The sequence below is a fragment of the Dama dama genome, chromosome 5, assembly GCF_033118175.1.
Source record: "Dama dama isolate Ldn47 chromosome 5, ASM3311817v1, whole genome shotgun sequence".
NCBI classification, from domain to species: Eukaryota; Metazoa; Chordata; class Mammalia; order Artiodactyla; family Cervidae; genus Dama; species Dama dama.
In genome coordinates this window covers 64,491,654-64,780,011 of record NC_083685.1, presented here as the reverse complement: position 1 = coordinate 64,780,011, position 288,358 = coordinate 64,491,654, and the positions used below count along the sequence as shown (strand labels likewise).

Sequence of the window (288,358 nt, the reverse complement as noted above, 5' to 3'; positions counted from 1 at the left end):
TCTATTTGCCATGAAGTGATGGGATCGGATGCCATGATCTTAGTTTTCTGAAAGTTGAGTTTTAAACCAGCTGTTCCACTCTCCTCTTTCACTTTCATCAAGAGACTCTTCAGTTCCTCTTCACTTTCTTCCATAAGGGTGGTGTCATCTGCATATCTGAGGTTATTGATATTTCTCCCAGCAATCTTGATTCCAGCTTGTGCTTCATCCAGCCCAGCGTTTCTCATGATGTACTCTGCATATAAGTTAAATAAGCAGGGTGACAATATACAGCCTTGATTGTACTCCTTTTCCTATTTGGAACCAGTCTGTTGTTCCATGTCCAGTTCTAACTGTTGCTTCCTGACCTGCATATAGGTTTCTCAAGAGGTGGGTCAGGTGGTCTGGTATTCCCATCTCTTTCAGAATTTTCCACAGTTTATTGTGATCCACACAGTCAAAGGCTTTGGCATAGTCAATAAAACAGAAATAGATGTTTTTCTGGAACTCTCTTGCTTTTTCGATGATCCAGCAGATGTTGACAATTTACCTCTGGTTCCTCTGCCTTTTCTATTTATTTTTTTCCCTTTAGCCATGGACTTTATTGTTTGAATATTAACAACTATTATTCTATACTCACATTTTAATTTCTTACAAAACTCTACATTCCACTTTGCTAGGTCTCTTCATTCTCCATTTTGTGCCACATTTTCTTTTCTTTTCTTTTTTTTTTGCCACATTTTCATGAAAAGGTATTGCCCTGAATCATAATCTGCCTGATTGTGGGTTTGTTGTTATGGTTGTTGTGGTGTAGTCACTAAGTTGTATCCCCATGGATCATAGACCCCCAGTCCCTTTTGTCCATGGGGTTCTCTAGACAAGAATACTGGAGTGGGTTGTCATTTCCTTCTCCAGGGTCTGCCTTTTCTAAAACCAACTTGAACATCTGGAAGTTCACGGTTCACGTCTTGCTGAAGCCTGGCTTGGAGAATTTTGAGCATTACTTTACTAGAGTGGGAGATGAGTGCAATTGTGCGGTAGTTTGAGCATTCTTTGGCATTGCCTTTCTTTGGGATTGGAATGAAAACTGACCTTTTCCAGTCCTGTGGCCACTGCTGAGTTTTCCAAATTTGCTGGTATATTGAGTGAGCACTTTCACAGCATCATCTTTCAGGATTTGAAATAGCTCAACTGGAATCCCATCACCTCTACTAGCTTTGTTCATAGTGATGCTTTCTAAGGCCCACTTGACTTCACATTCCAGGATATCTGGCTCTAGGTAAGTGATCACACCATCGTGATTATCCAGGTCATGAAGATCTTTTTTGTACAGTTCTGTGTATTCTTGCCACCTCTTCTTAATATCTTCTGCTTCTGTTAGGTCCATACCATTTCTGTCCTTTATTGTGCCCACCTTTGCAAGAAATGTTCCCTTGGTATCTCCAATTTTCTTCAAGAGGTCTCTCATCTTTCCCATTCTATTGTTTTCCTCTATTTCTTTGCACTGATCGCTGAGGAAGGCTTTCTTATCTCTCCTTGCTATTCTTTGGAATTCTGCATTCAGATGGGTATATCTTTCCCTTTCTCCTTTGCTTTTCACTTCTCTTCTTTTCAGAGCTATTTGCTTTTTTTTCCCCCAGTTATTTTTATTAGTTGGAAGCTAATTACTTTACAATATTGTAGTGGTCTTTGCTATACATTAACATGAATTTGTAAGGCCTTCCCCAGGTGGTCTGGTGGTGAGGAATTCGCCTTCCAATGCAGGGGGTGCGGCTCGATCCCTGGTTGGGGAGCTAAGATCCTACATGCCTTGTGGCCAAAAAGAAAACACACACACACACACACACACACACACACACACACAAAACTAGCAATATAGAGGTAACCAAATACTTAACCCAATGGTTGACACAAATAGTGACCCAATCAAAATGTACAGGTACTAAACATACAAATCCCAAACGGTTCTGGGGTTAACTTTAATCCCTCCTCGGGGAGGATCACACAGAGGTCACTCTGTCTGTGACCCGGCAGCATCATCTCCTTTTCTTGCCCTGGATGTTTTCATTAAGTAATCCCCGACCAGGCTTCATGCCGTTCCTCATCCGTGCTTGTCATCATCAAAATGGTTATTTCCTTGCACGAAGACGTTTCATTAATTTTCTCTTTACATCTGCAGTTGCCCAAAGTGCTCGTTTAAGAGCGGACTCTGTGTCAGCCATATTTCTGTCGCGGGCCAGTAAGCCTGCGTGCGGAGCAGAGGCGAGTGTTTCCTCCGGCAGCACACGCTCCGCAAGAGCCTGCAGGGGCCACCTGTTATCCCGGAAATTCTCCTCCGCCCCTCGTTCGCGGCTTATTCTCTGCTCTGTGTTCAGCTGTCCCCTAAGCTCTCAGAGAAGCAGAGAGGATGTTTACAACTTCTAGCTTTAGTCCTACCTTAAAACAAATCTCCTCTCCTGCCCAGATGTCCCCGAAGGGTCAGAATCGCCTGTGTTTGCTCCTGGCCCAGCTCACGTTCTCGGTCTGGGCGTCTTCGCTCCCTGGGGCGGCAGCTTTTCGTATATCACACACACAGGCACACACGCACTTCTGCTGTGGGGATTATTTCATTTAAAGGGAAGGCTGAGAAAGACAAATATCATATGATATTGCTTCCACGTGGAATCTAAAAAAACAGTGAAAATAGTGCATTTATTTATAAGACAGAAATGGAGTCACAGATGTAGAAAATGAACCTCTGATTAGGTGGAGGGGGAACGGGGAGGGATAAATTGGGGGATTAGGCTTGTCATATACACACTACTATGTATAAAATAGGTAATGAACCAGGGCCTGCTGGGGAGCACAGGGAACTCTACTCAATGCTCTGTAATGGCCGATATGGGAAAAGAATCCAAAAAACAGTGCGGGTATATATGTGTATGACTCATTCACTTTGTTGTACAGAGACAAACACAGCTTTGTAAATCAACCATACTCCAATAAATAAATAAAGGAAAAGCTGAGAGGCTCTGGAAGGCCCACTTGGTGTCAGCCCAGCTTGCCCCAGTCTCAATTTTGTATCTGACCTATTTCCTTCCTTCATCAGTGCCTGTGTGCCAGCTAAGTCGCTTCAGTCGTGTCCGACCTTCTGTGACCCCATGGACTGAAGCCCACCAGGCTCCTCCGTCCATGGGATTCTCCAGGCAAAAATACTGGAGTGGGTTGCCATGCTTTTCTCCAAGGGATCTTCCTGACCCAAACCCGAGTCTTCCTCAATCAAACCTGCGTCTCCTATGTCTCCTGCAATGGTAGGCAGGTTCTTGACAGCTAGCGCCACCTGGGAAGCCACTCCCGCATATAGTAGATACATGCTAGTATACTGTTATTACTACAGATACCTAATTCATTCCAGTGGTAAATATCCCTGTCCATTTCTACCATAATAATGGACAATCAAAAATTTGCACACTTATTTTTATTAAATAAAAGAATAGTGTAGAGTTAACTTGCTTTCTAGTTCCATCATGTCACTCACTGAACACTGCTTTCCTTCAAAATATTCAAATAGACTGGCTAATTCACACTGTGTGATCTTTTAAACTGCTTACCAATTTCTCAAAATGAAGGAATTCAAACCAGATTTTGTTTTTGTTTTTTGCTTTACATCACTTTTTATTTAAAAAGAGCTTTACTAACATAGACTAATCTTTACAACATTCAAGGGAGTTATAAACCAGATGTTTGTAGAAAATGCATTCTTCATAAACCAGGAATGGATTCTCAACTCTGAGAGAATCCCAGATGTTTGGATATTTTATCTCAATCCATTCCTGTCACTTCTCTTGTCAGATCAAATGACTTCTTTATTACGACTGATAATCGAACAAGAGCAGCCTTGGCTAACACCTTTCTGGACATTATCTCTTCCCATAAACACCTGCAGAGGAAAGTTCTGAATCCTTAAGGATAGTCATGCTTTTTGTTTTTAATTCTGGTTGCGCTGGGTCTTCACTGCTTTGCATGGTCTTAGCTGTGGTGTGCGGGGTCTAGTTCCCCAGTCAAGGGTCAAACCTGGGTCCCTGCACTGGGAGCTGGGAGTCTTATCCACTGGACCACCAGGCAAGTCCCCTTTCATGCTCTTTGATCGAGTCTTCAGTGATCATTTCCACCAATGTTCTTGATCTTCAATTAAACATTCCCAACAAATATACAAATTAACAACTCTGTTGCCTTGTCAGTTCCTTTGTGGAGAGCACTGTTACTTAAAATAATTTTATTGACTTATAGTCTCAAATGATTATAAACCTGAAGACTCCAAACAGTGGAAACATTTTTGAAAGTTTAAACAGTCCTCCCCCACCTACTGTATAGCATAGCAAACTCTATTCAATGTTTTGTGGTAACATAGATGGGAAGGACATCAAAAAAAGAGGGGATGTATGTATATGTATAACTGACTCATTTTGTTGTAGAGTAGAAATTAATACAACATTGTAAAACAACTATACTCCAATAAAATTTTTAAAAAATAGCCTTCCCCTATTCACATTTGATAAATTGTTTTTTCAAAAAATATTAACATGCTATTAACTACTAAAAAGATAAGTGACAGAAGTAGTTGATGGTCAATAGGCCGATAAGGACAAGATGCACAATTAAATATGGTTTAAATGGAAAGATGTGCTGGGATACTAATGGTGTGCATATGTGTGTGGGTGTGTATGTGTATGTGTGTATGTATGTGTGTGTATGTGTGTTTGTATGTGTATATGTGTGTTTGTGTGTATATGTGTGTATGTGTATATGGGTGTATGTGTGTATATGTGCATGTGTGTTTGTGTGTGTGTGTATGTGTGTATATGTGTGTATATGTATGTGTGTTTCTGTGTGTGTGTGTGTGTGTGTGTGTATGTGTGTGTGTGCATGTGCACGTGCAGAGGGAGGCCTCTTAGAAGAGGTCACGGTGAAGCTGAGGCCTCAAGAATGAACAGAAGGTAAAGAAGCGCAGTCAGGGAGCAGGTCCCAAGCAGAAGGAACAGCAAGTGCAAGGCCTTGAAGCAGAGAAGGGGCTGTCCATTCAGTTAGAGAAAGGACTTCGGTGAGGCTGAGAGCAAGAGAACAAGTGGATAAGACAGGAAAGGGGAAGAGGCCAGACAACGTAGGCCATGAAAGAAGTCTACGTTTTATCGGAAACACGATTCTTTATGGTTTACAAATGGTCGTGTATCATAATCAGATCTGTGTTTTTAAGAAATGACTCTGGGGACTTCCCTGGTGGTCCAGTGGTTTAAGAATCTGCCTTCCAGTGCTGCGGACTCTGTTTCAACCCCTGATGAGGGAACTGAGACCCTACATGTCATGGGGCGCCCAAGTCCACAACTGCTGAGCCCAAGTCCCACAGCTAAGGCCCCCCATGGCCAAAAGAAATTAGCAAGTTACTCTGTGTTCCAGAGGAAGCAAGAGTGGGAACAGGGAAGTCAGGACACTGTTCCACTGGTCCAGGAAAGGGCCGAGAATGACATACAGCTGGAGAGAAACTGCTGAAGATGAGAAATAGTCAAGGAAGGAGAAATGGCAGGATTCTTTGAAGGTGAGACAAAGGAGAAGGGAGGGAGGAAAGTCTACAGAGTGTTTTTGATTTAGCAACTGGAGGAGGATGGTTCCCCTCAATGAGATGGAGGAGAAGGAGGAGAGGGAGCATGCTGGGTGGGCATTGGGTTGAGTCAAGGGTTCTGTTTGGGAGCTGCTGAGTTGGAGGTGCCTGTGAGGAAACTTTTGAATTCTTAAGGGCTGACATGCTCTAAGATTCATCTGTAATTATTTCTACCAACATCTTCAATCTTCAGTTAAGCAGTTGAAACAGCAAGAAGGCAGTTTGGTTAGTCAGGTGAATGTATGGGAGCTTCGAGGAGAGGACTGGGGAAATATTTAAACCATGGAAACAGATGACCTGCCCTAGGGAGAGGACGGAGAAGGCAATGGCACCCCACTCCAGTACTCTTGCCTGGAAAATCCCATGGATGGAGGAGCCTGGTAGGCTGTAGTACATGGGGTCGCAAAGAGTCGGACATGACTGAGTGACTTCACTTTCACTTTTCACTTTCGTGCATTGGAGAAGGAAATGGCAACCCACTCCAGTGTTCTTGCCTGGAGAATCCCAGGGACGGCGGAGCCTGGTGGGCTGCTGTCTCTGGGGTCGCACAGAGTCAGACATGACTGAAGCGACTTAGCAAAGGGAGAGGATATTGAAAAAATTAGGGTTCCAGACTGAACCCTGGAAAACTCCAACCTTTAAAGAGAAGGGGAGAGAGAGAGAGAGAGATTGGAAGTTTGGGATTAACATGTGCCAAAGAATTGATGCTTTTGAACTGTGGCGTTGGAGAAGACTCTTGAGAGTCCCTTGGACTGCAAGGAGATCCAACCAGTCCATCCTAAAGGAGATCAGTCCTGGGTGTTGATTAGAAGGACTGATGTTGAAGCTGAAACTCAAATACTTTGGCCACCTGATGCGAAGAGCTAACTCATTTGAAAAGACCCTGATGTGGGAAAGATTGAGGGCAGGAGGAGAAGGGGATGACGGAGGATGAGATGGTTGGATGGCATTACCGACTTGATGGACATGGGTTTGGGTGAACTTCGGGAGTTGGTGATGGATAGGGAGGCCTGGCATGCTGCGGGTCATGGGGTCGCAAAGAGCCGGACACGACTGAGCGACTGAACTGAACTGAACTGTGCATGTTGCTGTATTTAAAATGGATAACCAACAAGGACCTACTGCATAGCACAGGAAACTCTGCTCAATATCATGTAACAACCTAAATGGGAAAAGAATTTGAAAAAAAAACAGATACATGTGCATGTGTAGTTGAATCACTCTGTTGCACACCTGAAACTAACACAACATTGTTCATCAACTCTACCCCAATATAAAATTAAAATAAAAATGAAGAGAAGTCATCAAAGCAGCCTGAGGAAGGGTGGCTGGAGAAGTAGGAGGGGCCCCAGGAGGACGTGGAGTCAGGAAGGTATTTGAGAAGGTGGGGTCAATCCCTCATTTCAAAAGGAGAAATTTTAATGATGTGGTAGAAGCTGAAGCCACATGGAAAGTTGGGACAACCCAAAGGTCCAGTGCTTCTAACTGCTCTGTTTAGTCCAGCTGCGTGTGAAGTTTAGTTTACAAACTAAAATTACACTCACAGCACAAGTCCAAAAGTCACAACGTCTCAGGTCCTGTAGGATCCTTCATTCCTGGAAGGAAAGAGGAATCAAAGAATTCAGCAGAACTTGTGACATAAAAGATTTGGCAGTGTATTAATATGTAGTAAATTTCAGTCAACAGATCAGAGAACAGGTTTTTGTTCAAGTGGGTGGATTTATTTATTGTTAAATATTTCTGCATAGTATCTCTGTATGAATACACTATGTGTGCAACTATATTTGAACTATTCACGTGGGAAGTAATGTTCAAAAATGAAGTTTTGTTCCAGTTATGGCATTTATATGGTTTTTTAAAAAAATTATAATGTTTATATTGCTATTATATTATCTTCTAAAAGAATAAAAAAATGTATTTCATTTGACAAGGAAAGACAGAAACTCAGGTTTCTGTACTTTCTGCTCAACAGGTATGTATTTTTGGGTAGATGAGCACTCCTCAGGCCACATACATGATGCCCCTAAGCCACATACAGAGGCAGTGTGGGAGGACTGGTCACAGGTATTTTTCATTAAGTGTGTGCAATTCTTTCCCCACTGTTCCTTCAGTATTACCAAATAACCAATATGTAACTCTAAAATCTATTTCTCATCTTATTTCCTAACTTCTTCCTAGTGACAAGATCAGAACTGGCTCCCAAGGCCGAATTACTTCCCTGCCTCATTTCCCCAGTGACTTTTGCAGCTACACGCGGTCCTGGGGGGGTGTTTCTCCGAGGGGCAAGACCGCCGTGGCCTCCCTGGCGGTTGTCCAAGCCCCAGCTGTACCGGCTGCGGGCGGAAGTCAAGGGGAGCTGTTGCCTTAATGTTATCAGCTAATACTTCGTTACTTCATTACAGGCACCTTCCTGCCATTAGCCAGCAGAGAAGAATCTCAATTTAGTTCCTGAGGTCAAAGGTGGGGTGGAGCCAGGGAAGAGAAGGGGCAGAAGGAACGTAGATCAATTGTCTCTGACACCTCTCAGCCCAGTTTTTTACTCACCATCCACTTTTTACTTACTAAGCATTTGTTGTGAACTTTGAGTGGTCACTGTGTCTGTTGACGACCAAATTCTTAAAGCAAGCCATTGCAATTATCAATTATGAGAGACAAAACAGTATCAGGATAGGTGTCTTTCTGAAATACCAATAACCTTAAGAGAAGTCATAAAAATTACCCCTGCTTTTGTAACATTCAGAAAACTTACACCATGTTCCTCTGAACCCTACTGAAAACCTTTTACACATTCTACCCATTCAATTAGAGGAACTGACAAAATAAGAGGCAGAGAGCTTTCAGATTCAAATATATCTCAAGAACCTTTTCCACGTTCCAGTGCAGAAATTATTCATTGACTTCTACATAAATAAAATCCCCCTCCTTTACCTTTACAAAACTGCTTAAAACACCTTTTTCCCCTCTATAGTCAAATTATTATTTCTTATTCCTTATTTTTAAATCCATTTTATTGTAGAACCAGCTACTTCTCTCAGTTATTGTGACATCCATTTATATTTGAAAGAACATAACCTAAGATCAGGCAATAATGATGTTATTTTGAAAGGTTGTTCATTTATTTGCATTAAGAGAAGACACATTTTTCAAATGGCATATTCAAAATGTGTGTAAATATCTTTAAGAAGCCTCTCCATTATGACATTACACATTCCCTTTCTTTAATAACTTGATTTTTAAAGCTCATTCCTTTTCCATGACATCTTTTAATGCTCTCTTTGTACAAAAGGTTCTCAGAAGGACACAGAGAAAAAACACTTTTAAAGAAAGATAACAAGATGTTACATAAAAAGAGTGGCATAAAAGCAAGTGGCTTAGAATCTAGAGACCTAGATTAAGCCCTTCTGGGCCTCAATTTCCCCTTCTGTATAACGGGGTAATAACAATACCTACCTCCTAGAGTTTTCACGAAGAGTGTAATAGATGAAGCTATTATTACTAGGAAGATGTATTGGGGGTTGATGAGTTTGGGAAGATTATGCTCCAATTGGGAGTCTAAGGATAACTCAGACCTATAAGGTTGTACATGTATTTTTTGATTCTGTGACAAATTCACACTAGGTATTTTAGTTTAGAAGACATGAGACAAATTTCAAAGCCTTTGCACAGAAAGAAATCTTACCAAAGTCTTCTTAAAGGAAACATACATTTATTAATTCAGGAAATATTTATTGAAACCTACTATAAAGCAAGTATTGGGCTAGGTACTGGGGAGTGAGCTAAATAGTTTCTGCTTTCATTGAACTTGGACTCATGGAGGAGATTGTGATTAATCAAATAAGCAACAATAAATAACAGAGTCTATAATAAAAGCTATGCAGACATAGTCTGATTTTTTTAAATCACGGAGAATAGAACAGATGAAGAATTACACTTTGGAAGTGTGATTTTGCCATTTCTCAATCTCAGTCTCTTTCAAAACTGACAGTTATGAGGTTAGTACTTGGGCTCCCTTGTGGATGGTGTTTCTTGTTAAGATAAACTGTACCAAATACATCTTACATTTTCAAAATTGGGCTAAAATATGAAATCATTAAAATGGCAAACAGATGAACCTCTGAAGCTACAGTTTCATGTCATCATCAAGCTCACACTTTCAAGGGGCAAGAAACTCTGGGCAGGAAGCCTGGCTCGGGGCTGGGGAGTGCAGGCGAGAAAAAGGGTGGTCAAGGTTAGCATCGAGGCCCCGCCATCAGGACACCGCCCTGAGTCAGAGCGACAGAGGGAGCAGGGCAGGGCCAGCAGGACCAGGTCGTGACACTCAGGGCGCCAGCCTCCGCTGGAGCTGCTTTATATGAGTTTTCATTTGTATTCAAAGGATGTATTTAGGAGGGCTTCTTTGAGTATGTTTCTAACAGTAAGTCATGACCCATTAGTGGGTCACAGAATAAATGCAGTGGGTACTTACCAGCATTTAAAAATGTGAAATAGAAGAAAATTCAGACAGAAGATGTCCATGTGCTGGTTTGCCTGTAGGAAGGGTGAGGTGGTCTGTGTTCTAGGGTGTATGCACACACTAAGTGGGCTCTGGGGCCCAGAGACTATTCAGTGGAGGGAATTCCCTGAGGATCAGCCTGCCCTTACTCTTCTCAGGAGACAGTCCTGGTTAAGTTCCAGCCCCCTCCCAAGCAAGCCGGGCAAGCACAGGGGCCACAGGGCAGAGCTCCTGCCCAGGCTGTGTGCAGGGATCGGGCCAGACTGAAGATGGCCCCTGGGTGTGGGGTTGGCCTGCAAAAGAACGATGCAGGAGAGGTGCCCCAGGAGAGCAAATGAGGTAGAGACGATGCCCAAGATGAAGCTGCCCCTCCCAGGATGGGAAAGAAAAGTATAGGTTGGATTGCTATTTGGCCGATTTGACCCACAAAACTGGCCATCAAGCTCCTCTGTCCTTGGGATTCTCCAAGCAAGAATACTGGAGTGGGTTGCCATGCTCTCCACAGAGGATCTCCCTAACCCAGGGACTGAACCCGCTTTTCTTACATCTACCTGCGTTGGCAGGCAGATTCGTTACCACTGACCCACCAGGGAGCCCAGCAGCCCACAGACTGAGACTAACAGACGGGCTGGCTGGGCCTTAGAGAGGTCTTCTGAGGACAGTTTCCTATAGGACTTTACCTTAAACGGGAAAAGTGCTGATAACAAAGACAATGGGGAACAGGATTAAACCGAGACTCACATCCATACTTTCTTTGCTGGGCTTTTGGCCTTTGAGCAACTGCTCTGGGCACCTGTCAGCTGCCTGTAACTGAAGCCTTTGTGTTGGAAACAAAGTAGGCTTAGAGGGAGCTTCCTTCTCTCCTCAGACCTTTATGACTAAGACTGTTTTCCAAATACTGTAAATGTTTTCAGTTTTATTTCCTCACTTGATAAGATATTTGTTTTACTGTAGTTTTTTTTTTTTTAAGTGAATTTATATGAGAACTTTTCCCAGAAGGATAAAGGGGACATCTCATAACTTCAGCTCTATCCCACATTGTTTTTGGATGACAGAATTCTCAAAGAAAGGGATGGATAGCTGGTCTTTCTTAGAGCATTCTGAAGAGAATTCCTTGAGGACAAAAGGGGAGGGAAGGTCAAGGGGTGATCTGTGGGAGTTTGGCAGACAGTGTGGTCACTTTCTGCTGAGAGTTATCAGCTGGTGGAGCGGCGGGGAGAGAGGAGGCTCACCCCTGGGATGGGGACTGATAAGGTTCTACCACAGTCACGAAAGATGCCAGCTTTCCCTCGGGCTGGCCGGAGCAGTGAGGCCCGGGGCTGGTTATCTGCAGAGGCTCAGAGAGTAGGGGGTCTCCATCAGGGGACCGAGCAGGAGGCAGAAACCCTTGAGAGGGAGAGGGCAGAGGTCAGGATCACAGTTCTTTTCTTTAAAAAAAAAAAATTTTTTTTTTGTTGTAGGAGTATAGTTGATTTATAATGTGCTATTCTGTACACTTTATTCTGTACAGCATAAAGTGAATCGGTTGTATATATACATATATCCACTCTTTTTTAGGTTCCTTTCCTATACAGGTCCTTACAGAGTATTGAGGAGAGTTCCCTGTGCTCCATAGGAGGTCCTTCTGAGTGATCTATTCTATATACAGTTGTGTCTATAGGTCAGTCCCTATCTCCCTATTCATCACTCCCTTCTGCTTTCCCCTCTGGTAGCCACAGATTTGTTTTCTACACCCGAGGGTCACATTTCTTTGAAATAATCCACCCTGTGCTTGCTACTTGAGCCTAAGCCTCTGGCCTGCTCTTCAGGAATGTGAGTTCTTCCACAACCTTTTCTTGGTCAAGTCCAAAGGCCTCTCTACTTCACATGTAGAGAGGGAGAGGGAGAGGGGTGTTCTTTAAATTTCTAACATGAAGCTTTTATGGTGTAGAAAAAGTGTGTGCCTAGAAATGAGACAGACTGGGGTAGCATTTTTAAAAATTCTCACCACAGACTAGCTCTGAGCCCTTGGGTAAGTTAGGAAACTCGAGGAGCTGCAGTTTCTTAACCTCAAAATAGGAATCTGTAGGGTTGTTATGAGGATTACACAAGGTAAAGTTTACCAAGTGCAAGGCCATTGCTAGGCACTTAATAAATGAAGTCAGTATGTATGTTTCCGTTCCAAGAAGCAGTTAAAGGACAACCACAGCAGAATTTGCAACTCTTCTAGGACACCAGTGTTGATCATACTATAAACATTTGGGGCACAATTACAGAATTTATAATTCAAGATAGGGGTTTTTTAAAAGGCTTTTATGAAAGTGTTACATGGAGTTGCTTAGATAATATTGTTAAAACTCCATGTCAGAATCAAAGGAAATGTATCCAGTTTTAATTTTGGAGTGAGTCTCAAGTCTGAGAGTTACCTAAGCCCTTTGTACTTCTGCTGTTTAACTTTTGTCTGTTTTATTTAATTTTGGCTGCTTTAGCATCATTAACATGAGCAAGGTTTGGAACAAGGACTTAACAATTATAGACATTTTAGAGTCAGAGGTAAAACATACCTTGGGGATCATCCAGTCTAGTATTTTCCAGATGTTACTCATTCAAAAATAACATGTCACTATTTTATGACATAGCCTTATATCATTTACTTAATATTTTTCTTTCTATTCACCGACTTTAAAAAATATTCAGTATCTACTTTAACCAGTAATATTCATAAACATCATGGGTTTTGAAAGTTAGTAAATAAATACATAACTTGGAGCAATTATTCACATATCACCTAAAATCATCTGCTCTACAGCCGGTGACATGGGTGGCCACTTGGGCAAACACTGATCCATGTACTCCTCACTTCACAGATGAGAAAACTGAGACCCAAGTTTGCAGGGGTGGGGGGGGTTGCCCTGAGTCTCTCTGTGATTGCAACTCCAATAAAACTCTTGAGGCAATGAAGAATTTTGTAATTAAAAACCATCTAGGTATCTCATTTAGACCAACTCTCCTTTCTTACTCCCTAAGATCCACTGAAATTCCAATACTTTTGCCACCTCATGCGAAGAGCTGACTCATTGGAAAAGACCCTGATGCTGGGAGGGATTGGGGGCAGGAGGAGAAGGGGACAACAGAGGATGAGATGGTTGGATGGCATCACTGATTCGATGGATATGAGTCTGAGTAAACTCCAGGAGTGGGTGATGGACAGGGAGGCCTGGTGTGCTGCGATTCATGGGGTCGCAAAGAGTTGGAAATGACTGAGCGACTGAACTGAACTGAACTGAAGATCCATGAGAACAGGCAAAATAAGGGTTGGCTTTAGTGAAAGAGAAAGCACTACTTAATATATATAACCCCTTCAAAAAACATGGAGGTGGGTAAGCGGATAGAGAATTGGATGTGTAACTTGTTTTTCTCTGTAAACAATTTTGAAAATCATCTGAACAGAGCAAACACTGAAAGACACTTCCCCTCTTTGCTTAAACCTGTTGATGGAGCTTACTCGTACTGACCAGATTCAGGTCAGCAGTATTGGCCTCCTCCTGACCCTGAATGCCTTGTTCACTGAAGCCCAGGCGTTAGTTCCTGTTTGCACCATTGTACCTTGTGAGGGAAGGTATTTCTATTCTCCAGAGAGTGAACAATAAGCTACTGTATGTTTGGTCTCTAGAGTTCATTTCTTCATGTTTTCATTAGTTTTATTCATAAGATTCTATTAGAGTCAATTGTTAAATTTCTGGAAACGTCCCCAACAAAGGACAAAAAGGTTCTTCTATAAAACAAGAACAGCCCATCCCCTGCCCAGACTTGAAGGACCATAAATTAGTGTAATAAAGTGCAGAATATAAGCAAGTGACTTTTCTTCTTACTCTCCTAGGGGCCTGGGATTTGTGAGTCCACGTCTGAAAGTAGGTCAGTAGCATATTTTTAAAAATCCTACTAAATATATACAAGCTGAAGTTCACTGCTTTGAAAAATTGTAGTCCCATCTAGTTTATCAGAGTCCATTATGTTCATTTTGATGGATTCATGTTATTATACATAACCTGAAATAATTGGAATGACTATCATTTAAGTGTTAATAATACCTTTGAAATATTCCTCTGTTTTAAAAGTTCTCTCTCCGCTTCCAGGGTTTATGGTCAGAATAACAGTCTTTAGTTTACTCTCGAGGTTTCCTCTGATGCAATTCCATTGAAGAGCCACATTTTTCTAGTGTTTTGAAGATCCTAGAATCCCTTCCTCTCTATTTTGAACTCAAGGGAGCATTTGAATATAAATCTATTTTAATTCATTATCACAAAAAGAGTATAATCCAAAAAGGTACAAAATTTGAGAGTATGCCTAATTATGTAATTTCTAGCCAAAAACATAAAGGGAAGTACACCGCTTAGTATTTGTTAAGAATTAAGTATTCATGGGGCGTTAGTCACTAACAAAGATAGAAACACATGCAATTCTATGTTAAGTGAGAAATTTGAGCATATTCATTAAGGAGCAAGCCTTAATCTTTTATGAACTGTACAATTTAAATAAAGCAACATGGGGGTAAATTACAATAGAGTGAAGAAAAGAGGCAATTTTAGGGAATTATAATGTATTGAAAACACATGCCGAATACTTCCCTCTGTACTGATGAAGGGGATCAAGTCCTATTCCATCTGAGTTTCACATTGGTTTTCCATCCTACATTCTAGCAAAGTCCAAAAGAAAGCTGCGTAAGGAGGCAGGGATGGAAATGTGGCAGAAATATTTGTTTCATAGCACAATGGATGTTTATCTAATTTTAAATTAAATCTCCCCTAACAGACAGATGCTTAATGGCCCTTGTGCACTCCCCCTTCCACTCCTCTTTTGTAATTTTTGCCCACAGCATTCCCCTTAAACTGCTAGAGTGGCTTTTGCTGTTCTTTGAATTTTTGAAAAACAAATGGCCCACATCTCTCTAACGTGCTGGCGGAGTGTTCCGGGAACAGTTATTAGCCCCTCTCTTACAATCAATGCCTAGTTCATTCCATGAACCTCAAGATGATTTCCCAACTGCTTGTTTGCTTTTAGCACTTTTCCCTGCAAACTCAGAAACCAGCTGCCACTTCTTTTATACCCTTAAACTGAGGTGGGAGTGTGTAAAATGATGCAGGGTCTAGTGAAAGGGCCCCAGCCCTCCCCACTGCACCGGGGGGACTGAGGAGCCTGCAGGGGCCCCTGGCCCTGACTGGACGGCAGTCCCAGCCAGCAGCACCTGCGGAGCCCCGTCCTGCGGAGACACCCGCCAGGCTATGTCAGCCCTTATCACTTGCATTTAAAGACAAAACAGGGGGGACTTCTGACTTGGAACCAAGAGTCGTGCTCTGAGGGTGCCCTTGTGAACTGCATAATTTTAAATAAGCAACAAGGGAACATTACAATAAAGTAAAGAAAAAAGGCAGGTTGGGTCATGGTAATGTATTGGAAGCACATGGCAAAAACTTCCCTTGATGCTGATTATGGAATCAAACCTCTCTGGTCATCCTTCCGGCCCACTGGGCTGGATGTACTTTTCATTCACTCCTTGGACCCTCACTGGACCCTTGGACCCCAAGCTCTGCCTTCTGGCCGACTCAGGACCCTTAGTTTCAGTGGTTAGCTTGCCTGCCCAGAGGTCCCAGTTTGGATTCACTCCAGGCCAACCATGTGCTTCACTCTGCTTCCTCCTGCATGTGGCCCCTTTTATGGTCTTCTAAGCTTGATCAGCCAGGACACTATCCCCCTGGGACATTCTTGGTCTTGGTTTTCTGTAGCTCATGCTTCCCCCAATTCCTGCAGTCTTGTACTGACTCCACTCCAGTTCCTAAACTCATGAATTAAGGAATTGAAAGGTAGATTAAAATTCTGGCCCCAATTTAAAAATTATAATTTTGTTAAAAGTGCAAGAAAGTGTAAAGTACTTAGGTAATTGATGCTGGGAGGGGTTGGGGGCAGGAGGAGAAGGGGACGACAGAGGATGAGATGGCTGGATGGCATCTCCGACTTGATGGACATGGGTTTGAGTTAACTCCGGGAGTTGGTGATGGACAGGGAGGCCTGGCGTGCTGCAATTCATGGGGTTGCAAAGAGTCGGACACGACTGAGTGACTGAACTGAACTGAACTGAATTATTATCCTCAAAAGTTAACATTTACTCAGAGGAATTGACAGTTTAAGACAGTAAGTATTTCTTAGAACTGCATTCTGGATGGAAAGCATTCAGATCTTCCTTCTGAGGGGAGAAAGAGGGAGGGTGGCAAAGTCCGGAAAAATCTGAAAAGGGTTGGAAAACGGGACCAATGGGAAAGATGAAAGGGTGAGGGAGTATTATTTGTGAGAAGAAATTAATTTGGAACTTCTTGACTCCCTTTAACAATGAGATGTTATTACATGAGAATTGCCATTTTGTATTGTCCCCTCATTTCTTCTGTTCAGTAAATACTACTGAACTCCCCCTCACCAAATAAAGAATGTAAAGGAAGTATATTGATTCTAGTGCTTACTGGGGCAGGGAGGGACAGGCAGTGGCTAAAAAGCCATATCATGAAGATAAGCAGGAACTTCTTGAGTTCACCCACAGTTCACAAGGGCACCAGACCAGTATTTCCCAGCACCCTGATTTTCCCTCCTGTCATCAGCATGGCCCCAGACACACTGACTAAAACAAGTCATGTTCACTCTGACACCCAGTGAGTCCACTTTGAAGAACAGACTCCAATGAGAAAGAAAAATAATTTAAATTATTTAATAATTAATTATTTAATTTAGTAATAATTCCACCAATTATTCACGTTTTAGGGGTCAGCCCAACCCATGAATTATCCCTTCTTCTCAAGGAACTCCCACAGGGGCCCTGGCATCCATGTCTGTATTGGATAAACCCACCTCCTGATCAACCAGATGGATTTAATGCAAACTAGGATATGGAACTGGAAAGCAGAATACAGGTCAGTCTTTGTAGATGGTCAGGGTGGTAAAATGAAGTGGGCTATGATATAATTCTATTCCCCTATAAGGAGAGATAATCAGGGTAGGAGAAAGAAGAATGAAGCAGATTCATCAAGAAATATGGAGATAAACAAAGAACAGACTGACAGCTTTCTGGCTTCTTCCAGACGCCCAAACTGCATTTTTTCCCTTTGACACCATGACACACCCCTCATCTTTATAATAACCCTTTCAACATAAAGCAGCTTGAATCACTTTTTGTTGTTTATAACCAGAGTCTTAACTGAGACACAAAAATAAAAAATCAGAAGCAACCCAACCCCAAATAAGAGAATTATTAAATGAATTACTATCTGGCATATAACTGAGTATATTTTAAATTGATGAGGTTTCAAATTGTCTACATGAAAAAATGCAGGCCATGAAGCAAAATGAACATACTGTTTGCAACTCTTGAATTGTAGATTTAGTGAACAAAGACTGGAAGAGTATACAAAGCAATGTAAACACTAAGTGTAAGGGATTTCTTGAAACACTGTACAATATCTTTTAAATAAAATTTAGACCACTGGCAATCTGAAATAGTGATTTAATATCCTGTTTCAAATCTTTCCCAGAATATTCATTATTCTAATCTCAATACTTTCAATCAGCCTTCACCAAAAACATGGAAGTTTTTCTTGAGTCTTTTCTCCAAGGAACTTTTTATTGGGAAATGGTATTTAGAAGTAACAATTCTGGGTGTGTTTTAAACTCATCCTTGCTATCTTTTATCTATTTATTTATTGGCTTTTTTTTTTTCAATCTTGCTTTTAAATAGAGAATGGAATAAAAGTGAGTTGAGTGGAATTGGAGAAACTAGTTAGGAGGTAGTGTGGTAATGTACTTGAACTACCAGTAAAAAAAATTAGGGCTCCTTGCAGAATAGGCTGTTTACAAGTCTGGGGCAAGAAACATGAAAGATTAGCCTGGAACGTCTTCCCATACCAGGTAACAGTGAAGCAACTAAGACTTCTGAGGACGTGTCAAAAGGACTCAAGGGTTAACTCGAAGAGATGCCCACTGGCCCCATGTGGGACAGTCATATGCTGATAAAAAGAACTGCAAGATATTGAAACAGATCAAGGTGAAACTTAGGATGATGTATTTTAAAAAACCAAAACTTTTGAAGAATAATAAATGACAATCTACATAGAAAACCTCAAAAATAATTTTTAAAACTTTTGGAACTAATTTGTGATTATAGCAAAGTTGTAGGATACAAGTTTAATATACAAAAGTCAAATGGTTTCTTCAGCTTTCATACCAGCTATGAATTTGAAATTAAAAACACAATGCCATATACATTAACACCAAAAGAAATACTTAGGTATAAATTTAACAAAATATGTTCAAGATCTATATAAGGAAAACTACAAAACTCTGATGAATGAAATTAAAGATCTAAATAAAGAGGGAGACATTCTACTTTCATGGACAGGAAGACCCAATGTTGTCAAGAAGACTCATGATGGCAGTTTCTCTCAAACTATAGATTCAACAAAATCTCAACGAAAATCTAAACCAGATATTTTGTGAATATGAACAAACTGATTTTAAAGTTTATATCTTTTTTATACTAATGAACTCACTCATTATTTTGAAAACTTATTTCCAGTAATGATGGACAGATATGAGGTTTGGTCCATAAAAGAGGTTGAATGCCAAAGAATTAATGATTCTGACTTGTAGTGCTGGAGAAGATTCTTGAGAATACCTTGGACTGCAAGAAAGCTCCAATACTTTGGTCACCTGATGTGAAGTGCTGACTCATTGGAAAAGACCCTGATGCTAGGAAAGATTGAAGGCAAAAGGAGAAGGGGGCAGCAGAGCATCAGATGGTTAGATAGCATCACCAACTTGATGGACATGAATTTGAGCAAACTCCAGGAGATACTGGAAGAGAGAGGAATCTGGTGAGCTATAGCCCATGAGGTCTCAAAGAGTCAGACACGACTTAGTGACTGAACAACAACAAAATAAAGGGAAAGAGTAAAGCAAAATTAAAAGTAAATAAGATATGCCACTTTTCACATTTAACTCTTTCAATCATTTCAAACTGTACTTTAAATAAAAGCCAACCTGTAAAGGCTGTGCTGGATCTGACATCGTCTAACCATACGTATCACTTAGCATCTTGCTTGTGATGTTCCAGCTGTAATAATCCTCAAACAAACCCTGTTTTTTCCTGCCCTAGGCTGCCTCCTCATGCTTCATATCCCCACTTACCTTTTCAGAAGGACTTTCCCTGATCATCTTAGCAAAAAAAACTAATTTTTTTCTCCCTAGAACCTACCGATTTTTGTTCGTTCACTTGTTTTTGCTTGTTCCTCTCAGTAAAATGTAAGTTTCAAGAGGGGCAGAATGCCTTATTTCTGCCCAGGACCTAATACATACAGGCACTCCATAACTATTTGTGGGAAAAGTGGATGAAGTTATCCATCAAGGTGAGGCTTGAGGGCTGAAAAATTGGTGAAAATCTCAAACTATGGAGCGTGATTGGGAGGGCTCTGAGAGGGTAGAAGTACCAAGGTCTACACATATGAAAGAGCCATGAGAGGACTGGAAATAAAGAGAAATGTGATTTTTCTGCATTTAAAAACCAGATAGGATCACCTTAGGCTTTTGCGATATGCTAAATTTTAAAAAGTGCAAATACTACTTTAAATTAAAAATAGTAGTATTCCTGTGCTTTAGCCTCTTTATTCTCAGTGAACTACTTCCATATTACAGATAATAACCAATGGACTCTTTTTCTTATGCACTTGGCTGTAGCACTGGGACAAATAATCCCAAGAACTTTTATTACAGTATCTGGTTTTTGACACGTCTTACTGTAAGCTTATGTGTAAGTACAGAAAACTCATCGTGGTTGTGTGTTGTGACTTGGCAGGAGGGTGTGTGTGTGCACGTGTGTAAAAGGACGTAGGACATGGGAAGGAGATTTTCTCTCAGTCTCAGAATGATGTGAACCTGTTGCAAGGTTTCCAACAGGGAAGGGACATGTCTGATCCAGATTTTAAAAAGCATTCTGGTCACCAAAGGTATTGTACAGAAACTATTTCTGCACAAATGAGGACACAATGCTAAGGACTAAATCCCAACTCAAATCAGCATCGTCATTCTAAACCATGTGTCAGGAAAACTCATGTAAGTGAGAAGTGTAAGGGTTTTAGGTAGGGCTACATCCAGGGATCTGGAGGATGTCCTTAGACCTTTTTTAAAAAAATTAATCCTGTTTCTCTTTGTATGTTGCCTCCTTCCTCCCCTCTACCCTTCTGATCCAGTCAGCGGAGGGTAGAGCTGCCAATAATCCAAGGTCACCCAAAAGGAAGAGTGTCTCCACCTACCTGCACTTTAGGTCTTCCCAGTTGGTGCTTGTGGTGAAGAACCCGCCTGCCAATGCAGGTAGATGTGAGAAAAGTGGGTTCAGTCCCTGGGTTGGGAAGATCCCCTGGAGGAGGAAATGGCAACCCACTCCAGTATTCTTGCCTGGAGAATCCCAAGGACAGAAGAGTCTGGTGGGCTACAGTTCATGGGGTTGCAAAGAGTCAAACACGACTGAAGCAACTTAGCGGGCACCTTCACCTTGGAAAAGTCCAGGAAATGACTCAAATTGGCCAGACAAGAAAAATGTATTCTTCCTCTGACCAATTACCATGCCCAGGGGGTGTCACATTATCACTAGACCGAGCTGGGTCATAGATTCACCAGTTGGCAGAGATGAGGTTGGGTTATCACAAGGCACATTCCCATTAGGATCACACAGGATTGAGAACGATCGTCCAAAGAAAAGTGCGGTTATCAGAAGGAGATTGGTAAGCAAAGGAGGGGAAAAAATTCTAAACTATAGCTGCATTGTACAGTCATTCAATTTATATAATGATCTTTTCTTTTGGTTGAAAAATGGTTCTACCATATGTATATTTCATCCATTCAAAATTTTCCCTTCAAGCTATCATTTGCTAAGTTCTATGCATTGAGTCAGATCAGTTGCTCAGTCCTGTCTGATGCTTTGAGACCCATGGACTACAGCATGCCAGGCCTCCCTGTCCATCACCAACTTCCAGAGTTGACTCAAACTCATGTCCATTGAGTTGGTGATGCCATCCATGTTGTCCCCTTCTCCTCCCATCTTCAATCTTTCCCAGCATCAGGGTCTTTTCCCATGAGCCAATTCTTCGCATCAGGTGGCCAGAGTATTGGAGTTTCAGCTTCAGCATCAGTCCTTCCAATGAATACTCAGGACTGATTTCCTTTAGGACGGACTGGTTGGATCTCCTTGCAGTCCAAGGGACTCTAGAGAGTCTTCTCCAACACCACACTTCAAAAGCATCAGTTCTTCAGCGCTCAGCTTTCTTTACAGTCCAACTCTCACATCCATACATCCATACACTACTACTGGAAAAACCATAACTTTGACTAGACGGACCTTTGTTGGCAAAGTAATGTCTTGTCTGTTTAATTTGCTGTCTAGGGTGGTCATAACTTTTCTTCCAAGTAGTAAGTGTCTTTTAATTTCATGGCTGCAGTCACCATCTGCAGTGATTTTGGAGCCCCCCAAAATAAAGTCTGTCACTGTTTCCATTGTTTCCCCATCTGTTTTCTATGAAATGATGGGACCAGATGCCATGATCTTAGTTTTCTGAATGTTGAGTTTTAAGCCAACTTTTTCACTCTCCCCTTTGACTTTCATCAAGAGGCTCTTTAGTTCTTCTTCACTTTCTGCCATAAGGGTGGTGTCATCTGCATATCTGAGGTTACTGATATTTCTCCTGGCAATCTTGATTCCAGCCTGTGATTCCTCCAGCCCACCATTTCTCATGATGTACTTTGCATATAAGTTAAATAAGCAGAGTGACAATATACAGCATTACTATGCATACAATGTATGCATATAATATACTATGCATTACTGAATGAATTTCTTCTTGTTATGTAATTTAGTTGCTTCAAATCTTTTATAAACATTATTTTATGGTTGTCCTGGTGCATATGGTTTTTTCTATGCTTTTTATTTTCTTTATCTCCAGAAAAGGGGCCCTGGATAAAAAGGCATGAGATCTTTTTCTCTTCTTGATACATTTTGTCAAATTTATTACTTTCTAAAAGGTCGTATCCATGTGAAATGTCACTGCTGCTGCTGCTGCTGCTGCTGCTGAGTCGCTTCAGTCGTGTCTGACTCTGTGTGACCCCACGGACAGCAGCCCTCCAGGCTCCTTTGTCCACAGGATTCTCCAGGCAAGAGTACTGGAGTGGGTTGCCGTGTCCTTAGGAATGCATAAACATGTCTATGTTTCTGTCCCTTCTATGTTAATTGGTCTCATCACTTTTTAAGTTTGTCAAAGGTAAGAATGATATAAATTTGTTTCATTTGTTGTTTTTAAAGTCACAGCTGCTGGTGAACTTTTTTGTTTGTTTGTTTACAAATAGTCGTAATTGCTCTTCCGTAAGTGTTCTGCCCATGCCCTTTGCTGGTTTATCTATTAGAGTCTTAGCAATTCTTATATCTATTTGTGAATTATTTAAAGTTATTAGCGTCTTCACATAAGTGATTGATAGTTTACTGTTTGCCTTTTTAACTTTCAAAACTGTTTTTATGTTGTTAGATTTTTATTTCTTCTATTGTTTTCAAGCTTAGAAATTCATCCTTTTCCAAGGTTTGAAAAATATTTAATTCTATTTTCTTTTAATACATCTAAAGCTTGATTTTTCTTTTTTGTCTCTTAACATATTCTAAAATTTATTTTTAATTTATGATGTGAGGTGAAGACATGAGTTGATTTTTCTCCCAATTGCTAGCTATTCAGCCCAATACAATCTATGGAATGATCTTTCCTTCCCAATTGATTTGTGAAATAACACAATTTGTATTTTATACATACTAGTATCCATTTACAGGTCATTGTGTTCCCATGACATATTTGTCAATTCAGTCATCATAGCAGCCCCAGAAAGTTTTCATTCTTATTGCTTTATGTTTTAGTGACAGAATGGATGAAGCTCGCTCTCTACCTCACTTTTCTTCAGAGTATCCATGTTGTTTTCATTTGTTTGTTCTTCCAGATGAAGGTTAGGATAGCTTCCAAGTTAAAAAAATAAAGATCCTATTGAGCAGTTGATTGGAACTGCATGAATTTTAAGAGAGAAAACTTCTGGAAAAGATCTGATTACTAGAATCAGAGTTCCCTGCCATCAAGTAGATCTTGTTTTCCCCTTTTCAGTTCACTCCCTCTTTTTGAGAACAGAATTCATTTGCATGAAGAAGAAGTTTCCTGTTCTTGTGGCGTTATTATTTAAACTTTGCATTTTAGGAGATGCTTCTGTTGTGGCTTAACTTGATGCTAAAACTTGACCTCTGTGCACCAGTGCCAAATTGAATCTCAGAGACAGAGTTTTGGGTGAAGTAGTCTGGAGAATCCCCATGGATAGAGGAACCTGGAAGGCTACAGTCCATGGGGTCACAAAGAGTCGGACAGGACTGAGTGACTAAGCACAGCACAACACAGAAACTAATAGCTTTATTGCTTTGCTAGGCAAAGGAGGGACACGGCTGAGGAACTTCCCTGATGGTTTAGTAATCATAACTCCACACTTCCAATGCAAGGGGCACCAGTTCGATCCCTGGTTGGAGAACTAAGATCCCGTATGCCAAGTGTGTGCGTGTTAAGTCACTTCAGTCATGTCTGACTCTTTGCTACCCCCTAGACTGCGGCTCCTCTCTCCCTGGGATTCTCCAGGCAAGAATACTGGAGTGGGTTGCCATTCCCTTCTCCAGGGGATCTTCCCGACCCAGGGATCGAACCTGCATGTCTTACGTCTCACTGCAATGGCTGGCAGGTTCTTTACTGCTAGTGCCACATGGGAAGCCCAAGAAGCACAGCCAAAAGATTGTTGTTTAGTCAATAAGTTGTGTTCAAGTCTTTTGTGACCCCATGGACTGTAGCCCCCCAGGCTCCTCTGTCCACAGGATTTCCCAGGAAAGAGTACTGGAGAGGGTTGCCATTTCCTTCTCCAGAGGATCTTCCTGACCCAGGGATCGAACCTCCATCTCCTGCACTGCAGGCAGATTCTTTGCGACTGAGCTACCAGGGAAGCCCAGCCAAAAGATTAAAACACTCAAAACATTGTCTCTGAGGTTTGATTCGGCACAGAGGCTGAGTTCTGAGATTCAGCATCAATCTCAGAATTCAAGGTAGGACTTAGTCAGTGGGTTTTTTAAAACTAAAATTTCTACAATTGTGTTGTCCTTTTGAAGTTTATATATCTATATATATACAAGGGATAGACTACCTACTCCAGTATTGTTGGGCTTCCCTTGTGGCTCAGCTGGTAAAGAATCCGCCTGCAATGCGGGAGACCTGGGTTCGATCCCTGGGTTGGGAAGATCCCCTGGAGAAGGAAACGCTACCCATTCCACTGGCCTGGAGAACTTCATGGACTGTGTCAGGCACGACTGTGTGACTTTCACTTCAACGCTTAGAAAAAGAGATTTAGAGATTCAGGATGGAAACCTTTTTACTCATTACATTTATTGCACTTCTCAAATTTATCTGAAAGTATGAGGGTCGTGTGCCACATGTTTGGATAGCTAGCTGTCTGGTTTGCTTAATCATATATGAGTTTATTATAGAAAGTAAGATTTGAAATCTTTACCTATTAATCCTTAGTTTTCAGCTGCAGATCCCAAATTATAAGAATGGTGCTCCCTAGAGTTGGGCAATGGGTAACCCACATGGCCATATGCTACTTACAGCCTTGGTGATAACTATTTGCTTAACTTGAAAGGAAATCTATGTATTTCCAGGCTTCCAAGTTCATACCAAGTGTTGAGCTATATTGTAAAATTTTGAGGTGTCTTCCTGGGTACCTCTTGTATTTTTCAAGGGAGGAAAGGAATGATGATGATGGTATACCAATAACTCTTGTTTTCATTAATTCATTTTATCTTCATTATAACTGTCTGTTGTGAAGGACAAGTGTTATTAAGCCCCTATATTACACATGTGGGAAATGAGGTTCATGTAGACTTTGTAATCTTTCATGTTAGGAAATAGTAGAACTGAGCCTTCAGACTGTAAAGCCCTGCCTCCACATTATCTCCTCCTTTAGAGACATTCAAGGACTGCCCCGTCTGTTGTAATCCAACCCTTTAAGTCATTTTTCCAAATGTTTGGAATCCTGGGGGACTGTGTGAGTTTCTTTTAAAATCTGACTTGAATAGGGTATACCTCCTAAATGCTATATTCAAGTTAGGGCTCTCCTTGTGTGTGGTAGGATTTAGGGAAAATCATATTGCTTTCCTTGTGTCACCTCACTTCATCACTTGATGCACTGCAATTGGTAGACAGATAAAACCAGCTTAAGACATACGCCCTGGCCAGATTTGAAGAATAAAGGAAGGAGCAAAGTTCAGCCAGAGGAGTGGGTGTGGAAGCAGGAAGGAGCAGTACTACCTCTCCACCTTTTTGGTGATGGGAAACATGTCCTAATTGTCTAAGCCTGTGTTTTGCTTTGTTTTGTTTTAAGCATCAAATAAGACACCTCCTTCTCTCCTTTTCATGGCTGCATCCAACAGACTATAACTTGGAAATCCTCAGAAAGAATACAGCCTGAGTGTGTGTATGTGTGTGCGCGTGCATGTCTGGGTGATGATATCATGTCTCCTCTGATGACTTACAAAATCACAAGTGCGTTTTTCTCTGACTGCTTCAGGAGATCGTAATTCTCCTTCCATTTGTATACTACACAGACTTTTTCACCTGCACTTTTATCAGGGTGCTTTCTGTGTCTTTATACATTTACTTAGTCTTTGAACCTTTGTTTTTCTTCCAATCCATTTATTTTAAATTCCTGCTTAATTGTTACACTCCCTAAAGTTTTTTTCTTTTTTCTTCTTTGGCAGGTAAACATTTCCTCTCCTGAAGAATCTTGTGATCAAGAGAATAAAAGAGCTCTTCTTTGTAGTTTCTCAGAATAAGCAGTTTTTCTTTTTTTCTTTACTGTACACTCCTTAGCAGCACTTTATTTGGCACTCAATAGAGATTTATTTACTCAAAATAAAATATATTGTAAAGACTATTACCTCAAATGTCACATTCATTCACTCACCTAGTTTTTGGTAGTTCCTTTTATATTATGCTGGAGTGAAAGTCAGGGGCAGAATAAAGCTTCATAGACTTTTAAAAAAAATTAATAGATTTCCTTATTTTATAGCAGTTTTAGATATACTGACCAATGAACAGAAAGCACAAAGAGTTCCCATATAGCTCCTTCAGTTCCCCAGTTTCCCCTATTATTAACATCTTTCCTTAGTTTGATACATTTGTTGTAACTGATGAGACAATAGTAATACATACTTGGTCCATAGTTTCCATAAGGCTTCAATCTTTGCATTGTAGTGTTCTACAGATTTTGGCAAGTAAATAATGGCATATATGCACTATTAAAGTATCATACAAAATAGTTTCACTCCCCCCAAAATCCTCTGTTCTGCCTATTCATCCCTCCATCCTTCCTTCCTGCAAACCCCTGGCAATGATCTTTTATTGTCTCTCTAGTTTTCCCTTTTCTGAACATTGTGTAGTTGGACTCACACAGTGTATACCCTTTTCAAACTGGCTTTTTTCACTTAGCAACATGCATTTAAACTTCCTCCATGTATTTTCAAGACTATAAGACTTAAAAATTTATCAACAATATGTATTAAACACCAGGCAGAGTGGTGAGGTACTAAGTACGATGCAATGGACATGAATGTGGACAAACTTCGGGAGATGATGAGGGACAGGGAGGCCTGGTGTGCCGCATTCCATGGGGTAGCAAAAAGTCAGACACAACCAGGCAACTGAACAACAATCCTGCAGTACACAAGTCAAGCAAGACTGCTGTCCTTGACCTAGGCTTCAAAACTGCCAGGTATTCCGTACGCAGCAACAATAGAGTTTTCAAGGCAACAGGGGCTGCACCTGTTACCTTAAAGGTCTTCTCTGTCTTCCCTGAGAAAATCATCTGCTTACATCATCAACTAGGAGGAGCCCAGCAGTGCCCACAAACGACTCGCCAGGTTCCCTACTTACCAGTTCCGTCTCCATACTTTAACAGGCGTGAACCCCTCTGGTTCACAACGGAGATGTTGTTCTAATTCTTGACTACACAGTTTGATGAAGCAGGAGAAAGGCAGTTGCCCCTTCTCAGATGGTGACCTCCACCTGTTTCCTTAGCCTGGAATACATCTGGATCTTTTTTCCTACCAAACGGCTAACATATATAAATCTATTTCTGTTTATAGTCAGTAATAAAGTCTACATTTGGACTTAAACTTAAAAAGATAATTTATGAATCACCAATAATATTGATGCAAATGAAAATGTAAGGCATTTTCCACATTCACGAGCTGGCCCCTTCCTCTGAGATGGGCAAGATGCATCTTGTATGTGCTAGATTTCATTGGGTTAACAAAATAAGGAATCTAATCCCAGGCTCAAATCAGTTCTATTTCATTTAAAAATAAAGGTTTTTGCTTGTTTATTATTGTTCACTCTTAAGACGGAACTAAAGAGACGACCCTCCATTGCAATCCGCAGCAGTTTCCTGCTGTAATAGCATGGGGGCTGGTGAGGACCCCAGGGGTGGGGTGGTGGGGAGGGAGGGAACCTCAGGAGAGAGGGGAATGCATGCATACATACAACTGATTCACCTCATTGTACGGCAGGAAGTGCCACACCATTGTAAACAGTAATACTCCAATAAAAATAATAGTTCATAGTAGTTTAAGTTTTCAGTGAATGTAAGGTATAATTTACCCCAATTTAAGATACTTATCTTCTGATAAGACCAAAAATGCTAAAAAAAAAAAAAAAAGAAGAACATATTACCAAACAAAGCAGTATTACATACACAATTAGAAATACTACTGCTAAGGACATGAAAATATACAGCAAGCAGATCAGTGTTTGTTAGTTTTTTTTTTTCTCTTTATGCGTTGAGGTTTCTGAACTATAAGGTATATTGACAGAGTCATGAGAACCAAACCAGTTTTAACCAGATTAGAAAATAGATTGGATATGATGATATAATGATACCTGAAAAAATGAATAATTAAGTCTCTGATTAATACACAACCATGATGGTCATACTGAGATACCCTACTTGCCACTGCATACTTTCATGGATTTTATTTTAAAGTCTTAGGCCCATGAAAGAGGACTGTCAAAATGGTTATTGAACCACAAAGAACAGGAACGCCCACAGACAATCTTTTTCATTTCTACTGCAAGGAAGAAATCTTTAACTGAAAGATAAGAAACCCTGGAAAGGGGCTTTATGTATTCGTTTTATACAAAGAATGTGGATCTGTTTATGACTTAAAAATTTCTACATCAAGGGTAAGAATGGGACATGATGATTTCAATGACTCAGGATGACAATTATTAATATAAAAAGAACATTTTAAAAATAAGACATATTTAAGATAATAGCTTGTTTTTTCCCTCGTGGCCTATTGTAATGTGCAGGATGCAGCTGAAGCTCCTTGTATTGGAGACAATCTGTATTATTTTTTGCTTACAGACCTGTTAAATGTTCTTTTTCCTTCTTTAGCCTTCTGTCCTTGGATGTCTTAATCACTGCTGCTGCTTTCTTTCCTTCCTCTTTTTCTTTTTTATTGGAGCATAATTGCTTCACACTGCTGTGTCAGTTTCTGCTGCAGAGCGAAGGGAACCAGCTATACGCACACAGCCTGTGCTGTGTTTAGTCGCTCAGTCGTGTCCGGCACTTTGCAGCCCCATGGACAGTAGCCCACCAGGCACCTCTGTCCATGGGGATTCTCCAGGCAAGAACACTCGAGCAGGTTGCCATGCCCTCCTCCAGGGGATCTTCCCAACCCAGGGATCGAACCCAGGTCTCCTGCATTGCAGGCAGATTCTTTGCCATCTGAGCCACCAGGGAAGCCCATATGAATACATATATCCTCTCTTTTTTGGATTTCCTTCCATCGAGGTCACCACAGAGCACTCTGCAGGGAACTCATTAGTTACCTGTTTTGGACATAGTAGTGTATATTGTGTCAACACCAGTCTCCCTCTTCATCCCACCCTCTGCTTCCCGCCTTGGCATCTATACATTTGTTTTCTACGTCTGTGTCTCTATTTCTGCTTTGCAAATAAGATCACCTGTACCATCCTTCCTTTAATGAGGGAAGTAATATACAGAAGGAGAGAAAATTGCAGTCAGATGATGGGTGTCTGGGACCTGCCAGACCTAACAGAGGTGCTGAGGAGATGCACAGTGATGAGCAGCGGGGAATGAGCCGGTGCGCCTGGAGCCATGCTGGAGCCCGAGGTTCAGGAAAAGTCAGGCATGCTGATCCTGTCTTTATTTAAAATTCTGACATCATCAAATATCATCATCCATGCTTTGCATCTTTATTTTCCAAGTGTTTACATAAAATATTACATAAATAAATATTATAAGGTGGAGCTATTTAAGGTATATTAGATACGGTACATTCTTATAAGCTACATGTTCTAAGAGGTGGTGGGAATGTTACAGATTAAAACAAGACTGAAGAGATAACCAAATGCAAAGAGTGAAACTTGACTGGGTACTCATTTGAAAATACTTGATTCCTGAGTTTTTTGGTATCCTCTTAAAAATGTATATTTCAGGTGAGTACCACACTTGCTTCAGCCTGGAGTTGGTCAGCTGGGGCAGTACCAACCACTAGGCTAAACCTAGTGAAGATGAAGACTCATTTTTGCCAAGAGTTATCAGCAAGGTTTTCAGAAGCCTTAGAGGATAAGTAGCACTTCTGCCTGCCAGAGGCAGGTGAAGCAGGGGGCGCGTGTGAGCGGAGGCGTCTCCCGCAGAGAGAACAGGATGAACAGGCATGCGGTCTGTGAATAGCAGGCAGGCCAGTCACTCTGGGAATGGGTTACAGAGAAGGCAGTGACGAGAAAAAAAGCTGAAAGGAGACACTTAGATCCTTCAGTGAACTGCCACCAAATTTAAATCAGGAGGCAAAGAGGAGCTACTGACAATTTTTTCCTTTGGCTTTTAAATTAAGTTGCATCTTAAATGTTTTCTTAAATTATTTTCAAGCACTTTCATAGAAGTCATTTAAAACTCAAAATATATTTTTGCTATCGTTCAAGATGCATGCCTCTTCTAAAAGCAGCATGAAACGATGTGAACGAGTTTAGGATGTTTGCTGTTGTTGTTGTATCGTCACTAAGTCCTGACTGACGGTTTGCAACCCCATGGACTGCACCCCACTAGGCTCCTCTGTCCATGGGACTTCCAAGGCAAGAACACTGGAGTGGGTTTACCATTTCCACCTCCAAGGAATCTTCCCAACCCAGGGATTGAATCAATGTCTCCTGCTTTGGCAAGCAGATTCTTTATCACGGAGCCACCAGGGAAGCCAAAAATAGGATATCAGAGAGAAACTTAGAAACAAGTTGGATAAAGCCTTTGTGATTGATTATAAATTCAATTCCCATGTAGCCTGAATTTTAAACTTTCCCAGTTCAAAATTTTCTGTCCTAGCACTTTCATTAGTACATTCTGCTCACCGCCAACTTCAGTTAGTTTGTTTTTGCTTTTTTCACCCCAACTTTTTAATAGCTTTTTAAGTTGTAATTGATGTACAATTTAAAATGTAGGCTTCATCAGTTTTGACACATACATACAACCGTGGAACCATCACTACAATCAAACAACGCATGTACCATCATGTTAGAAGTTTCCTCAGAAACCTGGGGAACACATCCCGTTTCCACTCACCCTCTGCCCCATCCCCAGGGAACTGCTGATCTGCTTTCTATCACCATAGATTAGTTTGAATTTCTCAGAATTTTACATATATGGAATTAGACAGTATGTACTGAATATAATTCATTCTACAAGATGCGTTTTTTTTTAAAGTGGAGGAATGTTCTAGATTAAAAGAGACTGAAGAGCCATAACAAACAAATACAATGCGTGAAACCTGACTGGATGTTGGTTTGAAAACAATTGAACCACTTCAAAAAAAGTTAGAAATGTGCCAACCAAATGACTCACTCATTCAGTTCTTAGATATTGACCCAAGAGAAATGAAAACATTAGTCTAGACAAAAACTTGTTCACAAATGTTCATAGTAAGAGCCCAAACTGAAAACAACTCAAATATACATCAACAGGTAAACATAAACAAATTGTGGTACACCCACACAATGGAACTCAACAATGAAAAAGAACAAATTGTTGATGCAGGAAAAGGAAAAAGATCTTCAGAATAATTATACAAGAGAAAATCTACATAACCTTGGGTAAGGCAAAGACTTTTTAGATATACCACCAAAGGCATGATCATGAAAGAATAATAATCTGTATTGCATCAAAATTAAAAACTTCTGCTCCATGAAAGACAACATCAAGAGAATGAAAAGACAAGCCACAGACTGTAAGAAAATATTTGCAAAAGACAATCTGATATAGGACTTATCCAAAATATAAAAGGACTCGTGAAAACAAATAACCAGGTTAAAAATGACCCAAAGACCTTAACAGACACCTCACCCCAAAAGACATACAAATGGCAGGTAAATATATGAAAGGATGCTCCACATCATATATCATCAGGGAGCTGCAAACTGAAACAAGATCCCACGACACACCTATGAGAAAGGCCAAAATCTGGAACAACAACAACACCACGTGCTGGCGAGGATGTGGAGCAACAGGAATGCTCCTTCATTGCTGGTGGGAAAGCAGAACGGTACAGCTACTCTGGAAGACAGTTTGGTGGTGGTTTCTTTACCACATGATACAGAAGTTGCATTCCTTGGTATTCACCCAAAGGATCTGGAAGTTTATGTTCACACAAAAACCTGCACACTAATATTTATAGCATCTTTATTCATAACTGCCAAAATCGGAAAGTAAGCAAGATGTCCTTCAGTAGGTGACTGGGTAAATATACTGCAGTACATTCAGATAATGGAGTATGACTCAGTGCAAAAAAGAAACAATCTATCAAGTCATGAAAAGACATGAAAGAACCTTAAATGCTTAGTACAAAGTGAGAGAAGCCAATCTGAAAATGCTACCAACTGTATGATTCCAACTATATGACATTCTAGAAAAGGCAAAACTATGGTGATAGTAAAAACATCGGTGGTTACTAGCATTCAGTAGGGAGAGAGGGAGAGAAGGATGAATGGGTAGAGCACAGAAGATTTTTAGGGCAGTAAGATTCTGTATGATGTGATGACAGTGCATGCATGTCATTAGACACTTATCCAAAGCTACAGAATACATGGCCCCAAGGTGAACCCTGATGTGACCTGTGAACCCTGTGTGACTATGACACACCAGTGCAGATCCATCGGCTGTAACGAGCGTACAGTCTGATGGGGGATACTGATTCTGGGGGAAGCTGTGTATGCCGAGGGCAGGGTGTATATAGATAATCTCTGTATCTTCCTTTGAACTGCATTGTGAACCTATAACTGCTGCAAAAAATAAAGTTGAATTAAAAACAGAATTATGCTAAGTGAAAGAAGCCAGACCAAAAAAAGACTTAGTTGATTATCTCCTTCTGGTGGTGTTTAACTTATACCTCAATGCTTTGGAAGTTTAATCTAAAGGCTTATGTTTGGCAAGAATATTTCATCAGTCATGCTATGTACTTCATACTACATCATGTAAGGAGGTAAGTAGATTGTTCCACTACTTGATTCTCAATTTGATTATTTGTTTAAGACGGTGAATGCCAGATCTCTCCTCCATGAGGTATATTTTTTCCTTTGCAATTAGCAAGTAACTTATGGACTATACGTTAGCAACAAGTGAACATCTCATCCGTATTCATGGACATTTTTTGCCAGAAATGATTATTTTATTTTTTTAAAGTATTAATTTAAAAAATTCTATGATTCTTCCTCAATGAATTAGCTGGCTTTCTTCCGAATCAGCTGAGACTGAAAAGGTTCTGAATGGAACAACTTTCCCATGTTTATTTCTCTTGATACGTCAAGCTCATCCTTCAGTGAGCCCCTTTTCTGAACCCCTAATCTTCTCCTTCCTAGCTTCCTAAACACAGAAACTAAGTGTTTTTAAGCCATGTTGCAAACATTACCTTTTTTCATTCGCTTACTCATTCAAAAATACTTAGTGTCCATGCCATGTTTTAGGCACCATCTAGGCATGGTGCGCTGGAGAAGGCAATGGCACCCCACGCCAGTACTCTTTTGCCTGGAAAATCCCATGGACGGAGGAGCCTGGTAGGCTGCAGTCCATGGGGTCGCTAAGAGTCGGACACGACTGAGCGACTTCACTTTCACTTTTCACTTTCGTGCACTGGAGAAAGGCAACCACTCCAGTGTTCTTGCCTGGAGAATCCCAGGGATGGGGGAGCCTGGTGGTCTGCCTTCTCTGGGGTCGCACAGAGTCGGGCGTGACTGAAGCGACTTAGCAGCAGCAGCAGCAGGCATGGGGCGCATAGTAGTGAACAAAACCGTGAAGTCTCTGGCCTACATTGTGGTGTATGTATGAAGGAAACTGTAAACAAACAGAATGCCAGGTAGAAATACTACTGTAAAGAAAAGGAAAGCAGTAGAGGAGGAAAGGGTCATGATGGGTTGTGTGTTATTTTAGATAGGAGGAAGTCAGGGAAGGCGTAGCTGACAGCCATTGGTGCCGGGCCCACATTCCGTAGGCATTCTGGAATGATCCAGTTCAGCTCAATCTTACTGGAAGCGCATGTGACCCTGCCTGTGGCCTGAGGGCGTCTCTCTCCGTTTGTGTGACAGGTTCATGCCTGACAAACAGTCCTTAGCCAATGGCCAGCAGGCGCGGAAGGACAAACTGCGCCGCCTGCCTGCCCCCGGGGTGGGACGGGCTCCTGCGGGCTGAGCCCGGGTAGTCAGCGGTACCCGGCTCATTAAAGTGCTCTGGATTGTCTCCTCTTCACTCCTCTCCTGCTCCTTCCTGGCATCACATTTTATTCTTCAAGCACACTAGTTGCAAACTCAAATCCCTAAGTTATGGAGGAACCTCGCCTAAGTGAGTAGGTCCTAGAAGTGAGGTAATAAAGGGGGACTCTCAGAACAAGATTCTAGAATTGGATCTCTTGTTGGTCAGATGACAACTAAGACCCTGTTACTGTCGCTGAGTGAGGCCAGGATGATGTCTGGCGTGCTGTAGCATCACTGCTACTAAGAGTCTCCCCTGTGGTAAACGGGCTCATGTGCTGGTGTAAGAAAATGTCCTGGCCTATAGAGTAGCTTTTGAACCAGATGGGGGGCAACAGCAATTATTAGGATTTTGAAGTTGGTTTGTTATCAACTGCTAGAGGAGGCATGGAAGAAGCAAGTAACAGACCCAGGACAGGTAACCATTAGTTTAAAATTTGGGTTGAAACAAAGTCAAAAATCTTCCATGTCATCTTTTAAAGGGGGTCTCATTTCCTGTAGACAGGAGGTAGACTGAGCTGAACAGTAAGATTTCAAACTTGATCTTAAATACAGCAGAGCTAAAAAGGGAAAAAGGAGGTTGAGTTCACAGCCCAGATGGGCTCTTATGCTAAAGTCAGGAGACTGAAAGGGAAGGAGAGGAGCCCATTTGGATAGATGGGGTTGAGGACTTGATTACCCAGTTTCCTCTGAATAGCCTGAGCCAGAATTGTCGGGAGCCCGCCCTCTTGCCAGAGGAAACCAGTCTCCAGCTGCCTGGAGACTGTGCAAAGGCCTCACTAGGGCAGATGCCTTGCAAGATGATGCATGTCTGTAAGATCTTTCCTTGCCTCTCTCTATTGCTCCTTATTGTGAGCCAAGCAGAAAAATACTGCTGTGTGAAGAAAGAGATTATTCACCAAGAGCACTGCAGAACTTGGCAGTGTTATGAACCACCAGGAACTGGAAGAATTTGCCTAGAAATGGATATTAAAGGTGGTGGATCAGGGAGGACAGACTATAAGGCTGGACAGAAGAGAGTTTATTAATATGGGTGCATAATTTAGTGACTCAAAACTTAGTATCTTGGTAGGATGCCTAGAACTGTCCATAGTAAATAGCAGGAATTGCTCTTCGAAACTTGAAAACAGTGTACTTGAATGGAGGTGCTTGCATTTCTTAGAAGAAAGATGAGGAAGGAGTAAACTTACTCAAACAGACTAGATTTAAGACCGCACTTATTACATAATACCAGAGAACCCATCTGCTAACAATGTTCCCTGGGGTGGGGGCTTCAGAGGGCACTTCCTTCACTAAATGGGTTTCCCCGGTGGCGCTAGTGGTAAAGAATCCATGTGCCTACGCAGGCAACATTAAGAGACGTGGGTTTGATCCCTGGGTTGGGAAGATCCCCTGGAGGAGGGCATGGCAACCCGCTCCAGTACTCTTGCCTGGAGAATCCCATGACAGAGGAGCCTGGTGGGCCACAGTTCATAGCATCATAAAGAGCTGGACATGACTGAAGCAATTTAGCAGAACCTTCACTAAAATATGGAAAGTGCTAGTAAATTCTGAGAATCTCAGAATTACTGGTCCTATAGATGAGGGGTCCCCTGCCTCCAGGATCTAATGCCTGATGACCTGAGGTGGAGCTGATATAATAATAATAGAATTAAAGCGTACAATAAATGTAATGCACTTGAATCATCCTGAAACCACCCCCCACCCATGGTTCATGGAAAAGTTGTCTTCCATGAAACCGGTTCCTGGTGCCAAAAAGGTTGGGTACTGCTGCTGGATTAAGACTGTTGCCTCAGCATGAATGGGAAAGACAGGATTCTAGGGGTGAGGCTGGCAGCAACAGATAGTCAGAACAAGGAGATAATTATGGTCACATATATCAACCTGAACAAGTCCTAGGGGCCTGATATTGATGGGGGTAAAGTGAGTCCCTAAAAAACACAGAAGCTATTTAGATTCTAAAAACACAAAAAATGGATTTCCCTGATGGTCCAGTGTTTAAGAATCTGCCTGTCAATACAGGGGCCATGGGTTCAAACCTTCGTCTGGGAAGATGCCACAGTAATTAGTGAACAGGGCAGCTAAGCCAGTGCGCCACACCAACTCAACCTGCTTGCTCTGGAGCCTGGGCTCCCCAACAAGAGACGCCGGCACGATGAGAAGCCCACGCGCCACAACCAGAGAGCAGCCCCTGCTCTTAGCAACCTGGACCCCACGCAGCCAAACAAAACACACACACAGAAAATGAACATTTCAGTGTGTGTGTGTGTGTGAGAGAGACAGAGAGGTCAGTAAACTGGGAGGAATGCTGGAACATGTTAGAACATGTTCTAGCACAGGCTGGAACATTAAAGGAATCCCACTAAATCTTGGCACATGAATGAATCATAGTAGGTAGGTAGAGTGGACTGAATTGTGCTCCCCCCACAATTCACATGTTGAAATCCCAGTCTTCAGGACTTCAGATTGTATTTGGAGACAAGGTCTTTGAAGAAGTGATTAAGTTAAAGTGAGGTCATTAGCGTAGGCCCTTATGCAACATGCCTGTTGTCCTTATAAGGAGAGTAAGAGATCCTAGCAGTGAGCCCCCCAGGGAGAACTCCAGGGAGGGAGACCCCAGGGAACAACCTGCCAACACCTTCATCTTGGACTTGTGGTCTCCAGGACTCTGAGGAATACGTTACTGTTGTTTAAGCCCCTTGGTCTGTGGTATTTTGTTACGGCAGCCCAAGCAGATAAGAGATCATCCCCAAGTTATAAATGTGTAAACTGAGTTTCCGGGATTAAGATCTGTACAGAATTACGTAAACAGTAAAAGTGCAGACGTGCTCATTGAATTGAATCTAGGTGTCAGATTCTGACATTAAAGATGTTTCAATTCATACAAACAGCTTTAAAATCAAACCCTTATTTTTCACAAAGTACTGTATGGGTTTCTGAAAATATCAAGATTCACCTGTCTTTCCCTTATCTAATGTGGCTTCCCCAGAGGTAACCACTTTTAACTCTTTAGGTGCTTCTCCCCTAGAACATGTGACTAAATAACATGCTGATACAGATATGTCATGGTTTTTCAAACCAAGACATCACCTATGAATTCCTGTTACTAAAGATGTTTTAATAATCTGTACACAGACACAATCACTATCCTATGACTTTCATCTTTTTCCCACTATCTTTGGTATTTTTGTTCTTCTGCATTGTCTCAGGTTTCTCCAGGTTAATTTTCATTTTTGCTTTCATATAAGACCTCCCTCAAGTGTCTGGTGATTCTTGATTGGTCACTCACATTTAAGAATAAGCCTGTTTTTCACTTTATTCTGTACGTCAGAGTAACCAGTGACTTCAATATTTGACATTTTCTAGGATTTCACATGAGGGATTGGTTGGTTACTGCTGGACACTCTCCTGAAGGAACGTCTGCTGAAGGAACGTAAGTTTTAGCCTCATTTTCTCTAAGTTAGTCATTCCTTGTCTATCTTTCTCTCTTCTAGAATTTCCTGATAATGCCCTCGCTGCTCTCATCTCCTGTGCTCTTTGTATTTCTTCTGCCTTTTTATTCCTTTCCTGTTAATTTAGGGGTTTTTGAGAGGAAGTGGAGACAAACAGGTTTTTAAACAGAGGTCTGCAGTTCTAATTTTGACTTCTCTTGGGTTTTTACTATTAGTCAGTAAGTAATGGTTAGCATCAGCTCAATGCAAAAGAATAAAAATATCCTTGTTTTTCCAGCTGCCTTTGTCAAAGCCTCTTTTACTTTGAAAACCCCATATTATGAGTTATGAGTGTCATGAATAAGAAAAGTAACACAAGCTTCTTACTTAAGTATCATTTGTATCTGAAGATGTTTGTCCTTAGAGGAAGGTGGGGAGTATGTCCACAAAGGGCAGGTGTGGAGTCACGTGGAGATTGGCCGAGTGTGGGGGGGAGGCACAGGAGGGAGGTGAGGCTCCCCACGGGGGTGTGGCAGATCTCAGCAAAGCGAAGAGGTTACCCCCACTGTGGGGTGGCATGTGCTGAGATGGGTGAGAGAGTATCCATCTGTAGGGATGAGCCAGCACGGCAATCTGAGTACAAACAGGGCATCCTCCCAGGGGAGGGGGCAGGGTCGGTGATGCGAGTTTGGTATACACCAAGGCATTGATCAAACAAGTATGTATTAACAGTAATGAGAGCCAGGGTTCTCGCCCTCAGAGAATGAAGTTGTAAACATGGAGAGGGAGAACCCGGATGCACCTTCAGGATTGGAATTAGAAGTTACCAGTGTGAACTCATGGACTGCAATGTATGTATATCTATATGGCATCAATGTTGATATATAAATATAGATACAAATGTGTACATGTGTGTGTGTATTACATGTTCCCTACCTCTGTCCATCGAAAGAGCTGTGAACTCAAATTGCAACCAGAGGACCTATCCTGATTGTGGTTTTCTAAATACCATTTGCCACATCAGGGAACCAGGATTTCTTGGTAGGGTGCCAGATTTACTATATGAAAATACAGCAAACTGTAAGTAAACAAGAAATTATTGTATGGTATATATCTTCACTATTATTTATCTGAAATGCAAATTTACCTTATTAATCTTTATTATATTTGGTAACCCTATGCCTTGAAGAAATGGCCACTTGCAACACTGGGGCAGGGAAAAACATGAGCAGGGAACATTTTGTTGTGCCAGAAAAAATGAAAATACAGAAGGATGGGACAAAATGACAGATGAGCCAATTTGAAAGGGTTCCCACTGGTGAAATATGAGACAATATAAGCATCGCAACAAATAATAAAAAAATCTATTGAACAAAATAGGAAACCAGGAACCCACACTAATGTGAATAAAAGTAAAGTGAAGACTTGATAAGAATATTTATTTAGAACTAATATATCTCTCTGGCTTCCCTGATGGCTCAGTGGTGAAGAATCCATCTGCCAATGTAGGAGATGTGGGTTTGATCCCGGGGATGGGAAGATCCCCTGGAAAAGGAAATGGCACTTTCCTTCCCACTCCAGTATTCTTGCTTGAGATATTCCATGGACAGAGGAGTCTGGTGGGCTACAGTCCACGGGGTCGCAAAGAGTTGGATATGACTCAGCGACTAAACAGCAACAACTTTATCTCTTCACAAAATTAATACTTGTTAATTCAAAACAGAAAAAAATTTATAGTAACTTTATTTTGGAGTTACTTCCTTGTGGAGAAGCTGGGCAGACACCATTTTGATCAAGTGGTTAAAGAGAGCATTGCTAGTAATGGGACAAATCAAAACTGAGAGTCATCTGAATACAGCATCACTTTGGTGGTACTGCTGCCAAACACAACACACCTAAACTGAAGGAAGCCCCACAGAAGTTGTGGTGTTCAAAAGTATCAAGGTCATGAAAGTCAAACAAAGATTGAGGAAAGATTTTTGACTAAAGGACACTAAAGACATGTGACAATTCTGAACTGTATTTTTTTTGGTATAAAGGGTATTATTGGGATGAAAAATGAAATTTAATGAGGGGGTGTTAGGATTGGGTAATATAAATGGTCTGTGTTTATTTCCTGATTTTAATGGTTATATTGTGATTATGTGGGAAAGTGACTGATAGCACCCCAGGAAGTATTTGGGGGTGAGGGGGCATCTGGTTGGCAACTTACTCCCAAATGGGAGCTCAAGATTTAAAAAAAAGTTCTTTATACTGTATTTGCAATTTTCCGTGAATTTCAGGTAGTTTTAAACTAAATAAAAATAATGCTTATTTTGGATTTTAAAAGGGAAATGAATATTTAATCACTCACTTGGGTCTAAAAAAAAGAGCTTAAAATGCAACCAATAAAATGTGCTTTGCAATGATGATGTAAGAGATTAAAAGTCAACCATCTGGAAATCACAAATTAATTTATTAAAAATGCACCTTAAGTATATTGCTAGAATTTTTAAACTATAAGAAGCCAAAAAGAAAACTTGACATATTACTGATATTTGCATGCCAAGCACTGGGGGAACTGCTATATAAAATAAAAACCAGGGTAGTTATTTCTGGGGTTTTGACATCGGCATTTTGTCTCTGGGATAGGTGGTCCTTTTAAGAAAAACCTCTTTAAGGGAGTTACAGACTGTATGCTCACATGATGAAATCCTATTCTGTTCCTCCACCCCCTCCCCTTTCCCTCTCGTGATGGTGCCAGGTCATGAGGATTGGATGATGCCATGAAGGTGGAGCCCTCATGAATGAGGTCAGTGCCCTTTACAGTTAGGAGAGAGGTGGCTGCCCTCTGCTTCCCATTATGTGAGGACACAAGATATCAGCAGTCTGTGACCTGGAAGAAGGTCCTCCCCCAACCATGCTGGCACCCTGATCTCAAGCTTCAAGTCTCCAGAACTGTGGGGAGTAAATTTCTGTTGCTTATAAGCCACCTAGTCTATGGTAATTTGTTATAGCAGTCAGAACAGACTAAGACAAAGTGGGTCAGACACTGCTAGTTTCCCTCTCCTGGTCTATTCCTCCCACTTTCCTTCCTTACAGAACTCCAACCTCTTCTTGGACAACCTGCCCAGCTAAAATACCACTCAGTCTTCTTTAGATCTATGTGTGGCCCCAAGGCACCACTCTATCAATGAGACCTAAATGGGGATGTGCTGGAAAGGCTGGGAGAAGAATCGGCTTTTCCTCATACAGACACATAAGATGGTAGGTCATAACATTTTGTTTGGTTATTAAAAGAAATGTCAATCCAGGAATAAAAGGCTGAAGAACCTAAGGATATCTTCATCCTTGAAATGGAAACCTGTTTATTGAAAAGGAAGCCTTGAACACCTATCTGGAGGGGACTGATGGTCTCATATGTGGTTCTCATATGTGGATTGACAGAAAAGTCAATCCCTAGTGTTTTTGTTTTCTTTTCCCTAAAAGTCCTTTTATAGTTTGAGTTGGACTCAGAACTCCTGTTTCAATAAAAAAATATAACAAAAGAGGGTTACATTCTCAGGACTTGCTATTAAACTCTGCAACTTTTAACTTTATGTTTTGCTCTGTTCACTGTTTGATTTAGGTCAGATAGTGCTTCTCCAAGAGGCAGCTGAGGAATCTGGACTCCTTCTGGCATGTGACCCACCTCTTGAGAAACCTGTATGCAGGTCAGGAAGCAACAGTTAGAATTGGACATGGAACAACAGACTGGTTCCAAACAGGAAAAGGAGTACGTCAAGGCTGTGTATTGTCACCCTGTTTATTTCACTTATATGCAGAGTACATCATGGGAAATGCTGGGCTGGAGGAAGCACAAGCTGGAATCAAGATTGCCTGGAGAAATATCAGTAACCTCAGATATGCAGATGACACCAACCTTATGGCAGAAAGTGAAGAGGAACTAAGAAGCCTCTTGATGAAAGTGAAAGAGGAGAGTGAAAAAGTTGGCTTAATACTCAACATTCAGAAAACTAAGATCATGGCATCTGGTCCCATCACTTCATGGGAAATAGATGGGGAAACAGTGGAAGCAGTGTCAGACTTGATTTTTGGGGGCTCCAAAATCACTGCAGATGGTGACTGCAGACATGAAATTAAAAGACGCTTACTCCTTGGAAGGAAAGTTATGACCAACCTAGATAGCATATTAAAAAGCAGAGACATTACTTTGCCAACAAAGGTCTGTCTAGTCAAGGGTATGGTTTTTCCAGTGGTCATGTATGGATGTTGAGAGTTGGACTGTGAAGAAAGCTGAGCACTGAAAATGTGATGCTTTTGAACTGTGGTGTTGGAGAAGACTCTTGAGAGTCCTTGGACTGCAAGGAGATCCAACCCGTCCATCCTGAAGGAGATCAGTCCTGGGAGTTCATTGGAAGGACTGATGCTGAAGCTGAAACTCCAATACTTTGGCCACCTTATGCGAAGAGTTGACTCATGGGAAAAGACCCTGATGCTGGGAGGGATTGGGGGCAGGAGGAGAAGGGGATGACAGAGGATGAGATGGCTGGATGGCATCACTGACTCGATGGACATGGGTTTGAGTAAACTCCGGGAGTTGGTGATGGACAGGGAGGCCTGGCGTGCTGCGATTCATGGGGTTGCAAAGAATTGGACACAAGTGAGCGACTGAACTGAACTGGCATGTGAGCCAATATCTGAACATCCTTTGCCTCTAAGCCTATAGACAGAGGAACTAATTATCCCATGGGAAACTAGGGATCAAGCCTGGACATGACAGACATTACTTCTGTCCATGTTCTGCTGGCCAGACTAATCACGTGGCTCCAGCCTAACTGCAAGGGAGGCTGGGAAAGGCCTCCTTTGTGACCAGGAAGAGGAAAAAGGCATGTGGGCCTCTGGCATCTACTTGGAAGGTTTTGTGAAGATAAATGAAGGGACAGCACATTCTAGGTTCTTGTCAAGTATGTTCTTCCTTGCTTTATAATAAGCTAAGCACATACTACTGGGGACAGGTTGCAGTGGTGGTGGGTTCTGTTACAAAGGACTCTGGTGAAGGTGAAGAAAATCAGGTACAGACTCCTGTAGAGTTAAGCAGAGGTTGTGGTAACCTGGAAGACAGGTAGAGAATAAGAGAACCTAAGGACTGAGAGTTAGATGCTCTTGAAAGGGTGCCTATAAAGTCAGGACAAATTCAAGGAGAGGAGAAACAGGTAATGAGGACTTTGGCTGGGATCAAGGGCAGGGCCTTCCAGGGCAGGCACTGTAGGACAAAGGTGGAAGGAAACAGCATCTGAGAAAATGTACAGATTACTTTTGGCAGAGAGGGAAGTGCTCAGTACCCCAGTGAGTGGCCCCCAACTACTAAAGCTGCATGGAGTCAAAGGCAAGTGAAAAAGCAACTGAAGAAAAGACCACCCTTTACTAAAATTATAGAATGCTCTTAGTGGACTTAAAATATAACATTAAAAAAATGATATAATGTAAAGCAATTACTGCCAAATAGTATTAGAGAGTCCAGTTTTTAGTTTCCCTAAAAATACTTACATTTAAACATTTAAATGTAACTGAAGAATGCAATATGTGAACTCTTGATTGGATCAAGTTGGGGGCAGGACACAGCGATAAAAATACTATTGGTATTTTATGCTTGAAATTTGCTAAAAAAGATTTTAAACTACTTTTAAGTACCCCAACAAACACACAGAGGGAACTACGTGAGGTGATGACTTTGTTAACCTTATTGTGGTAATCACTTCACAATTTGTAGGCACATCAAATCATCATGCTGTGATACAATGCTATCTGTCAATTATATCCCACCAAAGCTGGAAAAAAATGCTGTTGGGACAATTAGGAAAATTTAAATGGGAATTAAATTTAGATATAGATTTTTGTTAATTTTTTAGGTCTGATTAAAGGTTTGGCTTAGGTATATTCTTTTCTTAATTGATATCTGCTGAAATATTATCTAAGGAAAAGGATGAAGCAATAGGATGCCTGCAATTTAGTCTCAGATGGTTCAGAAAAAGTACATAAGGCAAATATAGCAAAATGTTAACCATGACTGAATCTAGGTGGAAGGTGTATGAAAAAAACAACTGTCATAGTGAAAATCTGAAAAATGACAGTAAGATTGAAGGTTTCTAGCCTGTGATCACTTATTTGCTTATCAAGACAATAAAGCAGTCATCTATCTATCTGTCTATGCCTATGTGCTAAGTCACTTCAGTTGTGTCTGACTCTTTGTCACCCTATGGACCACAGCCCACCACCAGGCTCTTCTGTCTATCGGATTCCCCAAGCAAGAATACTGGAGTGGGTTGTCATGCCCTCTTCCAGGGGATCTTCTTGACCCGGGGATTGAACTCACGTCTCTTATGCCTCTTGCATTGGCAGGTGGATTCTATACCACCAGTGCCACCAGGGAAGCATATATATATATATGTATATGTACATGTGTATATGTATATGTATACATATATATATACACACACACATATACATTCGAGAAGGAAATGGCACCCCACTCCAGTATTCTTTCCTGGAAAATCCCATGGATGGAGGAACCTGGCGGGCTGCAGTCCATGGGGTCACAGAGTGTCGGACACAACTAAGTGAGACACACACATAGACACAGAGTCGGACACGACTGAGTGACACACACACACACACACACACACAGAGTCAGACACAACTGAGTGACTCACACACACACACAGACACAGACACACAGAGTTGGCCACGACTGAGTGACTCACATACACACACACACACACACACACAGAGTCGGACACGACTGAGCAACTCACACACACACAGAGTCGGACACGACTGAGCAACTCACACACACACATACAGAGTCGGACATGACTGAGTGACACACACACACACACACACAGAGTCGGACACGACTGAGTGACTCACACACACACACACACAGAGTCGGACACGACTGAGTGACTCACACACACACACACAGAGTCAGACACGACTGAGTGACTCACACACACACAGAGTTGGACATGACTGAGTGACTCACACACACAGACACACAGAGTCGGACACGACTGAGTGACTCTCACACACACACACACACACAGTTTGACACGACTGAGCGACTCACACACACACACACACACAGACACACACAGTCGGACATGACTGAGCAACACACACACACACACAGAGTCAGACACGACTGAGTGACACACACAAACACACACACAGAGTCGGACATGACTGAGTGACTCACACACACACAGAGTCGGACATGACTGAGTGACTCACACACACACACACACAGAGTTGGACACGACTGAGTGACTCACACAAACACACACACAGAGTCGGACACGACTGAGTGACTCACACACACACACACACACACACACACACACACAGAGTCGGACATGACTGAGTGACTCAAACACACACACATGCACACAGAGTCGACACGACTGAGTGACTCAAACAAACACACACACAGAGTCAGACACAACTGAGTGACTCACACACACACACACACACACAGAGTCGGACACGACTGTGACACACACACATGCACACAGTCGACACGAGTGAGTGACTAACACACACACACAGTTGGACACGACTGACTCACACACACACACAGAGTCGGATACAACTGAGTGACTCATACACACACACACAGAGTCGGACACGACTGAGTGACACACACACACTAACACACACACAGAGTCGGACACGACCGAGTGACTCACACACACACACAATTGGACACAACTGAGTGACACACACACACACACACAGAGTCAGACACGACTGAGCGACTCACACACACACACACAGAGTCGGACATGACTGAGCGACTCACACACACACACACACACACACACATGACTGAGTGACACACACAAACAGACACACAGAGTCAGACACAACTGAGTGACACACACACACACAGAGTCGGACACGACTGAGCGACACACACACACACACACACACACAGAGTCGGACACGACTGAGTGACTCACACACACACACAGAGTCGGACACGACTGAGTAACAAGCACAGACAGAGTCGGACACGACTGAGCGACTCACACACACACACACACAGAGTCGGACAAGACTGAGTGACACACACACACATAGAGTCGGACATGACTGAGTGACTCACACAGACACACAGAGTCGGACACGACTGAGTGACTCACACTCACACACACACACACAGTCAGACACGACTGAGCGACACACACACACACACACACACACACACACACAGAGTCGGACACGACTGAGTGACTCACACACACACACACACACACACACACACACACACAGAGTCAGACACGACCGAGTGACTCACACAAACATACACACAGAGTCGGACACGACTGAGTGACTCACACACACACACACACACAGAGTCGGACACAACTAAGTGACTCACACAAACACACACACAGTCGGACACGACTGAGTGACTCACACACACACACACACACACAGAGTCGGACACGACTGACACACACACACGCACACAGTCGACACGAGTGAGTGACTCACACACATACACAGAGTCAGACACAACTGAGTGACACACATACACACAGTGTCGGACACGACTGAGTGACACACACACAGACACAGAGTCGGATATGACTGAGTGACACACATATACACACACACACACACACAGAGTCAGACACGACTGAGTGATTCACACACACAGAGACACACAGAGTCGGACATGACTGAGTGACATACACAGACACACAGAATCGGACAAGACTGAGTGACTCACACACACACAGAGTCGGACACAACTGAGTGACTGACACACACACACACACACACACACACACAGAGTTGGACACGACTGAGTGACACACACACACAGAGTCGGACACGACTGAGTGACACACACACACAGACACACAGAGTCGGACACAACTGAGTGACTCACACACACAGACACACAGAGTCAGACACGACTGAGCGACTCACACACACAGAGTCGGACACGACTGAGTGACACACACACACACACAGTCGGACACGACTGAGTAACACACACACACACACACTGAGTCGGACACGACTTAGCGACTCATACACACACACACAGAGTCGGACACGACTGAGCGACACACACACACAGTCGGACACGACTGAGTCACACACACACACACACACACACACAGTTGGACATGACTGAGTAACACACACAGACACAGAGTTGGACACGACTTAGCAACACACACACACAGTCGGACACGACTGAGCGACTCACACACACACATACACACAGTCGGACACGACTGAGTCACACACACACACACACACACACACACACACACACACAGAGTCAGACACGACTGAGCGACTCATACACACAGAGTCGGACACGATTGAGTGACACACACACAGAGGTATATACCTGGGTTGCATTGTTGTATAGCAGAAACCAACACAGTGTTGTGAAGCACTTTTCCCCCAGCTGAAAGGAAAGAATATATCATCAGAGAGTTCACACAGGCTTAGATGGTATTAGCGGAGGTGAAGTACCAAGCCTGGGACACACTGGCTGCTGCTGCTGTTAGTCACTCAGTCGTGTCCAACTCTGTAACCCCAATGTCTGTAGCCCCACAGGCTCCTCTGTCCATGGGATTCTCCAGGCAAGAATACTGGAGTGAGTTGCCGTGCCCTCCTCCAGGGATCTTCCCCATCCAGGGATCAAACCGAGGTCTCCCGCATTGCAGGTGGATTCTTTGCTGTGAGCCACCAGGGAAGCCAAGGACATATTGGCACCAGACTACAAACTCCAGGGAGCCCGGACACCACTGTTTTCACCATTATATGTTCAGCACTTAGTCCAGTGCTAGGAAACAGGGGATAAGTAAATTTCTGTTCATTAAATGGGGAAGTAAATGTGAAAATTCTATGCTTTGGATAGATATTCTAATCCTTTTATGTTTTCTCTATATCATTACTCCTTGGAAGACCAAAAATATACAAATAATATTTATGGATCCTAGTACCTTTAGCAACTCCCTACTGTTAACTCAATAAATCAACTTTGAATTTCAAGCCAAAACATTTAGAAACCTTTCCTTTTCAAAGTTAAGTTACATGTAAGCACACCTTAATATTTTTATGAAGTCATTTTCTTTAACTGTTTCACTCAATATTTTATTTTAAAAATAATGGCTAGACTTTACTAAAGATAGTGACTACTAACGACAAAATCAAAGATTCTTCTGAAACTTTAAAGCTAAATTATCAAATATAACAAGTGATTCAAATTTATTTTATTAATTCAATTTTCCATTATAACTAGTAGTCAACTATCATTCATTTTCAGAATCAATCTTTTTGCAAACCAAGATGATGATGAAGGCCACACAGGGACAATCTCATCAAACAGTTGATAAGTTTTCTAGACTGATGTGTTCTTGTATTTAACAATGTCATCAAGCTCTGGTATCTTCCAACATTTTTAACAGCACTATGATATTATTAAGGAGCCGATCACCAAATCCAAGGGCCTTTCTGCATCATTTGATATAACCAACCACTGCTTTATTTTGTAGTTCTTTCAAATGTTGAGGAAGTATGGTTATTCTCTGATGGGTCAGAGAATAGACTTGACCCTGGGTCAAGTGATAGACTGGCTATAAGGGATGAAGGGGAGAGTGGCCAAACTTTTTTTAAAAGCAGGTTTCCATGTAGCCCCATTTTAGCACTTATTTATATTAATATTTAAAATTTTTATTCTTTTATTTTTATGTGTACCAATGTTAATCTGAGTCTAAAGCTATTATGCTTAAAATAAAATAACCTTATCCAGTGGTAGAATATGAGGTTTGCCATGTGGATGTGAACAACACTCCATAGACCAGGGGAACTAATTTACCTTGCTGCTCCAGAAGCCTGAGCGTCAGTATGATGTAATAGCAAGCGTAATCTATTTGAAGACGGGGCTGAGTCCAGGCTTCCTTTTTACTTTATCTTCTGACCCTGGTTAAGTGATTTAATTTCTGTGAGTCTTCATCCAATCTTAAAATATCACTCTCTCTAAACAAAGAACTGACAGAGAAGAACATGATAAAATAGTCAAATAGAATACCTTGCGAAAATTTGTCAGATAGTGACATGGATGGTATGTATTTGATATTAATGGGTAAAATTAAAAAGAAAAACAAAACGTATTTTAGCAGGAATTTTAGGAGGGAAGAAAAAGCCATTGTAACTTTCATAAAATGAATGAATGAAACTTGGAAATGAAAAAAAACTTGTGCAGGTGAAACAGTTTGTTACACAGTTGCCTATAAAATACAAAGCAAGAGTTTAGCTACACAGGTTCATTGAATAAATATCTGACTACCTACTTGAGGAAAACTAAGTCACACCAAAGTACCGTGAGGGATTCCAGCAACAATTTAATAGTTCAAAGCATGACATTATTTTGGAATGCAAAAAATAATAGCCTTATAGACCCACTTTTCAGAAGTTTATCATCAAATTCGTAAGAGATAATTAGACAAACTATTAATATAATTATTATTTTGGAAAGAATTTGTCCCAAATGTAACTCATTTGGTAGTATTACCTGACATATATTATTCAAATATGGACTGGAAAGGATATTGGAAAATTGGGTATCTCAGTGATTAGGCATGAAAATGATAACACAGTTCACAAAAGAAATACAAATGGCCAGTTGATATATGAAAAGGTCCTCATTCGGCATCAGCAATCAGGGAAATGCAAGCTCAAACTCCCAGTAGACTGGCAAGGCAGAAGAGGACTGACTATCAATCGTGGTTGAGGGTTGGAGCCATGAGGTTCATATAATGCTGGTGTGAGTGTAACACTTTAGAAAACAGCTTGGAATCATTCATTCAAATTTAGAACACACATGACTACTCCCAGGTATATACCATACAGAAACTCAGATGTGATGGAATACATATGTAAGAAATATTTATAGCAGTATTTACAATAATTTCAAACTGGAAACAACCAGGTATTTGTCAACAATAGAATGGCTAAATAAATTATGCCATACTGCTATAATGGAACACCACAAAACTCAGCAATTAAAATGAACAAACTACAGTTATATGAACAACCCAAACAATGTATGATGGATTAAAAAAGATGTTGAGCAAAAGCTGTAATCAAAACAGGTTACATACTGTTGTTCCAAGAGAAAGGGCAAAACCAAATAATATGTTGTTTAGAGATATACATGCTTGTAATAAAACTACAGAGGAAAGCAAGGAAATGGCTATCACTAAAGTTAGAATAATAGTTACCTCAAAAAGGGAGGGAAAGGTATTCAGGAAGGTCACTGGGGTACTTCTGGGGTGCTGGAAATGTTCCATTTCTTGATCTGGTTGGTTACATGGAGGCTTCTTTTACAATTACTCATTTTACTGAGTAACTGCTTTATGCATTTTAAAGCATATTTCACAATCAAAGCACTAAAGGTAATTGAATATTGTAGATGGAATTTCTAGAAAGAAATACTGCTAGAGAATTTAGCTTATGAAATCTTTTACAGCAAAAACTACTGATGTGGGATAATGAAGCTGATAGTTTCTCATACGAGCTCACTTTCAAGTGTAGAAAAGAATCCTATACAAATATCCTTCTGTTATATTTTAACATACTATGCAGATCTTTGTTATAACTGATGAACCAGGGAAGGAACTCTGTTACCTAAAACTTCAGATTTCTTTTTTTGAATTTCGAATGAACCAGTTGTTTTCTTCTCTGGAGCCATAAGAAATGAAAGCACTGAAGAGATGCAGACCAAGTTTGCAATGTATGAGCTTCCTTTTCTGCAGCTGCCAGTTCCAGCTGTTTCCTCCAGTTAGCATACTGGGTGGTGAAGTGGGTGGGTCTTGCCTAGTAAGCTAGTGCAGCTGTAAACTGATCAGTAGTTGGCTGAGGGCTCTCCTCCCCGCTATTCTGCTCCTCAGCACCAAGGTTCTCTGGTGGAACCACTGACAAGGAAAACCAATCAGGCTGCTGAAAAGCTCCATGTGGTTGGTTTACACACTTCCCTGGAGGTGTCCTCTGCTGCGTTGCAGAGCTCTGATGTTTGCATTCTTTATAGCCAAAGTTAACAAAATCTGTGGTGCTAGGCTTTACAAAATCCCCTCAATCTGTGTATTTTATTCCTTCAATTTCCATCAAAAAATTAGGAAGAGGAGCAAAACCCAAAATGATTTACACATGTAGCCATGTGGGGCCATCACTTGCTGTTCAGATTCCTTGTGAGTCTTATTTGGAAGGATCTGGCAGGGACTGGTCATAAGAAGTCAAATCTAGGGTAACTTAAACATAGGAGAGTTAACCTGGCTCTTAGAACTTGGATGAACGGCAGATGGGCAAGGCTACTTTATCAGTCTCTTCTTGCTTTGGCAATATCCGTCCCCACCCCTCCCCCTCCCCCCATTACTTTTTCTGCAGCATTTTAATAAAAATGAGCCCGTGTATTTTACCCAGTTACAAGGTTCCTTGATGTATTTGCATATGGTGGTGGCAGCAGGGGCAGAAACTCTGACCTCCTCACATCTTATATAAAAACCTGCCCCTTATCCCCTGAGGTAGAAAGATCTGTAATAGTCACTATCGCTGCTTCCGGAAGAGGTAAGGCGCGCCACAGTCCAGAGACCCAACTGTGGAATCTGCTTCCTTTCGTCCCTGCTTTTATCTCCTTCTCACACTATTCATCAGGACAGGTGCAAGACAGATTTCTGAGGATTCTGAAATCGTTTTATCTTAAAATGTCCTGTCCTAGGGAACTACACTGTCAACTTCATGAGTTTTTACTTGAATTTACTTTCCAGGATAACACCTGTAGGAAAACCAGTATAAATAGTAATAATATTTATTTTAGAAAGGAAATAGCCTTTGAGTCAGACCTGAAACACAGGCCAAAATTTCTTGATTACAGTAATGGACACTGATTAACAACTAATACCAGCTCTCCAAAGTTCCAAGCCACAAACATGAAAGATTCCTAAAAGGGAGGCAGTACTAAATTCTCCTCCTGAAACGTCAAAAATCCTTCCAAAATCCCTGGGAGGACGGCTCCCTTCCTTCGTCCCAACAATTCGCCTCCTTTTTCACTAAAGACTTAGGTTGGGATTCCTCACTTCAGCCGCAGCCCCATTTCCTTGGGGTGGAGAGGGGTAAGAGCAATGTGTTACAACTCGTATCTTTACAATGCTACGCAGTTTACAAAGCGCTTGGACTTCCGTCAAACTCCTCTGAGTTCCGCGAGTGAGGGAGCCATTCATTCATTCATCAAACATTTGCTCTGCCTGACCACGCGTCACCGGGCGCTGATGTCGCTCCACACCAGGGGAAGGGTGGGGCGCTCGCGCCCTCCAGCAGGTGCGGCGGATCAAGATGTAAGATAACTTCTCGAGCAGCTGGGCTTTCCCAAGGCCCGTTTGGGGCCAAATGCCTCACCTTCGGGTGGTGCGCGCCCGAGCATGGCCGCGCGGCCTGGGCCTCCTCCTTACTCCCCAAGGAGCAGTCACCACCTGCTCTGAAGGAAACCGCTACAGAGCAAGCTCTCTCCACCGCCCTCGGGTCAGGGGTAAGCTCAGGCGGCAGCTTAGGCTCCACGCGGCTCCTCCCCTTCCTCTCTTCTGTTCTGACGCGGCCGTAGAGGCGGCGGCAGCGACACCGAGTCCGCGGCCCGAGGCGCACCCACCCGCTCGCGGAGCCCGACTTCCTCTTCCCTTGGAGCGTCATCAGAGCGCGCCAGAGGCGCCTAGGGCGGGGTGATCGGAAAGGTGAAAAAAGACTAGGGGAGTGAGCCTCCGAGCGGAGAGAAAAGGGAGGGCGGGTGGGGGGAGCGGTTGCTAGGTGACTTGCGTCATTGTTGCGCGCCGTTTTCCTCCCGCCCCTCTCTCTGGAGTGAGGCGAGAGCCCCGCACTGAGCGAGGGAGACAGCGAGCTGAGCTCCGGGCGCTACCGCCACCGCCGCCGCCGCGAGCGTGAGAGCCAGGGAGCATCTGAGAGATCCAGCGCCCGTGCACCGGCCGCCGCCAGGACCTCTGCCCTGACCTGGGCCGGCGGGAGCCGCGGCCACCTCTCTTCTCCCCCCCTCACCTTCCCGGCCGGCAGCCGCGGCTGCACACGCCGGAGCCGGAGCCGGAGCCGGTGGCTGGGGGGCAGGGAGGTGGCTACCTCGGGCCGGGACTAGTCCGCTGCTCGGCGGGGAGAGGACGCTGAGGAGGGGCCGGAGCTTCTGTTGGTCCCGGGGCGCGGAGCGAGGGACCCCCAAGGTGGAGGGAGGGGGTCCCAGCCGCAGCGACACATGCGGGAGCCGGGAGCGGGGGCGGCGCCGAGCGGAGCCGGCCGGGTCCCCCACCTCGCCGCCGCCTCGGCCACCCGCCCGGGGCCGTAGCATCTCGCCGCGGAGTGCATGAGCCGGGGCTCCACGCCGGGCAGACGCCCCCCGGCCGGGGGGGCGGGGACCCCAATGTGAAGCGGCGGCCGGGGCGGCGGGGACAGCGGGACCGGCACCGCCGTCCTTCCCTTCCCTCCCCCGCCCCTCTGCCCCCTTGGGGGGGTCTCCGTTCTCGGCCCGTCGCCGGCCCCCCGGCTCCTCGGCAGGACTCCGGTAGGAGTTCTTAGAGCCCCCTCCCCGCCCCAGCCCCGAGGGCGGCGGGGCCGGGGGGGACCGGGGGGCCGGCCGCAGCCTCCGCCCAGAAGAAACTTTGTAAGACAAAAATCCGGAGCCTCCCAAACGGGACTGTCGGGGAGAAGTGGCCCGGGACGGGCAGAAGACCCAGCCTGAAGAGACCCAGGAAGAGGAAAGGAGGAGGTAAGCGGGGCCGCCGCCGCCGCCTCTGCTCCGGCCGCGCGGAAGAGACCCGGGTGGCCGCCCGGCTTGGCGATCCCAGCCCCGCTTCTTGCTCAGCGACGTGCCGGGGCTGCCGCCTCGGTCCCGAAGAGGGCAGGAAGCAGCCCGGTTTCTCAGCGCCGCCGGTTCTTCTCTAAAGTGTGAGTTCCCCGGGAAAGGGAGTGGCGGGGCGGGGGGGGGGGGGGGTGTTTAGAAAGGGGGAGGATGCTGGGGCGTCCTCTGGAGTTGGGCCAATGTTTTCCAGGAGTGTTGGGAGTGTGTAGATGAGAGGGGTACCTTGGTCCTCGCTACCAGGAGAGGCATCCGGCAGCCCTGTGTTTTGTGACCTTTAGCGCTGGGTACGTGGGGTACACACAGGTTTCTCTTCGAGGAGTTCTGTCTTTCTTCAGAGTGAACACTTACACCTTTCTGGTCAGTAATTGGCAAAAGGAAATTGAGGAAGCCCGAGTCTATGTGCGCACAAAGGACATCTCTGTAATATCTCTTTTCCCGGTACACCGTGTGGGAAACTGCGCTGTAGTTTTTGGCCCTGGGCAACTCATTTGGGTTCCCAAGTGGGAACCTCTGACTCTGTGAACTCCTGAAAGTAAAACTTTTTTTTGGTCAGTCTTCTTTGAGAGATTTCATTTCAGGAGCAACTGGTATAGGAGTTATTTTTTTACCTTCTCATTTCCTGGGTGTAATTCCTGTGTATCCGGAGGACACTAACAGATTGCAGTTATTCAGGAAATTCTGAGTTCTTATGAATCGCAACTGATTTGGGGAGAGAATTTAGTACTTTAACCAGTTTATGAAAGCTACTAAATTTTTTCCTTAAGTGCTTTTTTTTTTTTTTTTAGTAGCATATGTCCTACTTGATGACTTCAAGCTTTGCTTATTTACCTAATGTTTCTCTATACAGTGAGGAGAACCTTCTGATGTTTAATTCTTTGAAGAAGAATGTTCTTCCTCTTATTTTAAAAGTGAAATCTGTAAAATCTTTTATTTGTAATTTAGGTATCCTCTCCGTGTGCCAGATTAAGGTGCAGGAAAGTAATTAACATTTCATATATTTGTACAGACCATAAGCATATGGTGGAATTCTATTTAACAGAACATAGGCAGTACTAAGAATTAGGGCCCCTGCAGACAGCTGTGTGAGCTCAGACTCTCTGAAGCGACTGCTGAGAGAAGCTTAGCGGGAATGAATGTAGAAACTTTGTGGGAATGCGGTTATCTATGCTCTTTTCATTCAGGATCTTGTTTAAAACTTTCTCAAAACACTTTTCATCCTGAATTGTTTCTCTTTTGAAGAAATGAATTCTACAAGTTTATTAGCCCCTGAACTATGTAACAGTTCGTTTATTTCTCCCAAACCTGTCTCAAGTTTCAAGACACATCCCAAATTTGTGTTTTGAGAATTGCTACAACAAGTTGGAGTTCGTCTTTTCCTGGTTTTGTAGATGTTGATTGTTTCTCTTTACCATAATCTTTCCTGACTTTTTGTCTGTCTTAGAATAATTTTTTCCATCCTCATCATCACTTTGCCCTCCTCTGGAACTTCTCCAGGTGTTTTGTTTCTCTTTGTATGCCTTGTTCTTGTTATGCTTTTGTTAGAAGTCTTATATTCTCTTTTGAATAGATACTGACATCAAAATATTGAGCAGAGTATGTAATATTAGATGTGGAGTCAAAACCGAAGGTCTGTATATCTGTTATTTTGTGACCTTGAGGAAGTCATGTATTCCATACTTTACAAAGTTAGGAGGAAGAGGAATCTAGTTTTGCATAGGCTCTTTTTGGTGGGGAGGAAAGGAGGACAGCAACAAGCTAATTTGAGCGTAGATTATGCTCCATCAAAGTTGTTTACAGCTTTAAGACTTATACTGTTTCGACTATACGTTGGTTAAAAATCATGGTATGCATATTTGAGCAGCAAAGAAACAGCAAAGTATTTGGGGGCCCCTGCCTTTGAGATGCGTTTGTGTCTGGGTGGCAGAGGCAGCGAAACACAAATTGCACAGAATCACAGGAAAGGGAGAATGGACTAGTTTTCATCTGTGACTGCTGTGTTGGCTGCTGTTGGTACCAGTTTCATTAGAGAAATACTGGTGTTGGACCATACAAAACTTACTGGAGTATCTCAGTCAGGGGAAGGTGTTTTTTTGTTTTTTGGAAGAAAAGAGCAAGTGGAGATAAAGTGTTTAGAACTCTTGAAACTGGAGGGTGTGAGGGACAGATGTAATTAGGAAGTTAACTTATGGGAATACAGCGGGAATTTGTTGAGTAGACTTAGGGTCAGTTTGTGTGGATACATGTTTACAGCCTGAAGAAGGAATTGAGAGAAGTGTTTTTTTAGAGGGTAATTTTAGACCATTGAGGATAAATTGTATTTTGGGCCAAGAGGCATTGTACCTGGATTAGGATTTTGGTGTTCTAGGGAACTAACATTTTTATACCACAGTTAACTGAAGGGCTATAACAGATGCAGGAGTGAAAAAGAAGATGCTCCCAGTATGTTAGTGTGGTACTAGTGGTTTCTTATGGAGAAGGAAATGGCAACCCACTCCAGTATTCTTGCCTGGAGAATCCCAGAGACAGGGGAGCCTGGTGGACTGTCGTCTGCCGGGTCGCACAGGGTCGGACACTATTGAAGCAACTTAGCAGCAGCAGCAGTGGTTTCTTAAAAAGAGTAATTAAAAAATGGGGCAATGGACTTTGTTTTGGACATCAAATTTTAGGGTTAAACTTGGATACTGATTCAGTTTCAAAACAGTAAAATGATGAGGGATATGCTGAAAACTGGGAGTCATTATTAAGTACTATGGTTTCTCTATAGTGTTTATGGAGAGAATGAGCCAAAAAATGGGTACATTTACTTGGGAGGAGGAGAATTTGTTAAAGTTAGCAAAGATAGAGGAAGAACAAAGAATGGATGAGACTGAAAGTGAATGAGAGTTGAAATTGAAAAGGAAGGAATGACCTTTAAACATGGCCACCAGTTCAGTCTTAGGGCATATGATTATCTTTGAAATAGCTAACAAGCTTTTTGTAGGCTATATAGGTCCTTTGAGATTACGTTCAGAAGAATATATAAAATTTCAGTTTTAAGGAACTTGTACAAGAAGGGACAGATCTGTTTCATCAAACTCATCTTTTTAAAAGTTTGCCTTTCATTATTATCCTAAGTTTGGTCTTTAACATGACGAAGTGGGGCTAAAAATAGCTGGCAGAGAAGGCTACTTCCCCTGCTGCAGTTGGTGCGTGTCTTTGTGTCCCATACAATGGAGGGGATATCCCTGTGTTGGCACAGCATGCTGAAAATGCCTTAAAAACCTTTCTATTAAAAAACAAGCAAAAACCAATTTGGCACTTAAAAGAATTTAGACATCTTCGAAGCATTTATAGACAGTGGAAGACTGATCTTTAAGAAATTAAAAATATTTAAAATTTTTGTGGTGAAACTTGCATATAGGGTGTTCTCTAACAAGGGCTTTCCAGGTGATGCAATAGTAGAGAATCCACCTGCCAATGCAGGAGATGCAGTGTGATCCCTGGGTCAGGAAGATCCCTTGGAGAAGGAAATGGCAACCCACTCCAGTTTTCTTGCTTGGGAAATGCCATGGACAGAGGAGCCTGGTGGGCTACAGTCTGTGGGGCCTCATAAGAGTTGGACATGACTGACCAGAGCACAGTATCATCAGCATCTAACAAGGATTAAGGATTATGAGGTAGGAAATACATATTTCACACTTTTCTGCGTTCCTTAGTTTGAATTCACCTTCTTAGTAGTTTCTTTGGCCTCTTCCTCAGAGCAGTAATTGAAATGGCCATAGCTATTTAGACAGGGAGCTAGATCGAAGGTAGTCTAGGACTTGGAATATATGCCATGTGTGCCTTCTCTTCTCACCCTCTATTTTCCACATTTTTTCTGCAGGTGAAACCATGTTTTGATGAACTTTAAAGGGCCTTTTTGGGTTGACTTGATCTACTAGTAAAGACAATGGGGAAGATGGGGCTCATAGTAGGGAATGATCACCTCGTGTGCTCTGCCTTAGCAACTTTGGGACTCATTTGGGATGAATGAAAGAGTCGTGTGTGTGTGTGTGTTTAAACACTGGATGATCCCAAAGCCCACATGTAGTTAGCAGGCGCCCAGTTCGTGTACTTGAAGGTGGTGCTTGGAGAAATCTTGTGTTTCCTCCAGCATCTCATTGTGCAGAGGAGGGGTTGGCAAACTTTTTTCTTTGTGAAGGGCCAATTAGTAAATAGTTTAGATTTTGGGAACCATATGGTCTCTGTTGCAAAGATTCAGTTCTGCTGTTGACATGTGAACGCAGCCACAGACAATACGTAAGTGAATGTGTGTGACTGTGTTCTAATAAAGCCGTATACATAAAAACAAAGTGGACTGGGTTTGACTGGTAGTTTACGGATCCCTGGTATAAAACACTGCCAGGTCCACTCACATGCAGTGTGAGCTTCCTTCCACTACAAAGCTGGGACTGGCTATTTTAGCTGGTCTCTGTTTTCTAAATGAGATATATATCTTTGAGGCTGTCTTAAAATGGTTCTGCACAGTCTTCTGTTCAAAGGTCCTTTTGCCTCCATAGTGATGAAAAACTATGGACTGAGGAGCAGAGGCAATGCCATCTGTAAAGGGATGCAGCTAAAAAGTAGGGACTGCTTGGATTTCTCTTTCAAAGATACCATAGCATATAAGATACCATATGGTGATATATTGGCTGTGTATCAGGGCCAGAAGCATCTCTGAAGTATCTTTGAAGAAACTTGTGAGTATAATTTTGAAAGGTTCTGAAAATAAGCTGTAGAGCATTTACTTTAGATATAAAATTAGAATTGTTCATGGTTTGTTTGAATCAGGTGAAAGTACTAGTCAAACCTTAAGATCATTAAAGTTTGATCCTTCTGTTTCTTAAAGCTTTGGTGATCTTTTGCAGTGTCCATCAGTGGGTAGAATTACTGACTCCACAATTTTTGTTAATTTCAAGTTAATACTTGAAAATACTTGATCTTAACAGATCACTTACATCATTTAATTGTGTACTTTAAAAAGTTTTGCTGTGTTCTTAAGGGTAAATGTAACATGGTTTAATAGATTCCCAACAAATAAATTGCAAATGTGTTGTTTAGAAAGGACAGTTCATTTTGTTCAATGTTACATCATAGCTAATATCAAAACTTTTGTTTCATTTGTTAATATTGGATGGTGGTATATTTTTACCCTGGTTTCATAGGACTTATTTATCTCAGGCAGGGGAAGGGATTATTCTTGCAGTAGTGACCACTTTTTGGTTTCAAACCTGCTTTTACTTTACATAATGTTTCTACATATAATTGATAACTTCGGTTCCTCTTCCTTTAAAAAAAGGAGTCTGACAATTTTACACAGCCTGACAATTTTAGTATACCTTTTAGAAAGAAGGTCACTTTAAAGTTGCTTTCTCGTTCATTAGGAGATGATTGTTTCTTTGCTCTTTTTAAAAGTCTTCCTTTTATTTCAAGTTTAAGGATTAGTGGCAGTTTAAAAGACACAAGATGTCTGTCTCCTATCTGCAAATACTCCAAATAGAAATATTCTATATTGGTGACACTTTCAGTGGACTAGGGAAAAGAGAGGTGTATAATTTTTTTTTTTAATTACTTGTAGCTGAATTGTCATTACCAACAGATGAGTAAAGTTGTTTCCAAATAATGGACTCCTGCTGTTAAACATTTCTACTTTGTGTCTTTCCCTCACCAGGTGTCAAGCCAGTCTGTCTGATTCCTTAGTGTAGTAGATTTTTGCTACTTTCTTGTGATAACCTCATTGATACTGTCTCACTGATCCCTTCCACAACAGGTTTAGAGTGTTTTCTAAATCTGCTTGACATTTTCTGAACACTATGGGATATATATTTTCTAATAATTACACTTTTACACACATGTATAGTTAGTAGTTCTTCCTAGTCTATCTTCAGAATTGTGAAATATTTGAGGGAATATCTGTGCTTGATCTGGATATTGAGTGACAGAACGTATAGCAGTTTTTCTAACATGTTCCCTTAAAAAGTTTTGAGTAACAATTGATTTCTCTAAAACTGTAAGCTAATAGAAGAAAATATGTGTTGTATTATCCTGCAATGCAGGTGGTTGAAAAGTAATGAATAAAAATGCACAAGAGACGTTATTGCTTCGTATCTTGTTTTTTGCTCTCTTTCCCCATTCACCTAAGGAGTAGATTGTAGCTCAGTCAGGTATTGTGCAGTTTCTGTTGCTTTGCTGTTTCGCCTCTGCCCTTTTTTTACAGCTGAAGGTTAGCTACTGGAAATCTGGTGGCTTTAGGCAGGAGGTTGCATGAGCTGTGTGTATGTCTGTGTGCACACGAGTCATGCTAGATGCTCCTTCATGGCTGCTGTGGAATTTAGGAACTGTTAAAAAGATAGTGGTGCAAAGTATTTTTAATATCACTTGGGCTTTCTTCTGAGAGGTTCACCATAGGACAATATACTGAACCCATCAACATATGTTAGGCTAGATGTGAAGTGTCAAAACAAATTGCTGGTTTGTTTTTGAAAGAAAGTATGTATCTTAGTGAGACTTGTAGGACGGCGTGCTTTTCAGGGCAGTGTAGTGGGTAGTAATAGACCTTTGCACATCTCTAGGTCTGAGGAGGACTTGCCCCACTAATGTTGTTGTTTAGTCACTCAGTCATGTTCGACTCTTTGCAACCCCATGAACTGCAGCATGCTGGTCCTCCTTTCTTTCATCATCTCCCGGAGTTTGCTCAAACTCACGTCCCTTGAGTCGGTGATGCCATCCAACCATCTCATCCTCTCTCATCCCATTCTCCTCCCGCCTTCAATCTTTCCCAGCATCAGGGTCTTTTCCAATGAGTCAGCTCTTTGCATCAGGTGGCCAAAGTATTAGAGCTTTAGCATCAGTCCTTCCAATGAATATTCAGGGTTGATTTCCTCTTGGATTGAGTGGCTTGATCTTCTTGCAGTCCAAGGGATTCTCAAGAGTCTTTTCCAGCACCACTTATAGTGGTGGGCAGTTTAGAACTGTCTAATGGTGGAAACTATTATACATACTTGGAACAAGCAACGTGTTGCTAATTTGTTTCTCATTTCTCTCATAAAATACACTGATGCTCTGGAGGCAGAAGCCCCATTAGTTAGGCAATACTTCTCTTGCCTTTGTGGCCTAGGACAAGCTACTTAGCCTTTAACTATTGGCTCCATCACCTGTTGATGGGACATATCTTACACAGGGTTGTTAGGATTAAATGAGATAATGTAAAATGTATGTGAAGCTCTTCCAGTGCCTGGCATATAGATGACCCATGACTATTAACTTATTATGGTAAAGATCTTTTAAAGTATAACATAGACAGAAGGGTAATGTCAGGCTTTATATTGCCCAACACTTAAATTCAGCCTTGAGCTTAACAAATTATATTGAAGTAATTCTGCAGTGTTTTCAAAAGCCTCTGAAACAGTGTATGATTCATTAACATTTTTATTTAAAAAAATCTTAAAGAAATGGCAGAATTGCTGTGCTTATTATTTATAGAAAAGAAAGACTTATTTAAACATAATTAGAACTTGAATTTACCCCTAAAGACCTCAATAGTGCTTAGATTAGAAAGGACTCTTTTTTGAATAATTTATTGATTATCTCTGAAAGTAACTATGGTTTAAATTGTCCATTTAGTAGTAGCAGTATGTAATTGTGTTAATGGCAACCCACTCCAGTATTCTTGCCTGGAGAATCCCATGGACAGAGAAGCCTGGCGGGCTACAGTCCACGGGGTCGCTAAGAGTCGGACATGACTGAGTGACTTCACTTCACTTTTCAGTTGTGTTATCAAGCCATTTAACTGTCCATCTCTTAACACTTGAGAATAAAAAACTTTGAAAAAATCATGAAGTTTAATAAGTTTTATTTGTGTGAGTACATCTCAAACTAAAATGGAAGGAATTTTATTTAGGTGATTTTCTTTTACTAAATTTTTAACTTTCTCCTTTTTCTAAAATGATGAGAGGGAGGAAGGGATATTCCCTTTTCATGCTTAATATTTACTAAATGCAGGATCAGTTTTCAGAGATAACTTTTCCTTCAAGCTTGGCATATCACTGTTCTATTGGCCAGTTCAAGAAATAAATGCTTCTTGATAGTTTTTTTGTATTTGGAAAGTATTTCTATTTTGAGAACAGTTTGCCTATGTCTTCATAGTTTGTTTATTTAATTGAACTGTATGTTTAAGAGAAGTATGAAAAAAATCCGAAGGCAGAAAGAAAAGATTGAGATATATTTCTTAGCACTGTTTTTCTTGCCAACTCTTGTCCTCATTCTTATGCAGAAATTAGATTGACTTATATATTAGTGGATCTCTGGTTAAGTAATTTAACGAATATTTCAGTTTTTAAACAAATTCAGTCTTTTAAATATTTTTCTTTGGTGCTTGCAATTGGAGTTTTAATTCTGGAGTTATGCTTCTTTCCATTTTAGAGATTTTCAGAAAGGATTATGGTTATGAATAGGTTACTGGGTAGGTGGGAGAAGAGCACAGTCTTTCTAGTGAGTTTAATTTCTTCCTGTTTATTTATTATGTCTGCAATACCAGAGGCTATATAAATAAATACGTGGGTCATCAGCTTTTTTTCGCGTGATTGGTGGTCTCTTCATTGACTGTGTGACTTTGATAATATAACCTTTGGAATGCAGCTGTAATAAGTGGGGAACATTTTTTTCTACCTGAATATTACACAGGTAGGCTTGTTTTTGTTAGAGAAATATGGAAATGGTAACTCACTATATTAGAAATTTAGTGTAGGAAACAAATGATTCCCAAGTTTTGGTAAAGGCCTGTTAGTAGGAGAGGAGAGAGAGATGGGATGTACAGAGGAGGGGAGAGACACAGCGAAGGAGGGAACGAAGCAGCAGATTGGGGAGAATGGCTCGGGAAGTTTTGAGGTCAGCCTTAGTCAGAGCTCACACCCTGTTATTTCTTTGGGTTGTGGACCTGGGGTGTTACCACTTGTTGTCTACCACCCTTTGAAATGTTGATTACGTGATTGACTCTAGTTCCTAGCTTTTCAACATCTGGATTCTTTAAGCCATTGAAGTTTTAATCTATGTGGGATAATCTGTGTATTCTAGGGTGGGAAAATTTCCATAGTACCTGCTAGAGGAGGGGGCAGACATACAGTTTTTGAGTATGTTGGAGTTTCTTTTTTGTCTTGTTTCATTGTTTTTCCTCATGGGCCACGTTCCCCTCATTGGCTGCATTTCCCTAGCTTTGCCCAAGAAGGGTGTTTGTAATTCTGTATGTGTGACAGAGTAGGTCATAGCTAGGCCTTGGCGTTAACAGACCCAGGTTCCAGCTGTGCTGCTTTGTGACCTTGGGCAAGTTATTTATTCAGTATATGAACCTGTAAAACTGAGGTGATGATAGTAGTGCCTCTCTCTTAGAGGTTGAGAGGGTTGAGATAATGGATCACAGTGTCTGGCTCAGAGTTAGTGCTCAATAAATGGTAATTATTGCAAGAGTAGTAAATATTACACTATTATTGTTATTTTTGTGTTGCTGAAGGCCTTTGTGACCTTTGTTTTTGAATATGTCACTACTTTGAATACTGCTTTTACTCAGCAGCGATGTTAATTGAACACTTACCGTGCTAGGCATTGATCTAGTGAACAGAACATTGTAATCCCTGCCCGCTTGAGACTTACATTCTGGTTGAAGGGTGCAGAATACATGAAAGCAAAGCAGATGACCTGTGTCTCATCCTGTGAAACTTGGTGTTTGACCTCCTATGTCTGAGTCTCCACTGACCAGCCCTACGAGTCCGCCTGCGGGTCTTTGGCGTTGTTGCTGTGCTTGAGAGGGTTTGTGGCAGGAGCGCCCTGACGGCATGTCACTAGTCTCACTGCTCTCCAGCTGCCGCGCGGTCTTCGTTTGAAGGCAGGCTTTTTACTCATTTTTTCCTTGGCTTGCTGCTTACATTGGCTGTCACACAGCCTTCCTTTCAGGCCCCGCACTTCTGCTCCACATTATTTACAGAAGTGTTACTCCTCCCCAGCTTATCATACTTTGCTCATCCATTTCATTTCAAAGGGGGGATACTGGAAACCTCTTTTAAGAAGTATTCTCTGACTAACTAGTGATCTATGCTTTCCTCCTGAAAGTTGCTCAGTTGTGTCCGACTCTTTGCGACCCCATGGACAGTCCATGGAATTCCCCAGGCCAGAATACTGGAGTGGGTAAGCCTTTCCCTTCTGCAGGGGATCTTCCCAACCCAGGGATTGAAACCAGGTCTCCTGCACGGCAGGCAGATTCTTTACCAGCTGAGCCACAAGGGAAGCCACAAAGGAGCTTTCCTCCTGCTCTTTTTTAATTTCTCATGTTCTGTGTGTTAACGGAGGTATTTTACTTGGTATTCTCTGTCTTAAAATACTTTTTTTTTTTTTTAAATACTTTTCTTATATCTTCAATTAAATTGTAAGCCTTTTTCGGTCAGGGACCACTTTTCTTTTCTGAACCTTGGCTTCCTCACTTGAAAATAAGTTGATACCTACCTCACAGGATGTTGTGAGATTTCAGAGAGATAATGTGTTGAAAAGGTCCTGAGCCAAATCCTTAATAAATGTAGTTTTGTTTTCTTTGAACCAGTCCAGTTCCTAAAGTTGGTACTGGGCATACATATAGTCAGTGCTTAAAATATACTTGTTAATTTGTCCTGAGTTGAGGTTGAGTCTTTTTATTTAACTTAACACTTGTGTGGATTGTGTTGTAATACATGAACCGTGAACTTGTAGATGTTCAAGCTGGTTTTAGAAAAGGTAGAGGAACCAGAGATCAAATTGCCAACATTCACTGGATCATCGAAAAAGCAAGAGAGTTCCAGAAAAACATCTATTTCTGCTTTATTGACTATGCCAAAGCCTTAGACTGTGTGGATTACAATAAACTGTGGAAAATTCTGAAAGAGATGGGAATACCAGACCATGTGACCTACCTCTTGAGAAATCTGTATGCAGGTCAGGAAGCAACAGTTAAAACTGGACATGGAACAACAGACTGGTTCCCAGTAGGAAAAGGAGTCCGTCAAGGCTGTATATTGTCACCCTGCTTATTTCACTTATATGCAGAGTACATCATGGGAAATGCTGGGCTGGATGAAGCACAAGCTGGAATCAAGATTGCCGGGAGAAATATCAATAACCTCAGATATGCAGATGACACCACCCTTCTGGCAGAAAGTGAAGAGGAACTAAAAAGCCTCTTGATGAAAGTGAAGGAAAGTGAAAAAGTTGGCTTAAAGCTCAACATTGGGAAAACTAAGATCATGGCATCTGGTCCCATCACTTCATGGGAAATGGATGGGGAGACAGTGGAAGCAGTGTCAGACTTTTATTTTTTTGGGCTCCAAAATCACTGCAGATGGTGACTGCAGCCATGAAATTAAAAGACGCTTACTCCTTGGAAGGAAAGTTATGACCAACCTAGATAGCATATTAAAAAGCAGAGACATTACTTTGCCAACACAGGTCTATCTAGTCAAGGCTATGGTTTTTCCATTAATCATGTATGAATGTGAGAGTTGGACTGTGAAGAAAGCTGAGCGCTGAAAATTTGATGCTTTTGAACTGTGGTGTTGGAGAAGACTCCTGAGAGTCCCTTGGACTGCAAGGAGATCCAACCAGTCCATCCTGAAGGAGATCAGTCCTGGGTGTTCATTGGAAGGACTGATGCTGAAGCTGAAACTCCAATACTTTGGCCACCTCATGCGAAGAGTTGACTCATGGGAAAAGACCCTGATGCTGGGAGGGATTGGGGGCAGGAGGAGAAGGGGATGACAGAGGATGAGATAGCTGGATGGCATTACCGACTGGATGGACATGAGTTTGAGTAAACTCCGGGAGTTGGTGATGGACAGGGAGGCCTGGCATGCTGCAATTCATGGGGTCGCAAAGAGTCAGACACGACTGAGCTGAACTGAACTGTGTGGATTATTACAGTTTTTACTTTTGGATAATATTCAAAATATTTTCAAGTATCAGATGAAAAAGGCTGAAACATGAATAAGAGACAACAAAACAGTGCTTATAGTAGGGGCTGAAGCTGTACTGTGGGGTTCCGTGCAGGCTGGTTGTGTGATTTTTGGCAAGTTTTTTAACCCTTGGCTTCAGTTTCTTTATTTGTAAGATGGGGAAAATAAAAACTACCTCTGATACTATTATATGTGTAGTTGATACTGTGTTGTTAGGTTAAATGAGATAATCAATGAGAAGCATAGAACACTGCCTACCACATAGTGGTACCCTCAGGGAACATTTCAGAGAAGGCAGTGGCACCCCACTCCAGTACTCTTGCCTGGAAAATCCCATGGACGGAGGAGCCTGGTGGGCTGCAGTCCATGGGGTCGCGAAGAGTCGGACATGACTGAGCGACTTCACTTTCACTTTGCACTTTTATGTGTTGGAGAAGGAAATGGCCACCCACTCCAGTGTTCTTGCCTGGAGAATCCCAGGGATGGGGTCGCACAGAGTTGGACACGACTGAAGTGACTTAGCAGTTAGCAGGGAACATTTGGCAATATCCAGAGATGTGTTTGATGATCACAAGTCAGGGATGAGTGTGTGTGAGGGTACTACTGGTATCTAGTGGGTAGAGGCCAGGTGTAATCATTGTATAGGACAGCACCCTGCAACTAAGGATTACCTGGTCCAAAAGGTCAGTGGTGCCAACGTTGGGAAATCTTGCTTTATCATTAAGCAGTTTCTCATTGGTTATTATCTTTGTAGTAAAAGGTACTTTGCTAGTTAGATTCTGTATAAATACTGACTTCCTTCACTTATAACTAAAAACTGATATTGTGTGCAGTGTATATATTTATGCATTTTTTTGGTGAGTGTGTACACGTGTATATACTTTTATGTATGTCTCTGTGTCTTGCTATTTTCTCTGCCTGGAGTATTATTTTCCTTTCATCTGTGAAATACTTATCTAAGACTTAACTACCATCTCCTCTAGGAAACCTGTCCTGGTTGTGTGATCAGATGTTTTTTCTTCTGGTTACCCATGGTATCTATGTGGCTTTTATAGCGCTTAACATAGTTATTTCTGTTTTTCTCTTTTACTGCTTGGTCAGTTCTTTGAGGACAAGGGTTCTTTTCTTCCTCATTTTTCAATAAGTATCTTCTCCCCCTAAATGCCTAACATTGGCTGCCACGTGTGTGCTCAGTCACTCAGTTGTGTCTGACTTTGCAACCCCATGGACTGCAGCACGCCAGCCTTCCCTGTCCTTCACTATCTCCTGGAGTTTGCTCAAACTCATGTCTATTGAGTTGGTGATGCCATCCAACAATCTCATCCTCTGTCATCCCCTTCTCCCCCTGCCTTCAATCTTTCCTAGCATCAGTGTCTTTTCTGATGAGTTAGCTCTGGCCAAAGTATTGGAGCTTCAGCCTCAGCATCAGTCCTTCCAATGAATATCCAGGACTGATCTCCTTTAGGATGGACTGGTTGGATCTCCTTGCAGTCCAAGGGACTCTTAAGAGTCTTCTCCAACACCACAGTTCAAAAGCATCAATTCTTCTGTCCTCGTCCTTCTTTATGGTATAGCTCTCACATCCATCTGGGGTTCCCTGGTGGCTCAAATGGTAAAGAATCTGTCTGCAACGCAGGAGACCTGTGTTCAATTCCTGGGTTGGGCAGATCCCCTGGAGAAGGAAACGGCAACCCATTCAAGTATTCTTGCCTGGAAAATTCCATGAACAGGGGAGCCCGGCAGGCTATAGTCCATGGGATTGCAAAGAGTCAGACACGACTGAGCAACTAACTTTCTCACAATCATACGTGACTACTGAAAAAAACCATAGCTTTGACTGCATGGACCTTTGTCAGCAAAGTACTATCTCTGCTTTTTAATATGCTGTCTAAGTTTGTCGTAACTTTTCTTCCAAGGAGCAAATGTCTTTTAATTTCATGGCTGCAGTCACCATCTGCAGTGATTTTTGAGCCCAAGAAAACAACCCGTCACTGTTTCCATTGTTTTCCCCTCTATTTGCCATGAAGTGATGGGACTGGGTTCCATGATCTTCATTTTTTGAATGCTGAGTTTTAAGCCAGCTTTTTCACTCTTTCATCTTCATCAAGAGGCTCTTTAGTACCTCTTCACTTTCTGCTATAAGGGTGGTGTCATCTGCATTTCTAGGTTGTTGATATTCCTCCCAGCAAACTTGATCCCAACTTGTGCTTCATCCAGCCCAGCATTTCTCATGATGTACTCCGCATATAAGTTAAATAAGCAGGGTGACAATATACATCCTTGAGGTACACCTTTCCCAATTTGGAACCAGTTTGTTGTTCCATGTCGGGTTGTAATTGTTGCTTCTTGACCTGCATTCAGGTTTCATGGGAGACAGGTATGGTAGTCTGGTATTCCTATCTCTTTAAGAATTTTCCACAGCTTGTTGTGATCCACAGTCAAAGGCTTTAGCGTAGTCAATGAAGCAGAAGTAGATGTTTTTCTGGAATTCTCTTTTTCTATGATCCAATGGATATTGGCAATTTATACAGCCTAGTAGGTGTATATTAAGTTAAGAAATGAATGAAAGAGAGAAAAATAAACTGGAAAGATTTTTTAATAGGCTCTACATGAAAAGAGTATTATTTTGTCATCTTTGTTTTTTTATTCTATTTAAGTTTAGTTGGCTTACAACGTTGTGTTAATTTCTGCTGTGCAGCAAAGTGATTCATTTATGCATGTGTGTATATATTTATTTTTTCATATTCTTTTCCATTATGGTTTATCAAAGGATATTGAATATATTTCCCTGTGCTGTACAGTAGGACCTTATTATTTTTCTGTTCTGTATATAATAGTTTACATCTACCAACACCAAGCTTTCAGTCCATCCCCACTCCCCCCCCCCCAACAAGTCTGATATCTATGAGTCTGTTTCTCTTTTGTAGATAAGTTCATTTATGTCATGTTTTAGATTCCATATATAAGTGATAGCATGTGGTATTTATCTTTCTGTTGACAGTCATTGTTTTGATTATCATTGTTCCATAAGGTGTGCTATATATCAGGCACTGTGCTAAGGATTTTTACTGCTATTTAAATTTATTCCTCACAACAGTCCCTACGCATGGGTAGTAATAAGCCAGTTTCATGGCAGAAGAAACAGCTTCACAAAATTTTCTAAGAACATATAGCTAGCAATTTGAACTTGCAGACCTGGGTTTCAAATCCAGATCCATCAACTCTGTGGTCTCCGCTTTTAATTACTGTGCTGCTGCCTTCTAAGTTTCAGTGGAGGAGTAACTGGTAGTAGAGGTAGGAGGTGAAAATAATGGAATTTCATCCTGTACAGATGTTAGAAGGAAGAAGCCTAATAGACTCATGGAGAAGCAATTCCCAGGTTTATGTTCCTTATACAAAATAATTACGAAATTTAAACCTGTGATTTAAGCAGCTTGCCTTAACCTGCATCTTTTATTAAGTTTAATTTTCCTCTTGGTATCACCATCAGGACAGGTGTCTTAGATACATCTTTAGCAGTAGAAGAAATCAATATAGGTAAAATCTAAAAAGATCATGGAGTAAGTAAAGTGATTTTTAGTTTTTTTCTATGTGTAAAATGTGTTTTGTAGTTAAGAGTTAAATCTTTTGAAAGAGATTCTTGCTTAGGGGATGAGCCTCAAAATTATGTTGTTTAGGACTTGAAAACTTATGATTTAGTATGCTTGGAAGGTATAGCAGGTAATTTGAGAATCAACACTTCTAATCTCTAACATATAAATTATTTAAGTTGATAGATATCTAGTTTATTTTTATGTGATTTCTTAAAGTTTTCATTTCCTGAGATAGTGTTTGTTATTAAAAAAAAATTCCTTTTTCCTTCTCATACTATGTACAGGACTATTCCTTACCCAGTTAGTTTATTTAGAGGTATTTTACATTTAATCAGTATAGTGAGAACACAGTCTTGACATCTGTGTACTATTATTCATTACAGGTGTTAAATACTTTTAAATTTTATTTTGTTACCTTAAAAAGACCTAAACCTGGATATTGGTCTTAAAAAAGTTCCTTAAGAGAATTTCTCTTTTCTCTTTGACTGTGTTTTAAATACTGAATTTGTACCTATAGTCACATATGCGTGAACTTTGCTCCTTTCAGGATTATATAATTCATTGCTTTGTAAAATTTTATCAAAAATTATGTGTAAACACTTAAGAGCAGTGTACTGAATTATGTTCCATTAAAAATTAAAAATGCCTGAATGTAATTGAGTTCTGGTAAGTAAGAATTTAGGGTTGAGAGGGAAGGGGATATATGTATGCATGTGGCTGATTCGTGTTGGTCTATAGTGGAAACCATCACAATATTTAAAGTAATAATCCTCTAATTAAAAATAAAATAAGATAATCGTGTCAAGATTTTAGGATTCAAGATCTTAGTTAGGCTCATAAGTACCTTCACATTATCTACCACAGATTGACTTTCTTTCTGTTTTTCAGACAAACAGGTTTTATTTTCACTTTGCAAGCTTGCATAATTATAAAAAATGTTGTTTTGTAAAAAGTTTAAAGTTATACAGACTTTATAAATAACCCTGCAACCATGCATAGTAGATAGTCAAGTGCAATAACTTTGAACTACATCAGCTGTAAATCACATAGTTTCTTTGTAATTCATGGGCTTGGTCATAGGTGCACTTGTCTCCAGGCGTAAAGGTTGGGTTTCAGCATCTTAGTATCCTACTTCCAACATTCATACCTCTTCAGACTTGATCAGGTGGAACTGAATTCAAGCTATTGATGGAAAACTTAGTATACTAACTTACTATACCAGAACCACTGTTGGAGTTCCCAAATTTAGCATGCATCGGGATTACCTGGAGGGCTTGTTAAACCATAAATTGCTGGTCCCCAAATCTAGTATTTGATTCAGTAGGTCTGGGGTGAGACCCAGGAATGTAATAAATAATTCTTACAAGTTCATAAGTGATACTATTGATTGAGGGACCAAACTTTGAGAACCACTGTATTATTATACTAATGAATCATTATATTAATCACTTATTTTAAAAGTTCAAGAACCTGCATACACAGATTAAGGGCTTGATCTTGTAACGTTAACTGAAAGTGAAAGTGAAGTCACTCAGTCGTGTCTGACTCTTTGCGACCCCATGGACTGTAGCTTACCAGGCTCCTCCATCTATGGCATTTTCCAGGCAAGAATACTGGAGTGGGTTGCCATTTCCTTCTCCAAGAGATCTTCCCGACCCAGGGATTGAACCCGGGTCTCCCGCATTGTGGGCAGATGCTTTACCCTTTGAGCCACTAGGGAAGTACCCAGTTGTAGACATGAATTAAAAAAAAAGATCATGCGGGCTACTTACTAGTTGTGGTGCGTGGCTTTCTTGCCACGGCTTCTCTTGTTGCAAAGCACGGGCTCTAGAGCGCGGGCTCAGTAGTTGTGACACACGGGCTTAATTGCTCCTTGGCATGTGGAATCTTCCTGGACCAAGGATCAAATCCATGTCCCTGGTAGGCAGATTCTTATCCACTGCACCACCAGGGATGTCCCAACATCAAGTTTTCATGTTGCAGTTGTGACCTAATCCCACTTCTTGGTGATTTCTATCACTTTTTATAAAGCAACAACATTAGCTATATAAACCAGTATTTATTTGGATTTGAATATTGCATTTTAGTATCTGATTTTTATAAAATATTGTTTGAAAGAATTCTGTGGCCTAAATGTGTTTTTCTCTTTAAAGTATCCTGAAAAATAGTGTTGTACCTGCTTTGAAAAGACTGAATAGCATCCAGGAACCTTCAAGGCACAGAAAAGGAAGTACTGAGTATTAAGAAGAAAAAAAACCTCAAACGTTATCCACTCCATGAAAAGAAACATAAACTGTATTGGCCAAATGCGCTGGGTCTTCTGGGACTGAGTGTTTCTAACAGGCCTCTAGGTGATGCTGATTTTGTGGTTCCAAAGCTGTTTTGCAAAGCAAAGCCCAAAAACATCAGGATTTTTTCTTTTGATTGATTGATTGATTTATGGCCGTACTGGTCTTCATTGCTGCGCAGGCTTTTCTCTAGTTGAGGCGAGCAGGGTCTACTCTCTAGTTACGGTGTGTGGGCTCGGGAGTTGTGGTTCCTGGGCTGTAGAGGGCAGGCTCAGCAGTTGTGGTACATGTGGAATCTTCTGGAACCGGGGATTGAACCCATGTCTCCTGCATTGGCAGGCCGATTCTTTACCATTGAGCCACCAGGGAAGCCCTAGAATGTCAGTCTTTAGTGTTTCCATTTAGGTTTCACTTAGTATTTAACACAGGAGCAGACATAATACTTGAACCTGTAAACATGTCGTTAAGGTTAAAAAATGCAATTGTTATTTGTTGTTTAGTTGCTAAGTCATGTCAGACTCTTTTGCAACCCTGGGTTCTGGAGCCCACCATGCCTCTCTGTCCATGGAATTATCCCAGCAGGAATACTGGAGTGAGTTGCCATTTCCTTCTCAAGGGGATCTTCCCGACCCAGGGATCAAACACCCTGTGTCTCCTGTATTGGTAGGCGGATTCTTTGCTGCTGAGCCACCAGGGAAGAGCCTAAAAAATACAGTAATAATTTTAAACCATGCCCTGGCAGACTCATACAGTTAAATAAAACTAAAAGCCACCACAGGGGGACAGCAGTATCCTTGGCAAATACACAGTTTGCCTCTTGTAGATGTAACTGTAATAATGTGGTATTGTTATAAAAGTAATACTGATGTCAGCATCTGAGTGCTGAGTGTGCGCCAGGCGCTCTTCTGTGTCCTCTGGGCATATTAGCTCGTTCTGTCCTCACTGCTGCCCACTGAGCTTAAGTCTTGTTAATGTCCCTATTTGGCCCTAAGAAGTAAACATGCTCAAGAACTCACCTTTAATTAGTAGTGGACCCGGGATTATATCTAGGCACTCTGGTTCCACATCCTGGGATCCTGATCACTATTCTTTTTGTTTGTTTGTTTTGTTTTTAATAAATTTATTCATTTTAATTGAAGGCTAATTACTTTACAGTATTGTAGTAGTTCACTCTTCTATATTATATTTATTGTCTATACATTTATTTCTTATGTATTATTTATAGAACAGTGCCTGGCACACAGTAAGATCTGTAGAAGTGCAGGCTATTTTCAGTGGCATTTAATTGTATACTACATAAGGTCAGCAGAGCATATATGTTATTAGCCATTTATGCAAGTATGTATATTTTTCTTCTATTAATTAGCCTGTAGACTTTGTTTAGGTTTCTGTTAGTCTTTTTCTTTTTTTTTGATAGCTGAGTTCCCTGAGGTTCTTAGAAATTAGATGGTTGTCCCAAATTATATGGCCTTGCTACATCTTAAGATTAGTTTTTAATCATCACAAATTCAACTTTACTTTCATTCCTTTAGAAATGCCTAAGGACTGAGATATTTACTTATTTATTTATGGTATGTCATTGATTTAGAGAGACAGAAGCAAATGTAGTAAACTGTATGCCCAGCTGATGACGGAAATAAATTCTTGTTATAAAGTTTTTTTTTGTCTGTAAAGTTTTGTGCATATAGTATTACCTTATCCTACTGACCTGTGAAGTTGAACAATAACACTCATAATAATGTGAAATACAAGACACTGTTCTGATGATAGAATCAGATTAGCAATCCTTATGACAAATAATATAAAGTATATTTCCTTAAAATAAGAAGGCATTTGTATTGGTTTTCCATTGCTGCATTGCAGATTACCACAACTTTTAGCAGTTTAATAGTTTCTGTTGGTGAGAAGTCTTTGCGTAGTTTAGCTGGGTTCTATCCTCAGGGTCTTACTAGACTGAAATCAAGCTGTCAGCCAGAGCTGTGATCTTCTCTGAGGTTCAGGATCCTCATCCAGGCTCGATGGCAGTTTGCAGAGTTCATTTCCTTGCATTAGTAGGAATGGGACCCCTGTTTTCTTGCTGTCTGCCTGTCATGGACCTCTCAGTCCACTAGAGGCTCCTGGAGGTCCCCCTTGGGTTCTCGCCCTGTGGTTTTCTGTATGGGCAGTTCACTACTTTAAGGATAGCAGGAGACACTTTCTGCTTTCTTTTTAGAACCGATGTCTTTAGGTCAGACCTACTACAATAATCCTAGTAATTTAAAGTGCACTGATTAGGAAATTAATTACATCTCTTTGCAACAGTATTTAGATCAATATTTGGTTAAATAACTTTGAGAACATGTGTATACCAACATGTTAGAATCTTGGGGGCATCTTAGAATTCTCTTTACCATGTGATAAATTATAAGACAAATTGTTATTTTATGTATCACTAAGGAAGAAAATGCTAGCTTAAAATGTACAATGCATTATTAGTACTTGAATGTTGCCTTGTTAAAAAAAAAAGTGGTACTCTGGTCATTCTTCTCAGCAAAAATTCTTGTTTCATGAATGTCAAATTTAATTCCCATTGCTTTGTTTCTGTGCTTTTTTGCAAGCATAATATTTTTGTTTTAATGCTGAATCATTGTTTGTTATTGTTTATTTGCTAAGTCATGTCTTACACTTTGTGACTCCATGGACTCTAGCCCACCAGGCTCCTCTGTCCATGGATTTTTCAGGTAAGAACGCTGGAGTGGATTACCATCTCCTCCAGGGGATCTTCCCCACCCAAGGATGGAACCCACATCTCCTGCTTTGGCAGGTGGATTCTTTACCACTCAGCCACCAGGGAACCTGAATCAGTGTAGTCTTTTAGGGGATATTTAAAATTGGGAAGTAAACTTGACGTTTGTGTACCAAAAGTATATAGAATTCAGTAAAAATTATGATGATAGGAACTGTCATGACTGAATTTCCACATGCACAGGGAATGGCCCTTACATTGTGATTGCCACAGGGCAAGTGCCGATTGCTTTCTTTCATTTCCTATTTATTTTCAATCAGCTTTATTGAGGTATGTACAGTATTTATTGAGGTATGTACAGTAAACTGTATCCATTTAAAGTGTTTCATTAGATGGATTTTGACAAGTGTATATATGAAGCCATTATCAGTCAAGATGTTTCCATCAGCCTCAAAAAGTCAGCCCCAGGCAGTCTCTGATCTGTTTTTTTGTTAATATAGATTAGTTAGCCTTTTCTCGTGTTTTTCTGGTATTTTAAGCAGTGAGAAAAAAAGAATTTGGAGAAAGTATTCTTACTTTTTGTGTTTTCTTAGGACCCCTCTCATTGTTAGAGAAATAGTTTCTTTATTAGATCTTAGGTTTATTCCTTCATTGTGAGGGTAAAATGATTTTCCTCAAACCTTCCTGACTAAAAACTCTGGGATGTTCTTGACTCCTGCTTTGCTTGGGTATTTCTCCCAGCGTAAGCATGCTTGGCTCGCCTAAACCACACATGTGCTTGCATGGCTCCCTGGTCCACTTTTCTGCTAACTATCTTGGTAATAAACAGAAGCAGTTTCCAGCTAGAAGTCCTAAGTTCTAAGTCCTAACATATTTCCCTTTGTTATTATTTATATCTGCAACTTTCAGGATAGTCCTAACTCTCAAGAGAATCTCAAAACATACTTATCTCAGTTTTCCTTAAGATTCATAATACAATTTGAATTTTAGGAAACATTAGAGATTTTCCTCTTAGTCACTTCTTAGGATTATTGCTTCTTTTATGTTGCTTGGTGTCTGCAGTGTTTTCCAGTGTAGGGAACAGTCTGGGAAAAGTATTTCTTCTTTTTCTTGAGAAAGAAGGAATTGAGGAAGGATTCATGAAGCCTTCAGAAAGCTCATTTAGCTGCCATTGTCTAATAGAAATGTAATGTAAGCCAAATATCTAAATTTAAATGATCTAGTAGCTATATTAAAGAAACTAAAAAGAAACAGGTGACATTAATTTTAATAACACATTTTATTTAACATAATATATCAAAATCATGTTTTAACATATGATCAATATGAAAACTATGAAAACTTATTATTGAAATGTTTTAGATTTTTATTTTAGTACTAATTCTTTGTGATCTGGTGTATAGTTTATACTTACACTACATCTCATTGTGGGCTTAGCCATATTTTGAGTGCTCACTAGCTAGTGGCTAGCATTTTGAACAGTGTAGATGTAGATTATGAACTTTTTTGTTTTCTTGTTAGAGACAGTAGTATGTGGAATCCAGAAGAAATTGGCTTTAACGAAGCTTCACTCTTTTTTTTTTTTATTTTTTATTAGTTGGAGGCCAATCACTTCACAACATTTCAGTGGGTTTTGTCATACATTGATATGAATCAGCCATGGATTTACATGTATTCCCCATCCCGATCCCTGCTCCCACCTCCCTCTCCACCCGATTCCTCTGGGTCTTCCCAGTGCACCAGGCCGGAGCACTTGTCTCATGCATCCCACCTGGGCTGGGAAGCTTCACTCTTTAGTAAGTTAGGGCTTGAGTGTTAAGAGAATGATTTCTGTGGTTGAGATACAAAGTTGTTTGTTTATAAGGCCAAATATATTTTTATATATTTTCTTCATTATATAGGTAATCTCATTGTTGAAAATTTGGAAAAGTCTGGATTAGAGACTACAAATTGCCTTTATTCTTCAATCTAAAGATAACAAATGTTAAACTTTTGTTGACTTTCCTCTTTATTAATGTTTCACTGTAAACCAAAGAGAAAATAGATTTCTTCTTTGTTTTATTTTCTTCCTCTTCATATTCAGACATTTACTAAGATTTGTCAACAGTCCTTTTGCCTCTCTGCTTACGTTTATTCATTTGCAGTCCCAGGCTGTATCCTACTATAGGTTCTCTGAGTGTTACTCTGGAGGAGCACCGTTACCTGAATGGTGCTCTCTAGATTGGGGTTAATAATAGAAACCTCGATGGCTTTTATGTACTCATGACTAAAGAAGCATGCTGCTGCTGCTGCTAAGTCACTTCAGTCGTGTCCGACTCTGTGCGACCCATAGACGGCAGCCCACCAGGCTCCACCATCCCTGGGATTCTCCAGGCAAGGACACTGGAGTGGGTTGCCATTTCCTTCTCCAAACAAGCATAGTTGCTTTCTATTTTTCCTGCCTGCAGTCTTTTACACTGCCCCCCCAGCTTTTTTTGTTTGTTTGTTTGTTATTGAGATATAATTCACATAGCAGAAAATTTACCCTTTTGAAATATATACAGTTTAGTGGTATTTAGTGTATTCCTGAAGTTTTGCACCCATCACACTATCTAAGCATATGGCATTCTAGTCACCGCAAAAGAAACCCCTTGCCCATTAGCAGCCCGTTGCCATTTCCCCTCTCCCCAGTTCCTGGCAGCCACCAATCTACTTTCTATTTCTGTGAATTTGCCTACTTTGGACATTTCATATAAGTGGAGTCATATAATATATGGCCTTTTGTGTTTGGCTTATTTCACATAGCATACTGTTCAAGGTTCTTCTGTGTTGTACCATGTGTCAATACTTCATTCTTATTTATGGCTGGATAGTATGCCATTGTATGGTGATAACCAATCACATTTTGTTTATCTGTTCTTCAGTTGATGGACATTTGGGTTGTTTCCAATTTTCTGATATTACAAATAATCTGCCAGGTTTTGAGATTGCATTCATTCTCATTCTCCAAGAACTTTACTTTCTTCATATCATCCTTCATTCTTGGGGCGGCTCCCTGTTGGTTATACAACATAATTCATGATACTTAGCTTGTATTAAAACTCTTACAAAGTGTGTCCTTAGGCTACTTTCTTTTCCATTGTGTTGTGCTTTACTATTTCTAAAATATGTGCTACTTATGAATGATAGATTATGCAGACTATATATATATATATGGAACTTCCCTGGTGGCTTAGGTGGTAAAGCATCTGCCTGCAATGCAGGAGACCCGGGTTCGATCCCTGGGTTGGGAAGATTCCCCTGGAGAAGGAAATGGCAACCCACTCCAGTATTCTTGCCTGGAAAATCCCATGGTCAGAGGAGCCTGATAGGTTACAGTCCATGGTGTCGCACAGAGTCGGACACGACTAATATATAAATTCGTCAGTTGAATTCATTTTAAAATGATGTAAATTTTTGAGAATGACAATTTCGTTGACAGATTTAGATAGACATTTTGATAGTTTGATAGAATTTTAGAAAGGCAACTTATTAGAACAGAGCAGAGAGAAACACAGTAAAACAGAATTTTCCTTTCCTGGGTTTGCCCATAATGTCAGTGGTCTATTCATTTTCATATAATGTGAAAAAACACCTTATTTGAATCAGCCTCTGATACTTGGAACTCATTCAGATCGTTCATTTTCTGGTTAGCACCATTAGCAAATTTTTTTTGGGGGGGGTGGCCTCAGTCTTTTTTCCACCTCGTCTAGATAGCTTCTTCCAGGAGCGGTCTCTAACTCAGTCAGTGTTTTTCTACTTTTAACACATCTGAAATAGTAAAAAATAAAATGCTTTTACATCCACTTAAAAACTATTTCCAGAATGTCTTTATGTGCCATGTGCGTGTACACACAGACATAGGCACACAGAAATACAAACACAGATGTATAGTAGCATCCCCTCCCAATTTACAGGAGAAAGAGCGTAGTATACAAACTATGAAAATAATGTCACAGTGTATCCTAGAAGTCTTTTCATAATGATACATTGAGAATTCTCTCTCTCTCTTTTTTTTCCCTTGCAGAATAATTTCTTCAAAGTGAAATTACTGGCTCAAGGTGTATCCATTTGAAATTTGGTTACCTATACTCTTGCCTGGAAAATCCCATGGATGGAGGAGCCTAGTAGGCTGAAGTCCATGGGGTCGCTAAGAGTCGGACACGACTGAGCGACTTCCCTTTATACTTAGAAAAAGAGATAAGAAAATATAAATGGAAAAAAGGAGACCATTAATGGACTTTTGGACTTTGTTTACAAATGAAAAAGTGAAGGATCAGAAATTTTAAGTAATTGTCCATGGTCACACAACCAGTGCAAGGTCAGGTTGCTAATATACATGTTTCTGATTTTAACAGAGCTCCTGACTTTCCCGTTATATCTGTATTGCATTTGATGAACAAAAGGGGAGATAAGTTATGCCAACTTCTTTTTGGAGAGAAATAATAGAATTCCAAACTTTATTTTGGGGATCAGTCGTTTAAGAAAAGGAGAAGGAAATGGCAACCCACTCCAGTACTCTTGCCTGGAATATCCCATGGATGGAGGAGCCTGGTAGGCTACAGTCCATAGGGTCGCTATGAGTGAGACACGACTTCACTTTCACTTTTCACTTTCATGCATTGGAGAAGGAAATGGCAACCCACTCCAGTGTTCTTGCCTGGAGAATCCCAGGGACGGCAGAGCCTGGTGGGCTGCCGTCTATGGGGTCACACAGAGTTGGACATGACTGAGGTGACTTAGCAGCAGCAGCAGCCTTTAAGAAAGCTTTGCAGTTTGAAGCCTGCAAGTGTGCTTTTCAATTTTCAGAACTATTTCTGATATTAAGAAGTATCCTGAAATGATAGTAAAAACACTCTAGGATGAATTTGAAGAAAGTACTTAAAAAGAGACCCCAGTGTAGGTAGGTATTTATCACAGGCAGCATTTCAAATTGGAGAGGGAAAAGATGACTGATTTGGTAATTTATGTTGCAACAACTTTCTAATCATTTGGCAACAAGAACAACAACAGGACAACAACTGTTCATTGTTTTACTCTTTGCATAAAAGTAGTTTAAAAATTAAAACAAATGCTAATATAAAGAGGCTCTGTGGGGGATTAGTCTTTACTAAAAAGACTGAACCCAGGGAGTTTAGTCATGAAAGTTTCATTTTTTTTCCAGTCAATGTCTTTTGAATTTTACTTAAGTGCCCCTTAACACTTAAGGTCAAGCTCAGAGCTTTCCCAGTATTTTTCTTTTAGTTACAAAAGGTCTAGTTCTACTCTTGTCCCTTATTAGACTTGACCTGGATCTCTCGTACTGCTTTGGACTCCTTCCCCTGTTGTTGGGAGTGCAAATTTATGCAGCCTTTTTGGAGAGCAGTTTGACATGTGTGGAAATAAAGTTCATGTGCCCTTTGACTCAGGAGTTATACTTCCAGGAATTTAGTACTACAGATACACTCACACAACTTTGTGTGAAAGGTGAGTCCATTAGAGATGAAAATTCCTTGTTGGTTCTAATAGAAGTTCAGAAAAACTATACTCTGTAACTTAATGTTTATGAACAAGAGAGCTGTTAAACTTTTTCCAGCTCTTCCAGCAAAATGGTGAGGTATGTTATAATTTAACTACTAGACATTTAAGTTGTATCTAGTTTGTTTGTTTTTTAAGTATTAAAAAATGCTGCAGTGAACATGTTTATGCTACTTATTCATGAGTGTTGAGAATGTTTCTTTACGTTTTCCCCCTTCATGCTTGAGGGAGCATAGGGGACTACAGTTTAAATCACAGCTAATTGTCTAGATGGGTGTGTGACTTTATGACAAGCATTTAACCTTCCTGAGCAGGAGGTTCTGCAGCCCTGGGCCTCTCAGGCTGACATTTAACAGCTGTAACAAATGCACTCTTCATGTGGCCCACTGTTGCATTCTTTACTGCCCCATAGGGAGCATGTGTCAGTAAGGGTGCTGTTAGTATTTTGGATAAGCCAATCCATTGGTGAGATAGTCCCATGATTTTCTGGTCTCCTTCTCCATTGTGAAGTCATTGTGCTACAACTGTGTATAGTTACTGATTCAAAAAGCTACTTTAGCAGTCATTAAGGGGATAGAACTGCTCCCAGTTGAAAACTACTATTGTAAAAAATTTGGGCAGGAATTATATAAGATTATTTCCGATTTTTATTGGCTTTTCTTTATCTCCTCATTCTTTTAGCAAGAAGCAATAGTAGTTTAAGTTATTTGACCTCAGTATCTACCCTGGAACATGTTATTTTGTTTATTATTCCCATGAAAGTCTGGGTCAACCGTTATAGTTTCTTCACAGATACATTAATAATTTGATATAAAAACAGGACTGTGTTCTGATTTGTTAACTTTGTTTAATAGATCGTTTTACTTTTTTTTTCAAACTGAGGAAAAAAATCACAGAAATGCTACAAAGACTTGCCATACAGCCTTCATCCAGATTTCCCGAATGTTAACATCTTACACAATGACAGTCATGAAAATCAGGAAATGAATGTTGACATAGTACTGTTATCTAATCTCCAGGCTTTATTCCGTTTGCTAATGCAAGAGATGCTGGTTCAATCCCTGGGTCAGGAAGATCTGCTGGAGAAGGAAATGGCAATCCACTCCAGTATTCTTGCTTGGGAAATCCCATGGACAGAGGCGGGCTACAGTCTATGGGGTTGCAATGAGTTTGACGAGACTTAGCAAGGAAACCATCACCCAAGCTTTATTCAGATTTCACCAGTTGTCTCACCAGTGTCCAGGATCTAATGCAGTTGTATTTTAGTTATCATATCTCTGCTTAGTTTTCTTTAATCTGAAACAATTCCAGAATCTTAGCCTTTCATATCATTACACTTTGAAGAGTACTGGCCAGTGATTTTGTAGAATGTCCCACAATTTGGATTTGTATGGTTTCCCCATGATTCAATTAATGCTGAATGTTTCTGGCTAAGAATACTATAGAGTGACATTATTAAGCTTAGTAACAGGCACATAACACTGATTTATACAATTACCAGCGTTGGTAATGTTGTTTATTGGTTAAGGTGATATAGTTGTCTGCTGTAGCTGTGCTTTTCCTTTGTAAGTAACAGGTATTCTATGGGAAGATACTTTGTGACCAGGTAATTATCTTATTTTTCATTTTTCACCATACTCTCTACTTGTTACTTACATTGATTATTCTTACCTGAAATAATTATTTTATGGTGTTTGCCAAATGGTGATTTTCTGTTTCCATCATTCCTTTCACATTTATTGGTTGGAATTCTCCTGTAAGGAAAAGCTTTTCCTTCTTATTTATGTGTTCAATTTTTAAGTTTATATCAGAACAAACTCGTGGTTTTTTATTCTACTTTTCATATGAACTTATATATTTTTATTCTATGGATTAAATCTATTACCATTATTTATTCTGGTGCTCTAATTATTCCAGATTTGGCCCTTGGGAGCCCTCTTCTCAAGGATGCTCCTCATCCATCATTTTTTTGAGGATTAACTTAGTTTCTAGTACCACAAGATGTTCCCAACTCATCTTGTGCCTTCCCCACCCTCACTCTGGAATTAGCTGTTTCACCATTTCCTTTCTTGAAGATTGGAATTCTTTCATGCTTTTTTCCCTGATACTTGTATCTCACTGTCCTTAAAAAATTTTTCTGACTTAAAACCACTTTGGATGATGTGGACACATAATCATACTCTATGGAAATTAGTTTATATTTAATCATACTCTTTGTAGCAGACTCTGTTTAGTTCCCAGCAAATTCATTTTGCATTAATTAGAACCTGAGGATTTCTTCCTAAGTCACATTGTAAAAACTTCTTAAGAGGTTTCTTCAGTGCTTAGGGCATGGAAATGTTTGTATAGTTTATCTATCTATCTAGTATCAGTTTAGTTCAGTTGCTCAGTCTTGTCCTCCTCTTTGTGAGTCAGACTGTAGCACGCCAGGCCTCCCTGTCCATCACCAACTCCCAGAGATTACTCAGTCACTGATGCCATCCAACCATCTCATCCTGTCGTCCCCTTCCGTTCCTGCCTTCAAACTTCCCAGCATCCGGGTCTTTTCCATTGAGTCTGCTCTTACCATCAGGTGGCCAAAGTGTTAGAGTTTCAGCTTCAGCATCAGTCCTTCCAATGAATATTCAGGACTGATCTCCTTTAGGATGGACTGTTGGATCTCCTTGCTGTCCAAGGCACTCGCAAGAGTCTTCTCCAGCAGCACAGTTCAAAAGCATCAGTTCTTTGGCGCTCAGCTTTCTTGATAGTCCAACTCTCACATCCATACATGACCACTGGAAAAACCATAGCCTTGACTAGACGGACCTTTGTTGGCAAAGTAATGTCTCTGCTTTTTAATATGCTGTCTGCTGCTGCTGCTAAGTTGCTTCAGTCGTGTCCAACTCTGTGCGACCCTATGGACAGCAGCCCACCAGGCTTCTCTTGTTCATAGGCAAGAATACTGGAGTGGGTTGCCATTTCCTTCTCCAATATGTTGTCTAGGTTGGTCATAATTTTCCTTCCAAGGAGCAAGCGTCTTTTAATTTCATGGCTGCAGTCACCATCTGCAGTGATCTTGGAGCCCCCCAAAATGAAGTCTGTCACTGTTTCCATTGTTTCCCCATCTTTTTGCCACGAAGTGATGGGACCAGATGCCATGATCTTAGTTTTCTGAATGTTGAGTATTAAACCAACTTTTTTATTCTCCTCTTTCACTTTGGTCAAGAGGTTCTTTAGTTCTTCACTTTATGCCATAAGGGTGGTGCATTTCTGAGGCTATTGATATTTCTACCTGCAGCCTTGATTCCAGCTTGTGCTTCATCCAGTCCAGCATTTCTCATGATGTACTCTTCATATAGGTTAAATAAGCACGGTGACAATATACAGCCTTGATGTACTCCTATTTAGAACCAGTCTGTTGTTCCATGTCCAGCTCTAACTGTTGCTTCCTGATCTGCATATGGGTTTCTTGGATATACCTAGAAATGGAATTTCAAGTCATGTGGTAATTTTGTTTGTCCTTTTGAGAAACCGCCAAACTGTTCCCTACAGTGGCTGCACTGTTATACATTCCCGCCAACAATGTATAGTTTCTCCATATCCTTGCTAGAACTTAGTGTTTTTGTCCTTTAAAAAATTTGTTAAAAATTAAAAATAACTTTAGCTATCTTAATAGCTGTGAAGCTATGATTTTGATATGCATTTCCCTAATGACTAACCATGTTAAGCATTTTTTCACATGCTTATTTGGCCGTTTATATATCTCCTTTGAAGAAATATCTGTTCAAATCTTTTGCCCATTTAAAAATTGGGTTGTTTGTCTTTTTGTTGTTGTGTTATTTGAATTCTTTATATATTCTAGATATTAAACCATTATTAAGATACGTGGCTTACAAATATTTTTACCCATTCGTTAGGTTATCTTTTTACTTTATTAATAATACCTTGATGTATGATAGCTTTAAATTTGCTGAAGCCCGTCTTATCTTTTTTTTTTCCCCTTCTGTTGCTTGTACTTTGGTATCATATCTAAGAATCCATTTTGATGAGTATATCAATCCAAGACCATATACGTTTATGCTGTGTTTTTGTGTAACAGTTGTGTGGTTTTTAGCTCTTTTATTTAGATCATTAGTCTATTTGAGCTATTATTTGCATATGATATGAAGTAGGGATGAACTTCATTCTTTTATGTGTGGAAATCTGGTTGTCCCAGCACTATTTATTGAATAGTGAGTTGTGCATGTATTGTGATGGGCTATTGTAATGTGAACTTCAGGGTGAATTTTTAGGTGTTGATAGTGACGTCCTAAAGAATGTGCTCTTCTTGTAAGAACGTAATTTTGTTCATCTTTAGATAATCTTGCCTAGAATATCACTGTGTGATAAAAATATAATTTGAGCCACATATGCAATTTAAAAGTTTCTAGGAGCCTCATTTTAAAAAGGAAAAATGATTAATATACTTTAATTAATCTGACTTATCTAGAATATTATCATCTTAACATGTAAATAATATAAAATATTGAGCTGTTTTGCCTTTTTTTTGGATCAATTCTCCGACACCTGGTGGGTGTTTTGTTTGATTTGATCACCAAATTTTAATCAGAAATACTGGTCTTTGTTTAGACTGTAAAATTTATGATTGAAAAAGTAGATTCACATACTTAAGTCGTTCCAAACAAATTTATGCTTTTCAGTATCTGAAAGTGAAAGTCACTCAGTCATGTCCAACTCTTTCGCGACCCAGTGGATCATACAGTCTCTGAATTTCTCCAGGCCGGAATACTGGAGTGGGTAGCCTTTACCTTCTGCAGGGGATCTTCCCAACCCGGGAATCAAATTCAGGTCTCCTGCATTGCAGGCGGATTCCTTACCAACTGAGCTATCAGGGAAGCTCTTCAGTATCTGAACTTAACTCCTGAAAAATGAATTTCTTTTAGTATTTACATCCAAACTGATAAAACTGTTTAATTTTTTTAAAAAGTAGAATTCATTAGACTTTGAAACAAAAGCTTAACAGTTTCAAAACTGTGCTACTCAGATCAAGCAAATTCACTGACTCTTGTATCAATTCAGTATTAGCATCAGATTCTAAAGGATATTGCATAAGTTGAAAAGCAACTCTAAATTCAGTCAGTATCAAAGTGTTTAACTATTTCTTGTTATTTTGCAGTTTTCACACGTTGTCCATTGTAACTAAAGTATTCTGTACATTGATTCGTATTAGGAAAAAGTGTAAAATCTTTATTGGTTTGTTTTATGAAAACTTTCAGTTTCAGCACAGATTTCCGTACCTTATAGCTAGGTCATAAAAACTTTTTGATACTGAGATTAAGCTGTTTTACATATAGTGAGATATCAATGAAAAAAACATAATGAATACTGCTATTTTATCTCTGATTATTGAATATTGAAAAGCAATACTTTTTGAACAAGAATTAATACAGTAATATAGTAAACCTTTGTGAAATTCTTCCATTACTCAATCGCTGACAAATAATATAAGATTATTAAATGTATTGTCTTCTGTTTTTTTCAACAACGGTGTAAACTAGCTAGGATTCATATTATTTGTGTGTACACACTTAACAATTTTAAACACTTAAGTCCATGACACTTTTCATAGTTAACTTTAGAAAGCTAAGCACAAATATTTTTAATGTATAGCATACGGTGGAATAAAACAATAAGAGAAGCATTGGTTTCTTTTAAAATTCCAGTTAGCTGAATTTTTGACCTTATATGGCTGGAGCTGTCTGTTGAGATAGAAACTAATTTTTTAATATATAGCTGAAAATCTTTGACAGAAGTAAAAGATGAGAAACAGTCTGTACCACAATTTTGGTTTTTTAAAACTACATATTGACATTTCTTATTTAATTTGGAAGTCCTTTCAAACAAAATGTCAAAAATTTTAATTTGACAGTGTCTTTTATATCACATGGTTTATCTAAAGGTAAAAGAAAAGTAATTTCTCAAAATCTATTGATTTTTGATATTGTTAGAATGGTCTTCTATATGATGAACTGTTGTTTTGTGGCTTAAATGAAGACCTTTCACTTTTGGTAAAATACCTTTTTTAGTATTCTTCATAATTTTCTAACAAAATGCCTGTAATTGAAATGATTACTTTCTCTCCACTTAAATATGCTTTTCTCCCTCTTCCCCCCCTTCTTTCTCTCTTTTATTTCTTAGAATTAAACACATTTTATAGCTTGCCAGAGTCATAAGCCCAAGTCCTTAAAAATCTTTTAAAAATGTCTGTGGGACTTTTAATTCTTACACCAGGTGACTAACTTTGTTGCTTCTATTTTGACTTAGGCAACTTCTTATAAAAATAATATACTTGCTGAAAATGTGTCTTAATTTTGTCTACCTTTTGATTTAAAAAGTTTTCTACCCAGGAAACAACTTTTTAGTTTTGCTCTACTGCAGCTAATTGTGATTATTATTCATGTTAGAGTTATGGATTACCTTCTTCCAGTCTCACTTCATTGTTCTAGTTGTAGCACTAATTTCTGTATCTCTACTTGATTCTTCATGAGTAGAATGTCTTTGTTTTAATTTAAAATTTTTGTTCACCTCACCAACCTTTCATCCATTTTTTAAAAAGAAAACAATTATGTTCAAAATATATTAAAATTTAAAAAGTAAAAATGAAAATGAAAAAGTATCTCCATTTGACTATCAGTTATGATTTACATAGGTATCACTGCAGCTTGTGATCTTTGAAAAAAAAATCTTTAAGCAAAAGCTTTACACTACTATTATATTGATATGTAGAAAAAGACAGTTTAGTAGTTAATTGATGCTATCTAGATCAAAACAATAAAGTTTTCTTTAATAGACATTTTATGTCATTTCAGCTTTTCCATTTAGATAAAATTACAATTAAATAAAAATTCAGTTATTCAGTAATGCTAGTCACATTTTAGATGTTCACTAGTATATGCAGCCAATGACTAATATATTAGAAATTAAACTTTGGGAGTTGGTTATATACTTGCTTAAAATATCTTGATGACTTGAGGCCGAGAATTAGGCTTTTTGGATAATGCTAATATCATAAGAGGCGCATCAGAAGGCCGTATGAATTAAGAATCCCGGAAGGAGTTGCTTTTTGCACTTTGCTTTGTTAAGCTTCCCAGATACCATGTGTGCATTTTTAAACAAGCTGAAAGTTTGTGGCAACCCTGAGTCAGTCCGTCAAGTCTGTTTGTGCCTTTTTTCCAACAGTGTTTCCTTACTTCATGTCTCTGTGTCACATTTTGGCAATCCTTGCAATATTTCAGACTTTTTCATTACTTTATTTGTAATAGTGATCTGTGATCAGTGATCTCTGAAGTAATTGTTTCGGGGCATCACAAACCACACCCGTGTAAGATGGCAACTTAAGAGATAAATGCTATGTGTTCTGACTGTCTCACCGACTGGTCATTCCCCCACCTCACTCCCTCTTTTCAGGCCTCACTATTCCTTGGGACACAACAGTATTGAAATCAGCCAATTAATAAGCCTGCAATGACTCCAGTGTTGAAGTGAAGAGGAAGAGTTGCATGTCTCTCACTTTAAATTGAAAGATAGAAACAATTAAGCACAGTGACGAAGACGTGCTGAAGCTGAGATAGGCTGGAAACTAGGCCTCTTGAGTCAGTGAGCCGAGTTGCGAGGAACAGAAAAGTGCTTAAAGGAAATTCAAAGTACTGCTCCAGTGAATAGAAGAATAAGAAAGCAAAACAGCTTTACTGCTGACATGGAGAAAATTGTAGTGGTCTGGATAGAAGGTCAAACCAGCCACAACATTCATTCTCTTAAGCCAAAGCCTAATCCAGAGCAGGGCCCTTACTCACTTCAGTTCCCTGAAGCCTGAGAGGTAAGGAAGCTGCAGAAGAAAAGTTTGAAATTAGCAGAGGTTGGTTCATGAGATATGTCAGGAAAGACCCTGTCTCCGTAAGAAAAGTGCAAGGTGAAGGAGGTAGTGCCGATGTAGAAGCTGCAGAAAGTTGCCCAGAAGATCTAGCTAAGAAAATTAATGACAGTGACTACAGTAAACAACAGGTTTTCAAATGTAGGCAAAGCAGCCTTCTGTTAGAAGATGCCGTTTAAGACTTTCATAGTTGGAGAGGAGAAGTCAATACCTGGCTTTAAAGCGTCAAAAGACAGGCTGACTCCCCTCTTAAGAGTCTATGTAACTGGTGACTTTAAAGTTAAGTCATCGCTCATTTACCATTCTGAAATTTTAGGGCCCTGAAGAATTCTGCTCCGTCTACTCCGCTTCTGCTGAGTAAATGGAATAACAAAGCCTGGATGGCCGCACATCTGTTTGCAACAGGGTTTACTGAACATTGCTCCCCAGAAAGAAAAGGAGAGTCACAGTATTGCTGCTCGCTGACAGTGCACCTGGTCACTCAAGGGGTCTCATGGAGGTGTACAGTGAGATTAATGCTGTTACGCCGGTAACACAACATGCATTCTGCAGCCCATAAATCAAGGGCCAATGTAGATTTCAGTCCTTATTATTTAAGAAGTACATCTCATAAGGCTGTAGCTATCATAAATAGTGATTCCTCTGATGGAACTGGGCAAAGTATATAAAAAGCCTTCTGGAAAGGATCCACCATTCTAGATGCCATTAAGAACACTGTGATTCATGGGAAGAGATTAAAATATCAACATTGACAGGATTTTGGAAGAAGTTGATTCCAGCCTTCATGAATGAATTGGAGGAGTTTAAGCCTTTAGTGGAGGAAGGAACAGATGTGGAAATAGCAGATGTGGTGGAAATAGCCAGATAGCTAGAATTCAAAGTGGAGCCTGAAGACGTGAATTGCAGTCAGATGGCACTAGTGGTAAAGAACCCACCTGCCGATGCAGGAGACATGAGAAACTCAGGTTCGATCCCTGGGTCAGGAAGATCCCCTGGAGGAAGGGATGATAACCTATGTCAGTATTCTTGCCTGGAGAATCCCATGGACAGAGGAGCCTGGCAGGCTACAGTCCCTGGGATCACAAAGAGTTGGACACCACTGAAGCGACTTTCCACCACCACCACCATGGTCCTTTGTATTTCTGTGTTGTTGGTTGTAACTTCTGTGGTTTCCCTGATGTCTCAGTGGTAAAGAATCTGCCTGCAATGCAGGAGGAGTTGCAGGAGACATGAGTTTGATCCTTGGGTATGGAAGATCCCCTGGAGGAGGAAATGGCTACCCACTGCACTGTTCTTGCGGGAATAATCCCTTGGGCAGAGGAACCTGGCAGGTTACAGTCTATTGTGTTGCAAAGAGTCAGTCATGACTGAGAACGCACACATGATAAAACAAATGAGAAGTTTCTTCTTATGGATGAGTAAAGAAAGTGGTTTCTTGAGATGGAATATACTCCTGATGAAGACTTGAAATAACAAAGGGTTTAGAATATTACATAAACTTAGTTGATAAAGCGGTGGCAGGGTTTGAGAGGACTGGCTCCCATTTTGAAAGAAGTTCTGTGGGTAAAATACTATCAGATAGCATTGCATGCTAAAGAGAAATCATTTGTAAGAAGAAGAGTCAATTAATGCAGCAAACTTCATTGTTTTATTTTTAGAAATTACCACAGACACTTCAGCCTTCAGCAACCACCATCCTAATTAGTCAACAGCTACTGACACGGAGGCAAGCCCCTCCTCCAGCAAAAAGATTACAACTCACTGTAGGCTCAGATATAATATGCATTTTTTATCAGCAAAGTATTTTTAAATTAAGGTATGTACATTATTGTTTTTTAGACATAATACTGTTGCACTCTTAATAGACTGTAGTGTAAATATAGTGTTATGTTGTTTTTCAGTTGCCAAGTCATGTCTCTGACTCTTTGTGACCCAAAGGACTACAACACAGCAGGCTTCCTTGTCCTTCACCATCTCCTGGAGTTTGTTCAAACTCATGTCTATTGAGTTGTTGATGCCATCCAATCATCTCATCCTCTGTCGTCCCCTTCTCCTTCTGCCCTCAATCTTTCCCAGCATCAGGGTCTTTTCAAATGAGTCAGCTCTCCGCATCATGTGGCCTAAGTATTGTAGCTTCAGCATCAGTCCTTCCAATGAATATTCAGGAAATATTAATATTAAAAATATTCAATATTTCCTTTAAGATGGACTGGTTTGATCCCCTTGCAATCCAAGGGACTCTCAAGAGTCTTGCAGTACCACAGTCCAAAGGCATCAATTCTTTGGTGCTCAGACTTCTTTATGGTCCAGCTCTCACACCCATACGTGACTACTGGAAAAACCATAGCTTTGACTATCTGGACCTTTGTTGACAAAGTGACGTCTCTGCTTTTTAATACTCTGTCTAGGTTTGTCATAGCTTTTCTTCCAAGGAGTAAGCATCTTTTAATTTCATGGCTGCATTCACCGTCCTCAGTGATTTTGTAGCTCAAGAAAATAAAGTCTGTCACTGTTTCCATTTATTCCCCACCTATTTGCCATGAAGTTATGGGACTGGATGCCATGATCTTAGTTTTTTGAATGTTGAGTTTTTGAGTCACCTTTTTCACTCTTCTCTTTTACCCTTCTCAAGAGGCTGTTTAGTTCCTCTTCACTTTCTGCCATTAGGGTAGTATCATCTGCATAACTGAGGTTACTGATAGTTCTCCCGGCAATCTTGATTCCAGCTTGTGTGACTTGCTTTATTGTGATATTCACTTCATTGTGGTGGGTTGGAACTGAGCCTGCATTATCTCTAGGTATGCCTGTATTTGCATTTTCTTAAAAAGAAAAACATTTCAAACATTGTTTATGGATTAAAGGATACTTAGTAACTGGACACTTGGATACATGTATTATATATGAAATCATTCCCTCTCCTTCCCCCCTTTATTATTCAACAGTATTCTGAAATATTCTTCAAGTATTCTGCAAGAGTACTTGGAGAATAAGAACATGTCTATATTCTAAAAACTGTTCCATCACTTAGGCGAAAAGACCAAACAGCAACAAAAAAAGGGGGAACTATTTTAACTGGTATCTCACAAAAAATTAAGAACATTACATTTATAGAGATATGTAGAGGTCTCATCAGGTTTACAACATATCTTTATATTATGAAATTAATTTCAGTTGACATGGATTATGGAAAGATAATGAATTGTTAATGAATATTCTGAATCGGGTAAATATGAAAATGTTTTATTAGGTATACCTCAACTCCTTTGTAAGTATACCTCAACTCTTTTGTGGTTTTTAAAGCCAGGAGAGGATGTATCTAACTTTTTTCCTTCTTTTTTTTGGCTGTTATCCTTTGAACAAGCCAAGTAGTAAGTTATCCCTGTTTCTCATTTTCGCAAAGTAAACGAATGCCAGTGTTTATTCCTTTCTTAGTTGTGATCTGTGAATACAAAGGGATATCTTAAGGCTTGTTTTAAAGACCAGAGGAGCAAGTCTCTGAGTTAAAAAGGAAGTGAGTCTTGTCTTAAGAGAATTTGTCCAGTTGTGTTCTGTGGAAGTAGTCACTAGAGATGGTTCTTGCAGAATGGTTTCTGTGATTAAGGTTGAAGAAATACTGTATACGGTAATAATGGTCTGTTGAAGATTAACAATGCACGGTGATATATGAAAAACTCTGAGACATCTTAAAAGAAAGAAACTTGCTAAAGCTTGTTTACCCTGTATTTCTTTAACTTGGACAGTGGAATTCCTTTTTTGTTTAACCTGTTTATCCTATGAGAAATGCTGCCCTCTAGAGGCACAAATTTAATTGCTCTTGAATTTGAGTACTGTAATGCTACCTTGTCTTAGTGTGTACAAACTATAATGATAAATACTAAATACGTAGCAGCATAAAATAGGAAAACCTTATTTTTGTCTAATTTTAAGAAAATTTCAGGAGATAGAACAGCAATGTATAGCATATGCCCCTCTTTTTTTGGCCATATGCCTTATCTATGGCTCCTAGTAATCTATTGAGTACATTTTCTTTATATAGGGAATTATAAACACAAGTCAAGTCTCCAAACATGAAGTCTCTTGCTGGCAGAAGTCTTTCCCTGTTTTCTTTGAAGCCTGTAAAAGCTTGCTTATAACAGTTACTATTCAAAAGGCAGTCAGTGTCCTCAGACTCCTGTCCATAACTTTCACTGTTTCCAGACCTGTGCCTGGAGTCAGAGTGTAGCATGCTGTACTTCTGGGTAGTCAAAATGAGAAGAAAGGGATTATGTGTCAATGTAAATTTTTTTTTTTTTGGCCAACATAGCAAAAAGTGGGATATGTATAGATGTCGGTTATATATGTGGATGTTGGTTCTGTGTATAGATGATGAGAGAGAAGCCCACTTTTACATTTGGCAGAGTGTATTGGCATGGTGCAATTACCAGAGATTCTGGATTCAGTATTCCAGGTCAGGCAGCCAAGAGAGGTATCAATAATTGTTTGCTTCTTTGATTAGTCTCAGCATTGGCCTATAGTCAGTAAAGTTGAAAGCCTGTGAACTCATGGTAATATGTAGAGGAAGAAGTCAAAAGATCAAGGGTCGTGGGACTGATGGAGTGGATTTTTCTTTGTGCCTATTCACCTCTTTATTCTCTGTCCACTATTGTCCACTAAGAGGTCCAGAGAACGTTTTACTCACCTGAAAGGTAAAGCATACTTTCAGGACAGTGCCAACATCTGTGAAAAGCAGTGTAATTGCTGTTGTCTGTAGGTGGGAGACCTACCTACATTTAACTAATTGAAATTGTCTTTCTGATTTCAGATGGTGGGAGTCTAGGATGCCGCTTACTTTCATAGGCAAAGTGGGCATCCTTTTCATAAGGTAGCCTGACTGGCCTGATGATCAGAGATGCAGTGACCTGAATGCTTCTTTTTAGCTGTGGCTAAATGATCATGGAATCTCTAGATCTAAAATAGATGGACCAACTATTAAGGGCTCTACTAGATCTGTATAACCAAAAATTTTAGGTTTCACAAGTTGAGGTCTGAGAGTGAGTTGTAGTTCTTCACACAGTTCATAGGCCAGGTCATGTCTGTAGAACATGTTAAGTGTTTCTTCTTTGTGTGTTTATATATTTTAAAATACTTTCACTTATTTTTCCATTCCCACCTCCTTTGCCGTTTAGTCTGTAAGTTGAAAGAAATCCGAAGGGAGGGTGACACAGCCCGTAGCTTCTGATATTGGAGCTGTGCACAACTGCTGAGACTGGGTCTCGTCTCCCTTTGAGGAACACAGAGAGTTTTGTTCATATGAGGCTTGGTTATATATAATCTGTCGGGCTTGAGAATCTTGTTTGGTGCTTGAAGTTTGCAATAAATATGTATGTTGCTCGATAGCCGAGACTTGCTCTGTATTTGGTCTTATTTCAAATAACCCCTCACTGTTGGAGAAATCGGTCTGTTTGGAGTATTGTAGAAGGCAGGACTCAGTTTCCTAACATCTTTGCATCTAGGACATGAGCATGTGACCTAGATTCTGCTGATGAGATGTGTCTCTGGAAGACATGAATTCAGAAGGGAGAATTGCAGGGCAGCCGCTCTTGCTTGGGTTGCTTCCTGACGTGGATGTTGGGGACTGAGACGGTGGGCTTTTACAGGTAGTGTGGCAAACTCTCTGGTGAGTCTTAGGTCTGAGGGTTCACCCTCATGGCACCAGGGGTTCAAAGAGTGGAAATAACTGGTGAGGTGACTCAGGTATTTTTGTGGCTGTATACCCCTGGGTTGAGTCTTTGGCTCTTTGCAAAAGGGAATTCTGTGTGTCACCTAAAGTGTTTTAATAAATTCCTTTTCTGATGAGACTACTGGAAATGGATTCTATTGTTTGTAGGTAAAAACTGATTGTAAAGAGTTTGTTTATTGTCAAAGTATTTTGTTCTTCTAAGATCCCAAAATTACCAAGCGCTTGCACTCTTACTTTTTCCTCCCTGGAGGTCTACCATTTTTTTCTACCTAGAACTAGAATGCCAAGTTTTGTACCTTCTAAATTGTTTCCTGTCCTTCACAACTCAGCTTGAGTTCCACTGCTCTGGTGAAACCTTTTTTGAAAATCCCAGCACCCTGATGGATTCTTTTCTTCCTTTGAATTCCAGTAGCACTTATTTAGGCCTTAAGTGTCAGATTTTGTCTGTTTCTTTCTTTCTTTCTTTCTGTATGCATCATGGCTCTCACACTAAGTGGTCAGTTTCCTGAGAACTGGTAACATTCCTCTTTCTGTCCGTTGCAGTATCTAGCAGAATGCCTTGTACCTATTTGTTTCAAAGTTCAGCACAGTCACTTTCATAATGCTTCATCGAGTTACTGAGAATCACAGTGATGTCAGGCCAAGTGAACTGAGATAGTAAACTGATTAGACTTACTTTATCTTGTCCTAGTGAGACAAAATTGTCTGGCCACGAAGCCCAGTTTCTGTCTTCCTCAAGAGATCTGAGACTTGCCTCTCATCCCTGTTCTCATCAGTAGGTGGCCGTATCTTTTAAATTACCGTCTTCAAAATGTTTTACACTTGTTTGCTTTGACAAAAGCCTTCTATGTATTTCTTTCCTATTTCCTTCCATTGTACCCTCTGAAATTGCTGTTCATAATCAAGCTATTTCTAATCATTTAAAATTTTGCATAAATTATGAAATAATTCAAACATACAAAAACTTACAGGAAGTAATATAGCAAACACTTTTGTGCCTGGCCTCAAGCATGTTAACTTTCTCCCTTGTTTGCTTTTTCTCTTCCTTTAAAATTCTCTTCTCCTCATCCTTTTCCCACTTCTTCAGAAGTACCTGTTATCTTGAAGTCTTGGTGCACCATTCTGCGCTGTACTTTCACATGTAGGTTTAGTTCATTCTTTTTAACTGCTGTTTGGTAGTTCATGTTTAATGAAACTCAGTTTTATACTGAGAAATAACTGGGTCCTACCTTTTGGCAAATAGTACTCTAAGGAATAGACTTGTACATAGATGCCTAGTCTCCACGTAACTTTATCTCGTACAGACACCAGGGCCAGACTTGCTGGCTTACAGGGTATAGGTGCCACTTTATCTCACAGAGTAAAACCAGCTCCAGTCCAAAGTAGAGGTACTTCTTTGTACCCACCAGCATGTTTTCCCACATTTTACTGACTTTTTATTTTTATCTAGCTCCCAGTTTTTGCCTCTCTGAAGATAAGATATGGAGTTTCATAGTTTTCGCTTTCATTACTGTGTTTTTAGTGGAGTTCAACATCTTTTCATTTGATATCCTGTTCTGTGAATCTTTTCTCAGTATCCTTTGCAGTTTTTTTTTTCCTGGTAGGAATTGGATTTTATATTGATTTGTGGCAGTTCTTTTTATAACCTGGATATTAATGTTTTTGGTAATATGCATTGAAAGTAACTTTCTAGTCTGTGGATTGTTTTTAACTTTATTTAAAAGTTTTAAGTTTACTACATGGGACAATTTCTAGAGTTTGGTCTGTACCACAGTCTTATTTGATTTGTCTACTTTCATGTCACTATCATACTGTGTTAATTACAACAGTTTTGATGTCTTGATGTCTGATAAGGCACCTTCTCTCTCTCAGTGAATTTTAATCAGTTTGTCAAATTTCATTCCACCTCAAAGAAAGTCTGACCAAAAAAAAAAAAAAAATCCCCAAACCCTGTTTGGGCTTGTGATTAGAATTTCATTTAATTTGCAGGTTTACAGTGGGGATAGTTGTCACCTTATTGGATGACTGTGGTGTATATCTCTACTTACATACTCTAATATTTTTCAATACAGGTATATTGTTTTCATGAAGTCTTATTCTTAGATTTTTTCTTAGACTTATTCTTAGATTTTTTAAATGAATTTTTGTTATTGTAAATGATATATATTTATAAATAGGCATTTTGCAAATGGTGGTTACAAACTAGTAACCACCAGTAACCGATGACTATTGGAAACAAATTGCTGTTTGTATAGTGGTTTTGTATTCAGCAACCTTGCTAAACTGTAATTCTAATGTTAGACTCTCTTGAGGACCCTGTGTTGGTAACTGTATAATCAAAGAATAATGGTGTTTTTGTTGCTTTCCATGCCTACCCCTCTTTAGTTTTCTTACTGAGCTGTTCAGGACAGCTTTACTAAAATCGCAGCCCTCCATGGGTGTTGGCTGTATATGCGTGCTACTGTATGGAAGAGGAAGGGGGATCAGAGTTCTAAAGTCTCTCACCAAAGGCTGAAATTCTCATCTGCAATCCCTACATGTGAATTAAAGGCCAATATGTAGGCTAAGACTGATAACCCATGCTAGGACGGAAGCATTGTCAACCTGTAATCTTACTAGTTTTTCCTGTACTAGTGTCTGTGTATGTTTCAGTTGCTAAGCTGTGTCTGACTCTTTTGCAACCCCATGGGCTGTAACCTGCCGGCTCCTATGTTCATAGAATTCCCCAGGTAGGAGTACTGGAATGGGTTGCCATTCCCTTCTCCAGGGGATCTTCCTGACCTAGGGATCGAGCCCAGGTCTCTTGCACTGCAGGCAGATTCTTTACCATCTGAGCCACCAGAGACGCCCTCTTCTCTTCTCCAAATCAGTCTAGGTGTTGCTTCCCTGGGGAAACGTCTTTTCTGACTCAAAACACTTACTCAGTTAAGCGTCCCTGTTGTGTGCTTTCATGGCATTACAGTTGTGATTTTTTGAGTACTCCATATTAATCTCTCCAGTTTTCAGAGGGCAGAGTATATTTATTTTTTTTCTGTCTTAGTGCATAGCATGATAAATTTATTAAAGACTATGTTGGTATAGTTTTTTTCTTTTTCTTTTTTATAAAAGTATCTTGAAAATTGACGAACTGTTCTATTATTATATCCTTGGGTTGTTGGATCAGTCTGTTATAAAAAGTTATGAGTATGAGAGAATGATTGGTAGCTGGTAATTCTTTCTGGTTTAATTGGCACCAGATAAAAAAAGGAGCAGTAGTACTGTATCCTGAAATCTGGAACCATGTCCCAAAGGCCTGCCACCTGGGTCCCAAAAGCACCTGAGCTTTATGATGTCTTTTTTCTTACTTGGAAGCCATATGAGTGAAAGACTACAAAGATACTTCTAAATGCCTTTTCTTTTTCTCTTGTCTAATGTGCTTCCTCCTTTGCTTATTGGTGTTTGTCAGGGATAATGATCTTTAAAGGCTTGTTGTTTTCTTATTTTTTTTTTACTGATACCGTATGTTTTAAATTTTGATATGCCTTACTGCCAGATGACAGCATGAACTAATAAAGATTGATAAAAATGCTTTGTGTATAATGGTATCATTAAACGTTGCCATTAATGCAAATACACATTAAAATATTGGAGGGGAAGGATTGTGTTTTGATTTTTGCTGTTTCATATTTACATGAATAATTAGGCAGTTTGCTATTTTTTTTTTTTTTTTAAGCTTTGATGTCTCTGAAAGACTGCCAGGGTTTGAGTTCTTCAGACAGTTCAGTCGCTCAGTCGTGTCCGACTCTCTGCGACCCCATGGGCTGAGCACGCCCGGCTTCCCTGTCTATCACCAACTCCTGGAGCTTGCTCAAACTCATGCCCATCAAGTCGATGATGCCATCCAGCCACCTCATCCTCTGTCGTCCCCTTCTCCTCCTGCCTTCAGTCATTCCCAGCGTCAGGGTCTTTTCCAGTGAGTCACTTCTTTGCATCAGGTGGCCAAAATATTGAGTTCTTGTTCCGCTATTTCCTAGCTGTGTGACCTTAACTAAATGACTTAACTGCTTTGTGCTTCAGTTTCCTAATCATTAAAGCATATTAATAGTACCTGGCAGCATTGTTGTGGGAATCATATGTGGTGGTATGGATAGTGACTGATGCTTAATAAATGTTAGAGAATTATTACTTTTTGCTTTCTGGGGAACCTAGTAAAGCCTTTGCCTTTCTTTTTCACTGTGGTAAAGCATACATAAAGCAGAAGTTTACCTCTTTCCTGTTTTTAAGGATGCCATTCAGTGGCATTGAGTAAATTCAGTGTCATGCGGCTGTCACCACTGGCCATTTCTAGAACTTTTTCATTGTCCCAAACACAAACCACTAAAGAAAGCTCTCTGCACACTAAAGTTCCATCTTCCCCTCTGCATAGTCCCTGATACCCACTATTCTACTCCGTCTCTATGAATTTGTTTTTTCATGGTAACCACATATAAGTGGAACCTTATGTTTATCCTTTTGTGACTGACTCACTTCATTTGGCATAACAGTTTTAAGGGTCATCTGTATTGTAGCATGTGTTGTAGCCCTTGATTTTTTTTTTTTTTTTCCATTCTCTTTTGATTGGAGAAGATGCTTTATGTGATTTCATTCTCTTTGAAATTTTTGAGACCTGTTTCTTGGCTTTATGTAAGTAGAATTCTTGAGAAGACTGTGTATTCTAGTGTGGTTGGGTGGGGTGTTCTATGGATATCTCTTCAGTCACTTCAGGTTGACATAAAAGACACTTAGTTTAATTTACATGAAGAGAACCTTTACTTTTCACTTCAACCTGAAAGATTTCTTTTAGTACTTCTTGCAGGGCAGGTTTGCTAGTGATGAATTCACTGTTTTTGTTTATCTAGGAATTCCTTAATCTCTCTTTCATTTTTGAAAGATAACTTTGCTGAATATTCCCTGGTGGCTCAGACAGTAAAGCGTCTGCCTACAATGCAGGAGACCCAGGTTCAGGCCCTGGGTCAGGAAGATCTCCTGGAGAAGGAAATGGCAACGCATTCCAGTATTCTTGCCTGGAAAATCTCACGGAGGGGACTTGTAGGTTACAGTCCATGGAGTCGCAAAGAGTTGGACACAACTGAGTGACTTCACTTTCTTTCCTTTATTGGTTGATGGTTTTTCTTTTGGCACTCTGACCTCCTTGGTTTCTGATGATACATACGTTTGTTGATGTTGTTCAGGATCTCTTATACACGATGAGTCACGTCAAGATTTTCTCTCTGGTGTTTGACAGTTTGATAATAGTGTAGCTAAGTGTGGTTCTCTGAGTTATTCTAGGTGGAACTCATTGAGCTTCTGTTTAGATTACTTTTTTAAATAAAATTTTGGAAGTTTTGGCTGTTATTTCTTGTAATATTCTTTTTGCTTCTTTTTATACTTCCTTCTGGAATTTCCATTTTATATATGTTAGTAAACTTGATAGTGTCCTGAGGTTCTGAGACTTCTGCTCATGTTTCTTTTCTTTTTTTCTGTTACTCGGGTAGCTTAATCTCCACTGATATGTCTTCAGATTTGCTGATTTTTTTTTCTTCTACCTGCTGAATTCTGCTGTTGAACCCCTCTAGTGAGTTGTTCATTTCAGCTGTTGTACTTTTTAATTCCAGAATTTTTATTTGGTTCCTTTAAAAATGTCTTTCTCCTTATTGATATTCTTTATCTTTGAGATACTGTTAACTCACCCTTAGTTCTTTTGGCATGCTTTCCTTTAGTTCTTTGAATATATTGAAAATCGGCGATTGAAGGGCTTCCCCTGTGGCTCAGAGGTAAAGAATCTGCCTGCAGTGCAGGAGCTGCAGGAAACGGAGGTTCAATCCCTGGGTCAGGAAGATCCCCTGGAGGAGAAAATGGCAACCCACTCTAGTATTCTGGCCTGGGGAATCCCATGGACAGAGGAGCTTGGTGGGCTACAGTCCACAGGGTCACAGAGAGTCAGACGCAAGTGAAGCGACTGAGCTCGAGCACGAGCTGGGTGAGAGTCTTTGTCTAGTGAGTCCAGTGCAGGGGTTTCCGTGTGGCTAGTTGGTGTTGACTGCTTTTTTCTCTGTGCATTACCATACGTTCAAGTTTCATTGCATGTTTTGTGATTTTTGTTGGAAATTGGATGTTTTATATAACATGGCAACTCTGGAAATCAGTTTCTTCTCCCTCTCAAGATTTGTTTTTGTTACTGTTCTCTTAAAATGATCTTTCTCAACTAATTTTGTAAACTCTGAATTCTGTTATGAAGCCATTGAACTCTCTCCTCAGTTAGCTGAGTAGTCAGCTAAGAATTGAACAGAGATTTTCTTGAATTCATGGAAGAAGTAAGTCTACTGGAGAGCTTGTTAAAAAGTATTCAAACAAATAAATCAAAGGTATGGTAAAAGCTGTGAAAGCATGTAACGGGGACACTTAACCTAGTGAGTGTTTTAAGTCAGGAAAGACTCCCCCAGGGAAGTGATGTTTGGACTGATGTTTGGAGAATGTTTAAGAGAGAGGAGGGCTTCAGGATAGTGGTTGTGGGGTTGGGGTTGGGGGGAGGTGGAATCAGGGTGTGGGTCATAGGGAAGAGAATTACATTGGTAAAGTTTTATCCATTAAACTGATGGTGAGAACTTAGGTACTGTTTATGTGTCTTCATAACTTTCAGGAAAAAAAACTTTTTATGTGGAAAATTTCAAACATACACAGTATAAACAGAATTGTAAACTTTTTTCCTTCATGTTTTTCAGCATAGACTGGTTTTTCTGCATGGTGGGAAACCTGTAGAAAGAGCCAGTGTGAATTTTTTACCTTATCGCGTCTGTCTCTAGAGAAGTCCTGGTGACTTTTTGAGCCCCAGGTTGAAGGTTTAACAGACACTCTGGTATGGCTGATTCGCTGTCCTCCAGGGTCAGGCGAGCACACCGAGCTCTCAGGGTGGCTACAGGACTGTGTGTGAGAAGAGGGCAGCGGGGGTGAGAGAGCGCTTGGGAGAAGGCAGGGTGCTGGGCAGGCAGCACCCTGGGCGTTTCATTAAGGGTACAGTGGGCCAGGTTTTATTACTTCACAAATTCTAAATGCGGCCTGTTGGCTTCAACTGAAACTCACAATATTGACCAACAACATTGCTTTACAGTGCATGAAAACTAATGTTTCTCTAATACTTTGAAGGGGTTTTAAATGCCTATTAGAATATTGGTAAAATATTAACTTCATTCATCAGTAGTTCTCTTTGATTAGTAATTAGTTTAGAAAATGCTAAAGTTAAATTAACAGTACATAATAGAGCATTATGGGCTTGCCTGGTGACTCAGTGGTAAAGAATCTGACTGCGGATGCAGGAGACACGGGTTTGATCCCCATGTCAGGAAGATCCCCTGGAGAAAGAAATGGCGTCTCACTCAAGTATTCTTGCCTGGAGAATTCCATGGACAGAGGAGCCTGGCAGACTACAACCCATGGAGTCACAAGGAGTCGGATATGACTTAATGACTAAACAGCAGGGTCAGCAATGGAACATTATACTGAGCATGAATTGCATTGGAAAATAGCATTCCTGTATTCCTGGGATACCCTGCATGCCCCAAAGCATTATATATTCTAAAGTTGTTGAAAATAGGAGCTTGTGGTCATTTATGTATCTTAGGAGTAAATGTTCTAAAAAAATGCTGAACACCATATGCCTTACAATTTTATATTTCATAAAATCTTTTAATGTCTACCCATTGCATAGAATAAAGTCTAAATTCTAGAGAATAGAAACATGACCTTTCAAGAGCAGACATGCATTTTCCTACATGCATGTTACATTCTAGCCTTACTAAATGAAAAATTTATGAATTTACTGTGCTATTTCATGTATCTTTTTGGATATAAGTTATTCACTAAGCCTAAGGTATACTTTCCTTTATTTAGCTTCAAGAGTCCCCACACTTGTAGGCTTTTTATCTCATCTAAGCTCAGTGAATTATATCCCTCATGCTATTTTATTTAGTAGTTAATACTGTTATAAGCTACCTTATAGTAGTTTTTTTTAAGATGCCTGTCTTATTCCTTTAAGTGCTCAAGGGCAAGGATTATATATTAATCTTAGTATCATCTGTGCCTTGCTTACTGTAGTTGATTGATTAATGCTGATTGGGTAAATGAACATTTTTGTTCTTCATTTGGAGAATATTTATAGAGGTTGTTGCTTAGTTGCTTATGAGCACATGACTCAGACGTCTACACAACTTGGCTCTATGGGAAAACAGAAGAGAGTAATTAAATAAAAGAAAAGTAGTTTCATCTAGGAACAGCTTTCCGAAGTTGGAACTAATATGTTATTAAATTACCTAAAGTGGAAGATCAAATTTCTCAAATGATTAAGTTTTAGTTGTTAAAGCAAATGGCATGTAAGGGAATTTTCAAGTTCATACAGCAAAAACAGGGAAAAATTGCTAAGTTAGAGTCTCTGAGGTTTCTGATGTTTCATAGACACAAAAGGTTGCTTTATTAGCTGCATTAATGAACGAATTGCTTTATTGGCTTAGGCATACTGGTAGCTTTGTCGGTGCAGAGTGCTTAGAGTTCTTATTTCAATTCATGATTATGTTGGAGTAGTGAAGTGAAAGCCATCGACCTTCTCTTAAGCAAAAAATAGAAAGTTTTTACAAATAGATGAAAGCATTATAAGGAATGTGATGAAGAACTAACTTATTACCAGATCACTTAAAAGTTGAATTTTCAGAATCTTTGTGCACCAGTTTACAACAGTAGATTTTTTGGGACTTATTAATTGGTATTTAAAGTAATAACTTTAATAGGATGGGTAGGTAGATTTAGGTCAAAATGATTTAAAATACTGTGAATTATTAGAATGGATAAACTTTCAGTTCTCAAAATGGTGATATATATTGAGAGCAATATGAGCTACAGGAATTATTTAGCTTTAGAGATGGTGTAATGCTACTCAGATGTCATATCTTCCAAGTTATTTTTTATTCAGGTAAATGAAAAGCATTTTGCTTTTAAGAATCATTTTGAAAGGACTGGTTTACTTCTGTTAATTTACATCAGATAGTAAAGCAGAAGGAGACACCGGGGGCCTGCTTCTAAATTAAAGTTCTTCAGAACAGTAGTTTTAAACAACAAGAATTACAGAGCTAAGTATTGTATACGTGTGTGACAGAATTCAGAGTTTTGTATAGTAAAAATTCATTTAAAATTTTACATTTCTAAATGATGGAATACTTTCAAGTGTAAAAATTACAGGAATGAATATAAAATACTCATGTATCCATACTGACCAAATTAACAGATATTTATATTTTGCTGTAATTGTTTCAGGGGGCTTCCTAGTTGGGCTAGTGATAAAGAACCCGCCTACCAAAACAGGAAATGTAACAGATCAAACCTTGGTTTGATCCCTGGGTAGGGATGATCCCCTGGAGAGGGTATGGCAACCTACTCCAGTATTCTTGCCTGGAGAATCCCATGGACAGAGGAACCTGGAGGGCTACAGTCCTTGGGGTCACACAGAGTCAGACACAACTGAAGCAACTTAGCATGCACACAACACATAATTATTTCAGAACTTTAAAAATAAAGATATACTCAAAATTCTCCAAGCCAGGCTTCAGCAGTACCTGAACTGTGAATTTCCAGATGTTCAAGCTGGCTTTAGAAAAGGCAGAGGAACCAGAAATCAAACTGCCAACATCCACTGGATCATCGAAAAAGCAAGAGAGTTCCAGAGAAACATCTATTTCTGGTTTATTGACTATGCCAAAGCCTTTGACTGTGTGGATCACAATAAACTGTGGAAAATTCTGAAAGAGATGGGAATACCAGACCACCTTCCTGCCTCTTGAGAAACCTGTATGCAGGTCAGGAAGCAACAGTTAGAACTGGACATGGAACAACAGACTGGTTCCAAATAGGAAAAGCAGTACGTCAAGGCTGTATATTGTCACCCTGCTTATTTAACTTATATGCAGAGTACATCATGAGAAACCCTAGGCTGGAAGAAGCACAGTCTGGAATCAAGATTGCTGGGAGAAATATCAATAACCTCAGATATGCAGATGACACCAACCTTATGGCAGAAAGTGAAGAAGTACTAAAGAGCATCTTGTTGAAAGTGTAAGAGGAGAGTGAAAAAGTTAGCTTAAAGCTAAATATTCAGAAAACTAAGATCATGGCATCTGGTTTCCTCACTTCAAGGCAAATAGATGGGGAAACAGTTGAAACATTGTCTGACTTTATCCAAAATCACTGCAATGGTGACTGCAGCCATGAAATTAAAAGGCGCTTACTCCTTGGAAGGAAAGTTATGACCAATCTAGATAGAATATTAAAAAGCAGAGACATTACTTTGCCAACAAAGATCCAACTAGTCAAGGCTATGGTATTTCCAGTGGTCATGTATGAATGTGAGAGTTGGACTATAAAGAAAGCTGAGCACCAAAGAATTGATGCTTTTGAACTGTGGTGTTGGAGAAGACTCTTGAGAGTCCCTTGGACTGCGAGGAGATCCAACCAGTCCATCCTAAAGGAGCTCAGTCCTGGGTGTTCACTGGAAGGACTGATGTTGAAGCTGAAACTCCAATACTTTGGCCACCTGATGGGAAGAACTGACTCATTCGAAAAGACCCTGATGCTGGGAAAGATTGAAGGCAGGAGGAGAAGGGGATGACAGAGGATGAGATAGTTGGATGGCATTACCGACTCGATGGAGATGAGTTTGAGTCAACTCCGGGAGTTGGTGATGAACAGGGAGGCCTGGCATGCTGTGGTCCATGGGGTTGCAAAGAGTCAGACACAACTGAGTGACTGAACTGAACTGATGGATGAAAATTACCACTCTCATTCTTTTGCTTGCAATTGCTCGTCTGAAGATATAAGTTTATTATACTTTTATGCACACATTTGTATAAAGTAGTATTGATTTGGTTTTAAAATGTAAATAAGTAGTATCATGTTGTTTACATACATTTGTGCTTTTTTCACTCAATGTTCACTGCAAGATTTAGCCCTGTTGACTTAGCACACACCCCATTGGTGTGCGCCTATTGCATGCTCAGTCAGTTAGTCGTGTCTAACTCTTTTCGACCCCATGGACTGTAGCCCTCTTGGCTCTTCTGTCCACGGGATTTCCTAGGCAAGAATACTGGAGTGGGTTGCCATATCCTCCTCCAGGGGATCTTCCCAACCCAGTGATCGAACCTATATCTCTTGGGTCTTCTGCACTGGCAGGTGGATTCTTTACCTCTAGAACCACCTGGGAAGCCTGTTGATACATGTATGCATTTAAAGTTTGCTTATTTTAACCTTTGTATTATTAGTTTGTCCCATTATTTGTGATTTAAGTAGATTATTTGGTTTATCTGGTGCTGCCAAATTTCTCTGTTGTAAAGGTATTACAAAGGTATTTTTCCCTTTGGTAATTAACCCATACCTTCAGGCTGAATTAGTACTGTTTCTAAATAACCTTTTAACCAGTGATTTTAATATCCTTTGTTAACTTTTACCTGAACCATTGTTTATATTGATGCTTGAAAAATGATGATTTTCTAGGTTGTTATTCTTCCCACATTTATTAGCTGGCAGAGTTTGTGCTCTCCTGTTTCTTAACTGTCATTTGTGGGTTCATGGATTCTTCTTTTGTTCAGTGGGTTTGAGATCTGTTACTGTTATATTTCTTTTCAAGTCTCAGAATGTTAAAATTTAGTAGTAGGAACTCATTCAATCTGATTTTTATGTTTCTTTGATATGCCCCATTATTTTAGAGCACTGTTTACTTTCTGGCATAACAAAGTGTTCCATTCTTATTACCTTTTGCTTTCACTGCCCCTAGATCTGGAAACAGCTGTTTGTCCAGGAATCCCCATTCCTATTCTTAAATACTTACAAACTGCCTTGTGAGGTCAGAAGCTGTTATGTATTACTGGTCAGGCTTCTGGGGAGTCTGTTCATGGGACAGGAAGCCAGGAATTATACTCAAAAAAACTACTAATATAATATTTGGGTACTGATTGTACCCAGTACCCAACGTTCTCCCAAGGTGAGGATCTTGGTCAACAGTAACATCAGTATACATTTATTCATTTTCTTTGTCCTGTAATGTACATGGTATAATAATACTGAAATTGGCATACCAAACCACTGCCAGCAGTAAACCTAGTAATGAGGACAGTTTAAGATTTCTGTGTAGTGTTGTTCATGTCATTCCCCAGTGAAGGTATATATCAGAGTACTGTGCTCATAAATTATTTTAACTAATTAAATATTTTTATGTCACTACTTTGATAAACCCTAAGGTTCATTTGTTTTTGCTTGTATTTAGTTTTAGCCCTCCCTCCATCATTGAGTCATTTAAAAAAAATTTTGAGACTTATAAAATAGTAAAATGGCTGAGTCAAAACTATATAAAAAGGCATTCTCAAAAGTCTTACTTCCTTCTCCTTCCCTGTTTTCTCTTTTCAGTCTCTGTAGGTTACCGATTTCATTAGTTTCTGGTTTATCCTTGTGTTTCCTTTTATAAAAATAGACTATATGTTTATATTATAAGCAAAATATTATATGTTCATGCATTGCTCTTTGTGTATTTATTCCTATTATTTTATACAAGCAGAATACTATGTGTACATATTTTCTATGAGTGAAGTTGAACATCAGCTTGTTGAGCTCTAGGAAAACATTTGTTGGTATTTTTATTTGTATAATGTTGATCACTAACTTAGGAAAGTGAAAGTGAAAGTTGCTCAGTCATGTCTGACTCTTTATGACCCCATGTACTATATAGGACTTCTCCAGGCCAGAATACTGGAGTGGGTAGCCTTTCCCGTCTGCAGGGGATCTTCCCAACCCAATCCCTCCCACATTGCAGGTGGATTCTTTACCAGCTGAGCCACGAGGAAAGCCCAAGAATACTGGTGTGGGTAGCCTGTCCCTTCTCCAACAGATCTCCCCGACCTAGGAATCAAACGAGGTCTCCTGCATTGCAGGTGGATTCTTTACCAACTGAGCTCTCAGGGGAATCCCAACTTAGGGAAATCAGTATCTTTATGAAGCTTAGTCATCCTTTCCAAAAGAATAGGGGATGTCTTTTCATTTGTATCTTAAGTGTTTTATAGTTTTCCTTATAGAAATTTTATACATTTATGTTTAATCTTAAATGTATATATATGTTCTTTTTGTAAATACTGTTTTCAAATAAGTAGTTTGAAGCTTTTTCCTTTTAATAGAAGAGCTGTTGTTGATTAGTTGCTTGAGTCTTTGTGACCACCATGGACTGTGGCCCTCTAGGCCCCTCTATCCATGGGGTTTTCTAGGCAAGAATACTGGTGAAGTAAAGTAGCTCAGTCATGTCTGACTCTTCACGACCCCATTGACTATAGCCTATCAGACTCCTCCATCCATGGGATTTTCCAGGCAAGAGTACTGGAGTGGGTTGCCATTTCCTTCTCCAGGATCTTCCCCACCCAGGGATCGAACCCAGGTCTCCCGCATTGTAGGCAGATGCTTTTACCATTGCTATTTCCTTCTCCAGGGGACCTTCTTGACCCAGGGATCAAACCCATGTCTCCTGCATTGCAGGCAGGTTCTTTACCTCTGAGCCACCTGGGAAATAGAGTTCAGCCTATTTTTATATCTTGACATGACAGTATTTCTTCTAATTTATACACTGCATTTACTGTTTTATGCTATATTTACTTTTTTTCTTCTTTTCCTATGGGCTGTTTCTTTACTCTTTTTGAAGATTATTTTCTTAGTTGATATTTTTGTTTTAATGGCTAACTTTATAATAATATTTTCATATAATATCATTAGGGTCCCTTTAGGCAAAGAACTTAGACTGCTGATAATTGCTTTGTCTGAATTAAATGAATATCCTTTGACATTCAGTAATTACCTGTTCGATGCCAATGAGCAGATTGTTTAGTTTTTTACTTCTGTTTTCTTCATATTAAAAAAAATTTCCATTAAAATTTGTCAGAGAATACAATATTTAAATTCCCATCTTCATTCTTTTTCCATATCTTTGTTTTAGTAATATATCTAAAATTAAATATGTTCAGTGTTTATCCCATTGTTTAGTAACGTTTTTGCCAAAGTTTTCACTGTCCAGTTTAAATGAGGTAAATCTCATTCTTTTGTAGATTGCTCTGAGTAGGCTCTGAATAATACATTCCCAGAGTTCTTGCATGTTTAAATCTCTAGTTCTGTAATAGCCTTCATAGTTATAAAGGTACCTGACTGGATATAAAATCCTTGGTTTATACTTATTTCTTGGGTTTCTTGAAAAAGATGCTATACTTTTACTTTGAATGTTGCTATTTAGAAACCTGATGCCAACCTTGCTTTCTGTCCTGTGTAAGAGGCTTTGTGTTTTTGTCTGGAGGATCTAAAGATTTTTTTCCTTACTCCTTTTGAAGTTTTCCTAGTCTGTGTTTTGTAGTTTGTTATTCTGGGTTTTTCCAAGTATACAGTATGTTTGTTGCTAAAATTCACATATCTTGCAGTTCCTCCTGCCCACCACAGCTTACAAGTAAATACACATTTGTTTTTGTTTTGGAGATACTTTATAAGTTATAGTTTTAAATATTAGTTCTTTTATTTTACTTCTATTCTTCAGAGTTTTCTGTTATACATGTGTTACAGCTTCTTTACAGATCTATGTTAATTTCTTTCTCCAGTCATTTTTTCTTCAATATTTTTATTCTTTTGGCTGATCTCTTGTTCCTTATTTTCCTTTGTATTTTTACTTGAATCCAACCTTCCTTTTTATTTATTATTTTTTGGCCATATCATCATGTGGATGAGATCTTAGTTCCCCAACCAAGGATTTAACCTGTGGCCCCTGTGATGAAAGGTTGGAGTCTTAACCACTGGACTGCCAGGGAGGTCCTTTTGTTACTTATTTTAAAAGTGATTTGTCTTTTTCTCCATCCCCTCTGCCTGAGTGCAGTTAATTCTTATTTCATATCTTGTTGTGTTTTGTCCATTTATAGTTTTGAATTTTGGTTCAAGATGTTAAAAATATGTATAAAGGCTGTTACAGATTTATTTTGGAATATTACTTTACAGTTTTATGTTTTGTGGATTTTTTTCCCTTCGGTGAGAGTTTTCATTAGCTGGAGTATTTGGACTTGGAATGTCTGTGTTCTTACAGTAGCTTTTAAAATTAGTATTGTCTGCTATATCTATTCATTTCTTGGCTCAGCATTACAACTTTTGTGTGTTAGGTTGGTGCAAATGTAACTGCAGTTTTTGCATTGTTGAAATTTGCCATTTGATGTTGGAATACATTAAGTAAATGTGGTTATGTTAACACATCATTTTAAAATGCATTTCTTGTATTTTTTTGTTAATGGAATTGCTTGCTGTTTATATTTATTTGAGACTATGGAAATGATGTTAGACAAAAAGCAAGTTCAAGCAGTTTTCTTACTTGAGTTCAAAATGGGTCATAAAGCAGTAGAGTCAACTTGCAGCATCAACAGTGCATTTGGCCCAGGAATTGCTAACGAACGTACAGTGAAGTGGTAGTTCAAGAAGTTTTGCAAAGGAGATGAGAACCTTGAAGATAGGAGTGCAGTGGCTGGCTGTAGGAAGGTGACAATGACCTATTGAGAGAATCATTGAAACTGATCCTCTTACAACTCCAGGAGAATTTGCTGAGGAACTCAGTGTCAGCCATTCTACGGTCATTATGCACTTGAAGCAAATTGGAATGGTGAAAAAGCTTGATAAATGGGTGCCTCATGAGCTGACCAAAAAAGAAAAAAAAATCGTTATCTTCATGTGTTGTCTTCTCTTATTTTGCAACAGCAGTGAACCATTTCTTGACTGGATTGTGATATGAGACGAAAAGTGGATTTTATCCAATGACCAGCAACCACCAACTCAGTGGTTGAACCTAGAAGAAGCTCCGAAGTACTTCCCAAAGCCAAGCTTGCACCAAAAAAAGGTCACTGTCACTGTTTGGTGATCTGCTGATGTTCTGAGCCACTGCAGCTTTCTGAATCCTGGTGAAACCATTATATCTGAGAAGTATGCTCAGCAAATTGATGACATGCTCCAAATGCCTGCAGCCGGTCTTGGTCAAGAGAAAGGGTCCAATTCTCCCTGACAATGGCCCACTGCGTGTTGTACAACCAGTGCTTCAAAAGTTGAATGACTTGGGTTGTGAAGTTTTGCCTTATACACCATACTCACCTGACCTCTTGCCAACTGACAACCACTTCTTCAAGCATCTTGACAACTCTTTTTGCAGGGAAAACGCTTCCACAACGACCAGGTGGCAGAAAATGCTTTCCAAGAGTTCGTTGAATCCAGAAGCCTGGATTTTTAAGCTACAGGAATAAACCAACTTTTTTCTTGTTGGCAAAAATGTGTTGATTGGAATGATTTCTCCTTTGATTAATAAAGATGTGTTTGAGCCTAGTTGTTGCTGTTCAGTTGTTGAGTCATGTCTGACTCTGTAACCTAGTTATGATTTAAAATTTGCAGTCTTAAACCACAGTTACTTTTGTACCAACTGGTTGCTCAGTGATAAAGAATCTGTCTGCCAGTGCAAGAGATGTAGGAGATGTGGGTTTGATCCCTGGGTCTGAGAAATCCTCTGGAGAAGCAAATGGCAACCCACTCTAGTATTCTTGCCTGGGAAATCTCATAGACAGAGGAGCCTTGCAGGCTGCAGTCCATGGGTCTCAAAAGAGTCAGACATGACTTTGTGACTAAACAAGAATATGATGGTCATTTGAATTAAATTCTCTCATTCCCATCCATTTTCGTTCACCGACTGCTAAGATGCTGATGTTCAATCTTGCCATCTCCTGTTTGACCACGTCTAATTTACCTTCATTGACATTCCAGGTTCCTATGCGATATTATTCTTTACAGCATAGGACTTTACTTTCACCACCAGACACATCCGCAGCTTAGCATCGTTTCCACTTTGGCCCAGCTGCTTCATGCTTATTGGAGCTATTAGTAATTGCCCTCTGCTCTTCCCCAGTGGCATACTAGACACCTTCTGACCTGGAGGCTTATCTTCTGGAGTCATGTCTTTTTACCTTTTCATATTGTCCATGGGGTTCTCCAGGCAAGAATACTGGAGTGGTTTGACATTTCTGTTTCTGGTGAACCATGTTTTGTCAGAAATCTTAACTGTGACCTGTCTGTCTTGGGTGGCCCTGTACTGCATTACTCATAGGTTCATTGAGTTATGCAAGCCCTTTTGCCACAACAAGACTGTGATCCGTAAAAGGGATGAAGGAAAGAAGGTGAAAAGTGAAGTTTCTCAGTCGTGTCTGTCTCTTTGCCATCCCATGGACTATAGCCTACGAGGCTCCTCCATCCATGGGATTTTCCAGGCAAGAATACTGGAGTGGGTTGCCATTTCCTTCTCCAGGGGATCTTCCCGACCCAGGGGTCAAACCCAGGTCTCCTGCATTGTAGGCAGATGCTTTACCGTCTAAGCCACCAGGGAATCCCAAAAGGGATGAATAGTGTACCAAAACTAAATTGCACTACGATTAAATTTTCCTTTTTGTGGAGCTTTTACAGTATTGGTAGTATTTTTGTTTCCTCTCTTCTATGTATAGCTAGGTAATTACCCTTTTTCCAAAGGGTGTTTTTTGCCATATTTATTTTATAGTTGCTACTTTGACTGTGTGGATCACAACAAACTGTGGAAAATTCTTAAAGAGGTGGAAATACCAGACCGTCCTATCTGTCTCCTGAGAAACCTGTGTGCAGATCAAGAAGCAGCAGTTAGAACTGGACATGGAATGATGGACTGATTCAAAATTGGGAAAGGAGTGCATCAAGGCTGTACATTGTTAACTTGTTTATTTAACTTATATGCTGAGGACATCATGCAAAATGTCGGGTTGGATGAGTCACAAGCTAGGATAATATCAATTATTATTGATAATAATAATAAATAATCTGGGAGAAATGTCAATAACCTCAGATATGCAGATGATACCATCCTCGTGGCAGGAAGCTAAGAGGAACTAAAGAGATGATGAAAGTGAAAGAGGAGAGTGAAAAAGCTGGCTTAAAACTCAACATTCAAAAAATGAAGATCATCGCATCTGGTCCCATCACTTCATGGCAGATAGATGGGGGGAAATGGAAACAGTGGCAGAATTTATTTTCTTGGGCTCCAAAATCACTGAGGACAGTGACTGCAGTCATGAAATTAAAAGACACTTGCTCCTTGGAGGAAAAGCTAAGACAAACCTAGACAGCGTATTAAAAAGCAGAAACATCACTTTGCTGACAAAGGGGTGCAGATGGTCAAAGCTATGATTTTTCCAGTATTCATGTACAGATATGAGAGTTGGGCCATGAAGAAGGCTGAGTGGTGAAGAATTGATGCTTTTGAAGTGTGGTGTTGGAGAAGACTCTTGAGAGTCCCTTGGACTACATGGAGATCAAACCAGTCAATCCTAAAGGAAATCAGTCCTGAATATTCATTGGAAGGACTGATGCTGAAGCTGAAACTCCAATACTTTGGTCACTTGATGAAAAGAGCCAACTCATTGGAAAAGACCGTGATGCTGGGAAAGATTGAGGGCAGGAGGAGAAGGTAACAGAAGATGAGATGGTTGGATGGCATCACTGACTGAATGGACGTGAGATTGAGCAAACTCCGGAAAATAGGGAAGGACAGGGAAGCCAGGCGTGCTGCAGTCCCTGGGATCACAGAGAGTTGGATACGACTTAGCAACTAAATAATAGCTGTGCAATTGAACTGCAAAAGGAGGACGTTCTCTACAGTGGTTATATGTTACTGCAATAAAATGATCAGCTGGGACTTGTGTTGATTTAAGGGTTATTAAAGATAGAAGACCCAGGCTTAATAAGAAGTATGTTGTAAAAATTGGCAGTTGACTAGAACTGTGAGGAATTTAGAAATACTTTTAAAGATTGTGGAAATGTTGAAGAAAAATGATCAGAGCGTAACTTTAGAGTTTCTCTTTAAATTTGTTGGTAGTATCTATGAGACTGTCATCAGAACTTTGAGAGATTTTTTTTGAAACTTCTTGAGGTATTGTGTAAGCAATCCTTTGTAGATTTGCAGCCATCAGGCAAGAAGCTTGAGAGGATAAGTACTGAGTGCTGTGTCTTTATTATGGAAATAGAAGTACAGCATGAGGTTTTTAAAGTAGAAATTTATGTCTTTTACAAAAAATTATAATAGTTGAAGCTTTTAGAACACGTGGAAGATAAAATAGCGTTTAGTTCTCTATAAGGTAGGGGTAAACTATTAATTTGGACTGGGTTGGTTTGTAATTTGACTAAATTGAATGTGTGGTGGGCAGTTTGAAAAGTGATTTGAAATGCTTTGTTTCAGATAATTTAAGATCTGATATCTATGTAACAACTTACAAATGTTGACTAGCTGTAACCTTGCTTTTTAAGTACTTTGCACCAGTCTGGCTCTAACTTTTCCACCTCTAAAATTAAAGTAGAAAACAACGAAAAATAACAGAATCCTAAGAAGACATATCATTAGCATTATATAAAGATGCTAGTTTTTCAAACACACCAGTATTTATATAAGTATAGTTACCATTCATGAGCAATTTTTATTAGATTTATTGCTGATTGAACAGTGTGTAGTCACTGAATTCACTGGATCCCTTTTTGCTTTAGGGGAAGACTATTCTACTGTCCTCTCTGGGATCATTAGTATATTACCAAGAACTGTGAAGTTAGATAGTTTTCCTAGCCAACCTGTGTCCAGTCCTGTAGGTTCTTTAGATTTAGGGTGAGCTCTCTTGGCTCTCTGCTTCAAAATAGACCCTTAAGGGAGATTCAGGTCCTTCTGTTGGTGTTTGTCTCTCTTGTTTTGGTGAGATGTGTGACCTCTGGGGAGGTCTCCTTACATTCAGTCATTTGGTCATCTTTTTGGTAGATGAGACAAACTTCTCTTGAGGGAGATTTTTTTCCCCTGTATGTTCTAAAGTGCCTCTCAAGTTAATTCTTTTGTTCATTTCTGAAGTTACCCAGAGTGGAAACCGCGTGTCTTAGTTTGTCCTTAGTGAACACTTGCAGTTTGGAGAGGTAAGTATCTGAACTAGAAGAAGCAGGCGTTGGCCGAGAGCGGGCTGACTGATGGAAACGGCCAGTTTGGGGAAGGTGCTGCTGGTGCCACCTTGGGTCTCAGAGCCATAGTTCAGTGCTGACTGGAGGTTTGGAGAGATCGCTGTCAGGCACCCCATGGCTGAGGAGGGTTACTGTGAGGTTTCACTGAGTCATCTTGAGTAAAGTTTGTCTGAATTGTTCGGGGAACTGACCTCTTGGGGCCTATGCCATTCTGTTCTTCTGAACTTTATCTTCGAAACTTATATGGCAACTCTGCTGCTGCTGCTGCTGCTGCTGCTAAGTCACTTCAGTCGTGTCCGACTCTGTGCGACCCCGTAGTTGGAAGCCCACCAGGCTCCTCCGTCCTTGGGATTTTCCAGGCAAGAACACTGCAGTGGGTTGCCATTTCCTTCTCCAATGCATGAAAGTGAAAAGTGAAAGGGAAGTCGCTCAGTTCTGTCCGACTCTTAGCAACCCCATGGACTGCAGCCTACCAGGCTCCTTCCGTCCGTGGGATTTTCCAGGCAAGAGTGCTGGAGTGGGGTGCCATTGACTTCTCTGATATGGCAACTCTACTCCATGGCTAAAGACAAATAGGTTGTTGTGAGTAATAAGACGGCTTTCCATCAATGATAAAAGCTCTCAGATCTGACCAAATAATGATATTTAATTTAGAGAGAAGTTGGTAAGATTAAAAAAAATTATTAGGTAAGTATAATGGAAAGATAGATAAAATGACACACAGATAAAACTTTATATTTTTATTAAAGAAGGTATCATTGTAAGTATCAATGTAAAATTTTTTAGGTATGTAGGAATGATTACCCAAAATACTTTTCTTCAAGTGGTTATTGGTTTTTAAAAGTCTTAAAATTTTCTGAGAAACTGGGCCAAGTAGTGTGCCTTAAAGGTTTTATGAATTTTTATGGATTCCTGGCTTGGCCACCTGATTGCTTTTAGAATCAACTTCAGAGTTAGTTATTAACACTTTTAATATGTGTGAAGTTATACACTTGTGAACGTAAGTTGAGCCAATGTAGAAATATTCATTAGCAGGACTGCATGCAAAACTTCATTTACTATTAGTAGAAAATCATAAGGAATCATTTCTTGGTAAAGTTTATTTTTACATTGAAACTGTTCTTAGAACTTATTAACACAAAATAACTAGATGCATTTAATTTACTTTTATGCAGCTTATAGAAACAAATACATTGTTAGGAGATCCAGATTTTCAAATTATTGAGGTATAGACCATTAGTATGATGACCTGGAGTTATTTAACTGAGAAGTGATTTTTCATCTATTTTATAAAAATAAGCTTAAAAAATAATAATAGAAGATAATTTATATACAGAAAAGTACAGATGAGCTTTTGTATATTGATGAACTTTTGCAAAGTGAATACACACACACACACACAGAAATTTGTAACCATACCCTAGTTCAAGATATCAATTAAAGCCTCCTTGTGACCTGTCCCAGTCAAATAACTCGTTCACCGCAGAGTTTACCATTGTGACTTTGTGATCAGAGATTAGTTGGCTTGTTTTCGAATTTGATTGGCTAGAATTATATATGCGCTTCTTTCCCCCCCACCCAGCGTCTCTCATACAGCATTGTGTTTGTGAGATGTGTCCTGTTTGTGTATGTATCCTATTTTGTGTATGGCATTAGTTTTCTCATTTTCACTGAGGTTTAGGATACCCTTGTATGAATATACTAAAATTTATTTCTCCCCTCTGCTGCCAATGGACATTTGTGTCATGTGTAGTTTTGGACTGTTTAAATAATGCTGCTGTGGTAAATCTTGTACGTATCTTTCTGTGTACAAATATACACATTTCTATTGACTATATACCCAGGAGTTGTATTGCTTAGTTGTTGGGTATATGTATTTTCACCTTTAGTGAAGTTGCTCAGTTGTGTCCAACTCTTTGCAATCCCATGGACTGTAGCCTACCAGGCTCCTCCATCAGTGGAATTTTCCAGGCAAGAGTACTAGAGTGGGCTGCCATTCCCTTCTCCAGGGGATCTTCCTGACCCAGGGATCAAACCTAGGTCTCCTGCATTGCAGGCAGATGCTTTACCATCTGAGCCACCAGGGAAACCCTTAAAGCCTTCACCTTTAATAGATATTTCCAAATAATTTTCCACACTGGTTATACCAATTTCCATTTCTCTGTGCAGTGCATGAGAATGCCGTTTGCTGCACATGCTTGCTTACGCTTGGTATTCCCTGATTTTTCGGTTAAAACCCAGTCATCTTGGTGGGTAGAAGTATCTTGTGTTGGTTATCTGTGTTTTCTTGAGGACTAGTGATGTTGAGGACTGTTTCAATATGTTTGTTGGTTTTTGAAATTATTTTTTATAAAATTTTGTTTGGTCTTCATCTTAAAAATCGGGTTGTCTTTTTCTTGGTGATTTAGAATGTTGGGTTTTTTTTTCCTCTTTTTTAAAAAAGTATTTTGTACCTGAGTCCTTTGGACATGTGCATTGAGAATATCTTTCCTACTCTGTAGCTTGCATTTTCATTTGAAGAACACAACTTTTTAAGGAAGTCCAATTTGCTGTGTTTATCTTTGTCTTGTTTAAGAAATCTTCATCTGCCTCAAAGTCATGATGATATTCTCCTGTCATCTCACAGCTTTATTGTTCTAAACTTCATTGTTTAGGTCTCTAACATGCTTTTTTCTTCCTCCTTTTCCATGGCCTGTGGATGGATGTGATTGATTTGATTGATTTTGATTTTAACAGTAGTGGTGATAGAAAATGTTTTTATTCTATTTGTATTTGTGGTATTGTAATTTTTGAATGGTAACATTTTTTGCTTGTTAAAGTAGATGATTTTTTTATTCTGTTGGTTCTTTTAAAAAGGAATTTAAAAACATCTTTTAAAAAATCTAATTCTAAAAGGCAGTTTTACTATATACTATGTCGCATTCTGTCTTATTTGTTTTGTGTTTGAGGAGTCATAGTATGATGCTTTAAAGACATTGGGTTGTGCAGTCAATGACAGCTACTGTATATAAGCAAGTGAATGAATCTCTCTAAGACTTGGTTTTGTAATGGAGAATTAATAAGGTGATTAAAAAAGAGATATAGAACCTTTTTCAAATCTTGAGCAATGTGCCTGGCAAACAAGAGCACTATAATATTTAGTGCTTAATCTTGAATTTTTGAACTTTGTTTTGAAAATTATTTTGACTTGAAACTTGACAGAAAAGATACATAGTATGTTTATTATAAAATTATTTACAACTAACTTTTGTAAGTCATAAAATTAATTTGTAAGTTTATGCCTTTCTTTGAAATCTTTTAATTTTTTTTAGTGTCAACATAGGGTAGATTTTAAAATATTTCCTTATGCTGATTTTTTAAGTAAAATTTAATACTTTATGAAGTAATCTTTCCATCTCATTTAGTCACTAAGTCATGTCTGACTCTCTTGCCACCTCCGTGGATTGTGGCCCGCCAGGCTCCTCTGTCGGTGGCTTTCCCCACGCAAGGGCACTACGGTGGGCTGCTGTTTCCTTCTCCAGGGGGTCTTCCTGACCAGGGATGGAACCCAGGTCTCCTGCATTTTCAGGTGGAGTCTTAACCACTGAGCCATCAAGGAAGCCCCTTCTGTTTCATTGTCCCCAATTCTGTAGGTGCTAGAGTTACATTTTCTAGTTGCTACTTAAAAGATGTTGGTACCTAGATACTAGGATGCAGAGCTGACATTGTATATGATAATTGGGGACAATTTAATATATGAATGCTTTTCTGAGAAATTGTTAGCATGCTGTTGTCTTGGTCTGTAATTTTTAAGATCTGATTTGTTATAGAGCTGTCGATATCCTGATAATTCATTAGCTTTTCCATTTAAACCTTGAATTATTTATAAGTTTAGGAAAAATTTTGTTAATCATTTGGCAAAGTTCAGCAGGTGCTTTGGATTTTAAAGTAGTGTGGAAAAACAAATTGCTATTATGTAAATGGGATTCCTGGGTAGACTTTATAGATCAGGGGTAACTTATGAAGTTGAGAAATTACTCCTCATGTATTTGTTTATTTTTTTATTATTTTAGGGAGTCTCAACCATCAGTGAGATTTTTAAAAGGCTATCAAGTATTTGGTAAGTCTGTATTCTCCATGTTAAATACTTTGCATGTTACTTAAGTTTACATGTATATTACATTAATGACATTTATAATAATAGCCTGTGTAAATTATAACATATTTCTTTTAATTTTTACCTGGTACTTGAATTTCTTCTCTTTATACTTATTCTGATCTTCTTCTGATTCTTTCTTTGTATCAAGAAAATTCTTCTAGTGTGCAGGCTGAGTATTAAAAGAATTCAAAGAAAATAGTCTTCATGGAAAGACATACTAATATATTTTGTGAATGAAACAGGATTTTCCTCTCATAAGATATTTGTAATAGCTGTTACTAGCTATTGATACTAGTACAAACACAAAGATTCTTTAGCTATGCCTGACTTTACTTTAGGTCCAGTTCATCACAATAAGCCAATGTGAAGACTCTGATCAGACCTTACACTGTTTCTTAGTAATAAGCATTTTAGTATGAATATTTGATAGGTGCCTGTAAATCAAAATCATAAACTTTTGATTTCTTGAGATGGTGCTTTACATTTTTTATTTTTGAGTGAAAGTAGAATTAATCTTAGAATGTGTTTTACTTCATTGTATAGTATTTTAGATTTTTGTGCTATGGTGATTATATAGACATTTAACAATGTTTTGGTTACTGATGATAGATTTAAAAATTATTAGATGTACATCAACAATGAGAGGGAAGTACTGAGGCATTGGTTGCTAATCAAGTGGCATATGTAGTTTTTTATTATTTTAATATAGTCAATTAAATATTTTTAAAATGAATACTAAGAATATTAGTATCTTGATTAACTAAGAACATTTCCTAGATACATGAAGAGATATTTAATAATAAGCATTGATTTCTTTTATTATACTTTTTAATGTGTTTGAAAAAACAAATTTTCAACCAAGTGATATTTTAAAAATTCAATAATATTCATAGTTGATATAAATATTCAACAAATTATACTACTATGTTGAATATTTATAATAAATGTAACATTGTTAGGAGCAAATGATGCTACAAAAGTCTCTTATACAAAATTTTACTACTTAAAATATGGTAATTGATTTCTGGAGGTGTGGTAATTGATTTCTGGAGATGTATTAAGTAGAAAAAAAGAATTCCTGGTGGCCCAGATGATAAAGAATCTGCCTACAATGTGGGAGACCTAGGTTTGAGCCTTGGGTCAGGAAAATCCCCTGGAGAAGGGAAAACAACCCACTCCATTATTCTTGCCTAGAGAATTCCATGGAAAGAGGAGCCTGGTGGGCTACAGTCTATTGTCACAAAGAGTTGGACACCACTGAACAACTAACACTTTCCCATTAAATGGAAAAAGTAATTTATGGCCATTTTTTTCCCCCATTGATGCAAATAATTTGAGTTACTTTGAGTGAAGCAATCTTTGTATTGTATGTATTTTATTTTAGCAAATTTTTAGTATATTCAGAGTTTCAGAGTTGTGTAATCATCATTGCTGTCTAGTTTTAGAAGTGTTTCCGCTCCTCTAATACCTTAGGTAACAAGTAATATAGTTATTTATGAATTGCCTATTTTGGACTTTTCTTTTTTTCTTTGTCTGTCTCTCTCTCTTTCTCTTCCCCTCTCTCGCCCACCAAGTCTTAATTGTGGTGTGCAAGATCTTTAGTTGCTGAACGAGAACTCTTTTTTTTATTTACGGCATGTGGGATCTAGGTCCCTGACCAGGGATTGAACCTGGCCCCCTGCATTGGGAACATTGGGCCTTTACCACTGGATTGCCAGGGAAGTCCCTGGACATTTCTTGTAAATAGAATCATACAGTATCTGTCTTTGTGTCTGGTTTCTTTCACTTAATATTTTCAGAGTTCACCCATGTGGTAGTGTGTATCATTCATTTTTATGGCCAAAAAATACTCCATTATATACCTCATTTTGTCTATCCATTTATCAGTTGATGAATTGTATCTATGTTTAGGCTGTTAGGAATGCTTCTGCAGTGAACATTCTTATGTAAGTTTTTATGGGCACTGTAGTTTCACTTCGTTTGGGTGTATGCTTGTAGGGACAGAATTACAAGTTAGTATCGTAACTGTGTATCACTCTGAGGACTGTTGAAATGGATGTTAGTCTCACCACAGTGTGTGAGAGTGCCAGTTTCTGCACACTCTTTTCAGACATTGATTGTTATGCTGTCAGTCTTGTTTGTATTTTAGTCATCCTGTTGGATATGAAATGGCGTTTCATTGTGGTTTTGATTTTCATTTCTGTAATGACTAATGATGAGCATTATTTCATGTGCTTATTGGCCATTTACATATATTTTTTAGAGAAATGTCTGTCCAAATACTTGGTCCAGTTTTTAGTTAGGTTGTCTTTTCATTGTTAAACTATACACATTCTTTATATATTCTAGGAACTAGCCCTTTATGAGATAACATGATTTGTAAATACTTTCTTCCCTGTCTGTGGATTGTCTTTTCATTTTCTTTCTGGTGTCCTTTGAAGCAAAAAAATTTTAATTTTGATGAAGTCTAATTTATCTTTTTTCTTTAGTTGCTTATGCTTTTGGTTTCATATTTCAAATTATATTTAAATAAATATTCATTTGATAGTATAGGTTTGTGACAAGGTTTTAATTATCCCAGGGCTGTAAAGCATCGACATTTCTTGTGGTTGACAACCAAATCCCAAAGGAAGCAATTAGCCTTGTATTTGTGCTTCAGTTCCTCAGCTAATTGTTTTAAGCAAAACATTATGTTTTGATCTCATATGTTGCCATGAAAACATTAGCTGTGTGTGATATGTATATTGATAAAAGTCTCATGAATTCATAGTTAATATTTTGGATTGGAGAACTAAATAGTTTACCATAGTATTTATTGCATATTTGGTTTCATACCTTAATAAATTATTGCTTTTTAGGTTAAGAGTATTATCAGGGTTATTTTAATCTTTCCTGTGAGGAGAAAGTAGATTTTGAGAATTGTATTGATTTTACTCTTGTGCAGGTTATTTGTAGCAGTGATATTTTGATGTTTTTATAAATCTACAAATGGAATATGTATGTTTTTCTTCTGCTTTATGAAGTATGTGTCTTTTTAATTTTTATTGAACCATTTTAGTTTTTTACTTTTTTACATTATGGGTTTTTTTTTTAATCAATTGAATGCATATTTCAAAATGTATTAGCCTATAATGTTGTCTAATTTAGTTTTTTAGAGAAATGCATGTAACAGTGGAGTGTCACTACTCTTAGATTGGTTTTCTGTGTAATGGCAAGATTGTAATATAGTGTAACAAATAATTTTTATTTGGGGAATTTACTTTTGTATCTTCCTTATTAATTAATACTATTCTATGTTAACTGCAAATAAAAGTCTATTTTAATGAAATTTTATAGAGCTAGGATCATTTATATTCTTTTTGTTAGTTGATTTTTAATCATAGTGTTCATTGGTGAACAGTCACTTAAGTGCCCATTGGATGGGTGATTCTCTTCTTTACGTTGATATGTTTATAGTTTGTGTTGTACTATCCACCGACATGTTGCAATGGAAAAGGAAACAAAACCTGAAATCTCATTCATAGTGGTGTTAAATTTTCAACTGTGATAAAAAATAAGGAAAAGATTTAGCCGAGAGAGTTACCTTCTCATGTGGTTGTATGTCAAATATGGTGATTAAGAGGATTTTGATGACCTCTTTTATGACTGAATTAAGGCAAAAATGTCTTCTGTGCACTCTTCTTTCCCCCTTCCCTTCTCTTGTTCTGTAAGCTTACTAACAGGATCATTAAATACATATTAATTCTCTTTTAGTATATATACTTGAAATGAGGTTCTAATATTTGTAGAGACATCTTATTCTTACCAGGGTTTGAAGAATTGCCCTTTAGTTAATCCGTAATTTGTCACTGAAGTCATTTAGGGGCTGCCTTATTCTACAGGGGCGGCTTCTCAGCACATGTGCTAGAGTTTGCCCCTCCGCTGATCTCTAATAGCACCTTGGAGATATTGGTCAGGGTTATATGGGTATAAACTATTCTACATCAGAAGTGCCTTTCACTGCTCTCTAATCTTACTCAGGAAAGCTCAGCTGGACTTGAATTATTCTAAATGTCACACTGGTTTTTGCACAAATGTCTGAAAGCTATCACACAGTAGTACTGACTGCTTTTTTCTCCCAATATAGTTACTATAGTAACCACATTATGCAGAGAAGTTTTCTTAAAAGCTTTTTCCTTAAGAACTTAACTTCATGCCAGGTTCTCTGCCTTAGCACACTTAATCTTGAAAAATATCTTCTTCTCTTTCTCTATCCTTCCCATTCTCACTGAGCTTGTTTGATTTATAATTGACTCTAGGTATCCAATTTCTCATTTTCTAGTCTGCAGTTTGACTATTGTTTCTATTAGAGTTCTGCTTCCTCAGATGAAATTAAGCCAGTTTTCTTACCTTACCCAGGTAGGAAGACGTTGATTAGGCTGATGAGAGTGTTCTCTGTCATCCCCAAGATATGACTAAGTTCCAGTTGCTACTCTGTGTCTTTCCTTTTCTCATCCTGTCCTATCTTTTCCATTATTTGGTATTTTGCTTCTTACCATTCACTTCTCTGTTGTCTTCTGCAATACTGCCGCGATATATGCATGTAAATAGTTGTTGAAATAGTAAATGAAATTGTTATCTAAGTTTCCCAATCTGTTTAGTCTATTCTTTTTTTTTTTTTAAGACAACAGTTTTAACCATTTACTTGATCTCATATACATGCCCAATAACATCTTTGACCAACTCTTGTCTGTACCTGTTAATATTAGTTATCATATTTTTTAATGTTCTGTAAATAAGGTTCACAGAGGCTATGATCTGCTTGTAACTTCACAGGTAATGGTGAAATTGAAAGTTAAAGTGATGCCATCACATGTCTTATGGTTTTCACAGAAAACCTCAGATAGCAATGATCAAATCTTGATAAAATATTGAAAGAAAAACTATTTAAAAGCAGCAGGAAATGACTGAAAGTAGGTAAAAGTCAGAAGAGAAGTTATACTTTAAAGCCTGAAAATGTGTCTGAGTTGTATTTTTGTGGCTTCCTTGCTTTTGGGTGCGTCCCAGCCTCCTGTGTAGTTGCAGTTGTGCAGAACAGAAGTTAGACCTCGCCAAGCAGCTGGAAATTTATTGAAGGAAATCCTGGAAGCAAGTGAACCACAGAAAACTAAAAAAATACTGCCCTTTCCATCTGTATAAATTTGCCTATTTTAGATTTCATATATGTGGAATCTCCTCCAGTATTTGTTGTTTTGTGTCGGGCTTATTTTACTTGGTGTAATGTTTTCGAAGTACATCTATGTTGGAGCATGTGTTAGAATTTCCTTCCTTTTTATGGCTGAATAATATTCCATTGCAATATTCCACATTTTATTTATCTGTTCATCTATTGTTTGACACTTGACTTCTCTTCACTTTTTGGTTATTGTGAATGATGCTGCAGTGAACTTTGGTGTTACAAGTACCTGAGTCCTCTTTATTTAGCTTTTTGAGAAGCTCCCAAACTGATTTGCATGGTGGCTTCACCATTTTACATTACTGTCAGTGATTTGCAAGGGTTATAGTTTCTCCATATCCTCATCAGTGCTTGTTATTTCTTGTCTGTAGTACCTTTCGGGGGCAGATTCCTTAGGATTTTCTACATAAACAAAAACAGCCATGTGAACTGAGACAGTTTTACTTCCTTTTAGTCTTTTTTTTTTTTTTTTATAATCATAGATAGGACTTTCATAGATACTCATTATCTGGCTGAAAAAGTTCTTTGTTGCTTGGTTTTGTTTGTTTATTTTAAATCATTAATGGTATTTGATTTTATCACTGACTCCTGCATCTGTTGCCACAATCATATAGGTTTTCTCTTAAACTATTAATGTGGTTGAATTACATTAATTATTTTTCATGTTAACCCTACATTCCTAGATAAACTTTACTTTGTCAGAATGGATTATTGTTTTTATATATCACTGAATTTGATTTGCTGAAAATTTTGTCAGAACTGGAAATTGTCCTCTTTTCCTCTATTTTGTGTAATACTAGAATATTTGTATGCCAAGTCGATAGTTTGTATAAATCTGGTATATGTTTTCCTTAACTGTTTTATAGAATTCACCAGTGAAATAATCTTGGTCAGGAATATTTTTTGATGGGAAGTTTTAGATTTATGGACTTTTTATTCTTAATGGTTTTATTTTTTTATGGGTAAGTCAGCTGTTTGAGTAACTGATGCTTTCATAGTTAATCCATTTTTCTGTTATGTAATCTGGTTACTGGGTTGGATTTTTTTCTCTCTTTTAAAATAGTAATTTTACTCATTTAGTTTCATTGGGTTAAACTAATGAAGAGAACTACATCTTAAGCTTTAGTGAATCTTTTTTAAAAGTAAATATATATGTATATGAATTGTCTTCTGTTCACACATATGTCACCTAGGTTTTGAATTTCTTTTGACTTTCTTTGAATTTTGAGATTCAGATTAAAAACAATAAAGTATGTTTTAATATTTTGGTTTCAGTGCTAAGGAGAACTTTATTGTAGTTTTGTACTATAGAATCCTTATAGTAGCTTTCTGTGTGTGTGTGTGGGGGGGGGGTCCTATGTTGTAGTATAGTCTTGTCAGAAAACACTTGATTTTGTTTGATTTAAGATAGGTGGATGCCAGACACCCCCCACCCCCACCCCTGCCCAATACATTTACTGCTACCCCAGCACAACCTCATTTCTGATCAAAACATATTTCTTTCCCAAACTGTGATGTGAACTTGTGATGATCTGTAATAGTTTTAACCTAACTCACAGTATACACAGTAGGGAAATTTGAAAAATACCCAGATCATTAAAAAATAATTATTTAGTATATGTTCTCAGTAGTTTAATAAGTTTAAAAAATTCCTGTTATTGCCTGTTTTGAAATTGCAAAGTTTAAAGGTTTTTAAAAACTTTTTTTGAAAGTTTAAATCTTTAAATCTATTCTTTATGTGCTGTTACACTTCTTGAAATTTGTCAGTAATTTTTTTTTTCTTCTTCTAATGTCACATAAGATTTGAATTCCTGGGACAAAACTATGGCAGTAGTGGGTAATTCTTTTAATATTACCACTTCTTTCCCTTCTTCAGTTACATAGTTATTTCCTGGCAAATGTCTGAAAAGATGTTTTAACACAAATTTGAAGATTTTTGTAGGTATAATTAGCAGATAATTTGTTTGGTTTTGGCTAAAATAGTCTGAGTTGGGGGTATATTTCATTTAATTTGAGTGTAGTGGTATATACTTATATGGAGATCAGTCATGACCATGTTAAATTTAAGATGCCTGTGTTAAATTAGTGCTAACTTTCCCATTGTAGGCAGGTGTCCTTAGCTCCAGTGGCTCTGGGCATCATGACAGGAATATACATAAAGGGCATATACAGTATGAAATACACATAGAGGGTGTATACAGTATGAAAGCGTCCTTGATGGCCACTGCTAAAAGTATGAGTACACTAATACTAGTAGTAGCAGAGGAGACACCAGGTTTGAAATTTGAAATGTACAAAATTGGAACCAAGTGTGTGGAACTGTTTGCAGATACACCTATCTAAAACTGTAAGGTTACATTTCCATCCTATGCATTCAACACGTTGGTCCTTCTGTATAGAAAATAATTGATAATATAATATGTATGATTGTATAATCACCAAATGCTTTTCCTATTTTAGTTGAAATAGCATATTTAATAAAATTAAAATATGTGATTTCATCTGCTTATTGGAGCACTTTAGTAAAGCAAGTGTGAAATGATAGACTTCTGATTTGAAAGTAAAAGGTGTATTCTTTTGTTATATTTACATTTATTTAAGAGTTAAGATAAAATTCAGATTAAATTAATAGAATGTGAAACAAAAATGGTTAAAGATGTGCCATGTATAATTAAAATGTTATTCTGACATTGTAAAGTGAATTGTGACATAAAAATGTTCTGATCATGCAAAAGTAGTAATTCATTTAAGAGGAAAAACTAAATTATAAACAAAAGTAATAGGCTTTTGGTATTTTGATAATACAGTTAATGAAAAAAGCAATCATATGAAAATACTGGAAAAATATTTAAATGACTTACTTATTTGAAACAAAATTCTCTGATCAGTGAATATAGCATAAAACTCATAACCCACCAAGAATGACATTGATCACTGTTTTATCTCTGAATGCCTTAAATTTAGGGTATGTAAGATTAGTTACTGCACAAGAAAACGTGAATTAAAATCTCATTTGTATATGAGAGAGGATTGATAGTTTCCTCCTACTTGTCAACTCTCTCAAAAGTTTATGTGACAATCCCAGTAACAAGCTGTGAAACTTGAAGTTTATAAGCTTGAATAATAAAAAATAAATTTTGTTCAACTGTGCTAGAGGAAAGACTAAATTATTTCCTCCTAATGTCTGGAAACATTATAAGCTTTTGTCACGTGAAAAGCCAAGCAAAGAGTGCTGTGCTGTGCCTCAGTCATATCCGACTCTTTGTGACCCCATGAACTGTAGCCCGCCAGGCTCCTCTGTTCGTGGGGATTCTCCAGGCAAGAATAATGAAGTGGGTGGCCATGTCTTTCTCCAGGGGATCTTCCCAACCCAGGGATCGAATCTGGGTCTCCCTCTGGATTCTCTGCTGTCTGGTAGCCTATCCCTTCTCCAGGGGATCTTCCTGACCAAAGAATTGAACCGGGGTCTCCTGCATTGCAGGTGGATTCTTTACCAGCTGAGCTACCAGGGAAGCCCCAAGGAAAGAGTACTCAACCAAAAAATATAGGAACTATGGCATAACAGAGTTGTGTCAGACATTTAATTAAAATGCTCTTTTTCTGGATTTATTTATGGACTTGTCAGTCTTTTTAATATTTTGTTATTTTTTCACATTCCTAATATGTATTCATGTTCATTTCTAATTTTGTACTTATAATTCTATATCCTTTCTTTTCAATCCTCTAAGTTTTAGAAGCTTCAAGACCCTTGAAACTTAGATGTGCCCATATTAAGGGGGTAGAGCTCAGATGCAAGTGGGGTCTGATGGGCTTGGTGGGGAATGGTTTTGAGAGACTGTGTTTCTGAAGAGGTGGCACTTGAATAAATACCTGATTAAAGGCATGGAGAGAACCTTGTGAGTGTTTGGTGGAAAGAGCAATTCAAGGAAGGGCACCATAAGTTTAAAACCTGTTGTGGGAATAAGTCTTGTGGTTATTAAGAGAAGGCTATAAGTTTGGAGCGCAGTGATTGGAAATGAGATTGAAAAGGAAAGCAATTGTATACTTAAAGCAATTATATATGGTTTGGATAAAAATTTAAGGAATTTAGATACTGATTGGAGAAGTCTTTATGTTTTCAAATTGGCAATGAAACTTTTTCAAGTGCTTTCTTGGGACCTGTTTGCTTTCATCTTTTCAGTTCTTCATCCATACCCACTCTCTTAAAATGCCCAATGTAGAAGGGTACACATTGTTTCTAAAATTCATTTTCCTTGGATGAGAATTTTAGGTGTAATTGTAAGGGATCCATGTGCTCTACTATGTTGCTTTTACTATGGAAGGTGAGGATGAATTTTGATTAGAAAAGTTGGTGTCACTACCACATTAACACTTAGGTATTAAGGATCTAGGATCTGATTTATTCTGACTTGTACTTAGTATTCCATATGAAGGTTGTACTATAGTTTGATGTTTATCCATCCTCTTAGTGCTAGATTAAAGTAATTTTGAAGTTCTTAGTATCATAAAAAAGGCTGCAGTAAGCAACCTTGTTAGGTTTACTTCAGTACTCTTGCCTGGAAAATTCCATGGATGGAGGAGGCTGTCCTCCCCGGTAGACTGTCAGGCTGCAGTTCATGGGGTTGCAAAGAGTTGGACATGACTGAGTGACTTTACTTTTTCACTCTTCAGTATTAGGATAGCTAACAAAAAGTATAACAAGGCTTTAAAAAAATGTGATAGATACATTTTTGGGGTAAGTTTTGGACATCTTTTTGTAAGTTTTTGGTAATTCTTTCTACTGTGAACTATTTATATATTCTTATTTTTTCTATTAAAATTGTCTTTCAAAAGTATAATCTGGTTATCATTTTAATACTTTGGATTTTATGTCACTTTCAAAAACATTGTCCCAGTTTCTTGCCAGTTAAATTCTTTTTAAATGGTATTTTATATTGTATATGGTGTTTAATATTGTTCAATATAGAAATGGAAACGTTCGATAAATTATATTACTGGTTTCCAAACTACTCTGTGGAAGTAAAAATATAGATTCTATAGACTAAAGTTTTCTAGATAAAAAATTTTTGATGTTTATTTATTTTCTCATTAAAAAATTTTTTTTTCAAACCTACAGTTGAGAAACTATTATAATGAAACCTGTATACCCTTCACATAGACTCAACCAATTGTTAACATTTTGCCGCATTTTTTTCTAGGCTGTATCTCTTTTTCTGTTCATACCCATATCTACATTTACATATATACATATAATCTTCTTTTGATTACACATTTAGAAAGTAAATTTTGAGCAAACAGCTGGTTGCCAGAAGGGGAGGGGGTTGGAGGAAAGAACTAGGTGAAAGAGATTGAGAAGTACAAATTTCCAGTTGTGAAATAAATGAATTATGGGTGTGAAATGAACATTGTGGGGCATATAGTCAATAACTATGTAATATCTTTGTATGGTGACATATTGTAGCTAGACTTACATGGTGATCATTCTGAAATGTATAGAAACATTGATTCATGTATTAAAAGGAACATTCATAGTGCTATAGTTCAGTTACACTTCAAAAACAAGCATACATACATAGAAGAGATCAGATTTGTGGTTACCAGAGGTGGGGAGGCTAATTGGATGAAGGCAGTTAAAAGATATAAACTTCCAGTTATAAGAAAAGGAAGTACTAGGGGTTTAGAGTATAACATAAATATAATTAATACCACTGTGTGTTACATATGAAAATTGTTAAGAGAGTAAATCCTAAGAGTTCTCATCACAAGGAAAATTTTTTTCCTGTTTCTTTAATTTTGCAACTGTAGGAGATGGTGTATGGTCATGAACATCATTTCATGATGTATGTAATTCAGATCATTTTGCCGTGCATCTTAAACTTCTGTGGTGTTTATGATACATATGTCAACTATATCTCAAAACTGGAAGGAAAAAAGTTTTAAATATTCTAACACTTAACTTCCAAATATGAGCATGTATGATGTAAAAATAAAATTTATGAAAATGTACAACAATAGTATCATTATTATACCCGTGAAGATTAGCCTTGATTTGATAAAAATCTAATAATACTGTCCATTTTCAAATTTTCCTAATTGCTTTCTAAAGTTTTTTTTTTTTTTTTAATAATCCCCACCCCCATCTGCTGCCTGCCCAGTCTATGATCTAATCTGGGATCACTCGTTATATTTAGCTATAAATTTTTTTTTTTTTTAGTCTCTCTTAATTTGAAACACTTGTCTTGCCTTTATTTTGTATTTTATGACACTGACTTTTTATTTAAAGCATCCAACTAGTTGCCTTGTAGACAGTTTCACATTCTCAGATTTTTCTGATTATTTCCTCATGGTTAGATTCAGGTTAAAACAATTTTGACAGTACTACAACATGGTTAATAGAGTATCAAGTTTTCAGTGTATCTGTACTCAGTATGATTTTTCTTGTGTATCACAGATACCAATTTGGTTCAGTATTATTCATGATAAGTTTGATCATTTTCTTAAGGTGGTGATGGTCAGATTTCTTCATTGTTAAGGTATTTCTCCCTTACTGTTTATGGTAACTTGAGGGTGATACTTTGAGGCCATGTGAATATGTTTCCTACCAAATTTTCATCCAACAGTTTTATCATCTGTTGATTCTAGCTTAAAAAGCAGCTGTGGTATATCAAATTTTATGAAGTGTTCAGTTCAGTTCAAAGTGTTAGACACTACTAGTACATTGTGCTGTCAAAGCAGCTTTTTAAAAGCACTGCCTATTTCTTCTAAATACATTGTCAGTGCTCTCCAGCAAAGAGCACCAGAAACACACTTGCAGTTGGACATGTTGGGTGTATTACTCATTGCAGCAAGGGAGAGCACACACAGTGGAAGACCATGGGGGTGCCAGTAAGAGGGTGTTAGAAAGGACTTAAAGGATTTAGGCTTTGTCTGAGTGATTTTGGGATGGTTCATGGTAGCAGAAGTCCACTCTGCATTAGATACTGTCAAGAAGTAGGAAAAGTTTTATGGCTTAGTATCTCAATAAATCTTACGTATCGGGAGGGCAGAATATAGTGAGACGAAGCTGTAACTGTTGAAGAAGCCAGAATTCACTCATACTTTCTGCGAAGGCGGAGAGTGTTTGGTGTGCTGTGGCTTGGACAGTGTTCATGTTTTGCCTGTGTTCAGGTGTGATCACCGAGTGGTCCATCCTGATCAGAATGGCCATGTGTAATGCAGATGTGCTGTGAAATCATGTTCAACAAAGAATACCAACCCTAGCTGATAGTACTAGGCAGGTTCCTGGATATCAGGAGCTCTTTTTCATTTTTTGGTGTCATTTAAAACAAAGTTTCAAACTCACCAGTGTTTTTTAAGGAAGTTTTCCCACTGGATATATTCTTTATGTAAAGTTGTAAGAATGGGGACTCTACTGCATAGGCGAGCTGACTGGCAGGTATAGGCTCAGCTAAATGTGGATAAGACTCAGATACATATTAGCTTCTTTGTTCTTTTTGTGCTTTGTCAATAATGTATATATAATCATTTGTAGTTAATAAATTGGTAAATAACTCAAGCATGTTGTGTTACACATAGTATTAATACACATTTGAAATTTTGGGTATTTAGTTTTACACATATATAATAACAGTTGTTGGAAACTGTTAGTGATTTAGCTTTGGATTTAATTGTTACAATGTGTCTTACACAAATTTCTTATTGAGGTACTTACCTGTATGTACAGGATTTTCTTAATATAGTCTAACCCAAATAATACAGAAATAAATTGCTGAAACTGATTAAAACTCATGACTTCATATTTTTGTGTTCATTAACAGCCACATTGTTGTCTTAATTCTTTTTTATGTAAGTAAATATAGCTCAAAATAACTTTATATTGTCGATATCTTTCAAATATTGTAGATTCATAAGATTTCATTTGCAGAACGTTCTGTTGGGAGAAATGGTTGAATATCACTATCGTACACTTACAAGGAACAGCATAAATGAAAACATTTTCTGTTTCTTTAGTATTGTTACTTCTTTAACTCGAAATAGATATCAGTTCAGTTCAGCTCAGTTTAGTCGCTCACTCGTGTCCAACTTTTTGGGACCCCATGGACTGCAGCACACCAGGCCTCCCTGTCCATCACCAACTCCCGGAGCTTGCTCAAACTCATGTCCATTGAGTTGGTGATGCCATCCAACCATCTCATCCTCTGTCGTCCCCTTCTCCTGCCTTCAATCTTGCCCAGCATCAGGGTCTTTTCGAATGAGTCAGTTCTTCATATTAGGTGGCCAAAGTACTGGAGTTTCAGCTTCAGCATCAGTCCTTCCAATGAATATTCAGGACTGATTTCCTTTAGGATTGATTGGTTGGATCTCCTTGCAGTCCAAGAGACTCTCAAGAGTCTTTTCCAACACCATGGTTCAAAAGCATGATTTCTTCAGTGCTCAGCTTTCTTTATAGTCCAACCCTCACATCCATACGTGACTACTGGAAAAACCATATTTTTGACTAGACGGACCTTTGTTGGGAAAGTAATGTCTCTGCTTTTTAATATGCTTTTTAGGTTGGTCATAACTTTTCTTCCAAGGAGCGAGCATCTTTTAATTTCATGGCTGCAGTCACCATCTGCAGTGATTTTGGAGCCCAAAAAGTAAAGTCTGCCACTGTTTCCATTGTTTCCCCATCTATTTGCCATGAAGTGATTGGACTGGGGGCCATGATCTTAGTTTTCTGAATGTTGAGTTTTAAGCCAACTTCTTCACTCTCCTCTTTCAATTTCATCAAGAGGCTCTTTAGTTCTTCTTTGCTTTCTGACATAAGTGTGGTGTTATGTGCATATCTGAGGTTATTACTGTTTCTCCTGGCAGTCTTGATTCCAGCTTGTGCTTCATCCAGTCCAGCATTTTTCATGATGTACTCTGCATATAAGTTAAATAAACAGGGTGACAGTAAACAGCCTTGACATACTCCTTTCCCGATTTGGAACCAGTCTGTTGTTCCATGTCCAGTTCTAACTGTTGCTTTCTGACCTGCATACAGATTTCTCAAGAGGCAGGTCAGGTGGTCTGGTATTCCCATCTCTTTCAGAATTTTCCACAGTTTATTGTGATCCACACAGTCAAAGGCTTTGGCATAGTCATTAAAGCAGAAATAGATGTTTTTCTGGAACTCTCTTGCTTTTTTGATGATCGAGCGGATGTTGGCAATTGTATCTCTGGTTCCTCTGCCTTTTCTAAAAGCAGCTTGAACATCTGGAAGTTCACAGTTCATGTATTTTGAAGCCTGGCTTGGAGAATTTTGAGCATTACGTTGCTAGCATGTGAGATGAGTGCAATTGTGCAGTAGTTTGAGCATTCTTTGGGACTGGAATGAAAACTGACCTTTACCAGTCCTGTGGCCACTGCTGAGTTTTCCAAGTTTGCTGGCATACTGAGTGCAGCACTTCACGGCATCATCTTTTAGGATCTGAAATAGCTCAACTGGAATTCCATCACCTCCACTAGCTTTGTTCATAGTGATGCTTCCTAAGGCCCACTTGACTTCACATTCCAGGATGTATGGCTCTAGGTGAGTGGTCACACCATCGTGGTTACCTGGGTCATGAAGATCTTTTTTGTGTAGTTCTTCTGTGTATTGTTGTCATCTCTTCTTAATATCTTCTTGTTCTATTAGGTCCATACCATTTCTGTCCTTTATTGTGCCCATCTTTGTCTGAAATATTCCCTTGGTATCTCTCATTTTCTTGAAGAGATCTCTAGTCTTTCCCATTCTATTGTTTTCCTCTGCATCTTTGCATTGATCACTGAGGTAGGCTCCTTATCTTTTCTTGCTATTCTTTGGAACTCTGCATTCAAATGGGTATATCTTTTCTTTTCTCCTTTGCTGATCCTTTCCCTTCTTTTCACAGCTATTTGTAAGGCATCCTCAGACAACAGTGTTGCCTTTTTGCATTTCTTTTTCTTGTGGATGGTCTTGATCCCTGTCTCCTGTACAATGGCAGGAACCTCTGTCCGTAGTTCTTCAGGCACTCTGTGTATCAGATCTGATCCCTTCGATCTATTTCTTACTTCCACTGTATAATCATAAGGGATTTGATTTAGGTCATACCTGAATGGTCTAGCGGTTTTCTCCGATTTCTTCAATTTAAGTCTGAATTTGGCAATAAGGAGTTCATGATGTGAGCCACAGTCAGCTCCCAGTCTTGTTTTTGCTGACTGTATAGAGCTTCCTCATCTTTGACTGCAAAGAATGTAATCAGTCTGATTTCTTTATTGACCATCTGGTGATGTCCATGTGTAGAGTCTTCTCTTGTGTTGTTGAAAGAAGGTGTTTGCTCTGACCAGTGCGTTCTCTTGGCAAAACTCTGTTAGCCTTTGCCCTGCTTCATTCTGTACTCCAAGGTCAAATGTGCCTGTTACCCCAGGTATCTCTTGACTTCCTACTTTTGCATTCCAGTCCCCTATAATGAAAAGGACATCTTTTTGGGGTGTTAATTCCAGAAGGTCTTGTAGGTCTTCATAGAACCGTTCAACTTCAGCTTCTTCAGCATTACTGGTTGAGGCATAGACTTGGATTACCATGATATTGAATGGTTTGCCTTGGAAGCGAACAAAGATCATTCTGTAGTTTTTGAGACTGCATCCAAGTACTGCATTTCAGACTCTTCTGTTGACTCTGATGGCTTCTCCATTTCTTCTAAGGAATTCTTGCCCACAGTAATAGGTATAATGGTCATCTGAGTTAAATTCACCCATTCCAGTCCAGTTTGGTTCTCTGATTCCTAGAATATCAGCGTTCACTCTTGTCATCTCTTGTTTGACTAGTTCCAATTTGCCTTGAATTCATGGACCTAACATTCCTGGTTCCTATGTAATATTGCTCTTTATAGCTCTGGACTTTACTTCCATCACCAGTCACATCCACAACTGGGTGGTGTTTTTGCTTTGGCTCCATCGCTTCATTCTTTCTGGAGTTATTTTTCCACTGATCTCCAGTAGCATATTGGGCACCTACCGACCTGGGGAGTTCATCTTTCAGTGTCGTATCTTTTTGCCTTTTCATGCTGTTCATGGGAGTCTCAAGGCAAGATACGTATAGTATGTACTTATATAATAATGTATATTTATCTATATTGTGCCCGCAGAGCTTGCTTTTAAGGATTTCTGACTTTTCTGAATGTATTTGTTATAGAAATTAGCAATTTTAACTCCAGTATAATTAAAACCTTATTTATTATAAATACAAAAATAAATATATAAATTCCACAGAGTATGTTCTGAATAGTAAGAAATTTTTTCAATTTTTGATATGACTTTTAATAATATATCATATACTTTCCTTTTTAAATGTAGCATATCCTAATCATAGTTTATTTTTTGATAACTTAGGGTTTCCCACTTGAATCATGGTTATTAAACAGGAATACTATTGGAGAGAGTTTGCAGTTTAATTCCTCTCTGACTTTTAGAAATAGACATGTCAGTCCCTAGGCTGTTCTTTCCGCATACCCTCCTTTCCCCCTCCTTTAACACTTACTAAAACCATTGTTATACTCCATTTTATAGCCATGGCAGAAGGTTCTGCCCTGCCCAACCCGTGCCTATTATTATCCTCAGGCAGTTGGAAAGTGGTAGTATTAGGGATTAAAAAGTATTACATATTGTACTTTGTAGTACGGAGAAAAGTGGTGTTTTTACTATCGTATTGACTGTGCTTTTTCAAACTACATTTCCTTCCCTGCCCCTCCTATGGTTTGGAATGACCGTAGTGGTGGTGTTCAGTTGCCAAGTCGTTTCCAATTCTTTACGACTCCATTCCTGGAGTTTGCTCCAATTTGTCCCCATTGAGTCGGTAATGCTATCTAAACATCTTATCCTCTGCCACCCTCTTCTCCTTTTGCCTCAGTCTTTCCCAACATCAGTGTCTTTTCCAATGAGTTGGCTCGTCACTTCAGGAGGCCTGTGATATGATTCCCCACTTGTCACCAGGGTTAATTGAATTAACTGCTGTCTATAAAAAGAATCTTGGGAATGTCTCTTGGGTTTTCCCTTTGCATGTTTTGGCTCCTCTTTTAGATAATTTGGCTATGGTGTTGTATCACCTCATTTGCCTCGAAGAGATTTGACCCAAAGCTTGATTGGAATAAGTGGATGTGCTGATGGTTTTGAGAATATGATGATCCTGAAGACATCTTTCTGGCTTGACTATTTTTCTTACAGCATTAATGATATATTGTTTGCTATTTTAGGTAGTAAAGTTATATCGTAGCCTGAACTGGTCATACTATTTTGACTAGTGAGTTAGTGGAGGATATCACTTTCCTAGAAGGGGCATCTCGCCTCTCTTTTGGGACTATTTCACTTCACCTTGGGATGAATGTGCAGAGGAGTAACTAGATCCTAATTTCCATAATTTGATTACACCAGTTGAGGAACATTTTAATTGTGGTTGGCTAGTTATGTTCAGGCTGTGTTGGTTTTGCTTTCAGCTGTGCCAAAAAATGGAAAAGACTGAATTTCTTATCTGTCACCACATGCTAAAACTTTGCTGTGACCCATAGAAGTGACATAGGAGACCAAACAGAACTGGGGTAGTTTTCCAGTTACAAGCTCCCACCTTCCTCTCTCTCTCTGTCTTTCTCTACATCTCTCCCTTCTCTTTGGCCTGGTTTCTTGTCATATCCCCACTGTGAGCAGCTCTTTCCAGCTAGAAGTCAGCTGATTGTTATTGGAGCTGGTTTACACAGAGGATGGGACGAGTGTAGCCATCCAGCATGAGATTATTATGCTGTCATTTTAAAATGAGTAAATGGCTGTTAGTGAGAAGGTGATTTGCCAAAGATGGTATTGCCTACTGAGGTTTGTCTGACCTAGAGCCCAGATGTGCTGATTTTCTGATAGTGTCTCAGTGTTATGATGGATCATGCACATCTGGGTCATTCTTTTTGGCTGACTAAGTTGGTGTATATCTTACCATCTGAGAGTTAAAAATTTTTTTTTTAAGTCAGAAATTCAGTAGGCACTCTGTTAGAAGGTGAAAATAAATGTACTTCATAAACTAGTTTTTTTTTGACTACTCTGTCAGTCTGCTAAGAAAGTTTATTTTAAGCATCAAATTACAAAAAATCTCCTTGAACTTTCTTTTTTTATGGTATTGGGGAGGATAGGAGTGGTGGTGAAGTTCAGTGGAACCTGAGTGCCACTACCCTTTTCCTTTATTCTCTCATCAGAAATCTTTCTAAATTCCACATTTAATGTCTAGATTGAAGGCGGGAGGAGAAGGGGACGACAGAGGATGAGATGGTTGGATGGCATCACCGACTCAATGGACATGAGTTTAAGTAAACTCCAGGAGTTGGTGATGGACAGGGAGGCCTGGCATGCTGCGATTCATGGGGTTGCAAAGAGTCGGACACGACTGAGCAACTGAACTGAACTGAATGTCTATATTCCAGCACCAGTTTTCTGGTCACCTACAGTTCAGTTTAATTCAGTTTGGACACTAACTGTAGTAATGTTATATCCCACAAGTTAAATGGCAAGGTTCCCAACAAAACTGCTTTTACTTGAGACACCAGTCACAAGTGTGATCACCAGGCTACCTGCCCTTTTGTCTGAACTAGTTACAAATTCAGAGGTTTCTACAACTGGAATATTGGATAATTCCCTAGAATGATTCACAGAACTCACTGAGCCCTCTGTATTTACACTTTTATTATAAAGGATACAACTCAGACACAGCTAAATGAAAGAGAGGAATAGGTAGGGTCTTGGGTGGGGGTCGGGACCACACAGAGCTTCCATGCCCTCCCCTCATGCTTTCTGAGCATGACATCTCCTACCATATTGGTATATCTGTGGACCTCAGAGTTTAGTGCCTTTATTAATATCTCATTAGTTAGGGGTAGTTGATTAAACTTTTGGCTTGTGTGATTAAACATAATCTATAGCCCCTCTCCCCTCCCTGGAGATTGAGAGGTGGAGTGGAAAGGTTTTCTGGTGACCAGCCCCCATCCTGAAGCTATGTAGATATCACTTTGGGTCACTCCTAGTTGAAAAGGGACTTTGACAGAGTTAGTGTCAAAATTGAAGGTTTGTACCTTTAACTTGCGCATTCCAAAGCTAACTCTGGTTATCAGAATTGAATTGTAGGACACCTGGTTGGTGTCAGAGAATGAGTAACAAAAGGCATTTCTGTCACTTAGGAAAGTTAAGGACTTTTGCCAGGAACTGGAGCCAAAGACAAATATATATACCATATGAATTTTGAATTACACTGTAGTGTCAGTGTTACCTCATTTTACCTTTCACGTTGTCTTTGGGATTCTTTACTTTGTCTCCAGACTGTTTATTAAGATTCTACCAGGAAAATAGGTTTCAGGTTTTAATTTCTCTGCTTCATTTCCGTGTCCTAATTTTTAAATTTTAAAAAATTTAGTTTTATTTAGGTAAACACATAGTTTGATGAGTTTTTGACACGTGTATGTACTCATGAAGCCATCACCACATTCACGATAATGAATATGTCACCCCCAAACCCTCTTTATAATTCAGTTAATTCCTTCCTCACCTCCCCCACTTTCCAGACAAACTGATTTTCCTTTCTGTCATTACACAGGTTAGTTTGAATCTTCTTGAACGTTTTTGTGTATAAGTGAAATTATATAATGTTTCATTTTTATCTGACTTCTTTCCCCTAGCTTAATAAATCTGAGATTTATCCATAGTTTTGGATGGACTAGCAATACTTTGTCCCTTTTTATTATGAAATACTGTATTTTTTTTTTTTAATATCACAAATTGTTTTCCATTTACCTGTTGCTGCATTGCATTGTTAATGATTTTGGCTATTGCAAATTGGCTATAAACATTTGCATGCAGTTTTTTATGTGGACATGCACTTTTGTGTTTCCTCCTAGTGAAATAGTGGATTCAAAAAATAGGTGTATGGTAAGCTTTATAAGAAACAAGTTCTTTGGATAACTGTTCACAGGTTTTTCCCAGTTTGTGGCTTGCCTTTTCATTTTTTTAAAAAAATAAGTGTCCTTGAAGTTCAAAAGTTTTTTTTTTTATTTTGATGAAGCTGAGTTTATATCTTTTTCTTTTATGTTGGGTTAGTCGCTCAGTCATGTCCAACTCTTTGCGACCCTGTGGACTGGAGACCACCAGGCTCCTCTGTCTGTGGGATTCTCCAGGCTAGAATACTGGAGTGGGTTGCCATGCCCTTCTCCAGGGGATCTTCCCGACCCAGGGGTCGAACCCAGGTCCCCTGCTTTGCAAGCAGATTCTTTACCGTTTGAGCTACCCAGGAAGCCCGGTTTTTCTATTTCATGCTTCTTGTGATAAATTGTGGGAGTTTGAGGAGTATTCCCAAAGATATCCGTGTCCTAATTTCCAAAACCTGTGATAATCGATATCAGGTGGCTAAAGGAGCATTTCTCATGTGATTAAGTTAAGGACCCTCGGTCACCCAGGTGGTTGTTCAGGCACTCGGTTACTCAGGTGGGCCTCGTATATCACAGGCTCCTTATAAGAGGGAGGTAAGACGGTGAGGGCAGAAGAAAGTTGGGAGACTGGAGGAGAGCTTAGAGTGGCGCACTTTGACCAGGAACAAGGAGTCAGGCAGCTTTCTACAAGTTAGTAAAAGCAAGGAAACAGATTGCCTTCTAGAGCCTTTAGAAGGAACATCCCTGCTAACAGCTTGATATTTTAGCCCACTGAAACTGATTTTTGGTCTTCTGACTTCAAGATGATAAAATTCATTGTTATATGCCACCAGGTTTGTGGTAATGTGCTGTAGCAGATTACATGGGAAGCTAATACAGAAGTGGGGGTGCTGCTATAACCAATACCTAAGAATATAGACGTGGCTTTGAAATTGTGTGGTGAGTAGAATTTTGTGGAGCATGATAGGAAAAGCCTAGATTGCCTTGAATGAATTGTTGATAGAAATATGGACATTAAAGATGCTGAAGGTGAGGACTCGGAAGAAAGAAAAGAGAGTGGTAAAGAAAGCCTGTAGCTTCTTAAAGAAATATCTAAGTTGTCATAAAAAGAATTTTGGTGGAAATATGAATGTTACTGATGCTGCTGGTGGGGGGGTTTCAAAGGAAATGGATGTGTTATTGGAAACTGGAGGAAAGGTGATCCTTGTTAGCTTATAACAGAAGGCTTGCCTGAATTTTGCCCTGTAGTTACCTGGCTAACTCTCTTGTGTCTTGTCTTAGTAGAGTAGCAGTCATGTGTGTGTGAATTTTGCTCTTTTATGTACTTGCATAAAGTACTTCAGCTTTAATTAAAGTGAGATTGTGTTTTTATATAAATGAAATTTACATTTTAATAAAATATCAGTATTTTTCAGAGCACATATTTTCGTAGAATATGCTTATTCTTGAAATGTCATTATTACTAAAGTCTTCTTGCACTTTCCCTGTGACTAAATGGATATGTAAAAATAACTTGCTGTAAAACCCTTAATTTCTGGATTTTCCTTATAACTTCAAGAAAACTATTTTTAAAAACATATTGAACTAAACTTATTATTACAAAGTGAAAGTAAAAGTCTCACTCCATCATGTCCAACTCTTTGCAACCCATGGACTTAATTCTCTAGATCAGAATGCTGGAGTGGGTTGCCATGCCCTCCTCCAAGGTATCTTCCCAACCCAGGGATCGAACCCAGGTCTCCCACATTGCAGGCGGATTCTTTACCAGCTGAGCCACAAGGGAAGTCCTGATGCTGGGGAGGATTGAAGGCAGGAGGAGAAGGGGACGACAGAAGATGAGATGGTTGGATGGCATCACCACCTCGTGAACATGAGTTTGAGCAGACTCTGGGAGTTGGTGATGGACAGGGAGGCCTGTAGTGCTGCAGTCCATGGAGTCGCAAGGAATCGGACACGACTGAGCAACTGAAGTATTACTATAAAACATGCATTGGTTTTACTCTTTGTGCTCATTTATTATTAAAGAAAATAATTTAGAAAATGGAAGTGCATTGTTTGATAGAATAATTTTAAATGGCAGCTTCTGTTAATGGTTGTTATTTATTAGTGTGATACAACTTATAAATATCTGTGCATTCAGTCTTTACTGTGTTCTTCCAAATCTTTTTCTTCTGTAATCTAGGGTTTTTTGTTTGTGTTAGTTTTGTTTTTGGTAGGAGGATGTATAAAGCAATTATCACTATTATATTTTTAACCATTGCCAAGTTGAAACTCAGTGTTTAAGTTTAAAACAAAAGTTAGTGCTATTTAAATGTAGAATTACTAAATATTATAGTTCCCTCTTCTGTCTTTTCTGAGCTACTGCACCATGTTAATGTTTCAAATTAATTTCAGCAAGTGTTTAAAAATTGCTGGAATTGGAATGTCTGCCACCTAAATCTCTCATATTTCTGTTGAGTTTGGAATTTGGAATAGTCATTATCAAATATTATTTGTGGGAAATAGGAAAGATTGGGGGAGAAAGGAAATGACATAGCGAAGCAGCATACGGACTGTTTCAGGATATAGGGAAACTAAAGAGGTTTCTGCAAGTCAGTGGCATGAAAATAAGGAGTAGGGGAGTTGCTCTCAAGTCAAAGAGATGTATGAAACCTAGAACCACTTATCAAGAGTAATTCTTTTTGGATTCTGTTTAGATCACATTACCTGAAATAGACATTTTGAGGCAGTCTTGGAAATTTGAGTATTGACTAATATTAGTTAATACCTTGGAAATTTAATTTGATGTGTAATACAGTTATTTTATGATTATATAAGGGAGTGATAAAATTAAAGATGTGTGTGGGTGGGGGAAGAGAGTGACATGATGTCTGGAATTTACCTCATAAAAACATAAAGAATAACAAATATAGCAATATTAATAATATCTTGAAGGTTATGTATTGCTTCTCAGGAAAAAAAATTACTTAAAACTAGTAATATTATATAGGCAAGATGAATTTTAGAAACTGTTCTTATGGTATCTTTTTGTGTTAAAAATATATAATCTTACATTTCTCCTTTTTCTAATAACTGATTTTCTCCCTTTTTCTATGTGTATGTGTTTCAAACTAGATTTTAATGTCTTGTATGAGCATCATAATTATCAGTTATCTATTATGTTTAAAAATATGTTTTAGTTTTTAACATTACTATGAGACACGGGTGATAATCATTATACTCAATAATCAAGATGACTTCAAGTTGAGTATTAAAAATGACAACAGTGAAAATTCAGAAACTTTTTATATTTGATATTCTAAAATGAGTGTTTTAAAAATGACTGCTTTTTAAAATTGCTGAAGTCATTCTTATAACCCTAAAGTATAAGCTTTGAAGGAAAAATGTAAGCAAGGAGTCTCAACTTTTCTGGATTTCAGGACCACATTGCACTCTTAGGAATTATTTAGGACCCTTAAGAGCTTTGATTTATTTGGGTTATATTTCTCAATATTTATCCTAGTAGAAAGTAAAACTGAGAAGTTTTAAAAGTACTGTATTAGTTCTTTAAATTCACATAAAAATAATTGTTAATTGGCATGTTCATGAAATTAATAAATTTCAGAGGAATTATCCATATTTTCTCCAAGCAAAAAAAGTTAATAAGAAAGATGACATTATTTTACATTTCTGCAAATATGTCTGGCTTAGTGAAAGACAGTTGAAGTCTCTTATCTGCTTCTGCATTCAGTCTGTTAAAATATTACAAACCATGTAGTCTAAGGAAAACTTCCATCATATACTCATGAGAGGTTGAGAATGAAAGACACAAATAGCATCTTAGTATCATGAAAATAATTTTGACAGACCATGTGAGAGTCTCAGAGACCACCCCTAAGTCCATATTTTGAGAACTGCTGGAATAATTTCTCACTGGGCTACTCTATGAGGCAATACAGTCTTTTAAATTAAAGAAAAAAAATTTTTTAAATGTGATAGGACCAATTGAGTGTTTCTATTCCATATGTTTTACTTTAGGGGAACTATTGAAGTTAGCTGATGCTTACTTACATATATATCAATATGTTTGGGCATTGAGGAAGTGTGCCGTGACTTACAGCGTTGTTTGTAGATTTCATGTTATAGCCTACCATGTAGTAGAATGGTCACCTTATTTCTGAGAGAATTAGAAATTAATTCAGTGGTAATAGATTGTTAAAATTTTTAAAACAAGTTTTTGATATTCAGTTACTTGCAATTAAGGGGGAAAGCACAATTTTAAAATGCAGTCAACTTATTAAAAAGTAGTCATGATGCTCAGCGTCATTAGTGAGCAAATATTAATGTTGCTTTCTACCTCTTGGCGAATAGAACTATAGCCAGAGATAATTATTAACTCCCCCCCCTCCCCCATAAATTGTGTTTCTTTTTCTGATAGTTTGTAAAGCTTTCTCTTTGTTGGTTTGCCTTTTGCCTCCATCAGTATGCAACCTAAGAATCAATAGTACATTAAATTAGCTGACCTGGAAGGAAAAATAATAAATAATGAAAATAGCACTTATTGCTTATATTTTCTTTTAGTTATAAATAGTGTAAGATCCAAAGGGTATTATTGATGGGGAATGAGGGAAATGAAGCACTGCACATCAAGTTATTTCACAAGTAGTAATCTATACTTTTGCATCTTTTATTTCATGGTTTTGTTTAGAAACAACATTGATGCTGAGTAGTTAGTAAAATAACTTACTTTCATTGGCATCATTTGGTGGGGATTTTTATCGATGCTTGTCTGTAATATTAGTCACAATGATTTATTTAAAGTCTTTGTTAATTATAAAACTAATGAAAAACCTGTTTGTTATGGGCATGCTATATATTTGTTGATGATATAAATTGCATGAGGTTTTAACACTCAATACATTGTTCTTAGGATGATGTATTAATTTTTTTCATTACCTCTCTAAGCTTCCCAATCTCGCATGTTTGCTAGGAGGAGTGCATTAGCAGCAGTGAGACCTTTTTCCCCAGCGTGTCTGACATGCCTCTGAAAATGTGATAGAGGAGAGCTTTAGCTAGATTTTAGAAGTTCTTTTGTTAAATCATGTAAGAAACTTAAACTGATAGTACTTCACATTTTCCATGTAACACGCTCTTTCGAAGAATAGCTGTGTAGCAGCAGCACGGGAAAAGCAGGGTTCTTGGCAATCCCAGCTCAATTGCATCTGCAGATGAGGATTTAAAATTCTGTGCAGCAGACAGTACATCCAGCAGGCGAGTAAAAGGTTACTGCATTATTTGCTTGTTTGTTTTCATAGCCTTTATTTACAAAAGGTTTTTTAAAAATGCAATGTGAAGTGCATGCCTGTTTTTAGATATTCTGGAAATTAATTTAAGTTTATATGAATTTCAAAAGGGCAGAGCAAGGTGAAGGAAGAGGCGATACTAGCTCTTTTTAGATTTAGACCAAAGAATAAATTGAACATGAGACATACACAAATGAAGAACCTACATAAAACAGGAAGTTTTTTAATGCTTTTTTTTTACATTAAAAAAATCTTTAAATACATTTTACAATTTTAAATACATTTTTAATAGAAGTTTTTTTTTTTTTTAGTTCTTAGACTTCTTCCTCAAAAAGGATGCTATTAACAAAGACTGATAATTGTGGGTCTATGAATGTTCATTAAGTTATATTTGTTTTGAAGTCTGATTGTTTGGGAAGAAACTATAAAGATTTTTTATTAATGTAACCCTCTCTTGTCCTGGAAATTATAATGTGGATTATAATAACATGGTATACGTACATATATCTTTATATATTATTGGCAAGAGATCCTAGAGCATGGCTAACATACTTAATACTGTTTATGTTTTCAGGGTGGTTTGTGTTTTGTGAATCTTTTTAATGAGATGCAGATAAGCAAGGGGGAGAAGATTCAGTATCAAAGCAACCAGGTTTTTGGTGGCTTATCATCCATTATCAATACCTGTCTATAAAGACACACCCTTTCCTTCTCATTTTACCTCTTCTAACATTTATGATAGCAGGGGCCTCCTTGGATTCTCTTTCTTAGTTGTTCTATCATTATTGACACCACTGTCTTTGGTATAGTATTTTATTGCTCCATAATTCTCAAGTTTTAAGTGCAGTATTCAGAAGGAATTTTTTTACTTTGCCTATCAACCATCATCCTGCCCTCTTCAAGCCATACTCAAAGATTATTATTAGCTACTGTCTAAATTTTGTTTAAAAAATAGCTATGCCTATGTTTTTTAAATTTAGACTGAATAACAAGATTGAAAACAATCCTATAAATTAATCTATAATACAGAAGTAAAATCAGCTGTTATTCTTACTTTGAGCGTTTGGCAGGCTTCTTGAATCGTAGAGTCAAAGGGTCAGCAGTTCTGATTGGTAAGTTAAAGAATCCGTCCAGTAATTTGCTCCCTGTTGTTTCTCAAAGCAATGCAGCAGCAGTTCTTTTCCAGATATTGAGCGGTTCTTGAACTGAGTGTTTGGGGACAAGCAGGGGTGGGGCTCGTTCCTGTTGGTTGGTGAGACAGTGGGCATTTACAGAGGGAACAGGTTGGATAGGCTGAGCCGGAGGAGTAGGCAAACAGATCTAAACTGATGGAAGACAGAAAGAGTGGTTAGTATAATTTTGGGGTATTTTATCTTGAGTTTGCTCCTTTATTAAGTACTTGGGCTTTAATATAAAACAGTTTGAAATATTAAAGCACCTTACCTTCTTTCTAAGGAGTAGCCGGGAGACTTCTGCTTTTAATACTGAGTTCTTCTTGACAATGAGTTTGTGGCTGGTATCTTCTGTAGGGAAGCTATTGTTTTATTCTTTTTTAACAGTGTTTCTTTCCGCCAGAGGGCTGCAGAATGAGGCCAGTTTTGAGTATACACGGGACATTACCAGTTCTGATTTTTTAAGTTAAATTCTTGTCTAATGAACAAGTCAATGTGTGGCTGTGGCTGCAGCGTTGTTTCTTCCTTAATGAAGAGGTTGAGCCGTTCGACCTGCTGCTCCGATCTGTTCTCTGGTAGCCATACATCAGACCAGTTGCAGAGATTATCCATCGAATGTCCTAGACAACCTAAGGTAACTACATAGATTTATTTCAAATAAAAATATACAATTAAAATGGATGCCTTATAACTAGGACCAAATAATTAAAAATAAAAGATCAATTAAAGATGTTCTTAGCAGTTTTCTTGACCTTGCAGTAGCTATCCAATATCATTTTGTCATCATCAGATTGTGTAGCAATGGAAATGCACTGCAGTAATTGATTTTGTAATAGGATCAGGTGATTTACTAGCTGCACTGACAACCACTTGCTTGCTCGCTCTGAGCAGTGGAGCACTCTAATGGATGTTGTGATTGCAGCCCGGAGTTGCTGTGAGACTGCTGGCCACTTAAAGCAGCAGCATGTCTTTTTAAAATGAGTAGTGAGCTTTTCTTTTTTGTTTCCTTTGCTTTAAGTTTTGTAAATTTTATACTTAGTTTGAGTGCCCCCATGAAATTTTAGAGATTAGGTGTTACTTCATCCATCAATTCATCAAAAGTAGCCTTGAATATAATGAAATAAAATCTCTGCTACCTGCTCGTAGTTGAGCGTCAACATGTGTATCAACATACTTTGGTACTGATCATGAGAACACATCTCTAAAATATTACAGTTTATGTTAACCTGTGTCATTTAAGTGAAGCAGAATATTCTTCATATTTCTTTTTTTTTTTTATTTTTATTCTTCATATTTCTAAATTTCATCAGTTTTAAACTCTAGCTGTAATTATGATAATGGCATTGTGGTAAGTTCTTGTCCTAGTGCTTTGTTAGAGTTGTCTATTCTTCTCTGGTCTTTTGTTTTCTTAGTGTTCTCATAGACGTAACAACATTTGGAAAATCTGGGTTGGACCAACTCTAAGGAATGCTGATGGAAACATAGCAGTTATTTTAAAGTAGTGTTTAAGGATATAAGTATTAGAAACCTGCTATCCACAGTTATGAATTTTCAGTGATTATAGTTTAATAATCTTTATTTTCATCTATTATGCATTTTAAACAAATAATTGATTATAAATATAGAAGTATAAGACTGAAGCTTAAAATAGAACTAGTGTTCTGTAAGAGACTTTCAGAAACTGGTGCCTAAGATTTAGACGACATTAAAGTTCTGCTTAGGGCTTTACATGAGGAAAGAAAATTATCTCCCCTCTCTACATTCCTCACCAACTCCTCTACCTGTCTAACTATCTAACATATGAAGCATTTTGTACAGAACCTGATATATAGAAGTGTTGAATTCTCTTTCCTTCCCTAATTTACATTATTTAGCCATGTTTTTGTTCTTGCCGTTATAGAGATGCTATTTCTTTCAACCACATCTAAAACATTTATATTAATTAATCAATGTTAGTAATTTGCTATAGAAGAAATTGAGCATAAAATTGCCACTGTATATTACAGTCAAACCTTCCTGGGACGGCAGCTTTTCTTTCTAATGTACTTAAATACTTGCCCTTGAAAGATGAAAATATTTCCAGTATCATTCTGTACTTTATCTGAAATCCAGATACTTAAAGGTTTAATTATGGAAGATGGTAATATAATTTAAACACTAGAGTTTATAATCTTTTATTATTCAATGGTAACAAATTGATTGCCCCCTGCCCCCAAAAACCTCTATGAACACTGATAACATGAAGATAAGGATGTGAATATCATAAGAGATTTCGTCAAAGATATGTTGAAGTTTCACATATATTGAAATGTTGAATGGTGGATTACCAACAAATTAATCATTGATATAAGTTTCACTGAAGCGGTGTACATTAAACTTTTTTTGCAATGGGGTGAGCAAATAGGAGGAAAGGAAGTGAATACCAAAAGTTTTGACTACTTGTTTAGAATATAGGAGATAAATGTGATTTGTAATTCAACAGATTTGTAATTCAACAGTAGTTCATGTAAAATAAATAGGTAATTCACTTAGTGAAGTTCTAACCCTAGTGGAACTGCCTTTTATTAGAGCTCTAGATCAAGCATTAAAAGACTTGGATTTAATTAGACTCCTGTCACTGATCTACTTGATGACCTTGATCAATTTATACTCGAACATTTTTAAGGTTCCTTAAGCATGCTTGTAAAATGTCCACCAAAAAGAAATCAATTTACTCATTCCAGTGTGAGGTATTATAATACTTGACCTGGAAGCAAGTTGAAGTTAGGAGGAAAGATGAAATTTCTTAATCAGGTTTTAGGTAATATTGATGTTTTTCATGTTTTTTTGATGGAGGGGCACGAGGACAGGTACATGCTTTTGCTAAGAACACTTTATCTTCTCAAAATTCAATATTCTAGATAATTATCCTTGTTTTTAAAAGAACAAATTTGGGATTCATTTCTAGAGCTGCCAGTTTTTCTTATCCTATCAAAGGTAATGTTGTTAAAGAGTTTGTTTCAGTACCTAGCATATTTTTTATTCATCATTTTTATTTTAAAGGTAGCCTTTGTGTTGCTATTTGTTTTTCCATATATGGCCTATGAGATAAGTTGAACACAGTCCTCTTTGTTGCCTGGGCAAAGTGATTTGTGGGTTGATTGAATTAGGTACATTTGAAGTGGAGATCATGTCATAATAATTATGACAAACATTTGTTGAACCTTTAACTTGGAGCAGATACTATGCTAAGCAGTGTTATGTTAATTATGTCATTATGAGAAAGATATTTTTATTGTCATTTTTAAAGATGAGGAAACTGAGACTCAAAGGTTATGTAACTTACGTTAAATCACACAACTAGAAAATAGAATCAATGTTTAAACTTATACCTACATATTTTTGTTTTTGGTGATAATTAAAACAACATTTTGGTATGTTTTCAGAGTATTTGCACTTTGAATTAAGCAGTGACTGCAGATATGAAGCCAGGTTTTTGTCTAAAGACATTATATGATTACTTAATATTTATGACTTGAATAAGAAGAAAGTGATGTATATTACCCTCTTATTCAGTTATTTGGAATATACTTTTCATTGTTGCAGTAATTATTCATTTAAAGCATTTGTAGTCAGTTTGCAGTAATGTTTCTCAGAGTGTGCTTCAGAGGACACTTGCATCTGCATGGTTCAGGATGGTAGTTAAAAGCACAATACACATCAGACCCACTGACAGAATCACTAAAATGGGGTCTAGGGATTTTCATTTTTAAACAGTCCGCTCAGGTGATTTGTATTGTATAACCAAGTCTTGAGAACATTAGAAATGTGCTCCTATTTTACTTTGTCTGTATGTATTGCCTGTCAGCTTTCCTTTCTCTAAAAGTAGGTTTGCAAACCATAGATCATTTGTAAAATCGTTTTTCAGAGTGTTAAAAACAGTTTGAGATGGAATGAGCAATCCCATACACTAGTGGTGAAATATAAATTGGTAATGTAAATTTTCTGATGGTAGGCTTTTTAAGAACTTGTTAAATTGTTCATGAGCTTGATTCTTAGTAAGCCTGCTTCTAGGAATTTATTTTAAGGAAATAAGTCAGAGACTTATTTAGGCACAAGATTTAGGCATATGGATATTCATAGCGGTATCATTTGTAATGGTGAAAAACTGGAAATAATTGAGTTTCAAATATCAGGGAAATGGTTAAAAGTATTTATTACATCTATTTGTTTGGGCTACTATCCAGCCTTAAAATGTCATATTTGGAAAGAATATTGAAGATGTAAAAAATAATCATGATTTAATATAAAGTCTCAAAAAAAGAATATGAAATTGTATATATATATATGTCCATACATATGTAGTTCATATTAAGTTGAACTGCATGAAACTGCCATTTTTGTAGATCTGTTGGTTTAATGTCAACATTTTCATGGAGTTTAACCTACCTTGACATCAGTTTTGAAAATACATATTTGTTACATATTGTAGTGAGGGAGACTGGAAGCAAATACAACAAATTTATAAAATGATTATCTCTGGATGATGAGATCATATATAATTTTAAATATTTCTTTACATGCCTCGATTTTTAAAATTTTCTACTAGGTCTTGACCTTTATATAAAGTAAGGCAAAACACGTTTTGTCTTTACTGGTAACAAGTCTAATAAAATTATTAATATAGCTTAACATTGCTACATCAGTTAGGCTTCACCTTTGAAATGTAGGTCCACAAGGGCATTCAGTTCTGTTTAAGACAAATTAAAAATTCTGATCCTAGATGTAGCCTTCTTTATCAGTCCTCTCTACTTAACCCCCTTTTTCTTAAGAAAAAGTAAACATGGGGAAATATTTTCATGGTTTATTTATCTGTATTCACAGCCTGGTCAGATAATTTAGCATTGTAGAATTCCTAGCAGTTCTTGAGGTCATTAACTGGCTTCTACTTGTCCTCTACTACAGTTTTTTCTCCTTTAGGTCATCATATATTGCTAAGGCTCTCTCTGTGAGAGTGCTTGTCCCTAGGGGCTTTAAAACATTACTGTGCTGGAGAAAATTCTTTCTGGACCAATGTGACTTTCACATTATACTGACCTCATCCCTTAATGATAAACGAATGAACTAATTCTCAACTACAAAAAGATGTTTTGTAGAAAAATAGACAGTAGTCTCTAGTTGTTTCATTGCTTTGCTATCAATCATGTACTGAACTGTATTTGTGTACATTCAAGTTTATATTTGTATATTACCATGTATAGTAAAGGAAAGGGGCTTTGGAATTAGGTTGACTTGTTAAATTAAGTCAAATTTAGGTGACTGAGTTTTGGTTATGTGAGGATATTACTAATTAATCTGGTAGGGTATTTTTGAAGATTGAGAGAATTCACTTAAAACATCTAGCACAGTGCCTGGCATAAAGCAATAACAAATGTTATGTCCTTTTCTAATGATGAAACTTGAGACTGCAAAGACTTTTCTGAGGTTACCTCTGTTTGTAGCAAAAGTCAGATTCATTGACTACTGTAATTCCCATGCTTAATTCCTATCCTGACTATCATAATTCCTCTACAAGCATATATGCATACTCTTGGGTGCACACATACATAAAGATTCTCCTACTGATTTAAGGTTTATTCTTCCCTTAATTGATTAATATGTCATTAGTTTCAAATCTTTTCTAGTCAGATATTGATGCCATAATGGTAAAAGATTGGTAGGGAAGCTCTTCACTTGATGTAAGTTCATGCTCTGATTGGACTAGTGGTGCTTTCAAGGGGAGGATGCTGTCCTTAGCCTCTGTGTCAGCAGTTTCATTCTTGCCCCTTTGCACTCTTCCAGCAGACTGTAGACTGTTGCCCTGGCTACACGGGAAGAGGCACTGGCTACTTTTTAAAGAAACATGGCATCTTCCCCCAGTCAAAACAGAATACACCAGATTGCTTGTTTTATGCTACTGCATTATGTTAATCATGTGAGTTTTCCTTTGGAATAATTTATAAGCGAATATGAAGTTAATTTGATTAATATGAAAATAACCCCTTCTGTTCCCTTTCTATTTGTTTTTCAGTAAAATTTCTATTCTTTAATATGGTCATTACTTTACTCTTCCATTTGTAGATAAAAATACAGTTGCAAAGATTTTCTTTTCTCAAGCTTGCTGCCTTTTAGTGTGAAAAAGAAAGAATATATTCAATATTTCTGTAACTGAGAAACTTTACCTGAAGTTGCTTACCTCACAGTACCATTTGTAGTATTGTTAGAGAATATGCATGCTGTATATTTTATGGAATATGTGCTATATGAGTTTGTAGTGGCCATTATTATGTTTTATGTTTTGAAATTTTAAGAATCAGAACTCATGGGATTTGATCTGAGAGTAAAAGGTATCTGGCTTTCATTACGTTTTTTAGTTGTTATTTATAATAAAATTATAATTCTGTATATAAATTTGCATGAAGTAAGTAAGTAATTTTGAGGTCATGTTACATATTTTTGCTTAGAACCAATTTATATATTTGATCAAATCTAAGAAGCTTGGGGTTCACGATTATTTTAGCTATTAGGGAAGAAAAAATGCCACCATTTAAACTGTGGCATGCCATCAATTTTAGAGAAGCTAAGATATGAAAAAATGTGACACTCAGAATCTATGAAATGTTCAGGTGTGTTTTCAGATTTTAGAGCGCTTTTTTGGTGAGGAGCAAATTTTATGTTGCTGGTTGTTGAGACGCCTATGCAATTCTCTGTATATGTACAACTTCATCAATTCTTTGTGTTGATTTGTTTCCTTCCTTTGGTATTTATTGAATGTTTTTCATGTGCAGAGCTGTGTCACTTTTCAAGTTGCATAAAATTTGTTCCTCCTTGGAGTTTCTATTATATACCCAGTGCCTGCATGCTCAGTCATATCTAACTTCCAGAGCATTAAAAAAAATTAAGTAAGTAAAGTAATATGGGACTTCCCTGGTGGCTCAGATAGTAAAGAATCTGCCTGCAATGTGGGAGATGGGCACATCTTTCATGCAAAGATGGGCACAATAAAGGACAGAAATGGTATGAACCTAACAGAAGCAGAAGATATTAAGAAGAGGTGGCAACAATGCACAGAAGAACTATACAAAAAAGATCTTCACGACTCAGATAATCACAATGGTGTGATCACTCACCTAGACCTAGACATCTGGAATGCGAAGTCAAGTGGGCCTTAGGAAGCATCACTACAAACAAAGCTAGTGGAGGTGATGGAATTCCAGTTGAGCTATTTCAGATCCTAAGAACTGATGCTGTGAAGTGCTGTACTCAGTATGCCAGCAAATTTGGAAAACTCAGCAGTGGCCACAGGACTGGAAAAGGTCAGTTTTAATTCCAAACCCAAAGAGAGGCAATGCCAAAGGATGCTCAAACTACTGCATGATTGCACTCATCTCACACATTAGCAAAGTAATGCTCAAAAGTCTCCAAGCCAGGCTTCAACAGTACGTGAACCGTGAACTTCCATATGTTAAACCTGGATTTAGAAAAGGCAGAGGAACCAGAGATCAAATTGTCAACATCCGTTGGATCATGGAAAAAGCGAGAGATCCAGAAAAACATCTACTTCTGCTTTATTGACTATGCCAAACCCTTTGACTGTGTGGATAATGACAAACTGGAAAATTCTTCAAGAGATGGGAATACCAGAACACCTGACCTGCCTCTTGAGAAATCTGTATGCAAATGCAAGACCACCTGACCTGCCCCATGAGAAATCTGTATGCAGGTCAGGAAGCACAGTTTGAACTGGACATGGAACAATAGACTGGTTCCAAATCAGGAAAGGATTACATAAAGGCTGTATATTGTCACCCCGTTTATTTAACTTATATGCAGAGTACATTATGAGAAGCACTGGACTGGATGAAGCACAAGCTGGAATCAAGATTGCTGGGAGAAATATCAGTGACCTCAGATATGCAGATGACATTACCTTTATGGCAGTAAGCCAAGAACTAAACAGCCTGTTGATGAAGGTGAAAGAGGAGAGTAAAAAAGTTGGCTTAAAACTCAACATTCAGAAAACTAAGATCATGGCATCTGGTCCCATCACTTCATGGCAAATAGATGGGGCAAGAATGGAAACAGAGACTGACTTTGTTTTTTGGGGGCTCCAAAATCACTGCAGATGGTGACTGCAGTCCTGAAATTAAAAGACTCTTGCTCCTTGGAAGGAAAGTTATAACCAACCTAGACAGCATATTAAAAAGCAGAGACATTACTTTGCCAAAAAAGGTCCATCTAGTTAAAGCTATGGTTTTTCCAGTAATCATGTATGGATGTGAGAGTTGGACTATAAAGAAAGCTGAGCACCAAAGAATTGATGCTTTTGAACTGTGGTGTTGGAGAAGACTCTTGAGAGTCCCTTGGACTGCAAGGAGATCCAACCAGTCCATCCTAAAGGAAGTCAGTCCTGAATATTCATTGGAAGGACTGATGCTGAAGCTGAAACTCCAGTACTTTGGCCACCTGCTGCGAAGAACTGACTCATTGGAAAAGACCCTGATGCTGGGAAAGGTTGAAGGTGGGAGGAGAAGGGGACGACAGAGGATGAGATGGTTGGATGGCATCACCGACCTAATGGACCTGAGTTTGAGTAAACTCCGGAGTTGGTGATGGACTGGAAGGCCTGGCGTGCTGCAGTCCATGGGGTTTCAAAGAGTCAGACACGACTGAGCAAGTGAACTGAACTGAATGCAGGAGACCTGGGTTCAGACCTTGCATCGGGAAGATGCTCTGGAGAAGGGAATGGCTAACCACTTTAGTATTCTTGCCTGGAGAATTCTGTGGACAGAGGAGTTTGGTGGGCTACAGTCCATAGGTTTGCAAAGAGTCGGCACAACTGAGAGACTTACACTTTGACTTTCATAAAGTAATACATACTTATATCTACAACTAGATTTCAGGCTATCTTAGGACAAGATTGCTTTTTTACATGTCACATCTGCTTCATTTCCTACCAGATACTTTGTAATTTATTGTAATTTCTTGATTAATTGAACTTAGTTTAGAATGGCAGGAAAAAAAGAGTGGCACATCTACCACAGAAGAGTATCTATATGATTATGTTTTAATGTAATCAGGAGTTTTGAATTTTAGAAGAACACGATCAAACTTTGTAACTCAAAAATGAGATACCAAAGGTTTCTTCAAATTACTATCTGAAATTTAGGTGACTTCTCTAGATTTTTTGAGAGTAGAAGAAATCCAGAAAAGCCCAGCAGCCTGGCGGCTGTAGCTTGTTACCCAGCTACATAAGTGAATTACTGTTTTGAATACTGCTTGTGCAATTGTGAAATGAAGAGGTATCTAGGAGTAAATTAACTGGTTTCAAGCTATGTACTGCATTCCCAAATTTGTTAAATTTGCTGAATTTGGCAGCTGTCTTACTGCTACAGGAGCAATGAGTGGATATTGTACTGAGTAGTTTCTTTTAGAATTATTAAGATAAGCGCCAGGCATTTTAGGGCTTTCCTCATAGTTCAGTCGGTAAAGAATCTGCCTGCAGTGCAGGAGACCTGGGTTCAATTCCTGGGTCAGGAAGATCCTCTGGAGAAGGAAGTGGCAACCCACTCCAGTATTCTTGCCGGGAGAATCCCATGGACAGAGAAGTGTGGCAGGCTACAGTCCATGGGGTCACGAGAGTTGGACACAACTTAGCAACTAAACCACAGGCATTTTAACACACTTTGCTAAATTTTCTATCTTTTTATTTTTAAATGATATTTATTGTAAGAGTTTGTAATGAAAATTAATTCAGATGACACTGGATCATTGCTGATGAATTTTATTAAATAAGCAGATCTTATCTATAATCTTCTAGTTTTTAAGCTGTTCTTTTCATTGTAAAATAAATTATAGATACAGGAAACTGTATAAAACAAATGTATACTTCAGTGCATAAGATGATGTACTCTTTTTTGTTGAAGTATATTTGATTTATAGTTTTAGTTTTAGGTCTGCAACATAGTGGTTCAATATTTTTATACAGTATACTCCACTTAAAATTATTATAAAATAACATATTTCTCTGTGCTATACAGTATTTCATTGTTGCTCATGTGTTTAATACATAGTGGTTTGTATCTCTTAATCTCCTATCCCTATCTTGCTTCTTTCCCCTTTAGTTTGTTCTCTCCATCTGTGAGTCTGTTTCTGTTTTGTTATATTCATTCATTTGTTTTATTTTTTAGATTCCATGTGTATCCAGTGCTTGTCTTTATCTTATTTCACTAAGTGTTAAATAGGCCCATCTATGATGTTGCAAATGACAGAATTTCTTTTTTATGGCTAGTAATATTGCATACCTTCTTTATCTACTCATCTGTTGATAAACACTTAGGTTGCTTCCATATCTTTGCAATTATAAATAATGTTGGTATGAACATTGAGGTGCATATAGCTTTTCAAATTAGTCTGGTTTTTTTTTTTTTTTTTTTGGATATATGCCCAGGACTAGAATTGTTTGGTCACATGGTACTTCTATTTTTAGTTTTTTGAGACCCCTCCATACTGTTTTCCATAGTTGACTGCACCAGTTTACATTCTCCCCAGCAGTATGCTAGGGCTCCCTTTTCTGCACATCCTTGCCAGTGTTTTATTATTCATAGTATTTTGGTGATGGCCATTCTAATTGATGTGAGGTGATATCTCATTGTGGGTTTGATTTGCATTTGTCTGTTTTTTTTTTTTTTTTAATAAAAAACATTTCTGAAGCCTTTATTTACGAAAGTTTTAAAAGCAAATAATCCCTCTGTTTTGCAAATGTTTTGTTTAAAAAGGACCACCCAGTTACAGCATTGAAATATCATGAATAAAGAATGTACAAGGGCAACAAACCAATGTAGCTAACATTTGGAGATTTGCTACTATTACTGATTGAAGTGCAGATGACCCACATCATAACTTGTAGTCTGTCATTTCAGGGCAATTAATGATTACCAAAATGCCTTCCTACACATGCTCTGGTTTGGTCATATATTCTACATGGCTAGATATTTCACAGTCTCTTTTGTCAATATATATAAAATAGATTGCAAAGATAAACACAAAAAATAAACAAGCATTACACTCCTCAGGTAATTTTATTAGTTATACTGTATATTGCTAATAAATATATTTTTTGTATTATGTTGTTTAGCACCAGATTTCTCCATTATTTATCTTTGTAGCAATTGTGAAAGCTCAAATTTGTTGTCTTCTAATTTAAGTTGATACAAAATATATGTAAAGACTTGGCACTCTTTGGATTCGAATGAAATTGATTTGTGGAATCAAGAAATCAAGAGCATCATAAGTATGGTTATAAAATTTTGTAAAATAAGGTTAAACAGTGATGGAATAAAAAGAGGCAGATAAGGGAAATGTGCTATCATAAAATAACTGTAGCTTCAACATCTTGAGTACCAGTTTCCTGGCAGACATTAAACATCCAATCACAAAGGATTTTTCCCTGAAGGGTGTAAAGCTGTTTGAGCGTTAGTGATGTTGAGCATCTTTTTATGTGCATGTTAGCCATCTCCAAATCTTCTCTGGAGAAACATCTATTCAGATGTCCTGCCCATTTTTTAATTGTTTTTTTTTTTTTTTTTATGTTGATGGATGATACATTGTTTTAAGTACCACACAGTTCAATACACAGAAGTTTGTCAGCTATCCCAGAAGCACCTGCATATGCCCTGACTCAATCATAGCCCCATCCTTTCTTTTAAGTAACTCTTTTCCTCTGAGTTGGGCTTCCCTTGTGGCTCAGCTGGTAAGGAATCCACCTGCAGTGCGGGAGACCTGCGTTGGGAAGATCCCCTGGAGAAGGGAAAGGCTACCTACTCCAGTATTCTGGCCTGGAGAATTCCATGGACAGTATGGTCGCAAAGAGTCTGACATGACTGAGTGACTTTCACGTTCACTTTCCTCTAAGTTACTCTTATAGAGATCAGCTCCTTTTGTTTATGATACTCTCACTCAATTATGTCTCCCTAGATACTGTTGTTTAATCTTGACCATTTAAAAAAAGAGTTACTTAAAAAAAAAAAGAGTGTCTTATTTTTAAATATTAAATAAAATAATTAGTAATATTTAATTAACATTTAAATATTTAAATTATTAAAATATTTTAAATAAAAATAAACAGTAAGTCTTTTTTCACATGGTCAAGATACTGTTGTTTAATCTTGACCACTTAAAAAAAGTTACTGTTTCTTTAAGTCTATTTCAATCTACAGATTTATATTCTATACCTTTCTTAAAATTTATCTGTTTAATCTGTTTTTCATAGTCTGTATTTGACTAATTGCATACATCATGGTACAGTTCAACATATTCATCGTCCTTTTTAATTTCCTCAAATTGGCAGCTGGATCCAGAGGCTTTATTAAGCTTGGTTTGATCCCTCTGTCATGGCGTGGTGAGTTATTTCCTTAGGAGTCACCTAGTGTCTGATGTCCTTCCTTTTATGATGTTAAAGGCTTTGATATTCAGGTCTCCATCCATTAATTTATTTCAGGTTGCAAAATGTTAGAGTTCTAATTCTCTCATTTCTTTTTCATTTACTAACAAATAATTTTATAAAGGAATACTTTCCCTTATTTGCTGTTTGATTCCTTAGTGCTCTGGTTCATTTAGGAAAGGTAGTAATGGTGTATTATTCCAGCATACACTGGTTTAGCTATAAGGACCGTATTTGAAAGCCAAAACCCTATAAATTGTGATTGGTAATTAAACAATTGTAATTAAATATTTTTAATTAGAGAAAGAATAAAAATTTATCTCCTGGAGTTTGCTCAAACTCATGTCCAGAGAGTCATTGATGCCATCCAGTTGTCTCATCCTGTGTTGCCTGCTTCTCCTCCTGCCTTCAGTCTTGCCCAGCATCAGAGTCTTTTCCAATGAGTCCGCTCTTCACATCAGGGAGCCAGAGTATTGGAACCTCAGTGTCCGTCCTTCCAGTGAATGTTCAGGGTTATAGACAGTAATATGTTGTTGTTTAGTTGCAAGTCATAGTTACTCTGGTGGGTGAAGATAGATTTAAGTATATAATGGATTCCCAAGAGGGATTTCTAGGGTGTTAGAATGTTCTTTTTTAGAAATTAATGTTAGCTTTTTGAGGTCTGAAAAAAAGTGAAAGTGTTAGTCAGTCATGTCTGACTCTTGGCAACCCCATGGACTATATATAGCCCACCAGGCCTCTCTGTTCATGGGGTTCTCCAGGCAAGAATACTAGACTGGGTTGCCTTTCCCTTATCCAGGGCATCTTCCTGACTCAGGGATCGAACTGGGGTCTCCTGTATTGCAGGCAGATTCTTTACTGTCTGAGTCACCAGGGAAGCTATAGTTGACATCTAAAATTGTAAGATATTTAAACTGTGTATAGTCACCACTACATTTATATATTAACATGTATTCATTGTGAATGAATTTCCCCATATAGTTAATTAACACATCCAAGGCTTTCCTGGTGGCTCAGTGGTAAATATAATCCGCCTGCCAGTGTAAGAGACATGGGTTTGATGGCTGGGTCGGGAAGATCCCCTGGAGAAGGAAATGGCAACCCTCTCCAGTATTGCCTGGGAAATCCCATGTACAGAGGAGTATGGTGAGCTCTAGTCCATTCAGTTGCAAAAGAGTCAGATGTGACTTAAAGACTAAACAACAGCGATATCTCACCTCACTTATTTCTCTCTTTTTTTCCCATGAGAACATTTAAGTTCTACTCCATTAGCAAATTTCAGTTCTCTAATACAGTGTTGTCTACTTTAGTCATCCTGATTTACATTAAATCTTCAGACATTGTTAATCTTACAGCTGAAAGCTTCTTTCTTCTTACCAACCTTCCTTAGTGTTCACGTTTCTTTGTTTCTGTGAGTTAGGCTTTTTTTGTTTAAGATTCCATGTTTTTATCCATTCATCCATTAGTGGACACTTAGGCTGATTCCCTACCTTAGCATTGGTGAGTAATGCACATAGGATGCAGATATCTCTTCAGTATCCTGTTTTCATTTCCTTTGGATATGTACCCAGAAGTGGGATTTCTGGAGCATATGGTGCTGTTTCCCATAGGAGCTATACACCGGTTTGCATTCCCACCAGTAGTGTACAATAGATCTGTTCAGCCCCCACCCCGTCCCGACCCCACCCTGAACACTCCTCTTGGAACCTTTGAACTGCTTTGGTTTGGAAGATACTTCCTCTAACCTTGTAAGTAGTATACCCAAATTGAGTTCACATTTGAATTGCATATCTGTAAGAGAGAGACTGCTAATCTTCTATGTCATACCTAACTCATGATGAAGTAACCTATTTTGACGTGTTCTAAAAGTTGATAACAGAAGGTTATTTATTAGCTAATAAGAATAACATATTAAGTACTCACTATGTGTCAGGCACATGTTTAAACATTTTGCATGCATTCTCTCTCTAGTCCTCAAAATAGCTCTGTGAGGTAGAGCAGCCATTTTAAGTTACCTTTTGCAGGTGAGATAGCTGAGATTAAAGGCACTGAATGATATGTCCAAGTTTACATAGCTGAATAGTGGTAGAAGTAAAATTTGTATTGTCATCTACTGCTGAGCATGGACTAACCCCTGGGTTTTATGACCTCGGTTTTATGCAGCAGTTTTCACTGTCAGTTTGGCTTTGACCAAATGGACCGCTGACCCGCTCACTGTTCCTGTTCCTAACTGGAAGAAATATGATGAGACAGGAGAGTGGGCTTTATCTTAAGAAGGGGCTTTTTTGTTTTTAAAACATTCTAATTAATTTATTTTAATTGAAGGGTGGTTGGTTCACGGATGCTGTGTTGGTTTTTCCATGTACCAGCATGCATCGACTATAGGTATGCACATGTCCCCTCCCTCCTGAGCCACCTCCCGCCCCATCGCACCCTTTAGGCTGTCCCAGGGCCTGCGCTTGTGCTCTCTGAGCCGTGCAGCATATCCCCACTGGCTGGCTGTTTTACATATGGTGGTGTATACGATGCCCTGCTACTGTCTCAGTTCCTCCCCACCAGCCACACCATGTCCACAAGTCTGTCCTCTGTGTCTGCATCTCTCTTCCTGCCCTGCAGATAGATCCGTCAGTACCGTTTTTCTAGATTCCATATATACGCTTTAATATATGATATTTGTGTTTCTCTTTCTGACTTACATCACTCTGTCTAACAGGCTCTAGGTTCGTCTACCTCGTTAGCACTGACTCTAATGCATTCTAAATATGGGCGAGTAATATTCCATTGCATATATGTACCACAGCTTCTTTATGCATCCATCTGTTGATGGGCATCTAGGTTGCTCCCACATCCCAGCTATTGTAATAGTGCTGCAGTGAACATTGAGGTGTGTGTGTCTTTTTTGCTTACGGTTTCCTCAGGGTGTGTGCCCAGTCGTGGGATTGCGGGTCACATGGTGGTTTTATTCCTGGTTTTCTAAGGGTTCTCCATACTGCTCTTCATAGTGGCCGTATCAGTTTACATTCCCACCAACAGTGCAGGAGGGTTCTTTTTGCTCCACACCCTTGCCAGCATTTGTTGTTTGTAGATTTTTTTTGATGATGGCTGTCCTTACTGATGTGAGGTGATACCTCATTGTAGTTTCGATTTGTATTTCTCTAATAATGTACGATGTTGAGCATCTTTTCATGTGTTTATTAGCCATCTGTACGTCGTCTTTGGAGAAACGTCTGTTTAGGTCTTTTGCCCACATTTTGTTTAGGTTGTTTGTTTTTCTGGTATTGATTTGCATGAGCTGCTTGTATATTTTGAAGATAAATCCTTTGTCAGTTATTTCATTTGCTATTATTTTTCTCCCATTCTGAGAGTTATCGTTTCACCTTATTCATAGTTTTCTTTGCTGTGCAAAAGCTTTTAAGTTTAATTAGGTCCCATTTGTTTATTTTTGTTTTTATTTCCATTACTCTAGGAGGTGAGTCATAGATGATCTTGCTGTCATTTATGTCATAGAGTGTTCTGCTGTATTTTCCTCCAAGCGTTTTATAGTTTCTGGTCTTACATTTAAGTCTGTTATCCATTTTGAGTTTATCTTTGTGTATGGTGTTAGGAAGTGTTCTAATTTCCTTCTTTTACATGTAGCTGTCCAGTTTTCCCAGCACCACTATTGAAGAGAGTATCATTTCTCCATTGTATAATCTTGCCTCTTTGTCAAAGATAAGGTGCCCATAGGTGTGTGGGCTTATCTCTGGGCTTTCTATCTTGTTTCATCTGTCTATATTTCTGTTTTTGTGCCAGTATTATTCTGTCTTGATGACTGTAACTTTGTAGTGTAGTCTGAAGTGAGGAAGCTTGATTCTTCCAACTCCATTCTTCTCTCAAGATTGCTTTGGCTATTTGGGATCTTTTGTGTTTCCATACAAATTGTGAAATTTTTTGTTCTAGTTCTGTGAAAAATGCCATTGGTAGTTTGATAGGGATCTCATTGAATATGTAGATTACATTTGGTAGTATAGTCATTTTCACAATATTGATTCTTCCAACCCGAGAACATGGAGTATCTCTCTATCTGTTTATGTTGTCTTTGATTTATTTCATCAGTGTCTTACAATTTTCTGTATAAGTTCTTTTGTGTCCTTAGGTAGGTTTATTCCTAGATATTTTATTCTTTTTGTTGCAATGGTAAATGGGGTTGTTTCCTTACTTTCTCTTTCTGATTTTTTGTTGTTAGTGTATAAGAATGCAAGTTCTTATTTCTGTGTATTGATTTTGTATCCTGCAGCTTTGCTAAATTCATTGAGTTGCTCTAGTAATCTTCTAATAGAATCTTTAGGGTTTTCCATGTATAGTATCACATCATCTGCAAATGAGTTTTACTTCTTTTTTCCAATCTGGATTCCTTTAATTTCTTTTTCTTCTCTGATTGTTGTAGTTAGGACTTATGAAACTACAATAATAGTAGTTTATTATGTTGAATAATAGTGGAGAAAGTGGGCACCCTTGTCTTTTTCCTGATCTTAGAGGGAATGCTTTCAGTTTTTCACCGTTGGGAATAATGTTTGCTGTGGGTTTATCATATATGGCCTTTTTATTATGTTGAGGTAGGTTCCTTCTGTGCCTATCGTTTGAAGCATTTTTATCATAAATGGGTGCTGAATTTTGACAGCTTTTCTACATATATTGAAATGATATGGCTTTTATCTTTCAATTTGTTAATATGGTGTATCATATTGATTGATTTGCATGAATCCTTGCATACCTGAGATAAACTCAACTTGATCTTTTTAGTGTTGTTGAATTGTTTGGTAAGGATTTCTGTATCTATTTTCATCAGTGATAACTGGCCTATAATTTTCTTTTTTTGTGAAGTCTTTATCTGGTTTTAGTATTAGGGTGATGGTGACCACGTAGAATGAGATTGGAAGTGTTTCTTCCCCTGAAATTTTTTGGAAGAGTTTGAGAAAGATAGGCCTTAGCTCTTTTCTGAGTGTTTGGTGAAGTTCACCTGTGAAGCCAGCTGGTCTGAACTTTCGGTTTTTGAGAGATTATTTACATTGCAGTTTCGGTTTCAGTGCTTGTGTTTGGCTTGCTCTTAGTTAGTGCTTCTTCCTGGTTCAGTTTTGGCAGGTGGAATTTTTCTAGGAATGTGTCTGTTTCTCCCAGGTAGTTCATTTATTGGCTGTAGTTGCTCATAATAGTTTCTTAATCCTTTGTATTTCTGCACTGTCTGTCATAGCCTATCATTTCTAATTTTGTTGATTTGATTCTTCTCTTTTTCTTGATTCTTGATGAGTCTGGTAATGGTTTGTCAATTTTGTTTATCTTCTCAGAGAACCAGCTTTTAGTTTTATTAATCTTTACTACTGTTTTCTTCATTTCTTTTTCGTTTATTTCTGCTCTGATATTTACGATGTCTTTCCTTCTGCTAACTTTGGGGTTTAAAAATATGGAATACCTCACAAATTTGCATGTCATCCTTGTGCTGGGGCCATGCTAATCTTCTCTGTATTGTTCCACGTTTAGTATATGTGCTGCTGAAGTGAGCACAAGAAGGGACTTTGATATTAAAGAGATGGTTGTAGTGGTGTTACGTTACTGTCACTTGTGTCCTTTTTGTTTTTCTTGGTGCTTCAGGATTTTTTTTTTATGTTGGAGGTTGGTCTAGTGGAATGAACATAAACCTTGGCTCACATATATCTGAATTTCGAACATGTTACTAAATCTTACTGACTGTAAATATTCAGACAAATTACCTTAATCCGAGGCTGTTTCCTGTTTTATAAAATGGAAATAATGATGTCAGGGTTGTAGATTAAATGAATGTGTTGTACATAGCATAGTGTTAGCTCCTAGTAGACACTCTGGGAATGTTTGCTAATGACATGAATGTAGTGGAAGTATCTTTACTAATTTGAATATTTTAAAAAGTAACAAAACACGCTTCTTAGAAACCTGTAAGATTCCCTACTAACATTTTTTTTCCCTCCACTAACATTTTATTTTTTATAGCTGGAGTAATTGAATTGCTGCTGTAGAAAAACAAAGACATGTTTTATGGCTTTCAATTAATTATTACTGTTCTTTTGACTTAACCCTCTACTTTTGTCTAGGGGAGAGGAATAACTTCAGTATGAAGGATTCCTATCCAGAAACTTGAAAGTTTTAAGAAATATTCCTTCAAATAGATCTGAAAATCAGTAGTTCTGGAGAGCAGTGATAACCATTGTTATTGACTTCCCAGTTATTTGAATGGCTGAGTTTAGTGGTAAAATCCTTATTCCGTCGTCATTGTGATAAGGAATTCAAGTTGTGACTAACCCACAAGGCTGCCTCTTAGTTTTAGATTGAGTGTACAACACAGCATTGTTTGTACTGAAATTGAGGGTGTTTGGAAGTTTGAGAATGTTGTACAACTACTGCCTTGTTGGGTTTGCCCAGAAATGCTGTTCTATAACCTGAAAAATTTTAAAAATTTCTTGTCTGAAAAATTACAGGTCATTACATAAGGATCTAGTTTACTGATTTAATCATTATTACAGTGTTGCTTTATTTCCATGTACACAGAAAAGGTCTTTGTAAGAAAATCATACTTCTTACTGTTTAAAAAATAATAGCTTAGTCATTACTAAAAAAGAAAGAATAGTTTTGAGTGAATTACAATTGTTTCTTTTTGAATTTCTGATTGGGCTTCCCAGGTGGCCTACCTGATAAAGAATCACTGCCGTGGGGGAGACCTGGATGCGGTCCCTGCGCTGGGGAGGTCCCCTGGAGGAGAGAGCGGCTGCCCACTCTGGAGTTCTGGCCTGGCTAGTCCGTGCGGTCGCAAAGAGTTGGACAAAACTGAGCGACTTTCACTTTCACTATTTCTTTGTTTCTTGGTAGTGGTGATGGTTTTTGCTTTATTCTTTTTGCTTTTTCAGTCACTATAGACATCGGTGAGCAGTGATCCAACCAGGCTAGAATGAAGTTTATTTTACCTGGTTTCAACTATAATTATGTAACTTTTAGAAGTTTATTTATTTATTTTTAATCCACATATTTTACAAAGGTTTAGCTAGAGCAGATGTTTGTCTCATTTTTTATAAGCAGTACCTTTACACTCTGATTTTTAGATGCATGGTTTATGTCTCTGGTACGCATTGTATCCCCAGTTCCTGGCACATGATAGAGTTTAAATCGTGTGTCTTTTCAGTTCAAATACACATTTTCTGAAGACACCTTGTGTGCAGTGCAGTCAGGCAGTATCTTCCCCCAATGTGTCCACTTAGTCTTCCTGCCAGGAATTTGAAGAGGAAGATGGAGTGATTGTTTCTGAGAGTCTGCCTGTGAATAGTGTTTCTCTGGCATATTTATCTAAATGAGGTCATTGTTTTGCCTGAGAGCAAGAAAAGAAATCCAGGCAAGAGTACCTGGGTTCTAATTGCATAGATACTGACTAGAATTTCCAGGGACCCAGGCATGAGGAGATCAAGCAACAGCAGATGAGAGCAGGATCCCTAAATTTATAAAAAGCAAATAACAAGATGACATTTTTTACCGTGTGTGGTTTACTACAGTTGCCATGCTAAAACTATGCTCATCAAGATGGGAACCCTATTTAAAAAACAGACTCACTGGTTTTCTATAGACAATCCATTTTCTATATTATATTGGTATGCTTTTTCTCGTTTAAAACCTTGTAAAAATGGTAGTGAGGCAGAGTGGAGGCCAAAGGTAAAGGATTTGAGTTGGTACTTGCTCATTGTGATGGTGTTGAGACTTTCCTTAAAGATGCTGAGTTACTTCTGAAATTTAGAAGTTCTGGCTTTCTTTGGTCCTGTGATCACTGGCTCTGTAGGGAGTGGCTTCACATGTTGTTTCCTCTACATGTTGCTTATGTGGCCATATCCTATTCTTCATTCCAAATTCTCTCTACTTGCTGCAGGATGTTTCAGGATTTGTTGCTATCTTTTCAACTAGGGCCCAGAGCAAAACCTAAGCCTTCTTCAGCCTGTAACCGTCTGATGTTGGGAGTCAAGGAAGGCAGAGAAGTTTTTGCATTGTCTTCAGTTAATTGTACATTTTTAATTGAGGTGCTTTTATCTAAAATGAAATGTACAGATGAGTTTTGACAAATGTATATGCTTATGTATGTGTAACCATAACCAGTACCTCTATTGATACATAGAATATTTCTGTCACTCCCCAAATTTCCCTCATACTCATTCCATTCAGTCCACACTTAGGCAGCTACTGTTCTGATTATTATCACTGTAGATTAGTTCTGTGTATTTGTAAATGTCATATAAGTAGAAGTACATAGCATTGCTTTTTGTATTTGACTTCTTTCGTTCAACATACTGTTTTTGTCATCCGTGTTGTTGCATGTATCAGAGTGCATTCTTTTTTGTCTCTGTGTACAATTCCATTGTACAAATACAATTCAGTATATCCATTCTTCTGTTAGTGAATATTTGAGTTGTTTTCAGTTTTGGCTATTCTGAATAAAGCTACTATAATATAAGCATTCTTGTACCAGCCTTTTTTGAAGACGTTTCTTTTGGTTAAGTACCTAGGAGTGTATGTGCTAGCTCAAAGAGTATGTATTTTTATAAGAAACCACCAAGTGGTTTTCCACTGTGGTGATACCGTTTTACAAGTCCAGTAGTCAAGTACAAGAGTTTCAGTTGTTTCCTGTTTTCCCCAACATTTGGTGGTGTTTGGTTGCTTTTAATTTTTTTAGTAGTTCTTGTGAATGAGAAGTTGTTTTTGCATGTGATTTAATTTGCATCTCCTTGATGGCTGATGCTATTGAGTACATTTTCGTATATTTATCAACTCTCTAATAGTCAACTATTAGAGGATAAATAGTCAACTATTTGTGTTTTACTCATTTTTTCCCACTCTTTTAATATTTGAATGGTGAACAGCTCAATTACAACATTGACTGAATTCCGTGATCATTTACCTTTCTAACCCAGATTTCAGCTTTCGTATCCAAACCTGACACTGTTCTTGCTCCAAGCAGTGATGATAGCCACTCTCCCTGAAAGACTTGTGAAAGTGAAGTGTAAGTCGCTCAGTTGTGTTCAACTCTTTGCAATCCCGTGGACTATATGGTCCGTGGAACTCTCCAGGCCAGAATACTGGAGTGGGTAGCCATTCCCTTCTCCAGGGGATCTTCCCAACCCAGGGATCGAAACCAGGGTTCTCGTATCATAGGTGGATTCTTTACCAGCTGAGCCACAAGAGAAGCCCCAAAAGACTTGTAGGAGATATCTGCACAGTCGTAGAGTTTTTTCAGTAGACTTCAGTCTTAAACTATCACAAAGAAATAGAAATATCTGCTAACAACTCAAGATGGACACTTACGGTTTTATGTTTTAAAAATCTGTAATCACCAAGCTTTTTAGTTTATAGTCTGTGAGAAAAGTTATTGAATATAAAGGCAGACCAGTGTATATTGAAGCTGGATGGAAGTGAGACCAGGTTAGGTGTGTCTTATGTACTGTGCTTCGGAGTTTAGATTTATCCTACAGAATAGTAGTTTTCAGAAGTTTTGCAGAGTCACCCGAGGGTTGCTCATTCTCTCTGTGCACAGTTTCTCTTCTCCCCTGCTCTCTCTCCACCTGTTCAATGCTTTTCTCTCATCTGAACAAAGGGTTCAGCATGTAAAAAGTTCAGAAACTGCCGCTAAGTTGTTGACATTTCCTGTTGTGGCAGCAGTATAGAGGGTGGATGAGAGGGGCAGGAGACAAAGGTAGGGAGATTACTAGGGACATTACGCAAATCATTTGGGCAAGAAGCAGATAGCATGTGCTTATTAAACAGTACTAGAAAGGTGGGATTGAGGGTAAGGCTATTTAAGAGGTGGACTCAGGTAGACTTAGGGATGAAGTAAGTGGGTGACAGAGATGTTGGGGACAGGCAAGGGTAGTTTGTAACAGATGATAGGAAGCAGGATAATATCCAGATTTCTCCTTTTCTCCCTATTTAACATTCAGAAAAGTTCCAAGTACAGTACTAAGAATATATTGTGCCCCAGAACCGTTTGATAAGTCATCAAAATGATGTACTACCACCCTCAAACACTTGAGTATGCATTTCTTATAAACAGGGACATTCTTCTGAATAATCACAATATAACCATTAAAATCAGAATATTACTATATAAGATTGTCTGTTCCTTAGCCCTCATTTGAGTTTCACCAGTTTTTCAAATAGTATCTCATATAAGATCAAGATTCCATTCAATATCATGTGTTGCATTTATTATCATGTATCCATAATAGTCCCTTGATCTGTTTTTTTTTCCCCATCCCTTTAACTCTTGAAGATTGCAGGCCATTTTGAACTAGGACCCTTAATTTGAGTTTGTCTCCTGTTTCCTCATTTGTGGATTCAATTCTTGAATTTGTTGACAGGAATATCACAGGAGTGATGATGTGTTGCTCTCATTGCTTCCTATTAAGTAAGCGTAATTTCAGTTTGTCCTAATGCTGATATTCGCTTCCAGCCTTCCTCAGTATTCTTATACTAGGGAAACACTTAAAATTTATTTTATCTATGACTCATGGTAGCTTGAACAGCTAAGATGTAGATACAGTGATTCATTGATAATTGTCAGTGCGCTTTTGAGTGTAGGATGCTTTTTTCCCCCTGTGAACATGCTTATATTTGGTAAATTTATTAGCCTCTTCTTTTTGTGTAGTTCCTCCTTCCCACAAAAGATGTCAGCTCCAGTTCAAGTTAATTGAGCAGACAGAGGAAATTCCAGTTTTTTCTTTTTTTCAACTTTACCTTCTTAACCTTGTCCAAATAGGCATTATCACAAATTTTTGCTATTTGAAATCCACATGAAATACCATACATGTAAGAGCATTCCTCCTTTCTGCCCCAGTATTCAGGACTAAACATTTTAGCCATCTTGTCTTGGGGGAAAAAATACAACACCCTGCTAATTAAGCTTAGCTTACTTTAAATTAATCTATTTTAGGGAATTCCCCTGTGGGCCAGTGGTTAGGACTCGTTGCTTTCACTGTTGAGGGCCTGGGTTCAATCCCTGGTCAGAGAACGAAGATCCCACAAGCCACACAGTGTGGCAAAAAAAAAAAGAGAGATTAATCTCTTATCATTCCATGAATTTTGCGAACTCATTAGAAACATAATTAATTTCATGTAACTAGCTTAAACCAAAATGGGACTTAATTTTTCTTAATGTAGACTCAGCAGATTTAATTTAAATAAAGGTTGTAAATTAATTTTAACAACATGAAAATTTATTGACAGTGCTGAATAGTAAAGCAACCAAAACCATAAGCCAAAGTAATATGAATAAAAATATTGCATAGACAATTTTATATAAAACTTTGAAAAAGCATTTGCTTATTCAGTGACATGATCAAGTTCAAATATAGGCCAGTTAGAAAATTACTTCTTTTATAGGCTCATATATGCTGAAAGTATTGTTTTTGAATCTTAAAAATTATATTTACCTCTTTATTGTAAATTTACCTTTTTGATGTAAAAATTGTATTTATCTCATGTGCTTATTTTTTGCCATTCAGGGTCAAACATGAGATAAGCAATCACATACAAATTTTTCTTTCAACTAAAATGAGAGCATGTTTTTAGCTTACTATTTTAAATGTTCACTGAATAAATAAAAGATTGTTCAAATGTATGAGAAGTTGAAACTGCAGCATAATGTTCATTGTTTCCTATGAATAGCAGGATATTCTTTTCTTCGCAGAAATCCAGAACTTTTCTGGGCAGATCAGTAAAACTCATCTTGAATGTATTGGACTGCAGCTTCTTACTTTTTTTTTTTTTCAAGTCAGCTTCTTGCAATCAGATGATTCAGGAAAAGAGAACCTGTTCATTGATACACTTGTTTTGAAAGGGAAAGAAAATAAGTTCAGTGTGTTCTGCAGCTTCCCCAGGTGGTTTCTGATGAGACTTGAGACTTGCTGGTATCTTCTTCACTGGAGCTCCAGCAGCAGTGGAAACATTTCAAGTTTTCTTTTTTGTAACACAGTGTTTTCCAGAAGTGCATTTTCCTTTTAAATCCAAAAACCTTGTCCCTTGAAGTCAAAACCATTAGAGACTGAAGAGTGTGAAATCTGCAGCCATTCTTCATCTTCAAAGCATTAATATAAAACAAACTCTGTTCTTCTGTTGTGTTAAAAGGACCCCTTTCAGCTCACATACCCTGTTGAGAACTTTTGCTTAGCTAAGCCACTGGATTTCTTTACATAGCAGAAGATATTCTTTAAATATTCTGGAGCAAAATGACCTTTGTTTAATGAAGGTAACCATTTTGTGGTATCTTCCAGAACATTTTTATATCATCCCAAGTGTTTTTGACAACAGTACATGAATACCTTCTCTGTCAGGTCGGGTCCCCAGAGAAACAGATGGGCAGGGAGTCCCATCCAGACAGTTAGCTGTTGGGGCATTCCTACCGTGCTCCATCGTTTGTTTGCTGAGGAAGCCTCGAGGAAGCATGGCAGGTATTCCTGTTACAGTGGATTCCAGGATGAGGTGGCTGAGGGCTGTGGAGCAGCTCTGCTCCTGTAGCAGATTCTGTGAAGGGGCATCTGAGCAGCGGCCCCCACACCCTGCATATCCCTGTGGGTGCTTGACACCATCCTGCTTTCTCCACGGTGTGGATCACTCCTCACCCTTCTTAGTCAGGCTTTTTCCTCCCACCATCCCCCGCATACACCTGACTCCACTTAATGGCTTTAGAATTGAATTGCTCAGGGGAGAGGATAGTAGAAGGAAATTGAAGAGGGCAAGCCATTCAGATTTTCTTAATCTGCAGCTGATTAGAAAATAGGAAGAGGATCTAAGAATTCTGAGAGAGTGTGTACAGGAATTTGGGTTTTAAAACAATGAATTTGAGGCAGCTGTAGGATATCTTGATAAAGCTATGGAGGAGTTTGGACTCAGTGGAGGAGTTTGGCTGGAGAGAGTGGAGTTGGTTGTCATTAACTTCTATGTGATACTTAAAACCCAAGGTTGCAAAGAAATTTCAGAGAAGGAAGGAGCTGGCAGTGGAGAACATAGGTGCTGCCTGTGGAACAATACCAACAAAAGGATGCTATCAAAGGAAACTAAGAGACATGAGAGTTGTAAAGAGAAGGGAGTCATTGTTCAGTCATGTAAAAAGCTACAAAAATAGTAGAAGACCCAGTGGGATTTGGCAGCCAGTTTGAAATTCAGTTTCAGTGTGGTAAACCCAGACTGCAGATGTAGTGGAGTTGAATAGGGATGAGGAATTAAATGTGGCCAAACAAAAATATGTACTGTAATTTAAATAACATATAAAAAGTAGATATTGTCACGTGAACTGAGAAACAGTTATGCATCCTTTCTAGTAAAGATGTATGTAATTGATGAGGCTTGTGAATTTAAAATGTTCAGGTCAGAACCCTGAAACTTGATGAATGCGTGCTGCCTATATGATGCTGCATGATGTGCCCTGTGTTGTTGCTTCTGTTCATCTACAGCACTGAGAATCTGTTCAGCCCATTTTGCAGTCCCTGCAAGATTTTCACTTTTAAGCTGCACATATGATTTCCCAGCCGGCTGCACTATGTGAGATGTGGAACTAGACATACTCAACAAATTATGTATTTTTGAAGTATTAATCTTTTTAGTCACACATTTTTTATAGCATGTGCTGAAAATAGCAAAAAAATTGATAAAGGTAAAAATTATTTTTATGACTTAGAGGATGATAATTTATAAAAAATGTTAAGGTTTTAGATTTATATCCTCTCAGTTTCAAGAGTACTGTAAGTGCTTGTTCAGTACAGATCAGAACTTTAAAAACTGTGTTTTAAATAATTGGTACTTCTTTGTACCTGGCTTGTAGGTCTTCTTTAATGAGGAAAAATTGCTCAGCACATGGCTGGCTTTAACAAGGTTTAATAACTATTTACTCAATAAATGTGTTGAGGACCTACTAAGCCAAGCATTTTTGTAGGTTCTGAAAATACTGGTGAAAAAGGAAAGTCTTTTTTCCTTGTGTAGCTTAAATTCTGGTGGGAAGAGGCAGATAATATAGGAAGAAATTAATGGATAGATAGATGGGCACTGTATATAACAGACAATATTCCAGTGCTTTGATACAGTACTATGGAGAAGAATGAAGCAGGGCAAAGGGGAGAGGGGAATAATGTGATGCAAGGGAATGGAAAATACTAGCAAAGTAATGCTCAAAATTCTCCAAGCCAGGCTTCAACAGTGTGTGAACCCTGAACTTCCAGATGTTCAATCTGGATTTAGAAAAGGCAGAGGAACCAGAGATCAAATTGCCAACATCCGTTGGATCATCAAAAAAGCAAGAAAACATCTATTCCAGAAAACATCTATTTCTGCTTTATTGACTACATCAAAGCCTTTGACTGTGTGGATCACAACAAACTGTGGAAAAGTCTTAAAGAGATGGGAATACCAGACCACCTGACCTGCCTCTTGAGAAATCTGTATGCAGGTCAGGAAGCAACAGTTAGAGCTGGACATGGAACAACAGACTGGTTCCAAATCGGGAAAGGAGTACATCAAGGTTGTATATTGTCACCGTGCTTATTTAACATATATGCAGAGTACATCATGCAAAATGCCAGGCTGGATGAAGCACAAGCTGGAATCAAGATTGCCGGAAGAAATATCAATAACCTCAGATATGCAGATGACACGACCATTATGGCAGAAAGCGAAGAAGAGCTAAAGAGAATCTTGATAAAAGTGAAAGAGGGGAGTGAAGAAGTTGGCTTAAAACTCAACATTTAGAAAACGAGGAACATGGCATCCAGTCCAATCACTTCATGACAAATAGATGGGGAAACAGTGGAAACGGTGGTAGACTTTATTGTTTGGGCTCCAAAATCACTGCAGATGTTGACTGCAGCCATGAAATTAAAAGACACTTGCTCCTTGGAAAGAAAGCTGTGACCAACCTAGACAGAATATTAAAAAGCAGAGACATTACTTTGCCAACAAAGGTCCATCTAGTCAAAGCTATGGTTTTTTTCAGTAGTCATGTATGGATGTGAGAGTTGGACTATAAAGAAAGTTGAGTGCTGAAGAATTGATGCTTTTGAACTGTGGTGTTGAAGAAGACTCTTGAGAGTCCTTTGAACTGCAAGGAGATCCAAACAGTCAATTCTAAACGAAATCAGTCCTGAATATTCATTGGAAGGACTGATGCTGAAGCTGAAACTCAAATACTTTGGCCACCTGATGTGAAAAGCTGACTCATTTGAAAAGACCCAGATGCTGGGAAAGATTGAAGGCAGGAGGAGAAGGGGACGACAGAGGATGAAGTGGTTAGATGGCATCACTGACTTGATGGACATGAGTTTGAATAAGCCCCGGGAGTTGGTAATAGATGGGGAAGCCTGGCGTACTGCAGTCCATGGGGTTGCAGAGTCGGACACGACTTAGCAACTGAACTGAGCTGAAGGGAATGATTATTTTGAGTAAGATTATTAGGAAAAGTGCATTTGTTAGAGGATTTTGAAAAGAGTCCTGAAGAAAATAATGGAAAGAACCATACAGATATGTGAGGGAGAGCATTCAGGCAGAAGCTTTATCCAGTGCACAGACTCTGAGGTAGCAGCATATTTTCCTCTTTCAGAAAGAGCAAGGACAGAAAGAGTGGAGCAAGGTGAAAAAGAGAATAGCAGAATATGAGCTCAGAGTGGTGGGATGGCATATATCATACAAGGCCTAACAGGCAACAATTTTTTAAAAAATGACTTTCATTGTGAGTGAGATGGGAAGCTGTTGGTGGATTTTGAGTAGCAGAGTGATGAGTAAGTGGTATTTAGTATGTATCCCAGATACTTACTTTTAATCAGTTTGAGCATAGTGGTTAATAATAAATATTAATTTGTCATATAGAGAATTCAGAATATGAAGCAGGAGTTTTACTAAGTGGTGTGGTCAGAGAAGAAATCTTGGTGATTAGGGAGGCTTTTTTAGGATTCAGGGACAAACTGACCTTGCTTACAGAAAGTGATTCCAAGCTTTGAAGATCAGTACAATTTGGTTGATTTTCCTGCCATCTATGTCTTAAAACTTCTTAAATGACTGTAGATCAATCATAGTGGTTTTTGAAAACGTTAGTGTTGCACAGTCCTTCGGAGGCTTTGGCAGGTTTCTTAGATGACCCAGTGTATGTCAGGTAACCAGTGTTCCTCAGTGACTGCTGCGATTTCAGTCAGTCTTTGCCTGGGAATCTTCTTTGGAGGCTCACAGCTGTAATTCCTTCTGAAAAGGGCTCTCAGAGCTCACTTTAACAGGTATACTGTGCCTGCTTTAACTCCTTTAGGCAGCCTAATATAAGCAGTTCAAATGGTTATGAATAATCAGACGTCTTTTGTGAAACAGTGTTCATAAGAAACTTAAAAGTTCATGGGAAACTTTTTAAAAAAACACTGAAATTAGGTCTGAAGTGCTGTTAGATTAAGCAGCTATAATGAGTAAAAGTCACCTCTATTTTCTAGAACTTGCGGAAAGTCACAGTATTTCTATTTTATCTCAGTAACCTAATTATTGAATTTTTTTTAATAGCAGTTATCATAATCAGTTCAGTTCAGTCACTCAGTCTTGTCTGACTCTTTGCAACCTCATGGACTGAAAAATACCAGGCTTCCCTGTCCATCACCAACTCCTAGAGCTTACTCAAACTCATGTCCATCGAGTTGGTGATGCCATCCAACCATCTCATCGTCTGTCGTCCCCTTCTCCTCCCGCCTTCAATCTTTCCCAGCATCAGGGTCTTTTCCAGTGAGTCATTTCTTTGCATCAGGTGGCCAAAGTATTGGAATTTCAGCTTCAGCATCAGTCCTTCCATTGAATATTCAGGACTGATTTCCTTTAGGATTGACTGGTTGGATCTCCTTGCAGTCCAAGGAACTCACAAGAGTCTTCTCCAACACCACAGTTCAAAAGCATCAATTCTTCAGCACTCAACTTTCTTTATAGTCCAACTCTTACATCCATACATGACTACTGGAAAAAACGTAGCTTTGACTAGCATCTCTTTCTTTAGATGCCCTTAGTTCAGGCCTCTCTGGACTTTCATGTTGCCAGGAAAAGCCTGTGCTCTCCATTTAATAGGAGGAGAAGTGGTACCCCTGCTCCCTTTTCTGTCTCCAGCCATTATTTTACACAAAATCTTAATATGGGCTATGTGCTCTTTTGATTCATATGTGAAAAATTTAGTGATGAATACCTATGTTGACCTTTTAATTTCTTTGATCATTTATCCTTTGTAGTTTACCAGAACCGTAGCAATAAATAAATAATGCTGTGGCTTCTTCACAGATAAGATATCTCAGAATACTGTGTGTCTCTTGAATCACAATCGGTGTACCATCTACAGGATTTAGATACAGTAGGTAAATCCAGCCTCATTATTTGAAGGTTCTTCATTTGTGAATTTGCCTACTCATTAAACTTTATCTGTAGCACCAAAATTCAGTACTTGTGGTACTTTCAGAGTAATTTGTAGATGTTTGCATGCACAGAGTGGCAAAATATTTGAGTCACCTTCATGGACTTTCCCATCTAAGTCTAATGTCATCTAAGAAGGTGACATTCTGCTTTCTTGTTTCAGCTTTCATATTCTAAACAAGTGTCCATTTCATGGTCTGTTTAGTGAAATATTTTTCACTAAAAACTTGCCGTGCTTGTTTTTGGTGATTGTGCTGTTCAAAACGATCCCTAAGCTGCTTTGAGGGGCTGCCTGGTGTTGTGATGTGCCTTATGGAGAGCATACATGTTAGATAAGCTTCATTCAGGCTTGAGTTTCTAGTCCTGTTGACTGACTTCAGTGTGAATGAATCTATTACATATTATTAATAAATAGCATGTCTTTAAATAGAAATACACATGAAAAGATTATGTATTGATCAGTTGGAAAAATGTGACTAGAGGCTTGCAGGAACTTAATCCTGTATTTCTGTTAGAAACACTTGTTTGGTATTTATGGCAACTTTATAGAACACGATTACTGTGAATAATGAAATTTAATTAAGCATAGTGATTTATAGAGACTTTAGGTATAACCATTTCATCATTCCTTCTCTCTGAAACCATTGTTTGAGATTTGTTTAAATACATGCATAAAGAGTTGTATTGTAAAATTTAATTTTACCATAGGTTCAGGTTAAAAGTCATTGATTAACATTTCTAAACATTATCCTCTAGAAAATTAGGGGCTTCCCAGGTTGCTCAGTGGTAAAGATTCCACCTGCCAATGCAGGAGATGCAAGAGATGCACATTCAGTCCCTGGGTTGGGAAGATACCCTGGAGAAGGTAATGACGACCCACTCGAGTATTCTTGACTGGAAAATTCCCTGGACAGAGGAACCTGGCAGACTACAGTCCATGGAGTTGCAAAGAGTTGGACATGACTGAGCACACATGCTCTAGAAAATTAATATGTGCCTGAAATATATATATTGGGTGCTCAGTGAGTGTTTTAGAGTAATAATTTAGCATTGTAGTGATTCTGGTTTTGGAGAAGAGGTCAGTGTCAGTGTGAGGACTTTGGCATATTTAGTTGTGTAGACTGAGGCACATGAAAGAAAACCCAGTTGAATGTCACTTTTCTGGTTCCTGCTTTGCTTTTTGCTAGCTTGAAGCTAGCAAACTTGAAAAATACTTAATCTCTTTGAACTCTTTCACTTTGTGAAGTGAGGAGCGTTTTCAATTTAAAATTTCTATGATTTTCTTTTATCAGTATTATTCTTGACCTTAAATCATTTCCAGTCTCATGCTCAAGTTGTCAAAAAATCATGAAATTTAATGTCAAAATATATTAGCCATCAGAGTTTGTTTTATCGACCTCAAGTTCAGTCTCACTGGTTATTGGTAAAAATGTAAGTCATGTATTTGATATATCTTGACATCATATACTGGTAAGATTCAGAAATAAAAGAACACTCTTAAAGTTTACTTAAATTTTTTTTTTAGGGCATAGGATTCTGTTTATTGGTGTTTGTGTTATATATGACACAAGTGTCCTAAATCATACAGAAAGTTTTCTCTAAAAAAGTTTAAAATTAGAATTTTGAAAAGCAAAAATGTGCTTTTATTAATACCCCATTTATGAACATTTCCTGTATGGCAGTTTTCAAGTTTCAGATTATGGGTGCTTAAGTTTTTTTTTTTTTTTAATAAACGATTTTAACTATCTTTGAAATTTTTCCCCCTTAAAAGTATTTAATAGTTGATTCTGATTTCCTATTAATTATTGGATATTTATTATTTATTTGGTCATTGACTCATTTAATAGATTATTATTAGAAAGAACAAATTTCCTGAAATACTGTTTTTTAAAATTAATACCAACAGAAAGTGAAATTTTTTTCTCTTAATTTCTATATATTTATTACTGTTTTCCACTCTCAAAATGAGTCAAAAAATCCAATCCAATAAAATATGATGCATAAAAATTTTTATGTAAATCTATCAATTGGATATTTTCAGCCTCTTCAGATATTCTAGAATTCTTGTAATTTGACTTTCCACTTTGTTATTACATATTTTTTTATTGACTGTGCTTTAAATCTGATTCTTCTACTTGGATTTACCATTATTGACCAGGTCTATCTATAAGAATCTGTATTACTTTGAAATCTGTTTACATGCCTCACTGTAAATATGAGTCAGTTATTTTTACTGGCTTAACACATTTCTTCTCTGTTCTCCTCAATAAAACACTCAAGTTATACAGCGATAGTCATTTGTGTTGTTATTGTTCGTAATTGAGAAGTGTTCTTTGTTGACCAACACTGGTACTATTTTAGAAATGCCAGTTATAAACTTTCTGTTTGTTGATAGACGGTCAACTGCTTACCAACAGCCTCCTCTCTTCTTTACACACATTCTTTATGATTTGTTTTATGACCATTGTTCTCTCTCTCTCTTTTTTTATTTTGGTAAGTTTTTCTTAATATGTCATTTAACCTGTTTCAATCTTGTAAAAACATGCCTGTTGGGTTGGGTACACAAAGAGCAGCTTTTTTGGAGCTTGCATTATACCGGGCAATGTCACTTTCTTCATGCTGCTCTGTGCCTCAGTATCCAAGTGAAAAATGTTCTTGTTAGTGTTAGGAGGGCTAAACTTTAGACACAGTTACTAAAGCAAGAATTTGATTCTAACTTTGAAGAAAACCTGTGTATGGCAGATTTACCGTTAGAGACATAGAGGTACTGCATGCGTGCATGCATGTGTATGTGTGTGTGTATTTTTCATTTATGTAGGTCACTGTTTTTCAATATGTTATTTTTAAGCTGGCTTCCTTCCGACTGTTCCCACATTAAGAAATATGGTGAAAGAGATAAATTTAAAGTATTTATTTAATACTATTTTGCTTTTCCATCTATCACCATGAATGTAGTATCCTTTTTTTAAATTATCCCTTTTTCTAACTTTTGAACTCTTTCTCATCATCCCATTTTAATTACTATGGATATAATTTCACTGTTTCTTCTGTATCTTGATTACATGATCAACTTTTTTTGTTTTGTGCTGGATCATTCTTGTCAGTGTATAGATATTTTGCTAGTTCTCTAGTCTTAAAGAATAAAAAATCTTCTCTTGACACCTTTTCCCTACCAATTTCCACTCCCTTTCTTTTGTTCCCTTTCGCATCAAACTCCAACCTTGTCCACGCCCACCATCCCTATTCTCTTTTCCCAGTCTCTTAATTCTACTTTTATCAGTATCAGACTTCAACTAATAGAAACTGCTTCTATAGTAGTAACTTCCATGTTGCTGAATGCAGTGGTCAGTTCTTTGTCTTCATCCTACTTCGTCTATCAGCCATACTTGTCATCATTTGCTTTCTCCTGCTGGGTAAGCTTTCTTAACTTGGCTTCACCAGTACCACTCTTTCTTGGTTTTCCTACTTAGTCACCTTTGCTGCCTACTCCTCTTCTTTTAGGCTGATGGAATGTCTCAGGGGTCCATCTTTAAAACTCTTTCTATATTTGAACTTCTAGTGTAATTAGAATTTAAGAATCCCCCTCCCCCACTGTACCTTATTTCTTAGAAATGGTTGATTATAGAAAAGAAAATGAAATACTGCTGTTTTAAAACTTTCTTTTGGACTCTCTTGACCCCATCTTAAAGCTTGCAGTGAGACCTGTGGACCTTTGGGGGAGTGACCATCTATTGGCGAGGATTGGGAAAGTGGATAAGGCTGTTTTATTTCAAGATCATTGTAACATAAAGTAGTTACTCTTGGGACATGATAGAAAGTGAATATTGTATTTCCTTCTCTTGAAATCCTTAAAGATTTTTTTTAAGGAATTTTATATGAACTTGTGTAATGTGTTGGCATTATTTTTTGTAAGCTCAATTATGTCCATATAGATATTTGCAGAGGATGAAGTTTAAGAAGGAGCGTTATGAAAGGATTCTATATCAGATCAAATTTTAAAGCCACTGTTAAAAGCATAAAACTAAACATGCTTGATACATACATAAAATTTGAGAAATACAGTAAAAATTGAGTTAAAGCACCTATCATACCACTGCCTAAATGCAGTTTATATTTTGAAAAATTGTTTTCAATCTAGTCGTTATGCAGTTTAAAAATCATTCTATGATTGTATAATGTCCTGCATTTTGCCCTTAGCATCCATGTTTTCACAAATTTTTTTATGAGCAGCATGTTTAGATGTATTTAGTTTAGATATACTAAATATATCCCATCTCATGGGCTCCTTTGTCTTGAACATTTGGGTTTTGATTATTTTAATATGCATTTAATTTTATTTTTTGTTTTTGTGGATAAAGCTGCAGTGAGTATCCTCTGCATCACTTTTTTTTCTGTTTTAGGAATACTTCCTTAGGATAGATTGCCAGAAGTGGAGTGACTGGGTCAGAGGGTATGAACTTAACGATTTTTTTTTTCTTTTCTTTTCTTTGAAATAAACTTTTTAATTTATTTGATGTCTGGTTGATTTATATTCATTATGAAAAACAAAAATCATAGTGATTATATTTGGTAACTCAGAAAACTATCTAAAGGCAAACTTGTGTAATCAGAAAAGTTTGGGAAATTCCTAAGGTTAAAAAAAAAGTCTTTTAATCTTGGTTTATCTCAGCATTTCCTGTACTTAACTGAACATTGAATAGGTTTTTTGTGATACACTTTTTAACATTTTGTGGAAGTTTGGTGAAGGGTATAGTTTATGATCTACTGATCTAAAATTTAAGAATATTTTGTTGGTTAGATTGTGTTGTGTTGGTCAAAGCAAATAAACTATAAACCTTTGTTCTAAAATTATTTTTAAAAGGAGATTAAAATAAAGCTATTTACTATATGATTTTTTGTGTGTCTTCATAAAGTCTCATAACTTTTATAATTTAAAGTTTCTATTGGTTTCAAAAGAACATCTAATGTCTGCATTGGCATCTAATACTTTTTACAATCTGTATTAAAATTTGGAGTACAGACATATAAAAGTAGAAGATAATGTAGATTGTAAAAACCTTTCTTCCCCCCCTCATTTTTCTCTACAGAATGTGAAAACCTTTGCATCTTCTGATAGCCTAGCCAAGGTCCAAGAAGTAGCAAGCTGGCTTTTGGAAATGAATCAGGAACTGCTCTCTGTGGGCAGCAAAAGACGACGCACTGGAGGCTCTCTGAGAGGGAACCCTTCCTCAAGCCAGGCAGATGAGGAGCAGATGAACCGTGTGCTGGAGGAGGAGCCGCAGCAGCCGCTCAGACACCAAGAGGAGGAGCACGCGGTGAGGAATGGTGAAGTCGTTGGAGCAGAACCTAGGCCTGGAGACCAAAGCGATTCCCAGCAAGGACTGCTGGAAGAGAACAACAACCGGTTTATTTCGGTAGATGAGGACTCCTCCGGAAACCAGGAAGAACAAGAGGAAGACGAAGAACATGCTGGTGAACAAGATGAGGAGGATGAAGAGGAAGAGGAAATGGACCAGGAGAGTGATGATTTTGATCAGTCTGACGACAGCAGCAGGGAAGATGAACACACACACAGTAACAGTGTCACAAACTCTAATAGTATCGTGGACCTGCCTATTCACCAACTCTCCTCCCCGTTCTATACAAAGACAACAAAAGTGAGTACCTTTAGTCTGCTCTCCACCTGAGACGTTTTACATATCTGTGTTAATTTTGGCGAAACTTGCCTCACAGTCTTTGTATCATTGCAAAATTCATCTTCAGTTGTGTAGTAATAAAATGAACCGGTTTTCTTTTTTCTTTTTTTTAATAGAAGATATTAGAAATCCTGGTAATGGGACAGTATTATTAAATGGAGAGACGTCTCCTATTACTATGAAAAATCATTAATACCAAATCTCATCATCAATTTTGTCCCTGGGACAGGGGTTAATAGGTTGTGTGCAGTTGGAGTGAAGCATGATTTGTGTAGATCAAGTAGTGAAGGGTCTCATTTACCAAGTGCAGCTGGTCTGATGGGCTGTGTACTCACTGGCCTTACCCCGTGGCACAAGTTATTAGAAGTTACCTTAAATTAGTTTTCTTATTATGGTGATTATTAAGGTATATTCTTTGTAAACAGTGTTCTCTTTGTTATGTAAACAAGATGAAATTGCTGTTTGAGTATTAGTATTTGGTTATTGAGGAAATCTGAGTATTTTCAAAAGTTAAAATACTCTAGACACCAACATGTTTAAGATTACAAAATGTGTTTTCTGCATTATAAAACAATAAGAATGTATGGTGCTATTTTTACTACTCTTCTTTTTCTGGTTATTTTATTAAAATGAAATCATGTCAGAACCCCAGAGGAATTGGGTTTTTTCCTGACTCCATGTTAGTGGAGCGCTCCATTTGCTTCTCCACACAGTTTGAATACTAACCATAGGGTAGCCACACCATTTTGGTTGGCATTTGACTGTGAAAAATAGGAGATAATATGAAGATACAGTTAGATTCCCAACTTTCTGTCAAGTTTCTGCCACTGTTTCCCTTGCTTATAGTTTTCCTTTCCCTATTCCTTTCCTGGGAGATAGCTCTGTTGTATCTGCCTCCTTATCCCACTTAGCTGGTGATAGCTCATGAAATTAGTCATAGACATGTTTTAAAAGGTAGACATTTAGACTCCTGTCTAAACTGGGGGAATCCTATCAATTCAGGGACTTAATAACTAATCTGGTGCTGAGAAAAACAATTCCATTTTATACAGTCCTTGGAGGCTGTGCCAGAGTTAAAGACTGGATACACTCTTACTGTCCACAACTATCACTGCTTCCCAAAGTTATCCTTGCTGGATAGGCAGGGAGCTGCTGTCTGAGGGGGAAGGGGCAAGTGTTTGGGAAGCTGCAGTAAATATGGAATTGCCAGTGCCAGTTCTTTGCCGTGGCATATGGGCTTATTTCCTCAAAACATTCCTGGGTATATGACTTAAAATTGCAGGCAGGGACTGTGGAGAGAAAGCAGCATTTCTCTCACTTCCCAGTCTTTCTGTTATATTCCCCTTCCCCCATCAAATTATAGTCAAAATGAAATGATACAGTGCTTGGGCTTTGCTTCAAAATAATACCAAAGGGAAGAAAAAGGAGGAGGGTATAGATTGGCCATGAGTGGCTAATTGTTGAAGCTGGTTTACAGGGACATGGAGTTTGTGGCTATTCTACGTAGTTTACAAAGTATGTTTAAAGTTTTCTGTAATAAAAATTAAGTTGTAAAGACTGAATACACACACACCCAAAGTTGAAAATAGAAGTTTTCTTTATGTATCTTGGTCTTATTGACTAGCTCCTACGTCAACAAAGTGCTGACTTCTCTTCTGCATTGAATTTTATTTTCTCTATATTTTGGTGCTGTTGAATTTACAGGAAATTCAATAAGACATCATGTGCATTTTGCTGGAGTTAGAATTTATCTTAATCAATATTTTAGGCAGTGTTGCTATCTAATGGTCTGTATAAAGAGGAGAGAAAGTAAGAAGAATTATACTCAGAATGAATGAGGTATGTAGCATAACTTCTATCCTGTTTTTCCCCTCAGGCTTCTTCGCTTATAGATCTTTATGTTTGCATGCTTTCTGGTTCTTTATTATTTAAAAATTAGATAAAAATCATGAATATCCATATAGAATAGACTGTGAGTTAAGCATATCTTTGGAAAGGAGCGTTTTAACTCAAATAATATCATACTTATTTTACAGATATTAAAAATAAATATTGACTGAAGTAGTTTATCCTCATGTTCTTACTTGCTTACTTTTAAATTTTATTTTGCCCATAAACAATATGCAAACAGATTTAACATCACCCTCTTTAACCTGACTTGACCAGCAATGAAATAGCTTAGACACTTAAATGCTATAGACATTGCTATATCATTTTTGCTTCGCCTTGTGAATTTTAAGCTCTTTCTAAAATATGTTTATCCCTAATTTCCCTAGCTTGTCTGCAGGTTTACATTTTATTTAGTAGGTTTGATCTAAGAAGGAACTGGCTTCAGCTGGTGGTTTTCATCCCTCTTAGCACCCCTGTCTCAAGGTGTTGGCGTGGGGCTTTGGCTTGAACACTACTAGCGCAGCCCCACCTTGCTGGTAAGGCTCAGATCTTTCAGAGTGCAGTTTGCTCGGTTCATGTCCCCATCTCTGGATCTCTCTTCCTCAAGGTTACTGTCTTGAAAGAGGGAGTTTATGTATATCACCTTCTGAGGATTCAGTTGGAAGAAGAGGGGTTTAGTATTTAATTGCATTATCTTATTTAAGAAAAAAGTTTAATCACAGCTAAGCCTTTCTCAACAATGCAAAGCTATCAATGAGTTCTGCTGCATTTTAAATATAAAACTAGAAAGGCAGCTAGACGAAACATACCATTGACCTAAAGGAGAAGTCATCATAATGTTCAGTAGGAAAACTTGCAGCACACAGATTTGATGGGTGCTTTATCTTTCCCTTCCCTTCAAGATAAAACTGTAAACAGAACTTTAGATATGTCTTATACAGATAGTACTGAACTCAAGTCTGTTTCCACCTGTAACTCTTGAGCTGTGAGTACACATCATCGTGTTGCACACACAGGGCCACAGGAGTGACAGCGGTAGGCCAGCTGGGAGTGTGTCTCTGTCTGTGTCACACGCTTTCGATATGCGGTTCACTTGTAGGTCATTTGCCTTCATAGACATGACAAGAAAAATACAAAACTGTTTGATTGCCGAGACAGAGGTGCCCTTCTACAAAGTGGGATGTCACTCTGAGATGAGCTTGCTTCCCGTTTTGTTTGTTCTTGAAACACTTCTTCAAGATTGTTCCCAACAGCACTTTTTTTTTCAACATTTTAAAAGTATCACCTAGTACTATGTTGCTTCAAAAGAAAATATCAGTCACCCATGCATATAAATCCTTTAAATATAGTAAATAGGGGAAAACTCATTATTTCACAATTATTTTTTGAGCAGCCCTTAATTACTGATTATTATAAACATGACACTTTAAACTATTGATCATTATAAACATAAGACACTTTTACAGATATTACCCTAAGCCACGGTTTCTTTTAAATCTTCCTAAACCATGACTTCAGAGAAGAGTAGAGATATAATAGTTATTGTAAAAATTCCATTATAGTTTTACCTAGCGTATCTTTCAAATGTTTTTTTGTGTGTGTGGACGGGCAGTTTCTTAAACAAGCTTTGGACCACTAGACTTACTTTTTTGTCATACCTAAACATGCTATATATATACAAATATGATATTAATGAGGAAAGCCATTTTTGGTGCTTCATTGCATTGATCTTTTGAACCATAATGGAAACTGTCAAAACTCCTAGGACAATCTGTTTTCTGCCTAGTCACCAAAGATTTATTCTAATGGGACCCTATTTCCATAATATAAGTTAGAAATTCCAGACTTTCATAATGTTAAAAGTCAAGGGTAGTAGCAGTCAAGAATTGGTGTTTATTATATCCATATTGTATGCAAGTTCCTATGACAGTTAAGTAAGCCAAGCTGGCAGAGAGGCCAGCACCCCAAAATTTCACTGTGTAAGTGGTGAGAGATTTTAAGTCAGATCTGCCTAATTAAAAAAACACCTTTTCTTTCCATGTGCTGTGCTGACCCCTATGGTAGAATTTGGCAAACGTTACTAAACAAGATTTTCAGAATACAAGTCTGTTTGGGTTCTAGACTCTGGATTATGGTGGCTTTCTAATACCATATCACATTTTAAGTCAACAGAGCTGTCCTTTAGAAAGTACAGATTGCTTAGTTAGGTGCTCTTCTTTGTGATATTTAATGAGCATTGAACTGACAAGGACTCAGGCTAAGGTTGTAACAGGAAGAAGTGACGGTTTGAGGCTGATAACATACCAGTCTCTCTGGAGTCCATCAGGTGTGCTTTTTAATCAGGGGTTGTGTGCTATTTCTGTAAATTTTGTTAGTCTGCTTGCAAATTCTAAATTCAACTTGCTTCCCCAGGTACGAATGCCCAACTCTTCCCTGGGTCAACAGTCTTAACCATATTTTTAAAAACAGAACTCATTTTCTGAAGAGAGGCCTAGCCCATACAAAACACTCCTTTCCCATATTTGATGTAGAGTATCAAGTCATTTTCTACTAAAATGAAAAGCAAATAAGATTACCATAAGGCCAGGTCTTGTATTCTCCCGATCTTTTGTGCAGAGAACCATGTTTGAGCACTGATTTGTGCTTCTTACATGTCTATCATGGTGCCTTCTATTTGTTCTCACGGAACTTCCTTCCTTACCTCTAATCTGTCTTTTCCCCATCCTGACTATTAGATTTCTCCTGGTAGCTAAACAATTGTGTGTGTGTCTGTGTTCCCCCCTCCATGTGGCGTGTGGGATCTTAGTTCCCCAACCAGGGATCAAACCTGAGTCATGCCCTGCATGACTTAACCCAGAAGCCCAGAGTCTTAACCGCTGGACCACCAGGGAAGTCCCTAAGCAGATTATTTTTCAGGTCTTTTCCCCTCAAATAGGACATAAATGTTTTGAATATATATATATATCTACATCTATCTATCTATATTCAAAGAAGCAGTATGTCTAGTGTCTAGGGGCCTCAGACATTTTCTTGTCTCCAGGTTCTAAACAATAGAGGAGCTAGGCACAAGGATCACTAGCCAGTCAGGGAATCAGAAGTACAGATTTGTTTTTAGTCCAGCATCTTCCAACTACTCCCTTGAACCAGAGTAAGTGGCAAACTTTGTAGGACAATGTTCCTAACATCTGAAATCTAATAGGGCTCTGAATTCTCCTGTATTTAGGTAGAGTTCTAGAAAACAATGACCACATCAGAAAGCCCCTGACCTTGTCTTTATGTAAAACAAAGAGCCGAATTTCAAATTCTGTTAGTTGGAGAGAGGTCCAGAGGACAGTTATATTGAATAATATATACTGGGAAACAGCCCAACAAATAGCCATGCCTCCTCCATTTGTGGAGGATGACAGACTGGAAAACATTGACTCAGCCCGGTTTAATCCATTTTTGAATATGTGGAGAGGGTGGTGAACCCGGACAGAAGGGACACATTGGAGGAGACAAGTTTCCCCTACCATAGTAGAGTGAAAAGAGCTTTTCAGACTTGAGCTTGAATTCTGGTTTTGCTACTCATTATATGGCCATAAATATGCAGTCTCATTGACCTGTTTTTTCCCTTACCTGTAAAACAAGACTGTAACACCTACTTCACATATTTTTTTGTAAGGATTGAGTGAAGTGATTTACACAAAGCAAGTAGTGTAGTGCCTGGAACACGCAGGTCATGTACAACCTCATTTTGTCTGTCTGTCTGTTATCCCTCATCCCTGATCTCTCAGAATACACTTCATTCTGCTACGCAAGATACTGATCTGCGTGCTTTTTATGACCTTTAGTATTCAGTTATCATATCACCCTCTAGTGGAAAAAGTTATTAATAGAGAAACAGAGAAATGCTTTTGCCCATCTCTAATAAAAATAGAACCCATTTCCAAGTGGATGCTTTTCAAAGCTCTTCCTAATTGATAAGTATGTATCATTTCCTTCTATTAGAATTTGTCAGTTTCTCTAAATTTTCTTCTCAAACATCTGTATACTTAAATGCTTTGTGAATTTTACAACTAGATGCCAAAATGAACTTTAGTTTATGGCCAATTTCTGACTAATTCCTGCTAGTGCAGTTTAAAAAATACTTATTAACATTATTTTAAACTGTAATAGCTCTAAATGCTGGTTATATTTAAATCTGTATCCTATTTGCTGAAAATAATTAATTAATTATTGATTTTAATTGTAGACCAAAATAAACCTCCCCACAGAATGGAGAATTTTAAAAACTTTTCATAGTGTTCCATTGATTTGTACTTTATGCAAATGATAAACTTCTCTGAGGTATGCACAAATACCACAGATAGTTATACTCAAAATATTCCTGAGGCAGATTATTTTATATCTATTTAATTAAAATGAATGATCTTTATTAATGTTGTTTTTGTTGGTGATAGGGAAGATGGCATGAAGAGGTTAAGGGGATTCTGTTTTTACTTTGGTAGGTAACTCCAAAATTATGTCTCAAGGGCCCATTATTCACCCAAGCCTCAGTCCTGCATTTCTAGCTGTCTATTGGACATTGTCACCTGAGTGGTCCACTGAAAACTAAAACTACTGTTTCTTTTTTCCTACCAACTTCTTATTTTCCTCTTCAGATTTTCTAGTCTCTTAATATCTCAGCCTTCAATTCATTTGGTGAAAAAAATTGTTTGACTTTTTCTTATTATCTATTTCTGTGGATCTGTGAAGAGTTTTAAGACATTTGAACACTTGATCTTCCTTTTTCTTACCCCCAGGCATTTGTAGGATAAAAATTGAATCAGGTTTAAAAATCTTAAAAGCATCTTTACTTAATGTTTCTGTTTGCACCAAGCTATAATGCCATGTCCTTGACAAGTGTTTTTGGCCATATGAATGATTGGATGAATTTTTAAAAAATAACTTTATTTTTGGCTGTGCTGGTCTTCATTGATGCATGGATTTTTCTCTAGTTGCAGCGAACGGGGACTTCTCTTCATTGTGGTGCATGGGCTTTTTATTGTGGTGGCTTCTCTTGTTGCAGAGCATGGGCTCTAAGGCATGCGGGCTTCAGTAGCTGCAGCTCCCAGGCTCGGGAGCACAGGCTCAACAGTTGTGGCACATGGACTTAGTTGCTCTGTGGCATTTGGGATCTTCCTGGATCAGGGATAGAACCCATGTCTTCTGCACTGGCAGGCTGACTCTTACCCCTGAGCCACCAGGAAGTCCTGACTGGGCGAATTTTCAAAAATCAGTTTTTAGTTCTGTATGGATCAGTAACCCCAATCTAAGCATCTGGTTCTCCATTTCCCGCTGATGAAGCCAAATCCATAGTTGAACATTTGAAGATTTTTCACAATCTTACCAATTTCTTTCTACTTGATTTCATCTCCATTTCCCCCCTTGCCTTTACTTAGCTTCAGCCAGATCTTTCAGAATCCAGGCCAAATTCCATCTCTATCTTTACACCTTCCTAGAACTAGAAAATTCAATTCCTTGAACCCATTATTTGCTCTCTACATTATGCAGTTCATTTGGTGTTATCTTGTGACTTTTGGGGTAAGTGTTGTCTTGAGTTGACGTTTACTTCTTTTATTTTTTGAGCAGTAGAAATTTGATGTATTTGTCTCTAGTGCTGATTCATGTTGAACATTGAAGTTTCATAAATTGTAATTTGAGCAATTCTCATTTCACCTCTTAAGATGTACCCAAATTAGACTATAAATTATACATAAGCATGCCATTTAAGTTTAGCTTAAAGCTCAGATATTCAATATGAAGATAGTTACATTGAGGAATATTATAATTTTCAATTACATTTAGCAGTTGCTAATATTGCAATTAGCAATTGATTCCCCTGAGAATTTAAGAACCATGTTGCAAAGATGCAGAAATCAATTGAAGGTAACTCATACAGTCATTAAAAATCTTGTTTTTAAAGGAAATTAAATAACAGGAAACTTTATATTTACTAAAAATATAGAACTCAAAACTATGTATATAATATGATTCTAACTATGAAACAAACATATAATAATCTATATATGCATGGGAAAAAGTCAGAAAGAATTAAATCAAATGTTAGAAATTATCTCTGAATGTGGTTGAATTATTTTTATTTTTTCTTATATACTTTTCAGAATTTTCCAAGCTTGTTACAACAGACATATATTACTATCATTTATTACTTATAAAACTGTATCTACTAGAAACCAGTTATTATTCTACTTAGTTTTTTTGGATAGCTTCCATAATGTATAATGCTCCAATGGAAGACTGGATAGAAAGACATCTCTCACAACATTATGTAGGACATTATGTAGTCTCTTCATGAAAATGTAGCTGAATATAGTGGGGAAAAAAATTAAAACTGCCACTAGTTTCAAATGACATGTTATGTAGAAAACCCTTGAGACTCTACTAAAAAAACTTTTGGAATAAATGAATTCAGTAACATTTCAGAATAGAGGATCACTGCACAAAATCTCTTGCATTTTTATGTGTCAATACTGAAATATCAGATAAGTGAGGAAAACAATCTTTTTTTGCAGTTGTATCAAAAAGAATAAAATACCTAGAAATTAACCAAGGAAGTGAAAGACCCGAATACTGAAAAGTACAAAACATTAACGAAAGAAATTGAACACAAATACAAAGGTACTCTGTGCTAATGAGTTGGAAGAATATTGTTAAAGTGTCCGAACTATTGGAAGCAATCTACTAATTCAGTGCAATTCCTAACAAAATTCCAATGGCATTTTTCACAAAAATAGAACAATCCTAAAATTTGTATAGAACCACAAGAGACACTGAATAATCAAAGCAATCTTGAGAAAGAAGAACAAAGGTGGAAATGTCACACACCCTGATTTCAAACTAATTCTTCACATCCCTAGGACTCAGGTGCTATGCTGGCTATTCTCTAAGGTCATCCTTACCACATTATTAGAGGAGGAGTAGTTACAATGATGGTATCTTTGTTTTTAGGACATTTGTTTAATATATGGTTTCTTCAGAGAGTTACTTAGAGTACCCCTTGACAGCACTTTTGGCTCTCCCTGAAACATGAATATCTTCTTTCATTTAAGATGAAGCAATTTCAGAGACTGTCTTGTAAATTATAATGCTAAACTGCTTTACCAGGAAGTCACCTGTGCTTTTCCTCCCCTCTCCTATTCCCAGTGCCTCATTTCTTCAAACTGATTAAATACAGTCTTAATCTCCTGTAAGTCAACTTTTTTTTACTTTTACTCTTGTCCTAAATCTCAATCCCGTCTTTGACTTGTCTTCTGGGGAATACAGTTTTCATGTGTTTCATTTCCTTGGTTGCTGTAATGAATGTCTGCCATCCACAAATTATTATAAGAGAAAACCAAGTTGGGTGAATTATAGAAGTAGAATACAAAGAAAAGAAAATGTTATTAAAGAATTTGGATTAGTTGTATTCTAAATACCTACCTAATTTGTAGTCATGACACTATTATTTTGTTTCTTCTTTGAAAATTTCCTTAAATTTAATACTGTTTAGTTTTAATTGAGAGACGTTGTCTCTTCTCTGTTTAGAATTGGAATTTATGGGGGGGGAAAGGGGCTGTTTTTATGTCTGTTTTATGGAAAACTTTAAAAGCATTTCACAGTTCTTTCAGAATCTTCTGGATACTCTAAACATGAAAGAAAGCATGTAGGAATAAAACCATAGAAAATAAAATCTATTTGGATTTTTGTAGAAGTCATAAGTCATACATGTATAGCATACTTAGTAAATCAGAGAAAGTATTATTTTTTACTATGAAATGTCATATATAAGAGTTAAGAATTCATCTGTTTCTTCACTGAACACTAGAGGGCCATATGGTACCTTATTACTGCTTTTAATGTATTTAAATATATTTAGTAGGTGCTTTTTATCTTACACTTTGTGTTCTAGTACATTATTTCTTGCTCAGAATTAGAAACTAATATCTGGAGTAGTTACGTACAGTGTCATATAATATGTGAGATACCTAGTCTTCCCTTTTTTTTTTTTTTTTAACCAGAAGCTATCATATATTCATTTTGCTATTTTAAAACAACATTGATAACAAAAAGTGAACAAAGAGTGAGCCTTCGGATGACCATACATATGTGCCCAAACTTACTGTGCTTTGGGAATATGTGTATGTTTCTTGGAAAACTCTCAAATATCTGCAGTTAAGTGCATTAAAAACAAAAGTCCTATCACTGTTGCTCGGGGCATCCTCGGTGTAGATGTGAGAAAAGAATGATCCCTCTGAAAGACTATCCTTCTTGTTCAGATTTCCTCTTTTGTTAACATAGAAGGTAATATTCTTGCACATAACCTATTCATCCTGAACTAAAGAATATTTGAACAGATGATTCTTCCTCAATTTCTTTTAGTCACTTGGGGTGAAGAAATAAGAAATACGGTCTGCAGTTCCTAGACAGGTGGTATGAATGAGTGAGGAAAGTCATGACTGAGTCTGTAAGATTGTTCATGTTCTTATGAATTGCAGGACACGTGCCTTCCCTAAAAGGTACTAACATTCAGTTAGAAAAGAAAAGCATTGTGCAGGCTCCAAAAAACACTGACTTTGAGTGACATTTGACCTCTGAATTGCTATTATCTTTGATAGCTTTTAAAAAGGAAATTCAACACCTTAAATATGAAGTATAGACTGGGTTAAATTTTTATTTCTCCCTCAAACATACTTTAGAGAACACTTGTCATATTCTTTGGCATTGCTTTTCTTAGGGATTAGAATGAAAACTGACCTTTTCTAGTCCTGTGGCCACTGCTGAGTTTTCCAAATTTGCTGGCATATTGAGTGCAGCACTTTCACAGCATCATATTTAAGGATTTGAAATAGCTCAGTTGGGATTCCATCTCCTCCACTAGCTTTGTCCGTAGTGATACTTCCTAAGGCCCACTTGACTTCACATTCCAGGAGGTCTGGCTCTAGGTGAGTGATCACATCATCCTATTATCTCAATCCTGAAGATCTTTTTTGTATAGTTCTTTTGTGTATTCTTGCCACTTCTTGTTAATATCTTCTGCTTCTGTTAGGTCTATACCATTTCTGTCCTTTACTGAACCCATGTTTGCATGAAATGTTCCCTTGGTATCTCTAATTTTCTTGAAGAGATCTCTAGTCTTTCCTGTTCTATTGTTTTCTTCTATTTCTTTGCACTGATTACTGAGGAAGTCTTTTTTTTTATCTCTCCTTGCTATTCTTTGGAACTCTGCATTCAAATGGGTATATCTTTCCTTTGCCCCTTTGCTTTTCGCTTCCCGTCTTTTCACAGCTATTTGTAAGGCCTCCTCAGACAGCCATTTTGCTTTTTTGCACTTCTTTTTCTTGGGGATGGTCTTGCTCCCTATCTCCTGTACAATATCACAAATCTCCATCCATAGTTCATCAGGCACTCTGTCTATCAGATCTAGTCTCTTAAATCTATTTCTCACTTCCATTGTATAATCATAAGGGGTTTGATTTAGGTCATACCTGAATGGTCTAGTGATTTTCCCTACTTTCTTCAATTTAACTCTGAATTTGGCAATAAGCAGTTCATGATCTGAACCACAGTCAGCTCCTGGTCTTGTTTTTGCTGACTGTATAGAGCTTTTTCATCTTTGGCTGCCAAGAATATAATCAGTCTGATTTTGGTGATGACCATCTGGTGATATCCATGTGTAGAGTCTTCTCTTGTGTTGTTGGAAGAGGGTGTTTGCTATGACCAAAGTCATAGCACCAAAGTCATAGGAAAGTAATGCTCAAAATTCTCCAAGCCAGGCTTCAACAATACATGAACCGCGAACTTCCAGATGTTCAAGCTGGTTTTAGAAAAGGCAGAGGAACCAGAGATGAAATTGACAACATCCGCTGGATCATCGAAAAATGAAGAGAGTTCCAGAAAAACATCTATATCTGCTCTATTGACTTTGCCAAAACCGTTGACTGTGTAGATCACAATAAACTGTGGAAAATCCTGAAAGAGATGGGAATACCAGACCACCTGACCTGCCTCTTGAGAAATCTGTATGCAGGTCAGGAAGCAACAGTTAGAGCTGGACATGGAACAACAGACTGGTTCCAAATAGGAAAAGGAGTACGTCAAGGCTGTATGTTGTCACCGTGCTTATTTAACTTATATGCAGAATACATCATGAGAAATGCTGGGCTGGATGAAGCACAAGCTGGAATCAAGATTGCTGGGAGAAATATCAATAACCTCAGATATGCAGATGACAGCACCCTTATGACAGAAAGCAAAGAAGAACTAAAGAGCCTCTTGTTGAAAGTGAAAGAGGAGAGTGAAAAAGTTGGTTTAAAGCTCAACATTCAGAAAACTAAGATTACGGCATCTGGTCCCATCACTTCATGGCAAGTAGATGAGGAAACAGTGGAAACAGTGGCAGACTTTATTTTTTGGACTCCAAAGTCACTGCAGATGGTAACTGCAGCCATGAAATATAAAGACGCTTACTCCTTGGAAGGAAAGTTATGATGAACCTAGACTGCATATTAAAAAGCAGAGACATTACTTTGCCAACAAAGGTCCATCTAGTCAAGGCTATGGTGTTTCCAGTAGTCATGTATGGATGTGAGAGTTGGAATATAAAGAAAGCTGAGCGCGAAAGAATTGATGCTTTTGAACTGTGGTGTTGGAGAAGACCCTTGAGAGTCTCTTGGACTGCAAGGAAATCCGATCAGTCCATCCTAAAGGAAATCAGTCCTGAATGTTCATTGGAAGGACTGATGCTGAAGCTGAAACTCCAACACTTTGGCCACCTGATATGAAGAACTGACTCATTTGAAAAGACCCCGATGCTGGGGAAGATTGAAGGCAGGAGGAGAAGGGGACGACAGAGGGTGAAATGGTTGGATGGCATCACCAACTCAATGGACATGAGTTTGAGTCATCTCTGGGAGTTGGTGATGGACAAGGAGGCCTGGCATGCTGCAGTCCATGGGGTCGCAAAGAGTCGGACACGACTGAGCGACTGAACTGAACTGTCACTATTTATTTCTATATTATATTTTGGAGCAAAAAATAAGGGCATTTTCTCTTCCACCAGTATTGATACTTCCCTTTTTGTAATGGAAGATTAGAGTGAACTCAGGGGAAATACAGTGTTACCTCCTCATAGCTCAGTTGGTAAAAAATCTGCCTGCATTGCAGGAGACCCTGGTTCGATTCCTGGATCGGGAAGATCTGCTGGAGAAGGGATAGGCTACCCACTCCAGTATTCTCGGGCTTCCCTTGTGGCTCAGCTGGTAAGGAATCTGCCTGCAATGCGGGAGATCTGGGTTCGATCCCTGGTTTGGGAAGATCCCCTGGAGAAGGGAAAGGCTACCCACTCCCAATATTCTGGTCTGGAGAATTCTGGGGCCTATACAGTTCATGGGGTTGCAAAGAGTCAGACACAACTGAGTGACTTACACACACACCCCCCTAGAGGAGCGTCTGAACATGGACAGAGAAGGAGCAACCATATAGTTCAAGTCTTCAAAGAACCATTGTTTCAGTTTCTCTTCCTTATATTTGTTAATTTTAATGTCAAGTTATTTCCTCAAATTAGTTACTATAAATAAGTGATAAAACTTTGATCTTTAGTTCTAAATTATATTGAGGAGTTAGTCCTCTTGAATCCTCATGAATCCACTGCTCTGATAGACAGTGTTCTCTGATAAAGTTATATTTTGTGTAATGTTTGCTGTTTTTTGGATTATTACCAGTTTTTGAAAATCACACTTACTGCTGTATTTTAACAGGCTGACACTAGCCTCAATGATTAAACACTGAGCTAGAATTCTGATCTTTTTCTCTGATTATGATATTAACTACATTTACCAAGTAAATTATGCTAATATTTTGGTGACTGTTAATTGGTCAATAGTGTTAAAAAAAAAAAAAGAGAAACAGATCAGTGTCTGGATATAGTGGGAAACGATCTCCTTCCTAGAGAATGAGAGATATTAGATTCTATTGATGGAATGAAGACATAAAAATACTGCCTGTTTAACATGTATCTGGAGAAAACATTAGTTTATAGTTAAAATTTGGTTCAATTTAGCAATATTATTGAGCACCCAAAGAATTGCCATTTTTCTTCTAAGATGCACCACAATTTAACACTAACTTTTAAGGGAGTAGGGAGAGGAAGGCATGGGAGCATATTGCTGTGGCAGATGCTTGCATCTGCTATAAGGGCATTATGTTTCAAAAAGGGTGGTGGGGGTGGGACAAGTCTGAGGTTGAGGGTGTAAAGGTAAGATCACTCTGATTTTCTAAAAAGTCAGAAGGTTTGGGAAAATCAGGTTAGTATGATAACTAGAAATGTTTCTAGAATAACATTCACTTGTCTTGTAACTAATTTCCAGCAGTGATTCCTTGACTATGCTGAAATGATTTTCTTCCAAAAAATCTTTTTAACCTCCTTTCTCCCATCACAACTTATAGGAGACACAAACTCGAGGCATAGGGGCCAGAAAGGTAATTTAAATGAATGAAATTAATGAAATAGACTAAGTATACTACCTGGGGCGCCAAAACATCTTTAAATAAAGGGGATGACTGAAACGGGATCCTAATATTGTCTGTTTTCCAGTTTTTCAAGTTGCACTGTAATTCCAGATTTTTCAATGATAATTTCTCAATTTTTTGTATGTTGGCATCCAAATTTTTCAAAAGCATTTCTGTGAGCTGGTTTGACCCATAGACCACCCATTTCCAGTGGACATGACATGTGGTAGAGGAGTGTGCTGTTAATCAGTCATTGCAAAATTAAAATAGTTTTCATCCATTAAGAACGTTTTGAGTTGGCTGGAGTGGAAGAGCACCATATAGAGAGCACAGTGTCTTAGCAGGAACCCAAGGACCTTTTTAGGTAGTGAACTGCCAAATGAATTAGCCCTGTTTAAAAGAAATTCACAAGGAATAACTTTCACAAGGAATTTGATGTGGCATATATATGTATATATAAACACATAGAATAATCAAGTGTACATGACAGTCAGAACCAGGGAAAATAGCGGAGTAGAGTATAAAGACAAAGCTGTGAGAAGAGGTAAGGAGTGGGTTATGATGAGTTGGACTAAGCTGTTACAGGTTGGTCTTTGGGGTCACAAGGAGTTAGACACAACTGAGCAACTGAACTGAACTGGCCTCTCATAAGGACTAGTATTCCTTCAAGTGTGACCCATCAGAAACATCTGGAATGCTTACTAAAAGTATGACTTGCTGAGTTACATTCCAGAACTACTTAACCAAGGAATATGTATTTTTAACAAACTCCTACCTGATTTTAATGTAGATTAAAGTTTGTGTAACCTTGGATGGTCTCTCTGCTTCCTTATGATAAAATTAAGAGGAGAAAGTGCTGAGTCCTCTCAAGGGAAAATATGTCAGTCTCTCTCTCACACACAAACCCCCTTCCCTAATAATATATAAGAAGAGTTACTCACATGGGGCTTCATAAGTGATTCTGCCCTCGATAGCATAACATCTATAACAAACGCATCAATGCTTTTAAATACTGGTAAGTAAAGTGGTAAAGAATCTGCCTGCCAATGCAGGGGATACAAGAGATGCAGGTTCAATCCCTGGATCAGGAAGATCCCCTGGAGAAGGAAATGGCAACCCACTCCAGTGTTTTTACCTGGAAAATCATATGGACAGAGGAGCCTGGTGGGCTACAGTCCATGGGGCTGCAAAGAGTCGGACAGGACTCAGCAACTGAGGACAAGATTGTGATCTCTGAAGTCAAGACTGTGAAGTTTTTAAACACTAGGGCTGTCATTTCATGGCACTTTACCTTGGGCAAACTGTTAACGTCTCTTATACAGTTACTTTAAGGATGATAGTAGTATCATAATTATTGTGATACTGGTAATAATAATAATACTTGTCAGTATTATTAAGAGGATTCAATGAGATAATGTTTGTAAAGTACTTAGAAAGTAACTGGCAGATAATAAATCCTTAATGAATGTTAAGTATTATATTTCATAAGATTTATTGTAATGTAAAAAGATTGTGCTAAGGCTAGCTTAACAGACTAGTACAGGCTAGAGAATACTATGCAAAATATTTTTAGTTTCAAAGATAGCAACTTTCTTAGGTGGGTTGAAACTATTCCACTAATTTTTGTCTGAGTTATTTTGACTTTTAGCATAGAGTTCAGCTGTTTGATACTGTAAATTTTGTTAGTACTAACTGTGAAGTGGTTTTGCTCTCTGACAGGTGTTTGTTTTCCTAATTTGGTTGTTAATGTTGAACCTGGAAGGAATTTGAAAGAAAATCCAAAAGTACTTTTGGTAATCCTGGGGCATGGAGTCCTTACATGAAGACTAGTTCTATTCAGTAATGCTAGTTCCTGAATTGAATAGCTGGAACTGGAATATATGCAAGAGAAAATTCTCTTTGGCACATCTGTAGAAATTCTAGAATTACTGCTTGATACTATAGAAAATACCTTTATTTTTCATAGGTAAGAGATTATTATAAACAAACAAAAGCAGTCTTTACTAATGGAAATGATCTTTCCTTAGAATCTATTTTAGCGAACACATTTTGTAAATAAGTGTTGGTGTAAGCTACTAGATGTGTCTGGTGTAGAACATGGACTCGATTCCTCCTAATAATAAGAATTATTGTCAGAGTAGCACTTTGCCTGTAAACTTTAACCTCTAATTATATGAAGTGTAAATAGAAGAATGATGATTATATTTACAGGTCATCAGGGCTAAAAGTAATGTATAAGTTTGGGCGGATGGTTCCAGAAAAGGATTATTTCATTGAAATGTACCATGTTCTTCTGTTCAGTGGTCTTTGCTAATGCTACTATTAAAGATAACTTCTGTGTTTTAGAAAAACAGTTGCTTTTAGAAGATGCTTTACTTTCCAAGTGAAAAATGCTTTCCCCCACTATGTTTCTGATTGGCCTTAAATGGCAGTTTCTAGTTATTGAAATCAGATGCAAATGAAAAATGGATATATGAAGAGAATACTGGTGAATTTTGAGAGCTAAGTGCCAAGAGTCGTTCATTTGGTTAGCTATAGATGTTGGCTTTATATGTCAACATTATAAATTTAATTGTCAGGAATGAATTGTTTGTACTTTACCAATATACCACCATCTGTTTTAGGGTCTAATGGGTGAAAAATTTAAATATGCTGAGGTGCATCTATAAGGTTTATTACTTAAATTTTCAGTCTTCTGGTTTATTTATTTCTCTCTGTTAGCTTTTATAGAAAAGAAGATGAAAACATTTAGAATCATTATTCTGTATCATTTAGAAATCAGTAATCTTATATTTAATCTTCATTATATTTTTATGTTTTCTTAGAAAAGAACAGAGCAGAGATTGCAAATTAATATCTTATGTAGTGATTTTTTTAAAACAAATTTGAATATGTTGCAAATACATGAAAATCTGTAAAGTTCACATAAAAAAATATTGATGCTTCACCTTCTTTTGCAAATATAGACTGTCTGGCCTCACTGGGTTCATGTGTTTACATGACAACAGTTATAATACCTTTTAAGTGGCCTTTCTAGTCCTTAAACCTGACCTGTTTCTCTCCTTTATTTTACCTGCATGCCTCTCTAGGCATTTGAATTTTGCTTAGAATGAAGACAAAAGCATGATTGTAGGAAACAGAAAAAGTGAGTTGATTTTTCCTTTCTTAGTCACATATCAAACTAGTTTGGATATAAATCCAAGTCAAAGTAATATGTAACTGCTGCTGCTAAGTCGCTTCAGTCGTGTCCAACTCTTTGCGACCCCATAGACAGCAGCCCACTAGGCTCCTCTATCCCTGGGATTCTCCAGGCAAGAACACTGGAGTGGGTTGCCATTTCCTTCTCCATTGCATGAAAGTGAAAAGTGAAAGTGAAGCCGCTCAGTAGTGTCCGACTTGTAGCGACCCCATGGACTGCAGCCCACCAGGCTCCTCCATCCATGGGATTTTCCAGGCAAGAGTACTGGAGTGGTGGGTTGCCATTGCCTTCTCCGGTATGTAACAGTTTGTCAAATTTATTATTAAAATAAGCAGAGACTTGCTAAACATCACGTTTCCTAATGGGTATTATCAAGGTGGGAATTTGTCACCAAAGTTTTTACCAATCTCCAAATACTTATTCATTTAAATTTTCATTCTAGCTCACATGTTATCTTTTCCATTCTCATTAAATTTTGAAATGAAAGTTCTACTAGGATGACTATCATGTTACAACAGTAAACCAGTGTTCTTGGAGCTCCTTGTTGGGTAAGATGTTTCAATTATCTATTGCCACCTAACTGGCACCCCAAAGCTTTGCAAATAACAATTATTTTATTATTTCTCATTGTTTTTGTAGGTTATGAATTTAGAAAGGGCTCCGTTGGGCATTGTCGATTTAGGGTAGAGGTCAGATGGTAGCTGGAGACGAAGTACCAGGCATCTAGAACAGCTGGGGACTAGCCCAGAGTCTTTCGTCCTCATGTGGTCTCGGGACTTACCCAGATGCAGTCTTTTTACCTGGGTCAGTTTGGGCTGCTTCGTGGCACGGTGCCTTAGCTCTGCTTATAGCAGAGCTACTTTGTGAGTATTCCAGCAAGCAAGAGGGATATGGAATCTCCTTTTTACAGCTTATCCTAGGAAGTCACATTCTGTCTTGGTTGAAACAGACTCACTTCTCATGGAAGGAGTGTCGCAGCACATTGTAAGAAGAGATTGCCAAGATGGGGGGGCATTGCTGTGACCATCTTCGAGAAGCCCAGTGTGCTATGGGAGGTCATTTCTTTGCTCTTATAACTTATTGTTTATGTTTTTCACTTCATAAAAATCACTCACTAAAACAGATTTCATATGTAATATCTGTATCTTGTGTAATTCCTTAAAATGTAGGCTAATGATACCTCACAGTCTTGTTGTGATGTTAAGTGAAAGAAATCATGACCTATTTGGAAGGAACTTACGTCAGTGTTTTATCTTTCCCTCACATCATTGTACCAGTCTGAAATGATACGTGTATTTTTTTCTAGGCTCTGTAGCTGCAAACTTCCTTTAGATCTCCGGTTGATCTCAGAGTCTCCTAGCATCCCTAGACTGCCTCCCTCCATCCTGAGAGCTTTCTGTTTCAGGCATAATCATTATTATAGGGACTGAATTTTGTCTTTTTCTTTGCTTTTAATCTTTCTTGGTAAACAGTGTTTTATTTATTGGGAAGAATGAAAACTTGAACTGTCAGTTTAGTTTAACTTCAGCTTTAAAATTAATGTTGATGTTTATCAGACGATGTATTTTGTTGAGTATGTATTTTGACAGTGTAAAAGGGCTGATGGAATCAGCTGTCAACCCATTCAAGATATTAAAATATTTTCTATACTCTAAGTAATTTTGTACTTAAATTTGAGGTGGATATTGATAAATGAGTATTTATAGTGAATAAATTATTCAGTGACTATTGTTAAGTCTCAGATGCTGTCATAGTATATTACTATAAACTGTATAACCAACGCCATGGAACTATGTTCACCTCACTCAAAACAACTGATTTTTACTTATAATTGCATCAAAAATTCAACAGTGTAGGAAATATAATCACCTCCCCCCTCCTTACTATTTTAATTTCTTAAATTGTTAACACTGTCAAATACCTTACATTTATTTTTCATAGGATAAATTCCTACAATGTGTTAAGCCATCAATTTGGTGAACTTCTGCATTATAGCTTAGTTTAATTTTTTTAAGGTATAGAAAAAAGCCCCTATATTACTTATGGTACTTTAAAGAAGTATAGTATTATGTCCTTATTTATTACTCCCTGGTCTGTAGCACTTTTCACAGTTTTTACAAGAGAAGTAAATGATTGATAAAATGTCTTTAGTTTAACTGAAAGATTAATGAAACTTTTATGCTTAAACTTGCTCATGAAAGTAAATTAAATTAAATTATGGACCTTAAAAAGCTGAAATTAGTTTTTGTCTTCTTTCTTGCACTAAAGTTTTATTTTGTGAATTGCAGAAAATTAAGTTGCTTTTAAATTACTCTGTCATCACATGAAGTTTTTGCATGATTGAAATACCTGTAATTACTATGTCATTTTTGTCATTGTTGACTTAAAGGTGTAGCTATAATAATCATCTGCTGAATTCTTGGAGAGCAGCTGTGTAAGACCAGTTTTAACAGCTGGGGTAGCCCAGCACAGACTAGAAGAGCTGATCTTGAGGCAAGTTATGTTATAGTCATTGAGAACTTCATACTAGACATTTCTGAAATACTTAATTCAATCCAATAGTTGGGTGTTTATTTTATCACAAATATTTCTTTGAATGTTTAATGAAAATAGTGAGGAAAAGTATCATCTTGATATTAACAACTAAAGTTCTAAGGCAAAATATGGGAACAAAATCCAAAGTCAGTTACTCATTTAAAAAAGTCAAATGCAAAAAAAAAAAAAGTCAAATGCACTCCAAATGTCACTGTTTATGCCAGTTTGGCAAACATGAAATTAAGAGATGCTTGCTGCTTGGAAGGAAAACTGTGAGAAACTTAGATAGCATGTTAAAAAGCAGAATCATCATTTTGCTGACAAAGGTCGGTGTAGTCGAAGCTATGGTTTTTCCAGTATTCATGTATGGAAGTGAGAGTTTAGACCGTAAAGAAGATTGAGCACCAAAGAACTGATGCTTTTGGATTTTGGTGCTGAAGAAGACTTTTGAGAGTCCCTTGGACAGCAAGAGAGATCAAGCCAGTCAATCCTAAAGGAAATCACCTCTGAATATTTGTTGGAAGGACTGATGCTAAAGCTGAAACTCCAGAACTTTGGCTTGGATGCCAAGAGCCAACTCATTTGAAAAGACTCTATCCTGGGAAAGATTCAAGGTAAAAGGAGAAGAAGGTGGCAGAGGATAAGGTGGTTAGGTAGCATCACTGACTCTGTGTACATGAATTTGAGCAAACTCTAGGAGATAGTGAAGGACAGAGGAGCCTGATGTTGCAGTCGCAACGTGTTGAACATAACACAGTAATTGAACAAGAACAACCTAAGGTGTTAGGAAAGACTAAAGAACAATGACTTAGACACAGAGAGAAGTCTGTCTCACTCTGTATCCCAGGATAAATGAGTATGCTTTATAATTCCATATTTTCATCTCAAAAGGATATTGATTCTGATTCATTCCACTTTAGTAGTGGTATAATTTTTGGAATCTGGAAATTTCCTGTTTCTGTTAATACAAAAGAATAAGTCACTTGTTGCTTAAATTCACAGACATAATAAATGATAGTTTCCCTGTCAAAAGTTTTTGATATGAGACTTTGAAAACTTACGGTACAAAATTAGAAACACTTTTAGGTTAATTTGTATCTTCCCAAGTGATTTGTTTTAGCTGATTCAAGAATAGTTTATGAAAAATAGAAAATCTTTATGCTGCTCATACGCTGTGGCCTTTGGTCTGGAGCAGTTAAATCACGGGCCTTCTGTATAATAATGAATGAAAGAAGCAGTCAAAATCCAGAATAAGCTGCTGTAAACCTTATCATTGTTGTAAGAGAATTGGAGTGTATGGAGCTACAATACATTTTAGAAATGCCGTATCATTGGTATTTTGTTACATGTAGCATTTATATTTTAATAATCTGTGGCTAATGCAGATGTTCAGAAGAAAGAAACCCAGAGAGTGATAAGCAGGCAAAATATCTTGTATAGAGAATCTGCTCTTTATCACAGGTTCCCCAATATTGAGTTCTTCTGGATGGATAGTGATACCTGGAATCTTAAAATGCTACAACACAGCTACTAAGATGTTACAGCTTAATTTTTAAATAAAATTTTGAAAGAATTTAGGAAGTCTTTCTAAAAATTGTAGAGGATTGTGTTTTAAAATATTATAGTCCAAATTATCATAGCTGGATTTTGCATCTTTGCTTGCTTTCTTAGTGATTTTTAAGGTTGAAATGTAATTTACAAAGCTCTACGGTTTTTTTTTTTTTTTTAATCCTAGTAGTAATGGTAGCTAGCAGTATTGAGCACTTACTAATGTAAAGTATTGTTCTGTGTTTCACTTACATTAACTGATTTAATCTTGATAACCGTCCTGTGAGGTAAGTTCAATATAGATGAAATTGAAGCACAGAGACATTAATTTAAGGACATACCACTAACAAGTGATAGAACCAGGCTTTGAACTATGGCAGTTTGACTCCAGCATCAGTATTTCAACTGACTATATTATACTTCTGTAATATTTGTTGATATCATTTTTAAGAGAGCTTGTCTGTTTTGAAAAATACAAGTTTGGATGGGGGTTCATAATTAAGGTTATCTTAAATGTTTTTAAAAACATGGTTGGGACTAAAAAATTTTTTTTTCTTGAACACATGGAACTAGCTGCATTTTAAAATATTAGCCATTGAGGTTCTCCTACACGTTGTCTACAGTTTCCTTAATTGACTAGGGTTTTCTTCTGTATTTGAAGATTTTGTATTTTGGTTGTTTCTGTGCTGATTTAGTGAAAAAGGAAATGGTAATACACTACAGTATTATTGCCTGGAGAATCGCGTGGACAGAGGAGCCTGGCAGGTTACAGTCCACGGGCCTGCAGAGTTGGACACAACTGAGCACACACACATGCTGATTTAGAATACTTCTTTACAAGTACTGTTAACTTGATTGCTCAGAAAAAAGAGGAAACAGTAATTTGGGAATTAGTACTCACTTTGCTCAGTCACTAATATTGTCTCTTTTTCACAGAAGTGTATTGTTGTAGACATGTAATTTTAGTGTTTGCTTGAGTTGCAATGCTCTGTACTATCCAGTGGAGGGCAGCTACTTACTGATTTAAAAAATGAGTTAAATTAGAATGTCACCACTTTGTGCTTACCAAAACTTGATACCTTGTGTAAAACACAACATTTAATATGCAAAACTGCTTTAATGTTCATTTCTATCATTACCATAAATAATCTCCTAAAAATGAAAAACTAGTTTTACTTCATAATAATTTTGCCCTCTTAAAAGCAGTAAAATGAGCCCTGTTTGTTTTAGTTTTAATTTCCCCAATCCAGATTCTTTGCAATTCCAAATCTCCTCCCTTTTCCCTGCTTTAGGATCAGAATCCAAGAAGATTAGAGAAATTTGTATCATCCTTACCTTCCAGCTATCTACCTGTAAATGCATGTGATTACAAAGTTTTTAGATAGAAAACGGAAAACTGATTTTCAGTATGGTATCTTTATTAAGTGCAAATTGAAACTGGAGTTGATCTGATTCATTTTTCTCTGCAGAATAGTTAAACTAGTGGAATGTAGTACACTCTTCTAATTTTTCTGGATTGAAATAGCACCATAGTTTAAAGTATATCTTTTATGTGGTTCCAAGAAATGAATTTTGAGGGGTTAATTAACTAAGTGATTTCGGAGATACCACTGAGACAGATTTTTTTTTTTGGAGAATAATGTCAGTCTGCATAAAGCCGTATATAATATTGACAAAGACACTGATAGTAACTTGTAGGAGGGCATTCTGCGTGAGCAGCTTCGACAAAGGGATTTTCCTAATAAGGAGGAAGAAACACTATATGACTGAAGGTTATATATTTTTTAAAAAAAAAGATTATACTTGTGTTAAATAAAGTGAGCACCAGATGAAATGCTGAGACTAGAATGAGGCTGGAGACATTCATTCTGCAAGGTAGTAAATAGTTCAGTGGGCCCATAGCCGTGTTTTTCTTAGATATCAGTCTCAGCTTTTTCTGTCTTATCAGCTTATGGTTTTCTAGTACCTTCTCTCCTATCCCTAGATCTCTATTGGTTTTCCCCCCCAGTGATTATAGTTGTATTCTTAGTCATTTGCTTTTTTATTAAAACATTGTTTTTATTGTGATTGAATACCTATAACATAAAATTTACCATGTTTAAGTGTTTAGTTCATTGGCTTTAAGTACATTCACAGTTGTGCAACCATTAGCATCTCCAGAATTTTTTTTTATCTTTTCCAAACAGAAATTCTGTACCCTTTGAACACTAGCTCCTCATTCCTCATATAAGTGGAATCATACCATATTTTTCCTTTCTTGACTGACTTATTTCACTTATCTTCAAAATTTATCTATGGTATGTCTGAATTTTCTTGCTCTTCAGGCTGAATAATACCCTTTGTATATGTGTGCACCACGCGTTTTACCCTTTCATCCATCAGCGGCCACTTAGGCTGTTTCCCCACCCTTGGCTTTCGTGAATAATGCTGCTGTGACCATGGTGTACAAATATCTGTGTGAGCCCTGGTTTTAGTTTTTGGGGTGTATGTCCAAAAGTGGAATTCCTGGATCACATAGTAATTTTTTGAGGAATCTCTCTATTTTCCACAGTAGCTATGTCTGTCTTACATTCCCACCAACAGCACACAAGGGTCCCAGTTTCTCCACATCATTCCTAACACTTATTTTTCTGTGTGTGTGTGTAAGTAATAGCCATATTAATGAATGTGCATTGTGGTTCAGGTTTTGATTTGCATTTCCCTAATGATTAGTGATATTGAGCATCTTTACATGTGCTTATTGGTCTATATATATATCTACTTGGATGAATGCAGTTGTTTACTTTTGCATAACTAAAAATGTCACATTTGCTAATGATTTTGCATTTTCAAGTATTAATTCATTTTAAATTGTGATGTCAGAGAAGGGTGTACTTTAAGAAAATAGCATCATGGCGGGACTAGGGGTATTTCTTGTGTGTGGATTGCCTTCCCAGCAACCCACTTGGTAATATTTAGTAAGATAGGTCTTTCCAGAATCAAAGAAGAAATCACCCATTTCTGACATTTCTCTTTTCTAATTCTCTCCATATCACATTCTGAAAATCTATAAATACAGTTGGAAGGGGCGAGAAGTGAGATGACTGGCTATTGGAAGAAGAAAATAGAATGGAAGGAGAGAACAAGCTAGGTGGCTGAGCATTGTGAATGGACAGTTCACATCTGTTATCTGTTTCAAAACTACTACCCATTCTCACAGGAGGGTTTTTAAAAATCATCTTCATAACATTCTAGTTCATGGGCTTGCATATGAAATGTAGCATAAAGATTAACGTGGCATAAGTGGTTAATTTAGGAAACTGTTTGAGATAATGCTAGAAAGAAGAGTTTGGGGCCACTTGGAGGAGAGTTTTCATCTCCAGACTTTATCTTAGGCATTGGGGAACCATTGAAAGTTCTTGAGGAGTGGATTATATAGCACATTCCATCTCCATGTTTTAGAAAGATATATCTGACTGTGGTATATCAGAGAAATTAGGCCCTAAGGATTTGTGATGAGCTGGTTAGTCATTATTCATTTTACTATAATTACATCACAGGTTATATTTATAAATATTTGGGTTTTAAAATATATTTAATCAGTCATGGGATTATTATACTTTCAAGTGGAATTGCTAAGTATTTCAGAATTATAGAGATTGAACTGAAATTTGCAAACAACTAAAATGTCACCTGTTAAGATTAACCTGAATTGCTTATTATTAACTGTCCAGAACTAGGGTCAATTTAATGTCTTAGTGAGTATGAGATAAAGAATGGTACGTATGGAAGAGGAAAAGAGCTTGCTAAAGACAAACACTTGAAGATAACAGTGCTCATTCTGAATATAGATAAGATAGGACAAATATATGTTTATAGTTTTTGAGCATGCATAAATACTGCCCTTAAATTTGAAGCATACTTCAAAACACTCCTAAAATAATAATGCTGATATTTGCTTAAGAAAGGCAATAAACATTCAAAAGAAAATACAGTGATTAACTTTTGGATTTTTATAGAGAAAAGTTTACTTTCACTTTCTAGGGCGTATACCTAGGTCAGTCACTGGAGAAGTTTTCAAAGGGACCCTGTAGCGCAGCCCTGCTCTGGTTGTCTCACTGACTTTGTAAGGGAGGTTCACCAGCTGTTTGACTGGCAGGAGCAGGAGCTTTCACTTCAGTAGTTTATAATTCCTGGCTATTCTAGGATAGTTTGCACTTCACCAAGCCTCAGACAGGTCAGGACATTTGGTAGGAGAAGGTTGAAAGACAAAAGCAGCAGGCCTTGGGTTCTCAGCCTTTTTTTTTTTTTTTTTTTTAATTAGAAAGTTGTATTTTAATTTGGTGGTTAGAGTTTTAGTTATGTGCCTGTATTACATGTAGAAAGTATTCATCAGCCAAGAGGAGTTTTAAAATGTCAAAACCGGGAAAGGCTACTCTAAACCATGGCTTGGTTCCTGTTGATCTTAAAAGTGCAAAAGAGCCTCTACCACATCAAACCGTGATGAAGATATTTAGCATTAGCATCATTGCCCAAGGCCTCCCCTTTTGTCGAAGACGGGTAAGTCTCACACATTTGAAAAACAGGAATATTTATTTAAATGAACTACTTCTGCTGCTTTTGGTGAAAACATGCTTCAAATTTCAGTTGATATTTATAACTAAAACTATCTCTGCATTATGTAGCCCCTGAAAACTTCTGTAAGTGATAGTTTTAATAACATGATAGTCTTGAGGGCAAGGTTACCTAATTTACCTTTTTGTCTCTCTCACTTATTTTTATGGTATTAGAATTCTTTAAACTTACTTAAAATTGGTAAATTTAAAAACTATGTTTTGAAATATGTTGGCAAATACTGAAAACCCAAATTTGTTGTTTTTGTTTTTATTTTGTGGGAAAAGTAAAGAGCTAGTGGTACTGTCCTTTAACATGGGAATTACAGTATCTAGCTCTTATAAAGAGTTTATCTGGCACTTGAAGCTAGATTATTTTTAAATCACTTTTTTAAATTAAACTTAACATAATAGAGACATTACTTTTTGCTGTTACGTAAAATAAAAATAGTGTGCTATTGTGTGGCAGTTATGATATAGTTTATATATAGACAATCCTGAAGTAACAAACATTTTGTAGAATTTGTACTAATCTATAATCAGGTTATGATTTTCTGTATGTTTTTCAGGATAACATTCTCCTCCCTGCCAAATTTTGACCCTGTTAATATTAATGGTTTTGTTGTATTTTTTGTTACTTCATATTGCCATTTTGAATTATTAACTAGATTTTTACTAGTTATTAGTTAATTTTTACTAGTTTATTAGTTAATTATTAACTAATATATTTTTAGATCTAGTATATGTTTAGGATCCTGAACACATTAAACCAAAAAATACCTGTCAGAGATTGAGTGTTTGCACATATCCATACTATTAGTGTTTTAGTCCTTTTTAACCTTCTCCTCTTTTCTTTTAACTGAAAGAAAAATATTCTATTAAACAAATAGGTTAACTTATAATACCTGAAAAATATTTTTCCTCTTAATTTGCTGGGACTTAAATAGGCTTTGTAAAATTACGTTTTCTAATTACTTCAGTTTTTGAACTGTTTCTACTTCTACTCCAAATTAGTGGTAGCCATGTTGAAAAGCATTTTGAGTAGGTTTTAAATGTAATACAATTTAAACATTGAATATAAATCTCTCTGTCACTTCATTTTCTTCTTTACTATGTTTTCAGAAAGTGTTTCTTTTTTTTTTTTAGATCTTTTCTTCTTTCGCTTTGTCACTTTTATAACTTCTGAATGAGGTCATTGCTCTGATTTAAGCATTTACACAGAGGCCTCTAGTAGCCTCTTTAAGGTCATTAATAAATTAATTTTTTATTTTAATACTTCTGTAAAAAATATCAGTACAAGTAAACAATCAAATTAAGGAAAAGAAATTGGAATTTTTTAATTGAGGGGTTAAGATATTGACAATCAAGATACTTTTTTTCTTGTTGACTATTTCTAATAAACTTAAGTACAGTGTATGACAGATTACTTCATTATGTCACACTGCTTATTTTCTGTCTTTATCTTCTTTACATGAAACTTAAAAGAATCAGGAGCAGATTCTATTAAGAAAAATTAATAGAAAACTTGAAGGCTTTCCTTGAGGGTTTCCTAGGGTCACTATTCAGTTTGACTTTTCTAGGTTACTGTTGACATTAAATTATAGCCTGGCATTTGTAATTACAGAAGAGTACTAAATTTGAAAAGTAGAATTCAAACTAGAACATCATTCTAGTTTAGGTGAAGATAGTTAGAAAACAGAATTAACACACTCATTTTTAGACTGCCTGCCAATAATTTACTATTGCATAACTCATTGACTCTGACTACTAGAAATATTAGAGGGCTAGTGTAATTATATCCCCATCCCCTCCTTTTTGCAACTGGTTAATTTAGGTAGCTTTAAATTGATTCACATGCTCTTTGTTGTTTAACTTAGTTATTTTCCCTTAGTAATGTTAATGATAGACACTTTAAATGTATTTTTTATAGAAGATTTTGAAAAGACTTCTTGTGTGATATGTAATTAATCATATTTTGTATCTAACATCCAGTATATCTTTCATTAGATATGTTTAGCCTCTTTTATCAGATTATTATACAGTGATCACATGTGAATAGACTTCTCTGTTTTGTAGGCCATTTTTTTTTTCTAAGTAGTGAGCTAATACTGTGTGACCTCTTACAAGACTCTGTGTAGGTTTGACCTGTTAAAAGTTGAAAAATATGTTATTGCCCCTCCATCCATCATAGGTGTTGATCTATTGAATGTTTGCACAATAAAATAATTTTTAAAATTGTGAAAATTTCTTTGGAATAGTTTTTATAACTACAACTTCAATTTATAGCTCTTGAAATGGTTTCAGGGAATTAATTTACTCCATTAATTAAGTACTATCAGTACTGCTAGTCTAATTTTTTATTATGTAAATGATTGTGGTTTCTAAAATAACTGATCATCCTTTAAAGGGAGAGAAAATTTACAGGAAAAACTTAGTTTATAAAATCACTGGAAAATTGTTTTATTTTTCCTTGAAATTGGAATGCCTATATGGTAATACTGTATTTCTAAATCATAAGATACATTATTTTTCTACATTTTAAACATATATAAAATTAGGATATGTCTTGATGGAATTTCATAGCTTATCTGGCACCATTTTTTGCTTTCTGATTATAAGATAAATAATAATATCTTGTAATTAATAAATAGTATGTTGAAAGAAAATTCACTTTCAGGCTTAAATCTTGAACTCATTTTGTTTTTGTTTGGAGACTTTTAAGCATTTACAATATTCTCATAAGGTTATTCTTCAGTGTTACTTTTTGGTAGAAATTTCCAAATGTCATGAAATTCGTGGTTTATATCCGGGCTTTTAAAGATACCTGGTTGACTGTTGGTTTATAGAAAAATATGTTTTTAGAGTGCATTTATATTCTTGGATTTGAACCACATACCAATTGTGTAGCATAAGCATCAGCAGCTGAGCTGAGTAAGAGAATGGGGTGAAACTGCTGGTGGAAGCTGTAGGGAGGTGAGGGGGAGGCAGTATGGTACAGGAACTTGTTCACCTGAAACCCAGAAGCTCAGGCAGCAATGAAGTATATGACTAGTTTTCTGATAGTTGAAAATAATTTTGTAGTGGTTATATTATATACCAAGTTCTGTTTAAAGTACCATGTCCATATTTAAAAATAAACACTTTGCTTTAAAATGAAAATGGAAATAAAATTAGAATATTTGTGTCTTTTGAGAAAATATTTGAGTTAATATCACTCCTGTGTATTGTCACCATTGAGTACATGCATGCTCAGTCGCTTCAGTTGTGTCCAACTCTTTGTGGCCCTGTGGACTGGAACCCACCAGGCTCCTCTGTCCTTGGAATTCTCCAGGCAGGAATACTGGAGTGGGTTGCCATGCCCTCCTCCAGGGGACTTTTGTGACCCAGGAATCAAACCTGTGTCTCCTGCATTGCAGGCAGATTCTTTAGCATTAGTTTAAGTCAAGGGTCCACAAACTTTTTCTGCAGAGGGCCAGCAACTATTTGGGGCTTTGTGGACCAAATAGTCACAAGAGAACTACTGAGCTCTGCCATTGTTTGAAAGTAGCTGTATACAGTACTTACAGGAGTGGCTGAATGGACATGATTGTGTTTTAATAAAACTTTATTCATGAAACAGTGACACAGGTTTTTAGGATTACAATACTACCATGGTAAATCTTGTGCATACCTCTTTTTGTTTGAATATAAGTTTCAGTTAACAGTAAAGTTTTAGAAAGCTTGTTAGCACCATAAGCCTTCATTCCTTTGGAAATCCTGATTCTCTAATTCTTTTGTAGCTATGTAGAGAAAAATGTTTATGTGCCTAATCACTAGAATTTTAACATACTACTTATTAATTTACCTTCTCAATATACAGTTGTTGGTTAATTACTAAGTTGTGTCTGAATTTTTTGTGATCCCATGGACTATAGCCTGCCAGGCTCCTCTGTCCATGGGCTTTCCCAGGCAAGAATACTGGAGAGGTTGCCATTTCCTTCTCTCGGGGAACTTCCCAACCCAGGGATCAGACTGCGTCTCTTGTATTGGCAGGAGGATTAATTATTACCACTGAGCCCCAGGACAGCCTTGCTATCATTGTAAAAGAACCTACTAAATATACTGTGCATTCTCCAGCTATTTTATGTATTCTAATTAACTTTTAAATGTTTGTTAATGTTGTAAATTAGGTATTATCTCCACTTGGTATACTTGAAAGCTAAGGCTCAAACAAGTTACCTCTCCCATTTTCTTGGTAAATAGTAAAGCTGATGTTTAACCTCAGGACTCCCCAGTGCTACAGATAGTAGCTATTCTCTTATTATGTTTTTTTACCTTCTTTTTAAAATGAACTTTTTTCAACCACTGTTTATATTTTGAAGGGTAAACCTGGGAAGCTATCAATGTTGACATTGTTTCTTTGAGAAAATTCATTCAAAGATTCAAATAATTGACCTACAGATAACTTTGGTAGCATACTATATTTATAAATTTAGTATTTTTTGTGTAATCTCTTTTTAAAATGTTTCATTTGTAAAGTTATCCCCCAGATGATTCAGTGATTATAGTCATAAAAAACTGGAAATATTCAAACAGTATATATGTTTATTGTCTTTTTATAAGCTGAGGGATGGTACCTGTTAAAGAAAAAGTTATTCATAACCCTTGTTAAAATCAAGACAGATGTTCAGGAGGACTGTCATGGTACATGTAGGGACTATTACTAATCTGTGCTGCTAAGTCACTTCAGTCATGTCCAACTATGTGTGATCCTATGGACTATAGCCTGCCAGGATCCTGTGTCCATGGGATTCTCCAGTCAAGAATATTGGAGTGGGTTCCCATGGCCTTCGCCAGGGGGTCTTTCCAACCCAGGGATTGAACCCACATCTCTTATATCTTCTGCATTGGCAGGCAGATTCTTTACCACTAGCGCCACCTGGGAAGGGACTTCTACTAGGGAGGCTTGCAATAGGGGAAGCAGATAGGGCTTAACTCTGAAAAGTACGAACCATGAAGCAGGTTAGGAGGTCAAATGGTAGATAATTACTAAGAAGTATCAGAGCTAACAGGACGACACTGGTTAAATGAACTAATCAAGGTGGTCAGACATCACCTGGGGGATAGGAGGCTGGCAAACCCAGCAGATATGGAGGGGAGGTTCAGGTCCCAAGTGTGATCAATATCAAGGTTGGGGAATTCTGGTTAATATGATTTAGCAGGATTCTTGCTAAAATTTGGTTCTTGAGAACATGCCCAGGGACAGGGCCTAGTTGAAAAAGAGCTCAAAGGAATCTGATTAGAGTTTGGTTAAGGAGAGAACCTTTGTCATATTGCAGGGTCTATGTTTGGTAGGCAGCCAATCAGAACAGGGTGTCTGACAGATTAACCATCTTCTAACTGCAGAGTTGGTGATGGACAGGGAGGCCTGGCATGCTGCGATTCATGGGGTCGCAAAGAGTCGGACACAACTGAGCGACTGAACCGAACTGAACTTATATGCAGTGCAGTGCATTTCCTTTCTCATCAGTTTGTTCAATTAATACTTTTGACTCTGATGACAAAAATTTAAAATAACATTATACCTCTCTTAGCTTCAATACTCTCTTGGATTCAAGTTTTTTTCTGCATTGTTGAATTATCGATGATACTAATTTTTAAGAATACCCTGTATACAAAATTTTATTCTCATTCAGGCATAATCTATTTTGTTGTTTTGTGTGTGTAATCTTCAGTTACTTCAAGCTATCTATAATTTTAACCTATTAGGCTCCTTTAATAGTCTTTTCAGTAATGTCTGCCAGTTTTATCATACAGTTGTATTGCCTTTGTTTTAAAAAACAACCTCTCTAATTATTTACTCTACAGTATAATTTTCACTTGTATGAAGATTTTGTAAGCCATCATAAGTTCTGTTATTTAAGCAAACTTGTGAGGTACTACCTTCCTGAGTAGTTTGATAATCCCCAAAATCCTCTGAGTTGAATGATGATATAGAGAATTTTTATTTTCTTGCAATAGTTAATATCTTTTACTTCTCTTTATAAAAATTAGATATGCTCATTATGTAAAAAACAGAACTGTTTCTTCACATTTTCCTAAATTATCAGTAATTTCACTGCTCACAAATAACCACAATAAAAATTATAAGGAAATAATTTTTTAATTGATACTTTAGTTCATTTTTAGTATATCGCTGGTAGTTCCCCAGGGCTGTAGTTACTCAAAAGTGTGTTATAATCTGTCAAGTGGATGTATCATCATTTTTCTACTGTTGCTAATTTGGTCAGTGACCTGCTTTGAACTTTTTAATATATAAAACTTTAATGTCCCTATACACTTTTTTTATGGAAGTAGAATTATTGGGTCAAGGAGTATGAATTTTTTTTAGATTCTTGATAAATACTGCTAAATTGTTTTCCAGAAAGACTGTATCAAATCAAAACCAACATGAGGAACTTCCAGTGTTGTTTAACAAGAGAAAGAAATCGTATTTTAAGCAAATTTATTTCTAGTATGACAAAGTTTTATGAATTTTACTTACTTGATAATATATTTCAGTATTTATTGTTTTAAGTTTTCTATTGAAGGAATGTTGTTTCATTTTGAGAAGATAATTATATGTGTTTATACTTAAAACTTCATTAGGAAAATATACAAATAGAACAAGAAATTATTTGTTGCTAATGAGAGTTTTAAAACTTCTTTCTGGAAAATAATATTTGCCGTTAACCTGTCATGTATATTATTTTTAGCTATAATTTTCTTCTACTCTTCCCATAGTTTTAAAGCTATCATCTTTTTTTATCTGCACAGATGATCGATATGGGTAGTTTTATAATTTATCATTGATTTATATATTTTTACTGTCTTATGGTTATCTCAGTTTTTGTCATCTTAGTTTATACGTTTATATTTCTGAGTTTTAGTGTGATGTTTGTACAGTTTAAATGACAGCCTCTCCCAAAGTATATTGCTATTAATAATCTCTACTACAGGAGTACTTTTCATGCTAGCAAATGCAGCTGCCAGAAATACTTGCCTGTTTCTTAAAGCACCACAACTTAGACTTACATTTCTGACATAGCTTTTGCCTTTTGCCCCAATCCAGGTTTACCTTTTATTTTTATTTTTTAATTCTAGTCTAGCTGTGATTAATTCTTTTTTAAAGTGGTTGTAGCAAATCTGCTTTTCTAAAATGTATTGATGCCTGAAAGAGATTTCACGAAACTCAGCATTTGTTTCATGGAACTCTTAGTTAAGAGGAAATAGATGGATATTTCCTTAACTTACAGAAATATGAAACCTTTAAAAAGCCAGCATCATGTTCCCCTCCCCCATACTAGTCTGGTCTGTATCTGCCAGTTACATTTGTGCCACTTTCTCCAAATCCTTTCCATGACCTCACAGTCAGGCTTATCTCTCTGGATGGAACCTTCCTCCTGGCACTGCTTGCTTCCACTGTTGTCCTCGTCCATGAGTGGAACATACTGTAGTTGTTGCCATTGCCTTTGGCTCTTAGACATATATGTACCGTCCAGTGGTCTTATTTGACAGCTTCATTTAGTTATCTTGTCTCCTCACTTGAGGCTATAAACTCAGACTTCAGAAATTATCTTTAATATCTTTTTATGTATGACCAATTTGTTGAAGTTTTTGTTAAGTCTAGAAAATTCTTTAAGGAGTTTTGATACTGTTAGAATATGACATGTTTTTGTTTACTAAATACTTTCAAATGACTGTGCAGCTGTGATTTTGAATATTTCATTTTCTAAATATAACTAAACTCAGATACAGTTTGACACTTAATTTTAAAAGTAATTACTACTTAGCAGTTTTGAAAATGAAGAAGAAACAAACATAGGGTATACTCATTTAAATGGCACTTATGAGAGTCTACCTTAGCCAAAAAAGTCAGAAAATATGAAAACTATTACAAAACTTTAGAAAGAAGGAAGACCAGAGGGGTGCTATGAGCAAGTTTGGAGAGTGATTTTAATAGGTTCCCTGAATTTTTTTTTAAGTGCATCAACTAAAATGGAGCTTTCTAAAGTGTTTTCCACACATATATTCCATTGGAACTTGGGGAAAAATTGGCATTTTCAGATCATCTGATATGTTTTATTGTCACTTTATTTTATCAATAAAGGAATTAACTGATTACCACATATCAGGTGATTTTGTTTTAAATTCTGTCAGTTTCTTAAGAATGTTTCCTACAAAAGATGAGTAGCAGAATATAACCTGTAAATTTTCTTGTGGTCTTATTTTTCTGTATTGTGCAAGGCAGTAGCTGTAAATAAAAAGATTATTCTTCCCCTCTTCCTGTGGATATACAAAAATGAAAATCACAGTTCTTTTGAGCATTTTATAGTTAGTGGTTAAACCATAAATAAACCTTTATAGTACAAAAGGATAATAGCTTAAATGAACTCCTATACAAAATCCTGTGGGAGCATGAGCGGGCCACCCTAGTCTCAATGCAAATGGCTCAGGAAAGGCTTCACAGCACCTTTAAAACAGGAAGGATTTTGTTTGCTAAGCAGATGATCAGAGAAGTCGTGGACAGAAGAAACTTAGGTTATTGCTTGGTCTCACATCTTGGCTCTTTTTCGCTTTAATTGTACTGCTACAAATTATTCACTTATTTCTGGATGTGAGATTTATTAATAGTAATAACAGTCCCAAAATATGTATTAAGAATTTAGAACAAGGTTGGAAACTTTTCTAGAATTTATAGACATAACAGTGAAGTATATGGACAAAGCCCATGCCCTTATGGAGCTTAGATTCTACTTTAGGGAAGCAGAAAAGTAATGCTAATGTTTCGATATTGATAAAGCAGAGTAACAGTATAATAGAGTCTAACTTGGGATGCAGGGGAGACAGTGCTCTAAGTACTTTGCACGTAAGTGAAATTGAAAGTGAAGTCGCTCAGTCGTGTCTGACTCTGTGATCCTATGGACTTAGCCTACAGGTTCCACCATCCATGGGATTTTCCAGGCAAGAATACTGGAGCGGGTTGCCATTTCCTTCTCCAAGAGATCTTCCTGGCTCAGGGATTGAACCCGGGTGTCCTGCATTGTAGGCAGACGCTTTACCGTCTTGAGCCACCAGGGAAGCCGCTTTCCACATAGGAACTCATTTAATCCTTAAAATTACCTCATGAAGTAACAGATTGCATTATATTGTCCCTATTTTATAGATATAGAATCCAGAGGTGTAGGAAGTTTAGCTGACTTGCCCTAGAGCTAGTAGATGATGGAGCTAAAATTCTAACCTGGGTGTCTAGCTCCACTATCATTAAACACTATGGTATATTGACTGGGTAAGGATTTGTTGAAGGAATGGTTTCAAGGGTTAATTTTTGCCATGTAATCCTGGATTTTAAAATATGTAATTCATATTTTGTTTACACAATTTATGATGACCTCAATAACATTGCTTTCTAGATGTTTTTGTCATCTTGTGATGTCAAAGTATTATGTTGTGCCTCAGTTGTCAGATGTTAATGCAAAGAAAATTATTGTTTGTAAGTCTACAACTACAGCATAGAAATAACTGCCATGAATTTTTACCCCCTTTTGTTGATAACAATCAGGGCAAACCTATTTAAACTTGTAGGTCATATTTTACAGAAACTTAGTATTAAGATGTGGAGTATGGGAGACAGATGAAAAATATGCTAGAAATAAACAGGTTATGAAGCTTCTGGCTGGGTAAACAAGTATGAAATAAACCTATGGTCCCTTGTCTGCAGACTAAGAGTCCAGTAAGCCCTGAAAACTAAAAAATGCTTTAACAAGTTATCCAAACCTAACCCTGACTAACATAAGACAGTCATGTTTATTGTTTATCTGAATATTTGTATATATTGCTACAGAAAATTATATATGATATACCAGAAGTGTTCTGCCATACACAGCATATGTCCCATGTTACCTTCTAAACTCCAGAAAGTTTTGAAATCAGGAAAACAGCTTTCTCCAAATTGTGGAACTTAACTGCAGACCTTTGAGTTTTACAGCTATCATCCACATATAAAAAAATGGAATATACTTTGAAATGTCAAAGTAACCTAAGCCTTATCTTAAGTCTGCCTATATTCATATTTAAATGCTTTACATTAATACCTAAATTTTATTAACCCAGTTACAGGCAGCTCTATATAGTTTGATGATAGTTCAGAGCTTATATATTATTTTTCTTCAGTGCTTAAATGCAACTTATACTAGCAGACTTTAAGTGAGGAAGGAGCACTTCAACCACTTATTTTCCTCAGTTTTCTGTGAAATATTAACACCACTAAATTAATTTTAATTCTGCTAATGCATATTAGGTATATACATCCTCCCTGCATGTGATGCTAATGTAACAAAGATGAATAGGGCAGCAAAGACCTTCCCTTAAGAAGGCCACTGATGCTTTTCTGTCTCTGAAAGACTTATCTTATTGTCTCCTTTCCATGGTCACATATCAAAATCAGAGGAACATGGATTAATTAATCCATTCAGTAAATAAGCATCTGTTAATTTCCAAGCACAGTTCTAGATACATTATTGAACAAAACAGAAAAAAAAAATACCATTTTTATAATTTAATATTTCAGTGACCCTGAGATTTCCACCTCAGTGTGGACAGAATGGGCTTCCCAAGTGACTCAGTGGTAAAGAATCCACCTGCCAATGCGAGAGATGTGGGTCCGATCCCTGGATCAGGAAGATCCCTGGAGGAGGAAATGGCAGCCCACTCCAGTATTCTTGCCTGGGAAATCCCATGGACAGAGGAGCCTGGAGGGCTGCAGTCCATGGGTCATAAAGGGTCGGACAGGATTGAGCATGCAGGCGCACATGGACGTCATGTTGGGTCTGCTGCAGTGTAGAGTGAGCCACCAGACTGCTTCACTCAGTTCTTCTCATTTCCAAGTCGGTTGGTCATTTATCTGTGTTATGGCTTCGGCATATGTATATAAGGACGCCTCCATTCACACACCGGAGAAGGCAATGGCACCCCACTCCAGTACTCTTGCCTGGAAAATCCCATGGATGGAGGAGCCTGGTGGGCTGCAGTCCATGTGGTCTCAGAGTCGGACATGACTGAAGCAACTTAGCAGCAGCAGCCATACACGTATATATTAATACATATGCACACACACTGCCTCACTTGATAGCATTCTGTTGGTAACTTCATTGAAAAATATTATGATCTATAAGTTTTCAAATACTGCTGGGTAGTATCCAGTATAGAATATTATCTTGAGGCTCTGAAAGATTAAATATGATGCCATACTATTTCGTTTTTCATGTTCTTGCCAGAAAACTTCAGTCTTTAATATCGGGCTCACCATAGTGATTTCTTCCTGGATTGTACCTAAGTCAGAATTAGAGATCTTGACCATATCCCTGACTTGTTGTGGAAACTTGCATAATTTAATGTGTCTCACATATAAATCAGTTAAATAATGGTAGATAGAATTATGGTAGATGTAAATAATGATACTATAATGTAGGATTTTTTAAAAATGTGTATGTTTTTCTATAGGAATAATACTAGAAAGGACCACCATTTGTGGTAAATCCAGTGACATTCTTAGTTTCTTTTACAAGGATGTATCAATGCAGCACATCTCTTTATTTGCCTACATAGTGCTTTATTCCTACAATGGGTAAAAGGTAAAATAATTATAGTAGGTTTTTTAAAAGTAAATCTAAGATTAGATTAAGAAAAGTTTCTCTTGTGATTTTGGTAATGTCTATGTGTGTAAGTCTTTTTGTATACATTTATGAACTTTATTGAAATTTTTTTAGATCTGGGGGAAACAATTCAACAGTATTTCTCAGACATTAATATACAAATATTGACTTCAAATGCACATAGCTGATTAGCCATTTGTTTATTTATTTATGTTTTTTATTGATCATGTATAATGTTGTGGCTTCTCTGTAGCTCAGACAGTAAAGAATCTACTTACAGTGCAGGAGACCTGGGTTCAATCCCTGGATCAGAAAGATCCCCTGGAGAAGGAAATGGCAACCCACTCCAGTATGCTTGCCTGGAAAGCTCCATGGACAGAGGAGCCTGGTGGGCTGCAGGTCATAGGGTCACAAAGAGTTGGACACGACTGAGCGACTAACACTACATGTAATGTTGGGGAAATCTGTTTTGAGAGAAAAAAAGTATATGATAATGTTGGATGAAATTTTCTCAAGCTTCTTCTCCTTACTAGTCTTGAAAATGAAAATTGAAACCTGTGGGTTATTCCTATATTTAATTACATTTTTATGTGTGGATGATCTCATATCATTCACTTGGGAGCAATTTAAACAGCTTAAACAGCTTTTCAATAATCCACAGAAATCTCTACGTTATCAGTTCAGATTTTAAAATGTCATTGTTACTACTAGTTTGAACATGTAGGGGCAGTATAGTACTGTTTTTATAAATCTTGTCTGAATTTGTGAGTTTTTAAAAAATCTTTTAAGTGTTGTTAGCTTTTTCTTTGAGGAAGTACAACTTCATATCTTATTTTCTTAAAGGATAATTGGTACTGTTTTATTAAGTTGGCACTATTCTTTCAATTCAGTTTCTTTTATACACACACACACGTATATATAATACAAAAGCTTTTATATTATAGAAGCTCATGGCCTTGATTTATATTTGAAGTCAAAGAATATGTTAAGCTAGTTAACAGGAAAAGTGCATTTTTATGGTTAGACAATAAAATAGAGGACAAATGGATTCACAGAAATAACTAAAATCAGTGTAGTTTTGTTCTTATTCATTCTGTACCAGCCTTTCAAAATGAATGGTTAATCGTGAGAATTTTAAAAGTTAAATCATAGTTCTTCAACCTGATAAGTAAACAAAATTTAAGACTCCTAAACACTTACTTTAAGATTCCTTAATATGTAAATAATTTTTCAATAACAAAATGATTAAGGGTTGTTACAAAATTTATAGAAGCGTTTTTCAGTTAAGGAAATCTACATTAAATAATCAAAAAACAACAACTGAGTAGTTATCTCTTCTATCCATTCCATTTATTTATTCCGTCTATTCAACAACTTTTATAAGCCAAGAACTTCTTTAGGCATTTGGAGTACAATAATGAATGAAGCAGACCCAAATTCTTGCCCTTGTGGAGATAATATCAGAATGGTAGACTGTTTAAGAGCATAGAGATAGCATTTAGACTGGGCTGAAGTTTCTAGCTTCACCCTTTATTAAGCCTCTGTAGGATGGAGATAATAGTACCTACTTCATAGGATTGTTTTAAGGGTTAAATGAAATAATGTATAGAAAGTATAGTTACATGATAAGAACTTAGTAACTGTTATGAAGTCCACGTAAGACTTATTTAGATGTGCTGGTAAAAATTGTAATTAATTTTCATGTAATAGCACTTACTTCTTTCACTATGGTTAGTATTTTGAATATTTTTCATTTTTCATTTCTTTAGATTGTGAGAGAAAATGCATAACACCAATCTTAAATGGTCATTTTTCTTAAACAGTTTCCTGAGTGACTGTTAATCTCTAAATGGAAAGATACTGCACATACAAAATTAACATGCTTTGTATCTACTTACATTCCGCAGATTCATTCAGTGTGACTCTCATATATGTAAAACTTAACCCCAGTATGCCTTCCTAAATTAAGAAGGTAACATGTGCCATCTTAGAATTTTGTTTAGAGTTTCTCTCTTCAGAATAAATGTGTTGGCTTCAAATATCATAAGCTTTTTAAAAATTAAATTGCTATATCAAAATTAAAAACATAGTTTGTTGGTTCACATGTTAACAGCTAAAATGTCTAGGAAATAGTTTCCATAATGGTTTTTAAATTCTCTATTTCTTTCCCTTAAGGCCCCAAAATATGTTAATTAAGAAATGGAACATAATTGGTTAAAATCTTTGAAAACTGGCTTTCCCAAATGACAGCTGGTATATTATTACTATATAAGAATTGAGATTTAAAAAGTTAAAGAATGGGTTCACAAGTCTTAACAAAAGTACTTAGAAATTTTAGATCTATCTTTGGTATCCTGTGCTGCTCTTATTTCTTTTTATTTTTCAGTTATGTGGAAACCCCACGTTTAACACACATGTGCATACACAGGCATAAATACACCTTCCCCCAAATACACACAAATAAAATTCTCATCACTGCCACCTCCCTGTTTAATAGCTTATCTGCTCTGTTCATGCGACAACTGCTTCACTGAGGGGAGGTTGTTGTTCTGCCGTTTTCATATTAGCTTTGTTATCATGCAGGATTTTCAGCTGCTCACGCTCATTACCATACAGCTGGTATGTAGAAACAAGAAGGAAGCAAGCAGAAGTTGCACTGTCTACAAGAATAAGAAGCTCTCTTGCAGATGGGGTGCTGGCAGATGGGGCATGTGTTTGAACAGGTTTTACTAATAACAGAATGCATTAAAAATCATTCTGAGAAAGTCTAAGGTCAGTGCCATAAATTCAGAGCTTGAGAGGTTGTTCAGCTTTTTGTAGACCTTTTTAGAATATTAATTAACTCTAATGCAAAAAAGTAATAAATGGCCAACCACAACCTCTTCCAACATTTTTTTTTATCAGTTTTCCTTTTTAAAATTTTAATGTATTTTGTTTCTTTTTAATCTAATTTAAAATGCACTAGAACTGTAAGCTAGTGTTTTTCATCATCTTGCACTTTATTTTGTAGTCTTCAAATATATTTAATGTTCCCAGAGTATGTTTATATACAAAAGTGTTTTGATATATGTGCTTTGAACATGTAAACATTCTCTGAGCGATGTAATGACATTCTTCAGTTTTGATATATGAGAATTTGATCAGAAGATGAAAACAAAAGAGGATTTGGAAATCCATGTTTGTGGTGTTGACCACATTGAAAATTAAGATGAGATATATTCTATCTGCATTCAAAATTAAGTGGTGGAATGCCCCAAATGTATCTTTTATTAAAATTATTACTTGTATATTTTTCATATTCACCAAACCAAAATGAATAAAGTAGTAATTGAAAAAATATCAGTAGTTTTTAAAGGATATTTCAGTAGGATCTTAGTGTTTTGACCCCTTTGTTAAATATACTGCTTCTTGATACATCCTGTCTCAATAGGAGATGGCGATAAAAAGCAGGTAAAGCCAAATAAGGCTAGGCTTATTTGTAAGATATGCAGTTTTCGATTTAATTTTAATGAAAACAGAACTCAGCCTGTTGTTCTGTTCATAGAGATTAAGATACGTATTGCCAAAGGTTTTTTTTTTTTTTTTTTTTAAGCTAATATTAGTTATAGTGCTTTTGGTAACTCTCAAAAACTTTCATGCTATAGATTTCATGTCAGTAAAATAGACACACAAAAATGCTATCTGTTAGCTTAATACCTGTGAATCAATAGAATGCTTGATAGGTGAAATCTGTCGTAAATGGTGTACATTAAATATTGTTAAAACTGTATGCTGCCTTTGCTGGTGAAAGTTTATATTCTATTGCACATTTTTAAAGGTACAGGGAGTTCTAAACCGGGTTGCCTTTTAAACACAGGCAGTAAAGATAACTACATTTTCATCTCCTCAAACTGTATTATTTTCTTCCAATTTAATTTATACTTGAATTGTGTAACTGATAAATATGTAGAAATTTTTATTTTTCCTGAGAGGAGAAACATATAAAATATTACAAGTAATTATATGTATGATACAATACTAGTGAAGTCGCTCAGTCATGTCCGACTCTATGCAACCCCATGGACTGTAGCCTACCAGGCTCATCCGTCCATAGGATTTTCCAGGCAAGGGTACTAAAGTGGGTTGCCATTTCCTTCTCCAGGGGATCTTCCTGACCCAGGGATCAAACTCGGGTCTTCCGTGTTGCAAGCAGATGCTTTACCGTCTGAGCCATCAGGGAAACCCAATACAATACTAAATAAATAATAAATATATGAAATGTTTTATACATCATCTTGCCTTATTCTGAATTATGAGTTTTCAAATTATGCTGAGAATTAATCTTTTTCAGTTATTAATCTCTGTAGTTCTGCTGTCTTAGATTAGCTATCTTATAGTCTTAATTATTTCATATAAATATTATTTATTGATATTCTGATATGTGCAGAAAGTGTGTGAAAAGCTGAGGTACGATAGGAATCAAAATAGATGTGGTCAGTGCTTTTATGGAACTTACAGTCTAATGGGGAAGAGAGACAATGAATGTGTCCACACTGACAGGGTGTGGGGTTCAAGCCCTGTGTTCGCAGCCTTACAATGGGGAGGAGGTGGCTCTGTGAAGGAAATTAGAGATGACCTGTACACAGGTCATTCCCACATTGTATCTTCTATCTGGACCTTTTTACTGAGCTCCAGAGCCTGGAGAATCCCGTGGACAGAGGAGCCTGGTAGACTGCTGTCCATAGGGTCGCACAGAGTCGGACACGACTGAAGCGACTTAGCATGCATGCATGCACTGGAGAAGGGAATGGCAACCCACTCCATTGTTCTTGCCTGGAGAATCCCAGGGACGGGGGAGCCTGGTGGGCTGCCGTCTATGGGGTCGCACAGAGTCGGACACGACTGAAGCGACTTAGCAGCAGCAGAGCCAGTTGGAGCGTGATAATGAGTTGAGACCTGGATATCTCAAAGACACCTCAAACCAAATAAGACGAAAGTGGAACTTATGATCCTCCCTGCCCTAGAAAACAAAAGTGAACACTGACCTTGTTCAGCGTCATGTGTCATCTTCCATCCAGTTGTGTAAGAAACCTTGTCAACATCGTTAATAACTCCCTCTCCTTTCTGTACCATGACTAATCTGTCACCAAGTTCTGTGAGGTTTATGTCCTGACTCTCTTAACTGTTCACTTCTATCCATCTGTTAGAGAGGTGGATAGTGGCTAGTCCAGGCCAGCATTTCCTCTTGCACGGCCTGATGGAATAGCTTCCTCCTCGGTGTCTCCACATCCACTCTCACTGACTTCCCCATTCTGTCTTAACATTACATTCAGAACAGTATTGCAGGTTTATCTGGATCATGTCCTTCCCTTGACTAACTGTACTTTTCATTACTCTTATTATAGAGACCAAAATCCTGTGTGAGATCTTGCACAGTCTGGTCCTTCTCTACTTCTCTAGCTTCATCTTGCGCCTGCCATAGTATCTTTATTCTGAGCACTGCAGCCCTATGCGTGCCCCTCCCCACCTCAACACAGCTTAGTTGTTCCTTTAAAGAAGAGGAGCCTTCTCTGAACCCCAAACCAAGTCAAAACCCTACTTACCAGTTTCAGTTTTGCTCTGTTTTTATTGTCTTTCTCCCCTACTACACTGTGAACTGCAGTCATGAAGCAGACTGTACTTAATTTAGCTTATGTAGAATAGGCAACCAAGTGAATGTTGGATGAATGAGTGTCTCTGGGAGATTAAAATAACCATATAAATCTAAATTTGTTGTAATTACGTATCCTAGTATAGATAATATAATTATGTATCCTAGTATATCTAATATAGACAATTAGAACTAGTCAAAAGAATAAAATGTAGGATAGACTCATAGAGATATGCATGTGTCCCCAATGATGTTTACTGCTAGAAAGTGATAACCACACATGGATCAAACTGATAGTTATTTAAGAGGGATTGGCTCTTAGAAAAAGGTCACATGTGATGAAATTAAGAAACACAGCCAGAGTGATAATCACATATTGAAGAGTATGTTCTGATGTACTCACGTGGAAAAGTGCTATGTTTGTGTGCACATATACGTATGTATGTGTATATGCATATGTACGTATGTATGTATATACACACACATATACATTACTTGGTTAATAAGCATTTTTAACTTGTCTGCTGAACTAAAAATTAAAAATGAAAAGGTCATAATTCCCTGTTAAGTGTATTTGGGTTAGAGTAAATAGTAAAGACCACTTGAAGCAGTTTCTTCAGTAAGTATTATGATATATAACTTTTGCCTGTTTTGCTATAGTGTTCACATCATTATGGTAGCGGTGAAAAAACCCAGTAGTTTCTTTGAAACGACCTTCCAATGGAGATACGTCTGCATATTCTGTTCTCAGCTCTTTTTCATTATTTCACATTTGGAGGAAATAAAGCATGGAACATGAAGAAATAAGGGTTAGGAGCTAGAAGTTCTTAAGGGATTTCAGAAAAGGAGGCAAAACTCATGTATTGTGAGCACCTTCCATCAGACTTTCTGCCTGTCTGCCTATTGATGGCTGTGGAGCCTCAGTGCAGCACCCGAGCTGACGGGAGCAGTTCCCCACCAAGAACGTGTCGGCAGTGGAAGGTTAACTCTTCTGCTAGCTGCTCTTAGTAAACTCCCACAAGTAAAGCGTATCCAGAGTCACAGTTAGTGGGGTAGTTTGTCCTTTCTCTCGCTGTGCCCACTGCAAATCTTAACACAAATTTCATCCACACATCACATGTTTGCACACTGAGATAGACTGGGAAGCATCCTAAAAATGTCTTAACTAACACTACTTCTTGCTGTGTGTGTGTGTGTGTGTGTGTGTGTGTGTGTGTGTGTGTGTGTGTGTATAAAACCCTATTTCATTTTCTACAAACTGGAGACCAAACTTCTTGCTGTGTGTGTGTGTGTGTGTGTGTATAAAACCCTATTTCATTTTCTACAAACTGGAGACCAAACTCTGCCTGTGGTTAAATCTCAGTTACCAATTTAATAGTTGTGTGACCTTGAGAATGTTACTTAAACTCACTGTTCCTATTCTGTATCTGTAAAATGAAGTGATAATCACACCTACTTCATAGAGTTGTTGCACAGTTTCACTGAGTTAATATAAGTAAAGTACCTAGAAGAGTGCCTGGAGTATAGTAAGTTTTCTTCCCTGTATACTTCATTTTCTTAAGAGAACGTCTTTTTTTTTTTTTTTTTAACATTGCTTATCAGGGTTGAATATTTTTGATAGCGAGCACTGAAGGAACACTCAAGTCGGATTAAAATCTAGTGTTACTTTTTCTTTATTCTTTTGGTTTAAAAAATTGCCATGTGTGAAAACATTTATTTTTTTCTCTCTCTAGGTCTATGTGTTGTCATATAAATTGGGCAGTTTTATTTATCAGGTACATTGATTTGTCATTTTTTTATTGGCTTCTCTGTCCTTCTCAGTTGGGAAGTTCTCCAGGATAGGTACTGTATCTTGCTCAGTTTTGTATACTTTTTGCTTAGAGTCTGGCTTTCAGTAACTTTGGCTAACTATTTCTAGAATGTGGTAGTCTAGATCTATAAAAATAAAAAGTTTAAGTCACTATTCACTTTTCTCTCTCTCTTATTTCATTGTTTAGAGAACCATTCAACAACTCAGGATTCATTTGGATGACACTGATAATATTTAAATGAAATTTGGGGTTAGAAGATCACCATAAATTTTCCTCACAGTAATTTCCTTTTCCTTTGTTACTTTTGTATAAACAAATAGAGTGAACTTCACAAAGTTAAGGTCTTTGAAATAACTTAATTGGTGAGGAGTAAATTTTATCTTGGCCTAATGAAATCTATTTATTATAATTATTTAATAAAAGCTAGTTGAGTAAAATATCTTAGAAAATGCCATCTAATTTTAATCTTTGCTTTTTTATATTGTGATCATGATGATGAATATGTCTTCATTTAACGTCTCTTGAAAAATATTTTAAGTTCTTGATTTGCTATTTTGTGTCCTGATAGAATAACTTTGAAGGAAAGGTTTAAAATGAAGAGGGTTGTATGTGTCTGTGTGTGTCTTTATCCCAAGAGCTAAAAAATACTACAATTTTAAGAATATTCTAAAGTTCAGCATCTTTTTCCTACCTTTGACTTTATATCCTTTGGGAGACTTAAGTTATTCCTCACAGAATTTTTTTTCCATGTTGTGGACATTTGAACACACATTGACTCAATAAAAGTAAAATTTAGATTGAGTTTTATTTGAAATGTTCTCCTATCACCATGTAGCAGTTTTCAACAGACAAGTTGTGTGCATAGAGCAGTTCATAATTGTTGTATGCGGATTTGTTTCATAGTCATCATGCCATCGTTACATACCATACTTTATTGTAACTGGTGGGAAACCAATGATATCCATTCTACAAAAAGAAATGTTTACAGAGTCATGTATCGAGTGTGACAAACTTTCAAAGTTAAGTTGTAAACATTTGGAGACCTTGAGTATTTATAGATAAATATTTTTTAAGTTATGTGCTAAATATTAAAAAACTTTTTAATAAAGAAAATAAACTTATAAGTAAAATATTTCTGTTACAGTAGTGTTGCCAAGATATCAAAGTGCTCCTAAACATCAATCCTATAGTTCACTGCTAATCAAAGACTACTGTAGATCAGATACCTTTTCAAATTAATAGTTATTTTGAAAATGTTCCCACGACAGGCAAAATCTGTCAAACCCTACTCATGACTATTTCCAACAATATTTCTTTGTACTCAGATTTTATTTACTGACTCTTCAAGCCTTTTGGAATCTGCTGAAATGGTAAGGGATCATGTAAGTGTTCTGCTAGTCATATAATTCTTGATAGTTTCAAAGCAAAGAATGTAGTTTGTTAAATTATATATACAGTAATTGCTTTAAAATGTAAATTGATGTTTCTAAAATGAATATTTAGAATCCTCCTTTTTAAATGTGGTGGGGGCATGATTACTAGGTTCTTCCCTACTCGCTTGACAGCTACATCAAACACTTGAATACTTAAAGAGCATGCCAGCTACTCTAAAATAAGGAAAGAACTGATTAAAGATCAGTATGATGTATACTTCCTAGAGGAAGAATGCAGTGTGCTTTATGTTTCTTCCTGGCCTAGCACCAATATGAAATAGATACTTAATAAATGTTTTTAAATAAGGGAAATACATTCAAGTTCTTAAACTTGATTCATAACTAGAATTTTAAAAGATTTATTTAAGCTCTCCCTTCTCATTTTGAATTCTTCTGTAAAGTAAGGTACTTAAGAAGAGATGTTTTATTTTAAAAAGTATAATAAGTTTGAATCTGGCTTTTATGTATCTGCTAGCCAAATATTTATAATTGAACTTAATTATCAAAATGAGTAAGCCAGGATCACAGAGTTCAGAATAACATGTGTTTAAGGTTAAAGATCCCGGATGACTACAGTGAGTGCTAGTGAAAGTTTACCTAAGAACATACCCGAGGCTGTAGTAAACTTTATTTGAAGGCTTTTTCCAACCTTGAGGTGCTGTGATCATGTTCTGAATTTCTTTATGATCATGAGGAAGCAGTCTTTAAAAATGTACCATGGGTAAAATCATTTTGCCCCCAATAACTAAGGGTGACCACGTCTTTCACCATGGTAGACATTTGCTAAAGTAAGGCTGGCAGATACATTAACAATCTGTAGAGATCTGAGGCCAGTATCTATCTCTTTCTCAAAAAGAGTAAATTATCAAATGGAAAGATAGAATCAGGGCGTAGAAAGTGCAAGAGCAAGGGAATAGAGGTATGATATGGTAGATACCCTTTCATTCTTACAGAATTGAGTTACTAGATATAAAGACTTTAGAATAGTACTTGGTGCATGGTACAGAATAATTATTACAGTTATAATTATTCCAATTCTCTTCCTTTTCCAAGCTTAGGAATCTTTTGGAATGGTTGCTACATTTGAGAATTAGTATGAGATGATGAGTGATAAGGGAAGTAGAAAAGTAATTGTACATGAAAGAATTGAAAAGATTTTTATTCATTTTCTCTGTATATCTGATTTCAACATGTGAGAATTACTTTATGAGTGGTCTTCAATTTTATATACATTTTTGAAAATATAAAAAATAACATCGAACCACTGTTGAGAATGTTCTCCTTTTGCAGTTCAATTGCACATCTGTTGTTTAGTTGCTAAGTCGTGTGTGACTCTTTGTGATCCCATGGACTGCAGCATGCCTGGCTTCCCTGTCCTTCACTATCTCCCTGAATTTGCTCAAACTCATGTCCATTGAGTCAGTGATGCCATCCAACCATCTCATCCTCTGTCACACTCTTCTCCTGCCCTCAATCTTTCTCAGCATCAGGGTCTTTTTCAGTGAGTCAGCTCTTTGCATTAGGTGGCCAGAGTAGTAGAGCTTTAGCTTCAGCATCAGTCCTTCCAATGAATGTTCAGGGTTGATTTCCTTTAGGATGGACTGGTTTGATCTCCTTGCTGTCCAAGGGACTCTCAAGAGTCTTCCCCAGCACCACAATTCCAAAGCATCAATTCTTCGGCATTCAGCTTTCTTGTAGAGCTTAGAATTACATGAAATTATCTTGTTCATTTATTAGCTCATTTATTAGTATGCATCACCAATTCAAGGGACATGAGTTTGAGCAAACTGCGGCAGATAGTAAAGGACAGGGAAGCCTGGCTTGCTGCATTCCATGGATTCACAAAGAGTTGAACACAACTGAGCGACTGAACGACAACTGTGTTTTTCCCCAACTCTAGAATGTCAAGCATATGAAACCATGGATCTCATCTGCATTGTTTGCTGTCTTATACCCAGTGCCTAGAACAGTTATTAGCACATAGTAAGAAATGCCTGTTTACTAACAGGAAAATAGAAAAAGAAAGAAAATCTCTTATTAAGCCACTTAGGTAACCACTGTGCACATTTTTATATATGTAGACTTTTACCATCCATACACATGCATGAGTGCACAGACACAGACACACACACACACGCACACATATATGTATGTATGTATACATTTTCAAAAGGTTCATACTTTTTACCATGTGTTTGACTCTCCCATCCCCTGCTTTATCATAACCCTTCTTTTAGTTCTTTCTTACATGATGAACAGTTTCTGTGACTTCAGAATGCTCTGTACTGAAATCTATTCTTTAGAAGACGGCTGTGAGTTTAGAGGCTGGAGGGGCAGGGCATGGGAAGAAGGAACTGGGAGTAGAACAAGACGAAGTATCTCGTTCCAAGCGAGCTGCACTTTTCAATAGTAGAGGCTACATGTGGGTGAGAATCAGTGAGTCAGGTGTCCACTTTGGCCCTGAGTTACGTTTTTTATTGTCTTTTCATCAAGTTTTTTTGATGAATATGACATTTGAATGTTCAAGAACTCTCTTTTTTCTTTACTATCCACCCCCCCCCCCCCCATTCAAGAGTATAACCTGCTTTTAAGTAAGTACCTTTGGAAACAGTACCTTTAGGTACGTACCTTTGGAAACAGAAGGACCCCTTCTTAGTCAGTGTTTGTAACTAAAATAAAAAGTCTAAAGTTTTCACATCCACACAGTAAAGTTCTCCTTGTACAGAAAGCCATATATTAGCCCTGAAATGGAAGTATGTATCATGGCAGGAAGTACTTTTGAAGAAACCATTACTAGTAAGTTAAAGACTATTTTAACCGTAGTATTAAGTGTTTGAATTAGGAGATAATAATACTGCTGCTGCTGCTGCTAAGTCGCTTCAGTCCTGTCCGACTCTGTGCGACCCCATAGACGGCAGCCCACCAGGCTCCCCCGTCCCTGGGATTCTCCAGGCAAGAACACTGGAGTGGGTTGCCATTTCCTTCTCCAATGCATGAAAGTGAAAAGTGAAAGTGAAGTCGCTCAGTCGTGTCGGACTTGTAGCGACCCCATCGTCTGCAGCCTACCGGGCTCCTCCGTCCGTGGGATTTTCCAGGCAAGAGTACTGGAGTGGGGTGCCATTGCCTTCTCCAGATAATAATACTAAATAGGCCTTATAAAGACTAGTGACTGCTAGAAGTGTTACAGATATTGACAGTACTTTAAGTTAATGATGGTGACATTTCCATATGTATCATAGGTCCACAGATGATAATTCCCTTCTATCTCTTCAACATCTATCAGACTCAGTCTTTTAAACTTAGAAGCAATTCCGTATTACTTAAATGACTATTTAAATGATTTCTCCATTTTCTGACTTCTTACACTACCTAGTTTGGCACTTGATATTCAGTCATATACTCTTCTTTATTAGCTTCTTGTCTTGACAGTTGGATATTAAATATCTTAAGGGTGGAGGATTATTGTAATGTTTTTATTTGACTTCAATAGCACCTTGCAGATCTTGATTATTTCTTAATTGATTGATTCCATTTAACCTAAATCTTTGTTTCTGTTACTTTTTCCCCAGTTACCATCTTTTTGCCCCCAATTTGCCATGTGTAACAGAAGCATAGTTATATAGACCTAGATAATCATTCCATGAACTGAATAAATCAAGATTTAGTTGTGGTTTGCATATTTAATTGCTATTTGCAAAATATAGTACTTTTTTCCTTCTTTGGTAATGTCGAATTTTTTTAGCTCAACTTGAGCCATCACACATATAATGGAAATCAGTTAAAAGTAATGAACTTGGGACTGGAGTCTGTGGTTCTACAATAGCTGTATAACCCTGAATACGACGCTTAATCCTCTACCTTACCTTTCTCACATGTAAATAATAGTTCTTATTTTATAGCATGTTGTGCCAGGCACCTCTGTGTCCACACAATGACACGTAGGTTGGTAAGGTAAATGGTATTACAACTACATTTGCACAAATAAAAGGAAACTGGAACTCATGGTGGTCAAATAATCCCTACCAAGGTTACACTCTAATAATGACATAGCTCTTCTTTAAACTGAGATTAGTCTGATTCCTAAACTTAGGTTCATTCCACAAATGAAGGAGAATTAGATGATTTCCAGACACCCTTCTAGTTCTGCACTGTCTGGCTTCCTGCTATTAATGGTTTTTCGTTGATTCAATGGATATAACTTTTTAACTTCTTAGTCTTTATCTCTTTTCTCAAAACTTTTCAGCAAGGACTAATAGCTAATAAAAGAAATTAGTTTCAGAATTTTAAGCAGTCCTTAAAATGAAAAGTTATTTTTAATATTAAAATGCAAGATTGATATACCATATCTATAGGAAACTTTTCTCAAGCCATGTAAATATATTTGAACCTTACAGATAGCAGCAGTAAATATTAAATTAGATAAAGAAAGTAGAGTGAATATGGTTCTAAGCAGCACATGGAAGGAAAATTGATTTCATTCTTTCTCCATGTTAATTAAATTCATTCCTGGGTCATATTTGCTGTTCCATTTTCCTGGAACCTTTTAAAAATAGTTTCCCATGATATTTTTCTTACTTGACTGAAAGCATTGCTACAAAAAAATTTATGATGAAAATTTGGGAGGAAATTTTGATATGAATTCAAGATGCTTACTGGTAGTTTATTTTGGGTTTAGAACATGAGATGTAAAGACTAATTGCTTTCTAGATAATTCAGGATAAACTTCAGAGTGACTTACAAGTTTGTCAGGTTATTACAGATGTTGCTTGTCTACAAAGAAGTATTGTAAGTAATGTTTTAGTACGCATACTGTCTCTGCCAGCTCTATAACAATATAAAATTTAAAAGAGCAAACAGGCAAAGCTGCCATTTTCATTGTTTTCTTCTCTGGCTGTTATAAATAGAACTCTTAACTTGCATTATTTTGTGAAATTCTGTATGTGTGTATATTCATTTATTGGTAGATACATATATTTTGTATATATGTTTGTCAGATCAGTAATTTGGCCCAAACTAAGGGATTAAAAAAAAACCTTTATCTTGAATCTCTATTGTAATTTATTTGTCAGATCCTCAAGGGCTGAATTTTTATAAAGAAAGTTATACATATTTTAAACTTCAGGAAAAAGAAAAAAAAATTAAGTACCACTTGTACAATTGTAATTATGTTAAAAAAATTTTAAACCAATTTGAGCTATGATACTTTGATTTACATTTTGATTTACTGAGATTAAGATTTTATATATAAGCATCCCCTCACTTCCCAACAAGTGTTATTTTAAACCAAGTTGTTATATATTACAGTATATAGTGTTTGGGATATTTTTTAATGTAGTAGTATTTTAATATATGCTTCCTTGGATGGTAATTTCAAACTAAATCTGGCTCACCTTGTTTCATTTTACATATTTACATGTTCTCAAAAAACTTTTGGAACTAACCCTATTCTCTATCTTAAATTGACCATAAATTCAATGGAGGGGAAAATAAGTTTTTTAAATTATGTGCTATCCCGTGCCTGACACACAGTAGGTGTAAATGCCTAATGAATGAATAAATGTGAAAATAGCTATTGATCAGTACTGCCACCTGCTTGTATTGGGGAAAATGTATGTACTAAGCATACATCCTATTTTAATAGTTAATATACCTGTGATAGAACAGGGTTATTAACTTGCCAATATTAATTGTGAACTTTTTAATAGGAACTTGTACCCCAGGAACCTAATGATAGTAGGTTAGTGAGATTTCCAAAGTTGGTTTCAACCTCAACATGCTTGGCATTCCTTTCTTTGATGTTGAAATCCCAAACCCTCTCTAATCTAAATTCTGTGCTTGGGCAAGACAGCTAACTGTGGTATGTGGTATCCCTAACGTAACATCAGAGTAAAGAATGTTGTTATAGTACTAATAAAGAAAATCACTGATATATCTATATAAATATATTATCCTACTATTATAAAATGAAAATGAAATTTTAAAGGTTGGCAAAGTAATGCAAAGTACCAATAGTATTTATAGTATCATCAACTAGTTATATAACAGTTGGGCTTTTTAGCACCAAGTATAATTTAGTATTAGGTATATATATATGCTTTAGAAAATTTTTATTCTAATGGCTTGCTTAAATGGCCATTTATTCAAAATTATTATTTATTTGTTTTGTATCATCTTTGTACTATGTCTTAGAAAACTGTGAACCTTCAAATGGCAGGGGAGAGAGAAGTATAAAAATAATTACAATGAGGTATGATAAAAGTGTAATGGAAGAAAGTATTTTAAAGGAAAATAATGAACTGTGAGAGTCAAGGTGAGGAAAAGTAATCTATTAGCTACTCTTTCCTCTGTTGACACCCTGTATATAGATACGTTTTTCTCTGAAGATACATGATACTGTGAAGACTGTTTTGCTGTCTGTGTTTTTCGCACTGTTTACCTGTAGGTCAGTTTTTGTTTCTGCCAATAACTGCAACTTGCCCTTTTGAAAACTCAGTCAACCACAACTTGCCCTTCTGAAAACTTAGTCATCGCCACCAATTGCTTAGAAAGAGCCATTTCTCTTGCAGTAGCTCAGAGGTTAATCATTCTTCTACCACTGTTTCCCCAGAGGCTTATACTCTGGGGCAGTACGTTTTCATATCTTTATGCTGCTTTTTAGTTTTTACTACTGCTCTCATGCACTCCTCGTACACCTAGTTCCGTGGATCTGTGTTGAGCTGAGCACTGGGTCTGAATCAGCAGATAGGCTATAATCCAGGGCTTCATTGTCAGTCATTACCCTTGCTAATAGATTTTCAGTAAGGTTTATAACTTGTCAGTCAGCACAAGAAATAATATTTTATAGAATGGGGAATTTATTGCTTAGCTGATATTATATGAAGATTTAGTTTATTGTAGTGAAAAATAAGTATTGACTACTTTGAGATATTCTAAAAATGTGAGTGACAAACACAAGTATTTTCTGGCTTCTTCACTTACAGTTAATTACTACTACTAATCTCTTGCTAGTTAATTTCACTTATTAGTTAATATGACTAGTAAACTAGTTGTATTACTAAAAAAAAATCTCTGGATAAAGTTTTAAACTTTTGTATTTTAGCCAAAATTCTCAGAAATAGGAATTTGAGAATGATTTCATTTGCTTTGTTCATAAATAGATTTTGATGAAAATAATGTAATAGATCACAGTTTTCATTACTAGTACTTCAGTGAATGTGTGCTTAGCCACTTCAGTCGTGTCTGAGTCTTTGTGACCCTTTGGACTGTAGCCCACCAGGCTCCTCTGTCCATGGGATTCTCCAGGCAAGAATACTGGAGTGGATTGCCATGCCCTCCTCTGGGATCTTCCTGACCCAGGGATCGAATCTGCATCTTCTGAGTCTCCATTGCAGACAGATTCTTTACCCATTGAGCCACCTGGGAAGCCCTATTACTAGTACTTCAAAGAATATTGAAAATCATTCATTTTTATTCTGTTAATTTGGAATCTAGTTGAAGACTTGGTTGACTAGCTTTTGCTTGACAAATTCTTTCTTTGTAGTTCAAATTAGCATTGTAGGAAGAGGCGGGCCTTGGGGGACCGTCTCATGGTTGGGGGGCGGGGGGAAAAAAAATAAAAGAAAAAAAAAAAATTAGCATTGTAAACAAGATATTAGGGAGAATTGTTTAAATATTTGGAAATGTTAAGTCTTCATGAGCGCTTACAAATATTTAATTCTCACATAAAGGATAAACAAACTAATAAAAATCATTTCCAAATGGGAACCATGATAGATGGTTGTGAGTGTTGGAAAGTCTTTTCAGTGTTTATTTTTGTATTTCATTTTGATTTTTGAGCTATATAAATATTTTGCCTATTCAGAAATTTAAAAAGTGAATATACATACCTACATATAAACATACATTTGTGGGAATCAGGTTTTCATGTAACTTCATAGCCATACATAGGAGTCATAAAACCAGAAGAGCATTCCATTGAATATACAAAGTTAAGATGTTTTCTTCTTTAACTGTCCAAGATTTTGAGACAGTGTTCCTGGTTTGTTAAAGTTGGTCTGTGTCCTCAGTTGAGTAGACTTTATTTGAAAAGGTTAGTTCAACTAGAGATAGGACATGATTTTAATTGTAGTCAAGGTATATACTGTTACGTGACTGATAGGTAGTCTCTCTGTCCTCTGACAAGCTTTCAGAGGAAATTTCAGGTGTTGCTTTTACAGTTAGTTTCTTCAGATAGCCCAGAATGGGGAGAGGTTCTTTTTCTTTTTCAAATCCTGACTGCTCTGAAGCTGAAAAAAAAAAAAGGTTTATGAGTCCATTCTTAATAGTTGGAATTTTCTTTGACAAGAGTAACATTTCTTTTTAAAAGGAAGTTTCCTTTGAAGTAAGTTAATTGTTTATTTAGAAGACCAACTTTTGTTGAGTACATGTACATATTGTTTCTGAAGCTAAGAATTAGTTTAAGAGCCAGTAAGGAGATTTAAAAAAAAAAAATGTGGAGTATAACTTCCAAGAGAAGACCCAAGATATACATTTTCATAAAATTTTAGGTTATCTTATTTATGTTTTAAAGAAAAAGACATTATGCTGACTTAATTTCCTTTTTTTCTGACTTAACATCTTAAAGGTAAACATTTACTTAAAAAATGATACTACTTTATGCATCATTTAGAATCATTTTTCTAACAAAAGTCATTTATTACCATAGCAAAAAGTATTAAAATGTAGTAAGTCAAGATGTTATTTCCTTTTTCCTGAAGAAACTTCCTAAGTGCTTAAATAACTATAGGGACACAGTTTACTTGTAATAAAGAACGTTAATGGGGAGGGTAGAAGTTAATTAACTAGACCCTTAATAATGGGCCTTTCTAGTCCAAAGAATCTCATAATTGCCTCCGAAGCTAGTTTTGTAGCAAGTTGCAAGATGAAATATCTAGACTTGTGTAGTGGTCATTCTAAGAAAAATGTTGCCTTCAGGCAAACTTTGATGCCTTTTATTATTATATAGAATACATTTTTAATGACAAGCAGTATATATACTTTGTAAAGATAAGTGTGTAAGTGGGAGTCCAGTGCCTGCTGTTTACTCAAAATTAAATGGACACGTAATTATAAGACTTTCCAATGAGCACAGTTTTTGTTCTCTTTGGAGGAATAGAACCTTTCAGCCAGACTTTATATACTTAGTTTGTTCATCATAGAAAGATATTCTCAGGATTACTAAGGACTGACAGTGTATGGTAATTTTTTTTGAAGACTGTGTTTTAAATGAATGGGATGGAAAAGCATAGGGAATATTTATATTAAATGTTAATATAAGAAATATGCAGGTTGAAATATAACTTATTACATAATTTCTGCAAATGCTGGTATGTTCCTAACTGGTTTACCTTTCTGTAAATCACCCTCAAAGAATCTCTCATTCTTCCCTTTGCAACTGCCTATCTTGGACTGTCCAAGCGCCTTGAAAAATCTGATCAGCCTATGCCAGGACTGCAATAGGGTAGCAGTTAGTGAACATAGACTGCTTCACTTCTTTTGGGAGGACCAGATGAAAACATATTCCATTTTCAAAATGTTTCTGAAAGGACTTATTTGTGGAAATGATGCTTGCCATTTAAAACTCTTCAAAAATGCAGGTTTTATAAAATGTAAAAATAACCTCCCGAAAGTTTGAAAGGGGAGAAGGGGGCTGTGGCGTGGGGGCGGTCTCCTTGACTGCCCACCCCCTCCCTCTGTTCAGCGCGCTGTGTGCTTACGGGTTCCCTGGAGCGGATCACCATATAATTGATGTGCAGTCTGCATTGCTGAATCCTGGACTGCACCATTCTGTGTTCAAGGGAAGATGTAATCTGATCCCTCTGCTGCTGAGGGAGGAATCTCTCCAGTCCAGGCTTTGACAGGGCAGAGTCTCCTCCAATAATCTTCTCGGTTCTCTCTCATTATTCCCTCGAGTTCTCCTCAATCAAGCTGCATGTATGTATGTGTGTCCCGAGAAGCGGTTTGATACAGAGCTGCATTTGCCTCTACTGTGGAGTTTTGTTGCCGGTTCTGCTCCCTAATCTTCCTTTTCTGACGTGCCTGAGCATGTCCACATTAGAATCTGTGACATACCTACCTGAAAAAGGTTTATATTGTCAGAGACTGCCAAGCAGCCGGACACACGGGGGCACAGAATCACTGAAGGGGAAAAATCCAGAAAATATGGGTTTCTACGGCACACTAAAAATGATTTTTTACAAAGTAAGTAAGCTGTTTTCTTCCTGTGTTGTGTGACTCTGTGTGTGTGTGTGTGCCTGCCTGAGAAGGAAAATCTGTATCATCAGAGATGGCTGCAGTATCCTCTAATTTTGGTGGGTGGCTGGATGTCTGGTATTCTGTTTTATATCGTGAATGTAAGCAAATAATGGAAAGACAACATGAGCTGAAAAAAGCTTTACATTTAAAATAAAAATGAGTATTTTAATCTGAGAATTTTTCCTCTAAAAATATATTCGTACTTTAGAAACGTGGCTCTGTTAAATGCTGACCTGGAAATACTCTACCCTTAGTTAGCTTTCAGTGAACCTTTTTGCCTTTAATTTTTCTATGCCTTGTATTTAGGGTGGTTTTTTTTTATCCTTTAGTTGCCGCTCTTAAAGTGTAGAATCACTAGAATATTAGGGATTTATGTTTAAAGAGATTTTATTGACTTTCTGCACCCCTTCAAAATTGCAGAATTAATTTTTGGTTCTTAAGTCAGTATTTTTAGTAAACAATATAATAAAAAAAGACTTATATAGTCATACAGAAAGTGCTTTATTTTATTGAATATTCTAAATTTGAAAATCCTTTCTCAGTGGTTCCCTTGAAATGAATTTTGGGCATTTTTATTCACTGAAGGATTTCTAAGATGGAAATAAAGTTTGCCTTTAGTGGCAAATGGTATTTGCACCATTGTATTTACAAGATATCCCGGAACTTCTGAAAGCCAGTATTCCTAACTTAATTATGATGAATATCAAAATTTATCAACATAATTTTGAAAATGAGTATCCATAGAAGTTATAAAAAATAGATTTTTAAGGTAATCTGTACTGACCTTCCTGATAAATAAATTTGTGTGTGTGTGTATGTCTATAATTTATATACGTGTAAACACGTGGCTATCCTATATATTGAAGCATTTATTTTTGCTTTTTATTAAAATTATTTGGAGAAAGAAAATAATGGGTTTTGAGAGGAGTCACTTTAGAACAGTGTTATAAGTACAGAAACTTCTTGAAGGGTTGAAATAAGACCAGTTCCATTTCTTTCAGTCGGTATTTTCGTGAACTAAGGTATAAATTGTGGATGAGCTTGTCATACCCTCATGTCTTGCCTCTAACATTGTAAAATAATTCCTGTGTTCTAGAAGACTTTCTTCATGATGATAAAAACACAGTTTTTATTATCTAGAATATGATTCAAAAACATTTTCAGAGTCTTCTTGGTTCTTTTTAGTATTTACAGGGTAGCATGCTGTGTTATGGTGTTCCCATGTGTAGGTAAGAAAATAAGTCTACTGCAAAGCTAGGGTTTCACCTTATTGTAAAATTGAGGATAACTTTCTATCACTCTGGGGATCCCCCCTCCCGTTATTTTCAATAGTATAGTAATTAATTAGCAAGCACAAATCTTAGAAGGATTACTAAAATATAAGTTGTTGAATCTCATCAGATCTTATTTTATATAGTTTTATAACATATCTATAGTAAGATGACCTCCATTAACCAACAGTAAAATATAAAAAGTAGATATTTCAATATTGATGACAAAATGTAATTCTGAATATATTTGCAGTATTCCATATCTATGTAGTGTAATGAAATACTTTAAAACTACAAATGTTGGATATACCTTACAAAGATGCATAACTCATTCTTTTAAAATCTTTCTGTTTTTCTTGTTGGTTTTCAAGTTAGTATATTTTGTCCTGAGTATCTATAATGTATAGTCAGTAGAGCTGTATATTCTGTGTGAATATCAACGGATGGTTTTTTTCCTACCTTTATTGTATTGTCTCTAGATTTCCCTCTTATTATGGGTTTACTGTTTGTACTGCCCTCAGTGCCCACAGTCATTCTTCATGCCTTATCATAATTACTTTTCAAGAGCATTCTATTTACATTATTCTCTTTACCCTTTTGTAATAATGTGTTTTAAATCACTGACTGTTACTTCCATTCTAATTTTGAAATTAAATATGTCTTTTAAAGGAAAATGAAAATCACTAAGAACAGCATGTTGAATATGGTTCTTTTCTGTGTGGGTTAACTTGAGATATTCCCATGTATTGGTCCTTAAACCAGAAAATGTGAAAGGTATATTACTCTCAAGGAATATGTACGATGGGTATCAATTTTTAAACCACCATACCTTATTCTTCTGCACAAATATTAGGGGGAGAAATTCACTTCTCCAGTCTTGTAAAGAGTAAAACAAAGTAGAAATAATAGAAGAAAGTATGAAACATTTATTTTCTATATGAATTAGCTGTGCCTAATTAATATTGCAGACATATGAAAATTTAAGGTTTTTTTTTTTTCAGTATTACTGATGCTAACATTAAGATTTAATAATTGGACAGGTGATTTTTTTTTTAAACATATCTCATTTGTTTTACCTTATAGATGAAAAGAAAGTTGGACCATGGTTCTGAGGTCCGCTCTTTTTCTTTGGGAAAGAAACCATGCAAAGTCTCAGAATATACAAGGTAATATTAAGTATAATTTGATTCTCTCCCTATTCTCATGTTTCTTTAAAGAGTTGATGATTCTGAAAAGCTTTCATTCACTTTATTCTCATAGAGTTACAGTGTCACTAATACTGTTGACTATTTAGCACATTTTGCCATCACTGAAAACTGGGAAACATACATTTTAAATAAGGAGAAGAATGACTACCACTGTGGGTATACATTTTGTTACTAATACATTGAAGTAAGACACACCCAGAAGTTCTCTTATCAACAAAAGTTTTAAATTATAATTTTGAAGGAATTCTAAAAAGTAAGTCCTAATATATGGATATGAGCAAATGTATCTTGTTTCTATAGCAACAGCTGTTCGAGGGTAGATAGTTATATATGGGTAACGGAAGATACATTTAGTAGCAGTGAAATAGACCTCACAATTACTAACTAAATCTTATTTCATGAGGTTACTGTGTTAGAAATCGCCTTTTATTTGCTTTGTAAGCCTTATGTTTTTAACACATAAATTTCTACACCAGTAGAATAGTTTCCATAACAACTAAATACAATTGTAGTCTTGTTTCCTGCACCATTCCATCATTTTTGGATTTTGCATCAGTATAAAACTTTTCCTTCTCCCACACTAATTAGGCTAACTTAAGCACAATATCTATTACCCAGCCAATTAAAAATGGCTTTGGATGTCATTTGGAATGTGGTGTTTTAAATTTTAAATGACAAAAGCATCTTAAGGGCTTTTTATGAGTCTTGTTGGCATATTTGTCACTTCAAATAATTGATTGAAAATTAGATATAGAAACCGTAGGAGCTTTGTGATGGTGACATTTCTTTTTTTCCCCTCAAAATTTTGATTTAGAGTTATTCTTTAAAATGCAATAAAATTAACATTACTCAGACTTGTGATTAAACATTGTTACAGCTTGCATCTCTTTTCTTCCAGGGAACAGTTTATACTTTTATTTCATTCGGTTCTGGAAAATATTCCTTTCAGATGCCTTTGGTTGAAATTTAGAAATCATGATAATTAGAACAGTTTATATACCAAAAATGCAAAAATGATACAGAAGAGAACAATAAGGCTATTTCTTGCTTATTCACAAAATACTTTTTGTTGTGATTTTCCCGTGTTAACTGTCCCCCCCTCTCTTACTTATGCTTTGCCTTCTGACAATTTCACTGTGTTTTGGCACTTTCACCAGAGGGTGTGGAGTGATAGGTGAAACTGTCCACTTCATTTTTGCTTTTTTCTACTGGTCTTGGTAAACTCTTTCTTGGATGAGAATGCTGAGTTTAATGTTTAAAGTAAGCTATTTTTTTAGTGTATGGGTTTCAGTCAACCATATAATTTTGGTCTTCTGTTAATAAGACTAATACCAGGGCAGAAGTATTAAATGGTTCAGTTGTTTTTAAGGCCATTTATAAATGAATGCTGAATTTTTACCATAGAACACATTTTAGTAAAGTTTTTCTTCCGTCGCTCACTTTTTTCTATTGAGAAAGTACCTGCAAAGGAGGAAGTTTTATTTTTAACCTTTAACACAGTCTTACTAAAGAAAACCAGGCAGCATATTGATTGCCATGTCTTTTTAGAGACTTGGTCAGTGTGTATTTGATGTTCTTTAATTTTGTTGAAAGATTTTCTAATAATAAAATGAGACTATGATTTTTCATTATTTTTATTAGAAAATTTAAGTTACAATCATATTCTATTTCATTTCAGAGGAGAAAATAGAGCTTACCTTTAAAATTTGATAGAAGAAAAAATAGATTTAATTGTTTTATGTTAGAGACCATCTTAGATGAATAATGTTAAAAGATTTAAAAGTGGTAGATATGAAGATTTTTCTGTATTTTTCTGGTGACTGAGATGCATTTATAAGCAAAATAATGAGATATACTAGGTAGAAAAGAATTGGGGTTACTTCATTAGTAATTTTTCAGACCTTAATAGTTAACTATTAGGATACAGTTTATATGTTCTTTGAATTTTAAACACTGTACTGTCTTGGCTCAATAAACTGAAGATTACTTTGCAAATGTAATTTTGTTAACTGAATCTTCCTGCTCCTTTTTTCCACACATCTCTAAAATAGAGATGTTTAGTATTTACTTATTTTATTAGTTGGCAGAATCAATTGAATTTCAGATTTGTGGTGTGTGTGTGTTTACTGTCTCAGAATTTAAATTATTGGATAAAAGTATTTTGATGATCTCATTTCACTTAATTTTGCTTATAATATGTTCTCACTACCTACCTATTTGAGTAAATACATTTCTAATCAAGGCTCACTCTTATCAAATACTATATAGACTAAGCTTAATAATAACAATAGAAAATTAGAGAAGAATAGACAAATATAAATAATTTAGAAGGCAATAGGGGCAAACTTAAGGAATAATGTGACCAATGAAATGTCTAAAGCCTTTGAATGTACTACTACTTATGATATTTTAAAGCATTAATAAGTCTTCCACCCCTTTTTATGAAAGAAATTTAAATTTTTGTTTAATAATGTTCCTAAAGACCAGTCATAAGACAGTTGGAACCTGAATCTTCTAAGAAAGTATTTTAACATTATTGGTGTGTTATCAACAACTTGCAGTTTTGCCATAGAGATTCTACCACTTGGTTGCAATTAGCTGTGCTGGGATAAAAACAGCTGGTTACGTAGGAGGGAGGAAACTTACCTAAGAATAGCAGAATAAGTTTTGTGTATCCTTGCTTTCTGGGAATAAGCAAATACAAATAATAATTTGATGTTTGAAATATACCATATCATCTCATTAGAGCCCATAATTCTTAATAAATATCTCTTTGCTTCCACCCTTGTATTTTTCTAGCACCACTGGGCTTGTACCATGTTCAGCAACACCAACAACTTTTGGAGACCTGAGAGCAGCCAATGGTCAAGGGCAACAACGACGCCGAATTACATCTGTGCAACCACCTACAGGCCTCCAGGAATGGCTGAAAATGTTTCAGGTGACATGTCTAAACACAGTACTTAAAATGCTTCACTTAGTTGCTGTGGCAATAAGGGATTATTCAGCCATGAAAAGGAACATGCTACACCATGGATAACCCTTCAAAACCATATGCTAAGTGAAAGAAGTCAGACACAAAAGGCCACATAATCTGTGATTATATGAAATATCTAGAACAGACAAATCCATGGGAGACAGAGGGCAGATTAGTTAGTGATCGCTAGGTGATGTTTGGAGGATAGACTGCCAGTAGGTACTGCGCTTCTTTCAGGGGTGATGGAAGTGATCTGGAATTGGGTAGTGGTGATGGTTACACAACAGGATGGATGTGTTGGGAGCTATTGAAGTGTACATTTAAATGGTGAATTTTATGTTTGTGAACTATATCTCAATTAAAAAATGCTATTAAATACAAGGGAACTCAACTTTAAATTTTAAGTGTGTTAATCAAGAGGGTCCAATGCTTATTTTGTGTAAAGTGTCCATTTGCACTGTTCATTGCTTTTTAGATAATAAGTTATTTCTTTTTCTCTTTTATGTTTGGATTTCTGGTGTTAGTGAATGTACTTGTTTTCTAAACTGCATGGTTTGGAAGTTAAGCATTTAGGAGTATTAGTCACTGGTAGTGACTTATCCATCACCGTTACCCTCATAGCCTCCAAGAGCTGATGCAGCTTTTTCCATAGATGGCATGCTTGTATGTAGCTTATTTTGTTCAGAATTCTGATTACTATATTTTACTAGCATATAAAGTTTGGGGAAGTTTACCAGGAAGATTGGTTACAACCAAACCTTGAATCTTAGGAATTTTTTAACTCATGATAGTGATATTAAGTTAATTTATCTCTTCTTCTAGTGAGATAATGCATAGAAATCAAGTATTTAGCAAAGCAGTTGGCATGGATTAAACATTCTTTGTAAATAGTAAATAATATAAAGTATGTAAAGTGAAGGTATCTCTGATTATAGCCACCATACTAGTGTAAATGAATATATTTCCTTACGTCTGACTGTTCAATTGATGGTATTTTCTGAATCCTAGGGGAATAATGGTTGAAAAAGAAGATACTTTATGGATTTTGTTTATTTCTGATTTTTGTGTCCATTTATATAAATCCCAATATTTTAAATACTTGAGCAAATACTAAATGTCCCAGTTTTTTTCTTCTGTAGCTGGAAAATGTACTTGAAGCAATGTTTCTTTAAAATGGATTTTTAAAATTGTTTTCTACTCTTCAGGTAATTTCAGAATTTTTTTTTTTCCCCAGTTGATAACTGAAAGGTTAGAGCAGCACCTCTCAACAGGGGGCAAATTTTCCTGTGGTTGAAACATTTTTAGCTGTTGCAAGGCTGGCATCTGATAGTGGAGTCAGTGTGAAGGACAGCCACCCTCAACACAGAGTAATCTAGCCCAGAATAGCAGCTACTGAACTTGAGAATCTCTGGCTTCAAGGCATGAAAGTTGCACTTTACTGTTATGATGTTATGAACCACCACAATCACAAAGCTTTTTGTTTTGTTTTCATAGTCACTTGTTAATTAAACTTACCTTTCATAAGAATTATTCTCTCCGCTCATAAGTTCTTTTACCTTAGGTTCATGATTTATTTTATTTCATTTTAATCTTTTCCTAAACGTGCCCTCAGAATTCTAAATTTTTTGTCTCATCCTTTTAAAAAGAGATGTATTCACCCCCATTAGAGGCGAAAAAAGAACTCAGACACTTACAGTGCCTTAAAGAAACGCTTTAACGGTTGTGTCATCTCTGATTGAGCCGAGGAGACGGGAACATGAGTGGGCATTGTCATGTTTACACACATACAGTGTGAGCAGTGCAGCACTTGAGAACATGAGGTGCTGATTTCATGTGACTTTTATAGGAAAGTACCAACATGATGGAAAATTACACTGTCAGTAATGGTTTTATCATCACTGTAGACACCCTCCAAAATACTTATTTTATATGCAAAGCTTATCAGAAGGTAGTCTAGACTGTAACTTATTTTGTATGTAGTATGGGCCTTTTTTTCCCCCCAGTGTTTCAGAGTTCCAGAATATTCTTTGCTAGCTATTTAGTTTTACCAATTTTAAGAGAACACTCTCAAATGCTGATCTATAGTAGGGAGCTTTTGTGCTCTATTTTGCATTGAGGGTGTGTTAGGGAGTCCTATGTTCAGTGTTTGCTTGTTTAGCTCACTCATGCTTTTCTTAATGAAATGTTGTCATGTTACCATGTACTGTATTAGGTCATCAGATCTGAGATAGCATAGATTATTAGATGCATCCCAACTTCAGAAATGTTAATTGTAAATTAAAAAAAAAAAAAAAACTTGTTTAAAATGAATGAGATTTAGTAAACTAACATATAGAATTATCCCTGAAGGCTTAATACTGTATTTTTTTCACGTAACTATTCTCTAGCAAAAAAATTTACTAGCAACAGAAGGTCAGCTAGATAGATCAAGACCTTAATCCTTTGAGTACCTTGTCTGCCTGACACACCCACGGCCTCATTGTAGTGCCTCATGCCCTTTATTTTCAGGGCTGGTGCCAGAGTAACTAGGAATGAATCACTTGCCTAAAGGCTTGCAATGCTTTAATGCTTAACTTGGAGAGAGATAATTTCATAGTAAAGTAGGGGAGTCATGAGTTGACCTATGTAGTATAGTTGAGGGATAATTAAACTGGCTTGATTTCTACAGATGTGCTGTGGGGCATTTAATGATGCCTTTTCTATGGTATAACAAGCAAAATGGGAGAACTTGTCCCCTTACTGTTCTGCTATTGCTCCTAAGACAGTGATACAGCATGATTTTGGTCCAGCTCCATCTATTCTGACAAAGTACTCTGTACTCAATTTATAAATTGAATAAGAACAAATGATACACCATTTTAGATAAAAGGAAATTGAAACAGAATGCCACTCTAAAATAGAAGTGCCAATTAGAAACAAAACTAAAAAAGTCCAAAGATTTTGTACTGTTTGAATTTTCAGTTGCCATTGATTCTTTTTTTTTTTTTTTTGGCAACACCAGATTGATGCTTTCAGACTGTTAATTTGGGAGCAGAGGATTGGTCATTTTTTTGTTTTATTTTGTTTATGTCATTTGAGTGTTAATATATGGTTTTTCAGTTGCAGATGTTAGACTAGGTAAAGGTATATTAACATTCTCTGAAATTGATATTCAGAAGTATCCTGATATAATGAGAAGCCCTTTGACTTAGAAGGAGAAGCTTTTAGTACCAATTCTGGCTTTGCCTCTTAATAACTGGGTAACTTCATTGATATTATGTAACCACTCTTGCCATTGTTCTCATCCTCCGTGAAACAGATATAACACGAAAAAGTTGTCAAAAGAGAGAAAACGTGTAAATGTGCTTAAAGCTATACTTGGAAATACAGTAGAAACTCAATAAAAGAAGTGTCCTTTGTGAGCCTGTTTTCTCAAGTCTAAGAAGAAGCTATTAACACTAGCTTCAAACAAATGTCATCAGATTAACAGTATCAGCATTATTTTCATCAAAGCATATTTATATTAAAACTATGATGCACTTTGAAAATACCTGTTACACTCCTTAATATGTTTTCAATAATAAAACAGAAAATACTTCTGTGTTTTGAAATTAAAAGTGGAGTAAAAACTACTCTTTTGGAGGACTTAGGTTTTATGGTAACACTTAGAAATTGTATATGTTTTCTAACTTATTTGGATCTCTTTTATTTGCTAATTAACAAAATATTAAAACAGAGTAGTGCCAGAAGTAAATGAATACAAAACTACTTTGCTGTTACATTTGAAACAGTCTGATCAAGAAGCCCTTTTAGGTGAGAAGAAGAGTGGAAGAAGGTCATGTATGTAGCCAGAGAGGACTAAGGGAAAATGTTTCTGTCTAACATCTTGAAGACTTCTATGCAAAAGTAGAATCAGACTGATTATTGGTTTCTTCAGCAAACAAAACCTGGATCATATTCTTTGAGTTGGATTTTGATGTAAATTTGAACTTTACAATTAGACCTGACCCAGAGAAGAATGGAGATTCTAAGTATGCTAGTCCTGAAACTGTTTAAACAGACTAGATAACCATCTTCAGGAGGTACTAGAGAAGTGAGTTCTTCATCACGTGAAATTCAGGTGCTAAACTGCCTAAAGTCGTAGAGTATGTGTATCTGAATGAGATACCAAGGATCATCCCAACCAATAACCATAGCTCGTTTGTGAATCACCGCATCACTACTGGAGAGGCTGGTTATTTAAAACATAAAATGCCCTCAGCCCCACCTTGACCCCTGCATCAGACTCTCTGATGGTGGATTGGAGAACTCCATGATTCTGCACCACTCAGCCAGCACCTAGGAACCGCTGGTCTGGCCAAGCCCCTCATTATACCCAAGGTGGGGTCTCCGAGACGCAGACTAATTAAGGGGCTTCCCTGCAGTGAGTTTGCTAGTGAAACTCGGCCCCTGATTACAGTTCAGGGCTCCTTCTACTCATCTCTGCTTCTTTCAGGTACTCTCTAATTATCTGAAATCAAATAACACTTTCATGGGGAGTTTTCAAGTTTGCATTTTAATTTTGTACACAAATTAAATTTTGTTTATCTTGATGATCCTTTCTGAATTTGGAATGTTTTTCCTGTCCCCTTCAATATGTTCCGCTAACTTTACCATGTAAGACCAAAGGAAAATGCTTTTTTCTTTATAAGAACAACTACTTTTCAGAGCAGAAATAAAATAATTATCAGACTTTCCAACACTTTTTCAGATAAAGAAGCTAAGGCCTACAGAAGTAAGTTCAGTTCAGTTCAGTCGCTCAGTCGTGTCCGATTCTTTGTGACCACTGTGCAGCACGCCAGGCCTCCCTGTCCATCACCAACTCCCGGAGCTTACTCAAACTCATGTCCAATGAGTCGGTGATGCAATCCAACCATCTCATCCTCTGTCTTCCCCTTCTCCTCCCACCTGCGATCTTTCCCGGAATCAGGATATTTTCCAATGAGTCAGTTCTTCGCATCAGGTGGCCAAAGTATTGGAGTTTCAGCTTCAGCATCAGTCCTTTCAATGAATATTCAGGACTGATTTCCTTTAGGATGGACTGGTTGGATCTCCTTGCAGTCCAAGGGACTCTCAAGAATCTTCTCCAACACCACAGTTCAAAAGCATCAATTCTTTGGCACTCAGCTTTCTTTATAGTCCAACTCTCACATCCACATGACTACTGGAAAAACCAGAGCTTTGACTAGAAGGACCTTTGTCCGCAAAGTAACATCTCTACTTTTTAATATGCTGTCTAGGTTGGTCATAACTTTTCTTCCAAGTAACAAGAGTCTTTTAATTTCATTGCTGCAATCACCATCTGCAGTGATTTTGGAGCCCAAAAAATAAAGTCTGTCACTGTTTCCCCGTCTATTTGCCATGAAGTGATGGGACCAGATGCCATGATCTTAGTTTTCTGAATGTTGAGTTTTAAGCCAACTTTTTCACTCTCCTCTTTCACTTTCATCGAGAGGCTCTTCAGTTCTTCTTCACTTTCTGCCATAAGGGTGGTGTCATCTGCATATCTGAGGTTATTGATATTTCTTCCGGCAATCTTGATTCCAGCTTGTGCTTCATCCAGCCCAGCATTTCTCATGATGTACTCTGCATATAAGTTAAATAAGCAGGGTGACAATATACAGCCTTGACATACTCCTTTCCTGATTTGGAACCAGTCTGTTGTTCCATGTCCAGTTCTAACTGTTGCTTCCTGACCTGCATACAGATTTCTCAAGGGGCAGGTCAGGTGGTCTGGTATTCCCATCTCTTTCAGAATTTTCCACAGTTTGTTATGGTCCACATGTCAAAGGCTTTGGCATAGTCAATAAAGCAGAAGTAGATGTTTTTCTGGAACTCTTCGCTTTTTCAATGATCCAACAGATGTTGGCAGTTTGATCTCTGGTTCCTCTGCCTTTTCTAAAACCAGCTTGAACATCTGAAAGTTCATAGTTCACGTACTGTAGAAGCCTGCTTGGAGAATTTTGAGCATTGCTTTGCTAGCATGTGAGATGAGTGCAATTGTGCAGTAGTTTGAATATCCTTTGGCATTGCCTTTCTTTGGGATTGGAATGAAAGCTGACCATTTTCCAGTCCTGTGGCCACTGCTGAGTTTTTCAAATTTGCTAACATATTGAGTGCAGCATTTTAAGAGCATCATGTTTTAGGATTTGAAATAGCTCAATTGGAATTCCATCACCTCCACTAGCTTTGTTTGTAGTGACGCTTCCTAAGGCCCACTTGACTTTGCATTCCAGGATATCTGGCTCTAGGTGAGTGATCACACCATTGTGATTATCTGGGTCATGAAGATCTTTTTTGTACAGTTCTTCTGTGTATTCTTGCCACCTCTTCTTAATATCTTCTGCTTCTATTAGGTCCATACCATTTCTGTCCATTATTGTGCCCATCTTTGCATGAAATGTTCCCTTGGCATCTCTAATTTTCTTGAAGAGATCTCTAGTCTTTCCCATTCTATTGTTTTCCTCATTTCTTTGCATTGATCACTGAGGAAGGCTTTCTTATCTCCCCTTGCGATTCTTTGGAATCATGCATTCATATGGGTATATCTTTCCTTTTCTCCTTTACCTTTTGCTTCTCTTCTTTTCATAGCTATTTGTAAGGCCTCCTCAGACAACCATTTTGCCGTTTTGCATATCTTTTCCTTGGGGATGGTCTTGATGCCTTCCTCCATGTCAAAATTGGGAACCAATCTTGGAAGCAGACTAAGCAGGCAAGTCCCAGTGATACCATCCAGTATACAGAATAGAAACTTTCTGTGGGAAGATTTTTGAGATAGCATTGGTGCAGTGTTTCCTGACTCTTTGGGGATTCATTCATTTATTCAACAAATATTTACAGAATAACTGTCAGGTGCTAGGCCCTAATTTGAATCTGGGATACAATAATGAACAAAATAAACAAAAACCCTTTTCTGAAAAACTTTAGTCAGAAAAGAGGGGGTTTTGAAATGGTTTGCAATTTTTGAAAATTGCACAGAAGAAGGTGTTAGAGAAGGAATTAGGGAAGTAAAGCATGTGGGTGCCTAGGAAAAGAATAGTCTAGGAATCACCAAGTGAAAAGGCCCTGAAGCAGGGCATGCTGGGTGTGGTTGAGGCACAGAAAGAGGATCTCTGGCCAAGGCAGAGTAAAGGAGGGAAAGAAATAGGAAATTAGAGCCTCGTGGACCAACCTAAGGACTTTGGTTTTACTGCACGTGAAGTGGGAGGGCTTCAAGCAGAAGAGTGAGCTGACGTTCAGCACTGTCACTCCAACTGTCTGTGGAGAACAGAACTAGGAGGGCAAAGGTGGGGAGCTGGGAGACCAGGTAAGCAGTCACAGGAATGACCCAGGTAGCTTAGTCATAGTCAGGTTCTGGGTATATTTTGCATTTTATGACCTTAGAATAAACTGATGGATCATAGTCAGGTTCACAGTAGTCATAGTCATAGTCAGGTTCTGGGTATATTTTGCATTTTATGACCTTAGAATAAACTGATGGATCAGAGCTATCTGATGGTGAGAGTGAGGGAGTTGAGGATGACTCCAGAGTTTGGGGCCAAACTAATATAACAACAACATTTTACTGAAATGGGGAGGATTTGAAGAGAAAGATCATGGATATAGTTTCTGTTACATACCCAAGAATATATGGTGAATAAGCAATTTTATATACAGGTCTGGAATTCAGGGAAGAAACCCAGGCTGGAGAGAGGAAATCTAGGGCCTGTGTAGTCCAGACCTTTGTTGGAACTATGTAAGAGATGTGACTTAAGTCATTGGAAGGTTGAATATGTATCTTCCTTGAAAACAGTCTCATTTATTTTGTAGCTTACAGCTTATGTTACTAACTCTTTGTTGGTAGTATATGTTTCAGTAAAATGTCACAAAGTAACATCTGTGGAATGTATATTTAATTCAAATTGAAATATAAGTTAAATTTTATATAACTTATCAAATATTTTAAAACAAAAAAATACTGTTGTAAGTCTTAGAAGCATTTTGCTGTATGGGCATTATTTTCATCATGGCCTTTGCCTTAAATATATATTTAAATTTGTGGCACAGTTTCTGACATTTACCTAAGACCTGAATTAGTTAGTTATCTTCTAATCTAGCCTTTTTCATTGTATACTGCAGCCCCTAAAATCCTTGAAAAGATATATATTAATTTTTTCTGTTAGAGGCTTCCCTGGTGGCTCAGTGGTAAAGAACTTTGCAGGAGATGAGTGTTCAATCCCTGAGTCAGGAAGATCCCCTCAAGAAGGAAATGGCAACCCACTCCAGTATTCTTGCCTGGAAAATTACATGGACAGAAGACTCTGGCGGGCTATAGTCCATGGGAGCGCAGAGAGTTGGACACAACGAGCATGCACATACATAAACACAGCACTTATCTACCTGTGTTGATACTGCTTTTCTGTTCCTTTTTTACAAACAGCAAATAATACGTCAACTGAAAAAAAGAAAAATATTAAACATGTGTAGTATATTAACAAGTCAGCAGTTATCTGTTACCCAAAAGGGGCATGTTTTTATACTAGTGTGCATGAATCCTTATCATGTAGATAGAGAAGAACAGCATATTATAAGAAGCTACATCTTCCTGTGAAGAATGTAAATCAATAACTCAGAGTTTATAGTACTGTTACTAAGTCACGGATGAGTGGCAATTGATCAGCATGAGTTTTGTCAAAGAGGTAAGTTTTGAGCCAGGATTTGAAGCTGTGTGAGGAAAACAGAGTGAAATAAACTTCAAATTAACTACTTTTAACTGGTCAAATGAAAGCAAGAAAATAAAAGTCACTCAGTTGTGTCCGACACTTTGCAACCCCTGGACTGTACAGTTCATGGAATTCTCCAGGCCAGAATACTGGAGTGGGTAGCCTTTCCCTTCTCCAGGGGATCTTCCCACCCCAGGGATCGAACCCAGGTCTCCCGCGTTACGGGGGGATTCTTTACCAGCTGAACCTCTAGGGGAGCCCTTTAATTGGTCATGTATGTGCATATACACACATACAGATATTTTTAATTTCTATGTATAAATCTTCACCCTAACCAAAAAGGATACACAGTGAGTACTCAAGGAGAATGTTCTGGGTATGTGTGTCAAGGTAAAAGGAAAAAATAGAGCTTATTACAGCCTCTGTTTCCTCATATTTGAAGGTAAGAATGGAGATATTCCCCAGGGTTTTTATGAATAAGTGAGATAATGTTTGTGACATTATTATGTGGTAGTACTATGGAAGCACTACTGAAATGTTTGCTAGTTGTTAGTTTAGTCTACACGTAAAGAAGAGAGAGGATTCATTGCAGATTCTGAAGGGGTAAATATTTTAAGAAATACTTTAAAAAGGCTTTCAGTGACCTCAGAGTATCTCAGTTTTCAACTGTTGTCTATTTCACATATTACAAAATCCAGGTTCCTAGTTTGAGCAAAAAATGGAATGTCAAAATCCAGATTTTTCTAGCTCCAAACCTCACATATTGTTCTCTCTTCTCCCATTTCCAAAATGGACATAATAATTCATAAAGGTACTCTATCAACTTGCTCAAGGATGTTTTTTCATCTGAGTGTTTCAAAGTTACTTAAATGTTTTCTTTGACTTTTGTGTGTGAGACCCCTGACATTTTAAATGATTCACATGTCTGTCTGGTTTTTCCTTTTAAGAATCATGGCATTTCTGGGGAAGTGTTCCTCACTGAGGGGAAAGAAAAATTAGGCAACCCCTTAGTATAGTTTAATAGAGCTCATATTTTTGAGGTATAATTGTTTTTGTTTTTCCATAATATATACTTTATTTCTTATTCTCTTTTATTTTAGCCTTTCTTCATATTCTCATTTTACTGTTAAGTCACCTGCCATTTACTGTTATTTGCTGTTTTTTATTGAAATTATTTTCACATAGCAAATCAAAGCCCTTTTAATTTGTGGAAAACACGTGTCAGATGGGCATTCTAGCCAGTTGTTAATTCTTCTCTAGTCGATGCTGCCAGTCTGCTCTCCGATGAGCACCTTACTAAAACCATGAAGTTTTATGGTGCCCACTGGAAAGGAAGGGAAGAAAGGAAAATCATCTCTCAAAATTCTCTATTTATTCAATAGCCCAAACCAATGTTTCTGAATAAAATTTTGTTTTCTCAACCAGTATCTTGGTGGTAGATGAGCATGTCACAATTATAATAACATGCAAAAATATTTTTCTGTCAAACTCAAAGCTTTTACAAAATAAAGATAGCTAGTAAATTTGAAGAGGCTAAGTGATTATCACTTCAGTGCCTTCTTTTGTAAGTAGCCACTTTTTATATTTTGTGTAGATGTTGATTTTCCTTTATGAGTTTATAATTTGAGACATTTATTAAAATAATAAAAATTTCTGATTCCTCTTTGACAGAGCTGGAGTGGACCAGAGAAATTGCTTGCTTTAGATGAGCTTATTGATAGTTGTGAACCAACCCAGGTAAAACATATGATGCAAGTGATAGAACCCCAGTTTCAACGAGACTTCATTTCCTTGCTCCCTAAAGAGGTAAGGATTATCAATTATATTCTTCATTGGTGCTATTTGAAACTATAAATCAATAGCTACCCACCCTCTTTAGACGTTGTTGTGCTAATTACGGTATTCAGTATTGTCAGTTTAACACTTAATTAGTGTTAAAGGTTGCTGTAAATGATAAGCTACCATAGTTTAGCATAATTTTCAGATTAAAGTATACTTACGGACTAAGTATCTTCTCTCCACTGCTGGAATAAGTCATACATGAGACTAAGCTATTGAGTTTCATTAATTTGATTGTTCCTTTACCAAGATTTTTTTCCCAGCTTATTTGAAGTCCAGCCTTTGTCTTGGTGTATTCATTACATTAGTAGATTTGTTTTATTCTGATTTTATTAAAACAGCAGTATTTTTTTCTTATTTTGTTGTTTGTTTATCCTGACTCCCTTTAAGACTAATAGTTTCATAACTCTGTTGGATTGTACTTCTCTGTGAGTTACATTATGTGATTATTTTGAAGTATATAAAATTTCACATGTGTATCTTCTGTTATTCATCTCCCTTTTTACCCCATCACACACACACATGCCAAATCACAGATTTCCCATACCAATTACATTTCTTAGAGCATTTCTTTTAGAATTACTTATACCTATTTGTTTTAATATCTTTGTATAATATAAAGCATCTTTGTTTTTTTATCATAGACTATGATCATATGTGTATTCCTGACCATAAATAAGGCATCGTTTAGATGTAGTTCTTTCATTGAGGTTGTAGGCATCATAGTTTCATTTTTTGTCAGCAAACAGAAATAACATTAATGCTACCAAGATTTATATTTTCACAAAATTTTTATATAGATCAGCTAATTATAGATCAGCTAAGAAAACAATATAAAATAACATTTATGTTAGTATAAATACAAAGGCAAACAGTCCTGAAACTTCAAACTTGAAGAGAAAGGAAGTTGATTTCTTTTTCAGATAACCATTCTACATATCCTAAGGGCATTAAAGATAGTCCTGATGATAATTTCACATTGGATATTTATAAAATTGGTTTCATCATAGTTAATGGATGAAATTAAGTGTAACTCCAGGAGAAATCAAAGTGGAAAAAAAACATCATTTTCCTGAAATGTTTCTACTTTGGAGTGATTTTTTTAAATGACATTGTTCCAGAAAAAAATTTTTTGTTCTTGCTGGCTCATTCTAAAACTGAACCCTTTGGATTGATTTGGCTTATGAAAGTGACATAAGCTCTCTTTACTTCCAGAAGGGTGCTAATAATAGGAAACACTTTTTTATGTATTTGATCAAAAGTGAATTTATTCACCTTTGATATATCTTTCATAGTTTTCCTTGATAATCCTCCCTATTTTTTATTTTTGTTAATATAGACTTTTCTCTGAGTCTAATTTTTTGTCATATCTCTAAAGATTGTGAGCTTTTTGCTTTATTTGGATTTCCATAGTAGCTTCATAACACACACAAAAAAATGATTTATAAAAATTGCTAAGAATCTAAAAAGTATAATTTATTGATAACCATGCAATAAAGATTTTCTTGGATTAAGTGTTCATTTGAAGATTGCCTGAGGGCAAAGAAGTGTTGCTAGACAGGAGAATGAGTGAGCCTGGCTTAGCATGACACCTGTTTTCCCCTGCCCCCCGCCCTCTCTAATTTATTTTTTATTGAAGTGTAGTTGAATTACATTGTTGTGATAATTACTGTTACACAGAAAAGTGACTCAGTTAAACATACATACACATTCTTTTCATACTATTTTCCATTATGGCTTATCACAGGATGTTGAGTATAATTTTAACTGCTAAAAAAAAAAAAAAACACTTTCTATTTTTAAAAATGCTTTATTTTATATGTAAAGAAATAATGGTATAGATCTAAAGTTGTCAAGGAAACTAACATCTTATTGGAGACTAAGTACTAATATTATTTAATAATAATAATGTCAGGAAGTGAACTTATAATAATTTTTTATAATTCCTTTCAACAGATCTCAAAGTTCTTTACCAACACTTACTACTCTCAAAAACCTTGACAAAATATCTCACTAGTCTCACATGGGAGACTTGTGATAAAGGGCATTATCCTTAGTTTGTAAGTAAATGCCAAAAAGAGCATAATGCTAACAGTTGATGATCTACAACAAAACCTAAATTCTTAACATAGAGTCGGCCAACATTTTGTTTGTTCTTTTTTTTTTTCTCTTTGATTAGTTTAATTCATTGAAATACAGCAATTCTGAGAAAGTATTATCTACTTTTTAAATATAACATGGTGGTCTTTTATATAAGTTACAGTGAAAAACAAAAATTAGCAACTGTAATTGAAATGACAAGTTTGGGCAAGGAAAATAAAATTATCTGAAATAAATCTTCAGTTTAAGAGCTTCTCTTGTGTGGAAGTAGTCCTTAGGAAGAATTACTGGTCTAGAGTTCACCTTTAATACAAATAAATAGAAAATTACATTCACTAGACCATTTGATGTGGCTCCCAGAAACCTGTAACCCCCCTCTTCAGGGTTGTAGAGAAGTGGCTTGGGACAGTGCCCACTGTCTGTTCCCATAAGGAACCCAAAACCTTGTGTTCTTTGAGGAACTGATGTAACTAATTATTGTTTTATTTTTGCTTGGCAGCCTAATTAAAAAACCATATAGAATATTGTTGCCAATATATTTGTGTTCTTCTCCGATAGTTTAAACCTTTTCTGATTTATATTTTTCCTGATTGTGATTTTCTTATTAATATTTTTCTATTTGGCTATGTGTATTTTCTATAATATCAGGATGTTTTGGTGGAATAGACAAGCATTTAATAAGTTGAAGTTCATGGTTGAGTTAGAGCTTTTGCTGTTTTAAAAGGAATGGGTGCCAGTTACCTATGGAGTTAGCACTTCAACTTTCTTTAGCACTTGAGTGTTTCTTTACATTTCTTTTTAATGCATTCAGACACTGGACTAGATGATACCTTAATCACCAGTAATAAAGGAAATTTTGTCTGTAAAATTTGCAGGTAAACCTTTGAAATCTGAGCCACTTTGGATTTGTTTCTTAGCATTTAAGATCCATTGAATGTTTCTGTAAATTGCATGTTTTCAGCTTCAACTGGATAACTAAAGAATAGACTTTTTCATTTGACTATTCTAAATATCTTGAGCATTAAGTAGCGTTTCTTTTCCACAAATATAGCTTTGTACCTGATAATTTCTATGTTAAATATCAATTTCACATAGAAGACTAATAGTATGATATTAGACTGACACTAAGGGAGGCCTGACGTGCTGCGATTCATGGGGTCGCAAAGAGTCGGACGCGACTGAGCGACTGAACTGAACTGAAGAAACTTGCGTAGGCTTTGATTGATTGATAATTTCAAAATTAAGTGGTTTATGGAATATCCATTAAAAATATATTGTCAAGTTATATATGTGTGTATTTGTATATGTGTATATGTATATATGAATGCACACACATATATATATATATATAGATTGTTGAATATAGTTATGCCTTTTTATTTTAAATGAGTTTCCATATATAATACTGAATGGTCTTTTCTGATAGACCAAAAATAATTATTCCACAAAAATTTTTTCACTGTCATTTGCCAATATGAGTATTAAATTGAATACTGACTGGTTGAAATACTTTCTATAAAAGAATGTACTCAAGAAATAGGTGATTAATGATGAACTCTATATATAAACAGTCATTGGGAAAGCATAATTTACTTTATGTAATTCCTCTTTAACATGAAAAAGTTATTCAGAATATGCTTTTACTCCCTATATGAGCCTAGGCCCTTTAAATGATATTTTGTCTTAATCAGGTTAGTTTACATGAAAAGCCAGCTTTTTTGCTCTGTTTAGTTCATTCTGTCCTAATATCGTAATTTGAATTTTTATGTGATTTATGAGGCTAATTGAATGAGCATAGTCAGAAGCTGTCATTCCCCTTTTCCTGCTGTTTTATTTATTTGACTTGACTTTACACAATGGAAATAAATTAATGGTTTGCAAGTATTATAAACAAAAGTTTTAAATCAGTGATATGTCAAAGACCTAGCTTAAATACACAACCCTATTTGGCCCATCAAGAAAGTCCCCAAGCCTTATAAAGGAATTAGAACCCAATCACTTTTATAAGCCTTTGTGATTTATAAGTAAAGGGTGTAAATGTTTGAGAAGTTCATCATTCTGATATAAACACTTTGATATGATAAAGAACTATGAATTATGTCATTTCAAAGGATTCTGAAATTATGCCACATTAAGGAATCTCATTTCTTAAATGAAATTATATTTTAGTAAGGACAGAAAAAGTTAACATTTAAAGAACTAATAAAGTAAAAAAATATATAAATAGATTTGATAAAATTCTTGAGTCAGGGCTCACAGAGCAAAAGCAGGAGAAAAGGCCGATGGGTTTAATAAGTATTCCTTGAAGAGGTAAGGAGTTACTAGGGTCAAGTTCATAAAAACCAATAGCATATTTTAAAATCTTGTGTGTATTTGTTAAAATTGAATATTAGAAGGTACTGCCTTTCCATAATACTAGTAATTAGAATGTAAAATTATCTTACATTTATCTATAAGCACTTTATCCTATAGAGAATATTTTCTAATTAAAAAGAGATGCTTGGTATGCTATGCTTTTTCTTTTCATAGCTGGCACTTTATGTGCTTTCATTCCTGGAACCCAAAGACCTGCTACAGGCGGCTCAGACTTGCCGCTACTGGAGAATTTTGGCTGAAGACAACCTTCTCTGGAGAGAAAAATGCAAAGAAGAGGGTAAGGTTCAAAATCACAGAGAGAAAATGTTTGTGGTTTGAAAAAGCAGAGTGATTCTGAAAACAAAACACAACAAAAAAATAGTAAGTTTTATGTGCTTGTAGGATAAAGTGGTGGATCAATTTAAAAAACAACTTTGGCAGCCTAACAAGGAATCAAGACTGCATCTTCATTTACATTGACCTACATATATTAAATCCACAGGTTATTCCACATGTTCAGATGAGCCAAATCTTGGCACTAACCCCTTTAATGAGCACTGTAACTAACAGTGAATATATCTGATTTGCTTCCTAGTCTCCAGTAGAATTAATAAACAGTGAGAAAGTCAAGATGAAGATAATATAAACATAACCCCCAAATTAAATTAGCGATTACATACTCAAATTATAGTCTATTCATTTTTTCCACAAATATTTATTAAACACCTCCTATGTGCTAGATCACTCTCATAATCTCCCCACCATGGAGCTTGTGTTCTGAGACTTGTTAACAAAAAAAAAAAACGAATCCCCTTTCTTACTAATGGAGTAGGTATCATGCATATTAATTCAAGAAAGAGCACGTTTTTTCCAGCAGGCATCTAGAAAAATACTATTTTTGAAAAAAACTATGCTAAAATATTATTTGCCTTCAACAAGCAAACTTTTTAAGAAAGAATCATGGAGGGTAAGACAGATGCGCAGCCTGTTCTCTTGCACCTCATGGAGATCATAGTGGATTGGGCAGCATTGATGGTTAGTAAAGCTGGGAGGTGAAGATCCAGAATCCTTGGTTCCTCATCCTGCTTCTGCCCTGTCTGTGGCTTGGACTGATCAGGAAACCCTTCCTTCTCAAGTCATCATAAAGTAGGATTACTTATGCTTGCTTTACTTTCTCTCATAGAATCATTGTTTTAATGACCTTTATAAAAATTGTGATAATTTATGCATAAAATAGAATTGATCACTTTCACCGTTTTCAAGTGTACATTGCAGTGGCATTAAGTACATTGACATTGCACTTGGTCATGCAGCCATCGCAACCATCCATCGCCAGAACTTGGTCATCTTCCCCGGCTGCAGCTCCGTATGCATTTAACAGTAACTCCTTATTCCTCCTCCTCACAGCCCTGGAAACCACCATTTTGTTTTCTGTCTGTATACATTTGACTGCTCTAGGGACCTCATGTAAATATAATCATACAATAATTGTCTTTTTATGACTGTCTTATTTCACTTAGCATAATGTCTTAAAGATTTGTCCAAATGTGTCAGAATTTCCTCCTTTCTTAAGGCTAAACAATATACCACTTTTTTCCTCCATTTATCCATCAGTGGTCACTGGGTTGCTTCCACCTCTTGGCTGTTATAAAGAATGATGGTGGGAACGTGGGTAGACAAATAACTATTCAAGTCCCTACTTCCAGTTCTTTTGGGTGTTGTATCCAGGGTGAAATTGCTGGGTCATGTCACAATTTTATGTTTATTTTGAAGAATCGCTATACTCTTCTCCATGGCAGCTACATCATTGTACATTCCCACAAGCATTGCCCAAGGGTTCCAATTTATGCACATCCTCACCAACATTTTATAGAATTATTCTAACAGAGAAATTAAATAGTCAGTATACACCATGCCATACAGAATGCAAAATTTACATAATTGTTTTGTCAGAACAGTGTCAGTGTTCTGCATTTCGGTGGTTTCGAGCATTGGAGAAGATGAGATACATTAGAAAATGTGTAATTTGTATTATTGGTAAAGGCAGTTACACTCTTTAAATGTTCTGAATTTCAGGTATTGATGAACCATTGCACATCAAGAGAAGAAAAGTAATAAAGCCAGGTTTCATACATAGTCCGTGGAAAAGCGCATACATCAGACAGCACAGGATCGATACTAACTGGCGGCGGGGAGAACTCAAGTCTCCTAAGGTAACCGAGCAGGGCGCCCTCTGTACCGGGGCGTTCATTGGTGTTACTAGCGCTCAGGGTGCTCACTGCCCGCCTGCGGTGGGAGTGGACAGCCCGTCTTCTGTAGCAGGAAAACAGTGTGTTTCTAAAACAACAGAAAATGTAGCTGACAGTGTTCCTCTTTACTAATTTTTCTCTAGTCTGACAACTAACTGTACTTTGTACTTGAATAAAATTGACGACTAATTGTACTTGAATAAAAGATGAGTTGATTCACCTGTTCTATCTATTGTATGTAAATGAAAATTTCTGAATATTCTGTTGAATTTTGTGTCATACTTATACCTAAAAGTTTGTTCCCTGTCTGGCCAAGCATGACTTTTTGAGGAATGCCCATGTTTGGGGGGCTTGTTTGGTAGCTTTTGTGTGTTTTAATTTTATAAATTTAAGCCTAATTCTGATTTTCTGCCTTATACCATTTCAAGTATATAAAGAATGGCAAAAATGCTTGAAATTCTTGGCTGTATTTTTTTAACTGAATTAAAAGCGATTTGGGGAGACATTTTGTCTTCATACATACATGTTATGACAGACTTTTTTGTTAAGTTGAAAAGGTTGGTGAGTATTGTCTTTCTGCTTAGTAGGTGCTTTTGTTTTTTTTGTGTCAAAATCGCACGGCTGAAGTGCATATTCTTTTGGTTTGAAAAGATAAAATAGACGGTATAAGAGACATGTGTGTTCAGACCATCTTTATGAGGTTTTGATTGATTTTAGTAGTTGATGTCTCATGTATAGGTAGTAGAATATGGAAACAATAAAATGTTTAATACTTGATTCATCTACCAGGAAGGATACTTCATATTTTATATAAATTTTTATTCTAGAAGTAGAATATGCATTCCTGTTGCTATTTATGGCCTCCATTTTCTTTTCACCAGTATTTAACATATTTCTCATCTGCACATCTACGTTGTAGGTGCTGAAAGGACATGATGATCATGTGATCACGTGCTTACAGTTTTGTGGTAACCGAATAGTTAGTGGTTCTGATGACAACACTTTAAAAGTTTGGTCAGCAGTCACAGGCAAAGTAAGTTTACTTCTTTCTACACTTCATAAAGTCACTATTTGGTACATATCTTTGCAAGGATCAACCAGTGAGATGAAAGCAAAGATTCATTTTTGACTCTAGCTTAGTTTGATAGCAAATATAAGAGCTTCTAATTTAGCTTTTTCCTTGGCATGAAAATGATGTTTCTCATGGTAGGGTTGTCATTAGTTTCTTCTTCATTTGAATAGTTGGTCTATCTTTGTAACTTAGGTTAAGATTTTACAGTTTTTTTTTTTTTTTTTTGGCCTAATTTTTCCCACTTTTATTAACCATCTAAGTTATATCTCCTTCCTTTTTAATTTTTTTCAAAAATATGATTGAGGGGTATTTTTCCTTTTAAATTTTGTTGATAACCTAACTAGAGTTTAAAAGTTAAATAAATCATGTTAATTTTGATTTATCTCAAACCCTATACGGTAGACGTTAAAGTGGGCTATTTAGTTAAATGAGTTTGAAGAAAACAAAGCAGTCCAGGCTCACTGCACATAATGTTATTCTTTAAAGATTCTCTTCTGAATATTTACTTTTATCTGTCCAATGGAAAATATTTCTGTGAATTAAGCAGTTGACCACCTAAAAAATAATAGAAGAAAGTGTTGGCAGGGGGAAAATCTATGTTTTAAAATGTTGATTCTTGGACAAAAATCTTCTAAATATTCCAAGTCAGATGTTACAGTTTTTAAAAACAGTTTCATATTTCCATAGTGTAATATTAGTCTTGGATTTATTTCAGAGTTTTAATGTCTGTCTTTACTTGTCTAGAAGTACCTTGCCTGGCTCCTAACTACTGCCTTGGGGCAGATTCAGATGAAATGTGGTATGCAGCCACACCCAACCCTGTTGGCATTCTTTCATTGAATCCATTCCCATGTTGCAATCCAAACCAAGTTGCAATTTTAGTATTATTATCAAAGAGGCCAGGCCAGAGCTGTCATACTTTAGCCAGAAAGGTTTACTTTCTACATCCGTTCTCCTAAATTATGTGTGTGTATATAAAATGCAGTGCTGCCAAATAAACAAAGCAAACAAAATAGTGATGGGATCGTGTTATATTGGTGTAAAAATTATTTTCTGATATGCTAGACATTCCAATTGAGTAAATAACTTTAATCCAGATTTTAATGAGCTACTGAAATGTTACTTACACATTGTTTTTCTTTCTACCTCAAAGTAATCATCTTAAGTGTTTTTGCAGTGTCTGAGGACATTAGTGGGACACACAGGTGGAGTATGGTCATCACAGATGAGAGACAATATCATCATTAGTGGATCCACAGATCGGACTCTCAAAGTGTGGAATGCAGAGACGGGAGAATGTATACACACCTTATATGGTCATACTTCCACTGTGCGTTGTATGCATCTCCATGAAAAAAGGTAGGGGAAATCCTGTAGAACTTGGGAATTCTTCCTCTGTTACTTGTGAACTTGGGGCCTGTTGTGCAGAGTTCGGTTGTATAATACTTGCTGTGTCTAGTAGAGGGTGAGTGCTAATGTGCTCTTAAATTAGACTTTAATTATTCAGCTTCAGATGTTTCTCTGCTAGGAAAGCAGTGGGGTATTGCCTTAAAATCGGGCAGTTGTCATTAAGTCTCCTTCCTCATTTAATGGTGTTGTTGGCTTCCACTTTGAAATGCCTTGTTCTGTGATCTTGACTAATACCTTAGACTTTATTGTTCTAAATCTTTGATGACTCATCATGTTAAAAAAAATATTTGGGGTGGGAGGATATATTTTTGTTGGGAGGACAAATTCAGTTATTCAGGCTTCAAGACTCTGAGTCTCTGTAGTTACCCGCCCACCACCCCTCCCCCTCTATTGTCTCCCCTATGTCCAGACAAAAGCTGAGTGAGGCTGTGGGTTTTAACTTATTGTCATTACCTGTCACCTGAACTGATGACTGAGCTTTCATATTGGGTCACCTTGCGCACAGCTGGCAGAAAACCTCCTCTGATTATGGTAGGACCACGAGCTTTTGGGAGCCTTCTGTTGCACACTAAATTAAGGAAGAAATCCAGTTTTCAGAGTAATAGCTTCAGCCAAACTGGATTGCTAGCCTTTTTCTTCTCAGCATCTTTGCTGTTGCTTTTCTTTCCTGCTACAGAGCCCTCCTATTAAAAGTCCTTTTTGTCTTCCATTGGCGTGTCTTCATGGTACTCCTGTTAAACAGATGTAATTTCTACCTATTTTGTCAGAAAAAGTCTCTCTGAAGAGTTCTTACAGTGAATCCACTCCAGTTTTTACTGTTCATTCTGTCCGTGGCATTCTTTATTAAGAACCATTACATTAAACTTATTTCACTCTAGGTTTGTAATACATGAAGAAAAGTGCCTTTTTCACTTGTAATTTGCATCTACTTTGAACAGTTGTGCTCTACTATTAAAATTGGGGGAGTTGGTGTCAAGAGACCTTGCATTTCAGTTTTCAGTATGTTCTGACTTAAATGCCTCAGTGCTTCCATTTTCTACTCTTCCAAACATGGAAGGTGGACTTTCTTTCTCTCTTAGGAATAACATTAAAGACACCTGAGTTTTCAACTCTCCTTTGTAATCCAAAGGTGATTACAGTATTTGTATCACTCTTGTTTTCGGAAGAGTATCACTTTAATAATCTTGGGTCAAAATTTTAAGGGATTTCTGTTGCTTCTACATGTGTATCTTCTAAAATCTGTGTATCTTAATGCCCTCGTAGCCTATTGAATATTTTAAAATGTAAGCATAAGCAACCTTTGTTTGAGGACATATTTAAAACTGGTTAATTTAACCAGAGTATATGGTGTAAAGCACATATCTTTAGCAGTTTAAATTCCAAATTCTGGCTTGTTTTGTTGAGACACTTCTATTGAATTTTTTCCCTAGTCATAAAGGGAATGTGTGTTCATATTAAAATTTGGGGAAATGGGAGAAAGAATAAAGAAAAAATTTTAATTTTTCAAAATATTAATACTACCACCTATTAACATTTTATACGTACTACCCACACTGGCATCTTATTTCTAAAATCAAGATCTTGTTGTATGTATTTAGAACTCGCCACATGTTCTGCTAATTTTTTATCTTCATCTTCCTTTGCTTCATCTTCGTTGTATCTAACTATAATACAGTAGTTTTCAAACCGCAGGACACCAAAGTGCTTCTGGGTCCCTCATAGGTGGGGGAACCAAACAGGCAGAATTCAAGGCTTTCCAACTTCCCATCCCAAACAAAGTAACTCAGCTTTCATGTGTTTATATACTGAGGTTTGACATAGCATGTATTTATTTTGAAAACAGGTGGTTTCTGCTTAAGAAAAAGAAAAGAAGTTTTAATGACCACTGACTTTTTATGTATTGTTTTCCCATGATTTTAAATTCTCATATATTTTTTCTGTTATATCCACAGAGTTGTTAGCGGTTCTCGAGATGCCACCCTTAGGGTTTGGGATATTGAGACAGGCCAGTGTTTACATGTGTTGATGGGTCATGTAGCAGCAGTCCGCTGTGTTCAGTATGATGGCAGGAGGGTTGTGAGTGGAGCGTATGACTTCATGGTGAAGGTGTGGGACCCAGAGACAGAGACTTGTCTGCACACGCTGCAGGGCCACACCAACAGGGTCTACTCACTCCAGGTAAGAGACCTCACGCTCGCGCTGCTGCGGTGCTCTCGTAATGAGTCATCATACTGTCTCATTCAGTAATTGCCGAATTACTGATCCAGTACAGCCCAGAAACAGATGAATTATTCTGCTGTTTACATTTACTTTAAAATTGGCATGAAGAAAGCATGCATTTTGAAATTATTTAAATGATTTGTTTCCATTTTTCTATGATTCATTTTCCTCTAAAATCAAATATTGGTCTTGGAACCTGAGATTTGGGGGCCCTAAGTTTTCCTGTGTTAGTTAATGGGGAGATACTCTCATAGGAAAATAACCTGGACTTTAATAAACTCCTTAGCACAGGATTAATTTGGCCAGAAGCTGCCCCTTTGCCTTGATAGCTGGAGGTTGATGGAGCATGTAATTGTGATTCTGTCCCCATTCACAGTGGAAGTGGGGCTTCTGCACAAAGCTGCTCTGCACTCACAGGGCTGCCGGGTTGTGGTCATAAAGGAGGAAATTTGTCTTAAACATTTTTGATTTGTTTTTGTTTGAGCCTGATATCCTAGAATAGACTGCCATATTTTGACATAAACAACTCGATTATTAGCAGGTTTAAAAAATACGTCTTGTTTTGTTTCCTGAAAGACAGCATTTTCAATTAAAAAATACAGTTGACTCTTGAACAATGTAGGAGTCAGAGGCACCACCCCCCACCACCACTCCAGTCAAAAATTCTCGCATAGCTTTACAGTTGTCCCTCAGTGTCTGCAGTTCCACATCCAAGAGTCCAGCCAACCTGGGACTGTGCAGTAACATAGTAGGTATCGAGTGAAAGAAGTTTGTAAGTGTAGTGGACCCTCCTAGTTCAAACCCATGTTATGCTAGGGTCAGCTGTATTTCCTATTATTATTACTTATGTAGCTTGTTTACCAATTACTGCCCACTAATGATCAGCAAATTAGTACATGGGCCTAGGGCTCACAGTTCTGTCCTTGGAATATTTGTTTCTTCATGGGATTATGTCTATGTCGTGAAATATTGACATAAAATAAAGATGTCTGTTAACTTAGAAAAGGTTATTAATTTGGAGGAGAGGGAATTGGCTATGGTTGTCTGTATGTTTTGTGATATGTTCAGAACCTTAATGATTATAATAACCTCATTTAAATAAACCCTTAGATTGAGAAAATAGGTAGGAACTTTATTATTGATCTGGGAATTGGTAGATATTTGTTGACTTTTGATCTAGCTGGGAAGTTGGAGAAGAGGTGCCATAGATAGTTTGCTTTTGTTATCAAAATGCCACCACTTCTAATTCTAGACTAATTATCTGTTGGCACATTTCCTAACTATCATTAGGTTCCTGTAAATGAAATTTTTATTTTACATACAGTTTAATGGAACTTACTTTGAAGTATCATGAAAGTTATCTCTAGCTCTTTTCGTGCCATAGATGTGGATAAGCACACCTTGTATCATAAACCACATCAGTAGTTTCAACTTCCTGTTGGGAAGTAAAACTCAAATGGCAGTCCATATCAAATCATTCATAATATGTAGCTACTGAGAGTGGCCAGATGGTCTGACAATAATATGTTCATTGTGCTTCTTTAAAAATTGTTTCTGCATCTAGTTTGAAGCCACTGCTCATAAAAAATTCACATTTCTGATAGAAGCTTCTGAGAACATGCACTGGAGAGCTGCTTGGTTGCATGCAGTTTATCCTGGTACCTCATTTTGTACCTGGCATTATCTGTTTCTCATGCTTTGCTCCCCTCCCTTTTTAGGATTAAGGTCAATAGATAATATCAAGAATATCTACACTTGTAGTCTAATAAACTGTGTCTGTTGTAGTTTGATGGCATCCATGTGGTGAGTGGATCTCTTGATACATCAATCCGCGTTTGGGATGTGGAGACGGGGAACTGCATTCACACGTTGACAGGACACCAGTCGTTAACAAGTGGAATGGAACTCAAAGACAACATTCTTGTCTCTGGGAATGCAGATTCTACAGTTAAAATCTGGGATATCAAAACAGGACAGTGTTTACAAACATTGCAAGGTAAATACTGGCTACCCACCTTTAGTTGCATTCCTTAGAAATAAGAGAGTTGGTCAAAAGAGAAATGTGGAACTTTTTTGTCACAGAATGATTAACCTCATACAAAATGAAAACTGATTTTGGATAAGTTTATGAGCATTTCCACTCTGAACTGACAGAACTAGGCTGCCCTAAGAAAGTGTTTTAAATTGTGTTTTTAATATAAAAGTATTTAATCACTTCCTACATGTATGGTTAACTCTACCTAACCTGAAAGAACAATGTGAAGAGAGATCTTAGCTGTATCACAGAAGCAGCATGCTCGTTTTATTTGTTGAGTGATCATTTATTTTGAATTTGTAGTCCAATTTTAAATTAAAGAGCTGCCTTATTGCGGGGGAGAAGCCTCTCTAATCTGATAGGAAATTGCTTTGGCCTTGACTTAGACCCTTAACCACCTGCTTAAGTAGGATGGGAGGGCATCACGGTGCCCACTCAACTAGAGGGGGAAACGTCTGAAAGCCACTAGCACTAAATGAGGCACGACGCTGTTAACTTCTTCTGTCGTGACTAACTGCTTTTTATTGGTCAGAGCCCTTCGAAAGCGTTAGTTCTCAGGGAGGCCATCTGGTAGGTGGTACTGCATTTTTCTCATTGACAATTTTTGTCTCTTTCTCAGAGTTTTGGAATAGGGTTCATTCAGCCTTTTGCCCCTGATTGGTCAGTTCAGAGTGGTAGGGTAGTAGAGTTGATGGTCTTCTTCAGCACAACCAGAACACATGATGTATGCCTGGTAGTGAACCATGCTTCCTGGGAGACAGAACCCTCAAAGACTAACGTTTCAGTTACAAGTAGCTACCAGATTTTCCTACATCCCTGCTGATTCTAAAATACTCAGAACGCAGTTTCTAAATGTGCAGTGTTTTAAATATTTCATTTATTGTGTGTTCCAATGTAGATTCCACAAATTATAATCTAGCTGACCCGAAACCATGGTTTCTAACCACTAATGAGATTCCTTGGTTTTGCCTAGGTCCCAACAAGCATCAGAGCGCTGTGACCTGTTTACAGTTCAACAAGAACTTTGTCATTACCAGCTCAGATGATGGAACTGTAAAACTGTGGGACTTGAAAACGGGTGAATTTATTCGCAACCTAGTCACATTGGAGAGTGGGGGGAGTGGGGGAGTTGTGTGGCGGATCAGAGCCTCGAACACAAAGCTGGTGTGTGCCGTCGGGAGTCGCAACGGGACGGAGGAAACCAAGCTGCTGGTGCTGGATTTTGATGTGGACATGAAGTGAGGAGCAGGAAAGGGGGCGTCGCCCCCACTCGTAGGCGACGGACTCCCTGCCCTTCCCCCTGCAAAAGAAAAAAAAAGAAAAAAGAAAAAATATCCCTTGTTCTCAGTGGTGCAGGATGTTGGCTTGGGGCAACAGAGCGAAAAGACCTACAGACGCAGAAGGAAAAGAGGAAGCGATGACAAACCGCAACTGACAAGAGAGGCGCCTGCCGGCTCTTCCCGGAAGAGGCTTCACTTTGGACTGAGGGCAGCTTTGCAACACGAGACTTTCGAAATCAAACCAGGTGCAATTATTTCTTTTATTTTCTTCTCCAGTGGTTGCTGGGCAGCGTTACTGCTGAGACGTCGTTACAGATTCGCTGGCCTGTTCTCTTACCACTGAGACCTAGAAGGAAGCTGCAATAACACCCACACAGTACCGGTGGACTGTCTCACCGAGAGCATCTGAAACAAAAAAAGTTATTTTTCTGGAGTGGAAAAGCTAAAAAGGAAAAAAATTACTGTGAATTGTTTTTGTACAGTTATCATGAAAAGCTTTTTTTTTTTTTTTTTTTTTGCCAAACCATTGCCAATGTCAATCAATCACAGTATTAGCCTCTGTTAATCTATTCCTGTCGCTTCCACATACACTCTTTAATGCCTATGTTGCTCAAAGGTGGCAAGTTGTCCTGGGTTCTGTGAGTCCCGAGATGGATTTAATTCTTGATGCTGGTGCTAGAAGTAGGTCTTCAAATATGGGATTGTGTCCCACCCCTGTACTGTACTCCCAGTGGCCAAACTTATTTATGCTGCTAAATGAAAGAAAGAAAAAAAAAGCAAATTATTTTTTTTTATTTTTTTTCTGCTGTGACGTTTTAGTCCCAGACTGAATTCCAAATTTGCTCTAGTTTGGTTACGGAAAAAAAAAAAAAAAGACTTTTTGCCGCTGAAACTTGAGCCATCTGTGCCTCTAAGAGGCTGAGCATGGGAGAGTTTCAGGAAATAAAGAGTGACGTTTGCCTGCAAGTAAAGAATCGAGAGTGTGTGCAAAGCTTATTTTCTTTTATCTGGGCAAAAATTAAAACACATTCCTTGGAACAGAGCTGTTGCCGCCTGTTCTGCGGAGAAACTTTTCTTTTTGAGGGCTGTGGTGAATGGATGAACGTACATAGTAAAACTGACAAAATATTTTAAAAATATATAAAACACAAAATTAAAATAAAGTTGCTGGTCAGTCTTAGTGTTTTACAGTATTTGGGAAAACAACTGTTACAGTTTTATTGCTCTGAGTAACTGACAAAGCAGAAACCATCCAGTTTTTGTAGTAAAGGCGTCACGTGCAAACAAGCGAAATGAATGGAAAAGTCAAATGGTTTGCCTCATTTTCCAGGAGCCACAACTCAAGCTGAACTGTGAAAGTGGTTTAACACTGTATCCTAGTGATCTTTTTTTTTTCCTCCTCCTGTTTATTTTTTGTTTGTTTTATTTATAGTCTGATTTAAAACAATCAGATTCAAGTGGTTAATTTTAGTTATGTAACAACCTGACATGATGGAGGAAAACAACCTTTAAAGGGATTGTGTCTATGGTTTGATTCACTTAGAAATTTTATTTTCTTATAACTTAAGTGCAATAAAATGTGTTTTTTCATGTTAGTATGCCTGTTTCTTTTACTGAGGTGGTAACACTTCATTATCAATATTTAGGGTTTGTCTCTAACAGATGAAAGAGCAGAACCCTGATTTCTTTGATCCCTTGTAGTGTGTTTTCTGCAGCCAGAGGGAGAGCAGGGACCACGGGGAGCAGCTTGTATCTCTCCCGTAGACAGGCTGCCCGCGAAGACGTGCCTCTGTGCACACCTCTAGTGCGCGGGGGTGAACACACGTGAAACCTGGCCCCTCACAGAGCCACCAGACTCCTGTGTGGTAGTTACAGCTAGGATTCCTGTGAAAAGTTCATTGTTAAAGTCCGACCACATGTCGACCGCTTACCAGGAACTTTGCATATACATCTCTCAGAAGCCCCCACACCCCTTAGAAGTAGGCAACACTCCCCCCACTTCACAGATGAGGGCAGAACTGGGGCTCACACGGGGTAGGGGTTTGTCAGGAGTCAGGTACTGGGCCAAGGACCAGGACTCACACCCATGCCCTTTAAGGAAAAAGAAACCTGGAGTTTAAACAGACTAAAGCGAGATTTTAGGGATGAGGGGGCATTTTTGTGGTACTTTTAGGCTCTTTTGTCACTGCTTTATTGAATAAGCCTAGCATTTTTACAGTAAGTGAAAAAAAAAAGAGGTTCGGTTACTGCAATTACATAGCCATGGCAGGTTTCTGCCATGGGTGCATCTCCAGGAATCCCAGCTAGCCAGGCCCGAGATGCATATCAGAAAGTTGACAAATACAGATGCTACTTAGAGAATACATTTCTTACAGTCACTTTGAGAATACATTTCTTACTCCTAGGGCAGCAGTTCTTGGGCCTCACTTTCCCAAAGCTGCTGAATCAGAACATCTGGGAATGAATGGGACCCAAGAATCTGCATTTAAACTAGCTCATAAGGTGGGTTGTGAACACAACTTTGAGAACTGCTGCTCTAGTTATCTGGTGTATTAGTCCCCAACACATTACAGGCACGAGAACATCAGAGAGAAGTGACAGAATAAGGGAAAAGATAGAAAAACCACATGGTTAAGACCCATGGCAAAAATCACGTTAGGCTATGAGGTGCAGGTGAGCAGCCCAGCCTGACGCAGGGTTATAGCCATGCATAGCCCATGTTATAGCTCATGGCATAGCCCAGAGCCACAGCTGCTGTTCACACGGACAACTCCGTGATCAAGAAGTTGTGATTCTGCTTGGTAGTCCTGAAACTGCTTGGTTTTTCCTAATGTAAATGTGGCTTGACTCTAATACAATTGAAGCACAACATCATCTATAAAAATGAATGGGCATTATAGGATAGAATGAGTTCACCAATAGGTCTGACTCCAAAGCCCAGTTCTGTCTGGATACAGGACCTTCATCAGATCACTTGACCTCACGTCTCATCTTCTAGGAGGCAGAGAATCCCACCTCCTAAGGTTATTGTAGGGATTAAATGGAATGTTACAAAGCATACCAATGGCACTAAGTGGTACCTACTCTTACAACTTTAAGAAAAGAGACCCAGATAATTCTATCTTGCTATATTTGGGAGCAGTTGAATGTATTTGTGACTCATTCAGGTATGTAATAAAAATAGCATTTCTCTATATATAGCAATTTACTTTTTTTTAAAAGTGGAGTCACATAAATTTCTCATTGAGTCTTACAGAAACCTTGTAAAAGGCAAATATGGAGCTCTTGTATATACTTAGGTGTTCATTAAATTTTATTTATGAATAAATGAATAATCTTCATTACAGTGAATCTGTTCCAGGAAACGGAAAATCCTAACCTCATCCTAAAGGAATTAAGAAAAGGTCATAAAGGGAGCCCTGCTTGTGGCCTCCTTAATGAAGAAATTCACCACCTTATATAACTGTGAATTTTCAATTGTTTATACCAGAAGAGAGGCAGCCCCCAAATTTAGATGTGACAAGTTCCCAAAGATCAAACAATGCCTGAAACTAAAACTAAAATTAGGACACAGAGTAACCCATAAACGCCCAGAGCAGGTGCTCAGTAAGTTTGTGGAACTGAGCAAAGAGGGCTTATTTTTTTTTTTTTTTGGAATTGTTTATAATTTTGACACTTGGAAGCTCCCTTATTGCTATTTAAGAACCATAAGCTGTTTCATTAATTTGCAACAGATAGTACACACCAATTGGTGAAGTAGATATTTCAACCTACCTACTTGTTTATTTTCAAAAGGTAATTGACATTTAGTTCATTGTGCTAATTTAACGTTTGAGCCATTTTCTCTCTGCCTTTTGAGCTAGCCTGTTCAGTCTCCTTTCTACTCTGAATTGATTGGAGGCTACAATCAAATAACAACACGAAGACCTCTGCCTATCCCTTCCCTAAAGTGAACCGGGTCGCAGGAAGGCTTCCCTGGATCCAGGCTGCGCCTCGTTTCCCACGCACTTTCACTGATGCAATCCCTGCACTTTGTGAAATGGAGACACAGGGGATGGGGAAGCTGCCTGGCAGCACCCGCCTGGCTTCATCCCTGCTCCTGTAACTCCTAACAGCCCGTATTAATAGAAACCAGAAACAAGTTACTGGCGCAGGGCGAGGAGATTAGGTTCACATCACAATGACTGATGCCTTCCCTCAGACACAGCTTTATTCACTTTCCTTCTGTTAGTCATCCCCGCCCCCCAACCCCAGTAAAACTAGTCCACATTGTAACCTCTACTCCATCAGCTTCATCGGCAACAGAGGATTCAACCTTGTCCCTTGCAGCAATTTTCAGAGAACCTACTGGTTTATAAAGCCATCTGGAATTCTACCAGTAGTGAAAGTGGTTTAGTGTTGCTGGTGATTGAATGTGAATAAATGCTTCTGACGCAAGTTGTTTTCATGTCCCCTGTGGGGGGTGTGTGTGTGTGTGTACAACATACAAGAATATATTGGAGGGACTTCCCTAGCAGTCTAGTGGTTAAGACTCCATGATTCCACTGCAGAGGGGCCCAGGGCCCGGATTTGATCCCTGGTCAGGGAACTAAGATCACGTGCACCATGACAAAAAACAAACAAAAAAAGAATATACTGGATCCTGGGAAGAGGCCCTTGTTCTCAGGGATGCATAATAATATTTCTGTTAAGCCTTTCACTTGTTCATCCATGAAAAAAAAGGAACGGGCCATATGAAGAGAAGATGTTAGTGGCCAAAAGAAGGTTTGCTAAGACTTCTGTGATAGCTCAGTGACCTCTGTCTGAAGGGAGTGTGTGTCCACATGATGTTGCTGAAGTCCTGCGTTAGACAATGTGTGGTAATTTGAAAAGGTGGTGCACAGTGTTACATTTTGGCATTGTCTACTGCCCAGGAGATGGATTTTAAGTTAGATCTAAAGTGCCTGCACCCAGCTCCCGTTTTGGGGGAGCGCCAGCCATCAATCTGAATTGCCATCAAGCATAATGTGGCACTGTTCACTAGCCCATGCGTCCTATTGTCCATTCATTAATACTAGTGAAGCCCCACCAAGGGAGGTTCTTGCCGGTTTCATTCCTCCGCCTCCTTCTCTTTCTGGGTGGAGGAGACCAGAAATATCAAAAAGTAATTTCAAAGGTTCTTCAAAAAAAGAAAAAGTACCAAAAGCTGAAATGACTCAGAGTGTACCTTTCTCCAAAGTGTAAAGTATAAATAAATTCTAGACCCAGTTCCTGGGAAGACTCATTGCTGAGACCAAAGCCTGGCAACTTCCCAGTTTGCAATTGGATGTAAAAATAGCAGAGTTTCTATTTCAGATGATCTGATTCTCCCCAGGATTCTTAAGGACAAGGAACCACTGAGCGGACATTTTGATGTTTTATTCTTTGCTTTGGAAAATCTATCGTGGTCAAACCTATGAAGGCTGTTTATCTTTGGGTTTTGTTTTGCTTCAGCAGTCATGCTCTGCAAAAGGAAAATTATGTTGAAATCACTCTTGCAAATCAAAGGTTCAAACAGAACACAGAAATATATTGCCAATTTACACTTTTCCAGGAGATTCATAGATTATAAAAGAGACATCAAACCACTACTCACTGTAAGAGGAAGGTTACTTGCAAGACTTTTTAAACTTGTATTGATGAAGCCCATTAAGACTTCACCAAACCCTTATGCCTTACTAAATGTAGGCAGCTAGACAGTCTAATTCCAAGCTACCATGAGCCTTTCAATTTGAGGATTCTCTCCATTCCTGTAAAGTGAATGGATTTTGTGTCACTAAAATCAATCTAGCAAGGATATAATGTGGAATAGAAGTTAAAAGTAAAACCAAACGCACCTCTTGTGAGCATCAAATCTAGGTTTGGGGGACTGAAGCTCATAAACTTAAGGACCCTCTTAAAGAAAAGAAACATCTCACAGAATTAGATCCCAAAATGAACATTTAGCATGATAAACATTGTAACAACTCACTGAGGACTTGGTAAAGAGGATCCCTGTTTTGTGAGATCTCTAGGCAGTTACCAGAATTGCTTAATGGAAGTGCTTCTGACTGCAGCCTCCCTCCCCGCCCCAGCCCCACCCCGCAACCCCCCATCTCCCCCAGCTTTCAGAGGCCTGAAGCTCAGCCTCATCAGTTTCAGGGGAAATCTTTTTCGGCTCTCTCAACTCTAGTCCCCTCATCTGGAAAGGGGGTAACATGTCATGGGGATTACATGAGACTGTGTGTCGAGCATTTAGCATGGTACCTGGTCTGTAGTAAGGATTCATTGAAGGGCTGTAGATATCACCAGTGATCATGATAGCCAGCTGCTGTCATGAGCTTATTAAAGTTCAGCATAGTGACATGTATTAGGAATAATTTACTATTCTCTTTATTTCCAGGCAAGGCTTTATAAGGACCCCTGCTGCAGCACGTAAGAGGGAGAGCAAACGACAGTTTCCCTCCTTTGCTCGCTCCCCAAGGAGGGGGCGGACCCACTGCTTCCTTACTTGGGGTGAAGGCAGGGGTGTGTCCAGGGATGGCTTGGGTGTGTTGTGTTCAGGGAGCGTGTGCAGTACCCTGGTTTTGCTCTAGGTTCTTCAGCAGAGGCAGTGGGCTTTTCAGTCTCTCTGTTTCTTTTGTCCGGAATTTGTCCAAAGCGGGCGTGTTGTTTTCAGTCCCATATCGTTTCTCTGAATTCTGTTGCTTGAGGAGAGCTGTGTCCAGGTGCAAGCACTGCAGCGCTGCAGTGGAGAGACCCAGGCCCCAGCCTGTCCCACTCCCACTGAGAGACTCCACAGCCTTATTCTTAAAGGGGAGTGGCCTGAGTTCTCTTCTGAGGCTCTTCCTTGCAGACGAGGACTGCAGACCCGAGCTTACCCTCAGGGTACAGAAGTCCCTCGCCAACTGGTCCAAGGACCTGGAGGGACCTGGGCCACTTTCTCCTGGAATGGGCTTAATTCCTTGGTCATCATGAGCCTTACTTCAAACTGTCAGTGCCTAAAAGATATGAACTTAACCAAAAGGTTAAACAAACACAGGCTAAAAAGGACAAGAACAACAGTAGAACAACAATCTTCTCAATGGTCCCATGATGTCTTATCATTAGCCCTATTTTATAGACGAGGAAATAGGTACAGATATGTCAAGGAACTTGTTCATGGCCACAAAGTCCAGAAGGGAAAAAAAAAAAAACCTTGGAGAAACTGGCCACAGAGGACAAGCTCTTAACCATATTATTATGTATTGACCCACAACTGCCCTGCAAATTTGGGAACATGTAATATGTCATAGATCAAACCAGAAAACGATGCAGTCTCAGTCCCAGCCTGTTGACCTGTGAACTGACAGAGCCACAGAAGCAGGCATGAGCCTGGATTTCAACGAGGGAGACCTGAAGAACAGTGCATAGTATATTCCTGCTATGGTTTGGCTGTAACAAATACCTTCTTGTTGGAAAATTAGAGTCACTTTTTCCAACTGCAGACTCAAAAGAGAGTGAGTTGTCTGAAAAGAAGACTTTGTATAAGAGAGTCATATAATGAGGAGCACATAGGAAAAGTGGGTAAAATAGTGTATTTTAAAAAAAAAACTACATTGTTTCTAGATTATTTAGGGGAAAAATATGTTTTTTCTACAAAAGATGAACACTTTAGTTATACAATTTTTTTATCACTCACCATTGATGTGCCCCAGAACAACTAGGCAAATGAGAAGCAAGCGTCTAGGCTCTCAGGCATTTTGTTGTGGTGGTGGTTCAGTTGCTCAGTCATGTCTGACTCTTTGTGACCCCACAGACTGCAGCACGCCAGGCTTCCCTGTCCTTCACTGTCTCCCAGAGTTTGCTCAAACTCATGTCCCTTAAATCAGTGATGCCATCCAACCATCTCACACTCTGTCATCCCCTTCTCCTCCTGCCTTCAATCAGCATCAGGGTCTTTTCCAATGAGTCAGCTCTTCATATCAGGTGGCCAAAGTATTGTAGCTTCAGTATCAAGCCTTCCTGGATATTCAGGGTTGATCTCCTTTAGGAAAGACTGGTTTGATCTCCTTGTTGTCCAACGGACCCTCAAGAGTCTTCTTCAGCACCACAATTCAAAAGCATCAATTCTTTAGCATTCAGCTTTATTTATAGTCCAACTCTCACATCTGTACATGACTCCTGGAAAAACCATAGCTTTGACCATACAGACCTTTGTAGGCAAAGTGATGTCTCTGCTTTTTAATATGCTGTCTAGGTTTGTCATAGCTTTTCTTCCAAGAAGCAAGCATCTTTTAATTTCATGGCTGCAGTCACTCTCCACAGTGATTTTGGAGCCCAAGAAAATAAAGTCTGTCACTATTTCCATTTTTTTTTCTTATCTATCTACCATAAAGTGATGGGACTGGATGCCATGATCATAGTTTTTTTAGATGTTGAGTTTTAAGCCAGCTTTTTAACTCTCCTCTTTCACCTTCATCAAGAGGCTCTTTTGTTCTTCTTTGTCTTGGACCATTAAGGTGGTGTCATCTGCATACCTGAGATTATTGATATTTCTCCCAGCAAACTTGATTCCAGCTTGAGCTTCATCCAACCTGGCATGTCACATGATATACTCTGCATATAAGTTAAATAAGCAAGGTGACAACATACAGCCTTGACGTACTCCTTACCCAATTTGGAATCAGTTCATTGTTCCACATCCAATTCTAAGTGTTGCTTCTTGACCTGCATACAGATTTCTCAGGAGGCAGGTAAGGTGGTCTGGTATTCCTACCTCTTTAAAAATTTTCCGCAGTTGATTGTGATCCACACAAAGGCTTTAGCATAGTCAATGAAGCAGAAGTAGATGCATTTCTAGAATTCCCTTGCTTTTTCTATGATCCAGTGGAATGTTGGCAATTTGACTTCTGTTTCCTCTGCCTCTTCTAAATCCAGTGTCTACATATGGAAGGTCTTGGTTCATGTACTGTTGAAGCCTAGCTTGAAGGATTTTGAGCATTACTTTGCTAGCATGTGAAATGAGTGCAATAATTTGAATATTCTTTGGCACTGCCCTTCTTTGGAATTGGAATGAAAACTGAGCTTTTTCAGTCCTGTGGCCACTGCTAGGTTTTCCAAATTTGCTGGCCTATTGAGTGCAGTACTTTTATAGCATCATCTTTTAGGATTTGAAATAGCTCAGCAGGAATTCCATACCCTCCACTAGCTTTGTTCATAGTGATGCTTCCTAAGGCCCACTTGACTTCACATTCCAGGATGTCTGGCTCTAGGTGAGTGGTCACACAATCGTGGTTATCTGGGTCATTAGGGTCTTTTTTGTACAGTTCTTCTGTATATTCTTGCCACCTCTTCTTCATATCATCTGCTTCTGTTAGGTCCCTACCATTTCTGTCCTTTATTGAGTCCATCTTTGCATGAAACATTCCCTTGGTATCTCTAATTTTATTGAAGAGATCTCTGTCTTTCTCATTCTATTGTTTTCCTCTATTTATTTCACTGATCACTGAGGAAGGCTTTCTTATCTCTCCTTGCTGTTCTTTGGAGCTCTGCATTCAGATGGGTATGTCTTTCCTTTTCTCCTTTGCCTTTCTCAGCTATTTGTAAGGTCTCCTCAGACAACTATATTGCCGTTTTGCATTTCTTTTTCTTGGGGATGGCTTTGATCGCCATCTTCTGCACAATGGTACAGACTTGCACCCACATTTCTTTTGGCACTCGGTCCGTCAGACCTAATCTGGTAGCAGCAGTCCTGGGAGGCATGGCATGCTGGCATAAGTCCATTTGGAGAAGGTTGCCCTTACCCTTACCAAAGTTTGGCTTCAGGCCAAACTACAAGGGGGGAACACAGCCCCACCCATCAGCAGAAAATTGGATTAAAGATCTACTGAGCATGGTCTTGCCCACCAGAGCAAGACCCAGTTCTCCCCACAGCCAATTCCTCCCATCAGGAAGCTTCCATAAGCCTCTTTTCCTCATCCATTAGAGAGCAGACAAAATGAAAACCACAATCACAGAAAACTAACCAAAATAATTGCATGGATCACAGCTTTGTGTAACTTAATGAAACTATGAGCCATGCAGTGTAGGGCCACCCAAGGCAGACAGGTCATGGTGGAGAGGTCTGACAAAACATGGTCCACTGGAGAAGGGAATGGCAAACCACTTCAGTATTCTTGCCTTGAGAACTCCATAATCAGTATGAAAAGGCAAAAAGATAGGACATTGAAAGATGAGCTCCCCAGGTTGGTAGGTGTCCAATATGCTACTGGAGATCAGTGGAGAATAACTCCAGAAAGAAGGAAGGGATGGAGCCAAAGCAAATACAACACCCAGTTGTGGATATGACTGCTGATGGAAGTAAAGTCTGATGCTGTAAAGAACAATACTGCAAAGGAAACTGGAATGTTAGGTCCATGAAAGTCAATTGGAAGTGATCACATAGGAGGTGGCAAGAGTGAACGTTGACATTTTAGGAATCAATGAACTAAAATGGACAGGAATAGGCAAATTTAATTCAGATGACCATTATATCTACTACTGTGGGCAAGTATCCTTTAGAAGAAATGTAGTAGCCCTCATAGTCAGCAAAAGTGTCCAAAACGCAGTACTTGAGTGCAGTCTCAAAAATTACAGAATGATCTTGGTTCATTTCCAAGGCAAAGCATTCAATATCGCAATAATCTAAGTCTATGCCCCAACCATTAATGCTGAAGAAGCCGAAGATGAATGGTTCTATGATGACCTACAAGACCCTCTAGAACTAACACCCCCCAAAAGATGTCCTTTTCATTATAGGGGGCTGGAATGCAAAAGAGGAAGTCACAAGATACCTGGAGTAAGAGGCGGGTTTGGACTTAGAGTACAGAATGAAGGAGGGCAAAGGCTAACAGAGTTTTGACAAGAGAACTCATTGGCATAGCAAACACCCTCTTCCAACAACACAAAAGTCGACTCTATACATGAACCTCACCAGATGGTCAATACCAAAGTCAGATTGATTAATATATTCTTTGTAGCCGAAGATGGAGATGCTCTGTATGGTCAGCAAAAACAAGACCAGGAGCAGACTGTGGCTCAGATCATGAACTTCTTATTGCCAAATTCAGACTTAAATTGAAGGAAGTAGGGGAAAACCACCAAGCCATTCAGGTATGACCTAAATCAAATTCTTTATAATTATATAGTGGAAGTGACAATAGATTCACGGGATTATACCTGATAGACAGGGTGCCAGAAGAACTATGGACTGGCTCTCAGGATTGATACAATGTAAATCCTCAACAAATGTTAGCAGTTGTTGCTGTTATCAAGAAAGACAATTGTAGTCAAATTCCATCTTAGCCACTGTGTGACTCTGAAAGATTTCTTTTTAATCTTTCTGAACCTCTGTCATCTTCTACAGAGAAAAAAGTTGTAAAGGTTATAGGAGATAACTCATAAAGCACCTGGTATAGTCTTGGCTTCATGGCAAATAAATGGGGGGAAAAAATGGAAACAGTGGCAGATTTTATTTTCCTGGGCTCCAAAATCACTGTGGACAGTGACTATAGTCATGAAATTAAAACAGGCTTGCTCCTTGGGAGAAAAGCTATAACAAACCTAGATAGCATATTAAAAAACAGAGACATTACTTTGCCCACAAAAGTCCATATGGTCAAAGCTATGGTTTTCCCAGTAGTCACGTACAGATGTTAGATTTGGACCATAAAGAAGGCTGAGTGCCAAAGAACTGATGCTTTCAAAATGTGATGCTGAAGAAGACTCTTGAGAGTCCCTTGGATAGCTAGGCGATCAAACCAGTCTATCCTAAAGAAAATCAACCCTGAATATTCATTGGAAGAACTTAGACTGAAGCTGAAGCTGAAGCTCCAATACTTTGGCCATCTGATGTGAAGGGCTGACTCATTGGAAAAACCCTGATGCTGGGAAAGACTGAAGGCAGGAGGAGAAGGGGATGATAGAGGATGAGATGGTTGGATGGCATCACCAACTTAATGGACATGAGTTTGAGCAAACTTTGGGAGACAGTGAAGGACAGGAAAGCCTGGTGTGCTGCAGTCCATGGGGTTGCAAAGAGTCAGACACAACTTAGCGACTGAAAACAACAGTCTTGGGTAATTATGTACTCAATGAATGCCAGTTATCTTTAGTTTCATCTCTACCTCTAACAATGCAGATAATGGTGACTGCATTTCAGAGTATCATTTCAAGCTTAATCTGGAAAGAGCAGACCTCTAAGTCTTCTAGAACACTATGCCCCAACTACCATCCAAAATATTCCAGGAACCTAAGAGAGCGTCGCCCCTGTTATAAAGTAATCCAGTTTAAGATGACAATTCTCTTTTTCTTTCCAAAGACCTATTTAATAAATAATAGTATAGAAATTAAACAGGCATAACCCTAAAATTGGAGCAGGAGAGGAGAGCCAAGTAGATCAAAGGTTTCACTCAAAAGTTCCTCGCCAACAAGCACACTGTTTATAAGAACTATGAAGGGATATGGGCTTCCCAGGTGGTAAAGAACCTGCCTGCCAATGCAGGAAATATAAGTGACATGGGTTCGATTCCTGGGTTGGGAAGATCCCCCAGAGGAAGGCATGGCAACCCACTCTAGTATTCTTGCCTGGAAAATCCCTTGGACAGAGGAGCCTTGAGGGCTAGAGTCCATGGGGTTCCAAAGAGTCGGGCACGCCTGAAGCACCTGAGCACAGCACATGAGGGGATACGACCCAGACTGAGCACCCGGACGGAGGCAGAGGCAGCAGGGTTGAGGCTCAGAAAGGAAAGTGGAGACTAAGTCACAGCCTGCAGTTCTCCCCCAGCTTCTCTTGGAAAGCCAACAGTCTGGCATATACCAGACGATGCCTTCCCAGAAAAGTGAGCAACAGGGGAAAAGGTCTCCCTGGATTGGCACTGGCAGCAGAGACAAGAGTTCCTCCAGTGAAACCTGACTCCCCGTCCAGTTAAAGGAGAAACTCCTCCTCTGGCGACCCCAACAAACACAGAGAGCCTCCTCAGTACTTCTCAGCATCTGACACTTAAATGTGAACAGACAGCCAAGAATCCCCAAATACTGGAGAAAGACCTCCAATTTGAAAAATGATGCCAAAAACCTGTGAAGTAAACTTGGAATAGTAATTAATACCCTCGGAAAGATAAAATACTGCATCTTATGATACAGGAACAGGATGTAATATTTTAAAGGCCTCGTGAAAATTAAAATGTGATGGAAATTCTAAAAGAAAAAGAAAAACCTTCAATGAAAATAAAATTGAGCAAATCAAACAGAAGTTAAAAGAAAAGATGGAAAAGAGCAAAACATAAAAGACAGGATCAGTCTGATACATCCAACATATAAATATTATTCTTTTTTCAAAAAAGAAAATAGCACAGAATAAATTATTCAAAAATTGATGTAAGAAAGAAATATCAGAATTGAAGGACAAAAAAAACCCCTAGATTGAAAGGGCCTTTGAATAAATGAATGAAGAAAACTCCATACCATGATTCATCATTTTGAAAGTTTGGAACACCTGGGCTAAACAGAAGCCCCTAGAAATCTGTGGAGGGAGGGATTTCCCTGGCAGTCCAGGGGTTAAGACTTTGACTTTCCACTGCAGTGGACATAGGTTCAGTGTTGGTCAGGAAACTAAGATCCTATGTGTGGCACAGTGTGGTCAATAAGTAAGTAATTAATTAAACTTTTTTTAAAAATTGTAAAGGGAAAAATCAGGGTTAGAAAGAATGAGAATCAGAATTTTGGACTTTTCAAAAGCAACACTGCTTACTTAACTTCTATGCAGGGTAAGTACATCATGCAAAATCCTGGACTGGATGAATCACAAGCTGGAATCAAGACTTCTGAGAGAAATATCAACAGCAGCAGATTTACAGATGATACGACTCTCATGGCAGAAAGTGAAGAGGAACTAAAGAACCTTTTGACAAGGGTGAAAGAGAAAAGTTAAAAGGCTGGCTTAAAACTCAACATTCAAAAAACTAATAAATAGATCATGAAATCTGGTTCCTCTACTTTATGGCAAATAAAAGGGGAAAAAGTGGAAGTAGTGACACCTTTTCTTTTTTTGGGCTCCAAAATCACTGCAGATGTTGACTGCAGCCATGAAATTAAAACATACTTGCTCCTTGGAAGGAAAGCTCTGACAAACCTAGACAGTGTATTAATAAGCAGAGACATCACTTAGCTGACAAAGGTCCATCTAGTCAAAGCTATGGTTTTTCCCGTAGTCGTGTATGGATGTGAGAGTTGGACCATAAAGAAGACTGAGCACTGAAGAATTGATGCTTTCAAAGTGTGGTGCTCGAGAAGACTTTTGAGAGTCCCTTGGACAGCAAGGAGATCAAGCCAGTCAATCCTAAAGGAAATTAACCCTGAATATTCATTGGAAGGCCTGATGCTGAAGCTCCAATACTTTGTTCACCTGATGCAAGGAGCTGACTCATCAGAAAAGACCCTGATGCTGGGAAAGATTGAAGGCAGGAGGAGAAGGGGACGACAGAGGATGAGATGATTGGATGGCATAACCAACTCAACGGACATGAATTTGAGCAAAGCCTGGGAGATAAAGACAGAGGAGCCTGGTGTGCTGCAGTCCGTGGGGTCAAAAGAGTCAGACATGACTTAGCAACTGAACAACAGTAACAAACAGCAACATCAGATGCTAGAAGACAAAGACCTTTGAAATTCTACAGGCAAATTATTTTCAATGTACACCCAACCAAATTATTGACCAAATGAGAGAGAGAAAGAATAAAGACATTTCCAGACAAAGGACTCAAACCCTGCCTCTTACAAATTCTTTCTTAAGCTGTGGACAATATGGTCTAACAGAACAATGAAATAAATCACAAAAGAGGAAAACATAGTACACAGAAAATCAGGATTTCTACACAGGAGAGGGAGTTTTAGGATGAAAGATGGGCATTTGGACTCAAGAACTACAAGTTGAGGTGTGAGCAGGGACACAGGGATGGAGTGAGGAGAAAGGCCCCAGGAATACAAAAAAGAAATGGTAGATCCTATCACTATCCTGACGGAGTGTTTAGCGAAAAACACTTCTCAGAGTTCAGGACATTGAATAATAAATTTGGGAAAATTTTTAAAGGTTCTTACATTAAAAGCTATGCAACACATCAAGATGAGGCAATTATTAGTTCAAAATAGCGTGTGAAGACACTGAAGCCTAGTTAGTACACTGCAGAGCTCTGCAGTAAACCATATTCACACAGCTATAAGAATGTAAATACTGATTGATGACTGTGATAAAATGCATGTGGGGGAGGGGAGGGAAGTGGGATGGAGGGAAAGATTGTTAAATCCTTCTCCTCTGTCATAATTAGAAGTTGGTAATGTATAAAATGGGGGGGGGGGAACCCTAAGAAATAAGAAGATAAACATATGATGAAAAAATAGGAGAGAGCCACCAGAAGAATTAGCTGAAAGAGTTACAAATGTTTGCTTTTGTGCTCACAGAGAAAGGAGCATTTTGATACACTTTACATTTTTGCATTATTTTGCTAAAAAAATATATTTTTAACAGAATGCTAAAAAAAAAAAATGTGTAGGGCAGATTTCAGAACCCATGGAAATTTTTATCATGTCAGCCAGCATCCATTGCCAAGGGACTGATCAAGCTGGTCACCATGAGTTACTAGTTTAATGGCACAAAGAGGAGCGTAAGGGGCGCCTCTGGAGGAGGGTCACAGGTGAGAACTACGAAGGTGCAAATGACCTAGGTTCTCTTTGTCCCCATCTTTCACCTGTAAAAGGGGCCCACTGAAAAGGCTGTTGGAGTTAGGGGCCCAACTGTTAGGCTGCTGGAGGCCTGAAGACATGATGCACGTCCTGTGTCCAGCAGAGTCTCTGGCTCAGCGGTTTTTCTGAAATTCTTTTTTTTTTTTTTTTATGTGCACCATTTTAAGAGTCTTTATTGAATTTATTATAGTATTGCTTCTGTTGTTTTCTGCTCTGGATTTTTGGCTCTGAGGCATGTGGGATCTTAGTTCCCTGACCAGAGATCAAATCTGCACCCGCTGCATTGGAAGGGGAAATGTTAACCAGTGGATCATATCGAAGTCCCAGGCTTGTGAGTCCTTACTAAAGAAGATTTATTTTTATCACCTGACCTCAGTATCAAGGGGGAAACTAACTTCCATTAAGATCTGGGACTAGTGGGATACAGCGCTTTTGACTTCTGAGCAGGATGGGTCAGTCATCCAGCTGAGTCGTAGCCCCCTGTATCTTCTATCAGGAGGATGGGCCCCTTCGGGAGCCCCGAGTACATAGCCCTCTTTCCCTCCCCAACCTGCTTTTCCATCGTCTCTTTTTAACTTGCATTGGGTTTTACTTCCAAATTCTCCCCTTCAGGTATCTGAAGCACTTTCTCTACTCGGAAATACTCTAACAAAAATGACTAAACTTTTTGTCATGTGAAGTCCAGAGTATCTCTTTTGGAAACTCTGCCCTTCCCTTAAAATTCTAGATCAAAGTTTCAGAAAGGTCTGAGAGGGGCCAGAAGAAAAGCAGAAACGTTGAGTTGGAAGGATTTGTTGTTCAGTCGCTAAGTTGTGTCTGACTCTGCGACCTCATGGACTGCAGCACGCCAGGCTCCTCTGTCCTCTGCTCTTTCCCAGGGTGTGCTCAAATTCATGACCACTGAGTCTGTAATGCTATCTAATACCATCTCATCCTCTGCCACCCCCTTCTCCTTTTGCCTTCAGTCTTCTCCAATGAATTGGCTCTTTGCATCAGGTGGTTGAAGTTTGGAGCTTCCGCTTCAGCATCAGTCTTTCCAATGAATATTCAGAAGGACTTCGTGTCTGTATTAAGTCCTGCTGAATGGAAAACTGAGGGTGGGTGTGATTCCCCCTAAGCCCAAAGCCTTTTTCCTCCCTTGGTAGTGTGCAGCGGGAATCAGTCTGGGTGTGTACTGGGCCCAGCACAGCTGTGACAAGTGTGTGGTCACTGGGAGTTGCTTTGGCCGTCCAAGCCTGCCCAGAGCAGACAGCAGCAGTGCCCTGAGTTCTTCATCGGCCCTGGCTGCTCTCTCTAAAGACTCTAGAACCAGTGCAAGTCTCAGAGAAGCACAGGATTGGGGGGCTGAAACTCGGGGGTATGGGCTGGCTCCTGTCAGTTCACCACTTCAGGCTAAGTCCTAAGATTCACGTGACAGACTGTGGCCACCTGATCCTTTTGAGCACATCGCAGATGGCCAGAAGGCCTCCCAACCGCAGACCATTCATGTCCGCACTTGGCAGCTTGTGTTACCAGACCCTGAGCTCCAGGCTAGTCACTGGGGTGCATCTTATGGTGGCTTTCTGGTTGGTGATCTAGACTCTCACCCAACAAGATTCTGGGAGCTTTCAAAGCAACTCAGCCGTTAGCAAGCTTTTCTTTTCTGAGAGCTGTGACATCAATCGACAACTGAAACCAGCTGTCAGCTGCAGAGGGTGGCTCCTTCCTTTTTGAAGTCATCAGGGGCTTCATAGGCTGTATCCTCAAATGTTAAGGGTGTGTGAGCCAGACAGGGCCTACTATCACTACCCTCAGTGAGGAGTTTGGCTTTTATTTTAAATGAACACCGTAATCAGAGGCTTGGGGTCTAATCTAATTAAGCAACTCTGCTTCATAACTGGGCTCCAGTGAAAGGCTCTCTTCAGTATTGACTTGCTGCTTCTGGAAATCAGTCCCACTTACCACACAGGTGTGGCTAGCTGGCAAAGAAACAACCACGGCGAGAAACGCGGTGATGTTTCTGCTTCTCTTAGAAACCAGTTCCTTCGCTTTGGTGAGTACAGTTCTTTACAACTCCTAGGGGTGGATCCTGGTACTGTGCTGGCAAAAGCCTTCACATCTCTGATTACCCACACACATCACATACACACATACCCACACCCATCCACCCACCCACACACACCCACCCACACATACACACACACACACACACACACACAAACCCACACCCACCCACACACATATATACACATACACAAAACCCCCCCCACACACCCACACCCACACACACACACCCACCCACACATACACACATACCCATACCCACACACATCCACCCACACATATACACACACACACACCCATACCCACACCCACCCACCCACCCACACATATACCCACTCTCACACACACCCACCCACACATATACACACACACATACCCACACACACACTCCATCCATAGGGCCTGAGTCTCCACACACCCTAGTGCTTCTATTTATTTCCACTCAGCTAAAGAGTCACTGCAATGGGGAAAATAAATTAGAACTAAATGAGACAGAGATTCAGAGTCCTGGAAGCATGACTGCCGATGAGCATTACTGGTTGTTTTATGTCTCCACTGCCCAGGGGGGTGGCCTCCCACATCAGTAACCAGCAATCTGGCTAATCAGCGCACAGAACAGTAATCTGGAGAGAGGTCCAAATCTACAAAGATGGAGGGTGGCATTCAACAATTCAAGTTGTATCCATCTCTAAGGGGAAAAAAAAAAACACCTACAGGACAGACACAAATTGTTGAAAAGCTTACTTTACTCTTTTCCCTCGCTTATCCTGGAGAAATCCAAATTAGAAAACTTCCCATTTAAGATAATCAACAGAGGAGAACAGCAGATCACCTTGGGCTAATATCAGTAGCAAGAAAGACCAATTAACAAATTCATGAATTTTGCTGTTTACACTTCTATTCCTAAGGTTAATTATGCGATCAAGTAATAGCTTTTGCCTTGATTACAGGGCCCTTAGGAAATAAAAGTGTGTTTCCACTTTACAAGTATGTTTGCATTTTAGTCCTGCATTGAAAGCACAGGAACTGAGCTTAGTAAGTATCACCTCTACACATAGTTGTAGTCAAAGGAGAGGCTGTTAAAAAAAGAGACAACAGGTCCTAAATGGAGTCACTTGTGCTAAGCCTATATCACCAAACTGAGACTTAATGCGTAACCTAATTGCAGTTTCAGCCTCTGGCAGCAAAGTAATCTTAACCAAGTCAGTCTGGAATTTCCTGGTCGGCTCTAGTGAGGTCATTCACCTGATAGACCCCTGCCACCCCTGGGACCCTGCCTGGAACAATCCACTCTGCTAGAATAACTTCCTTGACCGCCTCCTTCTGCCTATAAACGTCTCCATTCACACAGCTCCTCAAAGCTGCTTTCAATTTGCTAGCTGGGATGCTGCCTGATTCATGAATTGTTGATCAAATCCAATAAGATCTTTGAAATTTACTCGGTTGGATTTTGTTTTCTAACATGGTCTTGGCCTCAAGACTCAGTGTGTAAACAGAAGTTTAATTCATACAAGTACTAGCATCCATCTATACATTTTCCTCTCTGCTTTGGACTATTTGAACTATCAGTTCTTTTCAGATGTTGTAGATTGGAGAGTGCCAAGCGGCAGGTCTTTCCCCTTAATTCCCTGTTGAGAAGAATCAGTAAAATTAGCTACCTGGCCTTAAATATATAAACAGGAAAAAAGGAACATCGCCTATATTTTCAGGGGACAATCTCAGCAAGGCTGTTCCGGGTCTCTGTGAATAGTGGCAGCTTACATATCTTGAGAGATTAGCCCATGGCAGGCACCTCCAATTAATTAGTTTGCATGTTAGTCCCTCAGTCGTGTCTGATTCTTTGCAACCCCATGGACTGTAGCCTGCCAGGCTTCTCTGTCCATGGACTTCTCCAGGCAAGAATACTGGAGAGGGTTGCCATGCCCTCCTCCAGGGGATTTTTCCGACCCAGGGATTAAACCCAGGTCTTCTCACTGCAGGCAGATTCTTTACTGTCTGAGCCGCCAGGGAAGCCCTGAAATCCTTAGTTTGCTTGTGTGTACTGTGTCGCTCAGTCCTGTCCGACTTTTTGAGACCCCCATGGACTATAGCCTGCCAGGCTCCTCTGTCCATGGGATTCTCCAGGCAAGAATACTGGAGTGGGTTGCCATGCCCTCCTCCAGGGGATCTTCCCAACCCAGGGATCGAATCCAGGTCTCCCACATTGCAGGTGGATTCTTTACCATCTGAGCCACCAGGGAAGCCCATGAATGCTGGAGTGGGTAGCCTATCCCTTCTCCAGGGGATCTTCCCGACCCAGGAATTGAACGGGGGGTCTCCTGCTTTGCAGTTTGTGTAGTCTTTACAATAAGCTTAGGAGGCAGTGTAGGGAGCAACACTTGCCACCCTAAAATGTCCCTTGAGCATGCAGATTATTTCAAGTTTAAAACAATCAAGGTCCAAAGACTCAGAAAGAAATTTTGACCTTTCCCTTAACTGCCTAAAGAAATCTACACAGAGGGCCGTCTTGGGATAGAACTATCTCCTGAGAGCTCTGCCATGAATATGGGTGAGGTGTGGTGTAAAATCTTGGGCATGACCTAGAAATCGGGATCCACTCTGTGTCCCATTTTTCTGCAGGCCCCAGCAAACATTTATTTACCAAACAGTTGCTTTTCCATCTCCATGTGAATTGCTTCCCTCTTCTGAAGTCTCACACCTGTAGCCCCAACATTCTCTTTTGTCTTTAGCTGAACATGGTATTTGACGTGAGGTCTCTAGCTGTTTTGGTGAGATTCTCAGTTTTTCTGGGTCCCTCCCATGTATACATGTTATTAAAGTTTGGTGTGATTTTCTCCTAGTCATCTGTCTTGTATCAGTTTAATTGTTAGATCAGCCAGAAGGTGTTAGGAGGGAAGAAGAATAAGTCTTCCTCCCAGACAGTGGACATCAGCATTTCTCCTCTGCAAGGTGAAGCACTGAGAGATTATGCAAACTGGCTGAGCTCCGAACAACTAGTTAAGTCAGAATTTGAACCAAGGCAGTCTGGCAGGTCTTCACTGCCACATGTCGTTGTTCTTCCATTGGGCTCAACTCCATAGAGGATGGTGGGTTATTTCCACAAAATG

At 37.9% G+C, this 288,358-nt stretch overlaps 1 protein-coding gene and 2 non-coding genes across 7 annotated transcripts; 2 read left to right on the top strand and 1 right to left on the bottom strand.

The window, feature by feature from the left end:
* Window positions 1-53,054: 53,054 nt before the first annotated feature.
* On the top strand, window positions 53,055-269,047 carry FBXW7 (F-box and WD repeat domain containing 7). 5 transcript variants are annotated; one of them, XM_061142503.1, is made up of 14 exons: window positions 53,056-53,478; window positions 117,295-117,341; window positions 178,288-178,337; window positions 178,975-179,544; window positions 239,071-239,153; window positions 241,995-242,136; window positions 252,564-252,698; window positions 257,361-257,484; window positions 259,263-259,399; window positions 260,355-260,468; window positions 261,685-261,866; window positions 263,870-264,095; window positions 265,923-266,133; window positions 267,146-269,047. In XM_061142503.1, the coding sequence occupies exons 4-14, from the start codon at window positions 179,044-179,046 to the stop codon at window positions 267,412-267,414; spliced, it is 2,124 nt and encodes a 707-aa protein (XP_060998486.1). In that variant the 5' UTR covers window positions 53,056-53,478; window positions 117,295-117,341; window positions 178,288-178,337; window positions 178,975-179,043; the 3' UTR covers window positions 267,415-269,047. The 5 variants fall into 5 exon arrangements, with proteins under 5 accessions (XP_060998487.1, XP_060998488.1, XP_060998486.1 ...); XM_061142504.1 differs by lacking the exon at window positions 178,288-178,337 and having other exon boundaries at window positions 53,055-53,478; XM_061142505.1 differs by lacking the exons at window positions 117,295-117,341; window positions 178,288-178,337 and having other exon boundaries at window positions 53,055-53,478.
* Window positions 77,183-77,254, top strand: TRNAC-GCA (transfer RNA cysteine (anticodon GCA)). Its single transcript has one exon. It is a non-coding gene; the product is annotated as a tRNA-Cys (tRNA).
* Window positions 161,877-161,983, bottom strand: LOC133058063 (U6 spliceosomal RNA). The gene has a single exon (XR_009693187.1). It is a non-coding gene; the product is annotated as a U6 spliceosomal RNA (small nuclear RNA).
* Window positions 269,048-288,358: the final 19,311 nt, after the last annotated feature.

Coding starts and splice junctions, on each gene's coding strand:
- FBXW7 (XM_061142505.1), top strand. CDS start 179,044: ATGAATCAGGAACTGCTCTCTGTGGGCAGCAAAAGACGACGCACTGGA. Junction 242,137..252,563: donor AATGGCTGAAAATGTTTCAG/GTGACATGTCTA, acceptor CCTCTTTGACAG/AGCTGGAGTGGACCAGAGAA. Junction 261,867..263,869: donor ATGCATCTCCATGAAAAAAG/GTAGGGGAAATC, acceptor TTATATCCACAG/AGTTGTTAGCGGTTCTCGAG.